Here is a 288,358-nt window from a genome sequence, read left to right as displayed (position 1 = left end):
GACTATCAGACTAATACCTAACCTCCAAAGTTTCAAACGTGCTCTTAACACCCATTTCTTTAGGCAAGCCTATAACACTCATTAACTGCATGAAGTTTTAACTCTTCTACTAACCCGTCCTGTGTCGTCCTCCCATCTTTTATCCAGCAACCAACAGGCACCAGACTTCTCTGCAGTCCCATTCACCCTGGACCTGGTATATAAGATGACGGCTGAGTGGTTCAAGCGACAGCAATTCCATTTATTATATTTTGTTCTATTCCCTAAGAAGAATGGCTTGACCATTAAATATTCTTTTACCTCGTGTTACCCCATCATCTTCATAAACCGTAAGCTCTGGCGAGCAGGGACCTCACTCCTGTTGTTCCATACAAATGTTATGCTCTGTTACATTACATTTGTATTTGTTTCCTATGATTTGTAAAGCGCTACGGAATATGATGGCGCTATATAAATAAAGATTATTATTATTATTATTATTATGGAGGCAGTGAACTAGTAGTAGATTAAAGGTGCTGCAGTTAAAACTATGTTAGTTGGATCTTGGGATGGAGCTGGCGCTCCGCTTCCAGGCGAGCTTTAGCCAATCCAAGCCCCTGTATCTAGGCTACTCCCCAAACAGCACTTCTAAGAACCTTTTGTATAAGATCAAGTGTAGTAGCGTTCTTAAAAGTTTGGGATATGGCGGGTGAGGGGAATGTAAACAGATGCGCAAGAAGCGCTGAAATAATATCGGTAAATGATAAAAGTTTGCCAGTATATTTTGTGGATTACACAGCAGGGTGGCGACAAAGTTAACAAGTTTGATGTGGAATGCCCTGTAATAGCTCTTGGTCGGTGTGCCTTTTATCGCCTAGGCTCAGCAGTTTGAGCACCGCCTGCTGTCGCTTAGCGACGGCACTGCTGCTGTGCCTAGAGCTACCGACTGATGGCGCCATGCCCACAGATGGTAATTCGGAGGAGGAGGAAGTGGAGGAGGGGTGGGAGGAGGAGGAGGTATAGTAGGCCTTTGAGACCTGGACCGAGGTAGGCCCCGCAATCCTCTGCGTCGGCAGTATATGACCAGCCCCATGGTCAGACTCGGTCCCAGCCTCCACCAAGTTAAGTGTAGTAGCGTTCTTATAAGTTTGGGATATGGCGGGTGAGGGGAATGTAAACAGATGCGCAAGAAGCGCTGAAATAATATCCGTAAATGGTAAAAGTTTGCCAGTATATTTTGTGGATTACACAGCAGGGTGGCGACAAAGTTAACAACTTTGATGTGGAATCCATGAAAACAACCCAAATTTCTGCCTGACACACCTCGTTTGATAAGGGTACGATGTATGGAGGCAGCTATATGGACGACTTTTGGAGGTAGCAATGGAGACAACGTGTGGAGGCTGCTATGCAATTTAATTTGGATAGTGCCTGTATGTGGCAGTCCAAAAACATTTTCAAACCAGAGGAGCAGGTAGGTGGCCTTCCAGAAAAATTGAATAGATTGAGTGCCTGTATGTGGCAGTCCAAAAAAGTTTTCAAACCAGAGGAGCAGGTAGGTGGCCCTCCAGAAAAATGAAATAGATTGAGTGCCTGTATGTGGCAGTCCAAAAAAGTTTTCAAACCAGAGGAGCAGGTAGCTGGCCCTCCAGAAAAATTGAATAGATTGAGTGCCTGTATGTGGCAGTCCAAAAAAGTTTTCAAACCAGAGGAGCAGGTAGGTGGCCCTCCAGAAAAATTTAATAGATTGAGTGCCTGTATGTGGCAGTCCTAAAGAGTTTTCAAACCAGAGGAGCAGGTAGGTGGCCCTCCAGAAAAATGAAATAGATTGAGTGCCTGTATGTGGCAGTCCAAAAAAGTTTTCAAACCAGAGGAGCAGGTAGGTGGCCCTCCAGAAAAATTGAATAGATTGAGTGCCTGTATGTGGCAGTCCAAAAAAGTTTTCAAACCAGAGGAGCAGGTAGGTGGCCCTCCAGAAAAAATGAATAGATTAAGTGCCTGTATGTGGCAGTCCAAAAAAGTTTTCAAACCAGAGGAGCAGGTAGGTGGCCCTCCAGAAAAATTAAATAGATTGAGTGCCTGTATGTGGCAGTCCAAAAAAGTTTTCAAACCAGAGGAGCAGGTAGGTGGCCCTCCAGAAAAATTGAATAGATTGAGTGCCTCTATGTGGCAGTCCCAAAAATTGTTTAAAACAGAGGACCGGGTAGGTGGCCCTCCAGAAAAATTAAATGCATAAAGTACTATAGCTAGAGCCAGTGGGCCCTGTCAAAAAATAGCCAGTTTCCTCTGCTTTAGTGTACAAAGAGGAGGAGAAGGAGGAAAATGAGGAGGAGGAGTGCATAAATTATTCAGGTTGAGCTTCCTTCACCTGGTGGAGATTGGAAATTATGAGAAATCCAGGCTTTATTCATCTTAATAAGCGTCAGCCTGTCAGCGCTGTCAGTCGACAGGCGTGTACGCTTATCGGTGATGATGCCACCAGCTGCACTGAAAACCCGCTCGGACAACACGCTAGCGGCAGGGCAGGCAAGAACCTCCAAGGCGTACAGCGCCAGTTCGTGCCACATGTCCAGCTTTGAAACCCAGTAGTTGTAGGGAACTGTGTGATCATTTAGGACGATGGTATGGTCAGCTAGTGAATCCCTCAACATCTTTCTGTAAAGATCAGCCCTACTCTGCCGAGACTGGGGACAGGTGACAGTGTCTTGCTGGGGTGACATAAAGCTGGCAAAAGCCTTGTAAAGCGTACCCTTGCCAGTGCTGAACAAGCTGCCTGCTCGCCTACTCTCCCTCGCTACTTGTCCCGCAGAACTACGCACTCTGCCGCTAGCGCTGTCAGAAGGGAAATACTGTTTCAGCTTGTGCACCAGGGCCTGCTGGTATTCATGCATTCTCACACTCCTTTCGTCTCCAGGGATGAGAGTGGAAAGATTTTGCTTGTACCGTGGGTCCAGGAGAGTGAATACCCAGTAATCGGTGCTGGAATAAATTCTTTGAACGCGAGGGTCACGGGATAGGCAGCCTAGCATGAAATCTGCCATATGCGCCAGAGTACCAACGCGCAAGAATTCACTCCCCTCACTGGCCTGACTGTCCATTTCCTCCTCCTCCAACTCCTCCAACTCCTCTTCTTCTGCCCATACACGCTGAACAGTGAAGGACTGAACAATGGTCCCCTCTTGTGTCTCGCCAACATTCTCCTCCTCTTCCTCCTCATCCTCCTCCACCTCCACCTCCTCCGATATGCGCTGAGAAACAGACCTAAGGGTGCTTTGGCTATCAACAAGGGAATCTTCTTCCCCCGTCTCTTGTGACGAGCGCAAAGCTTCCGACTTCATGCTGATCAGAGAGTTTTTCAACAGGCCAAGCAGCGGGATGGTGAGGCTGATGATGGCGGCATCGCCACTGACCATCTGTGTTGACTCCTCGAAGTTACTCAGCACCTGACAGATATCAGACATCCACGTCCACTCCTCATTGTAGACTTGAGGAAGCTGACTGACCTGACTACCAGTTCTGGTGGAAGTTGACATCTGGCAGTCTACAATCGCTCTGCGCTGCTGGTAAACTCTGGATAACATGGTTAATGTTGAATTCCACCTCGTGGGCACGTCGCACAACAGTCGGTGAGCGGGCAGTTGGAGGCGGCGCTGCACTGCCCTGAGAGTGGCAGCATCTGTGCTGGACTTCCTGAAATGCGCACAGATGCGGCGCACCTTCGTGAGCAAATCAGACAGATTGGGGTATGTCTTGAGGAAACGCTGAACTATCAGATTTAACACATGGGCCAGGCATGGCACATGTGTCAGTCTGCCGAGTTGCAGAGCCGCCACCAGGTTACGGCCGTTGTCACACACAACCATGCCTGGCTTCAGGTTCAGCGGTGCCAGCCACAGATCAGTCTGCGCCGTGATGCCCTGTAATAGTTCTTGGGCGGTGTGCCTTTTATCGCCTAGGCTCAGCAGTTTGAGCACCGCCTGCTGTCGCTTAGCGACGGCACTGCTGCTGTCCCTAGCGCTAGCGACTGATGGCGCCATGCCCACGGATGGTAGTTCGGAGGAGGAGGTGGAGGAGGGGTGGGAGGAGGAGGAAGCATAGTAGGCCTGAAAGACCTGGACCGAGGTAGGCCCCGCAATCCTCGGCGTCGGCAGTATATGACCAGCCGCAGCCAAGTTAATCCAATGTGCCGTCAGCGATATATAGTGGACCTTGTCAGAAACGGCGTTGGTCAGGGCACGGATGATGTTGTCTGACACGTGCTGGTGCAGGGCTGGGACGGCACATCGTGAAAAGTAGTGGCGGCTGGGGACCGAATACCGAGGGGCAGCCGCCGCCATGAGGTTGCGAAAGGCCTCGGTCTCTACTAGCCTATAGGGCAGCATCTCCAGGCTAAGCAATCTGGAGATGTGGACATTAAGGGCTTGGGCGTGCGGGTGGGTTGCACTATATTTCCGTTTCCGCTCCAGCGTCTGGGGTATGGAGAGCTGAACGCTGGTGGATGCTGTGGAGGATCGTGGAGGCGACGATGGGGTTTTTGTGCCAGGGTCCTGGGCAGGGGGCTGACTATCAGCTGACACAGGGGAAGGAGCAGTGGTGTGCACGGCCGGAGGTGAACGGGCTTGGTGCCACTGAGTGGGGTGTTTAGCATTCATATGCCTGCGCATACTGGTGGTAGTTAAGCTAGTAGTGGTGGAACCCCTGCTGATCCTGGTTTGGCAAAGGTTGCACACCACAGTCCGTCGGTCATCCGGTGTTTCCTTAAAGAACCTCCAGACTTTTGAAAATCTAGCCCTCGCCGCGGGAGCCCTCGCCACGGGAGCTTCACTACGTGACACATTTGGCGCTGATGCACCTGCTCTGGCCCTGCCTCTCCGTCTGGCCCCACCACTGCCTCTTCCAACCTGTTCTGGTCGAGGACTCTCCTCCGTCTCAGAAGCACTGTGTTCACCCGGCCTCTCAACCCAGCTTGGGTCTGTCACCTCATCATCCTCCGATCCCTCAGTCTGCTCCCCCCTCGGACTTCCTGCCCTGACAACAACTTCACCACTGTCTGACAACCGTGTCTCCTCATCGTCGGACACCTCTTTACACACTTCTTCCACTACGTCAAGAAGGTCATCATCACACACAGACTGCGACTGGTGGAAAACCTGGGCATCGGAAAATTGCTCAGCAGCAACCGGACAATTGGTTTGTGACTGTGGGAAGGGTCCAGAAAACAGTTCCTCAGAATATGCCGGTTCAAATGCCAAATTTTCCTGGGAGGGGGCAGACTGGGGGGGGGGAGGCTGAGGTGCAGGAGCTGGAGGAGTGCCGATTTCGGTGACATGGGTGGACTGCGTGGAAGACTGCTCGAAGCATTGTCGGCAATCCACGACATCACCTGGTCACACTGTTCTGGCCTCAACAGTGCTCTACCACGAGTCCCAGTAACTTCAGACATGAACCTAGGGAGTGTAGCTCTGCGGCGTTCCCCTGCTCCCTCATCAGCAGGTGGTGTCTCACCCCGCCCAGGACCACGGCCTCTGACCCCTGCAGTAGTTGGACGCCCACGTCCCCGCCCTCGTCCTCTACCCCTAGCCCTCGGGTTAAACATTTTGAAAATGAAAGTTATAACTTTAATTTTTTTTTTACTTTTTTTGTGTTTTTTTGTGTTTTTTTTTTTGTGTTTTTTAGTTTTTAAAACCAAACGATGCTATCCTATTGCTATGGCTATTTTCTAGCCAAGTATGAAAGCACACTAACACACTAGCACACTAACAATATGTTAGTAGATGCACTACAGCAAGGACAGCCACCAGCAGATCAACCAGAAATAAAATATATAACGCTATTGTAGGCCTAAGTAAGCCGTTTGGATTCTCCTATGGCTATTTTCTAGCCAAGTATGAAAGCACACTGCTATGCCAGATGAGATGACGCTGAGTTATGAAAAAATAAACGTAAAATAAAAAGTAAATGGCAGACTGTGCCTAATTGAAATCAAACCCTTAATAAATTGTCCCACTTCGGTCTTTGCGATGGATATGTGCGTCACTAAGCGCTAAACACAACGGTCGCAAGTCTCACTACAAATTCCTCACAATATGGTAGTAGATGCACTACAGCAAGGACAGCCACCAGCAGATCAACCAGAAATAAAATATAACGCTATTGTAGGCCTAAGTAAGCCGTTTGGATTCTCCTATGGCTATTTTCTAGCCAAGTATGAAAGCACACTGCTATGCCAGATGAGATGACGCTGAGTTATGAAAAAATAAACGTAAAATAAAAAGGAAATGGCAGACTGTGCCTAATTGAAATCAAACCCCTAATAAATTTTCCCACTTTGGTGTTTGAGGTGGATATGTGTGTCACTAAGAGCTAAACACAACGGTTGCAAGTCCCCCTGCAAATTCCTCACAATATGGTACTAGCTGCAAATAAAAAAAAAAATGTATAACGTTATTGTAGCCCTAAGAAGGGCTGTTGGGTTCTTGGAGAATCACTCCTGCCTAACACTATTCTAATAGAACACCCTAACGCTTTCCCTGACCAGCAGCAGCTCTCTCCCTAGCGGCATCCAGACACAGAATGATCCGAGCAGCGCGGGCAGCGGCTAGTCTATTCCAGGGTCACCTGATCTGGCCAGCCAACCACTGCTATCGACGTGTAAGGGTACCACATCATGCTGGGTGGAGTGCAGAGTCTCCTGGCTTGTGATTGGCTCTGTTTCTGGCCGCCAAAAAGCAAAACGGCGGGAGATGCCATTTTCTCGAGCGGACAAAGTATTCGTCCGAGCAACGAGCAGTTTCGAGTACGCTAATGCGCGAACGAGCATCAAGCTCGGACGAGTATGTTCGCTCATCTCTAGTAATAACCTAAAACTAAAACCTAGTAAAGGGGATGCCCCAAGTTTGGTCAGGAAATGCCTGTGCAAAGCACCAAAGGTCAGGGAAATATTGTCCAATGATTAGGGACGCTGTGTGCCCACTGGACCTTTAAGTATCTGGAACTGATGCACAGCCATGCCTTAGGACTGCAACTCGAATATAGCTATGGCAAAGACAGACATGGATTGCTGCAATTACATGGACTGATGGAGGGACAGTTCGAGAATAAATCCTTTCACACCATTAAATACTATTAGCACTGTAAAATAGCCGAGCACATCACTTTGCTATCTCAGGCACTCATACACTGGTGAATAGGATTGCTGGAGATAGCCAAGTGATTTGTTTTGCAATTTTCATTGCTTCCATAGCATTGAATGGGACAGCAAGACACATGTACGACTTGCTGCCCCATCCATTAGTGAAAATGTTGCCCTGGATTGTCTGGATTGTTGCAACCCCTATTCTTCTGATCGGTGAGAATCAGCTGTCGGATCCCCACCCATTAGATTGTTCTCTCGTATTCAGACATTCCAATATCAAAGTGCTGGACATAAAAAGGACTCGGGGCTAAAAGGTTGATGTTTCTATATTTCTGTTTCTATCTATTGATTTTCAGCTCCTAGTCCATTGTACAATGTTTTATACTCTACTTTTCAGAAGTGTTTTTCGAAATTGTACAAAGATGAGCTATGTGAGCCTCTAATGCCTGGTTAGCAATGGTTTGTACATGATGAAAACTTTCTTCTTAGTTTTCAACAATATAAAAAAAAATCAATGAATAAAATGGTGTTTTCTTTCTCTAGGTATTTGTATTTAAGGAAGCATTATAAAACATCTCCAAAAATCACAAATTATGGCCATTATGGAGCTGTCACACTTCACAATATGATAAGACAAGAGTGCCGTCCACCGTTTCTTTCATTGGCGTAGAATCTGCTAAAAGCAATTTAGCCCTGTCACCAGACTGGCAATCACTGGAAATGCCAGGGGAGTGAGCACAATAGCTGTTGATACAAAGCTAAAATACTGAAGGTTTTGCCTGATAAATTTTTATCTGTGTTATTATATGCATAAAAGGAAATGTGTCTTTTCATGGAGAAATCAAAGTGTTTTTCAAATGCTATTTTTGTCCTTAAGTTAACCAGAGAGTAGAATTTGAAATCTTCCTACAGTATGTTTCCCCTAAATCCCTTCCTCATCCAATCCCTTCCCTTCATTGGTTGAACTTGATGGACATGTGTCTTTTTTTTAACCGTATAAACTATGATACTATGATATCACAATCCAAACTTGGTAACAATGTTACTTCAATTGTCAAAAGATCATTTCTTAAAACTCTTTTGAACCTCCTCAATTTAGGGCTTTTCAACAAGAGATTTTTTTAACATCCTAATTGAATAGCTACAACATGTTTTATTTATTGGGTTTGTGAAGAGTTTTCCTGGAATTTGATATTGAAAACCTGGCACACTCCAATGGGATCTGAGGTTTAGTACCCTACCCTTACCAATGCATCCATCATGTGGTTGCTGTGAATTGCTTATCAATGTGTTGTGTAAGACTTCCACCAATCTGATATTCATGACCTCTCTAAGGCCCCTTCCACACTAGCGAGTGTGATGCGATGAACTCGCATCACACTCGCAACGCAAGCTGCCGGGAACGCACGGCCCGAACGCTGCACCGCGGGAGTGAACTCAGCATGTCAGTTCACTCCCGCGGTGCAGGGTTCGGGCCGTGCGTTCCCGGCAGCTTGCGTTGCGAGTGTGATGCGAGTTCATCGCATCACACTCGCTAGTGTGGAAGGGGCCTAAAGGATAGGTTTTTAATATCAAAGTCCTGGTAAACCCTTTTAATCACACCTGTTACCTGGAATGTCACTTTTAGACAGATAAGAGCTATAATAATAACCAATGGGGAAATTATTTTGTTACAGTTTATTGACATTAAAAATGGAGATTATATATAATATACAGTAACAACACCCCATATAGGAGGCAACAGGCTACTACCATGTCGTAGAACAGGACTGGCCCTTCTTGTATAGTTGTTGTGCATTTACTTTCCAATCCAGTTTTTTGTCAACGTGAATATCCAAGTGCTTATAACTCAATAACTTCCACTTTCATGTCATCAATCACAATTTTGGATTCCTTGGTCTTCCTTAAGTTTTTCAGCTGGAGTAAGGGTATGGTCTATTGTTAAAACTATCAATAGCCCCACAATAATCCATGTTATCCACTGGGCCATTCTTCACCATTATTACAAGTCATCGCTTAATCTCAGCAAATGACAATTTTCAGTACAACATCTGTGGTCAGAAGGAGCATCTGTGGTCTCAAAAGAAATGTGACAAAATTATCCCCTGAGAGGTCCCTATGTTACTTTTTACCACCGTGGATTTACATTTTCCCATTACTATTCCAGTTTACAACACCTTCATGGACTTCCATTGAGCTCAGTTTTGCACAGAGCATTTCTGGTTTTATTGTATTTAATGCTGAAATAAATTTAAAAAATATCAACCGAACCATGGCACCACGCTACTCCAGGTCAGAGTACACCGGGTGTAATAGATAGATTACTGTGTCCTCTACTCCTCTACCTGCTGTCAGGTTTTAATATCCTATGCCCTGCTGATTTTAAAAATATTTCAGTGTTCTGAATAATTTCAGTAGTTTATAATAGTTTAGTTCACATTACCTGGCTCCCTGTTAAGAGCATGTGATGAGTCCCACAGGGGGAGAGCAGCTGCAACCTGTTTGCCTGTGTCTCTTCATGCATTTTTACTCTTTTCCCCAAAATCCTCCTCCCTTCTCTGCCTGCTCCGTGCACATTACAGGAACTGGTAAGGGGATGAGGAAGCTGCATGAGTTATAAACTATTATAAACTACAGATTATATGTGCTCAGAAATCTATGGGTATAGTATTAATGGTTAGTTTAATGGATATATATGATACCAGCAAATTCAAAATGCCTACATAAAACAAATAAATTCCTATTCTATTTCAAAATCCGGCTTCTTGGTACTTAGGACTGTGATTTAAAGGAGTTTACATGGATAACAATATGATTGGTATAGGTCCAACTGCTGGGACCCCCACTGATCGTAAGAACAGGGATCGTGTTTTCAAAGCTGCATATCATCCATGTGTCCTGACGCTCCATTCAATATCATCAACCTGTCGAAAATTGGAGAGCATTGCACTCGGCTATCTCGGGCATGCTCATGGACAGTGAATGGGTTGCCAGAGACATAGAATTAAATGGAGAATCAAGACAAATTCTAAACATCATTTGGCAAGAATGGAAAACCTATTCCTTTGAAAGGTGGGGAGACAACAATTGTAACCTCACTAATCAGATTGTTCTCAAAATCAACCTTGGTACAGCCCATGTAAGGAGCTATAATATTCGTCGAGGGGCAGCCACACCCAAATAAGCAGGGCTGGCCAACTCTCTTCAGACAGATGATGTCATGGAAAAGGATCGGGAATGTTAATCTGAATGGTTAATATTTGTTCTCAGAAGAGATAATCCAGCACTGGAGTTGTACATCAGCTGCTTACTCACTTCTTTTTATTCAGAAAACAAAATAAATTCATTGCCGAATTCTGAGAACAATTGTGACATATTTTTCTTTGTTAGTGCAACAAAAATTTACTATGACCTATCCCAGCCATCCATATATTTATAGCCCTAAATCTTGTCAGATTGAGATGTTTCACATAGACGATTTTTCATTATAGAGGAACAAATTGTCCACTTTCATTTCTAGCTGAGAGCATTGACCTGGATAAGAACATTCAAGCTCTTAAAATAACTTGGTGCATCATGTAGTTAACTCAATATGAATAATCCCCCATAGCGTAAAGGGTTCAAGTATTACGCAAAGACATTAACTTAGATTAACGTAACTTAAATTAGAACTCAAACTGCAAATAATAAAGTTGCGGAAGGTAAATTATACATCATTGTGGAGGTTCCATTATTACACATTTGTTATCTCTGTTATAGTTTTTTTATTGTACCTTAAATGGAAACCATCACCAGATAAATGACCTGGTTATTAACCAGGTTTTAAAGTTAAAGAAGAACTAAACTTTTGCCAAAATTCAGATCAAGGACAGAAAATAGAAGAAAAAATTACAATAAGATTATTTTTGTAAATCAGAAATATACATACGGTATAGGTGTCAAAAAAGAGGAATATGCACAAAAATAAGAATACAAAATTCTAACTTTATATCTTTTACAGGCAACCATTAGCACCTCTGGCCATTGAATAAGAGAAAAAAGAGTGCCCATCAATCTGGGGATATGCCGAGTCCAAGCTAACAAGGTGTTAAAGGAAATCTCCCGTTTGATTTGATGCATTATGAACCAAACATACCTTCAGAATGCTGTAGCTACACTGATGCAGAATCATATCTTGTTTAATCCCTGAATTGAGCAGTTTTGCTAAAAAAACAATAATAAAATTATGATTATGAGGCTGTGTTGCTCCTGTGGCTGCTCTGGCACTTCTCCTCTTATATACACTGCTCCAGATAATGATGTAATCGATGTATTGTCCCTGAGAGGCAGAAGTAATCAATCACTGTGCCATCCTCCAGCTGCTGTGTATGAGTCATCCGACTCAGGTTGATGAGTCCTGTCTGGACATAACAAGCTCAGTGTAATGTGTTTATGAATAGCAGGTTGGATACAATTCAGCTTTTCCAAGGTCCTGAATGTTATGATTGTTTTTTCAGCAAAACCACTCAACTCAGGGAATAAACAAGATATGTTTCTGTATCAGTGTAGCTACAGCATTCTCAAAGTATGTTTGGTTCATAATGCATCAAACCAAATGGTAGATTTCCTTTAAGGACCTGACCCTCCACATCCCACAAGAAAGATAAGGAGGAGATGAATAGAGTATGTCTTTGTATGTCTTCAACATGCTGTAGGTAAGTGGATAAATGGGTAACACATTTCGGGGGCATACTGCTCCCTCCCAGAATACACAATAATCGGTATATGAAGGAGTAAAAACACTCATGCACATATATACACTCACCGGCCACTTTATTAGGTACACCTGTCCAACTGCTCATTAACACTTAATTTCTAATCAGCCAATCACATGGCGGCAACTCAGTGCATTTAGGCATGTAGACATGGTCAAGACAATCTCCTGCAGTTCAAACCGAGCATCAGTATGGGGAAGAAAGGGGATTTGAGTGCCTTTGAACGTGGCATGGTTGTTGGTGCCAGAAGGGCTGGTCTGAGTATTTCAGAAACTGCTGATCTACTGGGATTTTCACGCACAACCATCTCTAGGGTTTACAGAGAATGGTCCGAAAAAGAAAAAACATCCAGTGAGCGGCAGTTCTGTGGGCGGAAATGCCTTGTTGATGCCAGAGGTCAGAGGAGAATGGGCAGACTGGTTCGAGCTGATAGAAAGGCAACAGTGACTCCAATCGCCACCCGTTACAACCAAGGTAGGCAGAAGAGCATCTCTGTACCCACAGTACGTCGAACTTTGAGTCAGATGGGCTACAGCAGCAGAAGACCACACCGGGTGCCACTCCTTTCAGCTAAGAACAGGAAACTGAGGCTACAATTTGCACAAGCTAATCGAAATTGGACAGTAGAAGATTGGAAAAACGTTGCCTGGTCTGATGAGTCTCGATTTCTGCTGCGACATTCTGATGGTAGGGTCAGAATTTGGCGTCAACAACATGAAAGCATGGATACATCCTGCGTTGTATCCACGGTTCAGGCTGGTGGTGGTGGTGTCATGGTGTGGGGAATATTTTCTTGGCACTCTTTGGGCCCCTTGGTACCAATTGAGCATCGTTGCAACGCCACAGCCTACCTGAGTATTGTTGCTGACCATGTCCATCCCTTTATGACCACAATGTACCCAACATCTGATGGCTACTTTCAGCAAGATAATGCGCCATGTCATAAAGCTGGAATCATCTCAGACTGGTTTCTTGAACATGACAATGAGTTCACTGTACTCAAATGGCCTCCACAGTCACCAGATCTCAATCCAATAGAGCATCTTTGGGATGTGGTGGAACGGGAGATTCGCATCATGGATGTGCAGCCGACAAATCTGCGGCAACTGTGTGATGCCATCATGTCAATATGGACCAAAATCTCTGAGGAATGCTTCCAGCACCTTGTTGAATCTATGCCACGAAGAATTGAGGCAGTTCTGAAGGCAAAAGGGGGTCCAACCCGTTACTAGCATGGTGTACCTAATAAAGTGGCCGGTGAGTGTATATACAGAATGGCAAAAACAAATGTAAAAGTGCATATAAAATATAAGCTTGCTAAACATATACACGTAGGCGAACTTACACATCATGAATTATCCAGGTACAATTAAAAGACAATTCTATAGCAATAATAATACATCTGTACTATAACAAAAATGTAAAAGTGGATACAGAGATGCTAAAACAACACTAAAAGCATGATGTTGCTAGAACCACGAAGATGAGTAAATTAAGTCAGAAATATTGAGTGTTACGGACTTTCCGAATGAGGGGAATGAAAAACAAAATTGCAAAATCAGTCTTGAAAGAGGTAATTGAAGTAAAAATTAATTAATGGGAAAACATGACGGCTTCCAAGCAGTAAGAAAAATTTATTTTGAAACATTTTTCATGGAACATTTTATGATTTCCTTTTCTACTTATTTATTATATTTATACAAGAATAATTATATTTAAGTATTAGGAAATGATACAATAAAAATACCCATTCAGGCCCAATAACCACTGAGTTTTCCCATATGAACAGTTTATTATATGTTGAGAAGAAATGAGTAAACATTTTTTTCTTGTAAAGGTCACAAAAATTCTCGGGCCTCAAGCACATTAAATGCCATTATCTCCAAGACGACCACATTTTTCCAGCTTTCTTCAGCCCGCATGATGGCTTTTCGCAGCTTTTATAGAGTAGCTTCTCTGTAGGTAGTTGTGATGGTCATCTGCTGCTCTGTGATGCCGATGCCTTGAGCAGGTCACAGGGTATGGAGTCATTTCCTTCCATCTAGGTTAGTAACTTTGGCATCTTCATGTAATGTCCCCAGAGTGACTCATGCCTCTGGCCTTCTCAATCCCTTCTTTCACTATCATCATTCACTTCACTTTCTAATTTGAAATAACCAGAACATTTAGTACTGAAGTCGTATTTCATAGTCAGTCAGGTTATATTAGTCACAAATACAGATATGAGTATTTCATTCCCAGTCTCAATGTCATCCCCTGGAGAGGCTTGTTAGTGCTCTTAGCACTTAGGATATTGCGATTATTGATATACGATGCTGATTATTTGTTACTGTTCTGGGTGCACTGATATATCTGCTTTGTTACAATAAATGCAAGAATATGTATTATAGAAATAAAACTTTAACACGCCCTTTAAACATCTCCCATGTTCTGGTGAATAATGACAATCCCGTTCAGGGAAATATGACCACAACAGTGCAGCCCCTGCCTAACCAGGGAGAGGTACAAAAGTATTGGACTGCTGAGGCGTCCATTCAGCACCATGTGCCGCATGGAGGGGCACTGGTTATGCACCCCAGAGTCCTTCTGGTTCCTTTGCATAATTTTAAAAGTTGATTTTAGAAGTAAGAAGCCCATGGGTAACAAATATAAGAAGATTACCACAGCCACAACAACTGGATTTATGAGCAAGTGCTACTGGTTTATCATGATGGCAGACAGTTGTGGGATAGGGGTGAATGTTTGTGGTGAGGTTTGGGTGGTTACCTGAGGTGCTGCAGGAGGAGGATGAGACCAGAGTTAATGGAGGTGTTACACACCCCATATTAAAGGTGCACCAAAAAAAAAATGGTGCACTCTTTTGAAGCAAAGCAGGAGGCACCAGATTCATAAATGGGTGCCACAAATCATGAATCTGACGCCCTCTGCACACTACACAAGTAAACTGCACATAGTGCACTTTGCACTGTTTTTAGTAAATGTGGGCCAAAGACTTTAGAAAAACCTAAAAAAACTAATTCCTCCCAACTTTTGGGCAAAAGAAAAACAAACAAAAGAAAGAGTGACAAAAGCCATACCCCTTTTTTCTTAACCATGCCCATTTCCCCCCCCAGCAAGCATAGTGTTATAATGATAATAATCTTTACATTAGAGATTACAGTCTATGAGATCGACCTTAATGGCCCCCACATAATAATTATTTTTTAACAATTCTTTATTTATATAGAACACACAAATTACGCAGCGCTGCACAACACATGTCAAATTGGTCATAGTATAATGCCCCCTTACTGTGGCCAAACCCCCCTATGGACCCATATAATCCCACCTAATGCAAATCGGCAACATTTAGAACTCATTGTTTAGTAAATGTGCTCCATTATCTCCAATAATAAATGATAAATGTAGTTCTGTATAAAATGCTGATTCTCCAAATCCCTTCTTTCCCTTGCAAGTGGATTCCAGAGGTCCTTGTGTGAATGCAGCAGCGCACACCAATATGTCTCCAAATTCTCATGGATGCTAAAATTTCCCAGGGGTTTAACCCCCAGCCTACATACATGTATCACCAATCCTGTCGATATGTTATAAATGTTCTTGTGGGACAGCCACATTATTGAGCATGAAATGTAAATTATGTCTCTTTATTGGTAAGACAAATTACTGATATTCAGATGCACAAGGGAAGGAAAAGAAACCTTGACATTTCAGTAATGATCCTTTTTGCAAGAGGTCTATTTCAAGCATTAACATTTACATTCATTGTCTAAGTGGCTGTGGTTTGCTAAGTATCTACTAATTGTTCTGATATGAGTCGCGTAATGTACAGATGTGACTTTCCTTTTCCCTTAGCTGAAGATAACTAAAGGGGTTAACAGATATTTAAAACTTAGCTTTTACTAAGGATTCCAAAGTCTTCCAAAGCCTCCACCAGACAGGACTCATAGCATCATCCAGAGACTGGTGCAGAAAGGGTTGTATTACCATTGCAGCTCCAGACCCACAATTCTTCCTGTTCAGAGCACCATGGAGGAGCGTCAATACTGAAAGTAAATTACATTGATTAAATATGATACAATAGATTAAATTGGCATTTTGCAATGATTCAGTGTGATCTAGGTTCCGGTTGGGGCACTCAATTTCTTAAAGGTTTGCCATCTTTACTGAAAAAGTGTGGGTGGACTGATCTGTGACTGTTGTATCCAAAGTAACAGCTCTTACACCCTAAAATACGCTCTGCCCCATCCTGCACCTGATACTATAAGACTGAACCCTAGTCATCCAACAAGCCAAAAAAGTCCCCAAACTCTCGACATGCCATCTTTCACCGAAAGATTTTCGTGTGGACAGATATGACTCCCAGCAAAACATAATGCTGTGCAAACAAGTCAAGAAATGAAGAAAAAACACATGGAAAAAAACATTACTTGTTTACCCTCAAGCAGTCATAACGGCATGAACAGAAAGATAAGACAAGTTTCAATGATGATCCGGTGAACTAACACAGTCCCAGATGTAATAATGCTGTTCAGACATTAAGATCAAAGCTACTTCTCCAGATCACAGTTCCAACAAAAGTGGAAGTTACTCTGCTTTACACATGGCATAAGTGCAGTAACACCACAACACACAATGGAGTCCGCAACACTTCTTCTTATCCATACTGACAAACATGCATAAAAAAAGCTCATATATAAAATCAAAGTCATCCACGTGACTTCTATATCACACAGTGTGATCATAGTTAAAGGGATATTCCCACAAAGGCAAGTTTCTCAAATGTACTCAGGATAACAAAATAACACATTCCTAAATTCACTGTTAATAACAAAAATACAGCATATTACAGATATAACTCCAATCAGTCCTGGTGTACTCAACTTTGGTTGATCCTAGACCTGACCCTGGATCTTCTGAGTTTAGGGTCGGCAGAGTTGAGATGAGCTCCTCTCTGACTATAAAATCCACCCTTGCAATCTAGGACGTGCTCACACACACTGACTTTTTGCCAGCAAATAACAGCAGAGAGTAAAGGAGAGTAAAGCTACAGACAGATAAGATCTTTATCCAGGGGAGGGGAGGTAGGTATATAGCAGCACTGTGTGTGTTATAGGTGAGTTAGCAGAGCTGAGAGTGTCATATTGTGTTATCTCCATCTCATGGATCTCATCATCTCATCTTTGATCTGTCTCCTCACTCTTTTTATGTGTCAGATACTAGTACAATGTTCAGAAGATAAATGAAAGTATGTATAAACCTTGTACCCTAATCATCTAACAACATTGTCACCACACAGAACAAGAGTAATCATGAAGTGTCTGCTTAGAGTGTCCCTGCCCACACTCTGGAATTTTACACTGACCATCGCTGAGTGATTGGAGCTAAAACAGCTATAAAACTGAGTATCATATATACTCAAGTATGAGCCGAGTTTTTTAGCACAAAAAAATGTGCTGAAAAATAATAATAATATTAATAATAATAATCTGTATTTATATAGCGCCAGAACCCTAACTTGGTTTATACTTGATTCAATGAAAAAAAAAACCTCTTTCCGATGCCTCCCGCAGGTCTACTGTCTTCAGCTTTAGCTCCGGCTTCGGCTCCCCTCGTGGTCAAATTATAAAGTAAGGGGTTAAAAATGATCTTTACTGTGTTAACATCACTAGTGGATTAAAATTGAATAATTTTCTTTCATGGCCAAACCCCTTTAACCTAGAAATGGCTTCTTACAAAACATGAACATGTTTCAAGCATCCCGCCCTGCTTCATATAAGGAGTCCATGCTCTTATAAGCTTTGACTGGATTTTTAAGGAGACAGCAGCACCATTTCGGATTGTTCCCCTTTTTGTGTCTTGTAGGCCATTTTGTAGGAAGTGGACACTATAGACGGTAAGAACCAGAAAGATAGGTATTATAATTGTGGGAATTCAAGGGGGGTAATGGTCCAGGCAAACGGTTCCACTTATGCCCCCCTTTCTCCAGCGCGAAAGTTAGGAAGCATGCTCATCTCATACATGTCTCAGCAGGTCAGAAGAGCCAGAATTGAAACCTATCTCATGAAGCTGCAACATTTATATACAACCATGGTTTGCACCAAAAATGGTGACTTCTTGAAAGCCTTGTTTACCAGTTTTCAGTAGTCAACAAGATAAATTGACTTGACTGTTGTTCTCAAAAAGAAATCCAAAAAAAGGTCAATAACCAAATGACCCTACAACTCCTAAAAGTAATTTTTCCCAAGCGTGTGCCAACCAATCTTTACCTAAGGAACACAATCCCCTGTTTCCACTGCATTTCAAATTGGAGGGGAGACCTCTGAATGAACCATATATTATAAAGTGCTACAGCTACTAATTAGTTCACACAACTTTACATTATATGCTAGTAGTTAGTAACATAGATCCAATTGGAACACCTCAGAATATTACTCACTACTATAGAAGACAAGACATTGCTTTAATACATGTTTAAACACAATGGCCAACATTTATCAAAACTAGTGCAGTCCACAAAACTAGCACATAAATATGGGCCTAAAAGTGTTATTTCCATGAAAATAGTGATAAAAATCTGCACATTTTAGTTTAATTGTGTTTAATTGTGTGCCCGAATTTGCTAATTTCTTTCCACTGGGCTATGTTTCGTGAGAGGGGGGGTTTGATCTCCTGGACCCTACAGATTAATCATGATGTACAAACTGATATGGATATTCCTAAAAAAGTACGAGGCTACTACTCAGTGAGGACTTACCATTGCCCCTCCACCATGTATCAAAGGCCCGGAAAGATGTTCTGATTATCACAATTACTCTAAACCACTAGTAAATTCTAGCTTTAGTCCTTCTACTATGTAGATACATATTCTTTTTTAAAGAATGCAATGATATAAAATGATTAGAAAGTACCAAATATATAGGTTAAGGTCCATTAACAAAGACCAGCAATTGAACAAACAAACTTTGAGGAGGTATTATTGGTTATCATTGACCCACACAAAGCCATACACTGACAAATAAATTCTTTAGGGAGTTACTCTGCTCTGCACACTAATATTCATATATTTTGGGACTAATTCAGTCTGAAACTTTTTTGGTCACTCGGATTTGCCAACATCTGTGCAATATATCCTACTACTAACTCAATGGATCCATAGGGTGGATGACATCCTACAGAGGTAGGATTTGACCTTTGCTATCCACAGTAGGCATGAGGAATGGTTCTCCTTGTGGACCTCCTGGATTTTTTTCCAGGCTACCCAGGAATATCGTTGCCTCTTGGATGGACACTAAGTTTGCTCTTAAACCTTCTGTGGTTCTGCTCACCCACTTTCCCTATTTTCGTTCCTTCATTCTTTTTTTTCTTCCCACTTTCTGCTTACCCTGACCATGCTCCATTGTGTTCTCCTTGTTGTTTTTATCTATATCAGTGTTTCTTGACCAGAAGTTGATTTTTGTGTTGCCGATTACTTTTCGACGCCATAAGGTCCTGTCTCTTTGACGATGTATCATTGTGTTTCTTTTCTCTCCAGTGCCGTAAAGCAATATTTTCCATGTAGCAAATTATAAAAAATAATTTCAGGTAAGAAGGTCTTCCTTTGATAACTAATTGGGGGTCATTTACTAAGGGCCCGATTCACGTTTTCCCAACGTTTTACCTGAATATTTCCGCTGAATATTTTGCGCTGATTTTCCCTGTATTGCCCCGGGATTTTGGCACACGCGATCGAATTGTGGTGCATCGGCACTGGCATGCACGCGAAGGAAATCGGGGAGCGTGGCCGAACGAAAACCCGACGGATTCGGAAAAAACCATCGCATTTAAAAAAAAAAAAGTGTTGCGGGACTCTTCACCAGGACTAGGCGGTGAACTTCAGTGCATTCCGGCGGGCCTCGACGGACTGCAGCGCAGCAGCTCCACCTGGTGGACGTCGGAGGAACTACCTTAGTGAATCCCGGCCAGACCCGAATCCACCACAGAGAACGCGCCGCTGGATCGCGAATGGACCGGGTAAGTAAATCTGCCCCATTATGTACAATTGTCTACAATGAAAACTATATGAGGAAAAGTCATTAGTCCCTGTTAGAGATGAGCGAGCACTAAAATGCTCGGGTACTCGTTATTCGAGACGAACTTTTCCCGATGCTCGAGTGCTCGTTTCGAGTAACGAGCCCCATTGAAGTCAATGGGAGACTCGAGCATTTTTCAAGGGGACCAAGGCTCTGCACAGGGAAGCTTGGCCAAACACCTGGGAACCTCAGAAAAGGATGGAAACACCACGGAAATGGACAGGAAACAGCAGGGGCAGCATGCATGGATGCCTCTGAGGCTGCTTAATCGCACCATTATGCCAAAATTATGGGCAACAGCATGGCCATGACAGAGTGACAGAATGAAGCTAGATAGCATCTAAAACATCCAATAATTGACCCTGACACTATAGGGGACGGCATGCAGAGGCAGCGGCAGCAGCGGAAGGCTAGAGAGTGGCATGGCGACATACCCTAAATGGACTAGCAGAGAGGAACCAAAGAAGGTGAGCAAGAAGCGCTCAAATAATATTGGTACATGATAAAAGTTTGCCAGTATATTTTGTGGATTACACAGCAGGGTGGCGACAAAGTTAACATGGAAGCCATGAAAACAATCCAAAATTCTGCCTGACACAGCTCGTTTGATAAGGGGACGATGTATGGAGGCAGTGAACTAGTAGTAGATTAAAGGTACTGCAGTTAAAACTATGTTAGTTGGTTCTTGGCATGGAGCTGGCGCTCCGCTGCCAGGCGAGCTTTCGCCAATCCAAGCCCCTGTCTCTAGGCTACTCCCCAAACAGCACTTCTAAGAACCTTTCGGATAAGATCAAGTGTAGTAGCGTTCTTATAAGTTTGGGATATGGCGGGTGAGGGGAATGTAAACATCTGCGCAAGAAGCGCTGAAATAATATCCATAAATGAAAAAAGTTTTCCAGTATATTTTGTGGCTTACACAGCAGGGTGGCGACAAAGTTAACAAGTTTGATGTGGAATGCCCTGCAATAGCTCTTGGGCGGTGTGCCTTTTATCACCTAGGCTCAGCAGTTTGAGCACCGCCTGCTGTCGCTTAGCAACGGCACTGCTGCTGTGCCTAGAGCTACCGACTGATGGCGCCATGCCCACGGATGGTAATTCGGAGGAGGAGGAGGTGGAGGAGGGGTGGGAGGATTTGGAGGTATAGTAGGCCTTTGAGACCTGGACCGAGGTAGGCCCCGCAATCCTCTGCGTCGGCAGTATATGACCAGCCCCAGGGTCAGACTCGGTCCCAGCCTGCACCAAGTTAAGTGTAGTAGCGTTCTTATAAGTTTGGGATATGGCAGGTGAGGGGAATGTAAACAGATGCGCAAGAAGCGCATGATGCGCATGGAGCTGGCGCTCCGCTGCTAGGCGAGCTTTCGCCAATCCAAGCCCCTGTCTCTAGGCTACTCCCCAAACAGCACTTCTAAGAACCTTTTGTATAAGATCAAGTGTAGTAGCGTTCTTATAAGTTTAGGATATGGCGGGTGAGGGGAATGTAAACAGATGCGCAAGAAGCGCATGATGCGCATGGAGCTGGCGCTCCGCTGCTAGGCGAGCTTTCGCCAATCCAAGCCCCTGTCTCTAGGCTACTCCCCAAACAGCACTTCTAAGAACCTTTTGTATAAGATCAAGTGTAGTAGCGTTCTTATAAGTTTAGGATATGGCGGGTGAGGGGAATGTAAACAGATGCGCAAGAAGCGCTGAAATAATATCCGTAAATGGTAAAAGTTTGCCAGTGTATTTTGTGGATAACACAGCAGGGTGGCGACAAAGTTAACAACTTTGATGTGGAATCCATGAAAACAACCCAAATTTCGGCCTGACAAACCTCGTTTGATAAAGGGACGATGTATGGAGGCAGCTATATGGACGACTTTTGGAGGTAGCAATGGAGACAACGTGTGGAGGCTGCTATGGAGACAATTCAATTTGGATAGTGCCTGTATGTGGCAGTCCAAAAAAGTTTTCAAACCAGAGGAGCAGGTAGGTGGCCCTCCAGAAAAATGGAATAGATTGAGTGCCTGTATGTGGCAGTCCAAAAAATTTTTCAAACCAGAGGAGCAGGTAGGTGGCCCTCCAGAAAAATGGAATAGATTGAGTGCCTGTATGTGGCACTCCCAAAAATTGTTTAAAACAGAGGACCGTGTCGGTGGCCCTCCAGAAAAATTAAATGCATAAAGTACTATACCTAGAGCCAGTGGGCCCTGTCAAAAAACAGCCAGTTTCCTCTGCTTTACTGTAGAAAGAGGAGGAGAAGGAGGAAAATGAGGAGGAGGAGGAGTGGATAAATTATTCAGGTTGAGCTTCCTTCACCTGCTGGAGATTTGAAATTAGGAGAAATCCATGCTTTATTCATCTTGATAAGCGTCAGCCTGTCAGCGCTGTCAGTCGACAGGCGTGTACGCTTATCGGTGATGATGCCACCAGCTGCACTGAAAACCCGCTCTGACAAGACGCTAGCGGCAGGGCAGGCAAGAACCTCCAAGGCGTAGAGCGCCAGTTCGTGCCACATGTCCAGCTTTGAAACCCAGTAGTTGTAGGGAGCTGTGTGATCATTTAGGACGATGGTATGGTCAGCTACGTACTCCCTCACCATCTTTCTGTAAAGATCAGCCCTACTCTGCCGAGACTGGGGACAGGTGACAGTGTCTTGCTGGGGTGACATAAAGCTGGCAAAAGCCTTGTAAAGCGTACCCTTGCCAGTGCTGGACAAGCTGCCTGCTCGCCTACTCTCCCTCGCTACTTGTCCCGCAGAACTACGCACTCTGCCGCTAGCGCTGTCAGAAGGGAAATACTGTTTCAGCTTGTGCACCAGGGCCTGCTGGTATTCATGCATTCTCACACTCCTTTCCTCTCCAGGGATGAGAGTGGAAAGATTTTGCTTGTACCGTGGGTCCAGGAGAGTGAACACCCAGTAATCGGTGCTGGAATAAATTCTTTGAACGCGAGGGTCACGGGATAGGCAGCCTAGCATGAAATCTGCCATATGCGCCAGAGTACCAACGCGTAAGAATTCACTCCCCTCACTGGCCTGACTGTCCATTTCCTCCTCCTCCAACTCCTCCAACTCCTCTTCTTCTGCCCATACACGCTCAACAGTGTAGGACTCAACAATGGTCCCCTCTTGCGTCTCGCCAACATTCTCCTCCTCTTCCTCCTCATCCTCCTCCACCTCCACCTCCTCCGATATGCGCTGAGAAACAGACCTAAGGGTGCTTTGGCTATCAACAAGGGAATCTTCTTCCCCTGTCTCTTGTGAGGAGCGCAAAGCTTCCGACTTCATGCTGACCAGAGAGTTTTTCAACAGGCCAAGCAGCGGGATGGTGAGGCTGATGATGGCGGCATCGCCACTGACCATCTGTGTTGACTCCTCAAAGTTACTCAGCACCTGACAGATATCAGACATCCACGTCCACTCCTCATTGTAGACTTGAGGAAGCTGACTGACCTGACTACCAGTTCTGGTGGAAGTTGACATCTGGCAGTCTACAATGGCTCGGCGCTGCTGGTAAACTCTGGATAACATGGTCAGTGTTGAATTCCACCTCGTGGGCACGTCGCACAACAGTCGGTGAGCGGGCAGTTGGAGGCGGCGCTGCGCTGCCCTGAGAGTGGCAGCATCTGTGCTGGACTTCCTGAAATGCGCACAGATGCGGCGCACCTTCGTGAGCAAATCAGACAGATTGGGGTATGTCTTGAGGAAACGCTGAACTATCAGATTTAACACATGGGCCAGGCATGGCACATGTGTCAGTCTGCCGAGTTGCAGAGCCGCCACCAGGTTACGGCCGTTGTCACACACAACCATGCCTGGCTTCAGGTTCAGCGGTGCCAGCCACAGATCAGTCTGCGCCGTGATGCCCTGTAATAGTTCTTGGGCGGTGTGCCTTTTATCGCCTAGGCTCAGCAGTTTGAGCACCGCCTGCTGTCGCTTAGCGACGGCACTGCTGCTGTGCCTAGAGCTACCGACTGATGGCGCCATGCCCACGGATGGTCGTTCGGAGGAGGAGGTGGAGGAGGGGTGGGAGGAGGAGGAGGCATAGTAGGCCTCAAACACCTGGACCGAGGTAGGCCCCGCAATCCTCGGCGTCGGCAGTATATGACCAGCCGCAGGGTCACACTCGGTCCCAGCCTCCACCAAGTTAACCCAATGTGCCGTCAGAGATATATAGTGGCCCTGCCCGGCAGCACTCGTCCACGTGTCCGTGGTCAGGTGGACCTTGTCAGAAACGGCGTTGGTCAGGGCACGGATTATGTTGTCTGACACGTGCTGGTGCAGGGCTGGGACGGCACATCGGGAAAAGTAGTGGCGGCTGGGGACCGAATACCGAGGGGCGGCCGCCGCCATGAGGCTGCGAAAGGCCTCGGTCTCTACTAGCCTATAGGGCAGCATCTCCAGGCTTAGCAATCTGGAAATGTGCACATTAAGGGCTTGGGCGTGCGGGTGGGTTGCACTATATTTGCGTTTCCGCTCCAGCGTCTGGGGTATGGAGAGCTGAACGCTGGTGGATGCTGTGGAGGATCGTGGAGGTGACGATGGGGTTTTTGTGGCAGGGTCCTGGGCAGGGGGCTGACTATCAGCTGACACAGGGGAAGGAGCAGTGGTGTGCACGGCCGGAGGTGAACGCGCTTGTTGCCACTGAGTGGGGTGTTTAGCATTCATATGCCTGCGCATACTGGTGGTAGTTAAGCTAGTAGTGGTGGAACCCCTGCTGATCATGGTTTGGCAAATGTGGCACACCACAGTCCGTCGGTCATCCGGTGTTTCCTTAAAGAACCTCCAGACTTCTGAAAATCTAGCCCTCGCCGCAGGAGCCCTCGCCACGGGAGCTTCACTAGTTGACACATTTGGCGCTGATGCACCAGCTCTGGCCCTGCCTCTCCGTCTGGCCCCACCACTGCCTCTTCCAACCTGTTCTGGTCGAGGACTCTCCTCCGTCTCAGAAGCACTGTGTTCACCCGGCCTCTCAACCCAGCTTGGGTCTGTCACCTCATCATCCTCCGATCCCTCAGTCTGCTCCCCCCTCGGACTTCCTGCCCTGACAACAACTTCCCCACTGTCTGACAACCGTGTCTCCTCATCGTCGGACACCTCTTTACACACTTCTTCCACTACGTCAACAAGGTCATCATCACCCACAGACTGCGACTGGTGGAAAACCTGGGCATCAGAAAATTGCTCATCAGCAACCGGACAAGTGGTTTGTGACTGTGGGAAGGGTCCAGAAAACAGTTCCTCAGAGTATGCCGGTTCAAATGGCAAATTTTGCTGGGAGGGGGCAGACTGGGGGGGAGGAGGCTGAGGTGCAGGAGCTGGAGGAGTGCCGATTTCGGTGACATGGGTGGACTGCGTGGAAGACTGACTGGTGGACAAATTGCTCGAAGCATTGTCGGCAATCCACGACATCACCTGTTCGCACTGTTCTGGCCTCAACAGTGCTCTACCACGAGTCCCAGTAACTTCAGACATGAACCTAGGAAGTGTAGCTCTGCGGCGTTCCCCTGCTCCCTCATAAGCAGGTGGTGTCTCACCCCGCCCAGGACCACGGCCTCTGACCCCTGCAGTAGTTGGACGCCCACGTCCCCGCCCTCGTCCTCTACCCCTAGCCCTCGGGTTAAACATTTTGAAAATGAGAGTTATAACTTGTATTTTTTTTTTAACTTTTTTTTTTTTTTTTTTTTTGTGTTTTTTAGTTTTTAAAACCAAATGATGCTATCCTATTGCTATGGCTATTTTCTAGCCAAGTATTACAGCACACTACTATGCCAGATGAGATGACGCTGAGTTATGAAAAAAATAAACGTAAAATAAAAAAGGAAATGGCAGACTGTGCCTAGTTGAAATACAACCCCGGGCCCTAATAAATTTTCCCACTTCGGTCTTTGCGATGGATATGTGCGTCACTAAAACACAGTGGTCGCAAGTCTGACTCCAAATTGCTCCCAATTTGATAGTAGATGCACTGCAGCAAGTACAGCCACCAGCAGATCAACCAGAAATCAAATATATATAACGCTACTGTAGGCGTAATTAAGACGTTTGTATTCTCCTATGGCTATTTTCTAGCCAAGTATTACAGCACACTACTATGCCAGATGAGATGACGCTGAGTTATGAAAAAAATAAACGTAAAATAAAAAAGGAAATGGCAGACTGTGCCTAGTTGAAATACAACCCCGGGCCCTAATAAATTTTCCCACTTCGGTCTTTGCGATGGATATGTGCGTCACTAAAACACAGTGGTCGCAAGTCTGACTCCAAATTGCTCCCAATTTGATAGTAGATGCACTGCAGCAAGTACAGCCACCAGAAGATCAACCAGAAATCAAATATATATAACGCTACTGTAGGCGTAATTAAGACGTTTGTATTCTCCTATGGCTATTTTCTAGCCAAGTATTACAGCACACTACTATGCCAGATGAGATGACGCTGAGTTATGAAAAAAATAAACGTAAAATAAAAAGAAACTGGCAGACTGTGCCTAATTGAAATACAACCCCGGGCCCTAATAAATTTTCCCACTTCGGTCTTTGCGATGGATATGTGCGTCACTAAAACACAGTGGTCGCAAGTCTGACTCCAAATTGCTCCCAATTTGATAGTAGATGCACTGCAGCAAGTACAGCCACCAGCAGATCAACCAGAAATCAAATATATATAACGCTACTGTAGGCGTAATTAAGACGTTTGTATTCTCCTATGGCTATTTTCTAGCCAAGTATTACAGCACACTACTATGCCAGATGAGATGACGCTGAGTTATGAAAAAAATAAACGTAAAATAAAAAGAAACTGGCAGACTGTGCCTAATTGAAATACAACCCCGGGCCCTAATAAATTTTCCCACTTCGGTCTTTGCGATGGATATGTGCGTCACTAAAACACAGTGGTCGCAAGTCTGACTCCAAATTGCTCCCAATTTGATAGTAGATGCACTGCAGCAAGTACAGCCACCAGCAGATCAACCAGAAATCAAATATATATAACGCTACTGTAGGCGTAATTAAGACGTTTGTATTCTCCTATGGCTATTTTCTAGCCAAGTATAACAGCACACTACTATGCCAGATGAGATGACGCTGAGTTATGAAAAAAATAAACGTAAAATAAAAAGAAACTGGCAGACTGTGCCTAATTGAAATACAACCCCGGGCCCTAATAAATTTTCCCACTTCGGTCTTTGCGATGGATATGTGCGTCACTAAAACACAGTGGTCGCAAGTCTGACTCCAAATTGCTCCCAATTTGATAGTAGATGCACTGCAGCAAGTACAGCCACCAGCAGATCAACCAGAAATCAAATATATATAACGCTACTGCAGGCGTAATTAAGACGTTTGTATTCTCCTATGGCTATTTCTAGCCAAGTATTACAGCACACTACTATGCCAGATGAGATGACGCTGAGTTATGAAAAAAATAAACGTAAAATAAAAAGAAACTGGCAGACTGTGCCTAATTCTACTCAAACCCCTAATAAATTTTCCCACTTTGGTGTTTGAGGTGGATATGTGTGTCACTAAGAGCTAAACACAACGGTAGCAAGTCCCCCTGCTAATTCCTCACAATATGGTACTAGCTGCAAATAAAAAAAAAAAAAAATTATAACGTTATTGTAGCCCTAAGAAGGGCTGTTGGGTTCTTTAAGAATCACTCCTGCCTAACAGTAAGCTAATAGAACACCCTAACGCTTTCCCTGAGCAGCAGCAGCTCTCTCCCTAGCGGCATCCAGACAGAGAATGATCCGAGCAGCGCGGGCAGCGGCTAGTCTATCCCAGGGTCACCTGATCTGGCCAGCCAACCACTGCTATCTACGTGTAAGGGTACCACGTCATGCTGGGTGGAGTGCAGAGTCTCCTGGCTTGTGATTGGCTCTGTTTCTGGCCGCCAAAAAGCAAAACGGCAGGAGCTGCCATTTTCTCGAGCGGGCGAAATACTCGTCCGAGCAACGAGCAGTTACGAGTACGCTAATGCTCGATCGAGCATCAAGCTCGGACGAGTATGTTCGCTCATCTCTAGTCCCTGTACATCACTCGTTCATGAGTGAATCATCCCATGTAAGATCTTCAGAAATGGGCTACAGCTATTAAAAAACAAGTGCCTCCCACACATCCTCTCAACCTCCTGACCACTACTTGGACCTGTTGACAATATTCTTTATGTACACATCCATTGTGAGCAGCACTGAACTTCATTTACCTCTGTTTGTGGTGGCAAGTCTAGGCTTTAAAAAAATGACTATTCTTTTGAGTGTATTTAATAAATGGCTTATAAAAGTAACTAAAGGTCATACAAAACAAATTATTATTCAAGGAAAGAAATCTAAAAGAGCATTATATTCCTCTAATCTGACTGTAGATTGTGCCAGTTATGTTATTAAATAGACATGAAAGCCGCTACGTCTGCATAGCTCAAGGACAGGCAAACAACAGCATATGATGGTGAGGGGACGCCCTATAACCCGTAGAGACTAAAACCACTGTATTTATCTGACAAAGACATAGCAGACAGCGCCATGAGAAGCTGATTAGATGAAATTCAATGACATTTCATTTGTTGGAAGAGGCACGACACACAAAGTCACAAGGAACTATTTTTACCAGTTTTTCATGGACATGGAGAGTCGAGATGTAGAGAAAAAGTTGAATATGTAATCTCACGTCTTCATAAACTATATTGCTTTTGCATGGAAAAAAATCCAATAGGGATGCAAAATCAATGAATATGATATCAATGAATCAATAAAAGCTAGCATACCTGGGTACGTGTAGGGGCCCAGAGCTGCCTGGATGGCCTACATAAGGCTGTAAAGAGACCTGTAAAGGGAGGCTCTGTCGCCCAGGGGTCTACTGAAACCTGAAGACGACCCTTAATAAAAGTATCACTTGATTGTACGGAAAATATGCATCAGATATCTCTCTGGGTGATAGATTAGCCATAAGCTGCACAAGGATTTGGTCTACAGCTATGAGCGTAGTCAGTCTTACGAGGTCATTTATCTTATCTCTGGTTGTTTTGGCTTATTTTTGCTTCTTGGGTAATTTAGCATTCTAACTTTTTCCTTGTGTTAAATGGGGTTTTTTTCAGATCTTATTTTGCGACATTTGTTACAAATGTCTAAAAATATTGCACAAATGTCTCAAGTCACTTCTTTCCTTTTTCTAAGCTTTCCATAATTATGGTTTCATCTGGAGTTTTTTGTGCCAAATAATGGTGCACATTTAAGACAATGTGAAAAGATAAATGTCATTTGTGACATTTAGAACATCTGGAATAGAAAATAAAAGTGTCTTACTGGCGATAAACTAATGTCTGGGGGACTTCAGTGCACATTTCATAAAGTCGCAAAAATTGCAATGCCCCAAAAAGAGTTTCAAAAAAGACAAAACAGGAAAGATAAATGACCCCCTTAAACATTCATACTATTCATCTGCACCAAGCCATTTGAACTTTCCTAGCAATACACTACTACATAAACATGTACAGGCAGTTAGGTACAAGATAGGTTCCTTTGGTTTTTTTTGCCCCAGTGACAATTGGATTTTCAAAATTTTTAGCTGTAATGGGACCAAGGATTATCCATAAAGCTTCATTACAGACACCTTACAGCTGATCATTGCAGCCTGGAATTAAATTAAAGCATCCACAGAGGTCACCAGTGGTCACAGTGGGCAGAGGGGTCCGTCTGTAACTAGGGTTCATCTGTAAGTCGGTTGTCCGTAAGTAGGGGACCGCCTGTACACGTTTTCCACGTAAAGCATGCTTTTTATAATTATAACAATATAACATATAATTTATAACAAATTGTACTAACTATCAAAAGTCTCTCCTTAGCAACACACTGAGCATTGGTAAAGAGAGTCCATATTCATGTATAATGTATGGTATTCCAGCAGATTATTTCCTTTTACATGCAGAGGGACCCTATTTAGCTTTTCTTTCATCTCTCTCCTCTTTATAGAGCTTTGTATAGTAATTTTTAGTTGTAACCCTTACTGCACTTTCACTGTCAATTACTAACTGTTAGCATGAATAGCTCCTCTCTGCCTCTCATTATCCAGCAAATACTGAATGATATATTCAGGCCGGTACATATTTAACACATTAAATGGATTGATAAATATTAAATAAATAAATAAATATATATATATATATATATATATATACTTGCAGAAAAGTCCAAGCAGCACACAGGCTGAAGGTCCTCCAACAAATACAAAATAGAAAATCAGCATCACTCCAGAAAAACTTCATAGAAACAATCCGCTTTATTCCATAACCAGTTGTGACAGCGACGTTTCGACTTTGAACAAAGCCTTTTTCAAGCTTTGTTCAAAGTCGAAACGTCGCTGTCACAACTGGTTATGGAATACAGAGGATTGTTTCTATGAAGTTTTTCTGGAGTGATGCTGATTTTCTCTTTTGTATATATATAAAAGAGATAGAATTAATACTTACCTTTGGTCCAGCATTGTGCCTCCATCTATATATATACATTCATTAAAAGTCACCAGATGGTTTAGAAAAACAATTTACAGTTACCACCAATGGGGATGGGAGGCACAATTCTGGATGAAAGGTAAGTATTAGTTCTATCTCTTTTTTTTTTTACAGCCCCTGTGCAGTTTATTAAAAATTTAATGATCCTAGACAGCCCCTTTAACAACATCTTCTAAGTATAACAAGGATATTTCCATCTATATCCACATATCAAAGGTCAGGTCCACCTACTTCAATGGAACTGTTTTTGGCATAAGTTGGCAACATGGTAATAATCAAATTTTTGGTCATACAAATTACATAAGTAATTGGACAATTTTGCTATAGATTATGTCTAAGGCTGCATTCACACCACTTTATTTGAATACCTTCAGGTGTATGCTGAACGTACCTATACTGGACATATACAGGCAGATGGAGCTCCCCTTTTTGTCTCCGTCTGCATAGTATACATTTCCTGTAGGAAACACAGAATGGAAAGACACAGCTGATTCTTTCCACCCTGCCTCCTTGCTCACATATACACTCAGCGGAGGCCATAATAGCCATGGGAGACAGATGCAACTGTTTTGCATCCAACTCTAACCTTCCCTGAGCATATGCTCTGGGAGGATCCCAATGATGTATCTGCCCATATAAGGACAATAAAATCACCGTGGGAAACACTCTGGCTGCTGCTGATGTTCTCTCCTCTTCCCACTTTTATGGGGTAATGGGAAGAACAGCGACTTATCCCACCACTGTATGTGTATACAGTGGGGTACATCCTAGCTCTCTGTTGTAAGGACACACCCAAGTTATCCTTGCAATGAAGGGCAAAAATGTGTTGTGAATGCAGCCTAAGTATCACCAACAACAGATGCAGAGGAAACCAAAGTTTGGAAATATTCCCTTTCCTTATGACTGATCCTTTCTTCCCATGGGAGATACACCAGTGAGGTCAAGTAGAGGCTTATTCACAAGTTTCTCTCAAAAAGACATTTATGATTGCCACATACTTTGTTCTATGCACCATCCATGACCTATCCCCCAATAATAGCTCTTGGCCCCAGAAGTTATATCAGAGGTTATACATGTGACAGCAGCATAATGCGTCTATTTGCAGCATAATTTCATGCAGATTGTGAATTCTTCAGAATGTTTGAGATGCTTCTTCTGGAAACACTTCAGAATTGTCACTGACTGCAATATTTATAGCTAATTGCCATGTGCCGTGGTTGTCGATGAGATCTGCGTGATTGAACTTCTCTTTATATCTGACGAGCTTTGGCAAGAACTATTGAACCCCCCTTGCTAAGACTGTTTTGCGTAATACTATACTATATTACAAATAGATTGCTTTATAAGTGTTTGCATTTTAGATCGGCACATATGATCACATCCATTAACAGTTACTGAGTTCTCTTTCCTTCCCATCCTCCCTATAGGTGGACATGTACAGATATGTTGGTCCTGAGATGACCAGCTATTGAAAACTGCATGATTTTTGGATTCTGTCACAAGATTTCTATCCTATATGTGTCACTTTGTGACCAACCAGTGGTTGTATCGTGAACTGCAGCCTCTTAGTATTTGTATTATATAGCTTTAATGACTAATGGCTTCAGGAGGCAAGTTGAGCCTCTTGCTTCAAGCGTCTACATGTACAGCAATTGCGGGGGCAGCATCAGGGGTGCAGTCACCTGCTTCAAAGTAGAAGCTGACACTTAAAAATAGCATCATATGTCAACATGGGTGTGAGACACCCATTTCTGCTGGATGGGTTGGGCGCGTGCCGTTCTTTTGCTCATCTTAGGGCGGATTCACACGAACATGTACCCACCTTCCCATAGCACGACGGGCACATGGCAGCGCTTGGTAGAGGAGGAGGGGGGGTGAGCGCTGCTCCTCCCCGTCCCTCTCCATAGAGATATAAGGCGCACTGCGACGTATTATGGGAAAAGGTAGGACATGTCCTATCTTTTCCTGGGTACCATACTGCTCCATACCGTGCCGCTCCGACCATATGTGGCCATTGCCGGCCCATTGGGGAGGTATATACGGCGGACGTATGTATGTCCCTCTACGATTATGTGAATTCAGCCTTAGGCAGCAGAAAGTTTAGGTTCAATCCTGAAAAAATGCCTGGGGGCTAGAAAATCCCTTTAACATCTATAGTAGAATATGGATTGAAAAAAAACTCAACTACAGCATTTCATTCTTTGCCATTTGGGGGGGTCAGTAGAGTCTTATCGGCAGTCTTACTTTGGACGTAACGGGGAGAGTGGCCTTGTATATGATGCCTGGAGTCCCATTCCCAGTACTGTGTTAGGTCTGTGAAATATCCCCGCCACACAGTGTAGGTTTCACGGACCATGTATGGTTTTATGTTTATTAATGGAAACCTACCACCATGGTTCTACCTGTTAAGGTACATCTGATGGCAGGCTCGTCTAATCTATAGTAGGATAGCCCTTTTTACAGCTAATCCTTTAGTCCTCCATATCTTTAATCATTTTTAATTGCACTAATATGCAAATTTACCAAAGAGGCTACAGCAGCGTGCAGTAGCCGGAGCTGAGGCTACACTCGACCCCCTAGTACCCTCTCGCGATCCGCGTACCAATCAATCTTCAGCAAGCATAGAAACCAGCTTTGCGGATGAGTGTGCACAGTTCCTCGTGGCTGAAGATGTATTGGTAGGGGGATCCCAAGAGGTTACTGGGAAGTGGAATAGCCGCGCTGTAGCCTCCGCTCTGGCTACTCGACGCCCCAGTAGCCTCATAGGTAAATTTGCATGTTAGGGCAATTATAAATTATAAAAGATATGGGGGCCAAACAGATCAGCCATGACAAGGGTTATCCTACTGTAAATTAGAGGAACCTGCCACTGGATTGAGATTAATAGTGGTGGTAATTTTCCTTTTGTCCTTAATCTACATCTATACATGTGTCCAAGGACTGCTGTGGGGGACCAGGGTAATCTTGCTGTTAGCTTTTGCATTTTCCTCCCCGCCATGGACAGTCCCCATATAGAGTGATTGGACACTAAACCACCAGTTCATAAGAATCTGAGGGTGTGTATGATGGAGGGCTAAAGCAGAAATAATAATAGGTTATTCGTACAGTTTCCTCTAAGTGAGAAGCTTCTTAATTGGACCTCATGTACGATCTTGCCCGCAACCATAGCAGAAATCTCTATGTATTCCGCCCAGTCTAAATTCCTGTATGACTGTTTGTGAATGTTCAGAACAATTTCCCCAATCTAATGTTTTACGGGGAGGTCAAATGTGTGTTATGGGTACATTTTAAGTTGTCATGACCACAGGGAGGGTGTGTAAATGTCATCTGCTCCAGCCCATTACGTCATCCCATGTGGCTCTAGCCTTGAGCTGCAACAGCTGGCAGTCATACAAAACTTATTTTCCGAAGCCGGTACCATCCTTGGCAATCATCATAACCTCAATCTAATTACATGTATTGTGAAAAGTTTCAACATTATTGTGATTTACATCAAATATTTTTTCTGCTGGCTGGATGTCTGCCCAAAGAAACTCCGATGATTTATATGCCTCTTTATATGGTCATTGATGTCACAGGGGCTACACAAGGAAGCTGGAGGACACCGATTGATGCCTAAAGGCAATTATGGCCACAGTGAAATTGATCAGGACAATGTAGAATTAACAAGTTAAAGGGCTTGATTACTTACCTCATGTTTTTGTGTATGTAAGTGTGTATGTGTGTGTGGGGGTTATTAGTTAATTTACCAATATACATCTATTAATAGTTCTGCTCTGCTTTCTTGTTATGCAAAGTGAAGCCTCCTATCTTGTCTTTTACCTCATCAGTCAGACATTCCTGTCCAAAAAATGGCTGCAGATGGAGGGTCATGTGATCTCTAACTGTCCATGAACAATCCCCCTGCAGGATCTTTTGATTGTTTTCATGGATATAAGATCAATGTCCTGGCAGATGGATTGTTCATGGGCAGTTAGAGATCACATGACCCTCCATCTGCAGCCATTTTATGGATAGGATTGTCTGACTGATGAGGTAAAAGACAAGAGGCTTCACTTTACATATCAAGGAAGCAGAGTTGAACTTTTAATAAATGTAAATTGGCAAAATACCTAATATCCTGCCGCCATACACATTACAAAAAACATGAGGTAAAGTTGCCAATCCCTTTAAGGTCTCCTAAGGACAAAAGTCCATTTACTAATCAAGTTTTCTAGGACAATGAGAACATGATGATAGGCCACTAGCTAGAAAATTACAGAAAACCCCCTTTGAGGTGTTGTCCACTTTCAGCTAACAATTGCTAAAATTTGTGTAATGAAAAGTTCTACAATTTGGCAATATATTTTCAAGATCTCGGCTTGCTGTCCATCTATAGAAAGCTTCTATGTTTACTTCCAGTGGATAGAAATCTGTCCATGGTCATATGATGGACACGCAGGAGCAGGAGCCGTTATTGACCATCACATGACAACGGACATATTTCTACCCACTGGAAGTAAACATAGAAGCTTTATATAGAAGGACAGCAAGCAGAGATCTAGAAAACTGTGAGGAATTGCTACAGAAAGTATATTAGAAAATTGTATAACTTTTCCTTACACAAGGCTTATCTGTTACTTGCTGAAAGTGGACAACCCCTTTAAATACTGCATCACACCCCTAAACAATATGGGGCACGTTTACTTACCCGGTCCAGTCGCAGTCGCGTGCATTGTCCGACGAGGATTCAGGTCTGCCGGGATTCACTAAGGTTGTGCGCCCGATATCCAGCAGGTGTCGCTGCTGCGCCGAGGTCCGCCGGAGTTCATCTTCTTCTTCCTGGTGCATGTAAGTTCTTGATCTTGCGACACAAATCCTTTTTTTAAATTCCGCATTCTTTCTGAATCCGTCGGGTTGTCCGTGAAAGCCGGCGATGATGCGCCACAATCTGATCGTGTGCGCCAAAATCCCGGGGAATTCGGCGCAAATCGGAAATATTTGGAAAACCCAATGAAAGTGCGGCACTCGGACCCTTAGTAAATGACCCCCAATATGTCTTCATTGTCTGAAATGGATATAAAATACATAGTCAATGCTGGTCACTGTATATTTCGTAAACTAACACTGGAATCAATGTGACTACATGTATTTCGATGCATTATGCATTGTCATTACTTACTATTATTCAGTATGATATTAGTTCTGGAATTAAAATCGCTGCATGAGATTAAGAATGTGTTATGAAGGAGAAAATGGAAGATCCTCAGGGACATTTTTCAATATTGTCAAATTAGTTTTCTTAATAAAGTGTGAAGCATCAGAGACTCTGGTGTTGATTTTATTTCCCAGTCCCCAGTTGCCATAAGGCTTTTTAAATACCTGAATGAAATCTGGTTTTTCATGATGCCGAAAGCTTGAGCAGGAACATTGCACTTATTATTATATTTCTTCAGAATTTATTTTGTTGCTTAATGGCTTTTAACGTTATTAATGTATGCAATATGTTTTGGGATTCTTGCGCTGGATTCGGGTCCGGCCGGGATTCACTAAGGTAGCTCCTCCGACGTCCACCAGGTGGTGCTGCTGCGTTGAAGAGCATCGAAACGTACTGGAATACACCGAGCCGGGCTGAGTGAAGGTAAGTGCAATTTTCGCAACACATTTTTTTTTTTAAATGCGGCGGTTTTTCCGAATCCGTCAGGTTTTCGTTCGGCCATGCCCCCCGATTTCCGTTGTGTTCATGCCGGCGCCGATGCACCACAATACGATCCTGTGCGCCAAAATCCCGGGGCAATTCAGGGGAAATCGGCGCAAATCGTAAATATTCGGGTAACACGTCGGGAAAACGCAAATCGGGCCCTTAGTAAATGACCCCCAATGGGTTTTTACAGCACCGGCTTGGTATGACTACACATGGCAGTTCAGTTTTGCAGGTAAAAGAACTAATACTTACCTCCGCCCTTCCAGCCACTCCAACATGGTGCCACCAGTGGCGTACCAACCGCGGTCGCAGTGCCACCATCACCACCAGCCTCTGATGGTATACAGTGGCACAGAAGTAAAGTCAGGATGACAGCATATATCTCTATCTATTTATATGTTTCACAGTGTATAATGGGAAAAAAGCAGACACAATAATAAGAGCCGTGTGATATTAACAGCTTGTGCACCTGTGTGACATCACATGACCATGAACAAATATCTGTCCGCTGGAAGCTTTCTATAGAAGGACAGCAATGTCTCTACAGAAATTTAGAAAACCACGAGGAATTGATTCAGGAAGTGTATTGGAAAATTGTATAACTTATCATTACGCAAGATCAATTATTTGCTGAGAGTGGGCAACCCCTTTAAGCAAAGTAACTTATTCAACCTTACTCAGCACACTGAGATATATGTAAGCTGTCAGATATGTCACCCCCTCCACTTAGGAGATGTCATTAGTAGCAATAAGTAAGTAGGCAAGTAACTGAGGCTATAGAGAAATATGACTCTGCAAGGGTTACAGTATTCTCTTTTTACTCCCCTTTTACTTCCTTGAGAGAACATAATCCTTCTTACAGTATACAGCTGGAAAATATATCATATTAGAGAGGTATCAACCATACATAATACTGAAATGCTGTATCCAAGCTATCAACCTTACATGGTGCTGAGCAGCTATATGAAAGCTTCCTTATAACATGTACAGGCAGTCCCCGGGTTACATACAAGATAGGGTCTGGAGGTTTGTTCTTAAGTTGAATTTGTATGTAAGTCGGAACTGTATATTTTATCATTGTGATCCCAGCCAGAACTTTTTTGGTCTCTGTGACAATTGGATTTCAAAAATGTTGGGTTGTCATAAGAATCAATATTAACACTAAAGCTTCATTACAGACACATTTGATACCTGTTACAGATGTTTATTGTAGCCTAAGGCTAAATTACAATAAATTACCAATATTCAGTGGTCCGTTTCTAACTAGGGGTCATGAGTTTGGGCCTGTGCCCATAATGTTTAAAGATGCAGCCAATAAACGTGACAGCATGTACTGCATAAGTGGGGCATGTAAGCTTCTGAAAGTTATTGATGGGCATGAGGATATGTTGCATGAGTGCCCCAATCACTTTACCTCATGTTTTTTGTAATGGGTGTGTAAGTGTGGGGGGGCAGGATATTAGGTAATTTACCAATATACATCTATGAATAGTTCTGCTCTGCTTTCTTGATATGTAAAGTGAAGCCTCCTGTCTTTTACCTCAGCAGTCAGACATTCCTGTCCATAAAATGGCCACAGATGGAGGGTCATGTGATCTCTAACTGGCAATTGTTCATGGACATATAGAGATCACATGACCCTCTATCTGCGGCCATTTTATGGACAGGAATGTCTGGCTGATGAGGTAAAGGATGAGAGGTTTCACTTCACATATCCAGAAAGCAGAACAGAGCTATTAGTAGATGGTAAATTACCTAATATACTGCCCCCACACTTACTCACACATTACAAAAAACATGAGGTAAAGTGGCCAGCCCCTTTAAGTACCCACCACTGACTCCTGTCTTATGAAATTCTTGCCAGAAGAAGAATCTCCTATATACTAAATATTCATTTATTGATGTGGCCGATGTTACAGGATTGCCAAAAATCAGTCTTATCTCACAAATAGGTTGCATGCCAAAGTCACTTGTACAAATATCTCTGTTTTGAGATAATCCCTAAAATAATATTCCAAGTTTGCTCAGTGCATTGACTTCCACTTGTCTATAAGGTAATGTAGACATGGACTTTCCCATTGGAACAATTGCTCGCTCTCTTATCTGTACCTTGCATACGACTGCTTTTTCCTTTCTATAAAGTAAACACTGTACCCTGTGACTGCTGAAAGTTTCATGCAGTCATCCGTGTAGTGGAGTAAAGGCTTATATAAGGATGGCCAAGTTTTTATTTCATATTTTTCATCAGACAGATAGAAAACATTCCATGGTATGAAGACAATCGCACTTAATGGTGTGGAGATAATTAGGTTTCCTGAATGTGTGGGATTTTCTAAATACCTAATTCCGTTCTTGCAAAATGACTCTTAAAATTAAGAGTGTTTTGTTTAGTTTTTAGCTTCATTATACATAATGTTTATAGGCAATCATGCAAATTATATATCGCGGGAAGGAATCTTCGGAGGTCTAGCGCATGTAAGTTTGGATTGTCTTTTAAACAATACAACGTTAAGCAAAATATGGAAAAAAGGGATAAAAATGAATGTTGAAAAGCGTTTCAGGGAACAATACTTCTCTTCCCCTAAATAAGCCTTTGTACAACCTTGTAAAAAGTTGGCAATTCTAGCGCAAGCCATGAACTTTGGCATCTTGCCCACCATATTAGGGTGAATCGGGGAAGGCCAAGAAGGTGGGCTGCACCAGAATGCCAGCGCAGGTTATAGCCGAAATTTATGCCAGCAATTTGAAGGCTTGCATTACTTGTGTAATTGACTAGGTCAGGCTGTAAGTAATAGACTGGTAAGCACACCTCTAGCTCAGTCTAATATACGCACCCTAAGGGAGGACCTGGCGGCATTTATTGGGCAAAACAAATTCATCTCACCAGCATCCCCATTGCTTATTGGTGAACGCTGCACGGATTATTATAGAAGCCAAGTTGACCCAGGTATAGATCCAATACTTGAGAAAAGATATTTAAGAGGTATTTAAGAAGCAGGTCCGGCTCCAGGTTTCAATAGGTACCTGGGAAACAGAGCCTCAGTGGGCCCCTATGCAATAAACTCAGAATTAAGAATCAAAATTTCAGAAACTAAAATAGATCCCTGTTCCCTAAAATATTCCCTAATTCATCATCCCAAAAGCCCCCTCATGGTTATTTCATATTAAGCCCCCACTTAAGCTGCCTGGAAGTGAGATTGGGCCGTGTGAGCCCTCCAATAGATCTGGGCCCCGGCACTTGCCCAGGTATGCCGGGTGCTGTCGCCAGCCCTGTTGTGTTCTCTTTCAAAGTAATTTTGCATTAAATCCATTTCGTTTCCCACAAGTAAATCCACTTAACACTGCACAGTGTACATACAGGATGTATATAATGACTAGCCTGGCAGCTCAAATCACATGGAGTGCACCAGTTACATGCAGTCTATGCCTGTGCTTTGTGAGCACTAAGGGTTAATAGCTTATCTGGACAGAGCTGATGCTGCCGATGACAAGGTGGGGGAAGGGAGCAGCATAGGGAGAGGAGAGACAGAGAAATTTCTGTAGAATCACAGACTGGGATTGAGGGACTGATAGGGAACAGGTAGATCTTGTACCTCACTATTCTGTGCAGGTGACATCTGCATTCTCTGTTCTGTACACTTCCAGCTCTGCTACATTCACTGTTACATGACCTCCTTCTCTGTGAGCAGGGAGCAGCAGCTCCTCCCCTCCCATAAATCTGTCTGAGTCTGAGTGTAAACAAGATACGGTCTCATAAGGCTTATCAGCACTTGGAGAGGAGGCAGCCATTGCAGCAATGAGGTAATCTGAGGGCTATAGCAAAGAAACTACTGAATATAGGTAACAAAGATAACAGGCAGAGTGGTTTTTCATTGATTTGTATCTGTGATAGCTGTATTTTTGTTAATAACAATGAATTGGAGAATATTTTATTTTGTTATCCTGAGTATATTTAAGAATCTTGTCTTTAATGGGCAATGGTACATATGGTGAAAAAAGGAATATGCAGACATTTAAAGACCTTTAGTTCTGTCAATAGAAACACATACTGGATGACTCATTGGATTCGTTTCTTGGATCAGCACCCTAAAAGTCTAGATTTGAATTGAAACTCCTAAAAAACTATGAGCCGCAGTGCACCCACCCCTATAGTTTATATGAGCTCTCAGTCAATAGCTACAGTTTCAAAAGGGAATACATTTTAAAACAATTAAAATGAAAAGAATGTTTAAAAATTCAAAAAAGAACTAGAAGCCACAGAACCGCTAGTGCTTTGTGGCAAATATAGCCCCGTTCCTCCCCCATCTAGAGCACCATGTTACTGTAATATTCTTAATTGGTAATTCTGAATAATACAGAATGTTATAGAACAGAGTGACAGCTATAAAAGCAATATTACCATATGACTTAGGGTTGTGGAGATATGTAATAAATCTATGTGTGTTAAAACATAGATTGGTGGCAGAAATGTTATTTTATTATATTTATGTCAAGTATATTACAATCTGCTGAGATCTGAGATCATAATATCATGACATGAGATTATAAACTCATAATGCTGAGATCATAAACCATAAGCAAACAGTGCCATATACTCTGCAGTGGCTGCTCTGAGTTATTGTAGCGTATCTCATATTTTTCTGAATAGCAGCATATCTGTTATAGCTTGGCCGGTCAGTGCACAGTATATAGAGCTGACTGCTGTATACTATACTGATGTACAGGCAGTGCCCTAGTTAAGGACACCCAACTTACAGACGACCCATAGTTACAGACGGACCCCTCTACCCACTAAGACCTCTGGTGAAGCTCTCTGGATAATATACTTTAGTCCCAGACAGCAATGATCAGCTGTAAAGTGTTTGTAATAAAGCTTTATCGATAATCCTTGGTCCCATTACAGCAAAAAATAATGAAAATCCAATTGTCAATGGAACGAAAAAACAATTTTGTCTGGAGCTACAATTATAAAATATACAGTTCCGACTTACATATAAATTCAACTTAAGTACAAACCCAAGGAACCTATCTAGTACTTAACCCACGGACTTCCTGTAATACTCGTCAGCCTGGGACCTGGGTGTTACTGCAAGTCGTAGTATTTGTCATCCTAAATACTAGAACCCTGATGGATTAGGAAAAGAAATCAAATTTTAATTTTTAACATTTTTTAAAATAATTTATTTTCACTGAAAGCACCACTGAGTCTTATAAATTGCTATACTTCTGACTTTTTCTCTTTTTTTCGTAATAATGGAATAGAAACAAGAATGCTGATGTGGCTCTTTGTTGGCGGTTGTTCTATGCCCACCATTTCCCAGGCAGGGAAGTCTTGATAAATCCCTTTGAAATCTTGCTAAAACAATAGTGGTACTAATGGTGCTTAACCTTTCACAGCTTGATTGCAACGATAAGCCGTATAACGTATTTACTTTACAGCGTCCTGTTGTCAAATAGCACTTAAAGGCAATAATAAGTGAAGATTTGGCCTCGAAAGGGCTGTTTACTTAAAAAATATTGAGCGGTTTTCCCATCTTACAGAGAATATTTTCTCATACAAGTACAGTAGAGGAATTAGGAGAAGACTTATATCGATCTACCGTACATAATACCGTATTTCTTTCTTATACTTGTGTCTCAAATAATGTTGCACAACTTGGGCTGTAAAAACAAGTCACGTGAGATTTACCGAGCACTTACTGTTGAGTGACTATTTTACTATCAATCCAAGGATGAAGGTTATTTTGTTGCTGCTCTTTCTTCTGTTCCTCAAGATTTCATATGTTTTGTTGATGTTGCCATATATGGGTTTGTTTTTTGTACGATGAGTTGTATTTTTTAATTGCAACATTTTGGTAATAATGGAAATATACAAAATTTTACACTGAATTTATGATGTACTGTATGACGTACATAACATATACTTGGCTTCTGTGGTATAGAGCAATTAAAGCAATACAAAATGTATATTGTTTATTGAAAAGTCTTAGTGTTGCCATATTTAGAGAGCCATAACTCTTATTTTTTCCTTTGATGGAGTTGAATTATAGCTTGTTTTTTGCACTGCAGTTTGTTTTATCATGATTGGGGGTTATGTGCAACTATTTCTGATCACTTTTTATAGTATTTTTTTTAGACTCTGGGGGTTATTTATCATAAGCTGGTGCCTGTGCGCCTCCCCTCCATGTCCCTCCACGCCCCCCCGCCCCCCTGTTGTGAAGGTGGCGGATTGGGAAAAATAATCGAAAGTGCTAGCATTAAGCAATCATAAATATCCTCCACTGTGACCAGCTTGTCATTCAGCATGATCTCTGCAATAAAGTATTGCAGTATATAAGTACCTTTGGGGGTGTAAAAATTTGTAAAAAATGTTTTTAAACTTAAAACAATTATAAATACCTAAATATTTAAATATAAATATCATTAACATGTTAGATATTGCCGTGTTCCAAAAGTCCCGATCTATCAAAATATAAAAATGGTTATTCCTGGCAGTAAACCCCAAAGTGGAAAATAGTGCCGAAATGTTCGAACCACCATTTTTTTTTCTTTTTTCCAACTCATAAAAAATGTGATTTTTAAAAAGTGATCAAAAGGTTGTATAATACACAAAATAACAGCAATGAAAATGTCATCTTCATCCCGCAAAATTGGATTGTACAAAGGTCTTATAGTATAGTATGAAAAAGTTATTGGCAGCATTAAAAAAAAATGTATTGTACAAAAGGTTTTCATTTTTTAAAATCTATTAAAACATATAAATATCCATATAAACTTGGTATCCCCATGATTGTACCAACCCAAGGAATAAAGGGGAGGTGTCATTTGGAATGAAAAGTGAAAGGTGTAAATACAGAGCCCACACGAAAATGGTTTCAAAACATTTGAATTTTTTTTCCTACTTCCCAGTATATGGCATGGAATATCAAATGCCCTCCATGGAAAGTACAATTTATTACACAGAAAACAAGCCCTAATACAGCTCTGTATATAAAGAAATAAAAAAGCTATGGATTTTTTAAGGTGGGGAGTAAAAACGAAAAAGTTTTTAAGTCATTAGGCGGTTAAAGCCATATTCTAACTAAGACTCCGTATGTTCTTTAAGGTGTTTTCTAGCCTAAATAATATTGATGACCAATATGGGACCAGGGGGTTTGCAACTTCCGCCACACAGTAGATGAACCAGGAAGCCATTTAGAGTATAACATACATTTTCCATTATAAACACCTAGAAACTGCTTTATGTTGTGATGAATGGCAAATAATCAGAATTAACAACATGTTATCCCATAATTGCCTAATACTCTCCATGAGCTGCAAATTCTCTTGTTATGTTATTAGAGCTACAATTTTCTTTTAATCTAGAGTATAAGACTTCTGAATAAGTGATCACTTATTTACACCACTGGTGAAATTAGCATTTTAAAAGACATCTATCATGTGCGGCTCAATACATCCTACAGCCTGGCTATACTGCTCGGATTTCCTTTTAACACAAACTTCTCACTATTGCGCTTTTGTAGACTACCCCTCCTTATCCTGCACTTCCCTTTCCATTCTTTATGTTTCTCTGCAGTAAATATACATCTATATGCATTGAATCTTAACACATTTCCTATAAATGTATGTACATAAAGGGGCTTATTTGCTAAGGGTCACAGATCGCACTTTCATCGAACTGTTCATAGTTTTTGGGATTTGCACAGCTTTGACAGGTATTTAGCAGGGGATTGTGTTGTACGTGATCGTATTGTGGCTCAGCTGTGCTGGCTCTTATGCGACAGAAATCGGGGGCGTGCCGTCAGACGATCAAACGGATTTGGACTGAGCGTGGGATTTAACTTTCAATTTGTGTTGCAAGACAATGCACTTACATGCACCAGGAAGAAGAAGGGGAACTCCGGCAGAGCTGAGTGGGGAAGCGACACATTCAGGATATCGGGCACACAATCTTAGTGAATCGCGGCAGAGTGCATTATCGCCGGACAATGCACTTTGGATGAACTCCAGAGGCCAGGTAAATGTGCCCCAATGAATGCAGATAGATAAATAGATAAAGATATAGATGTAGATAGATATTCTGTTAAATTTCTTTAATTTGGATTATTGTGAATGGACAACAAGATAAAAAACAATAGGGCAGGCACTGACAGTGAGCCCTAATGCTAAAACCTACCTGTCCCTACCTGCTTGCCTATGCTACCCTAGAAAGTAGGGGAAAACTGGTTGTTGTTCCCTTCCTGCACCAAAGTGAAAACTGGGAGACTGAAAAAAGGACAAATAGAGAAGAATGGCGGTACAAATACATGTACTGAGAGGACAGTCAGGTACAGAATCAAGAGTCAAATGGATAGTCAGAAGACAAGCAAATGCCGAAAGATCAAAAAATGATGAAGTCTAGAAAATGCTAGATTTATAGCAAGCACTGGGAAGTGAGGAGACAGCCCTCTTATAATTTATCAGAGTCCAGGTCCAAAGGGTGAGCAGAGCAGTCCCCTGACATCCAGACGAACCAGGCTAGCAGTGGAGGAATGTGAGTGGAGAAGGCATCGGTCCATTACATCTATTATAACCATGAGCAGCCCAGAACTAAGTCAACAGGAGACATATGAGTATGGTAGAAATCAAGTAAGGCGGCCAGGAGTGAAGTAACTCAATGTTCAGACTACTGCAGGAAAGAATGCAACCTAAGTACAAAATCAGTCAGCAGAGCATCTTATTATCATCCTTTATGGGCATGACTGTGAGCTTATTTAACCAAAAAGTTATTACTTTTATTAATATATGCCCCTGTTATTATCAATTTACTGAAGATCAAGAATCAAGCAATAAAGACACTGGTCTTTTTGTAGCACCAGCCATGAAAATAGGTTGCGTTACCTACCCGTAGAAGGGTTTAGATGTCCTGGAATCGTTGCCTCATATTTGTGAAACACACACCAAAGGGGCTGGCAGCAACGTATATGTAGATGGAGATGTTGGTGGAGGGTAGCCTCTAGGCTAGGACTGGAGTGGCTGGCTTGACTGCAGCCTAAAACTTGTGCCATGGTAGCAACATGTCCTGGGGTAGGCCTCATCCACCCATGTCATGGGCCAGCAGGATAAAGCAAGAAAAAGAAAGTTTGTAAAATAACTCACAGTTCGGCATATTCTAAAGAACTCAGAAACAACAGAGTAGCAGGCTTGCAACAATATACTTAAAGGGGCATAATTCACATTCGAATGGGTCATTAAAATATAAGCATATATATATATGATTAGTTATTATTTAAAAATTAGCTCCCCTTAGCAGAAAAAAAGTTGTGGACAGACACTATAAGGAAGAATTCAAATGATACTGGCCCTATAATCAGTCCATTAATTATGTTCCTGTGGAGGAGACACAGGGCAGAAGATGGCTGCTGGTCACATGTCCACATCACATGTCCTACACCTGCCTGGGCAGGTCATCTGATCATCACTATGTTTGGCTGTAGTTACTTGCTTGCAGTACATCCAGTATGGCTGATGTTGTGGTGACACTCATCTCAGTGAAGCAATGTGCAGTGATGACAGTTACACACATCATTGCTATGGTAATAGAGCAGGACAGTCTGTTATATCATAACTGGGACCACACCAAAAGAAGGAGGAACTGCTACTGAGAACTTAGGGATCATGAGAGTTGTAGTTGTAGATAACTCTGGCTACTTTAGAAAGCCTATAAAAATTTGTGAATCATGAAAGCAAAATATTTAAGTTCCGTTTTGTGATTAATTACATTGAGCTTTGTTGTATTCATTTATTTATTGCATTATGGGGTTGTTTACCATAATACCGAAACATCCATTTAAGTGTCAATTGGCTGGCTATGGTGGTAATGTACCCTGTACAAAAATACACAATCTTATTTTTAAATAGGTTTACGTTTCACTCGAGTATATAGTAACTAAAAGCCAGCCTGATTAGAAACGTTTAAAATAGTGAGATTTTATTAATTATATATTTAAAAGTATATGCTTAATCAATCTAGTCCCTTCTGGATATAGGATCCAGATTATTCAGCCATTGGCCAGTATTGAGGACTTGCGTTAATGGTCCATAGACGGGGTCGTCAGTATTGAAATATTCCCCGGCTATCGGGCTGTTGTATTGGGGATCAAGTCGTAGCGAGACTGATTTGATACAGTCCCACACGACTGAATTGGGAGCGCTGATGTATTCAGTCAGCCTCAAGGGATTGAGCAATGTGCCCTTTAGTACACTTTTGTGGGTGCTAGGTATTTAGAACACCCTAAAGGATTTGAGCAGTATGCCCTTCCTAACACCTAACACCTGCTCAACAAAAGAATCAATGTTCTTTTTGTAGAGGAGCTGGATGGGCTCTGCTGCATGGGTAGTTGAATTTGGTGCAGCCTCTGGGTGTTAAGAGAAGTGGTGAGAGAGGCTTGAGAGCACACTTTCTTGAGATAGCTAAAAGCTAAGAACAACTAACCAGACTAACTTTGTCCTGTGACAGCAGAGAAAGACCTGTCCTAAGACAGGTGAACAGAGAAAGACCCAAAATTGCAGACAGACCTTAAAGAAATTTATCATCAGCACGATAAACCAATAACTCATAGATCCATTCACAGTGACTGTGGTAATCTTCTAATATTTCTTATCCATGCCTCCCTTCCTTCTAAAATAAAATGTAAAAGTTATGCTAATGAGCCTGTGGGCCATTAGGAATTAAAGACTAACTGTACAGGTTTTTTTTCATATAAATCAATAGCTCTTGGGATGTAAAACAACTTTACCTATTATCTTTGTTACCTATATGCAGCAGTTTCCTTGCTGTACCTCTCAGATCTGTCAGTGCTGCAATGGTTGCTTCCTCTGCCTGTGCTGAAAAGCCGTGGAGTCTGTACTTTGTTTATTGTTTGTTTATCTGTCAGTTTCATGGGAGGGAAGGGGCTGCTTCTTCCTGCTCACAGAGGAGGAGGTCATGCGACAGAGCTCCCTCTGTATATGTAGCAAATCTGGATGTGTTCAGAACCATGGATAAAGATGTCTCCTGCAGATATTAGGGAGGTACAAGATCTCTCCTGTTCCCTACCAGTCTGTGATTCTACAGAACTTTCTTTGTCTCTCTCTGCTGCTACCTTCGCCCACCTTGCAGTCAGCACTTTGTGCAGTGTGCAGATAAGCTATTAGCCCTTAGTGCTCACACAGCACAGGCTATACATTGTATGCAACTGGTTTACTTATGATTTCTTCCGCTTATTACATGTTCCCTGCTCCTCCATCTGATGGAAGCTTCAGTGTTCAGTGGATTTACTTGTGGGAAACTAAATGTATTTAATGCTAAATTACTTTGAGAGAGAACACAAGGCATCATGGGATCTGTGGGCAAGCTAACTGGCCTCAGCTTGAGGGCAAAGACAGACATAAGTCTCCGCCCATTTCACCTCTGGTGAGGAAGATTTTTGTCAAATACTTTCAGAACAGAAAATGCCATTACTTTGGAAAGAAAAGGGAGATCACATATAATAATTTGGTAAAATCCTTATAATTTCATAGTTACGCTTTAATACCTGAGTTGCTGGGACCAGTGGGATGGCCAGTCCCAACTGGGTCCACTTACCAAGAACACCAGCTCCAGGATTTTACATTTGTAACCTATTAGAACAGTTGTAACAAGAGCAAAAAACCTTTTATGTTACCACTCTACAGTATAGGTACTAAATGGGTTTACCCCACCCTGTATGTACTATTCCAAAAATGAGTTTTCTTGCTTACATTAACAGCATAGAGTTAGGGTTCTCTTTAAACGTTCATTATCTACCGTTGTCTAAAAAACTGTAAAAACTAAATAATTGTTATATTGTCGTGACAACTGGCGTAAGAGTTGTGGTATCAGCTGGGATTACAGCTGCGGAGGACACTGGCCTCCAGAGGATGGTAAACCTTTCTGGAGATCTGTGAACCAGTCACTTCCCATACAAACATCTGGCTTGAGTCAAGGGCTGACTACATATTCCAAAATATCTCTTCAAGTGCTTCCATACTTGTTTTAAAATGCAAATATAAAAGCTAAACATTAATTTTATTTTCATTCACGTCTCATACAATCATTCGGTAACTAATTATTCCCATTACTTTTCCACTCCAAAGTTAAGAGAAGACAGATAATGTATAACAACTATATTAGATGAAATGAACATGTTTGAGTGGGCAGAATATAGGGCAATGCGGTCCTTCATTGGGAAATTACTTCAGGCAAACCTTGTATGCACTACTAAAGCAATTAAACAAAAATGTAAAAGCAGTATCAGAACATTGCAATACCATTGTGTCATTGAGAAAAAAACTCCCTCATAGCATAGACATAAAATGTTTATCACAAAACTGTATGAGGCCAATTACAGGCATGTCATTCTTATCCAAAGCAGATGAGTTTGTTGTACTTCCTTTATGGTGATATAAAATTAACCTTCTCAAGCTCAACATGTCAAGAAGAGAAACAAATCACTGGAAGATATAGCTTTCTAAAGAAAGAGACACCATACAGTGTCGGACTGGGATACCCTGGGCCTACCAGTAAAATCTGATCCTGGGGCCTAACATAGCTATAAGTTTGTTACATAATATATTAATATAATCATATAAATACATAGGATAGTTGAGATGTTCTATGCTACATATATGTATAAACAACAGAGAGTGTACCTTGTCCAGAACTACTTATGCAGGGCCTGGGGGTACACCTAACTGAGGGGCCCACCGGTGGATCCACCTGTTCACCTGTGGGCCAGTCAGAGTCTGACACCACAGCTCAGTATGATGATTGATCTGTAACTGTTTCATAATTTATTAATATATGCATGTGGTGTTTTTTCCATGCTTGTCTCTGTACTAAGTAGAAAGTACACAACTATATCTTTGAAGCAATTTTTATTGCAGAAATTAATAGAGAAGGTAATAATGGTAAACTTCGGAATATACTTCATCATGTAAGTCAGCTTCTCTGTGCTACTTTTGCTACTTCTTTCTCCTGTAGTGAGCCGTGTATCTGCAGTGCAGTACAAAGCATGCAGATAAGGAAATGCGGCGAAAGATTAACTCTTTCCAGACATAGAAATTATTTCCCTTTATGATTTAGCAATGTAAGGACATGAGATTATCCAGGGACTGTCTGTAAAGAGCTGAGTCATTAGACCATTTATCAGGTTCCTTATCTCTCAGCTGTCAGTAGATACAGGAAAGAAAGCTAATTTATACAAACTGCTTAAAGGAAATTTTAAGCATTTGTTTTCATGCATTGTGACCCAAACAATATGATGACATCATCATGTGCGCCAGCCTCAGCGTTGTACAGCGAGAGTGCAGCTTCATGGGAGCCAGGAAAGGTGAGTTTTAGATTCTGTCTGCCAACAAGCGCAGCATAGAGATAGAAAACAGGAGCCGGAATGTGAACATTTGTTCCATTGTATTAAAGTGATGATCCGGGGGGGCCAAAATTTTTCCGGTCCAGGCGTGGGCCCCGCTAGCACCCTTGGGCCGTGGCACTTGCCTGGGTAAGTTGGGTGCTGGTGCCGGGCCTTCAACACATATATTCAGTTTTGATAAGTGGTAGGGAAGAAAAAGAACCTGAAGCTTTTTCTCTGATAAAAATAAATCATTATGATGTTTGTTTCATTCACATGTACTATCTTATGCAAAGCTTGCTGAAAATCTACTGATCATTTTAATTTAGTTTGAAAATCTGTATTAAAGTTTCTATGCAGACAGCTCAACATTATACAGTGGAAAATGAACTTACTCACCTTGAGTTCCTGCTAGGGATGTTGAATACATTGTCAAGGCTGACCGTTCCTACACTATGTCATGAAATGTTACGTATCTGGCTCTGCATATTCTCCCTGACAGCAAGGCTACAGCGATCCAAGGTCAGAGCGCTATAGAAAAGTTTCTTGCAAAGTTACAGACAAATCATTTGTCACCTTCATTTATTTATACTTCAATGTAAAATTGTATTTAATTGTTTACCTTTTTTTAACCCTAGTTTGTATGTTTCCAAAGGCATCATATTTAAAAGGATGAAAAAACCCTTTAAATTTTAATATAATGTTGCATAATAATAATAATAATAATAATAATAATAATCCTTTATTTATATAGCGCACACAGATTACACAGAGTTTGCCAAATCAGTCCCTGTCCCCAATGGGGCTCACAATCTAATCAACCTACCAGTATGTTTTGGAGTGTTGGAGGAAACCGGAGGACCCGGAGGAAACCTACACAAACACTGAGAGAACATACAAAATCTTTCTATATTTAACAGCTATTGTCAGGAAAGTCATGAAGATCGTTCATAGAGATAAGCGAACCAATTCTGATAAGTGGAATTGGATCTAAACTTTGGTTTGTTACGAATGAGAATTTCCTGGCGATTCATTAAAATAAAATGGCCTTTCCTGAAAAACCTGGGAACACTACATCACATGTTAGGACGAGATGGGAAAACCGTTTTGGTTTTCCATTCTTCAGGAAAACTTTGGTTTGTAGCAAATGTAAGTTTCCTGGCTATTAGTTCAAACAAAGTTTTCCTAAGGCTGCATTCACACAAATGTCTGAAAACAACCGTACATACGTGTGCCGCACGTCCCCATTCTTTTCAATGGACAATACAGCCTTCCATTGAATGGCCGCATTGTACATCATCCCGTTTATGAACCATATAAAAATATATGCATAGCATGTCCTATTTTCTCATGTAACTGCATCTGTATGCCCCATAGATGTCAATAGAAACATATAAAATACATGCTGCACACGGGTGTGCATCGTATGCTGACATATATATGTGCAGTACCCAGAACCAGTGGGAGGTTCATTCTGTCAGACAGCCAATAGTCAGCCATCCGTCATTTGCCGGCCCACCACATTTTATACTGATACGGTATGGATACTGTGCCATACATGCAAGTATATACGGATTCATACAGCACAGAAATACAGGACTGAAGAAATCATTTGTTCGTGTGAATGCAGCCTTAGACTGTAGCACGGCAGGCATATGTCAGCGCCGAAAAAAGGAGGAGGGGGTGAGCGCTGCTCACCCCTGGCCCTCTCCATAGTAATATATAGAGTACAGCGCCATATTCTGGCGACAGATAGGACATGCCCTATCTTTCTCCCGGCTATGGAACGGTATGTTGCCACACGTGTGTTGCACCCATACCTCTCCCGTGCGCCCATTGCCGGCTATGGGGGACATATGTACGCCGTATTTACATAAGCCTTATATATGTCCCCCATATGTGTGTGTGAATGAACAGGTGCAAATCTTGTTGGGTGTAAATATGTCAAACAGGCGGATTCCTGGGTCCTCCAAAGGGACAGTCAATGGAAGAAAGGCAGAAGTGAGAGCAAAGAAAGGGGATTTGCTAGCCAGAGGCCACCACTGCTTGTCTCTACAAATAGTCGTGTGCTGGTGACCAATCCTGCAGTTGTGGACTGGTTCGCTCGGTCTTATATATCTTTTCAATTTACACCTGAGCCAGGTAGCCAGATGTTGTGTGGGTATGCTTGTCTTCTGATCTCCTTACTGTTACTGAGCCAAATATAGAATTTTCCATGGATGTGTAGCCATTCTTCACTAAAAGGACACCTACCACCAGGATGAAGGATTGTAAACCAAGCACACTGACATACTGGTGTGTGCCCCCTCAGGCTGCATCTACTCTTCCTTTAGCTTCTTCTGCCCTGGTTTTTACAAAAAAGGCTTTTAAAATGATGCAAATGAGCCTTAGGGGCTCTGGGCTTCATAGGTGTTGATGGAGCCTGGAGCCCCTCAAGCTTATTTGCGTGATTTTGAAAGCCTTTTTTTCTTAAAAACAAGGGCATAGGAAGCTAAAAGAAGAGCAGATGCTGCCAGGGAGGGCACACACCAGCATGTTAGTGCACTTGGTTTACAATCCTTCATCCAGGTGGTCCTTTAAGTCTGAGGGAAGAGTATAGAAACGATTTTTTTATCAGCAAATTTGCTGAAAATTCTGTTTAACCCGGACATGGGAAGGTTGCAGAAGACCATGAATTTAGGGCCCCGATGCAATATTCCCAAAGGCCACACTTTGTCTAATACGAACAATTTATATAGTGTTATTTGCACACACAGGGAATTGCCAAATGCCTGAAGTAACATTTTGTTGGTCGATTCCTCATTTCCTGTAGAAGGAAGTATAACCCTTTGCTTTTCTACATGTATATCATTGTATTTCCATGAATAATGACCTGGAACAGTCTTTGATACTGAGTCATGTGTAGTTTGTGATACATCATTGCCCCAATGGACTATTTAATATATTTATATGGGCACAAAGTTTTAAAATAGGAGAGAAAATACACAGATCCGTCAAGCCCAACCTATAATTGGGAGAAAGACAAAATCCTGAATGGGGCAGACATCAGCCACTCATATATTATAAGTAACAACTAATTATTAATACAGTGTAACATGCTATGTATTACAAGAATCTTATTACAAGCATTTTACGGGCATAATGTTAAATTTTATTCTTACCCTTGAACATTATGTTTCAAACATCTATTATTCTGCATTTATTCATTTTCATTTATATGTTTATAAAGTTTTGTTTATAGGCTCGGAGTCAGGGAAAAGTTTTACTGCCTTCAACTACCACTGCAGGGGCCTGCATAAGAAGCTTACTGTAAGCTGTGTTATCCAGAGTAGAACGGTATACAGTGAGCTCCCCCTAGTGGCTGCAGCAGGCAGAGTTTTGAAACTTAAAAGGAATCTACTGGCAAATTTGTGCCTTTAAAACCAATACTTTCCTGTATAAATCTGTGTCTAAACGTCTAAACTTTACCAATGAATTTTTCAGGTTACATTGACAGGTGTAAAATATAGAGCAAATCTACACCAGTTCATATTTGCTGTGGATTTACTTTCCTAGTGTGAAGACAAATGATTTATTAAGAGTTTTCAGAATACAGAAAATCTTACTGTATTGCATGTTATATTAAGACTGGCCAATGAAACAATATAATAAAAGTTAACTTTTATTAACCCTTTCTGTGCAGTATATTTAAAAAAAGAACGAAAATCTGACATTATTTGTACCACTATAAATTTTATGCATATATTGTGGCACCTAAATAACATAAAAATATTTTTTTTCTGCCTGTATTGTTGCATACTACAATACAGGCAGTCCCAGGGTTACGTACAAGATAGGTTCTGTAGGTTTGTTCTTAAGTTGAGTTTGTATGTAAGTCGGAACTGTGTACTTTATTATTGTAACCCCAGTCAAAAATTTTTTGGTCTCTGTGACAATTGGATTTTAAAAAAGTTGGGTTGTCATAAGAACCAGGATTAACACTAAAGCTTCATTACAGACACCTGTGATAACTGTTCCAGCTGTTCATTGTAGCCTAGGACTAAAGTACAATAAATTACCAAAATCTAGAAGTCCGTTTGTAACTAGGGGTCATATGTAAGTCAGGTGTTCTTAAGTAGGGGACCACCTGTACTAAATATACAAATACATATATATTTTTTATTTTTTTTAAGGAGCTTCATTTGTATAATTAAATCCTTTTGGGGAAACAAACTTTTTTCATCATCGTCTTCAGTGCCTTAACTTTTTTGTCCAAGTGGCTGTGTGAGGGCTTATTTTTTAAAGTCCTGCAGTTTTTATTTGTTTAGATTTTGGGTTCATAAAGCTTTTTGATTGCATTTATTATTATTAAAATGTCAATTTGGGCATTGTTTTTCCTATTTTTTTGTGGTACAGGATAAATAGTGTTATAGTTTTTCAGCCTGGGTTGGAATGGGTGCGATTTTACTTTTAGCTTTTTTTTTTTTCTTTAAAGGGTAGGCAATTTTTGTGTGGTGGTGATTTTCATTACTTTTTTTAGACTTTATTTTATGTTTTTTTACACTTTTTATTACTTTGCCCCACAAGGGGGCACTAGAATGAGATCACTTGATCTCTTTTATAAACCATTGTTCTACCTGTTTAGTGCAGTGCATAGAAAGATGCTACAGGCAGTTTAAGGATCCCTTAGAGGACCCCCAGGCTGCTTGTGACATTATCTGCACCCCGTGATCCTGCTGTGGCATGCCAATTGATGTTGGGAGGTTGCTCAGACCTTAGTGTCTAATGGGTTAAACACCCAGGATCGGAGCTTTTCAAGCCAGCACCAGCAGTACCCAATGTCTTGCACCTTCTCTTGAGGTGGCGCTGTAGAAAGGCATTGCATCAGAAGAAGTAAACTTAAAGCGAACCTGTCACCATGAATGTCATTTTTAGCTGGTGACAGTCTCCTCTTCTCCACACTCATGCAGCTCCCTCACCCTTCCCCACTCCCTGTCATGTGTATTGAGCAGCAGGGGAGGGGGATGTGTGAGGAAGAGGAGGAATACATGAGGAGACACAGGCGCATACAGACTGCTATTTCCCCCTTTCCCTAGGACTACCCACATGCTGCTGACAGGAAGCCAGGTAATGTGAATGAAACTTATATAAACTACTGAAATTATTGGTTACTGTCACCAGCTAAATATGATTTTCGTGGTGACAGATTTGCTTTAATGATTGTTGTAAAAAGCCGATATGGCGGTCATTGAGGGGTTGAAGGTATAAATTTGACAAATTCTATATATATATCATATGCAATTCAGTTGCTGCGATAGCTCATTCATAATATATTGTGTATTGATAACCTTAATAATGATCGTCCTGTTTCCTTTGTGGCTCAGATAAAACCTCGTTTCACCTCCATACTTTATACTGCAGCACATCCCCTTTAAATTTAAACATTTGTGACGCTGCAAATTAGTAAATCTATGAGCATCATTCTGTAGAATGTGGTATTTTATGTAGCATTAGTTTTTTTTAAAGATTTATAGAATGTCTTTAAAACAGTTTTCTTATAAGCCAATGACAAAAGGGAATCCAAAAAGAAGAAGTACAGGCAGTCCCCGGGTTACATACAGGATAGATTCTGTAGGTTTGTACTTAAGTTGAGTTTGTATGTAAGTCGGAACTGTATATTTTATAATTGTATCCCCAGCCACATTTTCGATTTGAAAATGTTGGGTTGTCATCAGAACCAGGATTAACAATGAAGCTTCATTACAGACACCTGTGATATCTGTTATAGCTGATTATTGTAGCCTCGGGCTAAAGTACCGTAACATCCAGAGGGCCGTTTGTAACTAGGGGTTGTCTGTAAGTAGGGTGTTCAACCTCCTGTATTGAGTAAACACTGACACTTCTAATTCCTTTGGTATCCACCTAAAATAATTACATTAACACAATTTCCAAAACATAAAGATATGAATTGAGCCTTAACACTCACACTCAGGAGTAGATGTGGCCTATGGACAGGGGCGGACTGGCCATTGTACCCACCGGGAATTTTCCCGGTGGGCCGGTCGGTCCTGGGCCGGTGTGGGGCCGGTCCGAAGCTGGTGCGGGGCCGGTCCGCACTCCCTCCCTACAACTTTTCATCTAATCTACAGTACCTGCATCGTACGATCGTTCGATGCAGGTACTATTGATTAGTACACAGACGCAGCGCAGCACCGCTGCTTCTGCGTCTGTGTATAACGGGCAGCTACACAGGTCGCGCAATTGACGTAATTGCGCGACCTGTGTAGCGTGGAGGAGGCTGGCACTTACCATGTCAGCTGTCCGGCCCTCCCTGCAGCTCCGCGGCTTGGTGTGGAGGCGCGGAGCAGTGACGTCACTATCCCGCGCCTCTACACCAAGCCACAGAAGACCGAGGGAAGAAACCTGTGCTTAAAAGGGTGAGTATAATGTTTTGTTTTGTTTTTAATGATAGAATGGGGACAATAATTATTTCTGGGGCGGGAGGGGGGTGCATTAAGGCTGGCAGGGGGCATAAATTATAGGTCTGGGGCAGGGGGGGGGGGGCCTGAGGGCTGGCAGGGTTCATAAATTATATGTCTGGGGCGGGGGGAGGGCATTATTCTATATCTGGGGCTGGTAGGGGGCATAAATTATATGTCTGGGGCGGGGGGGGGGGCATTAATTAAATGTCTGGGGCAGGGGGCATTATTGTATATCTAGGGCTGGCAGGGGGCATACATTATATGTCTGGGGCGGGGGGAGGGCATTATTCTATATCTGGGGCTGGTAGGGGGCATAAATTATATGTCTGGGGCGGGGGGGGGCATTAATTATATGTCTGGGGCAGGGGGCATTATTGTATATCTAGGGCTGGCAGGGGGCATACATTATATGTCTGGGGCGGGGGGAGGGCATTATTCTATATCTGGGGCTGTTAGGGGGCATAAATTATATGTCTGGGGCGGGGGGGGCATTAATTATATGTCTGGGGCAGGGGGCATTATTGTATATCTAGGGCTGGCAAGGGGCATAAATTATATGTCTGGGGCAGGGGCATAAATTATATGTCTGGGGCAGGGGCATAAATTATATGTCTGGGGCGGGGGGGGGGCATTATTGTATATCTAGGACTAGCAGGGGGCATTAATTCTACATCTGGGGCTGGCAAGGGGCATCAATTATATGGTGGGGGCATTATTGTATATCTTGGGCTGGCGGGGGCATTAATTCTATGTCTGGGGCGGGCTGGGGCCATTAGTTCTATGTCTGGGATAGGCTGGGGCCATTAATTCTATGTCTGGGGTAGGCTGGGGCCATTAATTCTATGTCTGGGGTAGGCTGGGGCCATTAATTCTATGTCTGGGGCAGGCTGGGGCCATTAATTCTATGTCTGGGGTAGGCTGGGGCCATTAGTTCTATTTCTGGGGCAGGCTGGGGCCATTAATTCTATGTCTGGGGTAGGCTGGGGCCATTAGTTCTATTTCTGGGGCAGGCTGGGGCCATTAATTCTATGTCTGGGGTAGGCTGGGGCCATTAATTATATGTCTGGGGCGGGCTGGGGGCATAAATTCTGTGTCTGGGGAAGGCTGGGGCCATTAATTCTATGTCTGGGGCGGGCTGGGGGCATAAATTCTATGTCTGGGGTAGGCTGGGGGCATTAATTTTATGACTGGGGAAGGCTGGGGCCATTCAATTTATGTCTGGGGCAGTCTGTGGCATTGATTCTGTGTCTGGGGCAGGCTGGGGGCATTCATTTTATGACTGGGGTAGGCCGGGGCCATTATTATTACACCTGGGTCATAGTCGGAGCTCTATCAATAATGGGGTGGAAGTGGGGGGTTAAGGAGGTTAAAGGTGAGAAAGAAGAAATACATTATCCTTACATTATGGGGCACTATTTGTGTGGTACTAATATTGTAGGGGGCTCTATTACAGTATTTGGGGCACAGTATTGGTGGTAGCAGAAGAAGGGACAATGGGAAAGTGCAGAACATAAGACATCTGTGTGGTAAACTCTGCAGGAAAGCTGTGTACCTGGAGGAAGAGACAAGGTGATGGTGGAACTAATGGAGAAGATGAGGAACGAGTACAATCCGAGGAGACGTCACCTGATGTCACTGGATGCAATAGGTGAGGATCTCTCATGTGTTTTCTGTAGCTGTATATGATAAATACTGATTTTTTGCATGTTCGCTTCTGTGTATATATGTAGTATTATAGTAGTTATATTCTTGTACATAGGGGGCAGTATAATAGTAGTTATATTCCTGTACATAGGGGACAGTATTATAGTAGTTATATTCCTGTACATAGGGGGCAGTATTATAGTAGTTATATTCCTGTACATAGGGGGCAGTATTATAGTAGTTATATTCCTGTACATAGGGGGCAGTATTATAGTAGTTATATTCTTGTACATAGGGGGCAGTATTATAGTAGTTATGTTCTTGTACATAGGGGGCAGTATTATAGTAGTTATATTCCTGTACATAGGGGGCAGTATTATAGTAGTTATATTCTTGTACATAGGGGGCAGTATAATAGTAGTTATATTCCTGTACATAGGGGACAGTATTATAGTAGTTATATTCCTGTACATAGGGGGCAGTATTATAGTAGTTATATTCCTGTACATAGGGGGCAGTATTATAGTAGTTATATTCTTGTACATAGGGGGCAGTATTATAGTAGTTATATTCTTGTACATAGGGGGCAGTATTATAGTAGGTATATTCCTGTACATAGGGGGCAGTATTATAGTAGTTATATTCCTGTACATAGGGGCAGTATTATAGTAGTTATATTCCTGTACATAGGGGGCAGTATTATAGTAGTTATATTCCTGTACATAGGGGGGGCAGTATTATAGTAGTTATATTCTTGTACATATGGGGGGCAGTATTATAGTAGTTATATTCTTGTACATAGGGGGCAGTATTATAGTAGTTATATTCTTGTACATAGGGGGCAGTATTATAGTAGTTATATTCTTGCACATAGGGGCAGTATTATAGTAGTTATATTCTTGTACATAGGGGGCAGTATTATAGTAGTTATATTCTTGTACATAGGGGGCAGTATTATAGTAGTTATATTCCTGTACATAGGGGGGGCAGTATTATAGTAGTTATATTCTTGTACATAGGGGGCAGTATTATAGTAGTTATATTCTTGTACATAGGGGGCAGTATTATAGTAGTTATATTCTTGTACATAGGGAGCTGTATTATAGTAGTTATATTCCTGTACATATGGGGGGCAGTATTATAGTAGTTATATTCTTGTACATAGGGGGCAGTATTATAGTAGTTATATTCTTGTACATAGGGGGTAGTATAATAGTAGTTATATTCTTGTACATAGGGGGCAGTAGTATAGTAGTTATATTCTTGTACATAGGGGGCAGTATTATAGTAGTTATATTCTTGTACATAGGGGGCAGTATTATAGTAGTTATATTCCTGTACATAAGGGGCAGTATTATAGTAGTTATATTCTTGTACATAGGGGGCAGTATTATAGTAGTTATATTCCTGTACATAGGGGGCAGTATTATAGTAGTTATATTCTTGTACATAGGGGGCGGTATTATAGTAGTTATATTCCTGTACATAGGGGGCAGTATTATAGTAGTTATATTCCTGTACATAGGGGGCAGTATTATAGTAGTTATATTCCTGTACATAGGGGGCAGTATTATAGTAGTTATATTCCTGTACATAGGGGGCAGTATTATAGTAGTTATATTCTTGTACATAGGGGGCAGTATCATAGTAGTTATATTCTTGTACATAGGGGGCAGTATTATAGTAGTTATATTCTTGTACATAGGGGGCAGTATTATAGTAGTTATATTCTTGTACATAGGGGGCAGTATTATAGTAGTTATATTCTTGTACACAGGGGGCAGTAGTATAGTAGTTATATTCTTGTACATAGGGGGCAGTATTATAGTAGTTATATTCCTGTACATAGGGGGCAGTATTATAGTAGTTATATTCTTGTACATAGGGAGCAGTATTATAGTAGTTATATTCTTGTACATAGGGGGCAGTATTATAGTAGTTATATTCTTGTACATAGGAGGCCGTATTATAGTAGTTATATTCTTGTACATAGGGGGCAGTATTATAGTAGTTATATTCCTGTACATAGGGGAAAGGTATATAAGGCTTACCGGGTCGTGTGTTTGCATCATTTACTGATCGACAGGTCACATTCTTTGCACATCAGATTCACTTACTAGTAAAAGATGTTCTTGTTTTGCGTTAAGGCCATCTACCAACAATTTGTCTGTTATAACCCCACCCACATTATCTGACCACACCCACTTGTTTTGACTCCGCCCATAAAATGGGGCCACTATTACAGTTTTTTCCAGGGCCATTTTAAATTCCCAGTCCGCCCCTGCCTATGGATCTGCCAAGAACCTGTTCCCAGTTTATGGTTGAAGATTCCAGATTATTGGGACAGATTTATCAAGCTTTCTAAAAGTTAGAATGTTTTGAGTTACCAATGGCAACCAATTACTGCTCAGCTTTTATTTTACCAGTCCTCATGGATATCTTAAAGGGGGGCTGTAATTGGTTGCCATGGGCAACTAAGATCATTCTTACATTTAGACAGCTTGATAAATCTGTCCCATTGTATCCAATGTATAGGAATTGTATTTGGTTGCAGCAGGTACAATACTGCAGTGAATACGATTAGCTAAATAACCATATGCCAGAGAAAATGAGCCTTAGACAGAGGTAAAGCCGGGGATAAGGGTTTACTTCATAGAATTCATTATATACAGTGATATTTTTGACAGCAAGAAAATGGAGTTTTGTAAATGCTTCATTATACCAGTTACCGCCTGAAGCGTGGACAATTATACCGTAACAGCCGCCACTTCTATGCTACATACATTGATTGTCTATGGTACAGTGAATACTATGTGACTGGAGGAAAGCTATAGGAGTTGGATATCTGTAAGGGCTTGTTTATAGTTTTTTTGAGAAGGTTTTTTGCAATGTCAAAGAAAACCTCTTATCCATTTCTAAGTAAAAACATACCACTGTGTATCCTAGAAACCTCCTGTTCATTTTTGACACATTTTCTGAAGAAAAAAATAAGTGATAAAAAAAAGGTTTCTGGGTCATTTTTTCTGCTTTCAGAAAAGTCCATGGGGCAGATCTACTAAGGTTCTTGCACCAGCTTTCTGTCAGACTTTCCACGTTCTTTCTACTGCCTGCAGAGGTATTTGAGAAGTGTCTAAGACACATTTAGGACATGACTGTTTTGTGGCATGGTTGACTATTCTTCATACGATACAAGTTTATGCACTGAGGAGGATGTTCCGGTGCTCAGTCGGATTGTGCGCCACATTTAACGTGCAAAGTCCAATAGAAATGTGTCACATGGCTCATATTAAAGGTGCACAAAATAAAAAGTTGGTGCACTCTGTCGGGGCAGTGCACTCTGAATCTGGTGCCCCCTGCCCACTACACAGGCAAACATTGTACAGACTGCAAACAAAGAAAAAACAAATTGTGTCAGCTCACCTAGTCTGTAGCTCCAAATTGCGGGGCCGTGCTCAATGGGTTAACCCCGTCCAATCCCGGGGACTAGCGGTAATGGCACACAAAAATCGGAAGGTCCATCAGCATCAGGCAAGGGGTTGGTAAAATCAAGAAAAAAATTTTATTGAAAAGTGATCACAGGGAAAAACACAGGTTACTCGTTTCAGACCCCATCCGTGGGTCCTTAGTCATTCCTCCCAAAGTCCAATAGAAATGTGTCACATGGCTCATATTAAAGGTGCACCAAATAAAAAGTTGGTGCACTCTGTCGGGGCAGTGCAGGGGACACCGGATTCATGAAGAACATGCACCAGAAATCCTGAATCTGTTGCCCCCTGCCCACTACACAGGCAAACATTGTACAGACTGCACTGTTAGTAAATGTGCCCCCATGTAAATATGATATATAATAATATATAATATTGTATAAAATATAATAATATATAAATATATAATATAATAAACTGAGGCATTCTGATGTACGTTGTGATTGTAGCTCTAAGGCTGGCTTGGAAGCTGGGCCCCCAGTCAAACCTGGGGTGCTGCCCCCTGCTGTGGAGTCCTGATTAAAAACAGGACCCACACTTTGTAGAGTGCTCCATACTTCTGGCAGCTTTAATCTGGACCTGATCCAGTGGATAGACCATTAATAAGTGCAGCACTTTGGCTGAGTGAGTAGCACTTCAGCCTTGCAGCACTGGGGTCCTGGGTTTGAATCCCACCCAGGTCAACATCTGCAAAGAGTTTGTATGTTCTCTCCGTGTTTGGGTGGGTTTCCTCCGGGTACTCCGGTTTCCCCCCACACTCCAAAACATACTGTTAGGTTGTTTAGATTGTGAGTCTCATTGGGGACAGGGACCAATTTGACATGTTTTGTGCAGCGCTGCGTAATTTGTATGCGCTCTATAAATAAAGAATTGTTGTTATTAAAAAACAACCTAAATTCTGTAAGGCAAATGGCTTCTGTTTCATGATATGAAATCAATTCTTATAAGTTGTGAGCCAATGTATAATCTCTTTTGTCCAGCCTCAGCTCATCATATTAAATATCACATCGAAATAGAAGGATTCTGGATACATTATTATTTATCCATCCGGATTCCAGAACTTTTGGAGGATGTAGAATTTTCTTCAGTAAAGTCACATTGTAGTAGCAGCACAGATGGCGGGAACACCTGCTTTTTACACTGCGCTGCTATGAAGGTTGACTGTAGGTGACCCGAGTAGGCGTTATTTGTTGTTTGTGTGTTTTCTTTGCCTTTCAATTACAAAACTGAATAGAGAAATATTAGATTACAAATATTTCCTTGTTTCTTACTCTTCTTAAAAAACTTGCAAAAATAATTCATGTGTTTATGTATTTTTTATAGTGTTTTATTCGGATGTTTAGGTTATGATTAGAGATGAGCGAGCACTAAAATGCTCGGGTACTCGTTATTCGAGACGAACTTTTCCCGATGCTCGAGTGCTCGTTTCGAGTAACGAGCCCCATTGAAGTCAATGGGAGACTCGAGCATTTTTCAAGGGGACCAAGGCTCTGCACAGGGAAGCTTGGCCAAACACCTGGGAACCTCAGAAAAGGATGGAAACACCACGGAAATGGACAGGAAACAGCAGGGGCAGCATGCATGGATGCCTCTGAGGCTGCTTAAATGCACCATTATGCCAAAATTATGGGCAACAGCATGGCCATGACAGAGTGACAGAATGAAGCTAGATAGCATCTAAAACATCCAATAATTGACCCTGACACTATAGGGGACGGCATGCAGAGGCAGCGGCAGCAGCGGAAGGCTAGAGAGTGGCATGGCGACATACCCTAAATGGACTCAGGCTTCAAACCAATGGGTAGCAGAGAGGAACCAAAGAAGGTGAGCAAGAAGCGCTCAAATAATATTGGTACATGATAAAAGTTTGCCAGTATATTTTGTGGATTACACAGCAGGGTGGCGACAAAGTTAACATGGAAGCCATGAAAACAATCCAAAATTCTGCCTGACACAGCTCGTTTGATAAGGGGACGATGTATGGAGGCAGTGAACTAGTAGTAGATTAAAGGTACTGCAGTTAAAACTATGTTAGTTGGTTCTTGGCATGGAGCTGGCGCTCCGCTGCCAGGCGAGCTTTCGCCAATCCAAGCCCCTGTCTCTAGGCTACTCCCCAAACAGCACTTCTAAGAACCTTTCGGATAAGATCAAGTGTAGTAGCGTTCTTATAAGTTTGGGATATGGCGGGTGAGGGGAATGTAAACATCTGCGCAAGAAGCGCTGAAATAATATCCGTAAATGAAAAAAGTTTTCCAGTATATTTTGTGGATTACACAGCAGGGTGGCGACAAAGTTAACAAGTTTGATGTGGAATGCCCTGCAATAGCTCTTGGGCGGTGTGCCTTTTATCACCTAGGCTCAGCAGTTTGAGCACCGCCTGCTGTCGCTTAGCAACGGCACTGCTGCTGTGCCTAGAGCTACCGACTGATGGCGCCATGCCCACGGATGGTAATTCGGAGGAGGAGGAGGTGGAGGAGGGGTGGGAGGATTTGGAGGTATAGTAGGCCTTTGAGACCTGGACCGAGGTAGGCCCCGCAATCCTCTGCGTCGGCAGTATATGACCAGCCCCAGGGTCAGACTCGGTCCCAGCCTGCACCAAGTTAAGTGTAGTAGCGTTCTTATAAGTTTGGAATATGGCGGGTGAGGGGAATGTAAACAGATGTGCAAGAAGCGCATGATGCGCATGGAGCTGGCGCTCCGCTGCTAGGCGAGCTTTCGCCAATCCAAGCCCCTGTCTCTAGGCTACTCCCCAAACAGCACTTCTAAGAACCTTTTGTATAAGATCAAGTGTAGTAGCGTTCTTATAAGTTTAGGATATGGCGGGTGAGGGGAATGTAAACAGATGCGCAAGAAGCGCATGATGCGCATGGAGCTGGCGCTCCGCTGCTAGGCGAGCTTTCGCCAATCCAAGCCCCTGTCTCTAGGCTACTCCCCAAACAGCACTTCTAAGAACCTTTTGTATAAGATCAAGTGTAGTAGCGTTCTTATAAGTTTAGGATATGGCGGGTGAGGGGAATGTAAACAGATGCGCAAGAAGCGCTGAAATAATATCCGTAAATGGTAAAAGTTTGCCAGTGTATTTTGTGGATAACACAGCAGGGTGGCGACAAAGTTAACAACTTTGATGTGGAATCCATGAAAACAACCCAAATTTCGGCCTGACAAACCTCGTTTGATAAAGGGACGATGTATGGAGGCAGCTATATGGACGACTTTTGGAGGTAGCAATGGAGACAACGTGTGGAGGCTGCTATGGAGACAATTCAATTTGGATAGTGCCTGTGGCAGTCCAAAAAATTTTTCAAACCAGAGGAGCAGGTAGGTGGCCCTCCAGAAAAATGGAATAGATTGAGTGCCTGTATGTGGCAGTCCAAAAAATTTTTCAAACCAGAGGAGCAGGTAGGTGGCCCTCCAGAAAAATGGAATAGATTGAGTGCCTGTATGTGGCAGTCCAAAAAAGTTTTCAAACCAGAGGAGCAGGTAGGTGGCCCTCCAGAAAAATGGAATAGATTGAGTGCCTGTATGTGGCAGTCCAAAAAAGTTTTTAAACCAGAGGAGCAGGTAGGTGGCCCTCCAGAAAAATGGAATAGATTGAGTGCCTGTATGTGGCAGTCCAAAAAAGTTTTTAAACCAGAGGAGCAGGTAGGTGGCCCTCCAGAAAAATGGAATAGATTGAGTGCCTGTATGTGGCAGTCCCAAAAAATTGTTTAAAACAGAGGACCGGAAAGTTGGCCCTCCAGAAAAATTGAATAGATTGAGTGCCTGTATGTGGCACTCCCAAAAATTGTTTAAAACAGAGGACCGTGTCGGTGGCCCTCCAGAAAAATTAAATGCATAAAGTACTATACCTAGAGCCAGTGGGCCCTGTCAAAAAACAGCCAGTTTCCTCTGCTTTACTGTAGAAAGAGGAGGAGAAGGAGGAAAATGAGGAGGAGGAGGAGTGGATAAATTATTCAGGTTGAGCTTCCTTCACCTGCTGGAGATTTGAAATTAGGAGAAATCCATGCTTTATTCATCTTGATAAGCGTCAGCCTGTCAGCGCTGTCAGTCGACAGGCGTGTACGCTTATCGGTGATGATGCCACCAGCTGCACTGAAAACCCGCTCTGACAAGACGCTAGCGGCAGGGCAGGCAAGAACCTCCAAGGCGTAGAGCGCCAGTTCGTGCCACATGTCCAGCTTTGAAACCCAGTAGTTGTAGGGAGCTGTGTGATCATTTAGGACGATGGTATGGTCAGCTACGTACTCCCTCACCATCTTTCTGTAAAGATCAGCCCTACTCTGCCGAGACTGGGGACAGGTGACAGTGTCTTGCTGGGGTGACATAAAGCTGGCAAAAGCCTTGTAAAGCGTACCCTTGCCAGTGCTGGACAAGCTGCCTGCTCGCCTACTCTCCCTCGCTACTTGTCCCGCAGAACTACGCACTCTGCCGCTAGCGCTGTCAGAAGGGAAATACTGTTTCAGCTTGTGCACCAGGGCCTGCTGGTATTCATGCATTCTCACACTCCTTTCCTCTCCAGGGATGAGAGTGGAAAGATTTTGCTTGTACCGTGGGTCCAGGAGAGTGAACACCCAGTAATCGGTGCTGGAATAAATTCTTTGAACGCGAGGGTCACGGGATAGGCAGCCTAGCATGAAATCTGCCATATGCGCCAGAGTACCAACGCGTAAGAATTCACTCCCCTCACTGGCCTGACTGTCCATTTCCTCCTCCTCCAACTCCTCCAACTCCTCTTCTTCTGCCCATACACGCTCAACAGTGTAGGACTCAACAATGGTCCCCTCTTGTGTCTCGCCAACATTCTCCTCCTCTTCCTCCTCATCCTCCTCCACCTCCACCTCCTCCGATATGCGCTGAGAAACAGACCTAAGGGTGCTTTGGCTATCAACAAGGGAATCTTCTTCCCCTGTCTCTTGTGAGGAGCGCAAAGCTTCCGACTTCATGCTGACCAGAGAGTTTTTCAACAGGCCAAGCAGCGGGATGGTGAGGCTGATGATGGCGGCATCGCCACTGACCATCTGTGTTGACTCCTCAAAGTTACTCAGCACCTGACAGATATCAGACATCCACGTCCACTCCTCATTGTAGACTTGAGGAAGCTGACTGACCTGACTACCAGTTCTGGTGGAAGTTGACATCTGGCAGTCTACAATCGCTCGGCGCTGCTGGTAAACTCTGGATAACATGGTCAGTGTTGAATTCCACCTCGTGGGCACGTCGCACAACAGTCGGTGAGCGGGCAGTTGGAGGCGGCGCTGCGCTGCCCTGAGAGTGGCAGCATCTGTGCTGGACTTCCTGAAATGCGCACAGATGCGGCGCACCTTCGTGAGCAAATCAGACAGATTGGGGTATGTCTTGAGGAAACGCTGAACTATCAGATTTAACACATGGGCCAGGCATGGCACATGTGTCAGTCTGCCGAGTTGCAGAGCCGCCACCAGGTTACGGCCGTTGTCACACACAACCATGCCTGGCTTCAGGTTCAGCGGTGCCAGCCACAGATCAGTCTGCGCCGTGATGCCCTGTAATAGTTCTTGGGCGGTGTGCCGTTTATCGCCTAGGCTCAGCAGTTTGAGCACCGCCTGCTGTCGCTTAGCGACGGCACTGCTGCTGTGCCTAGAGCTACCGACTGATGGCGCCATGCCCACGGATGGTCGTTCGGAGGAGGAGGTGGAGGAGGGGTGGGAGGAGGAGGAGGCATAGTAGGCCTCAAACACCTGGACCGAGGTAGGCCCCGCAATCCTCGGCGTCGGCAGTATATGACCAGCCGCAGGGTCACACTCGGTCCCAGCCTCCACCAAGTTAACCCAATGTGCCGTCAGAGATATATAGTGGCCCTGCCCGGCAGCACTCGTCCACGTGTCCGTGGTCAGGTGGACCTTGTCAGAAACGGCGTTGGTCAGGGCACGGATTATGTTGTCTGACACGTGCTGGTGCAGGGCTGGGACGGCACATCGGGAAAAGTAGTGGCGGCTGGGGACCGAATACCGAGGGGCGGCCGCCGCCATGAGGCTGCGAAAGGCCTCGGTCTCTACTAGCCTATAGGGCAGCATCTCCAGGCTTAGCAATCTGGAAATGTGCACATTAAGGGCTTGGGCGTGCGGGTGGGTTGCACTATATTTGCGTTTCCGCTCCAGCGTCTGGGGTATGGAGAGCTGAACGCTGGTGGATGCTGTGGAGGATCGTGGAGGTGACGATGGGGTTTTTGTGGCAGGGTCCTGGGCAGGGGGCTGACTATCAGCTGACACAGGGGAAGGAGCAGTGGTGTGCACGGCCGGAGGTGAACGCGCTTGTTGCCACTGAGTGGGGTGTTTAGCATTCATATGCCTGCGCATACTGGTGGTAGTTAAGCTAGTAGTGGTGGAACCCCTGCTGATCCTGGTTTGGCAAATGTGGCACACCACAGTCCGTCGGTCATCCGGTGTTTCCTTAAAGAACCTCCAGACTTCTGAAAATCTAGCCCTCGCCGCAGGAGCCCTCGCCACGGGAGCTTCACTAGTTGACACATTTGGCGCTGATGCACCAGCTCTGGCCCTGCCTCTCCGTCTGGCCCCACCACTGCCTCTTCCAACCTGTTCTGGTCGAGGACTCTCCTCCGTCTCAGAAGCACTGTGTTCACCCGGCCTCTCAACCCAGCTTGGGTCTGTCACCTCATCATCCTCCGATCCCTCAGTCTGCTCCCCCCTCGGACTTCCTGCCCTGACAACAACTTCCCCACTGTCTGACAGCCGTGTCTCCTCATCGTCGGACACCTCTTTACACACTTCTTCCACTACGTCAACAAGGTCATCATCACCCACAGACTGCGACTGGTGGAAAACCTGGGCATCAGAAAATTGCTCATCAGCAACCGGACAAGTGGTTTGTGACTGTGGGAAGGGTCCAGAAAACAGTTCCTCAGAGTATGCCGGTTCAAATGGCAAATTTTGCTGGGAGGGGGCAGACTGGGGGGGAGGAGGCTGAGGTGCAGGAGCTGGAGGAGTGCCGATTTCGGTGACATGGGTGGACTGCGTGGAAGACTGACTGGTGGACAAATTGCTCGAAGCATTGTCGGCAATCCACGACATCACCTGTTCGCACTGTTCTGGCCTCAACAGTGCTCTACCACGAGTCCCAGTAACTTCAGACATGAACCTAGGGAGTGTAGCTCTGCGGCGTTCCCCTGCTCCCTCATAAGCAGGTGGTGTCTCACCCCGCCCAGGACCACGGCCTCTGACCCCTGCAGTAGTTGGACGCCCACGTCCCCGCCCTCGTCCTCTACCCCTTGCCCTCGGGTTAAACATTTTGAAAATGAGAGTTATAACTTGTATTTTTTTTTTAACTTTTTTTTTTTTTTTTTTTTTTTTTTTTTTGTGTTTTTTAGTTTTTAAAACCAAACGATGCTATCCTATTGCTATGGCTATTTTCTAGCCAAGTATTACAGCACACTACTATGCCAGATGAGATGACGCTGAGTTATGAAAAAAATAAACGTAAAATAAAAAAGGAAATGGCAGACTGTGCCTAGTTGAAATACAACCCCGGGCCCTAATAAATTTTCCCACTTCGGTCTTTGCGATGGATATGTGCGTCACTAAAACACAGTGGTCGCAAGTCTGACTCCAAATTGCTCCCAATTTGATAGTAGATGCACTGCAGCAAGTACAGCCACCAGCAGATCAACCAGAAATCAAATATATATAACGCTACTGTAGGCGTAATTAAGACGTTTGTATTCTCCTATGGCTATTTTCTAGCCAAGTATTACAGCACACTACTATGCCAGATGAGATGACGCTGAGTTATGAAAAAAATAAACGTAAAATAAAAAAGGAAATGGCAGACTGTGCCTAGTTGAAATACAACCCCGGGCCCTAATAAATTTTCCCACTTCGGTCTTTGCGATGGATATGTGCGTCACTAAAACACAGTGGTCGCAAGTCTGACTCCAAATTGCTCCCAATTTGATAGTAGATGCACTGCAGCAAGTACAGCCACCAGCAGATCAACCAGAAATCAAATATATATAACGCTACTGTAGGCGTAATTAAGACGTTTGTATTCTCCTATGGCTATTTTCTAGCCAAGTATTACAGCACACTACTATGCCAGATGAGATGACGCTGAGTTATGAAAAAAATAAACGTAAAATAAAAAAGGAAATGGCAGACTGTGCCTAGTTGAAATACAACCCCGGGCCCTAATAAATTTTCCCACTTCGGTCTTTGCGATGGATATGTGCGTCACTAAAACACAGTGGTCGCAAGTCTGACTCCAAATTGCTCCCAATTTGATAGTAGATGCACTGCAGCAAGTACAGCCACCAGCAGATCAACCAGAAATCAAATATATATAACGCTACTGTAGGCGTAATTAAGACGTTTGTATTCTCCTATGGCTATTTTCTAGCCAAGTATTACAGCACACTACTATGCCAGATGAGATGACGCTGAGTTATGAAAAAAATAAACGTAAAATAAAAAGAAACTGGCAGACTGTGCCTAATTGAAATACAACCCCGGGCCCTAATAAATTTTCCCACTTCGGTCTTTGCGATGGATATGTGCGTCACTAAAACACAGTGGTCGCAAGTCTGACTCCAAATTGCTCCCAATTTGATAGTAGATGCACTGCAGCAAGTACAGCCACCAGCAGATCAACCAGAAATCAAATATATATAACGCTACTGTAGGCGTAATTAAGACGTTTGTATTCTCCTATGGCTATTTTCTAGCCAAGTATAACAGCACACTACTATGCCAGATGAGATGACGCTGAGTTATGAAAAAAATAAACGTAAAATAAAAAGAAACTGGCAGACTGTGCCTAATTGAAATACAACCCCGGGCCCTAATAAATTTTCCCACTTCGGTCTTTGCGATGGATATGTGCGTCACTAAAACACAGTGGTCGCAAGTCTGACTCCAAATTGCTCCCAATTTGATAGTAGATGCACTGCAGCAAGTACAGCCACCAGCAGATCAACCAGAAATCAAATATATATAACGCTACTGCAGGCGTAATTAAGACGTTTGTATTCTCCTATGGCTATTTTCTAGCCAAGTATTACAGCACACTACTATGCCAGATGAGATGACGCTGAGTTATGAAAAAAATAAACGTAAAATAAAAAAGGAAATGGCAGACTGTGCCTAGTTGAAATACAACCCCGGGCCCTAATAAATTTTCCCACTTCGGTCTTTGCGATGGATATGTGCGTCACTAAAACACAGTGGTCGCAAGTCTGACTCCAAATTGCTCCCAATTTGATAGTAGATGCACTGCAGCAAGTACAGCCACCAGCAGATCAACCAGAAATCAAATATATATAACGCTACTGTAGGCGTAATTAAGACGTTTGTATTCTCCTATGGCTATTTTCTAGCCAAGTATTACAGCACACTACTATGCCAGATGAGATGACGCTGAGTTATGAAAAAAATAAACGTAAAATAAAAAGAAACTGGCAGACTGTGCCTAATTGAAATACAACCCCGGGCCCTAATAAATTTTCCCACTTCGGTCTTTGCGATGGATATGTGCGTCACTAAAACACAGTGGTCGCAAGTCTGACTCCAAATTGCTCCCAATTTGATAGTAGATGCACTGCAGCAAGTACAGCCACCAGCAGATCAACCAGAAATCAAATATATATAACGCTACTGTAGGCGTAATTAAGACGTTTGTATTCTCCTATGGCTATTTTCTAGCCAAGTATAACAGCACACTACTATGCCAGATGAGATGACGCTGAGTTATGAAAAAAATAAACGTAAAATAAAAAGAAACTGGCAGACTGTGCCTAATTGAAATACAACCCCGGGCCCTAATAAATTTTCCCACTTCGGTCTTTGCGATGGATATGTGCGTCACTAAAACACAGTGGTCGCAAGTCTGACTCCAAATTGCTCCCAATTTGATAGTAGATGCACTGCAGCAAGTACAGCCACCAGCAGATCAACCAGAAATCAAATATATATAACGCTACTGCAGGCGTAATTAAGACGTTTGTATTCTCCTATGGCTATTTTCTAGCCAAGTATTACAGCACACTACTATGCCAGATGAGATGACGCTGAGTTATGAAAAAAATAAACGTAAAATAAAAAGTAAATGGCAGACTGTGCCTAATTCTACTCAAACCCCTAATAAATTTTCCCACTTTGGTGTTTGAGGTGGATATGTGTGTCACTAAGAGCTAAACACAACGGTAGCAAGTCCCCCTGCTAATTCCTCACAATATGGTACTAGCTGCAAATAAAAAAAAAAAAAAATTATAACGTTATTGTAGCCCTAAGAAGGGCTGTTGGGTTCTTTAAGAATCACTCCTGCCTAACAGTAAGCTAATAGAACACCCTAACGCTTTCCCTGAGCAGCAGCAGCTCTCTCCCTAGCGGCATCCAGACAGAGAATGATCCGAGCAGCGCGGGCAGCGGCTAGTCTATCCCAGGGTCACCTGATCTGGCCAGCCAACCACTGCTATCTACGTGTAAGGGTACCACGTCATGCTGGGTGGAGTGCAGAGTCTCCTGGCTTGTGATTGGCTCTGTTTCTGGCCGCCAAAAAGCAAAACGGCGGGAGCTGCCATTTTCTCGAGCGGGCGAAATACTCGTCCGAGCAACGAGCAGTTACGAGTACGCTAATGCTCGATCGAGCATCAAGCTCGGACGAGTATGTTCGCTCATCTCTAGTTATGATTCTTATATTGTAATATTTTGCAGAAATTAGACCAAAGCCAGAGTATGCTGTGTTGTGTAATGTAATGCTGTTAAAACACTATAGGGGGAAATGGGAAGATTATAAAGACATCTTTCTAATAGAGGGTGACAAACAATAAAAAAAAATGTGGAAATTAGTGTTACTTGAAAAAGATTCAATATTATTAATTCTTTGTAATACAGTATCTATTGTGGTTCAACAGTTATCAACACAGAAAGATGAACAACCGGGAAGGTTTCCTGTGATACACAGCTATGTTGGCACAGTCCATGTAGATGCTCAATATCGTTGTGAACCTGCATGAGGATCTATGGAGAATCTCCATGTTGATAACTTTTGCACCAGTATATTACAAATCCAATGGTTACTGAGACGATTCTGGCCTTTGATATTTTACATATGGTAACCATTTTCTCATTGGAAACATTTGCCTTTTATCCATTATAACATGATGGAATGTTTCGGATATGGTCTAAAAGATTGGTTCCCTCACCCACTACTTACTGGGGTAATGAGATTTTTCCTTTAGTTTCTGAAATAAAAGTTTTTCCTGGGGCTTTTGACTCATCCTGAAGGCAGCAATTTCTTAAGTTTTTCTAGGTTGATAACAAACCTTTTGTATTGGCATCAAGCCCAGATCTCATTTAATAATAATAATTCTTTATTTATATAGCGCACACAGATTACGCAGCGCTGCACAAGGCATGTCAAATTGGTCCCTGTCCCCATGGGGCTCACAATCTAAACAACCTAACAGTATGTTTTGAAGTGTGGGAGGAAACCGGAGTACCCGGAGGAAACCCACGCAAACACGGAGAGAACATACAAACTCTTTGCAGATGTTGACCTGGGTGGGATTCGAACCCAGGACCCCAGTGCTGCAAGGCAGATGTGCTACTCACTCAGCCACCGTGCCGCCCATCTCATTGTTAAAGCTGACCCTTAAAACACTATGATGGGAAAGTCCTCAGCTGGTAGCGCTGAGACAACTGCCAGGTTAAAAATATGTTTACAGCGAACTTGTCACAAACCTGCAAGTGGGCAGCGTACAGCGCGTATGAGAATTACAGCTCTGTGCCGCAGCAACATCAAAGACATTCTAGACATACAACTCAAGAAAATCCTTCATAGCTCATTTCAAATACAGTAACAAAAAATAATATAGTTCTGTATTTATGGTATATACTTGTGTATAAGCCGAGTTTTTCAGCACAAAAAAGTGTTGAAAAACCTCACCTCGGCTTATACACTAGTCAATTAAAAAAATAAACTTATATACTCACCCTCCGGCGGCACCAATGCTCGGCGCGGCTCCCTGATGTCGGCACGGCTCCTCTTCTGTCTTCCCCGCGGCTCCTCTTCTTTCTTGAGTCTTCTGTAACAGCCGGCATAGACTCAGACATGTTTTCTGCCAGCAGGTGCATACTATACTATGACGCAGCCGCTGCATCTGAGCAGGGGCAGGTTAAGAATGCCTTGGTTCATATAGGTTTACTTGAAGAATGTGGGCACCGCTCCAAGTTTAATTTTTTGACAATAACTGCCTAGATATGGTACCAAAACCAAGTTGTCAGCTTTCAGTTCAGCATTTTAAGGACCTATTTCCAAAGGTCCTATAAGGACTCTTGTGTACATGTTTATTAAAGCCCAGAACATATGTATGAGGATTGCAATCCTGGATGGCTTTCTCTCTCTTTATCATTTTTACAGGGCAGTATCAAGCTTGGTGGGTGCTTTGTTTAACCACAGTCCCCTTAGTATCATTTGGACCATTTTAATCTGCTTCTACACATCTGGTTTACTTCAGTATGGATCTTTTGATTTTTATTATGGGGTTGACTCCCATTCAATTATAGGTGGATGAGGACGACTTATCATCCTCATTTAATGGAGTGAAAGTGCTTTAAAGTGTTTAGGTCTAAGCCTTAGTAGGGTTTCATTGTTCATCCACCGATAGGGCTCCATGTCTTTATTCATCTATATATAAAGATTGAGTTTTAAAGACATACAGAAAGGGAAGAAAGAAAAAAAGGAAACCTACAATCAGCATTCGTCATGTTATTTTTACTTTTAGTAAACTGTCAAAATAAATACAATTTCATCAGAAAATACTCCCACCCTTCCTTGGGTGTTCCTCGGTTTTGAATTTACCTTTTGTGCAATTTTTACAATGTTCCGAATCAGCACTTTGAATGTTCCCTCAGCTCGTGCTTCCTGAGGAGCGTGCCTTCCCTGACCTTGAGTTCTTTGTAATCTTTCCTGTTAGATTCTTTACTGGGGTCAATTTTAATTTTATTTAAGCTGAAGGATTTTTTTTTTTAATGTTGTATCATATAAACCATAATGAAGTATAACTACAATGCTACTCAAATAACACCAAAAATACATATAAAAGATATATATCATCAGTAAAAAAAAAAAATAACAAAAGTACTGGTAATTCATTTATTAAATTGGTATATAGGAGTTTCATATTGTCCACAATGTATTTTTATTTCTTGCACATTACCCTTTACCACGGCCTTCCATGTTCCATTAAAACCCTGCAATTGGCTACAAAGGTCAGAGAGGATGGTTGCCTAGACAACTGTTTTCTCCTTTAGGCCTCCACCATCGTTCAGGTTTAATAATAGCTGAAAGCACTTCATTATTGTTCTTTATTAGTCTGATAAAATGTTGGAACACTTTTATTTATTTTTCTACTGCAGTAGAATAACCTCGGCTGCCATCTTTAACCAGTCTCGTAGTATTCAACAACATCATTTCACCTCAGGACTTCATTAATCAAAAAGAATCTTGGACTGTGCTCTTGCCCAATTTCCATTGATGGGTCTCCTATCATCTTAGAGATATACGATGCTTGGAGTCCCTTCCACACAACAGCAGCACCAACAGTTTCATCATGATAATCATTATAATGCTCATGGTTCCATTCTTGGCAGTGTGGTTCTTCTGTGCATTTCAGTCAGCGCACGGTCCAGGATTCATGGACCGACCATGTCCATCTGAATAAGCCCTTACTACTTACTGAGACTAACATATAACAGAACCCTTAGGACTAAATTAGATGAGCGTGGTCAATCCATAAATCACAGACCTTGCAGTGTCCTGATTTTACTGTGCAAAAATGGATTTCCAAGCAATATATATGATACACAGGGTCCTTTCTTCCCTGAAAAACAGTAGCTCTGAACTATAATCATGGTAAAAGGGTGGAGGGGAAGTCAATAGAAGGGACTCCTAGTATCACATATATCACTATTGGGGAGATCTATCAGGATCTGTATGCCATTTTTCTAGCATACAAGCCCTGAAATAATTACAATTGCTTGCTAACTGCCAGTAATCGCAATGATTTTCCCCTTCACTCCGCCTCCATGCAAATTGGGCTTGGAGGGGTGAGAAGGGAGGTGCGTTGGTGTGAAACGGCACTTGGCTCGCGATGTATCTGCAACATCCCCCACCGGGGCCTAGCTTTTTCTTGGGACCTAGAGATAGCCGGGGCTCGCAGTACCTGAGTGGTTGGCGGTTGCGGCCTAGGCACGCTAGTGTCATGGTGCTTGGTATGGGGAATCGGAGGGCTGCTAGAAATGATGAGGGAGAGGCTGCTATAGCGGTTCTCCCTGGGGCAACCCTTTGGGGTCTGGAGTATGAGTCCCTGTGTAGTGGATAGGGTGCCCGTGATGGTGACAGCCGCAGTAGCAGGGACCAGACGGAGGGAGACGTTGAACAAAAATAACTTACAGTTCTTTATTGGAACCGACAGGAACAGTACCAACGTGCCTTAACAAATGGTAGAATGCTGGAGATGTAATTGGAGGAAGCCACAGGATGGAGATCATCAGCCTGGATGCAAGGGCAGGCTGGGAGGTAGCTGTGTCATAGTAGGATGCTTCAGCTTGTCCTGGGTTGCTTCAGATATCACCCTTGAAGGTAGGGTGATACCCCTTTCCTCTCACTAACTCACTACACTCTTCAGACAGGGAGCTGAGCTCTCCTGCTCTGGTCTGGTGTGCTGGCTGCACTGACTCTTCTGAGTCTGACTGAGCTCTTCCTCAGCTAACTGAACTCCCCTCTCAGTGAGAATTTTAGAAGTTTCCTGACCAGGGGTTTTGTTACTCCCACTGGTCAGGTGGTGGCTACTCCTCCAATTACATCTTAGCTCACAAATACAAGATATGAACATATGTGATTGGCTGACACATATTACATCACATTTAATACTTAACTCCTGCCTTACCAGGCAGACTCTACCGCTGCAGTGCTCATCTGTGTTATATAGTTGTTATGTAGTGACCTGCTGTGGGGTTGATCAGACCCTTCACAGGCTGCAAGCTACATGGTGGTACGTATTCGCAACAACCCCTCTGCCTTGCATCGGCAGGGGTGTTGCATATCCATTTGCGGTCGAGGAACAGGGCTTACATCATACACGCACCCATCCTCTGCACTGTGGCGGGTCCGCGAAACCTTGTCAGCACATGGACTGGGATTCAGGGACCGACAACGTTTGTCTATATAATCCCTTATCAATATGTTAGTCTGCAAGATTTTGAGGAAAATGCCTAAAATCCTCCTAACATGGATTGCTTGCTTTTTATTTTCTTGACTATCTCAATTCTTTACCCCCTGCAATCTTATTTCTGCACTATGATAAAATAAAACTCTTTCTAAAGTCTACAATGATCTCCTCACTGCAAAATCCAAAATGTGACTATTCTTCAGTTGATACTATGGACCACCAGCTCCTCCACAGGATGCTCTGCTCCATTGACCTTAAAGGGCACCTACCACCACAAATCTACCTATAAAGGTAGATTGGGTGGTAGGTGCATCAATGGGACGTGAGGATAGCCCTTTTAAGGGCTAATCCTCACGTCCCCTCACTTTTTTGGTAACTTTTATTCCATATATATTTAAATTTACTTATGTGGCTACCGGGGCGTGGAGTAGCCGCATATGAGATTACATGAGGCGGCTACTCCACGCCCCGGTACCCACTTTACCCCTCCTACTCACCCATCTCCGGCGCGCAGCTCCGCGTAGCTGCGCGCCCTCGTCCGGCGACCCTGCCGTCTGCGCATGCGCAGAAGAGCAGGCCCGCGCCTGTTTCGGAGCAGTGACCGCGCAGGCGCGGGCCTGCTCTTCTGCGCATGCGCAGACGGCAGGGTCAACGGACGAGGGCGCGCAGCTACGCGTAGCTGCGCGCCGAAGATGGGTGAGTAGGAGTGGTAAAGTGGGTACCGGGGCGTGGAGTAGCCGCCTCATGTAATCTCATATGCGGCTACTCCACGCCCCGGTAGCCACATAAGTAAATTTAAATATATATGGAATAAAAGTTACCAAAAAAGTGAGGGGACGTGAGGATTAGCCCTTAAAAGGTCTATCCTCACGTCCCATTGATGCACCTACCACCCAATCTACCTTTATAGGTAGATTTGTGGTGGTAGGTTTCCTTTAAGGTCACTGTACTCTCTTGGTTTCTTCCTATCTCTATGACTGCACTTTTAAAGTCTCCTTTTCTGGATCTTTATCATGTCCTCTTACTGTTACTGTTGGGGCTCCTTAGGGCTCCGTCCTAAGTCCTCTTCTATTTTCCTTCTATTGTGCTCCCATTGGACAAACCATTAGTAGATTTGGCTTTCAGTCTGAACTTTATGCTGATGATACCCAACTATACAATTCAGTAAAAACACCCCTACCTTATTACAAAACACCCGTCTGTCTGCCACTTCTAATATCATGACTTCTTTCAGCCTGAAGCTCAATCATTCAAAGACTGAACTTCTTGACCTAAACCTGACCATTTCTTGCGACTTTTGAGGACTGTATGGGCTTTTGATCACTTTTTATAGAATTTTTTATATTTTTCCAAATGGCAAAAAAAGTGGCATTTTTTACTTTGGGCGCCAATTTCCGTTACGGGGCTAAACGCCGGGAAAATTCGCTAATATATTTTGATAGATCGGACGTTTTGGGACGCGATGATACCTAAAGTGTTTATGATTTTTACTGTTTATTTATATTTATATCAGTTCTAGGGAAAGGGGGGTGATTTAAACTTTTACTTTTATTTTTTTTTACCATTATTTTAGATCCTCCAGGGTAATTTAACCCTGCAGGGTCTGATTGCTAATACTATATACTGCTATACTACTGTATTGCAGTATATAGCTATTTTACTATGATTTCTAATAGGCTGCCCTCTTCTGGCTATTAGAAATTATTACACATGACAAGCCTAGGAGTCTCAATGAGACTCTGATGACGTTCCAGGGGGCAGCGATCGGCCATCCAAGATGGCGGCGCACATATAACGGTAAGTTAGGTGCCGCGGTCGGGTTCGGCCGCAGCACTTAAAAGGTTAACTGCTGCGATCGGTGCCAGCACCGACCGTGGCAGTGACAGGCGGGTGTTGGCTGTTTTATACAGCCATTACCCGGTGTGTATGGAGAGAGCTCAGTTCGTTCTCGGTCGGCAAGGTGTTAATTTATAGAATGGCTGGACCATTTTAAAAGTCACCTTCTGTGTCACTCCTTCATCCTCATAGATTGCAAGCTCTTGCGAGCAGGTCACTCATTCCTGTTTCATCTGATTGTGTTTTGTTAATATGTTAATACTCTGTAATGTCTTGTTTTATTTCTTTACGTCCCCCATGATCTGTACAGCGCTGCGGAATATAATAGCTCTATATAAATAAAGATTAATTATCATTACTGTTATTTTTTTGTTGTAATTTAGCTTTTTCTTCCTTTTAGAGTATATCTAGAAGCCCTTAGTGGCTGCTGAAACCTACTTATTTCTGATCCTATTATTTCTGATCTTATTTCTGATCTTATTATTTCTGATCTTATTATCCAGTTTTAAAAGAATACAATTAGTATAAAGCAGTGATGCTACAATAGAAGCAAAAAGATAATACACACAAGAAAGGTCACCCTGTTAGTGACCGTAAATCGCAACAATGCAACAATTGTGAGACTTTTTGACAATGGAAAACTTACCTGAGAACAATGGCACCCAGGCACTGTGGTTGGCAATTACTGACCCGTCCATAGCCAAGAGCATCGGGATGCTTGTTGTACCTGCTACTGCATCCTTTATCACAAATTTCTTGTGATTGTTATTTTGTCCTCATTTTGGACCCTGGCCCATGGGGCTACTTTAGGCAAAGTAAATACATTTTACATTTGATTTAAAATTTGAATTTAAATTGCTAATAAATGTGTGGTAGAAATTTCTGCTTAATTTTTCTGAATAGGGATAGCATAATTCTTGCACCTGCCTCTCCCCCCCCCCCCCAAAAAAAATGAAAAAGGTTGTTGTTGGATAGAAATATGCAACAAATCTGCCATCAGAAGGAGCTTACACAGAGATATTCTTATCTGAAGTAAATGTGACAACTAAAGAAACCAGCTACACTAAGTTTGGCAAGTTACAATTTTCTTCTGCAACGTTCCCTTGATTTAGCTATTTAGCTCCAATTAAGCCTATTGTCAGGACTCGGGGTCAGTGAACCCGCTGGACCTCCGCGGGAGATGACCCTAGCTGACACCTTGGACCGGAATCTAAGTGGCACCTGGTCTTCACCAGAGCCCACCGCAAAACAGAATGGTCTTGCTGCGGCGTGGTGCCCCCAGGTCGTTCCACAGGTGCGACTAGCCCGCGGTGGTCGCCATGGTCGAAGTACAGAATCACAATTCAGGCTCGAGGTCAGCAACAAGCAGGCAGTCAAGGCAGGCGGCAGAGATGCAAGGTCAGAGGTCAAGTCCGGGGTCACAACTGGAGATCTAGGTAGAACGAGAACAGGAACAAGGATGGAACAAACGCAAGGAAGTTTTCTCTATGGCAATGAGCTGATCCTGGGGGGGGGGGGCGTTGATGGGAGCAGCCGGTCTTTATAGGATTGCCAGTGGCAATCAGAGGTGTGCTGGCCCTTTTTTTTTTTTTTTTTTTTTAAGGAAATTCTTTATTCAATAATTGACATGTTACATAAAACAACCGTACATTATAGCTTCCGCTGATAGTTAAACCATTGCTTGTACAAAAGATATTCATCATACAGACATTTTATCCTAACTGTATTTTTACCCCAAATAGTGATACAAGAACCACTTAGGACGGCTTGTCCCCCGGGTTATCAACGACAGAGGACACAACCTTATGTAACCGTAACTCCTCTAACCCCCCCCAACCACCCTCCCCACCCTACAGCAGGAGAGGAAAAAAATAAAGCAAACAAACAAGCGAGAGAAAAAAGAAAAGAAAAAAAAAAAAAAAAAAAAAGAAAACACCTAATGCCACTTGGACCAAGTTTTTTCCCATTTGATTCTCCGGCCTTCGACTTTACACCATATTTTCTCATATTGAGCCACTCTTAACCCCTTCCCGACGCGCCGTACTAGTACGGCGCGTGCCGGGTCCCGGTGCATGGAGAGGGCTCGCGGGCCGAGCCCTCTCCATAGCCGGTAAGTCTTTGCTGCATATTGAAGCAAAGGCTTACCGGTAACACCCGCGATCGGTGCTAGCACCGATCGCGGGTGCTTTCACCGCGATCGCCTCCGGCAATGCTGCCGGAGGCTTCAAAAAGATGGCGCCGCATGGGCGCCGCCATCTTGGCGCGGATCTCCGCTCCCCGATGACGTCACGGGGAGCGGTGATCCGTTGCCATGACAGCATCGGGCCTCACGAAGGCCCGAAGCTGTCTCGTTTTAACCTATTCATTACAATGTGCTATCAGCACATTGTAATGAATGAGGAGTAAAATCCCCATATACTGCCATATTGCAGTATGGCAGTATATGGTAGGATCGATCAGACAACCTAGGGTTAAAGTACCCTAGGGAGTCTGAAAAATAGTTAAAGTAAAAGTAAAAAAAAGTTAAAAAAAAAAAATTATATTAAAAAAACCTAAAAATTCAAATCACCCCCCTTTCCCTAGAACTGATATTAATATTAATAAACAGTAAAAATCATAAACATATTAGGTATCACCGCGTCCGAAAATGTCCGATCTATCAAAATATTATAACGGTTTTTCACTGCATTTAACCCCGTAACGGAAAATAGCGTCCAAAGTCAAAAATGAAATTTTTTTGCCATTTTGGAAAATATAAAAAAATTAATAAAAAGTGATCAAAAGGTCGCACAGTCCTAACAATGATAGCAATGAAAACGCCATCAAAAGTCGCAAAAAATGACACCACCCACAGCTTCGTACACCAAAGTATGAAAAAGTTATTAGCGCCAGAAGATGGCAAAATCAAAAAAAAAATTTTGTACAGGAGGTTTTAATTTTTTTAAATGTATGAAAACATTATAAAACCTGTACAAATGTGGTATCCCTGTGATCGTAGCAACCCAAAGAATAAAGTAGACATGTCATTTGGGACGCAGAGTGAAAGCTGTGAAATCCAAGCCCACAAGAATACGTTGCAAATGTGTTTTTTCACCATTTTCACTGCATTTGGAATTTTTTTCCCGCTTCCCAGTACGCGCCATGGAATATTAAATGCCGTCACTACGAAGTGCAATTTGTTACCCAGAAAATAAGCCATAACAGAGCTCTTTATGTGGAAAAATAAAAAAGTTATAGATTTTTGAAGGTGGGGTGTGAAAAATGGAAGTGAAAAAACTAAAAAAGGCCAAGTCGTGAAGGGGTTAATGTTAAGTTGTGCCAGAGAGTTTTGGAAGGAGGTTCCCTGGCTCCCCACTTACGAGCTACACAGACTAGTGCTAGATTCATCACCTTCGCAATTAAATTTCTCTCGGCGCTGTCGACCCCCTCGTGGTCAGTTACCCCTAGCATAGCGGTCCTGACTGATGGAACACATTGCCAGCCCAGGTTAGCGGATATATGTTCAAAGACTTCTAGCCAAAATACCCTCATCGCTGGGCATTCCCAAGCAACATGAAGGAAACCAGCGTCCAACCCATTACACTTATAGCAGCCTGAATCTTCACGAACTTTCATTCGGTGTAGTAACATCGGAGTGTAGTAGATTCTATAAACCATGCTAAACTGTATCACCCTAAAGTTCCAATTGAGTGAACAACCCTTCATATTCCTATAAATCCTCTCCCAATCAGTGCAATCAAGTGTCCCAATCTCCTTCTGCCATTTTGCTCTTGACCCGTGAACAAATTTATTTGAATACTCCTTAATAATGTGCCTATAAATTTTAGATACTATTTTACTAGTGCTCGTGGCTGTTCTGATCAGCTCTAAACATTCGTGTGTTTGTTTCCTTAGTTTAATCGCGTGTTTACCCCTCTTAAGTGCATGAGCCATCTGCATATGCCTAAATATATGATTCCCTTGCAACCCGTGCTTAATTTTTAATTCTTCAAACGAAATCACTTTATCTTCAAATGCTACTTGTGATATGTACTTCACACCTCTTTTAACCCAGAACCCACTATCCGGTAGAGATTTCAACTCTGGCAAGTTGTTGTTAAGCCACAATGGTGATTCATCTAGAAAGCCTTGGATGCCTAGCATCTCCTTTACTGAGACCCAAGATTTATAAAAAGAACTACAGATATCCCATTTAGAAAACGGTGCCTCAAGAAACAAAGAAGATTCCAGTAGCTCAAAAATACTGCCAACTTTACCCTCCGTCAGGTCTACCAAATTAGCCAAAATAGAACTCTTCTCCCATTTGACAAAGTTGCCTAACTGGGCTGACAAATAGTATCCCTTAAAGAACGGGAGGCCTAAACCCCCTTCTCCTATTGCTTTATATAGATAACACATCTTTATCCTAACTCGTTTCCGGCCCCACATCAGATCGTTCAATATGGCCTCCAGTAGCTTAAAAAAACTTTCGTCTATCCAGATTGGACAGGCAGTAAGTGTAAACAAGATCTTGGGAAGCAAGACCATCTTGATTAAGCCTATCTTGTCGGCTTTGGTAAATGGCATTTTACTCCAGGTCCCGACCTTGCGGCTAACCTCCTGAAGTAAAGGCCCAAGGTTGGATTCCTCAAAGTCACTTAATCTTCTGGTGACCATCACGCCCAAGTATTTAAACTGTTCCCTGCACAGTAATAGCTTATTGCTGGAAAAGTATTCCTGGACCTCTGGGCATAGTGGCAGAAGTATCGACTTCTGCCAATTGATGTCCAACCCTGAATATCTGCCAAATTCTTTAATTAAATCGAATACTCTCGGGACCGACCGCAACGAGTCGCTCAGATATAATACCATATCGTCTGCATATAGACAAATTTTGTCCTTTATGCCACAGGCCCCACCCCCCTTAATCTCGGGATCATCCCTAATCATAATTGCCAGGGGTTCTATATACAAAGCGAACAAGAGTGGGGATAGCGGGCATCCCTGACGGGTGCCCCTAGATAGCGAAAAAAAATCAGAAAAAAAATCCCCCACTTTAATTCTGGCTACGGGACAACAATACATACTTTTGACGAACCCAATGAAACCTCCCCCAACGCCAAACCTGGCCAGGTGTGCTGGCCCTTTAAATTTTCAAGTGACGGTGCGCGTGTTCCCTGGGGTCAGAAAGAAGCGCATGGCCTAGCCGGGACAGGAACAGGAGCATGGCGAGGTAAGTGAGGGCCGGGGTGGGCAGGGCCACGGAGAGGGGCACGGGTGTGCCTGCAGGGACACCCATGACACCAACAGAGCTATTTACTATTAAATGGGTGTCATTTAATGGATAAAACTTCACAGGACCACCCACCTGACAATAGAAAGCCTACTCAGCCTAAGAGTGTTGAAACTAACATAATCACGAGCACTAGAATCAGTGATGAGGTGATAATAGGTCCTTTTTATACGTTGGATGTGCCAAGGCCCTTTCAGCTGATGAAGAATTGTCTGTCTTTTGAATCGGACTTCCAAGTGTTTTAATCCCCATATTTCCTGCACTTCATTACTACAATGACTGTACATCAATATATCCACTTTATTATCCTAATGTCTTCATGAAAAATTCAATTTATTGATACTAATGGTCATACAAGCATTCCTTCAGTGTACTATATGACTAGTCATCTCCTTCATGGCCATATGATAATACATTCAGATCTCATTCTGTGCAGTATATAAGAGATAAAGTAGCTAAAGGTGCATTCTGCAACATAATGGACTGCAAAAGGGCTAAACACAAAGTTCCTGTTATAAAAGATCTATAATACAACGATCCTACAGAGAGTATATTATGTGTCACTGGAACACAACATGTCTCATAGTCTTTTCTGTGGACCATCTGGTTATAGAGCTGCACAATCAGCCCTATACGCTGTGATACGCTTGGATTATCTTGGTTTTCCTACAGCGCACATGAGGCGTGTCTGTTCTAGTGGGGAATATGTGCCAAATGCAAATCCATCCTACACACCAGCTTGGAAGACTGAATTTGGATAGATACTAAACTATACTTATCTGCATGTGCTAATAGCACATAATAGGCACAATGTTGCATTTATAGGGACTGGCCATCATAGGATCCATCAATGGGCCCAGGTTCTAACCCAATACTGAAACCACAAAGACAGAAGACATGGCTGAAGAAGGCCAACTATGGAGGCTATTATGGTCTACTCACCAGAGGTTGTCCACCAAGATAATTGTATCTGGACCAAAGAACCCCAGTATGAAACTGATCAGCTACACCTCATGTTCCATAGTGAGATCAATTGACTTTCTTCTACTTACCTGCTTTAGATGATGGGGATAATAGGTCACTTACATACTTATCCAATATGGTGGTGGTGAACATCTAAGAAAATCCTGTTAATTTCAGAGCTTGAATGTATAAAATATGAATGGACAGTAAGGCCACATCGACCTCCATGACTGTCCATTTATGGCTCTGTACAACAGGGAGCCATCATCTAACCATGTGCATAAGCCTCCCTCCAGTTTGGGGATAAAGATTCACATTAAGCTATATATGTATATATATATAATATAGCAGATCTCTCTTCAATGTGTCCGGGAGTATGGTCATGGAGGCAGAGGGTTCTAGGGGAAAGAGTTTAATTTTTTCCTTTTAGATCTAAACCTAACAGTGATCCCTCCCCTCTTCATAGGAAGCCAAGTAGCTGTGCCACAAATCATGTCAAAAATACAACCTCCTCTATCTTTGACTGTGTGGACACCAAATTCAGTCACGGTGAGACTCGGTGGGCACACCGTACTGAGACTGGGTGTAGAAAACCAATATGGAGCAGTGAAATGGAAACACAATTTGTGGGCTGCTCACACCCTTTACAGAGATCTATTACACGGTCACATGCATGAAGCCTAAGTCATGGTTTTTACATCATGACTGACCATATGTACTCATGTATAAGCCAACCCTATTGTAAGCCGAGGCACCTAATATAACCATAAAAAAATTGGAAAACTTATTGAATTGAATATGAGCCCAGGGTGAAAAATGCAGCAGCTACTTTTTAATAAAATGTCCAGGATCCACCCCTCATTAAAAAAAAGGTGCAGCAGTCTCCCCTCATCAATGAAATGTGCAGAAGCCTCTACTAACTAATAAAATATCCATCAGCAGCCACATTAAAGAAATGTCCAGCCCTCTCCCCACATAATAAAATGCCCACAGCAGAGCAACCTTATTAAAAAGGTTTGCCCATGAAAGAAAGTTATCAAATTTTAATCCCCTAGTAATGTTTACACAATAAAGGTCATTTTTAAACTCTTAGTTTAGAATTTTATTCAGCTTTATTGCTATTTTAGCTCCTATCACTCATTGATGGTCAGTGTAAGATTCCAGGGTGTGGGCGGGGACTCTCTAAGCAGACACTTCATGATCCCTCTAGTGCTATGAGATGCTGTGTGCTGACAATGTCCTTCCAATACAGTATTATGGTTTATCTACACGTTATTTAACTTCTAAACATTCTACTCTCATATCATGAGACAGATCATAGATGAGAGATAATGAGATCCATGAGATGGATATAAAAGCACAATGAGACTCTCAGCTCTGCTAACTCACCTAATCAATAGAACACATAGTCAGCTCTGCTATAAAGACCTTATCTGTCTGTAAGTCTCTGCACACTGCTGCTTGCTGGCAGGAAGTGCCTGTTTCTGAGCTGGTCTTGTAACTCTGGGGAGGGGCAGAAAGCTGAGAGCACTGTAGCGTGCAGATAAGAGAAGATATTCATGAGAAGAATCTGACCTTAGTCAGAACATTTATGGTCATATCAATGGACAACCAAAGTTGTAAACACCAGGACTGATAGAAATAGGTTGGAATTATATCTGTGAAATCCTGTATTTTGGTTAATATCAGAGGATTAGAGAATGTGTTATTTTGTTATCCTGAGTGTATTTAAGATTTTTTGTGGGAATACCCCTTATACCCTACAGCTTCTTCTTCTACCTTCGCCTTTCCGTGCAGCAGTACAGGCAGGGGCACGTCCATGTGTTCTGCCATCACACACTGTATGAGTCGCTTGATGACATCATACAGTGTGCGCAAAGATCTGTCTTTGCCTGTGATGCTGTAGCAATCAATTGTATGTGTGTCTTACCCACATACAATTGATTATCATCCCCTGTCAAGTATGTATGGCATTTAGATAAATTCCCTCTATAGACTTCTGAGTGATAAAGCAGGTTCTATGCGGCCACCACTAGAGGCAACTCAGTAGATAGAAAATAATAATCCTTCCAATAAACCCTACTGGCGGATGCTAAAAATGTAGCAATTAGTAAAAAAAAAAAGCAGAAAAAGATGATAAACACCGGGTCACCATCAGTCCACCATAGCAGCTACATGGTTAGTGAAAGTTGAAGGAGACGGACAATCCAAAAATCATAATCACATCCAATTAAGCATTTTTACATATACATATCAATACAAAAATTATATAAAGTTGTAAAGTTAAATAAGCCATAAAGATTTTCTTTCAGCTAATAGTGAAGAGTTTTCTTTATCTTCTTTATAATAAAATGTACTCAGAACAACTTTGCGTTCAACAGTTAGGTCAAGAACGCCGGTCCCATACCTGGAAAATCCATTTATTTCACAAAAATTGATGCGTTTTCTTTATTTGAAAAGCATTTGCAAACAATATTACAATATTGCAAATGCATTTGTGAGGAAGAGTGTACCACATGTATACATCAGATAAAGCAAGGACATATTAGTCTTCTCACTTCCCCTGTCTACAATTATATGAATAGACAAAACTATGGTCTTGTGAACATAAAGAGGATCCTAGATGTATGAAAAATTGTGAAAGTGCCGGAAAATGAAAAAAAAAAAAGTTTCAAAAGTTGTAATGTCCTCTTCCTGTGCTGCTGCTCTCAAGCACTATTTTTCAAAGTAATGATATGAGCATCATTATCACATGACCATTGAGACAATTAAAAGACACATTTGCATGAACAGAGAACAGACAGTGACTTGCTGCTACAGGGGTAGCAGCCATAGCAACTGCTATGGGGCCCACAGTGTCACAGGGCCCGGCATCTGGGGAATTGGATGTGAATATGCTGTATGTGTGTATTTGTGATATTTGTGTACATGCTCTAAATGAGTATGCATATGTGATGTGTATATGCTGGTATGTATGTGTGTATATGCTGTATTTATGTCTATATGATGTATGTATATACCTTATGTATATTTTTTAAGGGGTAAGTGGGGTCCCATTCAGAAATCCGCTACGGGGCCTTGACTGTCCCAGCCACTGGTCTTGCTACAGTGGTCAGGACAGTGGCCGAGGACTGGAAACCTGGCACTGGAATGGAGGGCGTTCAATGAGTGAGCACATTTTTATAATCTCTTTTAAACAATCTTTTAGATGACACAGATAACACCAAAGTATGTTGCCAATTGTCTTGATGCTCTGTAGATAGTGACTGAATATGCACCATAAGGACTTTTTGCTTTAAAGGAAACCTACCACTTAGAATGGTCGGTGTAAGCAGTAAATACCGAGCACCAGCTCAGGATGAGCTGGTGCTGGTACTTACTTTCGTTAGTGTTATAAACCACTGTATCGCGGTTTTAACACTTTTTAAACTCTAGAGCAGACCAGGCTTCAGCGCTGCGTGCACACGATCGTGCGCGCGCCGACATAGGAAATGACGGAGACGTTGCGCGCGCACGGTCGCGCGCAGCGCCGAAGCCTTTTCTGCTCTAGAGTTTAAAAAGTGTTAAAACCACGATACCGCGGTTTATAACACTAACGAAAGTAAGTACCAGCACCAGCTCACCCTGAGCTGGTGCTCAGTATTTACTGCTTACACCGACCATTCTAAGTGGTAGGTTTCCTTTAACTGCCCTCTGGATGCACAGTGCAACTATTAATAATACATAGTGTGTGATATTACTTCAGGGATACCTGACATGATGTGTATCCAGTTATATCTTTTTTTTGCAATGCCTTTTAATTTTTTTCCTATGCCAGCTGGGAAGTCAAGCGTTGCAACTTTTTCATAAATTTCTACTTTTTTCCGTTTCAATAGTTTTTTATTGATTTTAACAAATTAAAGCATGAAATCCATAACACTTAGTAAGTACAAAATATCTGAACAGTTGCTAGCATACATCTTACATCACAAGGTTACATATCTGATGCTATATGTTCTTGTAAAGTTGCTTGTTCATTTAGAATTATGTATTCAAGTGAATAATGCAACTTTTTTTAAACATCAACATTCCAAAGATAAATAAGGCACAACACTGGAAAACTCAGTTGTGGTAAAAAAAAAAAGTGGCAAATTTTTGTGCAAATCTACCAATGTGTCCAAAAATGTCTTCAATATAACAGGGGGAAAAAAAGAATAAACAAAGATAAATTACCCACGTAGTGTTCTTTTTACAGGTAGAATGTCATAGAGCACAAGGAACTGAGCATCACATAGTGTCTTATCTGGGACAAATTTTAAAAAGTTCCAAAAAACAGTATAAATAAATAAAGAAGTGAAACCAAATATTTGTCCAAAAGTTATAAAACATATAAAAACCTTGACATATTTAGTAACTCCATAATATCAACAATAAAACAGAGTAAAATCTAAATGAAGAATAGAAGGTAAAATATTACCTCTGCCATGCAGCGAATGGCACAATATTTAAAACACATTAACACTTTTTTTGAAAGGGTTAATAAAAGTTGTTTAATAGGTTCTATGTACTACAAATATGGTGACATTTAAAAACACAGCTTTTCCTGAAGAAAACAATCCCTCATTGAATAAGGACAAAGGAAGAATTATAAGATAATGAGCTTAGGATGGCATCAATAAATGGTATAAAAAATGCTTTATCCTTTGTCCTACATTTGCATTTCAGTTTAGGAGTCCAGTGGGTGGTCTTATTTATGGAAAGCCATATATAAAGCCACATATAGAACATAAAAAAAGTCTGTAAGTACAACAAAAGTAAGTACAAAGTTAAAGTAGCTACATTGTCCAGACTGTCAAGTCACCTCCTACAGTATCTATTGGCTAGGTTTTCCAAGAAGTCATGTCTCCTTCTGTAGGGTACACCACTTTTATAGTAGTAGTTGTAAAAGTTTCTAGAAACTGTCTAAAACCCTTGAAAGTGGCACACAAGGTTTAGACAGTTTTTTTGGTGCAAATTAAAGGGACCTGTCACCAGAGGAATCGCTATTAAACCACAAAAAGTACCTTACATGGCCGGTTGCCTGTCTGCTGGACTTGTTTTTATAAAGGGCCAATGCTGCCTTCAGGGTACACGCAGGGCCGTAGCACAGATGACCGGCACATGTACGAGAATTGAGAGGAGACTGAGATTACAGGGAGATAAGGAGGCGCGGTTATTTAAAGATGTTGTCAGGGGCGGGACCTTCTTGACTGCTGTGTTCAAAACCCCACCCCCCTGACTGGAAGTCAGGTTCCCTTTAAGGCCTCATTCACAGGAACAAGAATTTGGGTTGTGTTCTATATGTGGATTTAATTGCCTGTGCATGAGCCTACTGCCCACAGTGCATAAGATAGAGCAGGTCCTACAATTGTGCCCTTGTGTAATGTCACTGTTAATTTTTTCAGAACTCCCATTCCCTTGTATTTAGGTTATGTAAAACGTATAGAACAGCGAACTCAAATGATTGATAATATTACCTCTCTCAGCCCATGCTTTATAGATGGGTTTTCTCAACTCCCATTTCTCACCTCTATAAAGGGCTACAAAGGGAAAATCTCTTTGTAAATAAGTTTCACTACTTACCTTGTAATGTTTCTTGGTGAAAACTATTGTTAAGGTTAAAAACAGTATTTACAATTCCATTAGATGTAACCTGGTGTAGACTTCTGTTATTGGAAATGTTTTCTGTCGCTCTTACTAAGTCCTCGCTCGTGAGGCCAAGACACTGACATCACTTAAATCCTCTTTTGATTCTACAACCAAAAGCAATGACCTTTTCTTTGGAAGCATAAATGAAATTAAGATAGTCTCACATACTTTTCCATAAATGTCATCACAGATGGCTTCTGGCCTAGTCAATCACAAGGCTGCATCTCCTTGGTAGGGTGGTCAACATTTTCCATCTCGAGTGAGCGTTATGAGTTTCTTAGCCAAGGAAAAGGAATACACAAGAAATAATCTAAGACATTAGACCGGCATGTATGAAATAAACTAAATTATTGTATGAAGGGGCAATATCCCTTATTTCTATACCAGGCCCAGCTCTGTACTTTTAGTAGTGATTTTACTTATTATTGCCTCTTTGTATTATTTGTTTCTATTCTAATGTATTTATAGATAAAATTAATAGTGGTCTATGATGAAAGAAACAGAAAAACACAAAACTTAAAGGGGTTGTCCACTTTCAGCAAATAATTGATATTGTTTGTGTAATGAAAAGTTCTAACAATTTTCTTATATATTTTCTGTATCAATTCCTCATGGCTTTCTACATCTCTGCTTGCTGTCCTTCTATAGAAAGCTTCTATGTTTACTTCCAGTGGATACAAATCCATCCATGGTCATGTGATGTCACACAGGTGCACGGATCATTATAACACACAGCTTTGATTTCTATATAACGAGCTGTGCACCTGTGTGACATCACATGACCAGGGACAGATTTCAATCCACTGGCAGTAAACTTTTAAATACTTCATAAAAACTATGATTAAGAAGTATTGCCCTTATCCCTAAATGGTTCATTTCTATAAGAGCAATGTAAAAAATCAGCTTGTAAACTTATATGCATTTCACCTGACATGAGTCCAATGTCACTACTTGAGTCCAATGAAGCCTTCCATATTCATGAGTCACTTGCACTTCCCTGCCTCCTAGTTCCTGGGTGACAGGTCTCAGTGTCACAGCTTCTATGTGGAGCAGTAAGTTAGAGCTCTGCTACATCTTTGGCCACTTCATGTTATGTGACCAGGGAGAAATCATCTATGGTCCTGTTTAGAGATGAGCGAACACTAAAATGCTCGGGTACTCGTTATTCGAGACGAACTTTTCCCGATGCTCGAGTGCTCGTCTCGAATAACGAACCCCATTGAAGTGAATGGGAGACTCGAGCATTTTTCAAGGGGACCAAGGCTCTGCACAGGGAAGCTTGGCCAAACACCTGGGAACCTCAGAAAAGGATGGAAACACCACGGAAATGGACAGGAAACAGCAGGGGCAGCATGCATGGATGCCTCTGAGGCTGCCTAATCGCACCATTATGCCAAAATTATGGGCAACAGCATGGCCATGACAGAGTGACAGAATGAAGCTAGATAGCATCTAAAACATCCAATAATTGACCCTGACACTATAGGGGACGGCATGCAGAGGCAGCGGCAGCAGTGGCAGGCTAGAGAGTGTCATGGCGACATACCCTAAATGGACTCAGGCTTCAAACCAATGGGTGGCAGAGAGGAACCAAAGGAGGTGAGCAAGAAGCGCTCAAATAATATCGGTACATGATAAAAGTTTGCCAGTATATTTTGTGGATTACACAGCAGGGTGGCGACAAAGTTAACATGGAAGCCATGAAAACAACCCAAAATTCTGCCTGACACAGCTCGTTTGATAAGGGGACCATGTATGCTTACAGTTCATGCCAGTCGCTGCACTGGCTGCCAGTCTCCTTTCGAATACAGTTTAAAATAATAATAACCCTCATCCATAAAGCTCTGTATAATGCTGCACCCCCCTACCTCTCCTCTCTTATCTCAGTCTATCGCCCAACCCGTGCTCTTAGATCCGCCAGTGATCTTAGATTAACCTCTACCCTAGTGCGGACCTCCCACTCGCGTCTCCAAGACTTCTCTAGAGCTGCACCAATTCTATGGAATGCTCTGCCCCGGACTATCAGACTAATACCTAACCTCCAAAGTTTCAAACGTGCTCTTAAAACCCATTTCTTTAGGCAAGCCTATAACACTCATTAACTGCATGAAGTTTTAACTCTTCTACTAACCCGTCCTGTGTCGTCCTCCCATCTGTTATCCAGCAACCAACAGGCACCAGACTTCTCTGCAGTCCCATTCACCCTGGACCTGGTATATAAGATGACGGCTGAGTGGTTCAAGCGACAGCAATTCCATTTATTATATTTTTTTCTATTCCCTAAGAAGAATGGCTTGACCATTAAATATTCTTTTACCTCGTGTTACCCCATCATCTTCATAAACCGTAAGCTCTGGCGAGCAGGGACCTCACTCCTGTTGTTCCATACAAATGTTATGCTCTGTTACATTACATTTGTATTTGTTTCCTATGATTTGTAAAGCGCTACAGAATATGATGACGCTATATAAATAAAGATTATTATTATTATTATTATGGAGGCAGTGGATTAAAGGTGCTGCAACTATGTTAGTTGGATCTTGGGATGGAGCTGGCGCTCTGCAGCCAGGCGAGCTTTCGCCAATCCAAGCCCCTGTCTCTAGGCTACTCCCCAAACAGCACTTCTAAGAACCTTTTGTATAAGATCAAGTGTAGTAGCGTTCTTATAAGTTTAGGATATGCCGGGTGAGGGGAATGTAAACAGATGCGCAAGAAGCGCTGAAATAATATCCCTAAATGGTAAAAGTTTGCCAGTATATTTTGTGGATAACACAGCAGGGTGGCGACAAAGTTAACAACTTTGATGTGGAATCCATGAAAACAACCCAAATTTCTGCCTGACACACCTCGTTTGATAAAGGGACGATGTATGGAGGCAGCTATATGGACGACTTTTGGAGGTAGCAATGGAGACAACGTGTGGAGGCTGCTATGGAGACAATTTAATTTGGATAGTGCCTGTATGTGGCAGTCCCAAACATTTTTCAAACCAGAGGAGCAGGTAGGTGGCCCTCCAGTAAAATGGAATAGATTGAGTGCCTGTATGTGGCAGTCCCAAAAGTTTTTCAAACCAGAGGAGCAGGTAGGTGGCCCTCCAGTAAAATGGAATAGATTGAGTGCCTGTATGTGGCAGTCCCAAAAAATTTTTAAAACAGAGGACCGGGTAGGTGGCCCTCCAGAAAAATGGAATAGATTGAGTGCCTGTATGTGGCAGTCCCAAAAATTTTTCAAACCAGAGGAGCAGGTAGGTGGCCCTCCAGTAAAATGGAATAGATTGAGTGCCTGTATGTGGCAGTCCCAAAAATGTTTCAAACCAGAGGAGCAGGTAGGTGGCCCTGCAGTAAAATGGAATAGATTGAGTGCCTGTATGTGGCAGTCCCAAAAATTTTTCAAACCAGAGGAGCAGGTAGGTGGCCCTCCAGTAAAATGGAATAGATTGAGTGCCTGTATGTGGCAGTCCCAAAAATGTTTCAAACCAGAGGAGCAGGTAGGTGGCCCTGCAGTAAAATGGAATAGATTGAGTGCCTGTATGTGGCAGTCCCAAAAATTTTTCAAACCAGAGGAGCAGGTAGGTGGCCCTCCAGTAAAATGGAATAGATTGAGTGCCTGTATGTGGCAGTCCCAAAAATGTTTCAAACCAGAGGAGCAGGTAGGTGGCCCTGCAGTAAAATGGAATAGATTGAGTGCCTGTATGTGGCAGTCCCAAAAATTTTTCAAACCAGAGGAGCAGGTAGGTGGCCCTCCAGTAAAATGGAATAGATTGAGTGCCTGTATGTGGCACTCACAAAAATTGTTTCAAACAGAGGACCGGGTAGGTGGCCCTCCAGAAAAATTAAATGCATGAAGTACTATAGCAAGAGCCAGTGGGCCCTGTCAAAAAATAGCCATTTTCCTCTGCTTTACTGTACAAAGAGGAGGAGAAGGAGGAAAATGAGGAGGAGGAGGAGTGGATCAATTATTCAGGTTGAGCTTCCTTCACCTGGTGGAGATTGGAAATTCTGAGAAATCCAGCCTTTATTCATTTTAATAAGCGTCAGCCTGTCAGCGCTGTCAGTCGACAGGCGTGTACGCTTATCGGTGATGATGCCACCAGCTGCACTGAAAACCCGCTCGGACAAGACGCTAGCGGCAGGGCAGGCAAGAACCTCCAAGGCGTACAGCGCCAGTTCGTGCCACATGTCCAGCTTTGAAACCCAGTAGTTGTAGGGAGCTGTGTGATCATTTAGGACGATGGTATGGTCAGCTACGTACTCCCTCACCATCTTTCTGTAAAGATCAGCCCTACTCTGCCGAGACTGGGGACAGGTGACAGTGTCTTGCTGGGGTGACATAAAGCTGGCAAAAGCCTTGTAAAGCGTACCCTTGCCAGTGCTGGACAAGCTGCCTGCTCGCCTACTCTCCCTCGCTACTTGTCCCGCAGAACTACGCACTCTGCCGCTAGCGCTGTCAGAAGGGAAATACTGTTTCAGCTTGTGCACCAGGGCCTGCTGGTATTCATGCATTCTCACACTCCTTTCCTCTGCAGGGATGAGAGTGGGAAGATTTTGCTTGTACCGTGGGTCCAGGAGAGTGAACACCCAGTAATCGGTGCTGGAATAAATTCTTTGAACGCGAGGGTCACGGGATAGGCAGCCTAGCATGAAATCTGCCATATGCGCCAGAGTACCAACGCGTAAGAATTCACTCCCCTCACTGGCCTGACTGTCCATTTCCTCCTCCTCCAACTCCTCCAACTCCTCTTCTTCTGCCCATACACGCTGAACAGTGAAGGACTCAACAATGGTCCCCTCTTGTGTCTCGCCAACATTCTCCTCCTCTTCCTCCTCATCCTCCTCCACCTCCACCTCCTCCGATATGCGCTGAGAAACAGACCTGAGGGTGCTTTGGCTATCAACAAGGGAATATTCTTCCCCTGTCTCTTGTGACGAGCGCAAAGCTTCCGACTTCATGCTGACCAGAGAGTTTTTCAACAGGCCAAGCAGCGGGATGGTGAGGCTGATGATGGCGGCATCGCCACTGACCATCTGTGTTGACTCCTCAAAGTTACTCAGCACCTGACAGATATCAGACATCCACGTCCACTCCTCATTGTAGACTTGAGGAAGCTGACTGACCTGACTACCAGTTCTGGTGGAAGTTGACATCTGGCAGTCTACAATCGCTCTGCACTGCTGGTAAACTCTGGATAACATGGTCAGTGTTGAATTCCACCTCGTGGGCACGTCGCACAACAGTCGGTGAGCGGGCAGTTGGAGGCGGCGCTGCGCTGCCCTGAGAGTGGCAGCATCTGGGCTGGACTTCCTGAAATGCGCATAGATGCGGCGCACCTTCGTGAGCAAATCAGACAGATTGGGGTATGTCTTGAGGAAACGCTGAACTATCAGATTTAACACATGGGCCAGGCATGGCACATGTGTCAGTCTGCCGAGTTGCAGAGCCGCCACCAGGTTACGGCCGTTGTCACACACAACCATTCCCGGCTTGAGGTTCAGCGGTGCCAGCCACAGATCAGTCTGCGCCGTGATGCCCTGTAATAGCTCTTGGGCGGTGTGCCTTTTGTCGCCTAGGCTCAGCAGTTTGAGCACCGCCTGCTGTCGCTTAGCGACGGCACTGCTGCTGTGCCTAGAGCTACCGACTGATGGCGCCGTGCCCACGGATGGTAGTTCGGAGGAGGAGGTGGAGGAGGGGTGGGAGGAGGAGGAGGCATAGTAGGCCTCAAACACCTGGACCGAGGTAGGCCCCGCAATCCTCGGCGTTGGCAGTATATGAGCAGCCCCAGGGTCAGACTCGGTCCCAGCCTCCACCAAGTTAACCCAATGTGCCGTCAGCGATACATAGTGGCCCTGCCCGGCAGCACTCGTCCACGTGTCCGTGGTCAGGTGGACCTTGTCAGAAACGGCGTTGGTCAGGGCACGGATGATGTTGTCTGACACGTGCTGGTGCAGGGCTGGGACGGCACATCGGGAAAAGTAGTGGCGGCTGGGGACCGAATACCGAGGGGCGGCCGCCGCCATGAGGTTGCGAAAGGCCTCGGTCTCTACCAGCCTATAGGGCAGCATCTCCAGGCTAAGCAATCTGGAGATGTGCACATTAAGGGCTTGGGCGTGCGGGTGGGTTGCACTATATTTGCGTTTCCGCTCCAGCGTCTGGGGTATGGAGAGCTGAACGCTGGTGGATGCTGTGGAGGATCGTGGAGGCGACGATGGGGTTTTTGTGGCAGGGTCCTGGGCAGGGGGCTGACTAGCAGCTGACACAGGGGAAGGAGCAGTGGTGTGCACGGCCGGAGGTGAACGGGCTTGTTGCCACTGAGTGGGGTGTTTAGCATTCATATGCCTGCGCATACTGGTGGTAGTTAAGCTAGTAGTGGTGGAACCCCTGCTGAGCCTGGTTTGGCAAATGTTGCACACCACAGTCCGTCGGTCATCCGGTGTTTCCTTAAAGAACCTCCAGACTTCTGAAGATCTAGCCCTCGCCGCAAGAGCCCTCGCCACGGGAGCTTCACTAGTTGACACATTTGGCGCTGATGCACCAGCTCTGGCCCTGCCTCTCCGTCTGGCCCCACCACTGCCTCTTCCAACCTGTTCTGGTCGAGGACTCTCCTCCGTCTCAGAAGCACTGTGTTCACCCGGCCTCTCAACCCAGCTTGGGTCTGTCACCTCATCATCCTCCGATCCCTCAGTCTGCTCCCCCCTCGGACTTCCTGCCCTGACAACAACTTCCCCACTGTCTGACAACCGTGTCTCCTCATCGTCGGACACCTCTTTACACACTTCCACTACGTCAAGAAGGTCATCATCACCCACAGACTGTGACTGGTGGAAAACCTGGGCATCGGAAAATTGCTCAGCAGCAACCGGACAAGTGGTTTGTGACTGTGGGAAGGGTCCAGAAAACAGTTCCTCAGAGTATGCCGGTTCAAATGCCAAATTTTCCTGGGAGGGGGCAGACTGGGGGGGAGGAGGCTGAGGTGCAGGAGCTGGAGGAGTGGCGATTTCGGTGACATGGGTGGACTGCGTGGAAGACTGACTGGTGGTGGACAAATTGCTCGAAGCATTGTCAGCAATCCACGACATCACCTGTTCGCACTGTTCTGGCCTCAACAGTGCTCTACCACGAGTCCCAGTAACTTCAGACATGAACCTAGGGAGTGTAGCTCTGCGGCGTTCCCCTGCTCCCTCATCAGCAGGTGGTGTCTCACCCCGCCCAGGACCACGGCCTCTGACCCCTGCAGTAGTTGGACGCCCACGTCCCCGCCCTCGTCCTCTACCCCTAGCCCTCGGGTTAAACATTTTTAAAATGAGAGTTATAACTTTATTTTTTTTTTAACTTTTTTTTGTTTTTTTTGTGTTTTTTGTTTTTTTTTGTGTTTTTTGTTTTTTTTTGAGTTTTTAAAACCAAACAATGCTATCCTATTGCTATGGCTATTTTCTAGCCAAGTATCAAAGCACACTACTATGCCAGATGAGATGACACTGAGTTAGTGCCTAATTGAAATCCAACCCCTACTAAATTTTCCCACTTCGGTCTTTGCTATGGATATGTGCGTCACTAAGCGCAGAACACAGCGGTCGTAAGTCTCACTACAAATTGCTCAGAATTGGCTAGTACATGCACTGCAGAAAGTACAGCCACCAGCAGATCAACCAGAAATCAAATATATAGAACGCTACTGTAGGCGTAAGTAAGCTCTTTGTATTCTCCTATGGCTATTTTCTAGCCAAGTATCAAAGCACACTACTATGCCAGATGAGATGACACTGAGTTAGTGCCTAATTGAAATCCAACCCCTACTAAATTTTCCCACTTCGGTCTTTGCTATGGATATGTGCGTCACTAAGCGCAGAACACAGCGGTCGCAAGTCTCACTACAAATTGCTCAGAATTGGCTAGTACATGCACTGCAGAAAGTACAGCCACCAGCAGATCAACCAGAAATCAAATATATAGAACGCTACTGTAGGCGTAAGTAAGCTCTTTGTATTCTCCTATGGCTATTTTCTAGCCAAGTATCAAAGCACACTACTATGCCAGATGAGATGACACTGAGTTAGTGCCTAATTGAAATCCAACCCCTACTAAATTTTCCCACTTCGGTCTTTGCTATGGATATGTGCGTCACTAAGCGCAGAACACAGCGGTCGCAAGTCTCACTACAAATTGCTCAGAATTGGCTAGTACATGCACTGCAGAAAGTACAGCCACCAGCAGATCAACCAGAAATCAAATATATAGAACGCTACTGTAGGCATAAGTAAGCTCTTTGTATTCTCCTATGGCTATTTTCTAGCCAAGTATCAAAGCACACTACTATGCCAGATGAGATGACACTGAGTTAGTGTCTAATTGAAATCCAACCCCTACTAAATTTTCCCACTTCGGTCTTTGCTATGGATATGTGCGTCACTAAGCGCAGAACACAGCGGTCGCAAGTCTCACTACAAATTGCTCAGAATTGGCTAGTACATGCACTGCAGAAAGTACAGCCACCAGCAGATCAACCAGAAATCAAATATATAGAACGCTACTGTAGGCGTAAGTAAGCTCTTTGTATTCTCCTATGGCTATTTTCTAGCCAAGTATCAAAGCACACTACTATGCCAGATGAGATGACACTGAGTTAGTGCCTAATTGAAATCCAACCCCTACTAAATTTTCCCACTTCGGTCTTTGCTATGGATATGTGCGTCACTAAGCGCAGAACACAGCGGTCGCAAGTCTCACTACAAATTGCTCAGAATTGGCTAGTACATGCACTGCAGAAAGTACAGCCACCAGCAGATCAACCAGAAATCAAATATATAGAACGCTACTGTAGGCGTAAGTAAGCTCTTTGTATTCTCCTATGGCTATTTTCTAGCCAAGTATCAAAGCACACTACTATGCCAGATGAGATGACACTGAGTTAGTGCCTAATTGAAATCCAACCCCTACTAAATTTTCCCACTTCGGTCTTTGCTATGGATATGTGCGTCACTAAGCGCAGAACACAGCGGTCGCAAGTCTCACTACAAATTGCTCAGAATTGGCTAGTACATGCACTGCAGAAAGTACAGCCACCAGCAGATCAACCAGAAATCAAATATATAGAACGCTACTGTAGGCGTAAGTAAGCTCTTTGTATTCTCCTATGGCTATTTTCTAGCCAAGTATCAAAGCACACTACTATGCCAGATGAGATGACACTGAGTTAGTGCCTAATTGAAATCCAACCCCTACTAAATTTTCCCACTTCGGTCTTTGCTATGGATATGTGCGTCACTAAGCGCAGAACACAGCGGTCGCAAGTCTCACTACAAATTGCTCAGAATTGGCTAGTACATGCACTGCAGAAAGTACAGCCACCAGCAGATCAACCAGAAATCAAATATATAGAACGCTACTGTAGGCGTAAGTAAGCTCTTTGTATTCTCCTATGGCTATTTTCTAGCCAAGTATCAAAGCACACTACTATGCCAGATGAGATGACACTGAGTTAGTGCCTAATTGAAATCCAACCCCTACTAAATTTTCCCACTTCGGTCTTTGCTATGGATATGTGCGTCACTAAGCGCAGAACACAGCGGTCGCAAGTCTCACTACAAATTGCTCAGAATTGGCTAGTACATGCACTGCAGAAAGTACAGCCACCAGCAGATCAACCAGAAATCAAATATATAGAACGCTACTGTAGGCGTAAGTAAGCTCTTTGTATTCTCCTATGGCTATTTTCTAGCCAAGTATCAAAGCACACTACTATGCCAGATGAGATGACACTGAGTTAGTGCCTAATTGAAATCCAACCCCTACTAAATTTTCCCACTTCGGTCTTTGCTATGGATATGTGCGTCACTAAGCGCAGAACACAGCGGTCGCAAGTCTCACTACAAATTGCTCAGAATTGGCTAGTACATGCACTGCAGAAAGTACAGCCACCAGCAGATCAACCAGAAATCAAATATATAGAACGCTACTGTAGGCGTAAGTAAGCTCTTTGTATTCTCCTATGGCTATTTTCTAGCCAAGTATCAAAGCACACTACTATGCCAGATGAGATGACACTGAGTTAGTGCCTAATTGAAATCCAACCCCTACTAAATTTTCCCACTTCGGTCTTTGCTATGGATATGTGCGTCACTAAGCGCAGAACACAGCGGTCGCAAGTCTCACTACAAATTGCTCAGAATTGGCTAGTACATGCACTGCAGAAAGTACAGCCACCAGCAGATCAACCAGAAATCAAATATATAGAACGCTACTGTAGGCGTAAGTAAGCTCTTTGTATTCTCCTATGGCTATTTTCTAGCCAAGTATCAAAGCACACTACTATGCCAGATGAGATGACACTGAGTTAGTGCCTAATTGAAATCCAACCCCTACTAAATTTTCCCACTTCGGTCTTTGCTATGGATATGTGCGTCACTAAGCGCAGAACACAGCGGTCGCAAGTCTCACTACAAATTGCTCAGAATTGGCTAGTACATGCACTGCAGAAAGTACAGCCACCAGCAGATCAACCAGAAATCAAATATATAGAACGCTACTGTAGGCGTAAGTAAGCTCTTTGTATTCTCCTATGGCTATTTTCTAGCCAAGTATCAAAGCACACTACTATGCCAGATGAGATGACACTGAGTTAGTGCCTAATTGAAATCCAACCCCTACTAAATTTTCCCACTTCGGTCTTTGCTATGGATATGTGCGTCACTAAGCGCAGAACACAGCGGTCGCAAGTCTCACTACAAATTGCTCAGAATTGGCTAGTACATGCACTGCAGAAAGTACAGCCACCAGCAGATCAACCAGAAATCAAATATATAGAACGCTACTGTAGGCGTAAGTAAGCTCTTTGTATTCTCCTATGGCTATTTTCTAGCCAAGTATCAAAGCACACTACTATGCCAGATGAGATGACACTGAGTTAGTGCCTAATTGAAATCCAACCCCTACAAAATTTTCCCACTTCGGTCTTTGCTATGGATATGTGTGCCACTAAGAGCTAAACACAACGGTAGCAAGTCCCCCTGCTAATTCCTCACAAAATGGTACTAGATGCAAATTAAAATAAAAAAAGTAGAACGTTATTGTAGCCCTAAGAAGGGCTGTTGGGTTCTTTGAGAATCACTCCTGCCTAACAGTAAGCTAATAGAACACCCTAACGCTTTCCCTGACCAGCAGCAGCTCTCTCCCTAGCGGCATCCAGACACAGAATGATCCGAGCAGCGCGGGCAGCGGCTAGTCTATCCCAGGGTCACCTGATCTGGCCAGCCAACCACTGCTATCGACGTGTAAGGGTACCACGTCATGCTGGGTGGAGTGCAGAGTCTCCTGGCTTGTGATTGGCTCTGTTTCTGGCCGCCAAAAAGCAAAACGGCGGGAGCTGCCATTTTCTCGAGCGGGCGAAGTATTCGTCCGAGCAACGAGCAGTTTCGAGTACCCTAATGCTCGACCGAGCATCAAGCTCGGACGAGCATGTTCGCTCATCTCTAGTCCTGTTACATTTGCACTTTTTTACCCAAGTATGTATTTTGTCACATGAAATCACAGCAGCCTCCATGGAGGATGAGGAGAAGCAGAAGTCCATGTAGGCATTCTAAAATCATGCAATAATACTGCCCTGTGATCAGATGAATGCATGGTGTACAGTTTGCTAATGTTAGGAGGCTAAAGGATCTGTGATGATGTCACTCCGATCACATGACATGATGAGAAGAAGAATGGGCAGGTCAAGCAGGGCACACCCCTTTTGATGCTACAGAATAGAAGATAAAGTTGATGGGGAGATGGGGATGTAAGGGAAATCATTTTTAGCTAAAAGAAAGGTGTCAGTTAGTTAATAGGGCTCTATGGGAACCTGTCCCTAGCCGTATTTGTGAAAATGTGGTGACAGGTTCCCTTTAAATGAGTTTTCATTTTCTGCAAAAAAAAAAAACACTGAGACATAAGGATTTGTTATAGAATAGACATCTTCTTTCATTGAGTATGTGACAATTGAGCCAGTGCCTGTTCACCAATCATGTCCCATTCATTGGGACAAGAACTACACATTTTACAATTGGTTAAGTGGCCACAAGCAGACTGGATGTGAAGTATCATATTATATAAGGCTGGAAAAAGAAGCAACCATTATGAATTAATCATGCTTTTTCTCCATAACCCGTGATATTTTTTCTCATCCATCTCATCAAGTCATCCAGGCCTCTCTTGAACACGTACATAGAGTCTGCCATAACAACCTCCTGCGGCAGAGAGTTCCATAGTCTCACTGCTCTTACAGTAAAGAACCTTTGTCTATGTTGATGGTAGAATCGCCTCTCCTCTAGGCGCAGGGGATGCCCTCTTATCCTGGTCACAGGCCTAGGTATAAAAAGATCTTTGGAGAGATCCTTGTACTGCCGTTTCAGGTATTTCTACATTGTATTGAGGTCTCCCCTCAGTGTTTTTTTTTTCTAAACTGAACAACTGAATACATTTTGCAATATTTCATTGTATTCTAGTCCCCCCATTCTGCTTACGATCTCCTAATAAGTCATGACTTAGTCTGGAAGGACCAGACACTGGCTAGAACTATGTGTTTTTTCCCCTGTATTTCAAGGGTTTCAAGGACATGGAAAACAGACCACATGTGTGCTATGTAATGCCAGATGTACACATTTCTGTGTATTGAGCTCCCTCTAGTGGTGACTTCAGGCATTCAGAGTATAATGATTACAGTGTAGAAGTAAGCTGTGAATGTGAAATTCACTGGGACATATTTATCATTGCATTTGAACTGAATTCCACATTATCAGTTATTATTTTACTAACATGCAATTAAGGCACAATTTATATCATCATTAGGTCTTCAAGTCACATATAAAGCAGGTGCAATGGAAAGACTTGCACCTGTTCTGCATGTTCAACCAGTCCTAGTTTCACAATAAGGCCTTACTGTACATCTGGGCAGTGAGCTAAGCCATGCAAATTGCAGGTAGCTCACGGTCCCCATAAAAGTCTATTGTAAATTAGGTCTTTGGTGACTGTGTCGGGAGGCTGTGCCGTGGATTATAGAGCAAGTCCCATACCAGCCCATTTTGTGGCATGTCTGCCCCGTTCCTATGGAGATGGGAGGGGGGAACATTCCCCAGTTTGTGGCCCGTTTCGGCACATGACTGTGTACATAATACTTAAGTGATGTAAATAACTGAAGACCTATCGGAGATGTGAACTGGGCCTAATTTGTAAAAACAATACCCGCTCCAACCATGCTACATTAACTGTATTCGTCAATTGTCAAGTGGTGCCAATTATATCATATGTTTATGCTCTTCACGTGTACCCCTGCTCTTTTCTCTAGCAAATTTTTTAATTTCACTTCACTTTGAATGTCTGTGGGGTTCTTATGGCTCTTTCACACTAATGAGACCGTTGCACGTCCATTGACAGTCAATGTTCTATCCGTGTGTTGTCCGTGTTCTGTTCGCATCCGTTTTTTTCACGTCTGTGTGTCCTTAGTTTTGATTTCACATCTGTGTTCTCTCCAGTTTTTGTGGATCCACTGACTGAAAAAAAAAACAATAAGGAAACAACAAGTCGGTATAATAGTCGTAAAAATCACGGACAGCAAATGGACGTAAACTATGCACAAAGGCAGAAAAACACTTACCGATCACAAACTGATAGTCAAGAGGCTTTAGTTTTTATTTAAAAAAAAAATGTAACTAAACATAATTCTAATATTTCATATAAAATAGTATTATAAATAAGAATATTAGAAATTTAGTAATAGTAATTGGAAGCACACAAAAATACTAGATAAAATGTCAGCAATTGAAACACCAAGTAACAAAAAAAAGGGAATTTATAATGATGATGATAGAAAAATATATAAAATATGCGTGTGGTCAGTAAGGTAAAACCATTCTTGTCTTAGTATTTGCTGTCATCTACTGGCAAAAATCGGAAGGTACATGGATTCTAAAGCTTTTCCTTATTATCTGAGGGAAACATGATGAAATATAGGAGACACAGAATGGTGTCACAAACTAAAACAAAATTATATCACAATTAGCAATTTTTTCCCCAGATAAATACAAAAATAATTTTGCCTAGCATATAATACAGCTTCCTTCTGATTATTAATATACAGTACAATACTGGGGAATGTATGTGAGAGCAAAATTGTTATAGTTGCTCATAGCAACGAATCAGTAAACTGCTGCAGGAAAATTAAAGCTCAGCTCTTATTGGTTACCACGAGCAACTACAATAGTTTTGCTCTCAGACACTTCTGATAAATCTCCACCAGTATGTTCAATGTTCTTTGATAAATATACTGGGGGAGATTTATCAGAAGTGTCGAGAGCAAAACTATTCTAGTCACTAATGGCGACCAATCAGAGCTCAGCTTTCATTTTATAAACTGCTGTGGGAAAAAGAAATCTGAGCGCTTATTCCTTGTCATGGGCAACTATAATGGTTCTGCTCTTCAACACTAAATCTCTCCCGCTGTTTCAAAGAATCATTGTAGAAAAGCACATAGTTCTATGGTGGAAATTTTGTGGCAGTAGGTCTACAATTAAAATCCAGTATGATAAACCAGGGACTCATCCAGGCACAGTGACTGTGGTAATCTTCTTATATTTGTTATTCACAGCCTTCTTCCTTCTAAAATCAACCTTTATAATTATTCTAATGAGCCAAAAGGGCTTCTGGGGGCATTAAAAAAGCCCATGCATGCTGTAGTTTCACAGGGTGTTACACTGTGCAGAAGGACGTCCTCCTTTCTACTGTGTGAGATCACATCAGGCAGAGGGAGAAGAGGGAAGTGCTGAGGAAGCAGAGGGGAAAAGGGAGACACCTGTGAAGTACAGCACAGTATGGCTCTGGTAATGCCCCCCAGCACGTCTTGCTCATTAGCATAATTGTAAAGGTTGATTTTACAAGGAAAAGGCCCATGGATAACACATAGGATTATTCCTTTACGGTGCTACTATACAGGGTGTGTGAAAATGCAGATTTTTGGAGTCTATGGGATGTAAGTTTTTTCTTTACGCTTTTCATTTTTTAGAATTCCACAAAAAATTGGGCCTGCTCGGAATTACAGGTAGATCTTCAGAGTGGGTTCTTTTACTAATTGACTAATAAAAACTAAGCTTTTATGGTAAGTTATTAAGACAATTCCCCAGCAAAATTGTCAAAACTAAATAATTTCAAACAAGCATTTAAGGTGTGGCATCTAAATGCCATTGCACTTGGGTCTTAAAGTTGTAGGGGGGCCATACACTGAAATTAGAAATACTAGTAGTATACCTTCCAACCATCCCGGATCCAGAAAGTCTCAGATTTTGGGGTCTGCCCCACTGTACCATGCTGTGGCAGGTAAGTCCTAGACTTCAACTCTGCATCTTCCAAACATGGGTAAAGTTGAAGTTGAAGTTGAAGAGGTATAAGGGGTGTATGAAGATGGCTCACGGGCTGAGTCCTCTTCATACAGAGGTGGGGGTTGTTGCATATTGCAGCAAACCCCCACCGCTAATAACCGCGGTTGGTGCTTGCACGCCGGCGGCGTTTAAAAGACGATCGGTTGCCATGGTAGCCTTGGGTCTTCGTTTGACCCGAGACTATCTGGCATCTGCAGATTCGTTACAATGAGCCAGTGGCTCATTGTAATGAATGTGCTGCAAAAATGCCATATATTGCAATACAGAAGTATTGCAGTATATGGTAGCAGCGATCTGACCATCTAGGGTTAATGTACCCTAGATGGTCTAAAAAATAGTGAAAAAAAAAGAAAAAAAAAAGTTTAAAAAATAAAAAAAATTAATAAAATATTAAAAATTCAAATCACCCCCCTTTCCCTAGAACGGATATAAAACATAATAAACAGTAAAAATCACAGACATATTAGGTATTGCCGCGTCCCAAAATGCCCTATCTATCAAAATATAAAAACGGTTACGGGCGGCAGTGACCTCCGAGACGGGAAATGGCGCCCAAATGTCCGAAATGCGACTTTTACACCTTTTTACTTAACATAAAAAATTAAATAAAAAATGATCAAAATGTCGCACAGACCTCAAAATAGTAGCAATGAAAACGTCGCCTCATTTTGCAAAAAATTACCCCTCACACATCTCCGTGCACCAAAGTATGAAAAAGTCATTAGCGTCAGAAGATGGCAAAATTTTTTTTTCTTTTTTTGTACAAATTTGTTTAATTTTTGAAAATGTATTAAAACACAATAAAACCTGTATAAATTTGGTATCACCGCGATCGCACCGAACCAAAGAATAAAGTAGGCGTGTTATTTGGAGCGAAGAGTGAAAGTCGTAAAAACTGAGCCCACAAGAACGTGACGTGCGGTTTTTCCACATTTGGAATTTTTTTCCAGTTTTGCAGTACACGGCATGTTACAATAAATAACATTACGGGAAAGTAAAATTTGTTACTCAGAAAAATAAGCCCTCACACAAGTCTGTACACGGAAAAATGAAAAAGTTATGGATTTTTGAAGTTGGAGAGCGAGAAATGAGCTGAAAAACCCTGCGTCCTTAAGGGGTTAAGGTATAGAAAGGAAAGACATGGTTTTTTTTACCAATGTACTTTCTGTAACAATTCCTCATGGTTTTGTAGATCCCTGCTTGCTGTCCTTCTATAGAAAGCTTTTTTGTTTACTGTCAGTGGATAGAGATTTGTCCATGGTCATGTGATGTCACATAGGTGCACGGCTCGGTATATTGGAGAGTAATCAGAGCTGTGTGTTATAATGAGCTGTGCACCTGTGTGACACGGATTGAGCATGAACAGATTTTTATCCAGAGGGAGTAAGCAGAAGCTTTTCATGGAAGGACAGCAAGCAGAGATCTTGGAAACTGTGTGGAATTGATACAGAAAGTATATTGGAAAATTGTAAAATTCTCTTTACACAAACCATATAAAATATTTGCTGAAAGTGGACGACCCCTTCAAGGGGAATGTGTTTATAGCTTAGCTGCAGGAAGAGAGATGAAAATAAGCAGCCAGGCACTGGGGAATGGCTCTGGAAGGATGATAACTAATAGTGTGAATTAAACCTGAGTTAGTTGTAGTCACTCTACCATCTAAGGTGGTCACTCTGGCCAGAACACTACCAAGTACCATGCTTTGGGTGTGAGTGGGCTTTATGAGTGGTGTCCAGAGGCATAGAGTAGTATAGTAACATCTCAGACAATGTCCAGGTTGATGACCAGATACAGACTACAAAGTGAGCGAGTCTTTTGGGAACAGCAATGTTAAGGCTGTGGTCGCATCTACGGCTAGCACTGTACAAGCACAGCGCTACTGTACGGGGGCAGGCCTGGGCCCCATCGCATATGCATTTGTATGGAAATGCAAGCAATCGGTAACCATAACCTGGGTTACCTGCATTGTTTTTATTGTCATAGTTTATACAGCTAAAAAAAAAGACACATGTCCATCAGGTTTAACCATGGAAGCGAAGAGATTTAGGGGAAACAATTCTATATAACATAACCATCAATGTTATTTAGGTGTAAAAAGGCATCTAGACCCTTCTTGAAGCTCTCTGCTGTCCCTGCTGTGACCAGCACCTGAGGAAGGCTATTCCACAGATTGACAGTTCTCATAGTAAAAAAGCCCTGTCACCTCTGGTGATTAAACCTTGATTTCTCCAGACGGAGAAAGTGACCCCTCATCTTTTGATTTAATCTGGAATCTAGTTGTTTTAATCTTTCTACATAACTGAGACCCTCCATACCCCTTATCACTTTTGTGGCTCTTCATTGAACCCTCTCATGCTCCATGGCATCCTTTTTATGGGCCAGTGCCCAGAACTGGACGGCATATTCCACGTGAGGGGCCGAACCAATGCCTTGTATAGTGGTAATATTACATCCCTATCCTGAGAGTCCAGACCACTTCTGATACATGACAAGATCCTACTGGCTTTGGAGGCAGCTGATTGACATTGCATGCTTTTATTTAATCTATGATCTACTATTACCCCCAGGTCCTTCTCAACAAGGGACTCTCCCAGATTTACTCCCCCAAGGACATATGTTGCCTGTGTATTATTAGCCACCAGGTGCATAACCTTACATTTATCCACATTGAACTTCATTTGCCAAGTGGACGACCAAACACTCAGTTTGTCCAAGTCACCTGCAGCCTATGAACATCCTCCATAGACCGTATTACACTACACAGCTTGTACTACTCCCATCCTCCATAGACTGTATTACACTACACAGCTTGTACTACTACTCCCATCCTCCATAGACTGTATTACACTACACAGTATGTGCTACGACTCCCATCCTCCATAGACTGTATTACACTACACAGCTTGTACTACTCCCATCCTCCATACACTGTATTACACTCCACAGCTTGGTGTCATCTGCAAAAATAGACACAGTGCTATTATTTCCTACCCCTACATCATTATATTAAATAATAGTGGGCTGAGCACAGAACCCTGGGGTACATCCAAGCTGCCTACAAATGTGTTGCTGCTGTAAGGTTGGTCCTCATGTGCTTCAGTGCATTTAGAAGCATATTTTACCTCAATGTAAAGCATACCATTAAGGGTCACGACGCCCCCCGCATCTGGGACCAATGACAGGAGCTCTATAAGGTTCTCCAAGTCCTATGATGAAATAATTGTATCCAGATGGTGGATACCGGTAAGAATCAGGAATGACTGTAATGCTTCTAGGCCCCATGAGAACACACATTTCACAAAACATGACCTCAACACCTAATACCATCCAAAACACAAGACTATAGTTCAGATAGAGGTTATACAAAATGAGCGAAATCTTATCAACATTACTACAGACACCAATTCTGTGGTCCTGCTTGTCACGCTGCATTCGTTAAATCTTCCTCTCTGCTCTTGTGGGATTCTATGGGCTCCATATGGAGAAATTGTCAGATACAGAGCAAGCCCTTTATTCAATTCCTGGTTACTGTATATTACAAGAAGGGGGTACACAGTTTTATTATGTGTGACTTGTTTGATGTACGGCCTGAACATGTTTTTTTTTTCAAACAACTAAAAATGGTGATTCCAGAACATATAGAGGAAAAAACAAACAAAAACAAAGCAATATATTGTGTATATAGTTTATGGCAGTAGTCTGGTGTAGAAGCAGGGACTTGGTTGGCCTCTTTACCTCATGTTTTTTGTAATGTGTGTGTAAGTGTAGGGCGGCAGGATATTAGGTAATTTACCAATATACATCTATTAATAGTTCTGCTTTCTTGATATGTAAAGTGAAGCCTCCTGTCTTTTACCTCATCAGCCAGACATTCCTGTCCATATAATGGCTGCAGATGGAGGGTCATGTGATCCGTAACTGTCCATAAAGAATCGCCCTGCCAGGACCTTCTGATAGTATTCATAATTATAATATCAAGGTCCTGGTAGGGTGATTGCTTATAGACAGAGATATGGAATCTCTGGCTGATGAGTTACAGTAAAAGACAGGAGGTCTCACTTTACATATCAAGAAAGTAGAGCAGAACTTTTATTAGATGTATATTGGTAAACTACCTGATATCCTACCCCCCTCACCCCCACACTAACATATGCATTACAAAAATCATGAGGTAAAAGGGGCCAACCCCTTTAAGAAAATCTACCATCACCTTATCTACCATCACCTTATCCAAGAGGCTGAAAGGTGTTCTATCTAGCAACTGATTTATCAGACATTAATAGCATACAATAAATATCATGGATATAGTATCTCTTTAAAGGAAATATACCTTAAAAATAAAGTATGATAAACCAGGAAAATCTTCTCATACTTGCTATCCATGGTCTCCTTTATCAATCTTTAAAATAATGCTAATTAGTCCAATGGGCTACTGGGGGTGTTAACAGAGCCCTTCTGTGCTGAAACTTCAAAGACTAACACTGTGCTCATATCTTCTGCATACCAAGGGTTTGATCCCTGTATCCACAGTGACAAGACACAATGGTGCACATGTATCAGTCTGAGGGTGGTAACACACATGGCTTTTTTTAGGCCTTTTTGGGACGTTTTTAGTTAGTGCATTTTACAGATCCTTAAAAAATGCATGCGTTAAAAAACACGTGTTTTTGAAAAAAGCATGCATTTTTGAAAACGCATGCGTTTTTGACCAGTTTGAATTAAGATAATTGGTCAAAACTGTCAAAAACACATGCGTTTTTACAATCTGAAAACACACTAACTAAAAATGGCCCAAAAACGCCATGTGTGTCACCACCCTGAGTCTGACTTTGTTTTGTTTTTTTCCCTTGGCTTTTTCGTTGGTCACATACACTTTAGCAGTTTTTCCATACTGATACATGTGGTATTTGGACTTTTAAAACAAAACTCGCAAAAAGTCTTCAAAAGTCGCAATCAGCTCTAAACCAAATTCTACGTCTGGTCAGGGGCTGTCTTAGACTTTTGAGCCAAAATCTGCGACTTTTTTAAAATAAGTCGCAACTGGTTTCAGGTGGTAACTCAGGGAATACTGCAGAAAACTAGACAAGGGTGAACTTTGGAAGGAGACTGAACAAGTCACAAATGAGCACAAGCACCATGAAAAGTCACAAAAATGAAAAAGGCAAGGCAAAAGTTTGATACATGTGCCCCAATGAAAGAATAAGAGCCGTCATAGAAACATGTATGAAACATCCATGTCTGATGCATCATGTTTATGTATATGTTACTGTATGTCTCCTCATCTACATCTTTTATATATTAATGAGTTTGATCTGTGTAAGAAGGTCAGCAGAAGACCCCTTCATGATGTGGTGGCCCTGATAGACCTCTATGGACAAAGAAATCACCGTGAGGAATGGAAATTTATTTTTGCTGAACATTTGAAGTCATTTAGGATATTGAACGGAACAACTAATAGTCTCATACAAAAATAATTGGACATTCCATTGATATGCCAAAAAGTTCATAGACTCCAACAAACCGAGATAAAAGTGACAAGTTCTTCTCCTATGTCCCATGATGGGACTACTCCAGGTTGACCATCGCCTGCATGGATTCGCTCTGTGTGTGGAGCACGGTCAGGTGGCTCAGCGTGGTGGCTATGTACACTTCTTGAGGTATTATGGTGCAGTCCGTCTTACAGCCTAGAATAGAGGTAGTGTTGTTTTCTTGCAGTAAATCAACAGTTCCCGGCACCACAGTCAAATTCTGGTAATGGCCGTTTTCGGAGTATGTCAACTTCTCTGCAGGTTTTGGTGACTCTTCCCCATCATCTTCAGTGAGGTCCGATTTCTGCCCGTCTTCTGCTTTTGGGTCTAGAACCACCAGGAATGATTTCCAGGGTGTGTTTTTATCATGTATCTGGAATAGACATAGGAGATAAATCCTTTAGAGCCTGCAATATGGTTACATATATGTGACTGTAAAATACTCCCCATATTACAAAAAAGGCTCAGGTTTATATTCCTTATAAACAGGCCACTTCTGTTGCTGGGATGTACTTGCTATTAAAGCTTTTCCCATTTCCCTCAGATGTGACCGAGATGCAATTCCACACAAAGCCTTTGTAGCTCCTAAATAACTCCATTTTTTTTTACAATTTAAGCAATTAGAATAGCAAATTTGTTGCCACTATATAGAGATTAATTATTGTTAGCTGGGGGCCTCTACATCTGCACCAGTTAAAGGGGTATTCTCGTCTCGGCATTCACATTCAGTTTCATTAATCTTCCATATATAAACATTTCTTCAATTGGATGTTATTAAAAAAAAATGTTTCTGTGTGAAGATAATTTCTCATAAATGTAGTCATGTTGTCCCTTAGAAACGAGATGGCTTCCATTTAGGCAGCGGTGGCCAGACTTTGGCTATAGAGTCCTGCCTGACCACCAGGATTCAGCGTTCATTACCACAGGACGGCTGTGCGACATGTAGTAATTCTCAGATATTTCATATACAAAAACTTTTTGTTTATTTGTACAATCCCTCCAGCAGAGGTGGCCGTATCCGAGGAAGCCATCTCGTTTCTATGGGACCATATCACTACATTTATGGAAAATTATTTTCACACAGGAACATTTTTTTTAATAACATCTAATTGAAGAAATGTTTATTAATGGCAGATTAATCAAATTGAATGTGAATGTCCAGACGAGAATACCCCTTTAACTCGCCATAAGGTCCTGCCAGAGGGTGAGGTCGCCAAGGCAGACATAGACAAGCATGATAGATTGTAAGCTCTAGTGAGCAGGGCCCTATTCTTCCATCTGATCATGTTATTGCTCTATATTGTCTTATTTTGTTTGTACATGATCCCATGATCTGTACAGAACTGCAGAATATGATGGCGCTAGAGAAATAAAGATTTATTATTAATAAGGGAGGAGCACCATTGTTCTAAATTTGTACTTAGGCCCTTGAATGCACAAAAGTGCAGTACTGAGTTTAAAGGGAGTTGTATGAACATGTGTACAACAAGCTCCCCCTATTGGTGCATACAAAAAGCGGTTTTCCAGGTAATTTTAGTACTAATAACCTTTTCATAGCATTGCACCTAAGAACTATGCCGATTGAGTTCAGCAGTTCTTATGTCCCAAAACATCAGGTGCAATCTGTAATGTAGTGGCCAAAGACCCAAACTCCAGGCCCCACTATGATTCAATTCAATCCTGCGTTCTGGATGAAATTAGAGGAAAATAGTATAGGATAGACCCACTGCACTAATAAACAAAAAGGCATAAAGAAAATAATTCAAGGATTTGGCCTTACAAAAAAATACAGTAATATTACAAGTCTGCTGATTCTGAGAGAAGATGGACAGTCAAAGAATACTTTTGGGCCTGTTGGGATCATAATACAGGTGGTCCCCTACTTAAGGACACCCGACTTACAGACGACCCGTAGTTACAGACTGACCCCTCTGGCCACTGTGACCTCTGGTGAAGCTCTCTAGATGTTACTATAGTCCCAAACTGCAATGATCAGCTGTAAAGTGTCTGCAATGAAGCTTTATTGATAATCCTTGGTCCAATTACAGCAACAAATTTTGAAACTCCAATTGTCATTGGGGCTAAAAAAATTTTGGTCTGGATTTACAATTATAAAATATACAGTTTCGACTTACATACAAAATCAACTTAAGTACAAACTTAAGGACCCTATCTTGTATCCGGGGACTGCCTGTACATGGGATCTATTACAAGACAGGAAAACTCAGATGAGTTCAGGTCATAGGTAAATAAAAAAAGTCTTAGTTTATGTCACTTCATTCAACTTCAGCCTATTGTCCACAAAACATGGCAGCAAGAAGAATGTTACAGACACAGCACATTCTTGGTCCGTAAGGCAAAAAAATGTAGACATTATGTTGGATTTTAATTATTTGAACCAAACTAAGACTTATTTTATCCTGTGAGCTGGATGCATCTCTGGAATCTATGTGCGTTACATCAGAAAATCGTCTGCCTATGTTTGGTTTTCTTGGAGCCTCTTGGACTCCCAGGCAATCCATACTGTGAGGAAGAAGAGTAAGGGTCTTACTGAGGTGTGCCTGCGGAGAGTGGATTTGTCGGTAAAGGTCCGCTGACATGCGATGCACATGAAAGGCTTCTCTCCTGTGTGGATCCGGTTGTGGCGCTGTAGTGCATTGAGCTGAGTGAACTGCTTCCCACACTGATTGCAGCAATATGGCCGTTCTCCTGGAAGAGGGATGTTACATTACACAGCATTAATAACAGAGGTACATTACACCAAGTAATAATCTGTCTGTATGAAATCTTTCAAAACTTTAAAGTGAATATGCAAATTGCACAGTGTCCTATCTGCAGGCAGCATAACATAGAGCAGTAGGATCTGAGCAAATTGTACATAGTGTCCTATCTGCATGCAAAATGTTATAGAACAGGAGGAGCTGAGCAGATTATACCTAGTGTCCTACCTGCAGGCAGCATGTTATAGAGCAGGAGGATCTGAGCAGATTGTACATAGTGTCCTATCTGCAGGTAGCATGTTATAGAGCAGGAGGAGCTGAGAAGATTGTACATAGTGTCCTATCTGCAGGCACAATGTTATAGAGCAGGAGCAATATGGATGATGTCTGCACATTACAGTACATTTTTACAGGTTACCTTTAAAGGGGTTGTCCGAGTTCTGAAAAAAAAAAACTAAGGGAAGCCGGGAGGCCTACTTACCTTCCGGTGCCCTCCGGTATCCAGCGCTGCTGTCGCTCCGGTCCGGCCGCCATGTAAACAAACATGGCCGCCGGAGCAGCGCTGGACTGGAAGGTTCTCGGGTCCGGCCGGACCGGAGCGGCAGCAGCGCTGGATACCAGAGGGCACCGGAAGGTAAGTAGGACTTTATTTTTTTAAGCAGCGCCCTCCCGGCCTCCCTTAGTTTTTTTTTCAGAACTCGGACAACCCCTTTAACCCCTTCCCGACGCGCGCCATACTAGTACGGCGCGCGCCGGGTCCCGGTGCATGGAGAGGGCTCGCGGGCCGAGCCCTCTCCATAGCCGGTAAGTCTTTGCTGCATATTGCAGCAAAGGCTTACCGGTAACACCCGCGATCGGTGCTAGCACCGATCGCGGGTGTTCTCACCTCGATCGCCGCCAGCAATGCTGCCGGCGGCTTCAAAGAGATGGCGCCGCATGGGCCACCATCTTGTTGTGGATCGCTGCTCCCCGATGACGTCACGGGGAGCGGCGATCCGTCGCCATGGTAACCTCGGGTGTTCCGAATACCCGAGGCTACTTCGTTTTAACCCATGCATTACAATGTGCTAATTGCACATTGTAATGCATGGGGAGTAAAATCCACATATACTGCCATACTGTAGTATGGCAGTATATGATAGGATCGATCAGACTACCTAGGGTTAGAGTACCCTAGGGAGTCTGAAAAATAGTAAAAGTTTAAAAAAAAAAAATTATAATAAAAAAACCTAAAAATTCAAATCACCCCCCCTTTCCCTAGAACTGATATAAAAATAAACAGTAAAAATCATAAACACATTAGGTATCGCGTCCGAAAATGCCCGATCTATCAAAATATGATAATGTTTTTTCACTACGTTTAACCCCGTAACGGAAAATAGCGTCCAAAGTAGAAAATGGCATTTTTTTGCCATTTTGAAAAATATAAAAAAATTAATAAAAAGTGATCAAAAGGTTGCACAGTCCCAAAAATTATAGTAATGAAAACGGCATCAAAATTCGCAAAAAATGACACTATCCACAGCTTCGCACACCAAAGTATGAAAAAGTTATTGGCCCCAGAAGATGGCAAAATAAAAAAAAAATATTTTGTACAGGAGGTTTTAATTTTTTTAAATGTATGAAAACATTATAAAACCTATACAAATTTGGTATCCACGTGATCGTACCGACCCAAAGAATAAAGTAGACATGTCATTTGGGACGCAGAGTGAAAGCTGTAAAATCCAAGCCCACAAGAAAACGTCACAAATGTGGTTTTTCACCATTTTCACTGCATTTGGAATTTTTTTCCCGCTTCCCAGTACACGCCATGGAATATTAAATACCGTCACTATGAAGTGCAATTTGTTACGCAGAAAATAAGCCATAACACAGCTCTTTATGTGGAAAAATAAAAAAGTTATAGATTTTTGAAGTTGGTGAGTGAAAAATGGAAGTGAAAAAACTAAAAAAGGCCAAGTCGTTAAGGGGTTAAACAATGTGGCCCATGTAGAGCATAGCATGCTGATCAGAAGGGAATGACCTAAGGTCAGAAAGGGGGGTCCCATTTATTTGTCTGAATCTAGTCGTAGGCAACAATGCACAGATACTTCATTCACACTGCAGCACTGATGGAGATAATTGATCACTATACAGCTGGTCACAGCCTTAACCCCTTAAGGACCAGGCCCTTTTTCGTTTTTGCGTTTTTATTTTTCACTCCCCACCTTCAAAAATCTATAACTTTTTTATTTTTCCATGTACAGAGCTGTGTGATGGCTTATTTTCTGCGTAACAAATTGCACTTTGTAGTGATGGTATTAAATATTCCATGCCGTGTACTGGGAAGCGGGAAAAAAATTCTAAATGCAGTGAAAATGATGAAAAACACACATTTCTTGTGGGCTTGGTTTTTACAGCTTTCACTGTGCACCCTAAATGACATGTCTATTTCATTCATTGGGACAATACGATCACGGGGATACCAAATTTGTATAGGTTTTATAATGTTTTCATACATTTACAAAAATTAAAACCTCCTGTACAGAAAAAAAATTCTTCATTTTGCCGTCTTCTTGCGCTAATAACTTTTTCATACTTTGGTGTATGGAGCTGTGGGTGGTGTCATTTTTTGCGACTTCTGATGACGTTTTCAATGCTTCTATTTTTAGGACTGTTCGACATTTTGATCACTTTTTATAGAATTTTTTCTATTTTTCAAAATGGCAAAAAAATGCCATTTGCGACTTCGGGCGCTATTTTCCGCTACGGGGTTTAACGCAGTGAAAAACGGTTATTATATTTTGATAGATCGGGCATTTTCGGACACGGCGATACCTATTGTGTTTATGATTTTTACTGTTTATTTATATTTATATCAGTTCTAGGGAAAGGGGGGTGATTTGAATTTTTATGTTTTTTTTAATATAATTTTTTTTTTTTACTTTTTTTTTTTTTTTTTTACACTATTTTACAGACTCCCTAGGGTACTTTAACCCTAGGTTGTCTGATTGATCCTACCATATACTGCCATACTACAGTATGGCAGTATATGGGGATTTTGCATACCATCTATTATAATGTGCAGATCGCACATTATAATAGATAGCCTCGATCATGACAGCCTGGGATCTTTGTGTGATCCCAGGCTGTCATGGCAACGGATCGCCGCTCCCCGGTGACGTCACGGGGAGTGACGATCGGAGCCAAGATGGCGGCGCCCACGCGCCGCCGGCAGCTTTGCCGGCGGCAATCAAAGAGTTAACACCCGCGATCGGTGCAAGCACCGATCGCGGGTGTTAGCGACGGGCGTTTGCTTCATTATGAAGCAAATGCCCGGTGAGTATGAAGAGGGCTCAGCCTGTGAGCCCTCTTCATACTCCCCCATGCGCAGTAAGACGTAAGGGTACGTCTTATTGCGCTATGGGGTTAAAGACAACTGACTTACAGACAATCCCTGGTTACAGACAGACCTCTCTGCTCAATGTGACCTCTAGTGAAGCTCTCTGGATGCTATTACTTTAGTCCCAGGCTGCAATAATCAGCTGTAAGGTGTCTGTAATGAAGCTTTATTGATAATCCTTGTTCCATGGCATAAAATTTTAAAAAATCTGATTGTCCCAGGAACAAAAAATAAAACTTTATCTGGAGCTACAATTATAAAATATACCAGCCCCGACTTACATACAAATTCAACTTAAGAACAAACCTAAAGAACTATCTTGTACATAAGCCGGGACTGACATTTACGGTAGTGCACACATACAATATTGTTAGGTGCCCCAGCAGTCAGAACCCCACGTGGGCCAATCCCTTTTAGAAAAAAATGAACACCTATAAAAGAGCATCTTAAAGAACAAGCAATCAGCAGACGGTTCCTATAAATAGAGGTTTCTGACAATATGTATGTATTACCGGTGTGCACTTTATTATGCTGGTAGAGCGAATTCCTCTGGGCAAATGACCTGAAGCAGATGTCACATCTGAAGGGCTTGGCTCCGGTATGTATACGATTATGATGCTTTAGATATTCCTTGGAGGCAAAGCTTTTCCCACAGGTCTCACACATGAATGGCCGCTCTCCTGTGCCAATAACGGGAGAAACAAGACAAAGATTACTATAAAGCTGCACATTTGTAATACACTACATGCATAACACAGGTGTTCTGGAGACTAGCTGCTACGACGTCTCCCATACACTGCACACAGAGAGTTGAACCCATTGATACCCATTGATGGTAAAGCCATTTGTGAATGAATTAAAAAGAGCAGCACTCGTGTTGTGTCACTCCCTCATTCCACTTCCAATGTAAACATTTATACACTGGAGATCAAATTTACAGAACACGCAATTTCCTAAATGTCAAGGTCACTGTGTAGTTATATGAGAAGATATCCTATCATGAATAAAATAGCAGTATTTTAGGCTTATTTCATAAATTGTATATATTCTAAATCACAGAATAAAAATGTAAATGAGATAACTCTAATCAGAACTCTAATCAAAATGGAAGAACATGTTCAGATACCTGCAAGTTATTGGTCTTAATCTGGGACCTGTGGCTAATTTCCTTAAAGGGGTTGTCCACTTTCAGCAAATAATTGAAATAGTTTGTGTAAGGCAAAGTTATACAATTTGCCAATATACCGTATATACTCGTGTATAAGCCGAGTTTTTCAGCACAAAAAATGTGCTGAAAAACGTCCCCTCGGCTTACACACGAGTCTGTAACAAAAAAAATTACCCACTTAAAAAAAAAAAAACTTAAATACTCACCCTCCGATGTCAGCGCGGCTCCCCGATGTCGGCGCGACTTACCGATGTCCCCGATGTCAGCGCATCCCGTCTTCTTTCTTCTCCACGGCTCCTCTTCTCTCTTCTATCTTCCGTCATGGAGGCGGCCATGGTTTCTTAGTGGCCGCGCATACTATGATGTCAGCAGCGGCCGCGTCATAGTATGCGCCTGCTAGAAGAAAACATAGCCGCGTCCATGCCGGAAGAGAGAAGGTAGAGCAGGGAGGGTACTTGTCTCAGTTCGGCGCACACAGATAGGTGACATACACAAGATGAATCCAAAAAAGGGGGTATTTTATTTCGTATCTCTGGAACACAACGCGTTTCGGAGTCTACAATGACTCCTTTATTAAGTGGATAGATACTGGGGGAACATAAAAAAGGGTTTTGGGGAGCGGAAAGGTACATATATACTACAGAAAGTAGGTAAAAATGAATTATTTGTGTTTTAAAAGAACTCTATGCAAACACAAAGACATAAAAACAGTCATATGAAAGATAATAGATGCATAAAACAAATTAAGAATACGTGATTCATATAACATTACAAGATTGAATACATGATTGAGTACTAATTGTGCATGATTAAATAGATAAATGAATAATTCAATACATAGTTCAATACATGGTACATGAGGCAGGTTCATATATAATGTAATCACTTAAATAATATAATGCATATAAAAATAAATAAATAACTAATTGGATAAATAAATAAATAAATAAATGTAGCTATGGCACAAGTGGACAGTCTGTTATTTTTATATAAATTAAACTGTAAAGCCTCTATATTTTGATGTGAATGGCATAAATGAGTTAGCGGTGGCTTGTGGGAAGAGAAATTAAATAAATAAATGAATAAATACAATGAATAAAATGAATAATAGATGGATGGGCAGATAAAATTAACATAGGGAGAGCGTGAGAGCTTACCTGCAGCGCGGGTGAAGGACCGATTCCCCGAAGCTGTCAGGCAGCGTTGGTATTGATGTTAGATATAGATGCCGACTAGTGGGAGCGGCGCGCGCCACAACCTAGATTTGGCGCATGCGCACGGGAGAATCGAAATTTGGCGCATGCGCACAGGAGAATCTAACCAGAAAGATGTCTGCCATCTAGTGGGGTGACATGGTATGATTACTAGGTATGTGGTGAATGTGGGGCAGTGTGGCAAAGCTACACTGTGGCGAAACTGCACTGAGGAGAATAAAACAGTGACTGGGAGAAACATTTGAATTAAATAGAGAAGTAAAAGAAATTTTTATATATATATTGATGGTGAAGAATAATATCAATATTAATAGTATTGGTTCGCTAAAGGGGGGGGGGACTGTGTGGTGGGTTGAGTTGATTGGGGGGGGGGGGGGAGGAGGGTGTGGGTTGTTGGGAAATAATGAAGAATTAAAAATTGTTTTCTAATGACTCATTTAAGCCACTGGGGGTGAGGCAGTTAATTTTAAAAATCCAGAACATTTCTCTTTTGCGCAAAAGATTAAAACGATCATTCCCATCAGGGATATGTTCGATCGGGGTGATTGAAAAGGCTGAAAAATCCTTTTGGTGGTGTGTATAACCATGTCTTGAGACACTATGTTTAATGTACCCGTTCGTTGTGTTACACCTATGACTGCTCATTCTTGTTTTAAGCTGTTGGGTAGTGCGGCCCACGTACTGGAGGCCGCATGGGCATTCTATTAAATAAGAAGAGAGAAGAGGAGCCGCGGAGAAGAAAGAAGACGGGATGCGCTGACATCGGGAACATCGGTAAGTCGCGCCGACATCGGGGAGCCGCGCTGACATCAGAGGGTGAGTATATAAGTTTATTTTTTTTAAGGGCCGTGGGGGCAGGCTGGCTGTATACTACTAGGGGGCTGCTGTATACTACTAGGGGGCTGCTGTATACTACTAGGGGGCTGCTGTATACTACTAGGGGGCTGCTGTATACTACTAGGGGGCTGCTGTATACTACTAGGGGCTTGCTGTATACTACTAGGGGCTTGCTGTATACTACTAGGGGCTTGCTGTATACTACTAGGGCCTTGCTGTATACTACTAGGGCCTTGCTGTATACTACTAGGGCCTTGCTGTATACTACTAGGGGCTTGCTGTATACTACTAGGGGCTTGCTGTATACTACTAGGGGCTTGCTGTATACTACTAGGGGGCTGCTGTATACTACTAGGGCCTTGCTGTATACTACTAGGGGCTTGCTGTATACTACTAGGGGCTTGCTGTATACTACTAGGGGCTTGCTGTATACTACTAGGGGCTTGCTGTATACTACTAGGGGGCTGCTGTATACTACTAGGGCCTTGCTGTATACTACTAGGGGCTTGCTGTATACTACTAGGGGGCTGCTGTATACTACTAGGGGGCTGCTGTATACTACTAGGGGGCTGCTGTATACTACTAGGGGGCTGCTGTATACTACTAGGGGGCTGCTGTATACTACTAGAGGGCTGCTGTATACTACTAGAGGGCTGCTGTATACTACTAGGGGCTGCTGTATACTACTAGGGGCTGCTAAATACTACATGGCGGCTGGCAGGCCGTATACTACTGGGGGCTGGCAGGCCGTATACTACTGGGGGCTGGCAGGCCGTATACTACTGGGGGCTGGCAGGCCGTATACTACTGGGGGCTGGCAGGCCGTATACTACTGGGGGCTGGCAGGCCGTATACTACTGGGGGCTGGCAGGCCGTATACTACTGGGGGCTGGCAGGCCGTATACTACTGGGGGCTGGCAGGCCGTATACTACTGGGGGCTGGCAGGCCGTATACTACTGGGGGCTGGCAGGCCGTATACTACTGGGGGCTGGCAGGCCGTATACTACTGGGGGCTGGCAGGCCGTATACTACTGGGGGCTGGCAGGCCGTATACTACTGGGGGCTGGCAGGCCGTATACTACTGGGGGCTGGCAGGCCGTATACTACTGGGGGCTGGCAGGCCGTATACTACTGGGGGCTGGCAGGCCGTATACTACTGGGGGCTGGCAGGCCGTATACTACTGGGGGCTGGCAGGCCGTATACTACTGGGGGCTGGCAGGCCGTATACTACTGGGGGCTGGCAGGCCGTATACTACTGGGGGCTGGCAGGCCGTATACTACTGGGGGCTGGCAGGCCGTATACTACTGGGGGCTGGCAGGCCGTATACTACTGGGGGCTGGCAGGCCGTATACTACTGGGGGCTGGCAGGCCGTATACTACTGGGGGCTGGCAGGCCGTATACTACTGGGGGCTGGCAGGCCGTATACTACTGGGGGCTGGCAGGCCGTATACTACTGGGGGCTGGCAGGCCGTATACTACTGGGGGCTGGCAGGCCGTATACTACTGGGGGCTGGCAGGCCGTATACTACTGGGGGCTGGCAGGCCGTATACTACTGGGGGCTGGCAGGCCGTATACTACTGGGGGCTGGCAGGCCGTATACTACTGGGGGCTGGCAGGCTGTATACTACTGGGGGGGTTTGACCAATGCATTTCCCACCCTCGGCTTATACTCGAGTCAGTAGTTTTTCCCAGTTTTTGGTGGTAAAATTAGGGGTCTCTGCTTATACTCGGGTCGGCTTATACTCGAGTATATACGGTACTTTCTGTATCAATTCCTCATGGCTTTTCTGGATCTCTGCTTGCTGTCATTTTGTAGGAAGTTTTTACGTTACTTGCAATGCATAGAAATTTGTCCATGGTACACGGCTCTTTATAAAACATGGCTCTGATTACTGTCTATGATAGTAACGAGCCGCGCACCTGGGTGACTTCACATGACCATGGATAGATTTCTACCCAGCAGAAGTAAAGATAGAAGCTTTCTATAGCAGGACAGCAAGCAGAGATCTAGAAAACTGTGGGAAATTGATACAGAAAGTATATTTGAAAACTGTATAAGGCCGGTTCCACACTTGCAAGTGTAATGCGATGAACTGGCATCACACTCGCAACGCATGCTGCCGGGAACGCACAGCCCGAACGCTGCACACCGAGAGTGAACTGACATGCTGAGTTCAGTCCCGGTGTGCAGCGTTCGGGCCGTGCGTTCCCGGCAGAATGCGTTGCGAGTGTGATCGCATCACACTCGCAATTTGTGGAACGGGCCTAACATTTCCTTACACAAACCATATAATTTGCTGAAAGTGGACAACCCCTTTAATTATCTGACAAACCCTACGTACCTGACATTTACAATGACATTTACAACAGCTGAGGACAGGAGATCTGCCTTATTACATTGCTGTTAACAATTGCGTTTACAAAACACTAACAAAACACAAACGTTAATGTGATGTTAACAGTCTGTTAATATTGCATTTTGTAAATGCAATTGTTAACAGCTATTTAATTCTCGTCATACAGTGTCTCAACGTTTAAGAGCATTAGGACTGAACCAAACCTCTCATTAGGAGAAAGATTAAAAAGATTAACCCCTTACCGACGCACGCCGTAATGTGTTTTGAAAAATAAAGGTTCTATGCTGATATAATTTGGAAATTTTATAAAGCAATTTTCTAGTGGCAATGTGACCCCTTACATAAAATCCATCAAATGTGGATTAATGGAGAGTTGTGAAAAAAATCCAGCAATCATACATTGTTCTCTACTTTGGATCTCCAGTGTAGGTAAATATTTTTCTCACGGCTTCGGAAATGTTTCTGATTTACCGGTTTTAGCTTTTTCTGCAAAATATGCTGATGCAGCATAAATAAATCCTCCCCTTATTTTCGGATGATGAAGGTTACCTGTGTGACACCTCTTATGATAGATGAGCATGTGATTCTGTGTGAACTTCGCATCGCACTCTTCACAGGCAAAGGGTTTCTCTCCAGTGTGGATCCTATAACGGAAGAAAAATCTATATTGAATACATCACTTGATTACTGCAAATGTCTTTTCCTTAAAAAAAAAAAAAAAAGAGGTTGGCTAATGAGTTTCAAATGGGCAGGGGGTGCGTTACTGCATATGAAGGCTGGAGGTGCTTTGGTAACGCCCCCGAAACACTTGCAGCTCATTAGCATAATCTTAAATCATCTTTTTAGGAAAAGTAAAAAAAAATTATATAAAAAAGTAATACAAGGCTCGATACTGCGGGTGGGTTCAGTCAGTGAGGCTGCTCTATAGAGTATGAATCAAAAGGTAGATTTATTTTCAGCAGTTTGTGGAAGTCACATTCTTCCCTGTATCCACTGACTACTCAGAGATAAAGGATTGTGCAGACTATAGTAAATGCGCTGGGCCGTCACTGCTCCATCATGCCCACTTGGTACGGAGATGGCATAAGGGGAAAAAATTGAAGTTCCATGAATTATGACTTTTCCATGCCATGCATGCCTGGCTTACAAAGCCTGATAAATGCCCCACAATGTTTCAAATGACTTGTCTGTCCCTAGACAGTCCAATCTCCTTACAGAGCTGAATCATCAAGGTTGAAGGGGTTGGCCACTCTTTTACAAGTTGCCCATGTGCCTTTACTATCTTAAGAATAATCTCTGAATGTTCATCAAGTGATTCAGCATTACTGATACCTACATTTGTGCTGAGTGCAGACTCTTGTGCTTTTTTGTTTACATGAGTGAGCACTGATGAATAAGAGAAGCAGCAACAGGATATTGTGTACAGGACTTTCAGATACACTACTCATTACAGGAGAAAGAAGAAGCAGGAAAAAAGCGTTTTATAGAATTAAAGAATTGACTATTATTAGCTTCAAAGGTTCAGTCACACTTTAAAGGACAACTACCACAAGGATGAAGGAATGTATGCAAATCAGCCTGAGGGGCTCCAAGCTCCATAGGTGTTAATGGAGCCTGGAGCCCCTTAGGCTCATTTGCATAGTCTTTCATCCTGGTGGTAGTTGTTCTTTAAAGGGAACCTGTCACCAGGGACCTAATTTTCACTAAAGACAGATTGTAAAAGCCCATGACACCTGCAGTGCAAAAATGCCTGCCTTTTCTAAACATGTGACTTGTCTGAGCTGCAGGCTGCCTCCATCTTTGTGCTCCTGTACAGCTCTGTCCGTCCCCCAACTGATGTCATCCAGGCTTTGAGAAGGAGCAGGAAGTGGAGCTGTACAGGAGCACAAAGGTGGGGGCTAAGCTCTGAAGAGTGAGTAACACATGTTGTTTTTGTAAATTCATCCAAACCAAAGTCCAGCCCCTGGGACTACCTCAGGAATTTGTCAGGGTGCAAGGTAAGCTATAACACACAATTATATTCTAATGCAAATGCTTAGAAAAGGCAGAAATACATATTTGCACTGCAGCTGTAATGGGCTTCTGCAACCTGTCTTTAGTGAAAATGAAGTCCCTGGTGACAGGTTCCCTTTATTAGGTTCTCAGTGGTTAGACTTCTATGGTTTGCTCCTCTAGTATGCAGACAGTTCCTACCTCATATGAGTTTTCAGTGCTGATGTCTGGGAAAACCTGGCCTCACACTGGTTACATTTGAAAGGCTTGTCCCCCGTGTGCGTCCTCTCATGGAGCCTCAGAGCCGTTTTGGAGCTTAACCCCTTCCCACACAGTTGACAGAAATGTCTTTCTCCGCCGCCCTCATGGACTTGCAGAATGTGTCTCTTGATGTCTTTTTTCCTTTTAAACTTTTTCCCACAAAGTTCACAGGGAAACTGCCGGTCGTTGTTGTGCACGTGACGCTGGTGGCTCTTCCAGTTGCACCGGTTTGCAAAAGTCTGACTACAAACCTCACACAGAAAGACCTCTTCTGCACCGCCACGACTCGGTTTGGAGTGTTTCTCATGGGTTTTGTCGCTTTCTTCGCTGGACTTTTTCTCACTCTCCTCCAGCTCACACGGACTGTCCTCATCATCCTCGGCTTTTATACTGCAGTCAGTGTGTTCATCCATAGGTTCTTCATGACACAAGCTTCCTTCATTTCCAATGCCATTCAACAAGGAGCTGGCGTCTTCACTGTCCTGCTGCTCTCGTAATCGTCGTGTATACTTCTTTTTAGGGATTTCGACAACCGCTTTTTTCCCAGCTATACGGCCACTTGACCTTTTAGATTTGGAGTTTGGAAGTGTTGAGGGATCTTCTGTTGTTTCTACATAACTTTCTTCTATCGTGATTGACTCTGGACCAAACTCGCTTCCACTCCTTACTTGAGTCTCAATTGGACATTCGGTAACGTCACTAGTAACTGGAACCTCTGCCTTGTTCTGGATCTCCTGGACAGAATTTTCCAGTTCTTGCATGTCCTCTTCAGCCTCCTGGGATTCCACAATATTTTGCAAGTCCAACCAAACAGAGTCCTCCAGCTGTTTTTTATGTTGCGTACAAGTTTCGGCAAGATCAACACATTTAAGTTTGTCTGCAACATTCATCATCCGCTGCAACTGATCTTCAAATACTTCGACCCTCGCTGTGTAGACAAACTCCAGGAATGACGAGAAGTCAGAAGCGGAGACTTCACTCAATAGAATGGTGTTGCCCATACCAGGGTCGTTCATAAATACCTCTTTAAAGAACCTGCTGGAGGCTGCAAGGATGGATTTGTGGGCAGTGAACTCTATTCTAGATCCTTGATGTTCTATTATTACCGTCACATCACATAAGTGGCCATGAACACGAAGTTGGTGCATTTCATTCATGAGGTGGACAGGCAAGGATTTGGACTCGAGCAACACAGCCGCGCTCTCCATCATTGTAGATGGGTCCTCACCTGCTTGATAAAAGGACAACAATCAATGTCAGCCATCAAGCCCATCATCATGTAATCCTAGTCTCAAAGAGTTGTAAAGCCTGGTTTAATTTTTCACAAAATATTAGAACTAAAGTCAAATGTATTCATTGTGCTTTTTAAAGGAAATCTCTCATCACAATCAATCATAATAAACCAGGGACATTTAAAAATGTTGTAATTTTGTTAATGAGCCAGAATGGCTCTAGGGCAGTGGTTCTCAACCTTTGTAATACTGTGACCCCGCAATACAGTTCCTCATGTTGTGGTGACCCCAAACCATGTGATTCTCTGCAAAAACGCAATAAAATCGTGGCCTTTGATGGCTTTAGGTGACCCCTGTGTTTTGGTCATTCGACCCCCGCTGGGGTTGTGACCCACAGGTTGAGAACCAATGCTCTAGGGCATGTTTCCTGAGCCTTTCAGTGCTGCAGCTTCACAGTCTGTTACACTGTTCAAGAGCACTTCCTACTCCCACTGGGTGAGATTGCAGCAGACGGAGGGGAAACTGCCAAGGAGGAGGGCAAGGCGGTCCAACAGCCTGTGAAACTACAGCGCTGAGGTGCTGTAGCAACACCCTTCTGGCTGATTAGCATAATTTTAAAAGTTGATTTTAGAAGGAAGGGGGCCAACCGTGGATAAACAAATATAAGATGATCCATGGTGTCTGGATCCATTTATTGTGCTTGATTTTGATGGTAATGAGTAGTAACATAAGGGCACAAATTGGAAAAGCTCAAAAAATGTGCCAATTTTAATGGTAAATTTGTTGTTTTCAGTGTACACCTTTGTCCATACTGTGGGAGTTCCAAAGCCTGTAGACTTAAAGGGCTTGTACCAAGTTGTATTATTATTCCCTTTCCACTGGGTCCAACTGCTGGTTTACCCATTGTTCAAAAGAACAGATTTCCAGCAATCTGGAGAAGAGGGGTCCCATGGGTGTTGAACGAGCATGTGTCCTCCTGCTCCATTTAACTCTATGTAAGCGTTAAAAATTGGCGACCGTCTCTGGCACTCACAGGGACCTAGTAAATGGGCTCATCAATTTCCAACACTCCCTATTCATTGAATGGTACAGCAGGACACATGCTGGACATGTCACCTTTATTTATTATTAGTGAGAAAGGGCCCAGCCATCAGACCCCAACCAATCAACTTATCCTAAAGATAGGGGGATAACGGGCAAACTTGGTACAATCTGCATAGGAAAGGGGATAGCTTGATAATTAGTGGGAATCCTGGCATTGTGACCTCCACAGATTAAGGAAACAAGGGTTTGTTGTATCCCAAATGAAAAGAGCAGCGGTATAGGTTGCACCATTCACGCTCTATAGCAGGCAGGAGCAGCTGAGGACTGCACTCCGCTATCTCCGTGAGTGCCAAAAAAGATTAGAAGAGCAGCAGTACCACCAACTGCTCTATTCATTTGGGGGTACAACAGACCCTGTTCTGGTTAGGTTAGAGGTATAATAAAAAGATTAAAGATACCCTGCTCCCTGTCATTATAATTTCATTACTAGGATATCAACCAGTGACAAAACAGAAAAAAAAACCCTACAAATACTCACCCCCGCTCCTCTTCGTCTTGATCCCGGTGCGCTGCTATAATTAGCAGCGCGGGGACATGATGTCCAGTGCTCCGGGCTGCTTATAATGCAAGACCTGCACCGAGAGGGAGGTGGCGAGGGCGTGCATAATTAGCAGCTTGGAGAGCCGGACATCTTCCTAATTATAACTTTCTTTTCTAGGTGATCCTGGTGTGTCTATATTAGCGGAGGACAGCGCCAGGATCAAGACAAAGGGAAATGTGTGGAGTATTTGTAGGTTTTTTAATATTTTTTCACTGGTTGATTTCCCTTAATGGCGTTCCATGACCACCGCCTTTATTCTCGGGCCTCAGCAGTGATGTGATGTCATAGCTCTCACTCATGTGACCGCTGAGGTCAGAGATCAACCTCTGTCCACCCCACCCTCTCAGGGACAATATTTGGTCTATTTAGTTGTGATTACTAATGATGTACACAGAGAAATATTATTTATTATATCTGAAGCAGCTTTTTTTACATGCAGGGTTTGATATTTCATCATATAGAACTTTTATGGATCTATTTAGAAATATTCGATTTTGATGCAAAGTTGCATGACGGCGCCAAGTATAATGGGGTAGAAGGCGCATTCAACCATAGGGTGTAGAGTGTAAAATATGACAATTTTATTGTGATGATTGCAGGTTATATTTCAGAATATAGCATAACTCTTTCTATGCCAGAATAGCTAAATAATGAGGATCATGTGACTCGGCAGACACGTGACTGGGTACAAGCAATGCTTTATTAGTACCGTATGTACTATATAGACCGGCCTGCTGGGAGTCATAGGCCCCGGTGTATCACAGCTCCCGGCCACAGACTGACAGCAAAACCCGAGTGGTGGGTGAGCAGCTACGTACCTTGCGGCTGTACCGTGTAATCCGGTAAAGCGCCGCACTGCTGTCGCTCCGCTACCCCAGCGTCTAGGACGAAGTCGCTCCTGGTAGAAGTGATGCGACGGGAAAGGGCGGGGCCTCGGAGAAAGGGGTGTGGCTTTGTACACAGCCTCATCACAATGCAGGAAGTAGCGGAGCTGTAATGTCTGACTACGGCAGCGTCTACACTGGAGCTGCTCCAGGTAGAAGTGATGTCACGGGAAGGGGCGGAGCCTGAAGGGAGGGGTGTGGCTTTCCATGTAGACTACACATACAGTGCAGGAAGTAGCAGTGCTGTGATGTCCGATTACATATAGCGGAGAGAAGTCACAGGGGAGTGTGTATACATGTGCATGGAGGGGAGGGGGGCTGACAGGAATGCATGTTGTTGAAGTTAGGTCAGGGGAACTGAACTGGTACAAGATATGTTTGTTACGTGGGACTGCATGTCTGGTGCAGGCTGAGGTGGCATAAGGTGCCATGGAACTGTATGTTTGGCAGGGGCTGAACTGGCATGAGGTGTATGTTACATTGGACTGCATGTCTGGCAGGGGTTAAAGTGGCATGTGTCGTGTTACATGGGGCTGAATGTCGGCAGGGGCTAGGGTGGTATGAAATGTATGTTACATGGGGCTGCATGTTTGGCGGGTGCTGAGGTCTATGCTACATGTCAGGCGGAAGGGCCGGGGCGTATGATGTGTTGATAATTGTCCTCCACGACTGTCTCACTGCAATCATTTCAATCATATTCTTTATTTTGAGTTAATATGAAAATGGAAACTTCACTTTGATCCTAATTAAAATACTTTTATTAAATCCATTACTATTTTTTAATTTTTAACTAGCCCTAGATGTCACGGAATCGAAACGGCAACATTTTTAATCTAGAACACAAAAAAAAAATGAATTGATGGTCCTTAGAATTGCTAAACCCCCGTGTAGTAGGTCCATTCTAGTCACTGTAGTCGCCGGCTAGAATGGAGTTACTGCAGGTTTTTAGTTCTATTTAATGGGGAGAAGTTATCATTCCGGTGCTCCATGTGCCGGTGTATGATGAATTTCCCGACACCTGTACCGCAACAGATACACCAGGATTTATCCAACGGGTAGCTGTGGGCTACGGATTTGTATAGAACAAACATTCCTGGTCTCTAGATGACTCCATCGGATGGTGTACGAAAATGAATGAATGGACACCTATATCAAAGGATTATGGTCCACTTAAAGCCGGAAGTATTGATGGTACGGATGAAGAATCTCATGATCGCGCGGTGCTTAGGGCGTTATGTTCCCAATAAAGTTGTAGTTGGAGATCCCCAATTGACTTTGTTTGTTGCTCGTTTAAGCCAACAAACAACTGGTTGGGGATTTATATAGAAGCCTGCGAGCACTTGGTGTGCACAGGCGTGGGGTAGGAATCTCCACCGCCAGCCGTACTACCCTTCACACCCTCCTGGCACTATAAGAGGAGGAGGAGGAGCTAAGTGGGGGAACTGCGGGGAGGGCACTATAAGAGGAGGAGCTGCTGGAGTGGGGGGCAAAATAATAAGGGGAGCTGCTGGGGCTGTACAATAACAGTGTAAGTAAGAGGAGGGTACAATAAGCAACTGCGGGGGCACAATATGTGGGAGGGCTTTAATACCAAATGAGGGGGAGTTGGGGGTATAATATATAATGGGGGCTACAATGTCACGAGGAGGTAGAATGGGGAATTGTTCAGGTTGGAGCCACAGAATATGGGAATTGTGCATTATAAGGGTATTATACTGTTTGGGAATTCTAGGTGGTGGGATAAGGAGGGGGGTAAGGGTGTGTTTTATTATGAAAAGAATTTTGTGGCGCACTAGGCACATCACTTTTAGGGTGCATTCACACAGTGCATTTTTAAACGCATTGAAAACGCGTGTACGTTTTTGCATGTTTATGATGCGTTTGGCTGGCAAAAAAGTACACGTTTTCAGTTAGTTTAAAAATGCACCAAAAAAAACACGTGACCGGACTGTTTGTGTCCCTCTTTCTTCAACCCAAAAATTGGGAGGTATGCAAAATAAATGGCTCATCTGAAAGATCCTTACTAAAGAAAACATTACAGTTTATAGAAACTATGAATAATTAGGGAGGCACTTATTGTTAAATATATTAAAATATATTTTGTGGAATGATAAATATATTAAAATATAATGTGTATGATGATTCTCATTCAATTCTGCAATAATGTTTTGTCTTAACATTGTATAATAAAGTTTTTTTTATGGAAAAAAAAAGCATGAGCCCTCCCACGAGTGGACAGTAGGGGGCAGTAGAGTGAGAACATGTCGGCTTCTCTGCGGGATGAGCTGCAGCAGTATCTCCAGGAGCTGGGTATCCAGCCGCTGTGTGTGGAGCACCCTGAGGTGGGTCTATATAATGGAGACCTGGGTGTCACCCTACACACCCGCCCGGGCCTTGTAGTGTGTAACACGTGGAGCTGCTGCTCCCCGCCTGTGCCACGTTGTATTATACATGCACCACCAGAGGGCGCTGTGCCTCTATATAACATGGCGCAGGCTTTGCTCTTATACTAAAACCTCTGACACCATTAGAGTCTCACTGATAAATGTTCTATCTAATGAGCATGTACAGTGTACAAATAATGTGGTGGTCCTTTCATAGAGGGGTCTTTACCGAGTGGGATTATTATATGATATGAGATTATTATACGATAGCCCCCGGGCTAGAGGACATAGTTGTATACATATCTTATAATAAAATATGGAGCCACACAGTGGCGTAACAACCGGCGTAGCAGCCGTAGCGGTTGTTATGGGGCCCATGAGGTTAAGGGCCCGGGGATGCCCCTACCTCTGTGTCCACTCCTAAATCTGCGCCTTCCGTGAGCTGCCCGCCCCTGCACAGGAGAATTCTCGCGATGGTCACGGTCCTGGTGTAGGTCTCTTCCACACACGTCGGGGCCAACAGGGTGAATCAAGAAGAAGTGAGTCATGTGGTAACAGGGTTCCACTTCAGACACAAAGGTAAGTATATACATGTATTTATCTGTGTATATATTGTGTATTATTGTATATATGTATAAACTGTGTATATGTGTATATACTGTGTACAGAGGTCGCATTAACGCCTCACCACGCGTCATAGACGCGTGATGAGGCGCCATTACCCCCCAAAATAATTGCCATGCGTAAAGTTACGCTTGGCAATTATTCCCTGTAGCGCGCAGGCTGAGCGGCCCGGCGCGCGCTGCAAAAGAGGGAAATGTCTGTAGCGCGATCACAGCGCGCACCGGGCCGCTCAGCGGGACACGTGACTAAGGGGCGTGCCGAAGAGACCTGGGGTGAGAGCACCGGCCCCAGGGGAGACCTGTGGGCAGCGGGGCTGCTGCTCCCCGTCCTCCTCCATCTCTACCTGCCCGCAGCTGCCTGCGTTTATGTGATCCCGACGGGACAAGGCCAGGTGAGTGTGTGCAGTGTGAGTGTAGTGTGTGCTGTGCGAGTGTTCTGCGAGTGTGCTGTGCGCTGTGCGAGTGTTCTGTGTGCGCTGTGCGAGTGTTCTGTGTGCGCTGTGCGAGTGTGCTGTGCGAGTGTGCTGTGCGAGTGTGCTGTGCGAGTGTTCTGTGCGCGCTGTGCGAGTGTTCTGTGCGCGCTGTGCGAGTGTTCTGTGCGCGCTGTGCGAGTGTTCTGTGCGCGCTGTGCGAGTGTTCTGTGCGCGCTGTGCGAGTGTGCTGTGCGCTGTGCGAGTGCTCTGTGTGCGCTGTGCGAGTGAGTGTAGGGTGCGCAGTGCGAGTGAGTGTAGGGTGCGCAGTGCGAGTGAGTGTAGGGTGCGCAGTGCGAGTGAGTGTAGGGTGCGCAGTGCGAGTGAGTGTAGGGTGCGCAGTGCGAGTGAGTGTAGGGTGCGCAGTGCGAGTGAGTGTAGGGTGCGCAGTGCGAGTGAGTGTAGGGTGCGCAGTGCGAGTGAGTGTAGGGTGCGCAGTGCGAGTGAGTGTAGGGTGCGCAGTGCGAGTGAGTGTAGGGTGCGCGTATACAAACAGCACTCCAAGACGTCCAGCATTGGTTAAAAAAATGTTCTTCTTTATTCCATGTTTAAAAAGTACAACAAAGTACAGCGACATTTCGGCTCGCTAGGAGCCTTTTTCAAACATGGAATAAAGAAGAACATTTTTTTCACCTAATGCTGGACGTCTTGGAGTAGTGCTGCCTGTATTCGTGATTATATATTGTGTGTGCTGTTTGTATACGTGATTATATATTTTGTGTGCTGTTTGTATTTTCCTTGAGTATATACTTTGTATATCTGTATATACTGTGTATATGTGTATATATGCATCTACTGTATTTATACACGCACATATTTATATAAGCATATACACTCACCGGCCACTTTATTAGGTACACCTGTCCAACTGCTCGTTAACACTTAATTTCTAATCAGCCAATCACATGGCGGCAACTCAGTGCATTTAGGCATGTAGACATGGTCAAGACAATCTCCTGCAGTTCAAACCGAGCATCAGTATGGGGAAGAAAGGTGTTTTGAGTGCCTTTGAACGTGGCATGGTTGTTGGTGCCAGAAGGACTGGTCTGAGTATTTCAGAAACTGCTGATCTACTGGGATTTTCACGCACAACCATCTCTAGGGTTTACAGAGAATGGTCCGAAAAAGAAAAAACATCCAGTGAGCGGCAGTTCTGTGGGCAGAAATGCCTTGTTGATGGCAGAGGTCAGAGGAGAATGGGCAGACTGGTTCGAGCTGATAGAAAGGCAACAGTGACTCAAATCGCCACCCGTTACAACCAAGGTAGGCAGAAGAGCATCTCTGAACGCACAGTACGTCGAACTTTGAGGCAGACCACACCGGGTGCCACTCCTTTCAGCTAAGAACACGAAACTGAGGCTACAATTTGCACAAGCTCATCAAAATTGGACAATAGAAGATTGGAAAAACGTTGCCTGGTCTGAAGAGTCTCGATTTCTGCTGCGACATTCGGATGGTAGGGTCAGAATTTGGCATCAACAACATTAAAGCATGGATCCATCCTGCCTTGTATCAACGGTTCAGGCTGGTGGTGGTGGTCTCATGGTGTGGGGAATATTTTCTTGGCACTCTTTGGGCCCCTTGGTACCAATTGAGCATCGTTGCAACGCCACAGCCTACCTGAGTATTGTTGCTGACCATGTCCATCCCTTTATGGCCACAATGTACCCTGTAACATCTGATGGCTACTTTCAGCAGGATAATGCGCCATGTCATAAAGCTATAATCATCTCAGACTGGTTTCTTGAACATGACAATGAGGTCACTGGACTCAAATGGCCTCCACAGTCACCAGATCTCAATCCAATAGAGCATCTTTGGGATGTGGTGGAACGGGAGATTCGCATCATGGATGTGCAGCCGACAAATCTGCGGCAACTGTGTGATGCCATCATGTCAATATGGACCAAAATCTCTGAGGAATGCTTCCAGCACCTTGTTGAATCTATGCTACGAAGAATTGAGGCAGTTCTGAAGGCAAAAGGGGGTCCAACCCGTTAATGGCATGGTGTACCTAATAAAGTGGCCGGTGAGTGTATGTGCACATTTAAATATGTGCACATATATGATGTATGTGTGTTTTTGCATATGCTGTGTATATGGTATGTATGTATATGCTCTGTATATATGTATATACTGAATGTGTGTGTGTATTTCCCATATGTGTGTATATGCTGTATATACTGAATGTGTGTGTATTTGCTGTATGTGTGTATATTCTGTATGTATATGCCGCATGTGTGTATATGGCGTTTTTAAACTGCATGTATGTGTATATATAGTCAGTGTATACTGTGAGTTTAATATATAGTATATAATGTGTATGCAGTATGTGTGATGTTTATATACAGTATGTGTGTATATACTTTATGAGTTTGTATATACAGTGTAACAGAGTGCATAATGTGTGTGTATAAGTGTATACTTGTATGTATATAGGTGCGAGTATATGAGTGTAGAAATTTATGTGTGTGTGTATATAAGTATATAAATGTATGTATATAAGAGTGTAGAAATGTGTCTAATTGTATAAACATGACTGTATAAGAGTACATTCACAATAACGTGTGAGGGATGTATATCTGGCTGCAAATTTGCTGCCGGATATACTTCCCCCATATGCGTCTATAGCGCCTGGGCTCGGTACAGTGAGCACAACGAGTACTCACTGTTTCGAGCCGTGGCCGCAAAAGAGAGAGCCTGAACTATGTATGGCTGTAAGAACGACCATGCGGCTCCATTCTCTATGGAGAGGGGAGGGGTGAGACGCTATCACCTGTCCTCCTTTCCAGCACGCCCAACATGTGCCTGCCACCCTATAGCCGGGCGGGTACACATTTATGTGAATGCAGCCTAAATATGTATATATTTTTTTTTGGGGGGGGGGCATGTAGAAATCTTCTATGGGGCCCAGCCACTCCAAGTTACGCCCCTGGAGCCAAAAATCCAATTTTTAGGAACTCCGACTTGGAAGAGGTGTGGATATACAGGAGGGGGCCGCAGAGGACCCACCTGGGGCCAGGCCAGGACTGGAGATGCCCTTAGGGTGATGGCACACATGGCGTTTTGAACCCATTTTTGATCTGTTTTTAAACAGTCCGTTAACGCATGCGTTTTTGATCAGTTTTAATTAAGATAATTGGTAAAACCTGTCAAAAACGCATGCGGTTTTTAATGCATGCGTTTTTTAACGGACTGCTTAAAGAGAACCTACCACCACGAATCTACCTATAAAGGTAGATCGGGTGGTAGGTGGATGTAAGGGACGTGAGGAGAGCTCTTTTTAGAGCTAATCCTCACATCCCCGCTAACTTTTGGGAAACTTTATTAACCTAATATGTAAATTTAGTTATGCGGCTACTGGGGCGTGGAGTAGCCGGCACGAGACTACACAGCGCGGCTACTCCACGCCCCAGTAGCCACATTACTCCTCCTACCCTGTTGTGTCCGCGTCCGATATGATGGCGTTCTGCGCATGCGCAGAACGCCGGCTGAGCAGTCCCAGCTCCGAGGCCGGAGATACTGCGCATGCGCAGTAGCCGGCTTGTCAGACGAGGGCGCGCAGCTACGAGGAGCTGCACGCCGGACACAACAGGGTAGGAGGAGTAATGTGGCTACTGGGGCGTGGAGTAGCCGCGCTGTGTAGCCTCGTGCCGGCTACTCCACGCCCCAGTAGCCGCATAACTAAATTTACATATTAGGTTAATAAAGTTTCCCAAAAGTTAGCGGGGACGTGAGGATTAGCTCTAAAAAGAGCTCTCCTCACGTCCCTTACATCCACCTACCATCCGATCTACCTTTATAGGTAGATTCGTGGTGGTAGGTTCCCTTTAAAAACGGGTTCAAAACGCCACGTGTGCCATCACACTTACTCTGTGGCTCTTTTGATTTTAATGCTGTGGGTGTGTTCCCACATTACGTTTTGGCTTGCATTTCCATTTCGTTCGAAACACATTACAACAGCCGAGGAGAGGTGATTTGCCTAATTACATTACTGTTAACATTTGCGTTTAACATCACGTTTATGGTGAGATTTGTTAACACTACATTAATGTATGTGCTTTGTTAACGCATGTGTTAACATTGGGTTAACAAACGTTAACAGTAATAAGGCAAATCACCTCTCCTCAGCTGTTGTAATGTGTTTTAAAGCAATGAAAACACAGGCCAAAACGCAAATTGTGAATGCGGCCTTAAAGTAGTGTTGGGCCTCGTGAACTTGACTGTATTTATACATATATATAAGGACCCCATAGAGGTCTATTTATGATGATGTGGCGTACACCCTGTGCCCTACTGCACCGTGACCGGGCCGTGCAGCCGAAAAATCTAGAGCATGTCCTTTCCTGCGCGGCTGTTCAGCTCCTATGGAGATGGGAGGTTTGAGCAGTTGTGGCAGTTTTCTGGTGCACAAGCACTAAAATTGTCGCAAATATTAGCGAAACCGGCAATAATTGCGATCATTTCCCCCATTACGGCGTGAAGGGGGGCGAGTTGGGTGCTGTTCCTGCATTGCACACTCACTATAGCCGGCCAAGGCTTGGGACTGAGGTGGAGGGGCCTTCATCACACACCACATTTTCCTTTTTATCCACTGTAGCCACACTGGTTCCCCCTCCTCCCCTTCCTGTAGCCACACTGGATCCCCCTCCTCCCCTTCCTGTAGCCACACTGGTTCCCCCTCCTCCCCTTCCTGTAGCCACACTGGTTCCCCCTCCTCCCCTTCCTGTAGCCACACTGGATCCCCCTCCTCCTCCCCTTCCTGTAGCCACACTGGATCCCCCTCCTCCTCCCCTTCCTGTAGCCACACTGGATCCCCCTCCTCCCCTTCCTGTGGCCACACTGGTTCCCCCTCCTCCCCTTCCTGTGGCCACACTGGATCCCCCTCCTCCTCTTCCTGTAGCCACACTGGATCCCCCTCCTCCCCTTCCTTTAGCCACACTGGATCCCCCTCCTCCCCTTCCTTTAGCCACACTGGTTCCCCCTCCTCCCCTTCCTGTGGCCACACTGGATCCCCCTCCTCCCCTTCCTGTGGCCACACTGGATCCCCCTCCTCCCCTTCCTGTGGCCACACTGGATCCCCCTCCTCCCCTTCCTGTGGCCACACTGGATCCCCCTCCTCCCCTTCCTGTGGCCACACTGGATCCCCCTCCTCCCCTTCCTGTGGCCACACTGGATCCCCCTCCTCCCCTTCATGTGGCCACACTGGATCCCCCTGATCCCCCTCCTCCCCTTCCTTTAGCCACACTGGATCCCCCTCCTCCCCTTCCTGTGGCCACACTGGATCCCCCTCCTCCCCTTCCTGTGGCCACACTGGATCCCCCTCCTCCCCTTCCTGTGGCCACACTGGATCCCCCTCCTCCCCTTCCTGTGGCCACACTGGATCCCCCTCCTCCCCTTCATGTGGCCACACTGGATCCCCCTGATCCCCCTCCTCCCCTTCCTGTGGCCACACTGGATCCCCCTCCTCCCCTTCCTGTGGCCACACTAGTTCCCCCTCCTCCCCTTCCAGTGGCCACACTGGTTCCCCCTCCTCCCCTTCCTGTAGCCACACTGGTTCCCCCTCCTCCCCTTCCAGTGGCCACACTGGTTCCCCCTCCTCCCCTTCCAGTGGCCACACTGGTTCCCCCTCCTCCCCTTCCTGTAGCCACACTGCCCCCTCTCTGGGAAAGAAAAAAAAACCTTGCAGCATAGAGGCAGAAAAGTACGCAATTTTTTTTCGAGCCATGCACCTTTTTTTTTTTTTGCATTTTATTTTTACACTGCTATATGGAAGGACAATCTTACTGGTAATAAGAATAGAATTACCCCTCTCATGTGAAATGGACACACAACCTCAGCCACGTGCATCAGAGATCCTTCTAGAAAGATTAGTCTTCCCGTCTCAAGTCAATGACTGGCCAGATAGAGCACAATGATTTTTGGGGCATTTATGGGGAAATTAAAGGCAAATTATCTTACAAATGCAGCCTTGTCCATCCACATTGTTCTGTCAGCTGAAGAGATAACATTGTATTTTGCAGGTCTTTACGGTGGAGGAAATGATGCCACACGTCCAGCACCTAAAAGGAGCACATAGTAAAAATCTGTTCTTAAAAGATAAGAAGAAGAAAGGGCTGTGGCTGGTGACTGTGCTCCACGACCGCCAAGTAAACCTCAATCATCTCGCAAAGAAGTTAAATGTTGGTAGCGGGAATCTCAGGTTTGCGGATGAAGCTTCCATGATAGAGAAGCTGAAGGTGGGTCAGGGCTGTGCCACCCCACTAGCGCTCTTCTGTGACCACAAAGGAGACGTCAAATTTGTCCTGGATTCCAAGTTTTTGGAAGGAGGCCACGAGAGGGTTTATTTCCATCCCATGACCAATTCGGCAACAATGGGGATGACTCCGGATGAATTTGTCACCTTTTTGAAAAAGACTGGCCATGATCCAACACTAATAAACTTTGATGACTAGATGGAGACCTGGTGTAATGTTTTATTCCCCAAAACACACTTTATGGAGGCCAAAAATTATAGGGCTTTTTGGTTTTGATGTATTTGCTTTGTACTTCATGGAGGCTTATTTTTTCCAGGGGTTTTCAAGTACAGCTTTATATCTTCAATAATATAGTACATTACAGGAAATCTACCATCAAAATCCATCATGATACACCAGGGACACTTACTCATAGATCCAGGCACCGTGACTGTAGTAATCTTCTTATTTGATATCCATGGCCTTTTAAATTATGTTAATGAGTCTCAAGGGCTCCAGGGGGTATTACCAGAGCCCCTTCATGCTGCCAATTCACAGGCTGTTACACTGTGCCAGAGCACTTCTCCCTACCACTATGCTAAAATTTCCTCTGCTGCAATGAGATTACATCAGGCAGAAGGAGGGGGGAAGTGCTTAGGGAAGAGGGGGTTATAGTGTAGCACATTGTATATCTGCAGCACGGATTGCCTCTGGTAAACCCCCCCAGACCCTATAATTTTAAACATTGATTTTAGACGGAAGGAGGCCATGGATAACAAATCTAACAACATTACCACAGTCCCAGTGCCTGGATCTATTAGTAAGTGCCCCTGGTTTATCATGCCTGATTTTGATTTTCCTTTATGTTAGAGTAAGATTGCAGAATCTGACTACATAGTTTGTTTGTAGGAGATATATAACCTGTAGATACAAAACTGTAGGATTTTAAAAGTTTATTATTTTGATGTGTTGAAGACTTTTTATCATGAGTTATGCTCAGTAAAGGCTATTCTGCAGGTGAGGCTGCACGCATGTGAACGTGTGCTGTTCTTGGCCCGCAAACAATGGATTGATCCGTTTTGTGGTTTGCGTGTCTTCAGTGTGCAAACTGTTACTGAGCCATATGTGCACACAAATAGTCATTGGGGCTTATTTACTAAGGGTCCCGGATCACACTTTTGTTGGTTTGTTTGCGGTTTTCGGGATTTGCGCAGCTTTGACAGGTATTTAACAGGGTTTGCACTGGAATCCGTCGGACCTGAATGGGGAAGCGACACATGCACGATCTTAGTGAATCGCGGTACACTGCATTATCATTGGACAATGCACTTTCGTGAACTCTGCGGGACCGGGTAAGTAAATGTGCCCCATTGTGTCATCCGGAAGGCTGGCAAATTATCTCACTACCTGGGGGTCAAGATCTTCTTTACATAATATGCTGTGCCCATCTTATTACTGCAATTGAGAAAGTGCATAAGACCACAAAATGTTTTTGTAATAAAAATATATTCTCGTTCAAGCATAACTTCCACCTGTCCAAGGGTGAACAATGAGCATTTATAACATATCTGCGGCCTGTATATCTGGCGAGCAGCGGGGACAGCTGCACAATCCATGAAATCTAAGACGGACACGGCCCAGCGCATGGTTAGATGTCTTCAGCCCCCGGGTGCAGCATTTCCTGGCATTGAAAATGCAAAAAAATGCTGCTATTTAAACAATATCAAGTACAGGAGAAGCCTAGGACCTAGTGAAAATTCACATTTACTATAAAGATGTGAATTGTGCCAGAATTTGGTAAGGGGGACATACAAAGTTGTCTTCTTGACCACGTATGTTTATGCTGGACACAGTGGGGGTCATTTACTAAGGGCCCGATTTGCGTTTTCCCGACGTGTTACCCGAATATTTCCGATTTGCGACAATTTCCCCTGAATTACCCTGGGATTTTGGCGCATCGGCATGCACGCAACGGAAATCGGAGGGCGTGGCCGAACGAAAACCCAACGGATTCGGAAAAACCGACGCATTTAAAAAAAAAATCGGCCAGGCTCGGTGTATTCCAGTGCGTTCCGATGCTCTTCAGCGCAGCAGCGACATCTGGTAGACGGCGGAGGAACTACCTTAATAAATCCCGGCCGGACCCGAATCCAGCGCAGAGAACGTGCCGCTGGATCGCGAATGGACCAGGTAAATAAATCTGCCCCAGTGTATTTGTTATGGAGTTCAAATTGTCCCCACTAGTCTGGACTGCAGGTTCCCCTGAAACCTTGGGCCTATTAGCAGTCATTATGGAACTGGAGGATGTTCAGGAGAGGACTTCTGTTATAGCAACTTATACTCTATAGCTCAGCCAGCTGTAGTTATGTGAAAGTCTTATGTAATATAATTCATGTAGGAAACTTTGTCATGGAGAACAAGCTTAAAGTTGTCCATAGTTGAAGCTGGACCAAGCAGTTGGCCATACTTTCATGACATGGTATATAGCAATAAAATACACATAAGTCTTAGGTAATTGAGATAGACTTGATCATGTTAGAAGAATTGATCCATTAATGTAGAAACCTCGGAGGGCCAGGGTGAGAAAAAAACACAACAACATATATATATTTGGATGTTGTATAGCATCACAGGAGCCATGTCATCAAGTTAGTGGCCTCTTCAGACAGGAGACAACACAGAAAGCGAAGTCTCCCGGAAAACTCATTGGATGGAGTAGGTCCCGTGTGGACACTGGAACTTCTTGGCTTATGAAGGGTTAAAAACTGGAAGTGTTGGACTGACATTGGAGCCAGAGTGGTGTATGTGTTTGGGCTTTGGTTAAAAAAACAACAAAATTACCTGTGTTTGGACATTGTCATCCCAATCTAATATGAACAAACTTTGTTTACCAGGTCAACTTTCCCAACCTTTACATTCCTAAAATAGACCCTATGTAATGAATATTTATATATTGTGCGTTGTTATAATACAATGTGTTCTCTTCAGACACATTGTCCAAAAAAACCTACTTGAACACTTCTAAAGAGTTTTATAATGTGGGCATTTTTGCACAAAGCAAGTTCAGAAAGTATAAAGTCTGTGTTAGGCCTCATGCACCAGAATTTTGTGTGCCGGTGGTCCCTGGTTTCAGGAGTGTGCGAGGTCACACACCGAGGAAAAGGAGACAAAGTCTGCCGAAGCTGCAAACTTGGGCAGTAGTAGGAAATGCTCTATAATTTTGGTTTGGGCTGTCGGGTCATACACGGGTTATGTGGAAAACACAGCTGTGTGTATGAGCCCTGTAGAAAGAAATGGAGACGTGTGTTAGTAATTCAAACAAACAATGTGTGTGTGAGGCCTTACACTGGTTGTGGATTTTAACTAAACTCATTCCCTTCCATGTTAAAGGTTTTTTTAGGTTATTAGTGTGTTATTGATGGAGGTCTGATCCCGAGCAGAACCTATAGGTTAGGTTCCTATTACTGTAGCTCTGCTCATTGAAGAGAAGGCCCAGCTTCACTGAAGTCTTTACCTGTATAAACCATTATGAGGTTTCCCAGTCCCAACAAGTATTTTTCTGCTTCAATGGATTAGCTCCACACCTATCATACATTGATGGTCCATAGCTCAAAGGATAGAACATCAATTCTATGCAAAGCCCTTAAGACATATAAGGTCTCAACAAATGTAGATGAATATGCCTCTAGACGTGAGATACACTTAATAAATGACACACCAGCCTTGATCTTGCAGTCTTGGTGTGTTGTATTGGCCATGTTTTTATTTGGACCACTATATATGAGATGGTTGTGAATTCATTGAAGGGGTTTTTCCACAAAACAAGGTAAGCCCTATAAACAGGATAGGGCCTAACTTGCTGATTGGTGGGAGGGAGTTTGATGCACCCCAGTTGGACCTCTCGACACTTCCTTAGATGGCCGGAGCACCCGGTCATGCATGGCCGGACTGCCCCGTTCATCTCTATGGAGTAGACAGTCATTGTTTTGTGGGAAAATCACTTTAACATCTGTGTTGAGGCTTCTTTCAGAGCCTTCAGCGAAGATTGCTGGTAATAAAACAGCGTGACGTGAAGTTCCAGTTTTTCTGGTAGAGGGATGGTGAAGCCTTCATTAGAAATCTAAGTGTACAATCATTGCAGCAAAAATAGTTTACAACGCCAGTGCTACATGACACTTTGATATAATGGATGAGCATTGTAGGAGTTTATAATTATACAAATATTCAATGTTATAGTTTTCATAAGACCCTTACATAAATATTTAACCCAATTCTTCGAATGCTTCATTCTTCATACATAGGCCTCGCCCATTACTGTGGGAAGACTTTACCGATTGTATAAAATCCAGTTGTATTTTTAATTTTTGGAATCTTAAATATTTTATAAATGGTTTACTGTGCAAAGATCAGATTACATTGTCTTCACAAGGAATGATAATACAGTCCCATTCATAAAACACTTTATTTCACCCAAATATGGTGAATGATACCTTTCCTTCTCTTGCAGACTGAATTACTTTGTGTTAAAGATAGATTTCAAAATTAGCCAAATACAAGAAAAAATTATGTCCCAGAAATTGGCACTACTTAAAAAGTCTGAAAAAAACGGTCTTCAAAAGTAACCCGTATCTTATAATTTCATATTCCCCAGCGAGCATCAGGTGAACATTTTGAAAGAGAACACACAGCAGTCATAATCCAACAAAATTCCATACAAATAAAATATATAAGAAACTGGTTTAATAACATAGAACGAGAAAACGGAAACATCCCATGTGTTAAACGGCGTTCAGTTGCATAAAAGAAGAATAGTTAAATACAAGTGAAAATAATTATATTAAGACAATAGTTTAAATTAGGAAGGGGGAGGGTTTGTGTTTGCCACCAAAAAAAAAGTTTTTTAAAAAGTTCCACACATCCCAAATTACAATCACGCTTACCTTTACCCCCTTCACTGCCAATGGGCCCACAAATGCTAGGCCCCTTACAGTAAAAAGTCAGCAGATTAAAATGTGGCATTGCCAATATATATATAAAAAAAAACGAAAGACCCCAAAAACTGATGTCTGCCAAGACGATCCACTGATTATGTGATTAGGAAATGGGGTTGTCGGACAAACATACATTATAATCCGTTTCATCATCCTCGGTTCTCGGTGTAGTAACATAGTCCATCAGCTAAGTCCAAAGAACTACAAGAATAAAAACACAATACTATCTCTTACGCAGTATTTAAAGCGCTTTAACATCATACTACCAGGCAATGTGTGCCAGGACCATGGCACTGTATGGCAGCCCTCATTTATGGGGGTCAGAATGAAGAAGTTTCCACAATATTATTAGCATAGTACCCAAATATAGGTGGGTATGATACAGCTTAAAAAAAAAACAAAACAAAAAAAGTGCTGCGTATCTCGAAGCGTGGGTGCATCGTGGTGGTAGCTGGCATACAGACTTGTGTAGTGGGCATATCAACCACACTGTAAGATGCTCGAAAGATGCATTACCATGCAATAACAGGGGGCAGTGATGACGTCAAAAAGCTTGGATTTTCACAAAAAAAAAGCTTCATATTCCTTAAAAAGGGAATTGGTGCAATGTTTGTGCGTTGGCGTGACTCAAGGCGCAGAAGACATTGGGTTCATTCACAAGTACAGTTTATTCCCATGAGTGCTCTCGGCTCCATCCTGAGCAGGATAGTAGAATATGACCACAGTGCAAAGTGCAGAAATTTTTCTTATTACTCCTCTACGAATTATGGGATTTTTTTTTTTTTTAGGATTTTTTTTTTAAATTTTCATTTCACTCCAACAAAACTCCTTGATTCAAGGAAGGGACGTGTCACTCATCTCCAGCTCTACTGCTGAACGTTAAGTTTTCAGATTCTAGAATCTTCGAGATGGATGGTCTTGCTGCTTCAGAAATGAAAACTTCGCAATGACAAACTGAAGGACACTTTTCGCTCTGTTTATAGTTGAAAGCACAGAGAAAAGAGAGAGAAAGAAGAGTAAAGTTTAGATACAGATGGGATATATCTTAGGAAGCAGAAGACAGGAATAGGAAACAAAAGTTATAGTCTCTAACAACAGGTTGAGAACCAATGTCCGCCACTAAGAAGTGCCGTCCCCACAGTTAGTACAGCCAGAATTGGCTTCACCGTTTGGCCGGTGCCCTCCTTTTCAACATGGCTACTGATGGAAGGGCACATAACCAGACCTATCTATTGCTGAATTGCACCTTGTACAGCATGAAAAACTAACACAGTGGTGTCTGGTCATGTGCTCCTCCATAAGCAGCCATATTGGGGGAACTGGCAGCCATGCAAACATTGCAGGAGACAAAATAAGGGAATGGTGCTTCCAAGTAGAGGATGGTGGTGTAAACCATTGATAACTATATATTGGTACATTTGGTAGTGACCAACCGGTATAAAAGGGGGTTCTTGGGCCAAAGACTATATATGGCCTATCCAAAGGATAAGTTAACCCGGCTACCTCACTAACCTGCTAAATGAAGTGGTGCCTGTGGAAATATTATTGCCTCATCCATAGCTAATGCTAGATAAAATTATTCAGAGCCCACTATAAACCCCTAGGTTTAGAAACACCACAGAAGCCTTAAAAATTGGTTGCTTTCTGTTGGACCTTTGGGTTCTAGCATTGGGTTAGAACCTGGGCCCGTCGGAGAATTCTCTGGTACCCTGGCGGGTCAATCAAACACAGGATGAAGCTATATGCTTCCACTTCTGTCCTCTATGTAGCAGCACCACAGGCTACATCTATGGGTTGTAGAAAGGTCATTATTGTCCGTGTTACAGGTTTTGTATTGGGGCCCTGTGGCTTAAACATATACCTCTGGGTCTTGAAGACCCAATAGGCAAAAATATAACAGATCTCTTGGCAAACTTCTATAATGTTGCCAGGTCTTCTAGAATCCAAAAATGTTCTAGAATCCAAAGGATTCCATGCATTTTTCCAACTATTAAAGAAAGTGAGGATTTTCAAGGCAATAAACTATCTTGTTGTAAATCCTCTACATTCCCAAGATGTTGTAATTTATGTACAAAAGAAAATTGAACAATTTGGAATTTCTTTAGATATGAACATTAGATCGGCGATAAGGGAGGTATAAACAGGCATGCAAGCAAGCAGATGATAGGTAAAGCGTTAGCCAGGGCTCATGGTAGCTGGAAGCCATTTGTAAATGAGGTTTACAGGGCCGCATTTACAAGGTGGGGGATGAACTCACCACTTGGGATATCACTTGAACAGGGTCACTAAATTAAGGGATTTGTTGCTCCCTAGACCTGCTTTTTGAAAGTCTGATTTCTGGTGCTGCCTCCACATCTGTAGGAGAAAGGGAAGTTTAGTATATGGATGTCTATAAAAGCACAGAAGGTTGCAGGAAAAGATGACCTTCAGCCTGCCATATATCTTAGATGTAGCTGGAAATCTATGGCTTTTAAGCGTCTGCAAGGGCTTGCTGTGACTTGTAGTTCAAACTTCCTAATCTAATGGAAGAAATATTGTGCTTGGAGATTTCTCAACATTTTGGTAGATCTGTTTATATCCCTTTCACCAGTCATCAACTTTAGGCCTCATCTACACATTAGGGGAGATTTATCATACTCCCCTCCGGCGCTCTGGATATATCAGGAGGTACCGTAATGTGCACGAGGCCCTAGTGACGATGACTTATCACCACCTAAGGACAGTGGTGTTGAATCCTCCTAAATAGCTTCTCTCTGCAATGGCCACGGACCCCTGTAATTGTGAACTCCCATGCTCTCTGGTACTCCGTATATAAATTAGGAAAGGATTCCGAATTTTAGATGTAAAAGGAACATGCAGTGAACCCTTGAATTATATATTTCTTAAAAAAAAAAAATCACAAAAATGTTTCTGATTTATCTTTGAATATTTTTGATCATTAGATTCTTGCCAGTTTTGGGGCTCAAAAAAGTAACTAATTTTGGGACACTATCTGCTGAAGAGTAAGTAGATAGGTGGGTCTTCAGGGAAACTCTGTGTGACCAAGGCCGGAGACTCACAACATGGTTGCTACGTGAATCCCAGACCAGAATGCACGTTGTTTAGAGAACGGGACAAGGAGCTCTTTCTTCACCACTTTTAGCATCATTATTATATGTGATGCATTAATGAGTCCTGTCCCGGTGTTCAGTTCATGAAATCTGGCAAACACCTGGTCCGGGATTCATAGACCGTAACCAGTATTGATCGTCATGTCCAATAAATGTCCAATAAACAGAAGACACCCTACACAGTAAGTTGTGGCCGATTGCTGGATGAATTTTGGTGAATGGAATCTTTAATGACAGAGCAGCAGGATACTGCATGCAGCGAAGCCTGTTTGCAATGAGATAAAGGGAACCTGTCATCAGGAGCTCTTTTTCTGGCTCCCCCATGTCCCCATAGAGAATTGTGTGCACTTTGCCAATGTGTTTTTAAAATAAAACTGTCTTTTTCCGATAAAAATAAAAGTTAGATAAAAGTTTACCTTTCTCTCTGCAAATCAGTGTCCCATAGGAGTGGCCAAGGAGAAGTAGTTAACGGGAGTGGCCAACGAGGGTGGCCTATCGGTCTATTTCAAATAGGGAGCATGATGTTGTCATTTTTAAAATTTGAACTAGACGCATGACGGAGCAGTTTCCCGAGGGTTGGGGGAGGGAGCTGCTTCCCACTGGCCACTCCCATGGGACACAGCTCTGCATAGAGAAAGGTAAACTTTCATCTAACTTTTCTTTTTATCAGAAAAAGACCAGTTTTAATATAAAAACTCTTTGGCAATGTGCACACTGTTCTCTATGGGGACATGGGGGAAGCCAGAAAAAGAGCTCCTGATGACAGGTTCTCTTTAATGACTGATTTTATGGGTAGCCTGCAATACAATCTGAAGATGGCTTGCATTTAGCCATTGAACTACAAGTCCCAGCATAACCGTACAGCCTCAACAATGTTAAAAACAGTATCGCAAGACCATCATAGACAACATAAGCACACATACATTATAATGTATACATTTTAGTGCAATAGCTTACGTGATGGTATGAGTAATGTTAAACAAATGAAGCCAACGGCATTAGTTGCAATTTAATTAATCCTTTTGTGACCAGTACCATATTTCTTAACCACATTGCCCTTGATTGAGTTTGGTCCGACAAACTCACTATGTGTGATTGCTGGATTTAATGGACTGAACCCAGAGTGTGGTCCAGTAAAGCATGCAAGCACACTAAGCGATTGGACAAATGAGCTCAAGTCAAGCATATGGTAAGCAGTATAGATTTGTCACGTATAGGACCCTCAAGCATTTACCTGCGGAGCGCCAGGCTTTAACTACATAGTATAGTCACTTATCAGGTACGTTAGAATATATCATTTTTTATGCTAAAACATAGGGATGCGTCATAGCAGGACATGTACAAAGTCTAGTCCATTGCCTAATGGTTTAAGCGTGCATTTGTTCTCAAGAGGAGGAGAGGACATTTATAAACAAATTCCAAATAATTCTCTTTCTACAGAGGAACTGTTATATATCATTTTAATAGTGTGCTGGTAGAGTTTTGTGAACATTTTCTCTAATATGGTTTATTAAGAAACTCTGCTTAGCTTGTAAATAAACAGGCTGCAAAGTGCCCCTTAGTAACAGATTTTATCCGTCGATAAGGAAATTTTGGGTTAAATTTTGCTCTCGATATTTTTTTGATACAGCTCTACAGTGAGTTCTAGCCCTTTTTGCTCTTTATCTGTCTGCGGTCTTCTAGGAGCACTATTTTCAAATAGAATTGTTTCTCTCCAGGTCTCTTACTTTCAATTCCAGTTAGATAAGGAAAGACAGGCTGAGCAGGAATTGATATGATCTTCTGTTAGAAAGTAGTGCTTATGGAAGCCAGTAAAAGAGCACAAAGGGTAATTGCTTGATAAACAAACACAGGGAGACTACAAGCTGGAATACTTTGCGGCCATTTTTTAACAAACTAAACAAAATTAATTAATGAATATTAGAAAAATGGTCCCAATGGTCACAAACCTCACCCCCCCCCCCCTCACTACAATATTAAAAATATTCTCAAATGATAGTGGGTTGGATGCGTTGCAGTCCCTGGCCTTAAAAGGTTATTATAAATATAAATATATCCTGTTTCAAATATTTTGATGCAAGGTGAATTCATTTTTAGTACTTGGCTGACATACACAGCTCTTGGATTTATGTTTTAAGGGCCCATACATTTAGTAGGCCCATGTATACCGGTAATACTATACAAGCTCATGACAATTTTTACCTTACACATACATTATTATAGCAGTGAGTGAATAATGAGTGTTCCTTTGTATGTCACTAAAATAACAGAGTTCCAATTCTATATGTGTCATATGCAATGAGTATGGAATTCTAGCCTTATTGTTGTTTTAACAGTTTATCAGTTTTTTAAATTGCCTGTGAGTGTATTACGGCAGTGTTATAGGCCTTTACATGGAGATATTCCACAAAATTCTGCACAAGGGGCGTTCCGATGCACAGTCGGAGCAGTGTCCAACAGAATTGTCCCATGTCAAACATGCACCAAAAAAAAGTTGGTGCACTCTGTAGGAGCAGTGCAGGGAGTGCCTTATTCATGAAGAAAGGACCCCCCACAAATCCTGAATCTGGCGCCCTCTGCACACTTCACATGCAAACTGCACCCTCTACAGGCAACCTCTACACAGTGCAATTTGCACTATTTTTTATCAATCTTCACCAATGTCTATGAACAGTAAGTGGTCAGGAGACTACGTAGCTCAATGCTGAGGATATGTTTACTATAGGGGATATAGGGGATTGTGGCATGCACAGGACCTCAATACAAGGGAACTGACAGAGCAGTGGTGCTCAACATGCCATTGTAGTCACCCTTTCTGCTACTCAACATATCATTCCTGTAGACTGCTAATAACCCTATAACCCTATATCACCTGTTGTTTTTTTTTAGTAAATTCTACTATTGATCAAACACTCTGTATTAGAGTCTACCCTTTCATTATTCACTTACATACTATGTATGCAATAAATGAAATGTAAATAGGAACTTACAATAAATAACAATTTGTCAAAAATCGCAAAATTAATTTATTTAACATTAGAAGTCAACCTGGTAAAACAACAAGTTGAGGTAGATCCCACATACCTAGGATTCTCACTGCGCTCTATGTAATAAAATCTGATACAAATGAGTTGAGTATCACTATATCTGTCACAGATATACACCAAGGACGTAGACACGATACACATACATAACATGGTCTTCCATGCAGTCATAGACTTTGTACTCCGCTGACAATGGTCCTCTTCACACGCAGCCATACTCATACCAAATACTTTGATTATCTTCCGAAACCAGAGAAGACGTCTCTGCGTCATTGCTCTCTATACCATGGGAGGAACCATCACATCTACTCACGGCACCATTTGCATTGGGGCTAATGCTCTTGCAGCAATTTGGTCTTTCAGATGAAGATACAATCATTCTGTCTCCTGGTGGCCCACTAATGCTACTTACCAAATCAGGGTTCAGGGAAAGGTATGGAAAAGGCATGCATGGAGTTGTATAACACATCCTAACTGTGTTATCAATATTCTTACAATAGTGAACTATATCGCACCCGGAACAACATTGAGGATCATCACCAACTAGATGAGGAGGGGTTCTGTGAGTGGAAATAGTAGGGCGATGCACGTTTGCAGGGTACTCACTCAATAATGATGGGGCATCTTCGCTGGTGGGCGATGGATCAACTGATACAGGTGACCTACTGTCTTTGGATAAAAAATCATGAATACTTGTCCTTCGAGTGGTACCCTCGGCAGTAGAAATGACACTGCTAGCACGAGGTAAGGTGGCATATAGCTGCGCATCTTTTGCCAGCTGCTGTTGGCTCCCAGTCCCTTGACCTGTGTCTCCATCAGAAGACTGTGCATCCATCACCATAGGGAATGTAAATCTTGTTTTTTCCTCAGCTTTGCAAGAGCTGGACCGTACAATCTGTACCGGTTTTGCAGTCTTTCTGACGCCCGGTGATAGGGCAGGAGACAGTAGAGATGGGGATTGTAATCCTGCTAATTCACTAGAGCTAGATAAGCTTTTTATAACTTCATCCAATAGATCTTCTTGGCTTCCAGACCGAATCTATAAAAAAAAACATGAATTAATTAATGTTAATTGGATGAGTTCAAGTATGTTGGTTCATGGAATATTATACAGCCATAAAAATACATACACGGATACTTTCATATTAAAATAAAACTAGGAGACCTCTTGTATAAACATATAGAATAGTCTTGATGAAGAAGCAGGTGGTCTACTTTGGAGAAATCCATTCATCTACTCACCTGGCTCACTGTCAGCTTGTTGCTTTCTTCTAAGAACTGCTTGAGAGATACCATCTCACTTCCCGGAGATCCAAGCCTCTTCTTAGACTGGGCAAGGCTTTCCATTCCATCACAAGATTTGAGTCTAAGCATAGGGCTGGATGCAGCAGATTTTTTTAAGCGATTACCATAATACTGAACTGGACTACTATTGTTGGACCATACTTCATTATCATGATGCAGGTTGAAATCGCCACTGCTGTGACTTTGAGATCTACTCTGACTGCTCATCGGACCTATAATGGAGAAGTGAGTGAACGTTACTACCCAGCTTGCAGATCATGGTTACAGGTTTAGTACAGTCAGCAAGCATCAGGTTGTGAACATTAAGTTGTATAGAATTTACTAATATTACTAAGGCTTCATGCACACAACCATTTTGGCCACCATAGACTTGCATTATACATGTTCACGATGCAGTGAGCACAACATGACCGAGCCGGTTGTCCGCAACAGATAGGGCAGGTCCTATACCTGCCGTATTGCCACATGGCCTCCAGGCCATGGAGGAGGGAGGAGTGCTCTCCCTTCCCATCTTCACCCCTGGTTTCTTGGCTAGGTGCAGTACAAGGTCAGGCACACTAAGACTTAAAGGGGTTGTTCACATTCAGCAAATATTTGATATGGTTTGGGTAAGGAAAAGTTATCCAATTTTTCAATATACCGTATATACTCGTGTATAAGCCGAATTTTTCAGCACAAAAAATGTGCTGAAAAACCTCGCCTCGGCTTATACACGAGTCAATGATAAAAAAAAAATTAATACTCACCCTCCGGTGTCCCCGATGTTTGTCACGGCTCCCGATCCCTGTTGCGGCTCCCCGTGTCTTCTCTTCTGTCTTCTATCTTCTCTAGCCGGCAGAGTCGCGTCCATGCGACTCTGCCGTCGCACACTGTGATGCAGCGCTGTCGCCGCTGATGACGTCATCACAGTGTGCGACGGCCGGCGCGATTGGGGATCGGAAGCCGCGACGAACATCGGGGACAACGGAGGGTGAGTATTAAGTTTATTTTTTATCTGTATAATACACAGGCTGATGGGGGCAGGCTGTATACTGCAAGGGGGCAGGCTGTATACTGCAAGGGGGCAGGCTGTATGCTACATGGGGGCAGGCTGTGTGCTACATGGGGGCAGGCTGTGTACTACAATGGGGGCAGGCTGTATGCTACATGGGGGCAGGCTGTATGCTACATGGGGGCAGGCTGTATGCTACATGGGGGCAGGCTGTATGCTACATGGGGGCAGGCTGTATGCTACATGCGGGCAGGCTGTATGCTACATGGGGGCAGGCTGTATGCTACATGGGGGCAGGCTGTATGCTACATGGGGACAGGCTGTATGCTACATGGGGCAGGCTGTATGCTACATGGGGGCAGGCTGTATGCTACATGGGGGCAGGCTGTATGCTACATGGGGGCAGGCTGTATACTACATGGGGCTGCTGTATACTACGTGGGGCTGCTGTATACTACGTGGGGCTGCTGTATGCTACGTGGGGCTGCTGTATGCTACGTGGGGCTGGCTGTATACTACATGGGCTGTTTGGCTGTATACTACATGGGGGCTGGCTGGCTGTATACTACACCCTCGGCTTATACTCGAGTCAATATGTTTTCCCAGTTTTCTGTGGTAAAATTAGGTGTCTCGGCTTATACTCGGGTCGGCTTATACTCAAGTATATACAGTGCTTTCTTTATCAATTCCTCACGGTTTTCTAGATCTCTGCTTGCTGTCCTGTTATAAAGGCTTCTATTTTTACTTCCAGTGGATAAAAATCTGTCCGTGTGATGTGACGGACATGTAGGTGCACAAACCGTTATCGTCACAGAGAGTAATAGGAACCGTGTGATAATAATGGCTCGTTCACCTGCATGACCATCAGATCTCATGGACAGATTTTTATCCCCTGGAAGTAAAAATAGAAGCCTTTATAACAGGACAGCCAGCAGAGATCTAGAAAACAATGCGGAGTTGATACAGAAAGTATATTGGAAAATTGTATGACTTTTCCTTACACAAATCATATCAAATATTTGCTGACAGTGTACAACCCCTTTAAGGTTAAGGTCCAACATAACAACTTATCAAAGACTAGTTTTGTCTACATATGTATGGGGCTTCCAATTGTTTTGCATTCTAGGAGCAGAACAAAGAAAATAATGGGAGCCCAACATTTTTAAGACGACAAACACCAACGGAACCCAGAAATACTGAATATAATTGGTTGTGTGGAACTCTTTTCAGGTTACCTTAATTTGTCCCATTGGCAGGACTTTGTCAATTTTGTCATTTTTTGACAAAATCAAGACAAAAGAGGAGCAGATTTTACTTTAGCCTAAAATAGTTTTCACACCATTACAGTTTTAGCACCAGTAATAAAAGAAAACAATAAAGTTAAAGAACCACATAAAAGTGTGGCATAGGCAGTGTCGGACTGGCCCACCAGAGTACCAGAGGATCCTCCGGTGGGCCCTGGCTCAACCCAATACTGAACCCCAGAGGTCCATCAGAAAACAACACAATTTGAAGGCTTCTAGAGTATATTTCCTGGAGGAAAATGAAGAGTGAGCCCCCAGATTGATTTTCTCTGGTGGGCCTAAGGAAACCCAGTCCGACACTGGGCACAGGTATTATACAGACAGGTCTGAGATAAATTTTAAAATGAAGGTTAAGCTTTGCAACCAATTTTTTTCTATTGTTTTAGGTCTTCAGCTCTTATGCAGATTGGTTCGTTTTCATGTTAACTATTTGTAGTCCAATTCTGAAGCCATATTTCCATTCATCTATTCTCTACATCTTGTTGATCTACCAACTATCAATAAGTAAGAATTACGTTAACAGCTTAAAATCAGGATAGCGGTAAGATCTGACTACACATGGCTTATTTTGTAGTCTGTTTCCATGGAGACATATGGATCTGCATAGGAGTTGCAGATCCAGAACGATTTCTATTTACACTTGCTTGTAAACGTAGACATAGCTTTTAGGATGTGTCTCAGACATAAAAGTAGTAATAAACAAAATAAAATCAGCAGAGCATACCTGTCACTTCATGAAGTGAAGCATTATTATTACTATTACTATAGGATGTCCTGCCACTATCAAGACTGGCTGGCCTGGGAGCTAGATGAAAGATTGAGACAATGGTAACAAACATTTAGCAGGTGACATACAATCTCAGCATTCCAATTAGAGAATGCAATGGAGTCATGCACTATTTCACAGGCTCAGCATGCCCACTGCCAGCCGAGCAAGGACAGAAAGGCAGAATTCATTAAATGAAGCCCTGGAGAGCACAGAACGGAAGGAGAAGTGGATGGGTTTAATGTATTACTGGAGAATGAGGACAGAAGGAACAATATGGGGAAAAAAAAACTATTAGACAAAAAACACAAAAAGTCATATAAAATATTCATTTACTATTCTTTTTTACAGTAACTCCTGGCATATATACGCTAAATGTGTCCATAGACTTATAAGGGGTTATTGCTTGCACGCCGGTTAGATAGCCCTGCTGTGCTTCCATCGCAGCTGCATACATCAAGAGGCCGCGGTCTATAATTCGGCGGGTCCTGCATAGCACAGAAATAGACGCAGCCGGAAATTTTTTACATATGAAGTGCGCAGCAACAGGAATGGCCCGCACAGGCCGATATCCCTCTGGCCACGCCCACCCTTCACGCCCCTCCTGGCGTGTAGGTGGAAGAAAAGGGGTAAATAATCGCAAGTGATAGCAATAAGCTAGCGTGGCACTGAAGCCATAATAAATACCCCCCATACTATATGTATTCTATATCCACCAGAAAGCACTGTATATAGAAGTCTGTCTATGCTTTTTGATCCTGCTTAATGCGGGAAGGAACAGTATACATTCAGCGGAGGTCATAGGAGGATATGGAGGACGGATGCCACTGTGTAGCTTCTATCCCCAGCCTTCGCTGTGTAGCATCTATCCCCACCCTCCGCTGAGCGTATGTTGTGGATTTTTTCTCTAGCTGGAAGCAGGTACTATTGCCTCCGCTGAGCGTATGTTGTGGGTTCTTTCTCTAGTCTTTTCTCTAACTGGAAGCAGGTTATATTTCATCTCGTGGTTTGCTGCTCAGGAAGTCTTTTCTACTGTCATTGTTGCATGAGCAGACCCCACACCACGGTCCCACTGTGGTCCCTTAAGTTGGGTGATATCCTCAGCATTGCCAGGTTTGTGTAATTGTTAAATAAAGCAGATATTAAAAAACAATCTAACATGCTTGTGCACTTAACAAATTTAAGATGTCAGCTGGTTACGCAATAAAAACAGTTTAGCATTATTCCAGTTAATACCACAACAATAATCATGCACAGGAGGTTTTGTAAGGAATATCCACCTAGAGGTGTTGTCGTATATTTATCGTAGTCATTGTTGACACCATGGCCACTGATGTCTTCATAGGATGCACCGTCTAGGAAACAAAAACCAGAAAAATACAATGTCAGGTTAGATACTAAATCATATTTCATCCACTGAAGATTCTCACAGAACCTACAACCGTCATGTCATTTGTGGAGCCTATTATACATCAAACTATTTCCAAATTACTGAGGTAGAGAATATTCATTTTGTTTAATGGTGCACTTTTTATTTGAAGTAGTTTTTAAGAAGTAGTAGTTGAAGTAGTAATTTTGGCTTAAAGGGATATTCCAGGCATTGTAAATACAGGTTCTTAAACTTCAGATGTACGGCTTCGACATTCAGCCGTTGCCGCTTGTAGCTGGAAGTAGAAGGCTCTGTCTCTGCATAGTGGTTAGGCTGGTGTACCGCAGCATAGCTAAATGAGAACTAATTTGCAGTACCTTGGCATGGCCACTATACTAGCTGCATCCAGCTCCCTCCATTATTCAGTACTGGTGCTGCCTGGAACAGCTAATGTACTACATTTTCTGGGCCATAAAGAACAGGGTAAGAAAAGACAGAACAGCGGCTACATTGCGGGCTTTACCGGCTCACATGCACTGGCCGATGACTGCTCAATTTTAATAAAATATCAGGGTTTCGGACAAGATGTCCTTTAAACATGCCATTAGGACTATTTTGCAAAATGCAAGTTGGGTGGTAGTAAAGCAAAGCAAAATGCACATGCCAGATACATTCAGTTCCTGATGGTTTACTACAGCTGTGACACTACACTCTATGAAAAAATTACTATTAGATTACACTCTGCAAAATACAGTTATTCTGTGTTAGTTACTTTCTATGTGCCATTTACAATATCGGTGTCTTCCTATGTGGCTGTGGGGTTGTTAAGACCCCTCTTTCCCAGGGCTTGTGGAAACTGAATGCCTCGTACTCCCCTTTTGGTTAATGGGTTGGGTTTGCATAGGTTGCATGGTAGACCGTTCCATGATCCCATGTGCTGACTGTTCACAGGTTTTCCTGTCACTATGAAACTATTTATATTGACAAACTGATACGGGGCAAAGTATGGCAAGGACATGACGATTAACAGGAATACCCAAAGAAGAAAAACTGCTTATACCTTTACTTTTAAGTATCTGCTTGGTTCTGATGCCCGCGGACTGGTTGGCTGCTGAAAAGTTGATTGCCGTTGTGGAGAAGGCCATGGTTCCCAAATCTTTCCGCCTTTTGCCGGTAGGAATGTCATCAGGACCATCCAGATTCTCAGCACTACCTGTCCACTGTCCACCTGCCAGGGCCATGGACTGGACCAGGTCATTCATGGCTGGGATGCAAATGAAAGCAAATGAATCAGCGTGAAACTGCTCATGCCCTCTCCAGTATAGCTAAGTTATGACAGCCATCCAAGCATTAGAAGCGTATTGCAGGTCACAAGAGCTACAACTTCACGAAAAGCCAGTTTGTTATGACATGCATTTTGTGGAGCATGATAAATGTAAGTGGATGTTTCCAGTAAATGTAGCACTTGTACGGTACTTTCAAAGCCAGTTGTATATTTCTTGCCATGCTCCTGCAGTGGTGATGAGCAGCATAGCTTGCTGGAAAGTTATGTTGCTTAAGAATGTCAAAAATGATATGATACAGTAAAATAAGCAGAACACAAAGTGATTACAGTCTCCTTCACACAGTGGAGGCAGGCATTTGGTTGGCCACATTCTGGCTTAGCCAAGGAACTAGTTAAATCAGTAAGACAGACTGCTCATGGGTGGAGCAAGACTCCTCAGGGGTGGAGCAACTGGTTGAACCCACACACACATCAGATACCACCACTGTGTGTAGGAGCCTTAAAAATCATATGCTATCGGAAAGGATAACAATGCATCAGAATGATGCACTGGTGACCTTTTCGGAAGCAAAAGGGTAATTTTTTGCATTGAAGAAAGGGTCAATGGCCAGTGCAGGTTTTGTATTTTGTATGTCAAGTTCTTAAAGATAGCACTTTATAAAGTGCATCTTTACATTATAACATCTACTATGAACTAAGTGGTTCATATGAGCTTAGCATGGACCTCCATCGTTACCCCTGAGTCGAGAGCCATTTTCAGGGATGAACAATTGGTCAGAAAAGATGCATCTCTAAGAATTTAAGTTTCCACTGAACATATGGTATCATTACCAATTGATGGCCAAACACTGGGTCAACTTAAAAAATGGGTGCCTCAGCTGTGTGCAGGTAATAGTTGGATACACTGTATACCAGGTATTATACACTCAAATCTGCTTCTAAAAGGACACAGGAGAATTTTTTGGTCCGTGTGGACTTACATAAAGCAGTAAATTCCTTGATTATATTAATGAACTCCCTACCAGTAGAACCACTTTGATGTAGGTCTGTACATTGTACATCATTATCTTTAACCTGATGGGTTTTATATCAAAGGTGCAATTTATCACTTATCAATTGGATATTGGGCCTTGTGTCCCCTATGTTTGACAGAGCGACAGTCAAGCATGCATCATGCCGCTGCATTCAGATTTTATAGAACTGATAAATACAGCCAATATTTTATTCAGTCCAATAAAGAGTGAAGCGAGCAGCGTACATGTGTGACCATTGCTTAATACAAGTAGGGACCGGTGACTACGACTCCCGTGAACAGGAGGGGGTCTCCATAGCTTTTGAGTATGCATATGACTTGCTCTAAAATTGCGGCAATTATTTGATTATACAAATTTTGATAAAATCTGTAGTTGCAAAGCCACCAAACATGATGTACACGGTAACATCCTCATACAAGGACCTTAGTATTTTCTGGTAATTCAGGAAGGTGACTTGTTATACTGATTGGACGAGATGCAAACTAGAACTGATTTATAACTGGATATAGCCTCAGATAATTTCCCTTTTAGGTGATAAATATTGGGCAGCAGGACTTGCATTTAGGATATAAGGAAAACAGTGCAGTCCAGGATAAGCTTATTGGAGGTATTAGTGATGGAAGCCAAGTACAGCTAGCCAAACCATTTTATTGTCTTACACACTGAGCGGCGGTAGAGGGCCTTCATTTTGTCCTTATCCTTCGGTCTGTTCCTCATAAAGGGCAGTCTTTTCAGTGCTTATGTCACAGCATGGGAAGAAAGAAAAAAATCAAAAAACAAGGAAACGGAGAAATAAAAGAGAAATGAAAGGGGGAAAAGGAGAAGAACACATGGAAGAAGTTAAATGCTGAAACGAAAGACAGAAATGAGCATGTCTGATCTCGGATAAACATGCAAGACTAGACACAGAGACTAACACCAGTGTATTATGGGTATGATGTGGGACACAGACACCTGATACTATACAAATAGTTTGTTGAAAAAATGTTTTGTCGAAGAAAACATTTTTTCCAATATCTTACATTTAATAAATCTTCCCATAGTGCAAAAAAGACATTAGAGAGCAAAAGAGCTTGGAATGAGAGTAACCATGTAGGATCAGTAGTGGATTGTAGTATGGGAGGTTTAGGGACCTTAATTATACTGAAATGAATACATACTACCTAAAAAAACATTTTAGGATTTGGGTTTTCGGAAAAGTTTTAACTGGATGCCTTTCGTAGTATCTTTATGTATCATACCACATTGCATGCTGAAGAATGTTCTCAATCAATACCACCAAAATGGGTTTCTCTTCATCTGAGAAGCCTTTCTGATGGAATCTGTAGAAGGCGGAGGATCAAGCAGCTTAGCCTGCATTCACATGAACGTGCGGGGGACGTATGTACAGCCGCAAGCTTATTAGACGGCAATAGCCGCACACAATGATAGCATGTTCTATCTTCAGCTGTATTTACCGCTGTGCAACATTACCGCTGTATTTACCCTCTCCAGCGCGACGCACGTATGGCGGTATGGCCTTAGACATACGTTCGTGTAAATGCAGCCTTAGGCTGGATTCACACAGCCGTTGCCCGGCGTGCCGTAGCACGGCGTGCACACAGCAGCACGCGGGGAGAGGAGGAGGAGGTGAGCGCCGCTCACCCCCGCCCCTCTCCATAGGCATACATGTCCTATCTTTTCACGTGGTACGGAGCGGTATGGTGCCGCATGTGTGCTGCACCGTACCGCTCCTGTAGGGCGCTGCGCGCCCATTGCCGTCTATGGGGGACGTATATCGGCTGTATATATACGTCCTCCATGCGGCAGTGTGAGTGTAGCCTTCCTTTGTATTTTTATACATGGAAGCTACAGAATGCTTATGACTGATATCTTTGAGTTCCATTTGTATTACATATATTCGAGTAGTGTGGTCTACAAAACATTGTGCAGCTATAGAATGTGCACACAAAAGACTTGATAGAGGTAAACTTTTAATGTAGACAATGGATATAGACTGTGCAGGAGAGGAAACGTAAAAATTTTTAGACATGTTGGTTGTCTCCACACGATGTAAATGAGTAATCAGTGTCGCAAATGTTGTATATTACACCCTAATGAAACATAGACTAATTTATATTAATAATGGCACTGCTTTTTACTGGCTACTTCCCTTCTTTTTCTTTTATTCCTAATGGTTTTACTATCAAAAGTTATCAACATTGAAAGTTGCAGCAACAACAAGGAATATTCTCCATGATGCAGAGCTATTCGACTTGTTATCCCTGGTGCTGAGCAGAGAGCTAAAGGAGCTGGATCCAATCTTTATGAACCCATATGAGAATCTATGGAAAATCTCTGTGTTGATGGACTACAAGAGATATTGCAAATTTGATAATAGAAATTAACAATACTAGTTGTTGTAATGTAACATGACCCCCCTTCCCATCTGCCCTTGATTCAATAAGGCCGCTTTCAAGATAGTGGCCATGTTCAGGACACCTTACCCATCACTTTCTGGGGTATTAAGATATGTCATCTTAGCTTACATTTCTTGGATAATAATAGAGTGATTCACTGTGTATCTTTGTATACCATATTACTAACTACTGAGTGTTACCATTTTCATTGCTTTTCTTCTCAATATTCCTTTCTACTTCTATATGACCCTTTTGTCCAAAACAACTAATTTCTCAAAACCATTGATCCCCTATTTTGAATCATTTCTGTTTCTTTTGACCTTTATACATAAATCAATGTTTTCAAAGTATAAGCGGAGAAAGAAGCATTAATATAGCAGAGAAAGGTCATGTAGATGACAATGGGCACTGAAAACAAGTTATGGTTAAGTCACAATTTACAAAAGACAGATTCAATGAAACCATGTAAAACAAATCACCAAAGTTGAAATCTGTCTATAGACGATAGAATGGGAAAAAATGGAATACATTTCCACTGCAGAATTAAGAAGACATAATATCAAACACAATTTGCAGGATAATATAGCAAAATACTCACTGCTGCTCTTTTTTGCTCCAAGTGGGTGCCCGTCCTCGAGAGAATTGGAGCCTACAGAGGAGCTGTCTTGGCTATCCTGCATAGGTAGTTGTAAGAAACCTTCACCAGACTCAGATCGAGAGGGCGGGAGAGTGAGAGATCTCAGATGTTCACGGTTTACATCCTTCTTAGACTTGATTAGCTTCCTCATCTTTAGGGTTATCCAATTACCTCTCCTTTGGGGGTAGAGAACTGAGCTATTTACGAGATACTAAATTACTGTATCAAATACACTAAGAATCCTTATATAATGTCTTACGAAAGTCACAAAGTTGGTGAATTATCTCACTGTGTGCTGCATTCCCATACAATATAATGTAATGATACAGAGAACTATGTATTGATATGGATTGATATACACACGGTTTTCTGAAGTTTTTGTCCCTGTCCTAGTGAGACAACTTTACGATATTATGCAACTTACCTTCTTGGAGGAGAAGGTTCATAAAATTTGTATTGATCCATAATCTTTTCTTCCAGTTTTTCTTTTTGCCGTCTGAGCTCATTTATTTTATCCCTAAACACAAATATATTACCAGAAATTAATAAAATCGTTACGATAATTTTTACTCTCCAGTTTTACCAATTACCTTTTAATGACCCCATGTCACCAAGTTGCATCGCCCAAAATCGAAGGATTTCCATAATAGAGGTGTGTTTTGACACAATACAGACTTTGAGACAAACTTAAAGGCATTGTCCCAAGTTGGATTGGTATCCATATCCACAGGCTGAGAGATAATCATATAGATGGGGACAGACTGTTCAGAAGGTCCCATTCTCACTAATTGATCAGTTGGTAGGTCGCACATGCTGGAATGCCAGAAATTGGTGAGCACATTGCTTGGGTATCTTCAGCTCTCCCATTTACTGTCTATGATAGAGCCCAGATTGCCAAGCAATGTGCTCCACAATTTCTGGTGTTCTATCCTTTGGATAGGGGATACCAATCAAACTTGGTACAACCCAAGGGGAATCTACAGTATTGTAGCTGGACTTGGAGTATTGGGGTGCGCTCCCATGTAAGATCTTCTCATTGAACACAGCAGTCACAGGCTTCTGGTTAGATATTGTTGCATGAAGAGTGTCTTGGAGGTTAACTGAACCTGTGCCCCAAGTAAATAGAAGCCTAAATACAACTGAAATGTGCCCATATTATAGATATCTGTACATGGTCTTAAAATAGATTTGGACAAAAACAAAAAAATATCTCATGGTAAGTCGAAATAAGGGCTAGGATTAGATATATGGATGAATCTGCTACACACAATGGTGAAGAAAGGTTCCACTGAAGCCTAGAGTACAAAATATAAAGTAACCAACCCATCAACCTACATATACTGTCTTTGTTCTACTTGATAAAAATCTTTGCTTTCCATATTTTGATCCAGCAAAGTCTTGTTCTGTAAGGCTAGTATTTGGTTCTGGCCCATCAAATGTCTATTCTCCTCTTCAAGGTTTCCTTTCACTTGTCGTAAAAGCTGCAGAGAAAAACATAAAAACATCCTATGAGGATATGGGAAAAATCTGTACATTTCCATTTATAATTAGGAAGCAAGGCTCGGATTGCAAACTGGACCATCTGAAGCAGATTTCATTATTTTCTGATGAGCAAAAGCCCAAAAATTGAGCAGTGTGATCTAGTCCTTTAGGTTTTAGGTCATATCCACAGCGGGAATAAAGAGACAAGAAGTATGGGAAGGGTTTTAGGGGTAAACAAGAGGGAAAATGAATGGTTGGGTTAAAGGAAAGTCAAACGGGAAGAATCGCTGCCGATAAAGATCATTGTAAAATTTCAGAACTGACTGCAAGCCGAGGAAACCTTTCTCTGAAGCACTTCACAAGGACTTTATTGACACATCGGGGCGCATTTACTAAGATCAGTGCAGTGTGTACTATGTGCAGTTTGCCTTTGTAGTGTGCAGAGGGCGCCAGATTTATGATTTCAGACACCTGTTCATAAATCTGGTGCTCCCTACACTGCTCCGATGGAGTGCACCTTTAACATGTGGCTTGCAACACACTTCTATCAGACTCTGCATGTTCAATCTGGTGCACGGTCCGACTCCGCACCGGAACGTCCCGGTGTCATATGGAGAATAGTGCAGCTGCGACACAAATGTGGCGCAGGCACTTCTTAAATACATGTGCAAGCAGTTTGCACTAGAAAGAACGTGCAAAGTCCGACAGAAAACTGGCACACGGCCCTTAGTGAAGGTGCCCCTACAAGTCCTCCTTTTCGAGAGCTGCCTTATCCAACATCTAAGTTATCCATATGACTTGTGCCGGTTTGCCATGAACAAAAGTTGTCCTTCTATAAAAACAGATGTAATCCCATGCTCACCTCACACTGGTTGGTCAGATTTGTGACTGTGATATCCGACTTCTGATATTTCTCTTTCAATTTTGAGAAATCAGCTTCCAATCGTGTCTGCTCCAGTTTACCATTGTTTAGGGAGGATTTCAGGTTTTTATGATCGCTCTGGAGACTTTCATTTTCACGTAATAGCTGTCTGTATGTGCTATTAAGCCTAAACAAGTAAAGGAAGAAATAAGAAGTTTTTAATTTTTTTTTTAAAGAAAAGAAAACAGTATCAAAAGTGGTAACAATGCTAACCCAAAGAAAGCACATTTCCCTTCGGAGAAATAAAAGCCAATATTCTCTAACAACGGTCTCAGTGAAAAATACAGAATTCATTTGAGTCCACTCACTTTTGATGATAATCGGATTTCCAACTGTGTGATCCCACATTTTGACATAGAAAATAGGTCAGATCAGTAAAACATGTTCTAGATGGGTTCAGTTTCTAGAACATTGATGATGAACCCTTTAGAGTCAGAGTGCCCAAACTATAGCCAATAATATACTTATTTATCACAAAGTGCCAACATGGCAATTTCATCAGCAACTTAATGCTCTGCTCTGCAACAGCTTTGAATTGTATTGGCCTCTTGAGGGCACCAATATGATTGAAAGAAGGAGTGGAAATCTGGAATATCATTGTAGCTTTCCTCCAGGGTCCCCTTGAACAGGAAGAATTGGGGGCAGGAGCTCCAATGATAATCCAAACCTGTCCACACCTCCTTGCTCCTCATACAGTCCCAGGATGTATTGCTTTCAATTAGCACTGAACACAGCAAATCCTGGGTTACCCAGGACTGCAGGAGAATGCCTTGAGTCACTTAAACTACAAACTCTTTGCTGGGGCTGCTTGGGTGCCCACAGAGATAGCTTTGCATGCCACCTGTGCTATAGGTTTACCACCACTGATCTAGAACATCAAGCCAGAGCCAAGCCTTAATCCCTCATGTTATAGCTGTCATGGAAGGAATTATATATGAAAAAGGATCACTTTAGAGGTCAAAGGGATATTTTGTCTGTTGGAGGGCACATTCATATATTGTGGCTACATTGGAGCCTCATGTGCAGAATCTAATGCCTGGATGACAAACTGAGAAAACCCCGGTCATGGTTGGAAGAACGCTTACGCCACTTGACGTGGAGCGGCGTGGAATGGGCCATGCCAAGCTGCTGAGTTCCTGGCACCGGTTATAGTGCAATTCTACACCAGGCGTACACAATAGGCATAACCTCTTAGCATATCTGCCGTGACATGCGGTCCTGAGTTAACATCAGATTCTGGGACACGATGCCCAAGCAGTTGATAATCCCCCTTTCCTATGTTTTTGCAGTTTCTAGTATTGCCACATAATACTCTAAGGCTGCATTAATCCGAATTTGTGATTTCTCCAGTCCCGTATTTCCGTGCCGTATATGTGAACATGTATATAACCCATATTTTATACGTCCCCATAGACTTTTAGGGCATACGGAACTGAAATATGGAAGAAAATAGAACATGCTTTATATTTTTATACGGCTAGTATGCGGTACGGTGTTAACAACGGCAATATAAATGGTTGGACGTATTGACCACTGAAATGTATGTGCCATATGTAACCCATAAAAAAACGATATGGTACGGGTAGCATACGGCCATTTTCATACAGCCCAAAATAGCATAAAATGATAATTCTATAATTGGAGAATCAACATAATATAAGACTGAGCATCTTTCACTGGCATAGAAATACTGATAACCTCTACAGGCAACAAAGAAAAATACAGGAAAATTTTTATCTTTAAATTCACATTTTCAGCACAACTCGCCTTCCTGCATATGAAGCATTATACATTATACATGTCTAGAAAATTCTACGCTGCTGCTACTGGAGTCTGTAAATTAGAAACTGCAGTTTCTTTGTACGATTTTCACAAGTTATTACACATCAATATTGAAAAAAAGTCTCATGGGGGATGTGTCACAGAACGATCTGTACAAGCTGACGTGATATGGCAATTATTACGGCCTTTGTTGCTATGGACACAACAGGGATCCTGTCCCTGGTGATGGATCAGCAAAAAAAAAATAAAAAAAACAGGTGTTAAAAATACAATACATATTATACACATTTTAGGATTTAGAAAAATTCAACAAATTCAATTATTTACAAAATAATTGTGCATGCGAATATTAAACTACACAACTATTTTAAAAAAATAATTGTGAAAAATCTTAGAATTTGAAGAATTTTTTTTCTCTCCTAAATCCTTATATGTAAATGTTTTGTATTTAGTTTTTCTCAGTAGAAATAATTTTTACCTTAAATCCTGAAATGTAAAAGTGTTCGATGTTTAACATTTAGGTAGTAATAAACGTACAAGTATTTTATTGCATTTTAGCAATTATTTCAATGTTTCCTTTAATACTAAACACATAAACAAAATACTAAATGCATAAAAATAAAATTCCAATTTAACCATCGATTTTCTCTCTTCCATGTGATGCATCATAATGACGCTACCCCATTCTCCATGGTGTCCACTTAAGCAGCGTTGAGTCCTTTGCTCATGTCGGAGATAATCCCGCTGATCGGAGCAATCTCTAGCCTGATGACTAGCTACGATTTGTTATGTATTTATTGAATTCAGCAAGAAAAGTGCCTGGGAAATAAGCTTCACCAGCAATTTATTGGGGACAACGGTTTTGCATTTAATTCTCCATTAATCTCTGTTATAATATGTATACTTTTTCATTATTTGTTACTCATCTGATTTTTTTTCCTTACAGTTTTTGTGCAAAAATACCCCCCCCCCCCCATCATCCACAGGCTAAGTATGGAATTGCATTTAGTGAGAGTGAAGCTGCAATAACAGATAAAGCCCATGTGACCTTATTCAACCAGAATCTAGGCACCACTTATTTAGAATTACCATTACCCCCACCCCCTATCATATGTATCCACTAAGAGGAGACTCCTCCTGAATTTGAGATAATTGCATAGGAATAGCTGGGTAATGACTAATATGTATGGGCACCCAGAAGGTCCAGGTCACATGATGCAGGTACTAAAGAGACCTTTGTAGAAAGGGTTTGTGTGTTGGGTGCGGTATGCCAAGGTATGAGGTATAGGTTTTGAGGATCCTTGAAGCACAGACCACTGAATTTTCTTCTGAATATAAAGAGATAGAAAATAGAGGTAATACTTTGCTAAATTTGACACAAGCAGTCCTCCAGAAAAGAAAAAATAGCATATGAAGCAGGGCCATAGGGTACTTAAGGCGTCCAGTTACAAAGGATGCCTTCTCCTCAGGAGAAGAAATGTTCAGCCTTGCACACGAGTCTACTACACTCAGGCCGGTCGCTTAGGCATAGCATATGTTTGGCCGTAGAATGGGAGGGGGAAGCGCTGCTCACCCCTCTCCATAGGGAGGAGTGCGGCCAGTCAATGGTATGGTACAGTGGGCAATACGGCCATTTATATTAATGGGTGTATTGCCCATTGAAATGAATGTGGATGCTACCTGTACCAAAATGGTATGGTACGGATAGCATACAGCCGAAAATATCCAGTCATGTGCAAGGGGCCTTATTCTGAGGAATATTTTTTTTGACAATTTTTATTTCTCATTTAATTTTTGTTTTTAATCTTCCGCAATATTGACAGTGTGTCAAATCTTAGGAGAGACTTCATTTATACTACACACGACAAAAGAATTGGGTTGTTATTATATAGGGGGCACACAGAGCTTAATGGCCTCTGTATCCACTGACAGCTGAGAGAGTAAGGAACCTGATAAATTATCTAATGACTTAACTCTTTACAGACAGTCACCAGAATCACCAAGGAAAATATATTTTAGGTATGGAAAGAGTTAATCATTAGCCTTCTTATCTCTCAGAAGAGAACCCAGGCAGCTTTCAGATACACTGATCACTGCAGGAGAAAGAAGCAAAAAAGGCACAGGGAATCTACTTTGCTCAAAGTATATAACAAAGTTCACTATTATGACCTGCTTTATTATATTTTTAAACAAATAATAAAATGCTTCAAAGATTTTGCTACTCTTTGACTATACAAGAAATAGTTTATAGTTGTTGTTACCTCTCATGCTCTTCGGTAAGTCGCTGATAATCTGAAGCCAACATCTCTCGCTCCTTGTTCTCCTGCAACATTTTTCCCTGTTCTTCTTTTAGAGCTTTTTCCAGATCTTCTAAATGGACTTTTTGTTTTAGCAACTGGTTGTATCTGGAAGACAAAGTCATCTTACATCTGACCATGATGATTTATACAATATTGTCTGAACATTGAGTCATTAGGGGCTTCTCTTATGGTAGAAGAAAACACTCTCTCTTACAGGCTACGACCCGTACAAAACAAATCTCTCCAATTTTTGGAGCCCTGACAATGCACTACTTGTTTGAGACATCATGCTCATTACCAACAAACTAGTAATCAGACAAAATACTGTATTTGGCCAAATCATATAGTATACAGCAGTGAATGGAAAAAGGCTCGGAGGCTAAGGTCATGTTTTTTTTCTGGGAAAGGTCAGGTTTTGTGCCTAGAAGTCAGCGATAATCAAGAACACTACAGTCATGTGTATTCTGTGACTGCTAGAAGACAATTGTACGAAGATAGATATTCTTTATAGTCAATGTTTGAAGTGTAGAAATAGAAATATATTGCAGTATTACAAGAATGTCCGTCTTTTAACACGATGGGGCACATTTACTTTTACCCGGTCCTATTGCGATTCCCGGTCCGGACTGTCCGACGAGAATGAAGTCCGGCGCAATTCACCAAGATCGTGCGCCCGATATCCTGCATGTGTCGCTTCCCCGCTGAGGTCCTCCGGAGTTCACCTTCTTCTTCCCGGTGTATGTGAGTGTATTGTCTGGCGACACAATTTGAATTTTAAATCCTGTGCTTAGTCCGAATCAGTCGTGTTGTCCGACGGACATGCCCCCCGATTTGTGTTGCATGAAAGCTGGCGCAAAAAAAAACCCTGTTAAATGCGGAGCAAATCGGAAATAGCTGGGAAACCCGACGGAAATGCAGTGTGCGGATCCTTAGTAAATGTGCCCCAATGTCTGGGTCTAGGTTGCTAGTGGAAAACGTAAAAGCATGCTACTTACTGTTTTGGTGTTATGTTTAAAGTGACAGTCCAATCCTGAGCTTACAAAGTATGAGTTAGTTGGTACCTTAAAAGTATAATAAGCTGCTACTTATTTTTTTCAGATCATACTCCTTGGCTAGTCACAAAATTAGGGCAGAGCTATGATCTGTGACCACAGTTTGAGTATGTTGCCTACAGGAAGTCAATGGTAGTCTGAGACACACCCCCTTTATCGTCACCTGCTGCGGACATTTATCAGACGTTGGTGTATGATTAAGATCTCACACCTGTGGCACTCCTGTATTCATCATCAGGTATTCATTCTCCGCAGCCTGAGATCTTTCAAAAGTGGGCTGTGCCCCCCTTCAAGCCCATTTGGTGGTGTAAAGGTGAAAATAATTGCAATTACTGGTGGTTCACTGGTAATTGCAATTACTTCAGGGAAAACGGGCATCAAGCTCTGATAAATGTCCCCCAGCATGCGTTGGGTACCCTCTAGTCGTGGAAGCCATTGTTTGTGCAGGGGATGTGAATATCATGAAAAATAGAGACCCATTTACTGTAATCTATATTTAGGTGGTTTCTAACTACTAAAATGTGGGGTTCTGACCACTACAACCCCCAGTGATCGTGAGAATGGGGATCTACATGTTTCTTGATTGTCCAATTGAAAAGACTGGCAATGCATATCTGTGCCATCACTCGGTTCACTTCTATGAAATTTACAGCAATAGATCTGGGGCCTAGAAAGCAAACCACCGCTCTCTATTTGGATAGGGCATTTGCAAACTTCAATCCTCATGATAGCTGGAATCCCAATTACCCCCCCCCCCCCACCACCACACACACACACACTGCAAGATGACGCCAATCCTGTGGATAGGGGATGAATGAATGACATTATCAGAAACCCCCATTTATGTGAATAGTCAGCTTCAAACTAGCTTCAAATCCTATAGAACTTTACTAGGCCGATAAGCTCCTATCAAAGTTAACAGGCCAGGAACACAGATCTTCCAAAAGAGATACCTGTCTTCTAGGTCTTTGTGCTCCACCTCAAGGTTCTTATGGGCAGATTTCAGGTTTCCATGTTTAGAAATAAGAGACTCGTATTCAGCCGCTTGGCGCTCGTGAACCTGTGCCAGCTTCTCGTGATCTTTTACCAATAAATCATACATGGATTTCAGTTCTTCCCGTTCCTTCACTAGAGAGTCATTCTCACTTTCTAAGCTTGACTGCTGGAGCAGGAGCTGGGAATTTTGGTTCATGAGTGAGGTGCTCTGTGAGTTTAATGTAGAGTTTTCAACCTATAAATCCGAGTTGAGAGACAAAGAATGACATAAGTAAGATGCAGAGATTGTCTGATGATGTCATTTAGAATGTGATGTCACCACTTCAGCTAAAACGGAGTTCAAAATCACAATGTGATGGAGAGATGAGTTGTTGATGTGCTGATGAAACAAGGGTACATGGGTGACATGTGACATGGTCATCTTTAATATATTAGGTGTATTTTTATTTATATTTAGGGTTATTATGGGTCCCCTTTCATTTTGAAGCTCCTGTCCTCAAGCACAAGAAGCTAGTTTTAGGAATAATGTGGTCACAATAGGTTGAATTTGGTCTGGGGTTGGAAAATGTCAGATGTCATTATAACCCTGTATGTTCTTGCCAGGACCCAAAGTTTTCTAGCAGTGGAACATTACCAAAGCATCCTGGTGTAGTCCTATTACCAGTTCAGAGGAAGACACTCACCCAGTCATGTTCTAGGTTGACCTTCCTTAAAAATGAATATTACACTGTGGTTAGCTCTCTGATGGATAGGCATACCCCCACACATTTGGACCTCGTAATCCCTTAGGCTGGAGACAAAGTGGGAGTCCGATGCTCTCTCCATGAAATCTGGCCTTTTTATGGGCCAAACATGGTTGTGTCCTTACACCTGCTCATTTTTCTTCCAGGTTTAAGAATTATTATACACCCCCTTAAAGGGTTTCCATGGTGGTCTTTGTGGTCCCTGGTGCTTACAGAAATTTGCAACGTCTCAGTGGGTAATACATTTTGATTGGTTGTATTTATATCTCACTGGTATTTATCCCTATTATGGGACCAACCACCACAATCACATTTGTGATTTAAGATTTATGTTTTCATCGTTTGATTATTATTGATTAATAACGTTTGTTTATATTTTTATACTTTTTTTTAATTGATTACTTGTATATTTTCATATTTATTGTGTTTGATATATCTAAAAATGATTATAACCTATTCTAATTACAGGTCAGTGACACTACGTCCTCATATCACATGGCGTATATATAGCTCAGTCCCATTCAAGTGAATGTTGCTGAGTTGACCCTGGACAACCCCTTTAACTTCGGGAATGGAAGTAAGGAACGGAGGTTTAAACAGTAGTGTTACAGTTGCAGTAACCCAATACAGCCACTACACATAGAACGTAGCTGTATAGACATCTTTTCAGTTGCCATATAATCTTCACCTACAGATTCCTGAGATATAAATCCATAAGTAAGAGCAGTTACCTGAAGCTTGGCATTCTGAGTCTGTAAAGTTGTATTTTGCTCTTGGAGTGATATAGTTTGCTTCTGAAGAGCCATGATTTGTGCTTGTAGATTATCGTTCTGGGTTTCCAGTTGTTTTAATTGGGTTTTCAGGGCTTGCTTCTCCGCCTGCAGTGTGGCATTCTGGGAAATCAAACAAAAAATAAAAAAAGAATATTGATGACCTAGTTTAACGGAAACGTACCATTACAAACAAGCATGATAAACCAAAGACACTTATAGATCCAGGTCCTTTTACAATTATGCTAATAAGGCTGAGGAGCTACCTTCAAGGACAGGTCATCAATATCAATTGGAACCCTGTCAGGTAAGTTATTCTAGGCAGCCGATAAACGGGCAATGAAATATGAAACAAACAGTTCCAATCTCAGTGTGCTGGTCAAGTCAGGTCACTGCAACTTCCCTCAGAGGCATTCTCATTAGCATCATTTTTAAAGTTGATTTTGATGCTAGATTAAATATTGTGACCACATCTCTTATTACCAGCCAATGGAGGTCATAAACTGTATATTATAATCTTATAAACCTTATATTTAAACCTTACATTTCTCTCAATTTCTATCAGGCGATCTTTGAGTTTTAGAAGCTCCTTCGTGGTCTCCTGGCTTTCTCTCTCCCATTTATTCACAGGAGCAGAGTCATCCCCTGGCCTTGGAGGAGAGCTCTGTGCCAACCTCTCTTCTTCTTGTCTCTGTTTTAAAGCTTCATAATTTTTCTTCACCTAAGGAAAGATTAATTAAGATTCAGCCAAAATCTATTAAAACTACAAGCAGAACCAATCCGTAATCTTTAACCAGATCATTTTTTGGACTATAAGGCGCACTGGATTATAAGGCGCACCATCAATAAATGCCTGCTAAAACATCTAGGTTCATATATAAGACGCACCGGATTATAAGGCGCACCTGATTATAAGGATGAATGACCAGCAGGTGGCAGACATGTGCAGAGTTCAAGGCAGCTGTTGTCTGTAAGTACGGTTCATATACAAGGTGCACTGGACTATAAGGCGCACCTTTGATTTCTGAAAATATCAAAGGATTTTTTGTGCACCTTATAGTCTGAAAAATACGGTAACTATATAGAATACCAGGACCTAATCAGAAAACATATAGAAGATGTTGGACATTTCTGCCTAAGGAGCATTTTATTGGATCTTGCATAATAAATTAAAAGGGATTTATAGTCTAAAAAAATATGGCTACTGTTTTTCTTTAAGAATCCATGTCTTCGCTAACTCCATTTACTTTAGTGGAACATAGCAAAAATACTAGAAACAAACCTTGCTGTAGTTTCTGGAAGATGTTTTGCTAATTATAGACCACCCCTTTAAGTCATCCCTTGTTTAAAGCCTTAAAAAGTCTACAAGCTTCTAAATCACCTCACAAGTCAATGGGTAATTTTGGAGCTTGTAGACTATCTTTAAATACTGTTTGTCCAGAAATAGCATCTGGAATCGTAGCGCAGCTACATCAGGTGGTTCAGGATGAACTTAACTTTAGATTATTCCAATGCAAATGGGAGACTCTGTAAGAGGATACAAAAAGCTTTGATAGCCCATCACTAGGATAGGACAACAATATCATTAAGAGTGCCAGCTACGGGACCCCATGACAAAGAAGGGGCCAGAGTATAAAATATAAGCTATGCTACATCTGTAACTAAAGTCTATAGGAGCTTATTGAATAGCTTGATATTAATAAACTAGATTGGAATGAGGCAAAACCAGCAAACTTACCCATTTACATTGTAGGAAATTTTAAAATCTGCCCCAGTATATCTGAAACACACCAAAAATTACCCAGAAAACCCATTTTGAGACCATTGGTTTATTTTGATATCCAGTTAGTAGGACAATCCTGCAAAACCATCACAGTAAAGCTACATTCACACACATGTATAGGGGACGTATATACGGCCGATATACGTCCCCCATACACTTCTATGGGCTCACGGCATGGTACGGGAGGGGTACGGTGCAGCACACGTGCGGCACCGTACCACTCCGTAGCCCGGGAAAAGATAGGACATGTCCTATCTTTTCCCGTATTACGGCGCCGTGGCCCATATGTCCCTATGGAGAGTGGCGGGGATGAGCAGCGCTCACCTCCTCCTCCTCTCCCCGCGCGCTGCCGTGTGCCCGCCGTGCTATTGTGCGGCGGGCACACGGCAGTGTGCATGTAGCCTTAGTCTGTGTTCACATTTCCTTCTAGCCTTCAGTTGTAAGGATACATAAGGAGAATTCCCAAAGTATCCTTACAACGGAGGGCTAGGACATATGCCTTGTATGCACATACATATATATATATCACCCTGTTCCTTCCCTCGCCCTGAAAGTGAAAGAAAGAGAGCAAGTATCAGCAGCAGCCGGTGACGGATGCCATACAGTTGCATCCATTCCTAAACGCTATTACGGCCTATGCTGAGCATGTACAACGCTCAGCAGGAGGAAGCAGGATGGAAAGTTGTAGCTTTCTTTCCATTCCATTTTTCCCGCAGAATGGGATGTATATTGGTCATATGGAGGCAAGATGAATGCCCCTATCTCCCAGTATATGTCTATGGATACTTTCAGGGCATAGGTTGGAAGCTTTCCTAGCCTACATGCTAAATGTATCATAAAAATTAGTTTAGTTTTAAGCCAATGGTGCTTGTTGCATAATATATGAGTTTTTTTCTTGTGGAAATTCTGCAGTGTAATAAGTAACATTAAAGGGAATATAGACAAATGTGTTTGTATAGACACTTTTTTGCTGCGGTTTTGCAAACTTTTTTTTAACACAAAACTCTTTGGGCAGATAAAAATCCGTATTTTTCATATTAATTTTTTTCTGGAAATTATGTAAGATTACAGGTGTAAAAAGAAAATGTGCATTAAGAACCTAATACAACTAACACAATCCAAGTCAGATCCGCACATTAAATCCATTGATCCTCTTGAGCCACGAATATTTGAAAAACCGATCTGACTAGAACATACCTTACTTTTTAATGGATAGGTTCTGTTAAAGTAATGGTCATGGGCACTGATCCATTAAAAGGTACTGCATTTAGAAATCCTGGTTCCCCCACAGCCAATTTTCACTGCCATGTGCATCTCCCCTTGGACTATGCAGGTGATATACTCACAGTTTTTAGCTCCTGGCGAAGCTGTTGATTAAAATTAGCAGACTCTCCCAACCGAGCCTCGAGAGAAGCAATTTTTTCTTCTTTAATTTCAAGTGACTTTTTGAGAGTTGATTCTATTTTTGATTCGAGAAGTTTGTATCTGCTGTATAACAACATAGAAACTTATTCTATTGATGAGACAAATGTTTGACTGTACAAGATTTTAGAAAAAAAGACACCTGCAAAAGTTCCCAAAAATAAAATCATACGAGTTGAAGAAGATTTTGACCACCCTGAGTAACAATGCCTGCTGATCAAGGGTTACAAGTCCTCCCCATATCAGCTCAAATTAGCTGCCAGTGGGGCACTGTACCTTAATTACAGCCATTTTACTGATATGCAAATTAGCTTTTCTGACTCATGTCTGGTCTTGGTGACTCTTCTGTCTCTCAGGCTGGCAGTGAGTGACAGCTCTGTGTCTCTTCAAATCACTGCTCTACCTCCTTGTACTTGGGGACTGTCTGCTAATATTCAACTGCAGACATATAAAGCTCTATTTACATACTTAGGAAATATTCTGTAAATTTTTTTTACACGATGCCTGGTTGTTACTTTCATGACATGTCACTAGCTTGACATCATTGCAGGTCCTTTGGTCTTCTAATAATAACAAACCGTAAACCATATATGTGATTACATGAAATCACAGCAGCTTCCATGGAGGATGGAGAGGAGTGGAAGTCCATGGAGGTTGCTGTGACTTCATGTGGTCAGATAAATGCATGGGGTACAGTTTGCTATTATTAAGAGGCTAAAGGACTTGAGATGATGTCACTCTGGTCACATGACATGAACTGTGACCAGTAAGGAGGCATAAGGTATTAGATGGGAGGGGCCGGCTGAGCAGGACACGCTCTCTTTGATGCCAGGTAATATAACATAAAAGTAGATTTATGTGGATGTAAGCAAAAAAATTTTTAGCTAAAGGAAGGGTGTCAGTAAGTTACTAGGGCTCTATAGGAACCTGTTACTGGCTGTATATGTGTAAATGTGGTGACAGGTTCCCTTTAACTAACTGTAGAAATTCTATTTGGTTAGAAATTCTTTAGCTTAGAATGATGACTGCACACCCCAGGTATTTTTAACTTTTTTTAAGAGAAAGGTCAATTTCCCAGCCGGCCCTGCACAGCGGCTTCATTTATACACAACATCCCCGCCTTCTCAATTTGCAAAGCTGTAAGAATCCCTTGCTAGGTGCCCCTGTAGCGTTGGGTCTGTGTACACTATAACTCTACTTGTTTTGGCTCTGGTGACTAGAAGTAGATGAAAGCTTCCATTCTCGTGTCTGTCCACATCTAAAAGGAGTAGCTGACATGGAAACATTGGGTAAAAGTAGAAGAAAATAAATTAAGTTGCAGCAAGGATTTAAAAACAGGCTGTGCTATTTAACAGGTTATCTGGGAAATTTACATTTAATAGCAATTAATAGCAAGAAGTAATAGCAAATAAGAAACTAAAAATACTCACTAAATCCCCTGTTGTTCCAGGACTCGCATGTGGTGCTCCCTACTAGACTTTTGTTTCAGTGATGACTTATTGTACATCCACCAGACCCATCACTGGCCTCCTCAGTGGTTTCATGGTGTACTTAGATCATCAGTACAGAGACTAGTTGTGGAAAGTCACATGGATGTACAATATGTCTTCACTGTATCAAGGTAAGCAAAGAACATGGACAACCAAAACAGCCTGGGGCTTATGGGGCATCTGTACACTGGGCCAGCTGGACTAAAAATGTTGGAGTCCCATAAGAAGAGTAACATTCAGCAGTCATGTCACCGTTCTCGGACATGTGACCAGTGATTGGTCACACTAGTTACATGATTGCTATGTCCAAGCAGCATGGTAGGCCCCAAGCCCTCCTAGTATTTTCTAATCAATACTGAAAACCTCTTTAAAAATTGTATCCCATTTCCAACTATTAGACAATTTTGAGACAACCCTCTTAATAGTATATTAATCTTTGTTATTATTATACACACAGTAAATGATTGTTCTAAGAAATTATTTTAGAGTCAACAGATAAGATAAAGGCAATGGCTGCTTGTATGTAGGACCTCTGGGGACCCATTACAATGTCAGTTCCTCATCCCCACCAGTTCCTCTGGCAATTTTGGGTCACAATAAATGTCATATAATGTAGCCCAATAAATAATACCATAAATCTTTAACCCCTACGGGACGCAGCCTCTTTTGGCCTTAAGGACGCGGCCCCATACTTCAAATCTGACCTGTGTCACTATAAGTGGTTATAGTTTTGGAACGCTATGAGATATCCAGGGGATTTTGAGATTGTTTTCTCGTGACACATTGTACTTCAAATTAGTTTAAAAATTTGGATGAAATCTTTTGTGTTTAGTTTGGCAAAAATTTGGAAAAATTCTTTATTTTCAACGTTCTAAATTCTCTACTTTTGATGCAGATAGTCATAGCTCCCAAATAAATTCATAACTTACATTTCCCAAGTGTCTGCTTTATGCTGGCATGGTTTTTTAAGATTCCACATATTTTACTAGAATGTTCTGAGGCTCAGAATTTAGGTATCATTTTTCACATTTTTTGTAAAATCACCAAAACCCGTATTTAGATGGACCTGCTCAACTTCTAATTGACACTGAGAGGCCTAAATAATAGTGAGACTCGTAAATTACCCCATTGTGGAAACTACACACCTCAACGTATGAAAAACCACTTTTAAGAAGTTTGTTAACGCTTTACGTGTTTTATAGGGGTTAAAACAAAATGGAGGTGCAGTCTCCAAATTGTAATATTTTTTCACAATACACCAATTTTGGGTGGAAAATTAAACATTTACAATGGATTAAATGAATAAAAGCTCCACAAAGTTTGTTACCCAATCTCTCCTGAGTACACTGATGCCCCATATGTGCTGGTAACCTGCTGTATGGGCGCACGGCCGGGCATAGAAGGGAAGGAGGCGCCATGCAGAGCAGATTTGCTATGTCACATTGTACAGGCTATAATTTTTTTCTTTTTTTTATTGTGGACCTATAGGGGCTTATTTCTTTTGCCACATGAGATGCACTTTTCTGGTACGTAATTTGGGGGAATCTATAGGCTAATTGGTGAGATTTTATTAACTCTTTGTTGGTGGAGGAAATGAAAATCATCACTTTTCAGGAAGATTTTTATGGGTTTTTTTTTTTGGCTGTTTACCATACCATAAAAATAGTATATTATTTTTATTCTATGGGTCGCCACGATTACAAAAAGACCTCATTTATATAGATTTTTTATTTTTTTCCCATTTTTATTGCATAAAAAGTAATTTGGCAAAAATGTTGTTAATTTTAGCATCACCGTCTTTCATATGCATAACTTTTTTATTTTTCGCCTCACAAATCTGTTTAAGGGCTTATTTTTTGCGAGAAGGATTGTTCTTTTTAGTGGTCTTATTTTAGAGTGCATAACATTTTTTAAATCCCTTTTTAGAGCATTTTTATAGGGTATTAATTGAAAATGATCTTTTTTCTGGAGCTTTTTTTTGTTTTGTTTTTTACGGGGTTCACTTTGCGGATCTAATAATGATTCTGTTTTATTATTCAGATTGTTACGGACGCAGGGATACCAAATATGTGGGGGTTTTGTGTATTTTATTCAATTGTACTGAATAAAAACCAATTTGGAGAAAATCTTATTCATTTTAGCATCACCATCTTTTCATATGTATAACTTTTTTATTTTTCGGCTGACAAATCTGGTTAGGGGCTTATTTTTTGCGAGAAGAGTTGTTCTTTTTAGTGGGCTTATTTTGGAGTGCATAACATTTTTTAAATTACTTTTTAGAGCATTTTTTATAGGGTATTAATTAAAAATTATCTTTTTTAGGAACGTTTTTGCGTTTTTTTTCTACGGCGTGTACCGTGCGGGTCCAGTAATGATTCTGTTTTATTATACAGATTGTTACGGACGCGGCAATACCAAATATGCGGGGTTTTTTGTGTTTTTGTGTTTTTTATACTTTATTAAGTGTTTTTATGGGAAAGTGACATTTTAGGGGCTTATATTTTTATGTATTTATTTTTTATTTATTATAATGTGTAGTGTTAAGTGTTTTTGCATATTTTTACTTATACATACTTGAACCAGTGATGCTCTGATTACTGGTTTAAGTTCAATACACTGCTCTACAATACCATTTTATTGTAGAGCAGTGTAAACTGTCTGAGCAAGCTTGCGCATGCTCAGACAGTTTACAGTCAGACCCGGAAGGGGTCTGGCTGCCATGGAGACCGGGCAGCTCCGGGGCACATGCCAGTCCTCGGAGCTGCCCAGAAGTGGATCGGATCCCCCGGTAAGCGGCACGGGGGATCCGATCCACAGCGCAAACACCCTTACACGCCGCGGTCATGTTTGACCGCGGCGTGTAAGGGGTTAATACCCGCGATCGGAGCCGGCTCCGATCGCGGGTGTTAGCGCAGGCTGTCAGCTGTACTAGACAGCTGACAGCCGCTGCTTCTGGTACCGGCTCCGTTCGTGAGCCGGTGCCAGAAGCAGGACGTTATAGAACGTCCCCGTGCGCTAAGCATCTAGCCCCGGGGACGTACTATAACGTCCTGGTGCGCCTAGGGGTTAAATCTGGTGGCAAAGTTATGAACATCATCAAGTCATCTGAGATTTGCTTCACCACATTTTTCAAGCAATCCAGTTCAGGTCCCCATCTATTTGGTCCGAACCAATGTTTTTCGGATTGTCCTGGAACTTGGTATAGAATTCCCTCAAATCCTCTAAAACAGTTTTTTTTTTCATAAAAAGCGTCTACCATACATTAATTTTATTCAATATATTTTTGAGACACTAATTACCCAGTAATATGAGAAAAAAGAAAAAAGTTATAGCCAACTGGTGCATAATACATAAAAAGTGTCCTATTATTACCGTAATAATAATATAATAAAGCTTCCAGTATTATGTATTATTCAGTACTGATACAGAACATTCTGTACTCTCACTTACCGCCGCTGGTATGACTGGAATGAATACATAAAAGCAAATAAACTATGTGTAATTATTGCTTTCATTTTTTTTTTTTACACTAACTTTTCATTAAGTAACCCCGGTGACCCTGTCACTAACTACAAGGCTGAAAGTATAGAGTATAGAACATGGGAAATGGGGATTTGCAAATAACAGATGTTCATACATACTTCTTTGACATTTTTTGATTTAAGATGTGGTTCAAGGCTACAAAGAAAGGCTACAAAGAAGCTGAAATATTACTATGGTACGTGTATAACTAGTTATAACTATAGTAAATATATAGCAGTACAACTTCCCATTATCTTATGTACTCATAATTTTTTTGATTTTTTACATGTATTTTGCCCAAAGCAGGTCTTAGTACATGGACAACCTATGGCGCCATACTAAGAATCTAGAGGTCAATATATTAAGAACCAATTAGCATTGGCTTTTATGCCATATTCTGGCCTACAAGCAGACAACGAAAATTTACACATTTTTTATGGATGATTCCAGAACTAATGGGGGAAAAAAACTTTGTCCAAGTGAAATAGGAGTCAAAATATGGACCCACAGTAGATCATGGACACTAATAGTATAATAACAGAACCTAAATTCTATGTGTTTGTTTTTAAATTTAGGTAATATTAATAGGCAAAAACTTTAAATTCAGGCTCACCTATCATCACTTGTCTGCTCATCGTGTAAGAGACGATCCTTATTCAGTCCAATCTTTTCCAGTTCATGGGTTAGTTTTTCCAGTTCATTATTGGTTTGTTGGGTCTTCAACTTCTCATTCACCAAATCCTAAAAATATAGAATAAAACCTATTATGTAATGTAATCTACATGAAATATTATTAAATATTCTATAGAAACAATAGGGAACCAATTATTATTATTGAGAGCTTAATCCATTATTTTCGGCTTCATTACTCATTCCCCATCAATGGTGAATTATTTATTAGATTGTCTAGTTCACAAAGCTTATTTTCTGCTGCCTGCCATGTCCATTCATTACCCAGGCAGCTCACTATTTATAAGAATTGTGTAATATTCCATTTTGCCAGTAGGGGCACTGCACTGGAACAGAACACTTGTTTTCAGCTTCTCCTGCAAGACACCCTATGAATGAACTTATACTCTAGAACCCCTTTCAACAAAATGCAAACACTATTGGGACTACTCATTCCCAATATTGCATAATTTGCTGCTATCTTAAAGGAAATCTACCACCAGGATGAAGGATTGTAAACCAAGTACACTTACATGCAGCCTTGTGCCCCCTGTAGCGGGATCTGCTCTTCTTTTAGCTTCTTTTGCACTTGTTTTTACAAAAATCGATTTTAAAAATTAAGAGAAATAGACCGAGGGACTCCGGGCTCCAGTGCTGTTAATGAGACATGAGTCTCATTTGCATAGTTGTTTCTTAAAAATAAGGGCATAAGAAGCCAAAAAATAGCAGTTTCTGCAAGAGGGGTGTGGTGTGCTTGGTTTATAATCCCTGATGCTGATGATTGATTTCCTTTTAAGTATTACATAATTCTTGCAGCTATTGCAATACTGGTAGGATGGGACTGGTAGCTGACAGATGCATGGGGGCCTGGGCTTTATTACAGGTACAGGGCATAGTGTGCCAAATGGCCACTGGAGGGAAGCTCCTACTACAACTAGAAGCCTAATAGACTGATATAGGTTTAATCTAAGGGAAGTTGTGTCAAAGAGGGGAAAATTATCGATATATTCTGGGCAAGTACAATGTAGATTTCTTTATATATTTCTAACACTTACTGTTGGAGTTGACTACTATAAAACATTAAAAATATTACATAAAAAGATAAAAGATTGGGCCTTTTGTGCATCGACTATCAAATGGAATGAATACTGCTTAACTCACTCAGTGGGGCTGCACTTTCGACGCACTTTCGTCGGCTTTCACAAATATTTCCGTTTCGCACGGAATTGCCCCGGGATTTGGGCACACGCGATCGGATTGTAGCGCAACGGCGCCGGCTTTCACGCAACATCGGTGGGTGTGGGGGGACATGGCCGTCGGAAAAACCGCAGAATTTAAAAAAAGATTTTTTAAAGATCGCAAGATCAAGCATTCACATGCACCAGGAAGAAGAAGATGAACTCCGGCGGACCTCAGCACAGCAGCGACACCTGCTGGATATCGGGCGCACGACCTTAGTGAATCCACGTCAGACAATGCGCCACGGGATCGCGACTGGACCGGGTAAGTAAATGTGCCCCACTATCTAAAGGTTCCCATAAACACAAAGGCTACTTTCAGTATTTTTTCAAAATATTTGCCCCACCTTTTTCTAAGCACAATTCAAAAAAGAAGATTTTGCCTTACAAATATTAGTACAAAATACTGACCAAAATTATTATCTGTGAAAGAGACCTAAACTTGATAAATATTATTTCAACCAAAACTAGGCAGAAATTTAGGCAGAAAAGATGTGATGTTTTTAGTTTACCCTCGACAAACTGTTAACATCTATAAATTCAATGTTCAGATGAAAGATTTTCCATCCACAAATGATCTTTCCTAGCAAAATTGTTGTCAGAATGTTCCTAAAATGATTGTTTATCCTTTGACTGGTGTCACTGAAAATGTATGGTCAGCTTGGACCACCGTTATGGCCGATGTGGACACTGCATGTCAACCGCTTACTAGACGGTTGTTCAATCATCATTCCGATTCTGTGTTCTCAGAAATTATTGAAATAAATCCTTTTATACTTTCTTACTTACGATATGCATATATTATACCCACATTTTGTATTAACTGTATACATATCTGTTATCGCAAAGAATGTAGACAAAATAAGAGCAGACAGCTGTGTCTTAGACAGATGAGAGAAGGATAACAAAAACTGACAACAGTTGTCTTCTTTCCTACCGTGAATAAAATTCTCTGGTTAACCATGAAATCTGATCCTCCCCGAATTCTTCAAACCATTAATTCCTTTCAATTTGGGATGTTTCTTTACTACATTAAGAAATTGCATCTATGCACTATGAGTATCTTTAATAGGAATGTTTATCATGCAAAATTTGAAAGCTTTGTTTGACCTTTCAATGTGATTATTTATGCGTAATAGTTTTACAGATGGTTCTGATTCTTGAAGCAGAGAAACATAAAAAGGGAGGCTTCAGTGCAATGCTCTCTGGGAAAAGTATGCAAATTAGCTCTTCTCCAGAAGAAAGAAAACTGTATTTCTAGCACCACCTTTCACATACTATACAGTAAATCAATGCCTAAAAACACTGAATCAAGGTTAAGATTATAGGCGAGATCTGAAGACCACACTGTAGTCTGACCAGTTGTGATTGAACTATTTGCTACATCCTCGAAAAAGACTTTTCTGGTTTATCTTGAAAACTTTATTTTATCTACAGCAAGAAAATTTGATAGCAAATCAAATTACCTCTCTTAGTGTTATTAACGTTTTCTTATCAATGGTCGCTCTTTTCACAAGCTCCTTATTGTCTATTTCCAGTTCCTTCAGCCGAGCACATGACTCTTTAAATGTACTCGCTTCCTTAGAAAGTAACTTATTTTCCCTCTCCAAGTTTGAGATCCTCACGTTGTTCTCCTCCAGCGTGATGTCTTTAACCTCAGCCTGTTGACGTAACCTTTTATTCTCCTTTTCGAGTTGTTTTTTGTCCTTCTCTAGTTGGCAGGTCTCTTGCTCCAGCAGTTTATTCTCCTTTTCTAGCTGCTCCAATCTCTTGCTGGATATCTTTAGCTCTTCCAAGTTCTTCTGCAATGCTTGGTTTTCCGTCTCTAGGTCTTGAAGCTCATTTTCGAGCTGTTGTATTTTTTTATTGCTGTTTTCAAGAGCTTTTTGTAACCTTTGGTTTTCTGTGTCTAGACCTTGGTAACTGACTTCTAAATGTTCAATCTTCTTGCACGATGCTTTCATGAGATCCATACCTTTCCTCAGTTGTTCCTTCTCATTCTCAAGTTCCTTGTTTTCTAGCTCCAGCTGAGCCACCTTAATATTTGTGCTTTTGAGTGACTCCACAATTCTCCGCAGGTCTAGGTTCTCCCCCTCAAGTTGGTTGTTCTCCTTCTCCAATGACTCCATCTGATATTTGAGGTTTTTCAGGCTATCCAAGGTTTTCTTCAGCTTTCTGTTTTCAATTTCTAGGCCCACGTTTTCTTGTTCTAAGGATTCTGTCTTTTCACAAACGATGTTTAAGCTGGTTATTTTCTTTTGTAAATGTTCGTTTTCTTTTTCAACTCTGTGCAGTTCCTTTTCAAGTTCCTCTGCTCTCTCTCCTTTCTCCTTGAAGTGTTCAAGCTCCTTTTTCAAATGCTTCTTTTCAAATTCCATCTTGTTTAATTTACTACTTGTTTCCTTGATGGACTCATGAAGAATCTTATTTTCCTTTTCAATGTCCTTCATTCTCGCCTCTGCCCCAATCTGTGAGCGTTGTCTCAATGAGGCAATGGTTTGGTTTAAATGCTCATTTTCTTGTTCAAGCCCTTTGATCTGAAAGACGAAAACAGAATGCTGATAAGTGTTCAGTTCTAGTGTAAAATAAATTAACTACGTGATCCCTTGCCAAAAAAGAACATCTTGTACAAGGAGACTGTACAGTAGTAGGCAGACTCCTTGTGGTTCTGTATTACAGAGAGCCTCAGTTTGATTTCACCTTATCAATTTCATATCTACCTATGAGAAAGAACCTCTACATTTACGGAAAACACATTGTACTTACGTTAAAAAATCCACAATGCAGGGTTGTGTGTGCAGGAACGGGATAACAGGGGTTCAACAACTTCCATAATTGGAACATGTGATTCATTATAAAATTGGTTATGATCACTGTTGAATATTCTTCAAGGAGTTAATGTGAGATTTTTAGAGAATTACACAATACTGGAAAGTGAGTTGGGATACACTTAATGAAAATTTCAGTATTTAACAAAATACAGTATGATGCTTACTAATATCATGCTTTTCTTTAAGTGAATGTGTCATATTTCTTATAAAAGGTTTCTTTTTTTTATCATTTTGGCATCTATATTCCAAAAACCATTTACTATTTTACTCTGGAAGCTCAGCGATTTAAAAAAAAAAAACTATGTCACCTCCACGCCATGTGGTCATGGGGGCGGCGTAGAGGGGCAGAGTAGCCATGCATGAAGTGTTCCTGCCCCATGCCTGTGACATTTTGAGAAACCTTCAAACGTTTTATGCGAATCTACACCAAGTTGGACTTGGCATAGTTTTGCCAGGATGGCACCTCTGCCCACCAGATACATCAAGAGGTCTAAGCCTCTTGATGTATCTGGCGGGTCACAGGGGGGGCAAGGCCTCTATCATAAGCCAGCAATAAATCTCCCTCTAAATCTGCTGACTCTATATGTTCTGTAAAGATCCATTTTCAGGTGTTACCTGCAAATTATTACGGGAGTACATGGAAAAGTTTTGCCAATATACAGATAATATAGGATACACCATTTGCAAAAGGTGATTATCACAGCTCTCTATCCCGATCCCTGCACAATTGCAACTGAACCGGTCACAATATATTCCCACAACAGCCCTTCCATAAAGCTAATGGGTTAGGAATGGACTAAAGGTCTATGGACCATTTGGCTGCTGTATAAAATGTCTATAAAAGTTGGTAACAGCAGCTTAGACATGGGTGCTAGTTGCAGCGTACCAGTCTATCCCAGGAGATGACTACTGTCCTACTACATAATCCCTTAGATGTCTAAATAAAAACCTAACCATTCCAATGATTTAAAGTTTTAAGAGGGCCACTAACCCTACCTGCTCATAAATGTGTGCTTTTTCGGTCATCGGCATGTTAGGTCCACTCCTAAGCCAATGAGAAGAAAAAAACTACCCAAGTCACAAAACACGGCCAGCAATAGGACCTGCTCTGAGTTTCATTGCTCAGGATATCTGCTCACACAAAGGGCACATGGTAACTATGGCTGTATGCATGAACCCATAGAAATGAATTTGTCAACTGAATCAACGGTTAGCAGATGGTCAAAAACATCAACCGTTTCCATGAGGACGAATGGTAATAAAAACACTGAGATCTTTAGAAGATTAAAGGAAGTCTCAGTAATGGTCATTACTACCAAGGCCATTAATTATCTGTAGGGGCAGCATCGTTTTTTTTTTTTGCTTACTAATTCAATTTCTAAGACATTTGTACATTAGATTATCTATAGTCTTGGGTGTTCGGTCTCCATACCTGTCTCTCCGAGTTCTCACGCAGTGTCTCGATGATCTTCTCCAGCTGTGACTTCTCTTTCATAAGGTCATTGCTCAGATGTTGGCTGCTCTCGATGCTTTGTCTCTCGTGATTTAATTCAGCTTCTATTTTCTCAAGCTATAATGAAGTAAAAGGTCACTGTATTTTTATATACATCCTTACTATTGATAGAGGTTTCATCATGATATCAAGACTAATAATGAGGAACATCTGAATATGCAGTGCAAATATTGATTATAGAAGATAATTTAGGCATAGCATACCTCCCTCACTAGACTACAACTCATAATATAGCCTTATTATTTATTCCAAAGAGTGTCCTTCTGACACATAAAAGGCACATCGGTACACCTTAAAAACACCTCAAGATAAACAGGCAATTAAATTATAAAAAAAACAATGGCACCACCCAAATGTGTATACATGGTTTGAATTAAGCCTTAAAGAGTAACTGTAAAGTGTTTTTTTTTCACAATTCAATAGCTCTTGGGATGTAAAACAACTTTGCCTATTAGCTCAATTATCTAAATCCAGTAGTTTCTTTAATAATAATAATAATTATTTATTTACATAGCACCTACAGATTACACAGCGCTGCACAAAGCATGCCAAATTGGTCTCTGTCCCCATGGGGCTCACAACAACCTACCATAGGAGTAAAGTGAGGTACAAGATCTCCGCTGTTCCCCATCAGCCCTCCATCCCAGTTTGTGATTCTACAGTACTTTCTCTGTCTCTCTCCTCATGCTGCTCCCTTCCCCCACCTTGTCATCTGCACAGATGACTGTGCAGATAAGCTATTAGCCCTTCGTGCACTCACAGCACAGGCTATAGACTTCATGTTCTAAAGATTTCTACCACTTATTACATGTTCCTTATTCCATCCATGTGATGGAAGCTGCCAGGCTAGTCACAATTTGCATCCTGTATGTGCACTGTGCAGTGTTTAGTGGATTTACTTAGATTTAATGCCAAATTACTTTGAGAGGGAACACAAGGCATCATGGGATCTGTGGGCAAGCTAACTGGCCTCAGCCTGTGGGCATAGACAGACAGACATTAGTCTCCTCCCACTTCACCTCTGGTGAGAAAGATCTCTTTAAAACACTTTCAGAACAGAAAATGTCATAACTTTGGAAAGAAAAGGGAGAGTAGCAGAAAAACTTTACAGTTATGCTTTAAGCTACCTATACACATAACCATCAACTAAATTCAGATTTTGACAACATCTATCCATTTTATCCCCTTTCCCCCATACACCTGCAGTTGAGCATGCATGTATTCCTAAAGGACACAATTGAGTAAGCCATTACCTAACATTACTTCTTCTACCATACTGTGTTGAGGAAGCGAGCTAGCCTCACAGGCTGCGGCTAACTTATGTCCTCATAGATTTATATTGGGCATGTTCAAGGTGTGGTGCACCATGCCATATGGGGACAGGAGCATGCCGACTGCCTGCCCCGCAGAAGATAAGGAAGGTCCTATTCCTGCCGTTTTAGAGTTGCCAGCAGTAATTTCCTATTGACATCCTTAGTATGAGCTGTGCTCAATGCGCCATTGCTCGTGGCCCACAAATGCAGACACGGTCGTGTGCATGTAGCCTTATAGAAAATAAAGATTGGGTATACTACAGTTTACCAATCCAATTCTCTTCTTCATGCTGGTTCTGCATAAAATTGGCAGGTTCAGTAAATATTAATAGAATTTTTCAAATTAATTTTTACTGCTCCATCTCGATCATACAGCAGCATTTCTGAAACAGGACTATCCATCAAGCAAAGAACGTCATGCTTGGTTAAACTTGGGTTAACAAATAACCAATATTCCTCCAACTTTTTTATAATTATATTTTATTTAGTGAAAATACCCTGAGATATATAAAGATTTTTATTTTTGTTGTTGCTGTGAGTTTGAAGGTCATTTTTGTGCTGTTAATCTACATTTGATACATGAGCTGTACTGTGTCAGTTTCCAGTAACACACCTTTTTGCATAGTCTTTGGTTTTCTTTTTCCATTTTTAGGATTTTGGCACTAGCACCCTCTGCGGAGCCCATAGCACTCCTCAGCTCTTCTACGGTAGTCAGCAAGGTTTGGTTTTCCATCTCCAGCTTTAGAAGGCGGCTGGAGGTCAGCTCATTTACTTCATGTCCTAGAGACTTCTGTGGTGCTAAAAACAAACAGAGAGTTAATGTATCATCATAGCTAATAAATGACAATTACAATATATTTACATCAGACACAAAGAAAATTCACAAAGCAACATAAAAACATTAAAGAGCACCTGACACCCTCAAAAACAGCACTAGGAGCAGATTACTAAAGTAAGCAGCAATTAGAGCTAAAACAGACGCAGCAGTGTTACACTGCTAGCGTTATCGGAAACCTCCAATAACGCTAACAAATACAGCTGCTCTGTACACTGGAAATGCTGGCCCGCCCTCAAAGCAGCATACGGCGAATTCATGAGGGGGCGGTCTGAGAGGCTGCCTCTTTCCCGGACCGCCCCCGCCCTCTCCATAGGCCAGAGGTGACTGCAGCACGTCATTCGGCAGTCACCGCCCCTAATTCCGCCTCCAATCTCGCACCTCATGAATACGGTTTCGTTTCTACAGTGCAGCGGTGTTTGTTAGCATTATCTGAGGTTTCCCATAACGCTATCATAGTAACACTGGGGCGTCTGTTTTAGCACTAGGAGCTGCTTACTTTAGTCCACTTCAGAAATGACTAGCAGCTAAGTCCAATTGGATAATATCAAATTATCAGTATGATTCCTTAACCCGCAGAGTAAACGCTTTTCTGTGCCATTTCTGACACCAAATCACATGGAGTAAATGCAAGTGTGAAAAAAAAAAGATGTGAGGCAAAGTGGTCAGATTGTTACAGAGTAGGAGAAGCTTCATATATCCAGAAAGGTAGGCAGCACTCCAATTTTCAGTATTAAAGGTGAGGTTTAATCATTTTGGTGTCGGACTGGGCTTCCTTAGGCCCATCAGAGAAAATAAATATGGGGGCCCACTCTTCATTATTCCCTAGCAGCCTTCTAATTGTGTTGTGTGGTGTGTTTGTGATGGACCTCTGGGGTTCAGTATTGGGTTGAGCCAGGGCCCACCGGAGGATCCTCTGGTACTCTGGTGGACCAGTCTGACACTGCCTTTATCAAGTGTACAGTATTCACTTGAGTGCTGCCTGCCTTTCTGGATATATATCATTTGTAGGCCCTGCCTGGACCTGTGGGCTTTGAACCCTTCTCAAGGAGAGTTTTCATAACACAGTGCTGCCTTGGCCTTTCTGTTACGGAGATAGAGTAATAGATAGTTTCTTGGGTGCATATTTAATATGGCTTGTAATGTATAAATCAAAATCACAGTTTATTCTGTGTTCATGAGTCCAGTGGTTGCCCTTACTCACTGACCACCTTCCATGTAGGTTGTTGAATTCAGAGATAGCCATCACAGAATGACAAGAAACACCCACTTGACTCCCAACACAAGAATAATATGTATAATTTGCAGTTTATAATGTATGAGAGAGGTTTTATTTTGATATATAAGGTAGTAGGAAGGACGCGTGAGGCAAGGAAGCCAAAGGTGCGAGATGTAGTTTTTATTACAGGCCTTTTTAATACTGATTTGTTGTAAGTAGAACAGATAAAGTGCATGAATTGTTATCATACAGTACTGTGCTATGTGCGTTTATTATTCCTGAGAACGATTTCCTAGTGGAGGAGACTGTTTGGAAAAAATAATAGAAATATAGATAGACTGGCCACTTACTTTCTGGAAGATCACTAGGTTTGGACAGTTGTTCCAGTTCCCAGCCAAGATGCAGGGATTCATCCATACTTTGCTTCTGAGCCATTTCCAAAGTCATGTTTTCCTCCATTAGCTCCTCGATCCGTTTCCTGTCCAAGTCACGCTCCTAAGGACATGCTTATACGTTACACTCATATACAAAACAGGTCTAAGTTACATTTCTATGGAATAAGCAAATACAGCGTACTCAAAGTGCTCCTCAACTTCCAACAAATATTGAATAAATGAGCAGTCTAGTGTGTATAAATTAGGAATAATACTACACATGGGTATTATGTGACTGGTAATCTCTATTTGCTATGAGCTGGGGGGACCTAGCTGCTGTGACTCATTGCTCCCCATTCACCCTCCCTAGAGCATCTATGTGATTGTGATCTGAAACCTCAATGAGTTTCTGCCTGTCTTTTAAAAAGATGAAATTCTGCAGCGATTTTAAATAGAAAAACTCTTTTTATCAAGTGGGAAGGGAGCATAAAGAGAAAGGTGAAAAAATAAGTTTTTACCTCTGTTTACAAACTAAATTAAATTTAGCTTTTGAAACTTAGAGGGGGGGGGGAGCACAAAGAAGCAAGAGGAAGAGTAGGGAGAGAGTACAGAAACAAGAGAAACTGAGGAAACGTTTTTTGGCTTTTGCTTTCAGAATTCAAGTCATTTCAAGGTTATTGCATATTTTGCTTAAAGGGGTTCTCCAGTTATAACAAGTTATTCCATATCCATAAGATGGTGGGATAACTTGCTGATTTGTGGGGGTCCCAGTGGTTTTACTCCCAACTAACACAACACGGCCCCCTATTATTGTGATCTTTGGGGGGTCAAACCAATGGGATACCCACAAATTAGCAAATTATTCCTTGAATTTTCACTTTAGTGCCTGGACAAATCCTTTAAAGGGAACCTGTCACCACATTTTTCACAAATATGGCTAGTGACAGCTGGTTCCCATGGAGCCCTATTAGATAACCGACACCCTTCTCTTGGGGATTGTTTCCCTCACATCCCCATAAAATCAACTTTGTAATCTTGCCTGACATACATTCAGATCCAGCAGGAGTCGAGGGGATATGTCCTACTTAAGGTGAATCCAGCAGCTCCTCATGCCTTCTTAGCATCAGCAATTAATGTCATGTGATCAGGGTGACATCATCTAAGCCTTTGAAGGATGCAAAGAAGCAGCACCCCAATAAAGTATAAATGGTTTATTCATCAACAGTGAGAGACATGCAACATTTCAGCTCTATCGTGGAGCAAATTGCAAACGTTGCAGGTCTCTCACTGTTGGTGAATAAATCATTTATACTTCATTGGATTGCTGCTTCCTTGAATCCTTCATTTTTGACTTACATGCACATTGGAGGCAGGTTTTTATAAGGTGTGCACCCTACTTCTGGTAAAAGATCAATTTTCATCCATTGCTCTTTTCCTACTATTGCTCAATTAAGCTTGTGAAATATTTGCAAACTGTACCACATGCATGAAATCACAGCATGTCTCCAAGGACTCCTCCCCATGCTCTGTGGGCTTCTACTTTTTATCATGCCTCCATGGAGTGGAGGTATGCTGTGTTTTCATGTGATCAGATACATCCATGGGGTACAGTTTGAAAATGTTAGAAGGCATTTGCAACTTAAACAATTATACAAAGTGGTAAATTAACATGAGGCTGGGCTTTGAGTGTTTCTTTAAAGCCTTAACTTATCATATATCAGCAGCACTTGATAGGAACGTCTATGTTTTGGGTAGCTAGATCACACATAATCTCTAAACAGCCATTAGTGATAAACCATCTTACCATCTCCAAGTCATGGAATCTAGCTTTCATCTGTATGTTCTCCTTCTCCAGCTCATGTAGTTTATCTGAGCGGCCTCGAGCTCCATCCAACTGGTCTTCCAACATGTTCTTTGTTTCTAGAAGTACTTGATTGTCTTCTTTTAGTTCCTAAAATATTAGCAATTGTTACATTTCTTATTTATGACATGAAAAATAAATCTAATAAAGTGTTCATCATTGAGCCTGGTCCAAAAGATTGCAGATCATTGTCAATCGAACTTCTGAAACCATTGTACACTGGTGGTAAAGTGCAGCATTACCTATAAACCTTTAAGTGGCCAACCATGTAATACATAACAAGTCGACCAGAGTTGAAGCATCTGCTTTTGATATCATCTACTCTATTAGTCCATGTGGAAAGGATTCAGATTATACACATTATACAAATGTAATCAAAACCTGTAAATTTAGTCGGCATTAGAAGATCGTTTAAAATGCATGGGGCATTGCAATTTCCCCTTTGATGGTGGATGTCGGAAGAAAAAAATAGATGAGTATGTTGGATTTCTTCATGCTCCATCATTTGTTATCAAGAGAGATGGCCTACCACCAGGTGTGCTTTGCAGAGGCCTATTCCCCTTTCTCCATTGATAACTAATGCATCTCTTTTGATCCAGCATGCCTATATATTGGGGTCTGGGGGAATAGCTGTCAGCCATTTCTGGCCTACTCAGCGGGACCCACAGTAACCAAAAGATACATCCTACTACTTGTGTTTAAAAAGGGTTCTACACACATATTAGCCTGTTTATTAAAGGTGTTGTCCGAGAATCTATGAAAAATAAATAGATGGCCCGGGGAGGAGGGGGATGCTTAAAAAAATAAACTAGTACTTACCTCTGGGGTCCCTCCAGGTGTCCCATGCTGCCCTCTCTCCAATATGTCCCCCTGTTTGTTTGCAGGGGCACGGAAACTACGACCTTAAACAGATTCCGGCCGGATTGAGGTGGCCACGGCCACCCGACACTATTCACAGTACTGAGTTATAGGGACGGGCGACCTCGGCCGGCCGGAAGCTGGTCACAATACAGCTCCCATGGTCCTGTAAACAAAAAGGGCACAGGCTGGAGAGACAGCGTGCGGGGCACCTGGAGGGACCGGGGAGGTAAGTACAAGTTTATTTATTTAAGAAAGTTTTTTTTTTTGTATCCTTGATACAATGGATTTGATTTTTTATTTCGGTACATTTGCCACAATGACAACAGGATTTATGAAGTTGCTAATAAAGTTTTAACTTGTTGTATAGTTGCAAAGAATTCTACATACGGTAATTAGATTTGATCCTTTATTTCTATATCTAAATTTCATAATTCACACAAAAATATTTTGCACTGATTTTTATCAGTGCAATAACAAAACTGATCTAGGACTTTATTTAATATATTAAGCACTTACCTCTACCCTGGCCTTGTAAAACTCAATGTCATGCAATCGCTCTTTGTATCGGCTCACTTCACTTTCAAGCTTGTCAACTCGGATGGCCTTTTCCCTGAGTGCGTCCAGCTCATCTCTATACAGTCGAGCAGATCTAGCGTCAGCCAACAGTTTCATGTTCTGTAGAAGCGAGGTACAGTGCTCATGTCATTGAAGAATCACAATGGCCTCATGTATAAAGAAGAATCTGTACCACCAACTTAAGAAGTTATGAAAAGTAATATAATCTATTTTATCTTGAATTCACCACCATTTTCTATACCTCTGTTTACTCAAGGTCAATTTAAATATCCTTTCTACATCGAAACACAAAAACACCAAAGAAACCTAAAATTTTATTAAATTATGAACATTTTATCTGGTCTACACAACCCTCCTTGACCGAAAAGGGCTACAGGAGTGTATCAACCTTAAATAATTATGCAGCTGGTCACCACATCTGAGAGGCCGATAGGTGTTCAATCCAATCATGTGCATTTATGAGACATTCATGACATTCAATATACTAAGAATATGCCAATGTGTCTAAGGTTGGAGTATCCATAAAGGAAATCTAACATTAAAGGGAACCTACCACCACGATTCTACCTATAAAAGGTAGATCGGGTGGTAGGTGGATGTAAGGGACGTGAGGATAGCTCTTTTTAGAGCTAATCCTCACGTCCCCGCTAACTTTTGGTACACTTTATGGAACTAATATGTAAATTTCGTTATGCGGCTACTGGGGCGTTGAGTAGCCGAGCACGAGGCTACACAGCGCGGCTACTCCACGGCCCAGTAGCCACATTACTCCTCCTACCCTGTTGCGTGCGGCGCGCAGCTCCTTGTAGCTGCGCGCCCTCGTCCGACAAGCCGGCTACTGCGCATGCGCAGTAGCTCCGGCCTTAGAGCTGGGGCTGCTCAGCCGCCGGCCTGCGTTCTGTGCATGCGCAGAACGCCATCATGACGGACAAGGGCGCGCAGCTACGCCCCCAAAGTATTTCAATTACAATGTTGAAAAAGTTTTGCATTGTATGAAGGGTTTAGTTTTTAGCCGTTCGGTTTACATTCTATAGCCATAAAAGAAGAATGTTCAAAGTATCTTGTGTGACTTTTTAGGAACTAGTTAATTTTTTTTCTGAAACAATGAATTGGGCCTCATTTATCAAAACTATCTAACAGTAGAACTGTTCTAGTAGCTCATGGCAACCAATCAGAGCTCAGCTTTAATTTTATATACTTTTATGGTAAAATATAAGCTGATGTCTGATTGGTTCCACGGCCAACTGGAACAGTTTTTCTCTCAAACACTTTTGATAAATCTCCCCCAATGTCTCCCTGTATAACCTACACATTATATTGTGGTTTTATTGCAGTAGCATATTCATGATGGAATTCCCTACAGAATTATCTCACTCTCATTAACAGCCCTGTTGATGTAATGACATGAAGTGACTTTAAGCGATGGGCCTCAGGATTTCACTTCATTTCCTTCATCTTGCGGTCTTGGTAACACACAGTCTTAATTACTTAGTATTGTAATGATTTCCTTAATGTGTCTCATTGCAGGGTCCTAATTTCTCATTAGGGGAGCAACATGTTCATTTCTAGAATTCAGATTTTCATTTTAATTGTTTTAAATAGTTAATAGTTTTAGCCTACATATTCTTTTTTGTACCCCTCAGTAAAACAATAGTGATGGGTTTAGGTGCTCAAGCAGTCACCTTCAAAATTCTTATGTCTTATGCCTTATGCAAGACATAGTTGAACAGGAATATGTACATGAGAATATAATCAAGCTTAAAAAGGGCCTAGACTACAATAACAGATTACTAAATTTGGGATTGTTTGCAGAGGCAGGTAAGAGGAGACCTCATTGCAATGTACAAATACCTGAATGGAGACTACAGGGATCTCTCCAAATATCTTTTTAATAATAGACCTGTGACCAGGACATCCTCTACACCAATGTTTATTTTCGGTAAGAGCAGTGAGACTGTGGAACTTTCCATTGTAGGATGTTGTAATGTTGGATACTTTGTACATGTTGAAAAGAGGCCTACATGCTTTTTTTGAGAATAAAAAGATCACAGGTTATGGAAACAAAACGTTTCGTGGATTTGATGTTGATCCAGGGAATTATTGTAGGATATGACAAGATTTTTTAGGTCCAACCAAAACTATAAAGTAATGGAGGAAAAAGCACTGCAACCCAGTCACTTCTCTGCACAGGGACCCCCAGCTGAATATTTTTCAGGGGGAACCACCACATATCTTTATTCACGATAATGGGGCTGTGCTTCAGTGCCCCAAACCATTATTAGGGCCCATTTAATCACAATAACAATGTATCCTTTATAGAGATATACAATCACTTTATGAGACTGGAATACCCCTTTAAGAGTTATCCTGAGGCTTTTCATTGCACAGGGCCGAAAAGAAAATTGAGATTGCTGTCCTTTTAAATTCACAGATTGGTTGAATCTCCACCATAATAGAAAGCCTTTATCAGATGAAAACATTTCTGCTTTAGTCAAGTATTGAAAGCCAGTGGCCTGCTGAAAGGGCCCTATAACCTTATCATTCTAGCAAAAGGGGCACATAATTTACCACAATTCTATCTCTGGATCTTACCATATTAATAAATACATTAATTAATAATCCAAACACTAAAAGCCTCTGACCTCTTGCTGCAGTCTCTTGAGCTCAGCTTCCAGTTGCGCGACCTCTTGTTTACTGTCCAGGAACTGTTCTGTCTTTTCCTCGCTTTAAAAAAATTAAAGACTTAGATTTATTAACAGATCTGGATTATCATTCATCATATTTATTGGATATAAAGAATAGACCTCTATTGGCTTAGAGTTATCCTTTATGAAAAAAAAGGGAAAAAAAAATATTAAAAACTCAATACTGAAATGGCTTCTTCCTGTATTTTTACCGGATTAGAATCCTGGTAATGTATAGATTGCTTCATCAAAAGGAAATGATACAAGAGGAAACATAAAATAACTCTTCCAGGCAGCCTGATCTCTGTATTGTACATAGCTCAGCATCATTTCTAGGAATCAATACCTCCTGTAAGCAGCGGCAGACACTCCTCGGCCTCCCGGGACACTAACCAAGCAGATTTTATAGGTAGTCATAAAAGACAAATTGTTGGCAAACAGTAACACATAAAGTGATTTTCGCATAGGTGTTAATTGCAAGTCTATCACTTACCATAGAGTTAATAAATGTCTAATATACAGCATCATGTTAATATTCTCACATATTCTCAATAATAAACCATTTCCACCTAAATAGCTAAGTGTAGTTAATGCACTTTGGGCCTAATTCCCACAGAACTGGGGCTGAATATTCAGCTTGCTCCATCTGCAATCACATTGCTAGGCTCAGCTTTTGTAGTTTCACAATTATTTTTTTTACTAATTATGTGAATTTTGAGAGAGTGCTTGTTAAAGAAGCCATTAACTCTAGCAGTGCCAGTACAATTGGTAGAAAAGAGGAAGTTGTGTAGGATCCTGGGCTATAAGGAGGTATAAAAGCTCCCCTATTCTAGTGCAGATGCACCTACTGTCTCTCTATTCTATCATATATAAAATATTATAAAATATATATATATATACACAAGTGTAATTATTCCAAACCCATCGTATATATATTCTATTTTATTGCCACACACTATTCGAGGATTTACTAATATGTTCACTCTAATTAAATTTTTTTTTATACTTATCCATTGTTTCATATTTGGGCATGTGCTTGTATGAAAAGGTGGAAGAACTTGCAAAGATTCCTAGTTTACGGGGCAGACCTGGTTGTCCAAGGGTAGGTCCTTTGGTGGTCTATAGGATATAAATATCACTTCTCTGCAATAATTTGCAGTGTCCTGTCAATCTTCTACATAATGTACATAAGCTGTGGGTTAACCCCATCTTCCACTGCTGATTAACAGCTTTCTCTATGTACAGTAATAGGAAAATACTGTTAATTTTTCCAAAAATTACATGACAGGCAAAGAAAACAATGATTCTTAAAGGGGTTGTACTAAGTTTGATTGTTATTCCTATCCACAGGATTGAGGATGACACTCTGATCATCAGGAAACCTCCGATCATTAGGCGTTCACACTAATCAGGGGCGTAACTTGAGGGGGTGCGGTCGCAACGGGGCCCAGAACCTTAGGGGGCCCATAAGGTGTCACTTTTCTGTATAAGAAGACTAGTACTATAAACCATACAATACAGTCGGGGGCCCAGTGCAAAAAGACTTTGCACTGGGGCCCATCAGCTTCAAGTTAGGCCTCTGTCACTAATTGATGGGAAGACACGTCGCGCACGCATCCTCATTCAGTACTATGGGAGCATCAGAATTTGCTGACCACAGCGCTCCTCTGTATTCAGCAGTAAGTGTCCGAGATAGACGAGTGCAGTGCTTGGTTATTTCGAACACCCCCATAGTATTGAATAGAGCCACAGGATGCATGCTCACCCTGTTGCTGCATCAATTAGTGAGAATGGGACCCCTGTTCATGTGACTCATGGAGATTTCAACAGTTGGACCCCCACCAAACAGATTGTGGATAAGAATCAGAATTGGTACAACCCCTTTAAAGGGCGGCAGAAGATAATATGTACTAACATATCCTTTCTAAGCCATGAAGGAGTCATTTCTGACATAGATCTGCTCTTCAGGACTGGGTGTCATCATTATTACACTTCAGCCTATTAGCTACCATTACACTGAATAGGAAATTCATATTCTATAACCGGCCTTAGAAGACAAAGAAAATCAGGAAAAATGTAACTAAATTATACAAACAAAAAGAAAAACATAATCCAGGGCTCATCAAGGTCACCCAGGGCGGCGTGCGGTAAAATGAATACATTTTTGACTTCTTCAGAACAAACAAGGCCATTACATTTAATATTCCCCTCTCAGGATAACAGTGGGGGGCTGATTACACGACTGTAACCCATTCGACACATCAGAGGAAAGCTGCAGTACAGCAAAGCTGAGGGTAAGCGAGGCAGCTCTTAGACCAGAAAGGGTGAGATTTCACAGAGAAGGAAAATCTAGCATTCGTTTACATGTCTAATTACAGGTTTTTATCTCCAGACTATGAAGGCCTGCGCTAAATTACGAAGAGCACATTGGCGTTTAATGTTTAGGCTATCTATTAAGTGTCAATCAACATAATAACTGCAATCTTCAGGCTAATTTCCCAAGTGCAGCTGTGTGCAAAATTCTCCAGGAGGAAGGGGAACGGCGGAGTAAGAGAAAGGGCCTCAGCTCTACTAATTCAGCCCTTCACGGCTTCATTTCGAAGGATAAGGGGATTTCAAGCATCAATTATTAAACCTGAGTATTCAATAAGAAGCAGCACTGGTAGAATTCATATGGAGGAGTATATAGCAGAAATTTTTACCTCATGGACATAACCTATTAGTCACCAATGTAATGATATCATTTATATCAAAGATCCACTAACGGAGCTACATCCTCCATTCAATATAATGGAAGCGACCAGGCATACAGCAACATATATTCCATCTCCCTGCAAAGAAAGGGGACTGGGTATTCCAATTTTAGTATACGCACAAGGGTCCTAGATGTCAGACCCCTTCTGATCCTTTATCAATATTCATATTTTCATAGTGTGAATTTTTAATAGATTTTTCAACAAAAAGAAGAAGAAATGGAAACAATGAAAGAGACCCCATGGATTAGCATCAGGAACAGCATAAATGCTTTTACTGCCATTTATGGTTCAAGTCAGTGCCTAAAAGATTTGGGAGGTCCCATCAGTCAGTCAATCAATAAAACGAGTGAATGGTAACAGTCAACAGAACGGGAAGAAAAAGAAGACATGGAGTATGGTAAAAGGAGAGAAATTTAGAAGGCCTTGAAGTGGGCTCTATTTAAAACAGATGAGGGGAGGAATATAGTAGTTAAAAGGGGACCTACCACCAGGATGAAAGACTGTATGCAAATGAGCCTGAGGGGCTCCAGGCTCCACTCACAACTATGCATACAGTCCTTAATCCTGGTGCTAGATGCCCTTTAAGATACTGGGTGAGGAGGAAAGAAATCAAAACAGTAGAACCCAGTTTTACTAAATTACTCAAGAGTGTCCAGAGGTAGAATATAGGAGATCCTGCATCATATCGATGACGGCTCGGAGAATCTCCAGAATACAGAAATACAAGTCTTCTCTACATTTAAAATGTGTTTATTTACCAAAAGGAATATTGTGATGGTGCAGGAATATCCAGGAAAGATTGTGATCAGTGTGATCCACAGTCCACAGGGTATTTACCTGTACCCCCAACCAGAAAGGCCTGAGTCCTAAGTAGTCCTAAGTAGTCCCAACTAAGAATGTACAGGCAGTTCCCGCGTTACATACAAGATAGGGTCCGGAGGTTTGTTCTTAAGTTGAATTTGTATGTCGAAACTGAATATATTATAATTGTAGATCCAGATAAAAAAAAATTTTGCCCCGGTTTAAACATTTTTTGCTGTAATGGGACCAAGGATTATCAATAAAGCTTCATTACAGACACCTTACAGCTGATTATTGCAATATGGGGCTATAGTAATAGCATTCAGAAAGCTTCACCAGAGGTCAGAGGAGTCTGTCTGTAACTATGGGTTACCTGTAAGTGGGGTGTCCTTAAGTAGGAGACCGCCTGTATTTGCTTTTAGGATTTACTATAAGAGGTCTTATGGGAAAGAGGAAGGATCTAACTTTGATGCTCTTCAGTGAGAAAAAAGGTTTTCTTCCCTTCCTAAATTGAGAAGGTTGTATGTATTTCATACAAAGATGTATGTTAGAGCACCAGAATATTGCCTAAATTACACACCCAAAAAGAGACTATTTTGTATCCACATATGAAAGAGAAGGGGGTCATACATAGTTCAGAGTCCAGGCTTCCATGAATGGGTTGCAGTATTAAAAATAAATTGCCATAAATTTTTAAGTTATTTTCTGCCTTCCAGGAAAGTGGGATAGATTGTAAGGTGGTGACACAGTAGGTATTATAGAAGGAATATTATGAACCTCTGTTTGGCCTTGTCTTCCCCAATTACCTAGTGTTGTGACCAGTCATAGTGGAAGGAAGCTCCGTTCCATATATAGTCTAAGAAACCAACCCTCTCTGTATTTTCAGAGGCCAAAAACCAATACAAATTGGGGCTTATTTACTAAGGGGCCAGAGGCCGCTTTTCCGTCGGGTTTACCGATTTCTCGGGGATCGCACCGGGGATTGTGTCGCACACAATCATTATGTGTCGCAATCATGCCGGCTTTCATGCGACACAAATCGGGGGTAGGCCGTCGGACGATCCGTCAGATTCAGACTATGCGCGGGCTTAACAATTCAATTTGTGTTGCAAGACATGCACTTACATACACCGGGAGGAAGAAGGTGAACTCCGGTGGACCTGATCGGGGAAGCAGCACATGCAGGAGATCGGGGGCACAATCTTCATGATTCATGGCAAATGGGTATTCTGGCGGACAACGCAAATGTGCCCCATTATGTATTGTTGGTTTAAGGATTTTGAGAAGGACACAGCAGACAAAAATACAGGCGGTCCCCTACTTAAGGACACCCGTCTTACAGACAACCCCTAGTTACAGACAGACCTCTCTGACAGATGTGACCTCTAATGAAGTTCTCTGGATGTTTTACTTTAGTCCTACGCTGCAATGATCAGCTGTACCATGTCTGTAATTAATTCTTATTGATAATCCTTGTTTCCTTTACAGAAATCTCTATTGGGATTGCCAATATGCCAGATTATCAAACGTGCTAGGTCAGAGATATCACCATTTTCCAACCTGTACCAGTGTCATCCTGAACAAATCTACATGATGAAGTACAATTTTAATAAATACTCACAGCTCCTGCCTCAGCCCCCGTATCTTTGCCTTGGCTTCTGCCAGCTCCACTGACAGGTGCTGCCTGCTCTCCGTCCTCCTCATTCCCGGGGATCCAGAGGGAGACTGTGCCGATGGCTGCAGAGGTGTGAAGTGAAGAGAGTCTCTTTCTTCTGTCAACTCGATAATTGCCTGGAAGGAAGTGAGAGAATAAATCTTGTATAAAACGTTCATCCTCTGTACTTCTTCTATTTTAGATTTATATATTGTGCTACCTACTACCACACAGCATACTAAAATAGATACCCCAGGGGTGGAAACCTGGTCCATAGGAGTTTACAGTCTACTAGAAATATGGGAAGATGTTCACAATTAGTGGTATATCCAAAGGTGACAGTAAAGGAAGTAAGAACACCAACAGAATTTGTTAGACCCGATATATGTGGACAATAAAGTCGGCCACACTCGGGTCCCAATACAGAACACTAATAGTTTGACCAAAAAGTGATGTAACACTTACAAAGAATAAATGTAAAAAAATTACTTTCTTTATTAGTAACATACAAATAATCAAGACACACAATAGATGAACTGCAATGGGTTAAAAGCCATGTGTGGTACAATAAATAATTATATCTATGTATATGGGTAGGTAATAAGTTTGTCATATAGCATAGCCCCAAGTAAACATGCATAAGACAATGGGGTTGGAATAGATGCACAGATAATCCTGCAGGAAAAAATGACAAAAGGAAAGTAGAAAACAAATACCATACCAAATCAGATCACACATGGGAAGTTGCCCATAGTTGCCCATACATAGATATAATTATTTATTGTACCACACATGGCTTTTAACCCATTGTAGTTCATCTATTGTGTGTCTTGATTATTTGTATGTTACTAATAAAGAAAGTAATTTTTTACATTTATTCTTTGTAAGTGTTACATCACTTTTTGGTCAAACTATTAGTGTTCAGTAAAGGAAGTAAATCAAGTCGTAATCCGGTTTGGAAAGGAACATTCTCAGTAAAACTGTTGTACAGTGGGGAGTATATACATTTTGGATATGAGACCACGAGGAGGGGGATTATTCTTTGGGGGAACAAAGATGATTGTAGCATGGGTCAGTGAAGCCTTAAAGGAAATCTACCATTTGCTTTTATGCATTATGAACCAATCATACCTTGAGAATGCTGTAGCTACACTGAGGCAGAAACATATCTTGTTTAATCCCTGAACTGAGTGCTTTTGCTGAAAAAACTATTATATAATATATGTTATATATAATAGTATAATAATTATAAAATTACAATAATTAAGCACTGTCGCTCTTGTAGCTGCCACTGTGCTTTTCCTCTTACACTAATTATGCACTGCTTCAGAGAACGATGTATTTACTGTGTCTTCCCTGATAGGCAGAAGTAATCAATCGCTGCACCATCCCCCAGCTGCTTTGTATAAGTCATCCAGCTCGGGTTGATTAGTCCTGTCTAGACAGTTATTCAGGAAGTTCCTGTGTATGAGGAAGTAATGTGTTTATGTACGGCAGCCAGTCTGCACCCAGCTTTCCCAAGGTCCTGAATGTTATAATTGTTTTAGAGCAAAACCACTCAATTCAGGGATTAAGCAAGATATGTTTCTGCATCAGTGTAGCTACAGCATTCTCTAGGTATGTTTGCTTCACAATGCATAAAAACAAATAGTAGGTTTCCTTTTACCCCATAATAGAGCCATGTGCTTCTCAGTTCCATGACTTGTGCACCATGCAGAAAACAAAGGCGACAAGGCCAGTCATATGGAAACAGTAGGATGAGGACCCTGCTCACAAGAGCTTTCAGTCACCATATATTATCCATTATCCCATACCCTACAGTTAATTTAACACATTCCTCAATCCCCTTGTAAATATTCATATTACAATGCTGTGAAATGGGAGCGGACAAAATGATGAGGTTATTGGTGTGTAATGATAGCACCTCCAGTAATAGCACGTATCCATGCAGCGGTATGCAAGGATTCATCAGACTGCTGGGGACAGCACTCCCAAAAGATGTGAATCAGATTAACAGCTGTTATATGACAACCAATAATAATAATTCTTTATTTATATAGCTCCTACAGATTATGCAGCGCTGCACAGAGATTGCCAAATCAATCCCTGTCCCCTTTGTCAACCATAGACAAAGAACCTCCAAATAATAAAATAGCAATTTGCTATGATGGTAAAAATCCACAATAGATCTATAATGTGCGTATAGTGTGTATTCCAAGTGGATTCCAAGAGTCCTGCTATAGGACATGTATTATAGAGCCTGTTTGGGGCTGGGCTGAAATACCAAGAACAGCCATGTACTATGTTTGGCATTGAGTTACACTATGAAGAAGCTGTAGCTTTCATATTCTCCCAAAATCACTGATTGTTTAAGGGTGTCAGGCATCCATCTGATGTAGCCCATCATGCCAGGACAGCTTCAGTATGCATTTCTTATTCTAAAACTTTACAGAAGTTGTACTCATTGTTTGTTTAGATATCAGTAAAAAAAAAATGGAGGCCCAGTTCATCTGGGCGTAACCAAAACAGATGGTGTGCAAAAGGTTTTCCATTTTCATCCCCTTCTCTATAAACTTTCTCTTACCTACGGTTACATATCCATAATTTATAGAAGACAAAAATACCTTTTTTTCCCCAATATCAATAACCAAAGGTGCTATGGAACCTGCCAAACACAGGTGTGAACATTGCCTTTAAGAACCGATTTAAGGCTGATTTATAAAGTAAGAAATAAATGACAGAACCAATGTTCTTCTTACATCAGATTGTTCATCTCTTTCATCTACCAGCCTCTTTAAATGGAATGCTGTGTTCTTCAATAGAGATTCCAGATCATCAGGGGATAGATCCACCGGCTCCAATAATTGCAGATCAAATACATTTTCGGGATTGTGAGTTACCTTCAGGAAACAAAGATCAGAGTAAAAGTGAAAATTGCCCACCAAAATATTATCCTTCAAAGGCAAGGTAACAAAAATAGGGAAAGTTACAGTTTTATGTAGATAACACAGAATCAGCCATTCATAATATGTGATGGACCTTCCCTCTGCTTAAAACTCCATATAAGTCAGTGAGGAAAATTTTTAAGACCTATGTATCTTGTGTTCTTAATCTGTGGCCAAATGTTAATATGGCACCGAAAGGAACTTGCCATGATATACTATAGTATCTTGGGCCTACCAGATAAAGTTATTCTGGGGATCTACCTTTCATCATCCCAAAGGATTTAGACCACATTAACCTCCAAATTAGGCTGTCTGCGGTATCTCTGAAGTATAAGGTTAGGGCCTGTGCCCACTTGAGGAACTTCTGGTACACTGGTGGGCAGGGGCGTATCTTGAGGGGGTGCAGAGGTTGTGATCGCACCCGGGCCCAAGAGGTTTAGGGGGCCTTTATGTGTCACTTTCCCATATGAGAAGACTAGTACTATAAACCATACATTATAGTCAGGGGCCTGGCACAGACTTTGCACTGGGGCCCATCAGCTTCTAGTTATGCCACTGCTGGTAGGCCAGTCCAACACAGGGCACTAGCCAAAATATTGTATTATTTTTTGAGTGAAAAGTAATAAAGTAAATGGCATAAATTACCTGCAGAGGCAACAGGGGCGTGTACTAGCCTGGCTGTGCACTGGGAGCTAAGGCTAGTACGCGCCCCCGTAGCCTCTGCAGTTAATTTACATATTACTTAAATAAAGGTTTTAACAAGTTATGTTTGGTTCCAGGATTATTAAATTACAGATTAGGGCAGAGGCAGGCAGGAGGAATCTACCATCACATCTACTTCTCATTGTAGGAAATCCACCATCAAAATCCATCATGATAAACCAGTGGCACTTACTCCAGACACTGTGACTGTGGTTATCTTCTTATACGTGTTATCCATGTCTTCCTTCTTTCTAAACTCAACTTTTAAAATTATTCTTATGAGCCTGAAGAGCTCTGGAGGCATTACCAGTACATCTCAATGCCTCTTCTTATTTTTATTATTTATAGCCCCTTAAACTCAGTAGCATAGTTTTAAAATTTGATTTTAGAAAGAAGGGTGCCATGGATAACAAATATAAGACTATTACCACAGTCACAGTGCCTGGATCTATCAGTAAGTGTCCCTGGTTTATCCATGACTGATCATGGAGGTCTCACATGGGGGGGGGTCTTCTGTTCTCATAAACAAGAGAACAGAGGACCTAAAGTCTTCCCTGTAAAGCATATGTGACATAATAATAATTTATTTATATAGCGCCTACAGTTTTTGCAGCGCAGCACAAAGCATGACAAATTGGTCCCTGTCCCTATGGGCTCACAATCTAAACAACCTACCAGTATGTTTTGGAGTGTGGGAGGAAACCGGAGGACCCGGAGGAAACCCACGCAAACACAGGGAAAACATACAAACTCTTTGCAGATGTTGACCTGGGTGGGACTTGAACCCAGGACCCCAGCGCTGCAAGGCAGAAGTGCTACTCACTCAGCCACCGTCACTGCTTAGAGACTGGTGATTTTTAAGCAGCTCCGTTCACATAGTACTTCATTACAAGGGAAAACTCAGGTCTCCCATTATACTTATTACAGCCCCTTGAAGTCAATGTAATACATTGATATAATACTGATCCCAGAGCAGAGAGTCTTATTTCAGACCAAAAAAAAAGTCTTTCCTCATCTTTTTTCTCTTCATAATGAAGATAAACACTATAAAAGGCACAATGGTCCAGTGTCCTCAGTTAGTTCTACAGGAAATCTTTCACTTTATTTTAGACTGTGATCACACTGCTGGCACAAGCAATAGCAATAATAAGCCAGCTACAAGCCGTAACCTCAGGATGTTGTGGAATTACTCATAGCAGCTGTCCTGTAACCACTGAGAGCCTCGTGCTTGAAGATCTCTGCTAAACAGGCCGCTTGGATTGAGAAGACTGTAGAATGGCAGGATACAGCTGTTTATCTCTATACATCATTCATGTGATCTTCAGCGCCCGACAGCTAATGGTCAGTGATGATCTACTCCCTAACCTCTATCCAGCCCTACAGTCTGTGGAGGAAAACAACATAACTAGCGTAGAAATGGAAGACTATACCTCCTGGATATGAGCCGCCACAGCTGCCTTCGTGTCAAAATCCAAATCTTGAATTTTGTCAATAAACTCCTCTTTTCTTTCACACTGCAACACAAATGATAAAGAGAACTTAGAAAATAAGATAACAATTCCTTTCTGTTAATGCCGAATGTTGCCATTAAACCAGTGTCAAACATTTGGTCAGTGATCTGACCTCAGATGGGAAAGACCTAAGCAAAATGTGCCACAACATGTAAGTGTTTTAGATACTTTAGCCAGGACTGTCGCATAAAAGTCGGGAAACGTGAGTTGCTTTAAAGGAAGTGGGTGTGGCTTACATTAGAACTTGGACCAAAAAATTAGCTCATTTACTGGTAAAAATGAACAAATAATTGGTATAACTTTAGACTACACAGTCAAACTTTACTATGTAGCATTAGAGTGTTAGACTGTGTTCTGTATAACTTTTAAACAGTTTTAGTTTATCGCTCCCATTGCCCCTTTCACTCTGGCGTGGTGGGGACGTATATCTGGCAGCAAATTTGCGGCCGGATATACATCCCCTTAGGGGAGGGCTATGCAGCGGTCACTACTCCACCTCTTCAGCGGTCAGCTCATCCGGGCTACAGCCCCGCAAGTATACTGCAGCGTGAAAGAAGAAGCCTTTGTCTGTATATTCATGGTGGTGGTTAGAAAATTTTGTAACATTAATGACTAAAATATTTACATTTTTGAAACAGTTAAGTCATCTATGGGCAGGTTATTTTCAGTTTTAAGTATACAGCCATCTTATACAGCATAGCGCTACACTATTATGTTATGATTAGTGGTACCTTTATTGTGTTAAGTACGAAGTACTACATGTTCAGTGCATTTTTCTTTTCAAATTCCTTTATTAAACGTTAAAAGAGGAATATACATGGGATCCAAACTCAATAGGCATACAATTTCATAACATTCACTGTATAAGACAGTAATCGGTGCCTATAGATGTGCAGGGCATAACAGTTATACAATAGATACATTTTAGCGGATTCCATCGGTTCAGTACATTTTTTAAGGTCAACCATACAATATGGTGCCTACTGTGCAATGTAGATCTCCATAAAAATAGATTCACTGTAGTTTGTTTCATATTCAGAATTTACCTGAACTGCACATCCTAGCAAAAGAAGAAGTAGCCTCTTCATCTCTTCTGTACCTTTCTCTGTAAGAACAAATAGGACATGTTCACATTATTATTCTATGAAGACTTTTTTATGACCTATCTATACCTGTCTATGTCTGATAGTCGGGGGGTTCTAACTAAAAGCCCACAACTTTTGAAAGAAAAGGGAGGTCACCAACTCCACCTTTAATCATCCAAAGCAGTGGTATGTGGCAGGAGTGGACCCCATGGAGAACTGCATTCTCACCATTTTGTATTGTATCTCTTCCTCCTATACACACCTGTACACAATAGATTGACAACCAGAGGCAGGAAGGCCACCACTTACCAGATATTTAGGACGTTTTGCTGATATACCAAAATACCTACAAGGGGCTTGTTAACAAATCTTTATAGAATATTCAAATGGTATGAATTAAATTTCTTCTCAACGCAGCTGCCTTCTCGTTGGCCTACCCAGTCTCCAGCAGACTCCATCTGCCCGTGTCCAGCCTGGAGATGTGGCCACTAGCTGGATCGCTGAACTTTGTAACTGGGACCACCATTTATATGCATAATAAAAGGCTTCGTAGTGCAATTCCTCTGGTAACTTACTAAGCAAGGTGTAACCACATTTCAAAAAAAGTCAGATTAGAATGTCAATGGGGTGCAAGTGTACAATGAGGTGCAATGAGGCGCCCTGGGTACAACACGTATTAAGTACACTTGTCCAAGGTGGGAATCTCATGTGTTACCTTCAGTCAGTAACGCACTTGTAAAAGCGCCTAACCTTAAATAAATAGATGTGAATTCACAAATGAAAATACCCGACAGCCATGGTAATCCTCTGTGCCCAAAAGTATCAAAAGATGGAGTGAATTATGTATCTTGGCCTTATTTTGTCACCTCACTTGGATTACTATCTTAAAGGAAATGGTAGGGGTAAGCTGTAAGTACCGGGCACCAGCTCAGGGTGAGCTGGTGCCGGTACTTACTTTCGTTAGTGTTATAAACCGCGGTATCGCGGTTTTAACACTTTTTAAACTTTAGAGCAGGAGAGGCTTCGACGCTGCGTGCGCACGATCGTGCGGGCGCCTACATAGGAAATAGCGGAGATGTTGCGCACGGTCGCGCGCAGCGCCGAAGCCTCTCCTGCTCTAAAGTTTAAAAAGTGTTAAAACCGCGATACCGCGGTTTATAAAACTAACGAAAGTAAGCACCGGCACCAGCTCACCCTGAGCTGGTGCCTGGTACTTACAGCTTACCCCGGCCATTCTAAATGGTAGGTTTCCTTTAAATAATCTTGGCACATGCGTCATCATTAGAGTTCTGAATCATGACCTCAAATCGGGCAGATATTTTCTCCTTAACTAGCTTCCTCACCACACCATCCCTCTAGCGTTGCTGCCAGTTGGGCAACATTTTATTAAACGTTTCTCCTAGATTCATTCTTAAAATACTAAAAAAAAAAAAAACTGCAAATATATATAAGAGATTAGAGAACATGGGAAATTGGACAGATACAATTATTTAGTACAATGTCCATCATTAATGTCCACTTAGTGTTGATGTTGTTTTGCCCAAGCACTCCGTTCTAGGGCAGTAGCCTGTATAAAGCTTCATTTACACCTAATTTTTTGATATGCCAGAAAAGCTCCTGGTGTATATTCTGAGCATATGCACAGTATTTTCACATACTGTGGGAAACACATGATGGAAAGCGGAGTCTTCCCATCCTGCTCCTCCCTGCTGAGCAAAATATATGCTCAATGTAGGCCATAATAGCCTATGTGGGATGAATCAAAGTATTGCATCCATACTCGGCTTCCGCTGAGTGTACATTCTCTATATAAGGACAGTTACATCTCTGGGGAAACACCCTGAATAGGCAGCAGCCAATCAATCACTCACTGCTGCTGATGTTCAGTCTACCTACCGTTTTTAGGTGGCCTTCAATAGTAAGGACACATTAGGAATCCGCCCCGGAACACATCCGTACAAAGGAAAGTTAAAACGTGGTGGCAATGTAGCCCATAGTCCGTAGCAGATGACATAGCATTTTCATAAATTATGCGCGCATGCACGAAAAACCTACTGAACATAACTAGACATGCATTCTCTCTCTCTCTCATATACACTCACCGGCCACTTTACTAGGTACACCTGTCCAACTGCTCGTTAACACTTAATTTCTAATCAGCCAATCACATGGCGGCAACTCAGTGCATTTAGGCATGTAGACATGGTCAAGAGAATCTCCTGCAGTTCAGACCGAGCATCAGTATGGGGAAGAAAGGTGATTTGAGGCCTTTGAACGTGGCATGGTTGTTGGTGCCAGAAGGGCTGGTCTGAGTATTTCAGAAACTGCTGATCTACTGGGATTTTCACACACAACCATCTCTAGGGTTTACAGAGAATGGTCCGAAAAAGAAAAGCATCCAGTGAGCGGCAGTTCTGTGGGCGGAAATGCCTTGTTGATGCCAGAGGTCAGAGGAGAATGGGCAGACTGGTTCGAGCTGATAGAAAGGCAACAGTGACTCAAATCGCCACCCGTTACAACCAAGGTAGGCAGAAGAGCATCTCTGAACGCACAGTACGTCGACTTTGAGGCAGATGGGCTACAGCAGCAGAAGACCACACTGGGTGCCACTCCTTTCAGCTAAGAACAGGAAACTGAGGCTACAATTTGCACAAGCTCATCGAAATTGGACAGTAGAAGATTGGAAAAACGTTGCCTGGTCTGATGAGTCTCGATTTCTGCTGCGACATTCGGATGGTAGGGTCAGAATTTGGCGTCAACAACATGAAAGCATGGATCCATCAAGCCTTGTATCAACGGTTCAGGCTGGCGGTGGTGGTGTCATGGTGTGGGGAATATTTTCTTGGCACTCTTTGGGGCCCCTTGGTACCAATTGAGCATCGTTGCAACGCCACAGCCTACCTGAGTATTGTTGCTGACCATGTCCATCCCTTTATGGCCACAATGTACCCAACATCTGATGGCTACTTTCAGCAGGATAATGCGCCATGTCATAAAGCTGGAATCATCTCAGACTGGTTTCTTGAACATGACAATGAGGTCACTGTACTCAAATGGCCTCCACAGTCACCAGATCTCAATCCAATAGAGCATCTTTGGGATGTGGTGGAACTGGAGATTCGCATCATGGATGTGCAGCCGACAAATCTGCGGCAACTGTGATGCCATCATGTCAATATGGACCAAAATCTCTGAGGAATGCTTCCAGCACCTTGTTGAATCTATGTCACGAAGAATTGAGGCAGTTCTGAAGGCAAAAGGGGGTCCAACCCGTTACTAGCATGGTGTACCTAACAAAGTGGCCGGTGAGTGTATATATGTCAACTGTCTATCAATGCATTACGATTTAGTTACCTACTTCTATCTATTCATTAGATCATATTATAATATGATATAGAAGTTGAATATTAGTTATTATATTCCACTGTTTTGATGAATTTCCCATCTATATATATTACATCTAAAGCCGAGTTCACACCTGCGTCTGGGCTTTGCAGTACACTCTCCATTTAAAAGGAGCATAACAGAAAAAAAACGGAAGGTGAACAGTCATTCAATGGACCTTCTGTTACACTGAAAAGCTGCACCATTTCTGTTATTAATACAAACGTAGGTGTAAACTTTGCCTAAGTTATTATTAGTGGCTCTTTGATTTCATTCATGGAAAAAGGGTTTTATACTCACCAGAGAATGGAGTTTTTCCAATAATCAAAACATTTGGCAAAGTCATCATAACCAACTGCTGTAAGGATTCCTGTGGTAGAAAGGGGGAGGTTACACATACTGTATGTATTAAATTTCATTAATAGTCAACCAAACACAAATGACTTAAAATGTATTTCTCAGACCTGCTGGATTCCATAAAAATCCAGATGGAGTGAAGAAAATTTTTATTACCTACATAAAAAAATGTAATGGCTTAAATTTCCTTCTGCAATATTGTTTTCCAGCAACTACATGGAAACATTATTGGACTTTCTAGGTTACCTTATCTTATACAACATACAGAACTATAGCATGATGTGAATCTCTGCCCCATTTAATCATCTCAAGCTTTAAGTCCAAAATTCTAGATCAATCAATTTTTTATATACGCTTATCCCATTTGTATGATACAAATGTCTAACTATTCAGTATATACACAGATTTAACAGATATCCTGCTGGCTACCTGACACTAGGCATAAGAGTAAGGCCGGCGCCACACGTGGCGCTTTTGTCTGCGCTTGCAAACGCAAACGCAGACGAAGTCGCGCCCATCGGGAACGAGCCGCCGGTGTTTCGCGTTAAATTAACGCAAAACACCGGCGGCTCGTTCCCGATCGCAGGCGTTTCCATAGAAACGCCGATGCGATCGGGCCGAGGCCCGCCCTGATGGGCGCGACTTTGTCTGCGTTTGCGTTTGCAAGCGCAGACAAAGCACCCTGTGTGGCGCCGGCCTAAAATGAGAAAATAAAAGCGTCTTGCCCTGTTCTGACTCTACTTTGGGTCATGTTCATGTGCAGCTAGCCTGAGGCCCCTTCCACACTCGCAAGTGCCATTACATCAAATAACCATAACACCAACCTTTAGTCATCTAATCCATAGAATGGCTGCAGATGGAGGGCTCCAGTTAGAGATCACATGACCCTCCGTCTGCGGCCATTTTATGGACAGGAATGTCCGGCTGATGAGGTAAATGACAGGAGGCTTCACTTTACATATCAAGAAAGCGGAGCAGAACTATCAATAGATGTATATTGGTAAATTACCTAATATCCTGCCCCCCACACTTACACACACACACACTACAAAAAAACAACCCCTTGAATGAACAAGTTGGATCTGGTTTATAAGGAGTAGTATTCATAAAAGCTGCAACAATGGCAGAGCATCTAGATATCCACTACTCTCTTCTGATATTAGGCACGGACCCTATATCTGTCTCCAGGTGTTAACTTTGCCCAATATCAGGCCTCAAAGGACTTTTATAGGTTGGACATGGACTACTACACAGTCGCTACCTATAGATGATACTAGAGAAAGTATCTATAATTTCCATACATAAGAAGGGGACATTTATCAGGGGTTTTATGCCAGAAAACTGACATGGATGCCCTAGAGCAGTGATGGCTAACCTATGGCACGGGTGCCAGAAGTGGCACTCAGAGCCCTTTCTGTGGGCACTCAGGCCATCACCAGAGATGACTCCAGGTATCTTCCTGCAGTCCCAGACAGCCCAGGACTTGCTGTGCACAGAGCTATTTTAAAGTGACAGCTCTACCTGGGACTATTTTCTGCTTTATTGGTGTCCTCAGGTGCTGGTATCAATGAAAACTGTGACAAAGAAGGGAGTATAAATCACAAATTACATTTCTGTGTTGGCACTTTGCGATAAATAAGAGGGTCTTTGTTGTAGTTTGGGCACTCGGTCTCTAAAAGGTTTGCCATCACTGCCCTAGAGAAAAATTGCAGTTGCGAGTGAACATGTGATTATTGTCCCCTTTACTCATCTCCACGCAAAGGGGATGTGGAGTGTGAAATGGGGCACAACTGGGAGGTGCGTCGCTGGAGCTAGCAAATTTCCTTTACTTCCAATAACTACAGACATAGCTGTTCTCCCAACGTATGAGGAGGCCTCTCATTAGCCAAAGTGGTTCCCGTGCCCCCCAGAACTTCTGGCCAGGCACAGGGATGAACACTGTAAGTACCAGAGCAACCAGGGTGCCAGAACAGAGTAAGAATTTTTTTTATTTCGTCACCCCTACCCCTACCCTTGGTTGTAAAGAATGCCTTAAAATAAGCCAATAAGATGAAGGTGGAAGCCTTAGTTCACATTCAATTTATAAACCCCAATTTGATATGATATGATGTTGCGATCTTACTCTGCTTATCCTGATATGAATCATCCATTATCACACATGTCCCTGAGGAGCACTATGATAGGAGATAGCATTATTCAGAGATTAGTAAAACATCCCTCAACTCTTACGCCATAAGCCAATAGATGTCTATAAAGTGAGTAACATCCCTAAACAAGCTGAAAGGAACATTCCTGGCACAATTTTAGGATTCATCTAGTTATGCAGGGTGCATGGCCTGAAGTCCTTGCGGATGACACACCGCAGAGAGAATTGTGACACCCCTCTCCCTAACAGACCCTACACTGAACATAGTGGGGCAGTTTTGCTCTGGGTGTTCTTTTAAGAACACTTCATCCATAGAGCAGTATCAGAGCTGGAATCTTGAGAACATACAGGAGATGTTTGCATTGGGCTTGACCCATAGGCTATGTTCACACTGACTGATAAAAGAGGATGAGGTAGTTACTGTTTCACAGTATTGTCTGAGCACAGTTAGTCATTGTTGTTTCTCACATGATGTATAACATTTCTTTAACAACTGGAGGAGGAATCCAAATTACAGTTCTAGATTTCTGCTTTTTTAACCCCTGCTTTCAAAAAGCCATACTTTTTTTGAGTTCCCGTTTTCATCAATATTAAATTTAGAAAGGATATGACATTCTCATTGTTGGTATTCAAATTTGTGCGACACATGAGCAAAAAAAATGGCAATTTTGAGAATATCAATTTTAAATCAATAGAGATCAGATACCAAAAAACATCGCCGATCAGATGTTTGCAGAGACCACAGTATTGGGACAGGCTTGACTGGGACTAAGATGCAAAACTAACATGTGGCTGATGGATGTGACGTCTCATTAGGAGCAACAAGACTGTGAAGTCTTCAATATTTTAATCATAAAGGGGCGGCCAACTGGGCATTTGCTTGTCCTAAAGGGGCTCCCTGCATGTGGATTTAAGTGGGCAGGGGATGTATTGCTCTTTTAATTCCCCTTTGTATCTCCTGTCTGTATATCTATCATCTATCCGTCTAGTTATCTATATTCTATAATTTGTCCATTTCCTATCTATATACGGTATCTTCTATTTACCAATCTATCTATAAAAAAAAGTAAAAAATAGGATGCACACCAAATTGTAAAAAAGAGTGGGTACTTTATTCACCGTCATATCCATCTCCTATCTAGATATCCATCCATCTATCAATCAATCCTATCGCTCTTCTACTGTATTATATCTCTATCATCTATATATAATCTACTTTAGATTTATGCATCTCTAAATCTATTATCTATAATCATCTTTCATATTTATCTTCTATCATCAATCTACCTATCATCTGTCCCATAGTACAGATTGCCTTACCCTACTACTGTGTGTAACTACAAAGTGATATTATTGTGCAGGGCTAAAAGGAGCCTTGTACTGAATATAACTATTCATAAAATAGTATTTCGTCTAAAGCCTTCCCTGTTAGCGCCACCACATTCAGCAGCGCTTTACAAATTACGGAGGACATTTACAAAATAGTCCTGCCCCGATTTGCATTGCTGCCGCTCAGCTCCAAATACTAAGGGGAATGGTGAGGATGGCCCCCCTCACTTCTACAACCAGCCATGTGCTACGTCCCAGGTGAGCAAATGTACATCTGCATGGAGCCTGACATAATATATACGTAAATATTTTTTTTATCAGAGAGTTGGGTCTAAGTTTATGCTACATTACACATTAGTTGGCTGACTAGGATTCAGAATCTTGGCGCAATTCTGGTGTAATCTGTAGCATCTTTAGACACAAACTTTTGGATAACCTACCGAAAAGCGTCTGAAATACATGATAAATGTAGGCTACAGCATGTGTGATAGTTTTTTTTAATCCTAAGCTAAATAAATCTACCTTACTGTATGGGACTCCCACTACTGACATGGATGCAACTATTGGAAATCACATTGAGTGGTCCATGAAAAGTAGGACCTCACTGTGAGTATATGTGTAACTTCCAAGTTAGTTGCATCTTGAAAATTTTAGTAACCGCCAAATCTGTTGCCTTTTGTAAGACTGTTGTAGCTACCAAGGTTTCTGCCATATGTTTAAAGGAAATCTACCACTTCTATAAAGTATAAACTTACCTACAAATACTTACCGACTCTACTCCTCATCATGACCCCAGCAGTGGTCTTCACCAAGATTGACATGCTGGAATCGCCTAAAAAGAAGACTTATAAAAGGCAGCCTGGAGCGCAGTGACAAGATATCCAGTGCTCTGGGCTGCTAATTATGCACACCCCCTGTGTGACATCATCTCCAGCATGGTAGAGGGAGTTGTGAGAGGCGTGAATAATTAGCAGCCCAGGCTGCATTTTATCAATCTTTTTTTAGGTAATCTTTAGCTTAGTGAAGACCACCACCCAGATCAAAATAATGAGGACAGTCGGTGAGTATTTCATAGGGGTTTTTTACTTTTTAGAAGTGGTAGATTCCCTTTAAGATGATATACCACGTCCGTCTCCGTAACTGTCGCACCTCAAATAGGAACTCAAATACTCCACTCACATCGACGAAATCTCCCAGGCGCAGATTACAACTGCCATAAACCCAGGACTGCATGAATATTATAGTCCCTACAAGTCTGGAATTCACTTCCTACATATGGGGAATGGAGGATACTTCTCCTCTTCCTGCTTTTAATTTGCGGTTTTAGGACCATTGGAGAACCTTCAAAAGTTCCTGAAATGGCTCCTGAGTACATGTGTATTGAGAGCAGGAAAAGATGAGGTCTTCATGGGTGAAGGTCCTCCATTACATCATAGATCTCTACAGTAGGGATTGAGTCAGGTTACATATATATAGCAAATCGTCTTTTAAAATATTTTGCTAACAGAAGCAATGTTATTCCTGACCAAGTCCTGAAATGCACTGAAGTAAAAAAAAGGCAATAAAAATCTTCTAAATTCCACAGATTAACGTTCCCTAAATGTAGAAGTGAAGCAGCTGGACAGCTGTGGAGTCTTAAAATTTATTAGATTTATTCTAGGGGCAAATTTCAATCATAACCAGGGAGCAGGGAATAATAGGAAGCTATGCATTTATTTTTCTTATAGTGGAATTATCTTGAATCAAAACAAAAGCAACTTACTGTATACCCCCCTTATCAATCTTGGTTAGATTTAATTAATTTCCAGGGATATTGATAGGTTAATTTGAGCTCCTGCTATGGATTGTTTCCATGGATAAAATGACGCGGACACCTGGCCATGGAGCTTTACATCTTCTATGCCCAACATATGGTTTAGACTCCTATTCCACTACGACATTTAATAACCCAACCCCCACCATATCCCATCTGTACAATAGTTAAACAAGAGGCTAGACAGGCAACTAGTAGAATTACAGATGTGAAGTATGGCACATATCCAGTATACAGCTGGATACGGGCTGCATATAAACCCTCCTTACATTCTCGTCCAAAATCTGTAGATCCTGTGATAAATAAGTGAACATTTCCTTTATTAATCATTGAGTTCTCGTGGCATTTCTGATTAAGGGACAGGCAATCCCCAGGTTGGTACAAGATAGGTTCTGTAGGTTTGTTCTTATGTTGAATTTGTATGGAAGTTGGAACATGGTATATTTTGTAAGTTTTACTCGAAATAAAGTATTTTCCTTTTCCGTGCGACAATTGGATTTTCAGTTTTTTTGGATGTCATGGGAACAATGATTAACAATAAAGATTCATTACAGACACCTATTATAACTCTTGTGTTGACCGTTTCAGCCTGGGGCTGAAGATCATCCAGGGAGCATCACCAGAGATCACAGTGGGCAGAGAGGTCCAATTGTAACTAGGGGTCATCTGTATGTTGTGTGTTCATAAGTCGGGGACTGTCAGTATATACATTGTAATAAATGATAATTTAGGATTGCTGGCATTGTCTTTAGATTTCAGGCCCTATCGATCCTGAGATGGGGGTACATCCTCTATAGGTTTTCCAGTTTTGGTCCATATTAAATACAACAGGCTTGAGAACATCCTCAAAAGACCATATAAGAACGGTGGAGCGCCATGATTAAAGAATTGTGTGAACTTGTTCATCTTATATCTAAAACCTGGACCATGTGTTGTTTTCTTACAGAAATTTGTGGATTGTGTGGATATAGCAGGGCCAGTGACTATTCTAATTTTAAAAGAGACCCATTTTTGAGTTAGATTTGCTACCCAAGAGCAATAAGGGATTACCTCCTGTCTTCTTGGAAGATGAACGTCTTAGATATAAGCAGCGTATACATACAATATTAGCATGAACAATGGCAATAAATATGGTGCACACTCTCATCTTATCTCTAAAACTTGGACCCCTTATAGACTAAACAAAGGAGAGATGACCAAACATGTCATCTCCACACTGAATTTTGTGGGATATATGGAGATACCCAAGCAAGTGACTTTTACATAGGGTCACCCCAGAGCAATGACAGCACTACCCACATAAACAATGGCTGTCTATAGCATTACTAGTAAATAATTAGGTATATGGTGGTGGCCTGGGGGGCACATGCTGCTCTCTGTGTCCTGACCTTTAGGTCTCATCCTGAAGGAAGCAAAGGGAGAATTTAAGGACAGGAATGAAGAATGACTAGCCTCCAGTACATTGTCACCTTATCCCCCTGCACATGTGTAGGTCACACAGTCGTGGTAGTAATAACCAGTGTGATCCAGCAAGTCATACAGTCATAGATGAATAACTATACTCCTGATGATAGAGGATATGATGCTATGAAAATATAACAGGCTCAGCTCTGTTTCTTGACACTGACTAATGGAAGCTTAGTCATCGCATAGAGACTCATCCAGAAAGAAGACAAAGCAGCGGATGGAGTTCAGCTAGAAAATTGCTGATGCGGATCAATTATTGAAAGTGTCTTGGGCTCAGAATGGGGGCAAAGGAGTCAATAAGGTTCAAATAACACATCTGATCATTGAGAAGTAATCACGGAGTCAATTGTAGACGGAAAATGTATTGTCTGCAGGTCTTCTTTTATAAATATCTTGCACTGATGGCTTTTCTACAGCAGAATTGGAAAAGTATAAAGGTAATACGAGTGCAACGATCCAGGCGGATAATATATATATATATATATATATATATATATATATATATATATATATATATATATAGTGAGGAAAAAGAGAGAAAGCATGTGTTCTATATCACAAAGGGTTAAATCCTGAATACTATTATACCGGTACAGCACAAATAAGGACAGTGATTTTTTTTTCTACCCCTTTCTAAAAAGCCACTTAAGAAACTGTAGAAAAAATAATTAATTTCTTCTATTGAAAAGCATATATGTCATGACCTGCTGGGGGATGGGATTCATGGAGCACAAGCCTCAGGGGAACACACTGCAACCCATGTCAATCTGCTAATCTAAGCAGACATTTGTCTATTGTGTCGTTTCCTGGAACGTCGTCTAAGGAAGAAAGTCAGGATTAAAAGCACAAACCTAAGATCCAAAATGGGATTCTTGAAACGTACATTTCAGTTTAGGGTCAGGAACTGGCACTAAAATTCTTCTGGGTTTCTGTGCTATTTGTGCAATTTACTTAAAGGGGTTTTCCAGGTTAAAGATATTGATGACCTACCCTTAGGAAAGGTGATCAATATCAGATCAGTGGGAGACTGACACCCACCCCCTCACCGATTAGCTGTCTACAGCAGCTGCTGACACCATGGCTGAGGAAGGAGGGGAAAGCACAGGCAAAATATATGTCCTTAAAAAACATTCTACCTATTTATATTTTGTATTATTTAGATTAAAATAAGAACTGGGGTGGTGATGGGCTTACTGGAACTATCTGAAGCCCCAACAGAGCTCGACTTCCAAAATTCAATAATCAACACATGTAGATTCCAGTTCCAGGTCCAACAGGGAACTACATATATTGACCCATCTGCATCTCTTGGAATGTTTGCATGGGATAATAATTATAATAATAATTCCTTTATTTATATAGCGCACACAGATTACCCATGATATTATCATGGTGTACATTATCCCGGTGTTGTAACTGTAAATATAATTCCTGTACTGTAACATTACTGAATACTGTACATAAGCTCTGTAATATGACATCACTCTGTTTATTATCAATGTTTTTATTAACTCGTTACTGTAGCATTAATGTCTGAATTATCCATTTACTGTGACACTGCTGTTTGAATTATTAATAAAGTGACATCACTGTGTGTATTATACCTGAACTGTGACCACAATGTGTGTATTATACCTGTACTGTGACCACAATGTGTGTATTGTACCTGTACTGTGACCACAATGTGTGTATTATCCCTGTGCTGTGACCCCATTGTGTGTATTATCCTTGTACTGTGACATCACTGTGTGTATTATACCTGTACAGTGACCACAATGTGTGTATTATACCTGTACTGTGACCACAATGTGTGTATTATACCTGTACTGTGACCCCATTGTGTGTATTATCATTGTACTGTGACCCCACTGTGTGCATTATGCCTGTTATGTGACATCATTTTGTATTATCCTTGTACTATGACATCACTGTGTGCTTGTAATGTGACATCACAGTGTTTCTTATTAATGTAATGTAACATCACTGTGTGTATTATCCTTGAACTATGACATCACTGTGTATTATCTCTGTACGGTGACATCACTGTGTACAGTATTATTTCACTAATGTGAATTTTTATATTAAAATTTTTACAAAATCTAATCAGTGTAATGTAAAACAATAGATTGCATATCTCTGTAGAGAAAGTGACTGATGACAAACTGTCTAATCCGTAATGGGCTCCATGTTTTATTCCGTGGAGGTTCATCAATGTAATCACACCCCTTGCTTATTTTCGTTGCGACCTCACGGTGAGCAACATGAGTCATGTCTATTACAGCTGGTGGTTGGTGCTTTAATCTACAGGACATGCTGTTTCTATAACATTTACCAGCATCATACCCTACTCCGGATAAACACAAACCACACAACTTATTATTTAGTAATTGTCTTCATGTGTTCTTCATGCATTTCAGCAAACATTGTGTATGTGATCCACTACTCTCTGTGTATGCTGCTTTATAACTACATTATGTCCTTCAGGTCCTATTAACCTCAAATATTTGATACAAAACATAATTTTTATTTTTGTCCAGGATTCAGAAATTTGCACATGGGCAAAAGTAAAAAAAAAAACAGTAGTTTCTAGTAAGGCAGAATAAGTGACTTCACCGAGGAGGCCAACTTAAAATATTGATTGGCTGCAGGGCTCCCATGGCATTGGATGACCATCAGGGAGCCATGTTGTACTACACGGGTGAGATGGGCAGGAGAGAAAAAGAAACCTCATAAGGTTATAAATTGTTTATTGGACAGCTTCTACCAGGACTGAGGATTGTAAACCAAGCACACTGACATACTGGTGTGTGGCCCTTCTGGCAGGATCTGTTCTTCTTTTGGCTTCCTTTGCCTTTGTTTTTAGGCAAAAAAAAAGTTTTGAGGGCTCATTTTAATTTTAAAAGCCTTTGTTTGTAAGAAATCATGGCATTAGAAACTAAAAGAAGAGCAGATCCTTCCAGAGGGAGCACACACCAGCATGTCAGTGTGCTTGGTTTACAATCCTTGATCCTGGTGGTAGATGTCCTTTAAGGATATTAGAAATTAGAGGCTCACCAGATTGGGTTGTGCAAATTGTATGCACTAGTCTATTTAAGGCATAAATTTATTTTTGGTTGCTGCCATTATGTAGGATCGTCATGACACAGTAGCCTCATTGGATCAAATTAACTTGATCATTTGAAAGACTTCCTGGTAATAGTACATTTTCCCTACAGGGCCATATGGACCTGGGCCGTCAGAGATCAGCAGATTGCCAGGCAAGATTCAACATGGAAACATGGAGTTACTAGTGAAGACAACCACTTATAGCTCTCTGCTTTCTGTCAGTGAATGCCAGAGGCTAAAAACCTGTCCTGTCCCATACCTCACTAATACAACTGCACTTACCAAGACACTCCTTAGGGAATATAGATATCACATAGTGACAGTCCACCATTAAAAAGATGGACAATTGATGGTGGATATCAACATAAACTGGTTAAATGGGGCCTCAGGGATCTTCTCCTGGCTTATAACTATAAGGCCCCATGCACACGACCATAGGAGGGTGTATGTGCAGCCCCCATAGACCGGCAATGGCCGCACAGAGAAATATGGTGCTACACATGTGCAGCACCCTACCGCTCTGTACACAGGGAAAAGACATGTCCACGGCCCCTATAGATTTCAAAGGGTCCAGGTTAAAAAAGTTGGACTATCAAAATATCAACACTTGTTAAATATGCACCTGTTCCGCTGATCCGGAATGTACGTCGAGGATTCGGAGCTGCCTCGATTCATGTGAGTGCTGATCTTGCAACACAATTTGGTTTTTAAATTCCGCGGTTTGTCCGACGTTCACGCCCCCCGCAAATTTGTGTCACATGCAAGCCAGCGCCGGTGCGCCACAATCCGATCGCGTGTGCCACAATCTGGCCGTGTGTGAAATCAGGAAAAAATCGGAAAAAGTCAGGAAACCCGACGAAAATGCAGTGTTTGGACCCTTAGTAAATGTGCCCCGCTGTTGTTGTACAGGTCACAATTGAAAGCATCAATCACAAGTACATATAAATCCTTTATAAAATCTACTCTAACAAATCTGTTCACTTCAAGGTTTCTCTTCCTATAAACATAAGTTAAGCATTGGCCACTGCATCAAATTTATGACCAACTTCTACAACCCTAAAATTGGTGGAACAAAACCAAACGAAAACATCGCAGAAGCAAAACAGATTTAGACTTGAAAGGAAAATGGTATTAAATTACCAGTAATATCCGTTCCTGGCCGGTGAGATCGGAGAGGTATGTAATTTTATATATTTTCCTACACTCTGTAGAAGGCTGCTGTCCAGCTCTCCCCTCACTTCCCAACACTCCCTACCATACAACAATCCCCAAAACCATTGTTTACAAGGAACATGGGGTTATTTTAACCCTTACAAGACTCTGCCCTTTGTTTTTGCATTTCTGGTTTGTACTCCCCTCTTTCCAAAGACATACATTTTCTATTTTTCCATTAACAGAGATCTATGTTATCTTGTTATCTGCTACAACAGATGTAGCAGTATTACACTACTAGTGTTATCGGAACCCTCTGATAACGCTAGCAGACACTGCCGCACTGTACAATAGGAATGCCGGACCAGGCTCAAAGCGGTTCGGCGTATTCATGAGGGGGTGGTCGGGGTGGACCGAGGCACTGCCTCTTCCCCGGACTGCCCCGCCCATTCCATTCCGAGCTTCATGCGGCAGTCACCGCCTCCTAGTCTCGCCCCCTCATGAATATGCTGGAACGCTTTGAGAGTGGTCCAGCATTCCTATTGTACAGTGCGGCAGTGACTGCTAGCATTATCGGAGGGTTAACACTGCTACATCTGTTGTAGCATTATTTAGTAAGCTGCTCCTAGTGCCTTCTTTTATAAGTGACAGGTCCTCTTTAAATTAAAAGCCGGGGAAGCTGAGAGGTGCTCGGGTGCTGTCTGCCTGAGCAACCCCGGCAGTTTTACAAAGTTAAAGGGGTTGTCAGAGTTTTGAAAAAAAAATATATGTGGCCTGGAGCGGGCTGCCTAAAACAATAAAGCTGTACTTACCTTTCGGTGCCCTCCGGTATCCAGCGCTGCTATCGCTCCGGTCCGGGCGCCATGTAAACAAACATGGCCGCCGGAGCAGCGCTGCATTCAGCTTCCGGCCGGACCCGACAACCTTCCGGCCCCCATACACAATGCTGTGTATAGGGACGGATAGGCGTACCCGGCCACGGCCGGCCGGAAGCTGAATGCAGCGCTGCTCTGACGGCCATGGGTACCGGAGGGCACCGGCAGGCAAGTACAGCTTTATTGTTTTAGGCAGCCCGCTCCCGGCAACACATATATATATATATTTTTTTAAACTCGGACAACCCCTTTAATATTTCGGTATTACAGATGCAAAAAAACCTGTCAAAAACAGTCCCCTATCCCCTAGACCAGTGGTAGCGAACCTATGGCACTGGTGCCAGAGGTGGCACTCAGAGGCCTTTCTGTGGGCACTCAGGCCATTGTCCTAATTTCACCAAACTGGATCAAATCCACCAAATCTTCCTGCAGTCCCAAGCATCTTAAAAGAGGCTGCTCTCAGAGCTATTTTAAAGCGACATTTCATGGGCTGTTTGAACTGCGGGAAAAGTGAGAAGGTGTGGACAGAACTGCATTGTCTTTGGAGGTCCTCCTGCTGGACCTACCATTTTTCCTGGAGAGCAGCTACAATGATGGTCTGAATTTGCCCACCTTCTTTCAACTTTATTTGTGGCCTTAGGAGAGTCAATACATTTGAATGATGTAGAAGAACAGGTAGCAATAAGTTACTGCTTTAAATGCCATGTTAGCACTTCATGGTAAATAAGTGGATTTTGGTTGTAGTTTGGGCACTTGGTCTCTAAAAGGTTCGCCATCACTGCCTTAGACGGAACGAGCAGTTTAATTAGGAATCTGGTGGTAGATATCCTTTAAGTGATTACAAAGCACATGCAGACGTTGTGTGTTCATTTATATGTGTGCATGAGAAGGAGGAAAGACGCATGGTGATCCTGTGGTCTGAATAGGAGCCTATACTGGACTGGAGTTTCTACATTTTCCCCGGCAGTCAGATGAAGATTTCCAGCTGGAATTCTGTTAGTGAGAGACTTATAGATTGAAGACGTTGAGCTCCAGTTCTTTTTATATTTGTATCTACTTTACAAATATTTGGACCGATTCGGGACTGGAAGCTCTGTGGCAAACTTTGGACATTTTGTTCCCAGTTGTTGTTGCAACTGTTGACCACTTATGTTATATTGCAAATCTGCTTGCAGCAATTGATTTAGGAGACAATTCTGGTTTTCTTTGGTATGCTACATGATCACCTTTCCATTGGATAAACTTGCCCTTGATCCAATATAGCGGCTGTCAAGATGGTGTTCATGTTCAGGACATAAACTAAAAGATAGGATTCCTTACCCATTATTTTCGGTGGTATCAGACATGTCTCCTTTGTTTCTGAAATAAAAGGTAGGTCCCCGGACTTAGGAAATGACTAATGTGGCCAGGACTGCCATGCAATCCATTTCCAAGACAAACCAGATACCACTGAGTGACCCAGGATAATAAGCCCCTTGGCGTAAATTTATTACAGACACATTATCATATATAAAATTAATGAGCTCCCGTGTACAACTTTAATTCTCCCTCTTTGCAATCTGATCCTGCCATCATACTCCTTTTCCATATTCTTCCACAAATGATCAGGGCTTTTTATCTAGAAGATCAAAAGTATACAATACGACAGCCATTTTGATCTCAAGGAGACAACTGTTTACTCCAAGCAAACTAACATCTCAAGTTTAAATGATAATTTGAATTTCCTCTCAAGTTTTTCTGCAAGATGCTGATATAAGAATAAGTTGCATTTCTCTCCCATCCCATTGTATGTTTTATAGCAAGAAACAATATACATACAATACATGTCAGGAGAGCAGAAAATAGTCTCCAATAGGAAGATTAAAGGGGTTGTCTCATCACTACAACCTTTAAAAACCCAGGGGCGAGTCATAAACGTGGTAAAAAAACATGTAAGGAAAACAAAAACAACATTACCTGGTAGTAGGACTTGATTTGTTTCACCAGGACGGATAAGTTCTGTATTCGGAGGGAAGCATCGTTATTGATCTTTTTGTAAATTTTTTGATTATCAGCTTTAGGGTTTCTGAAAAAAGAAAGAAAAAAAAACTTTACTCACTTTATAATAACAAGTTTTTTTTGAATGTACAGGCAGTCCCCTACTGACTTACAGACGACCCCTAGTTACAAACGGACCTCTGGATATTGGTAATTTACTGTACTTTAGTCCTAGGCTACAATAAACAGCTATAACAATTATCAGAGGTGTCTGTAATGAAGCTTTATTGTTAATCCTTATGACAATCCAACATTTTAAAAATCCAATTGTCTGGGGTCAAGGTGATAAAGTATAGAGTTCCAACTTACATACAAACTCAACTTAAGAACAAAAAAAAGAAAACAAACTAAAAGACCCTCACTTTATACAACAAAAATACAAAACATATGAGGAATATGGGATTGTTGCCCATATTCACACTGAATCCTATTTAAGGCCAATTATAAAACATGAAATATCCAATTAAAACATATAGACAAAGTAACTATTTTCTATACGTTTCCCTGTATGGTATCTTCCACCACACCGTAATACAGAGCCAGCGACAATCATGAATTATAGGATCCGGTTCAAAACAGAACAAAGTACAGGGATCATTGCTCTTTAATATGTAATGAAAAGCTTAAAGTCACAAAGACTCCTCTATTCTGAAAGAAGGTGGGAAGGATTCAGCGGTGTTTTACCAGCATGAGGCATTGTCTCACAGTGTGGTGGGCGCCTGACGGCAACAAATCAAAGGGACAACAAGGTGCCAGCACACAAAGACAGAACAAGCCAAATTGGAAAGAGATCAATGGGGGTGTGGGGGGGGGGGGTTCTAACCACTATGATGCTGAATGTAAAACAAGCATGCCCATGGAAGGAGTCAGATTGATCCCAAATCTCTGGTTTCCTTTTACAATTCCCAATAAATATACAACGAAAAACATAAAGAACAAAACTAATAACCTTCACAAGATTAGAAGGAAATAAATAATTGTGTTTTGGTTGTAGTTTGGACACCCGGTCTCTATAAGGTTCGCCATCACTGCTCTAGATCAATGCCCAACTTTCAAGAAGCCTTGTGACAAAACTTGGGATCTGTACCATCTCTCTTGGCCAAATAGTTCCGGATCACTGGCTTTACGTTACATATCAAGAAAGCGGTGCAGAACTTTTAATATTGGTAAATTAACTAATATCCTGCCCTCCACACTTACAGCCCCTTTAATCTAGGATTCTCGATCATATATAGACCAGGTTATAGATCATGACAAGCAAGGGTGACACGATGAAGTACTTGTCTTGTAGGACGGTACTCAAGCTAGGAGAAGGCTAAGGCCAGTGTGACCCTTTTCCGCCCCTACTGACTACTTAGAAAATTTGCAGCTTTTAAAGTTCATTTCTGGTGTAATTCTGGATTTCTTAGAATGCAGAAGGACATTATTATGATCCTGATCCTCTTGGTTGACAGCTTATGTGCCTAATTGTTATTCAACAAACCTGAAACAAAACTAAAAACTTAAAGAACGTAGCACAGAAAATTTTCATGGAAAGAATAATTTTAATACAGGAAAATACCGGCATATGTTCAGAAAAATCTTTCCAATAATAAAAAATGACAGGAATTCTCATCTAATTGGAGGTAAATCTTTGTTCCCATGATTCGCTTTTAGTTCCTTTGATCACAGTTTCGCTTCCAGAAGCCAGCTGTCAGCAACAGATCTGTAACATCTCTCTCCTCAATGACTGGTCCTAGATTGCAGCTCTAGTAGAGATTTTCATATGGATAGTATGGGTGGATGTGAAACACATTTTACAATCTTTTTACAATTAGTTTTTACATTATGTCACTTATTGGAGCAGCAGTTTTCCCTGCAGAGCTGCTCTTCGGTAGAAGGCATTTGGAGCTCTGTCTAATACTTGCCTTTGGGGATCATATTGTTATGGATGCCCATGCATTATGGGCCACTATGTGGTCATTTGGTAAAATATAGAGGATCTGGACCTTGAAGAGGGAGTGTTTTGTGTTGTACGTGTATCTGTTCATTCATCGTGAGGAAGGAAGCTTTACTATGGAGTACTGGCAGGACGCCCATTGTGGTCTAAAACATAAAATACTAAACAGATGTCCTTCTTCTGCAAAAGGGATATGAGAAAATGACAAACCTATTATGGAATGAGAAGGTAAAATACTCTACAGCTTTATACCCCAGCCCAGCCTCATTGTATATTGGATTCATTTGACACTGAATAAGTGGCCATAGACGCGTCTCCTGCCTGACCCTGGAGGGTCCCCTTGTTAAGGCAAATGAATAACCACATTACACAAATATCTAAGCTACAAATAAAATAATGGCTACAAAATATCAAGACAAGAATGGCCACACTTTTTCGCTGAATGTGTACCACGGCTCGCTACCCATCCAGAGGTTCAGAAAATGAGTGCCAAGAACAGGATCGCTGTGTAGACAAGATACGCTTGATGTGGAAGAAATGAATGCCAATACGCTGCTCAGACTTGCTGTGTAAGAGCCGAGCAGATGGCAGACTGACACTGGGCCATCCTGCGAGAAAATTTTCGCCAAATAAAGAAGACTAGCGAGATAATGAAACAGATTACAGAGCTTGTTGTGTAGCCGAGCATGAGCGTGTATGAACTGATAACCACAGAAGTGTATTGTACTGTAAGCATCCATCTATCATACATGCCATAGCTAGCCACGTGAGAACAAGCCATTATCTCATGTTAAAGGAATACTAATGCATGAGGGTAACAGAGGTTTTATTATAGGCACTCTACAAAAAAAACCTTGTTTACATTACATTCTATGCTGTAGCCGTAATGGGACGTGGACTAATATATCAAACCCTGAGAAAAGGGTTCCCACGAGGAACAAGATTCCTAAAGAAAATCAACCAGTTCAAAAAAACAAAAAAAAAAAAAACTACAAATACTCACCTCCACTCCTCTTGATGTTAATCCCAGCGTTGTCCTTTGCTAGTCTTGACACACTGGGATCACCTAGAAAAGAAACTTATAACTACAGCACAGAGCGTGGGGACAAGATGTCCGGCGCTCCGGGCTGCCAAGTATGCTGGAAGTATGGGAGAGTAAGGTGACTTCACATGAGAGGCCTGAATTCACGCCCCTCGAATGAAGTCACCTCCCTCTTCCAGCATGGGATAGGGAATAGGGAGGTGCAGGGGCGTGCATAATTAGCAGCCCGGAGCGCCAGACATCTTGTTCCTGTGCTCAGTGATGCTAATTATAGTTTTTTTTCTAGATGATCCCAGCATGTCAAGACTAGCAAAGGACAGTGCCAGGATTAAGATGAAGAGGAGTGGAGGTAAGCGTTTGTAGGTTTTCTTTGTTTTTTGAACTGGTCAATTTCCTTTAAATGTACTCAGGATAACCAAATAACACATTCTCTAATTCAATGTTATTAACAAAAATACAGAATTTCACAGATATAATCCAACCCGTCTCTATTAGTCCTGATGTTTATATTTTGGTTGTGCCTGGATACAACCATTAACTCCTGAATTTGGTTGGGCAGATTCCTCTGGCATTAATAGCTTCTCTCGTTCTGCAGGGGGAGTTGCAGGAGGCATACAGAACTACAGACTGAGGTGCTGAGTGTGCGTAAAAGACACCAGCAGCTTTACAAAATTTACGGACAAGATAAGGTCTTGATCTGAGGGGAAGGGGGAAAGAGCAGTGCTGACTGTTTGTTTTATTGATTAGGTGAGGTAGCAGTGCTGAGTGCGTCATCATGTCTTATATCCATCTCAGAACTCTGATCTGTCTCATCTCTCTTTTTGTTAAACCCTGTATCTAAATAAACTAAGCACATAGTCAACACACAACAATCACTAAGTGTCTGCTCAGCTAGTGCTCCCACACTGCTGAATCTTTTTGACTAGCCTAGACAGTGATAGGAGCAACAACAGCAATAAAACTGTGTAAAATTTCAAAGTAGGGGTTAAATTTATCTTTAATGTGTAAACATCACCAGGAGATTAAAATTTGAGAATTTTCTACCATGAGCACACCCTTGAAGAGGTTTTACAGTTTGGACAGACAGAGGCAAAAATTGTTGTTGGTAAATTTGAAGACTCTTACCAAACTCGGAACGCAGGTGAGCAGCAAAATTCTCCAAGAAAATCTATCGGGATTGAATTTACCTGCAGCGCCCCCACAGGAGACGTTAAGTATTACAACATGTCTAAATCAGTGGGTTATCTGTGTGAAGCAGAAAAAACAGGTCATCCATGGCGAGGGATACTCATTGTATCGGCTCTGGGTTCATGAAAATTAATTTATTAAAATTAGCAACTTCTTTAGGAAATGAAAGCTGAACAAGGTCATCTTTTCTTTCAGACAATTTTGATAAATGAGGCCTAAGGTTTTCTTTCAAAAGGCTGCATGTGTTTTATTGTTTTGAGTAACACATGGTGGATGATGATAATTAGAATTTTATACTTCTAATTAAAGAATAATGGCAATAAAAATGACCTCTCCTATTAGACCCCTTCCCCCTTAACCTGTGATGAGAAAACACCTTCTTGTCTCCATTGCTAGAGACTGGTCCCCCTCATCCCACACATTATGGAAGTACTGGTTGCAGATCAGTAATACATTTTCCTGGTATAGAAAGGGACTGTCTGGGATTTGACATCTTATGGGCACAGTGAAGTGCAAAATTACAAACAGCTGGTCCTTAAAGAGAACCCGTCATGCAAAATAACCCCCCTAAACTAAATATATTTTCACAAACTGCCATTAGAGAGCATTGCCTCTATCCCTTCATTGTCCCTCTACATGCCTGTAAACCTAAGCAATGAGGTCCTAAAGCTGTATGCAAATGACCTGTGAAATGTCCAATGAAGCATTAGCATATTCAAGCTGTCCACCTTATTCATGAGTGGGAGGCACAGCCACACCCCCAGTGCATGACTGACAGCCTGTATAATGATGTAAGGCTGTATAATGATGTGCTTCCTGGTGCTGGTGGCCACGCCCCCTGCAGCCTGTGTGTGCATGTGTGTGTGTATAGGAGAGATACAGCAGCTCCATGCAGCCATGTTATAGCAGAACATGTCAGATTCATGTGTAGCTGATGTCTGTGTCTCTCACCTGTATATTAGGAGGATGCAGCATGTCAGCAGATGCAGCACACACACTAGCCATGCTTTACTATACATTACACACAGACATGAGCAGGGGGAGGAGAGGGGAGGGGGAACAGGGGTGACATCACTGCCTCTGACCATGTGACCAGCCTCATTTACATGATAAAAAATAGATGATTTTACAATGATTAATGTATGAAATAACTAGATAAAGGTTGGGATGGGATCCTTGTGAGCTGCTCCAACAGGTAGTAGTGACAGGACAAGTGACACAGACCTGATGACAGGTGTCCTTTAAAGGGTCACTGTTACCCCATTAAACTACCAATCCCCTCAGGTAGGGTATGAAATGTAATTTCCAGAATTCCCTGTTTCATAAAATCTCACCCCCTACTTATTAAAAAAAAAAATCTCCTGAACAGTCATGTGAAAATGAGCAGAGAAGAGTCATATTCTACTAGAGATGAACTGGGGTTCATTTACTGAGGGTCCGCAGAGTCAATGGGGCTCATTTACTGAGGGTCCGCAGAGCGCATTTTCGTCGGGTTTCCCAGCGATTTCCGTTTTGCGCCGCATTTCACAGAGGATTTTGGTGCATCGGCAACGGCTTGCATGCAACACAGATCGGGAGGCGGCCCGTAGGACAACCCGACGGATTCGGACTACGCGCGGGATTTAACATTTCGAATTGTGTCGCAAGACACGCACTTACAAGCACCGGGAAGAAGAAGGTGAACTCCGGCGGACCTCGGTGGGGAAGCAACGGATGAAGGAACTCGGACGCACAAGCTACGTGAATTGCGCCAGACTTCATTCACCGTCCGAATCAGGGATCGCGACAGGACGGGGTAAGTAAATTAGCCCCAATGTCTTTGGTTCTGTAGCACCTAGAAACTAAAGCTACCAGAACCAGAGATACAGGCAGCTAGTAGGAAATGTGATCTTCAGATAAATGTCCAATTTGCATCTCTCCCAGTTCTGTAGATCACAAAACAGATTTGCACCAGAAAATCAGCTTCATAAGACTCTTCATGAGCAAACTGAAGATTGCATCTAACTTCAAAGCTGAAGATATGGGATTACATAGGAATAAATCACAGAGTTGGAATGACAGCTCATCATATATCAGTATGTGAACACATATGTCAATCACTATTTAGGGGCGGGCTAAGCAGGACTCCCACTGTCTCTACAAGGAGTCCTGCCAGGATTAACTCTTCCTTTGACTCCACTTTATTATATAAACCAATACATAACATAGCTATATCGTACATAGCGTATATCCCTCTGTTAAATAATGTAAACCCAATACTACTGGAAAAAATTTAAACCTAAAAAAGTTTTGTAATAAAATATAAGTCACAGTCACCTGGAAAACACAGAAACTGAATCTGTACATGAAATTTGTATTTGCTGTTGCTGCACATAACACAGTCCCTACAGGTTCCTTCCACTGACAGAGTGATTCCAGAAGAGGAAGTATTTCCGAATGCTTGAATCCCAGACACAATGACTGGATCTCCGGAACCATATAAGGATATGTCTGTAGGCAGAGTGTGCAGATCACAAAGTCTTGGTATCGTCATTGTCAATCGGTGCTTTAATTCAAACACAAAGGCATCCCCAATTCATCTAATCCACAATAGACTGAACTTTAATGCTGACAGTCTTGAGTTATTGACAGACTGACGCGTTTTTACATAACTTATACACTGCCTCTCAGTGTAGCAGGCGTAAAGATATACATGGCAAGTATTGTGGAGACTTCTTCCAAAAATCTTCTTAGCTCCTCCTGACCTATAACATGATGCCTGCAGATAGGACACTGTATAATCTGTTCAGCTCCTCCTGCTCTATAACATGCTGCATGCAGATAGGACACTGTACAATCTGCTCTACTCCTCCTGCTCTATAACATGCTGCATGCAGATAGGACACTGTACAATCTGCTCTACTCCTCCTGCTCTATAACATGCTGCATGCAGATAGGACACTGTGTACAATCTCCTCAGCTCCTCCTACTCCATTATGTGCTGCCGGAGGATAGGACATTACGTACAATATCCTCAGTTAATGTCCATTTTGTCATGTCCAATTTACGCTGTTTTTAACAAATCCTCCCGAGCTATTGAGTGGATCTGTGAAATCTTTTAACCTTTTTTAAAAACTCTTTAACCCCTTAAGGACGCAGCCATTTTACAGCTTAAGGCTCAGCCCGATTTTTTGGATTCTGACTTGCTTCGCTTTATATGGTTATAACTTTTGAACACTGTTACTTATCAAAACGATTCTGAGATTGTTTTTTTCCCCACATGTTGTACTTCATTTTAGTGGTAAATTTTGGCAGATAAGTTTTGCGTTTATTTACAAAAAAAAGAAAATATGATAAATTTTTTGAAAAATTTGCCATTTTCGAAATTCTAAATCATTGCGTTTCCAGGCAAATAGATTTACCACCTAAATAAGTTGCTGAATAACATTTCCCATTTGTCTACTTTACATTTTCATAATTTCTGAAATGTCTGGATAATTTATTTTGATGTCACGCGGCTTACAAATAGAATAGCGCTTTTCCGGATTTTCAGAATTGACTATTTTGGGGATAAATACAGTTTTGAATGAAATTTTACATATTTAGCATCAAAACCCCCTATATAACCTACCCATTTTCAAATCTGCACCCCTCAAGCTATCAGAAACAGCTTTTACGAAGATTGTTAACCCCTTGAGATCTTCATAGTAATTGAATCAAAATGGAGGTGAAATTTAGAATGGTCATACTGTTCCCTTATACGTTCATTTAGCACTAAAATTTACACATTTCCAAAATATAAAAAGAGAAAACCCACCATACAATTTGTTCAGCAATTTCTCCTGAGTACAAAGACCCCCCACATGTGGCTGTGACTTGTTTTATGGGCGCACAGCGAGACGCAGAAGGGAAGGAGCACCCTGCAGCTGCCAGGATTTTAGTTTCCTCATTGGCCCCTTTTGAAGGCTATAAAATTTTTGCTTTTTCGTTATTGGGGCCATGTGACGGCATTTTTTTTGCGGGATGAGATGCTTTTTCCATTGTTACCATTTTGGGGTTGGTATCACCTATTGTTGAAAATTTAGGAACTTTTTTTGAGGGCAGGAGTAGAAAAGCATCAATTCTGTACTGGATTTTTGACTTTTTTTTTTTTGGTGTTCACCGTATAGACTAATAATCATGTTAGCTTTATTCTATGGGTTGATACGATTACGGGGATACCAGACATGAATATATTTTCTTACGTTTTACTAAATTTGTCAAACAAAACCCTAATGTGGGGAAAAATCTATAATTTTTGTATTGCCATCTTCCAAGTGGCATAACTTTGTTACGTTTTTGGCTACGGAGCTGGTTGATGGCTTGTTTTTTGCGGGACATGTTGTACTTTGCCCCAGTATCATGTCTAAGTACATATGGTTTTTTGGTCGCATTTTATAGCATTTTTTGTGGGATTGAAAAGGTAAAAATCATAATTTTTGGAGGGTTTATAACAGTTTTTTTTTACGGCGTTTATCATGGGGGTTCAATAATGATTTACTTTTATTCTACGGGTTGTTACGGACGCGGTGATACTATATATGTGGGGTTTGTGTTATGATTTAGACTTTTTTTTTGAGTTATATGTCTCTTTATATGTTTTGGGGGTTTGGGGCATTTTTAGTGATTTATGACTTTATTTTTTTATTGAATAACTTTTTTTTTTACTTTTTTACTTTTATACCATGGGATATGAACAAGCAATCCTCTGATTGCTTCTTCATGATAATATTCTGCAATACTCATGTATTGCAGAGTATTATCAGTGTCAGCCTATGCACTTGCATAGGCTGGCACTTTGCCAGTAAGATGACGTCACAGACGCCATCTTACTGGCAATTCTTGCTAGTAACTCTGGGGTCCAGATCGGACCCCAGAGTTACTATAGCAACGATCGGCGCCCCCCGAAAACGGTTCGGGGGGGCCGATCGTGGGGGAAAGACACCCCAGATGCTTGTTAGATGCCGCGGTCGCGCTGACCGCGGCATCTAAAGGGTTAAGCACCCGCGATCGGAGACAACTCCGATCGCGGGTGTTACACTGGGGTGCCGGCTATTAGTTACAGCCGGCACCCCGTGTTTCCCGATGCCGGTTCGGCTCTGATCCAGAGCCGAGCCGGCATAAGCGCCGTGGCGGATATATCCGCCACTGAGCGCTAAGTCACTGCGCTCCGTGGCGGATATATCCGCCGCGGAGCGTGAAGGGGTTAATGGATCGGTCAAACGCTCTGTTTAAATAGCAGACATGGGCACTGATCCATTTAAAGGTATTAAATTTAGTGCAGACATGTGCTTTTCTAATTACCCTTGTAATACCCTGCCTTAAAGGGAATGTACCATTTGATTTTCTGTATTGTGAACCAAACATACCTTGAGAATGCTGTAGCTACTGTGATGCAGAAACATATCTTGTTTAATCCCTGTTTACAAAACAAGTATAAAATTCACAACCTTGGGAACGCTGGGTGCTGTGTTTCAAAGAGCTGCCTGAACTGTCCAGACAGGACTGATCAAGCTGAGCTGGATGATTCATACACAGCATCTGGGGAATGTTGCAGCGTTTGCTTACTATTGCCTGTAAGGGACAACACAGTGATTACATCATTCTCTGGTGCAGTACATGACTTGGGTAAAAGGAGAAGCACCAGGGCAACCACAGGAGCGGCAGAGCCTCATTATCAGTTCAGGTATTAAACAAGATATGTTTCTGCATCAGTGTAGCTATAGCATTCTCAAGGTATGTTTGCTACATAATGCATAAAAGCAAATGGTAGATTTCCTTTAAGATACCTGAGGGCAGAGTTTTGGGGCCTATTCTGGCCAGGTGGATATTCCAGGTGAACCATTTTCCCCCTCTTCACACCTCCTATGGACATCTGGGAAGGAATTAGACCTACTTTATAATTTGCAGTATGGCACAGGCATCCACTGTGCCTCACCGCAAATATAGACGTGTGTATGAGGTTGTAGATTGTGAAAAAATAAGATTCTCTGATATGATATAATCAAGCTTAGACTTTTTTGGAGTGCAGAATAACAGAGGAACACAACGTAACAAAATGGGTCAAAAGAAAAAGGGTATGCAGGTACCAACAACCTGCCCCATACAGTTTAGGACTTCTAAGATTGTGTTTTGTATCTTGTTTGCGTGAGTTACCTCCGGGTACTCCGGTTTCCTCCCACACTCCAAAACATACTGTTAGGTTGTTTGGATTGTGAGCCCCATGGAGACAGGGACTGATTTGGTAAGCTCTGTACAGCGCTGCGTAATCTGTGTGCACTATAAAAATGAAGAATTATTATTATTTTTATTATTTTCTCCTTACATTTTTGGGGGAATATTCCCAATGGGAATTTTTAGCTTTGCAATCAAAGTCAAATTGTGGAAAAACAACCACTGCAGATTATAGTACACTAGCAGATTTTGTTGTAGTAAATCAAGGGAGTCATTCACACACACAACACACAGTGACTCATGCTGAGAAATTCTGAATTGCCGTCACTGCAGATTGGACTGAATAAATCATTACACAGAATTTCTCAGACAAAAGTCCCTGTTCCTCAAAATAACAGGTATCTCAGTCTGGCTTGCAAAGTCACACTATGCTATGAATAGTTCCTTTTGTGGATGGAAAATTAAATGCCTCACTGGCAAATAGCCTAGTAAAATAGGGCAAATCTGTGCAGCAGTCAATAGGCTGCACAGCAGTAAAGCCGTAGCCTTCAGCTATTTTACATTTAAGAGCAACCTACTTATGGCAAGTTACATCAATTTCAAATGAGTCCAAACAAAATACTGTATCCGCCAAAGACAAGGGCATTAATGAAAAAAAAAAAACAATAAAAACATCCTGCAAAAAAAAACAAAAACAAAAAAACAGCCTAGTAATTTGGCAAATGGGAATGAATTGCAAATCTGTAATCCGAGGGACTCATTTGCCTGTGGGCTATTGTATATTTCGTAGCCTATTGACCAACATCTCTCAGATAGAAATCTGATAACTTAATGGCTTCATCTTTGAGGCCAAGCATTCTGGACACCAGTTGTGTCTCACTTCTAGCCATCTGTCCACAGATAAGACTTAGCTTGCAGACATTTAAGCCTAAAACCACATTAACGCAAAGCCACACATTACAAATACATTGAGTTATGTAGATGTTTGGGCCATTGCGGATTTGATTTGTTTGGTTAGCATATAGTATTAAATGTGCTTTATTTTATAGTTATGTTATTGCTCTTACCACTGATGCAAACATCACTTTTTATGGACCTTGTCATAAATAGTTCTAAGAGGTTCTGCCCTCTTAGTAGTGCTGATGTCCAAATAAAATCTGCACCAGGTCCTGATTGGCTATTGCTGCTATAACCTATAATAACCTATAATAAGTGAATGGTAGTAGTGTAACTAGGAGAGGTTGGGCCCCATAAAAGACCTCTGATTGGGACCCCTTTCCCCTAAAAAAGAAGTGTACACTAACACATGTTTATACAATCACTCACATTTATACACTCATACACATTCATATACAGTATATATACAGTATATATATATATATATATACACAGTATATATATATACAGTTATATATATATATATATATATATATATATATACACATACATATACACACACACACATACAAAATTAAGAAACTAAATACAAATTCAGCATAAACACAAATATACACAAACACACAACATATACACACAATCAGTACCATATACAAAAATGTATTATATAAAACACACACATACATTATATGCACACTTACAGAATATTAAAAAAACATACATTCTGTACCATACACAGACATACAGAATATACACACACATATTATATATATATATATCATAAACAAATCACATATACAGGCGGTCCCCTACTTAAGAACACTCGACTTACATACAACCCATAGTTACAAACGGACCTCTGGATATTGGTAATTTCTTGTACTTTTGTCCTAGTCTACAATAAACAGCTGAAACAGTTATCACGGGTGTCTGTAATGAAGCTTTAGTGTTAATATTGATTCTTATGACAACCCAACATTTTTAAAATCCAATTGTCACAGAGACCAAAAAAGTTCTGGCTGGGATTACAATGATAAAATATACAGTTCCGACTTACATACAAACTCAACTTAAGAACAAACCTGCAGACCCTATCTTGTATGTAACCCGGGGACTGCCTGTATACACAAAAACATTCGATGATGGGGAGATTTATCAGATATGTCTGAGGTAAAACTGTTCTAGTTGCCTGTGGAAACCAATCAGAACTCAGCTTTTATTTTAAAAACAGCTGTGGGAAAATGAGAGCTGAGCTCTGATTGGTTGCCATGAGCAACTAGAACAGTCCTGCTTTCAGACACTTCTGATAAATCTTCCCTAAAGAGCATAAACACATCACACATACACAAATGAAGATCTCAGTCATAAGGGAACACCCTTAGAGAGGCTATGGACGTAGGTTGTCTTTATAGTAAACCCCTCTCAGGGGTGTAACATGAGGGGGTGCAGAGGGTGCGATCGCAACCAGGCCCAGGAGGCTTAGGGGCCCATAACTTTCCCATATGAGAAGACTATTACTATAAACCATACATTATAGTCAGGGGCCTGGCACAGACTTTGCACTGAGGCCCTGCAGATTCAAGTTACACCACTGACCCCTCTCATGCAAGCAGGGGCGGACTGGGAATTTAAAGTGGCCCTGGAAAAAACTGTAAAAGTGGCCCCATTCTGTGGGTGGGGTCAAAACAAGTAGGCTTGGCCTTGTGATGTGGGTGGAGTTACTAAACTCCATAAAAACTGTATAGATGGTCTAAATCAACATGTACACCACAGAGAAAGAGACTCGTACTGCCTCCTTTATAGAGGAATAACACTTCTATTTTAAGAGCACACAACTTAATACTGCCATATATGTACACTAAAAACATACTACAATACCTTCTCTGATAAACAAGAATGTAACTACTATAATACTGCCCCCCATGTACAGGAATATAACTACTATAATACTGCCCCCCATGTACATGAATATAACTACTATAATACTGCCCCCCGTGTACAAGAATATAACTACTATAATACTGCCCCCCATGTACAAGAATATAACTACTATAATACTGCCCCCCGTGTACAAGAATATAACTACTATAATACTGCCCCCCGTGTACAAGAATATAACTACTATAATACTGCCCCCCGTGTACAAGAATATAACTACTATAATACTGCCCCCCGTGTACAAGAATATAACTACTATAATACTGCCCCCCGTGTACAAGAATATAACTACTATAATACTGCCCCCCGTGTACAAGAATATAACTACTATAATACTGCCCCCCGTGTACAAGAATATAACTACTATAATACTGCCCCTGCCCCGGTGTACATAGCCGGCCAGCCCCTGCCCCGGTGTACATAGCCGGCCAGCCCCTGCCCCGGTGTACATAGCCGGCCAGCCCCTGCCCCGGTGTACATAGCCGGCCAGCCCCTGCCCCGGTGTACATAGCCGGCCAGCCCCTGCCCCGGTGTACATAGCCGGCCAGCCCCTGCCCCGGTGTACATAGCCGGCCAGCCCCTGCCCCGGTGTACATAGCCGGCCAGCCCCTGCCCCGGTGTACATAGCCGGCCAGCCCCTGCCCCGGTGTACATAGCCGGCCAGCCCCTGCCCCGGTGTACATAGCCGGCCAGCCCCTGCCCCGGTGTACATAGCCGGCCAGCCCCTGCCCCGGTGTACATAGCCGGCCAGCCCCTGCCCCGGTGTACATAGCCGGCCAGCCCCTGCCCCGGTGTACATAGCCGGCCAGCCCCTGCCCCGGTGTACATAGCCGGCCAGCCCCTGCCCCGGTGTACACAGCCGGCCAGCCCCTGCCCCGGTGTACACAGCCGGCCAGCCCCTGCCCCGGTGTACACAGCCGGCCAGCCCCTGCCCCGGTGTACACAGCCGGCCAGCCCCTGCCCCGGTGTACACAGCCGGCCAGCCCCTGCCCCGGTGTACACAGCCGGCCAGCCCCTGCCCCGGTGTACACAGCCGGCCAGCCCCTGCCCCGGTGTACACAGCCGGCCAGCCCCTGCCCCGGTGTACACAGCCGGCCAGCCCCTGCCCCGGTGTACACAGCCGGCCAGCCCCTGCCCCGGTGTACACAGCCGGCCAGCCCCTGCCCCGGTGTACATAGCCGGCCAGCCCCTGCCCCAGTGTATACAGCTGCCAGCCCCTGCCCCAGTGTACATAGCCGGCCAGCCCCTGCCCCAGTGTATACAGCTGCCAGCCCCTGCCCCAGTGTATACAGCTGCCAGCCCCTGCCCCAGTGTATACAGCCAGTCGCTCACCTCTTTTACAGCAGCCCCCGGTATACAGCCAGCCCAACCCAGTACATAAAAATAAAAACACATGAAACTCACCTCTCCGACGCTGCGCCCCTGCTTGATCCAGTCCGGCCGCCGTGACAGCTCCGTACGGGCCGGCGTCGCACAGACCATGACGTCAGACGCTTGCCGACGTCATGGTCTGTGCGACGCCGGCCCGTACGGAGCTGTCACGGCGGCCGGACTGGATCAAGCTGGGCCGCAGCGTCGGGGCGTCGGAGAGGTGAGTTTCATGTGTTTTTATTTTTTCACCGGCCCCCCACTCCAGGACCGGCCCCGGACCGGCCCTAAACCAATCGGCCCACCGGGATTTCTCCCGGTGGGTCTTATGGCCAGTCCGCCCCTGCATGCAAGGAACTATAACAGAAATACTGCTCTGCCTATAGTGAGACCATTTACAATATGACATAATAATAATGTGACACAGGAAAGTATAATATCCCGAGGCAGAGTAATACGCTGCAGTTCTGACATAAAAAATATCAGAGTTCATATCAGAACACGGCGGCTCTACATGAACATAGTAGCTGCAAGATGTCCTCATCTGCTCCTTACCAGGCGCACGCATTGCTACAGACAGGAGCATCACATAGGAAATACTTCCTAAATGAGGGGTTTAGATTAGTATAAACCATATGTCCTAATAACCCTGCTCTACTTATGTAGGAAATAGTCTTAGAAGTAAATCATAAGGTCTAATTTTCTGCCCTTAACCTTGCCAATTACCCCCCTCACAGCCAGCACCAAAGGGTAGGGCACCTAACCCCCAAAACTCATGTTAATTGGGGTTATTTCTATTTTGGAGACATTTTTTCTTTATGGATCCTTTATTTTTATGATTGAATTTCATAATTTTATGGATTTTAGGGTACAAGCACCTTGTTTTTGAGCTATATATGGCTGTGGGCCCATACACATTTTATCGGTTCATTACACACATGTAGGAGGAGACAACTGCCAAGTGAAAATCACTGATGGCATATAGACAAGTGCTTTTCTGGAAAATGCCTGCTATGCATCCCACTTTAATACTCTGTGAAATTCATTTTTTCGCCCAGTTGTTGGGGGTCTGGTGGAAAGGAGACTTTACAAAGTGGAAACAATCCCTTTAGTGATATTATGATTCTTAATGGATGGTAAGTAAACAATAATTGCTACAACCACATTTGCAAAGTACCATCTTTATAAACCAACCTTAAGCACATGGTTATTTTTTGGAACATGAAGGGTCAGCAATTTAAAATGTTTGTAATATCCCTAAAACCTTCAATTTTGCTTAGATAGTGATAATACGAAATGTGCTAGGCAGGCACTTATCTCTACCCCTCAATGCCTCACCGTCTGCTCAGCTAAGTGGCTTACATCTATGAAATATTTATATACTGTACTAAGAACGCTCATCATTGTCAGAGTAAGGGAATGGGTTAGACGCAGCTCTTCTCTTACTGCAAAAAATCTGTTCTATAGAAGACCTGTAACTATAGGGAATGCAACCATAGCCTGGCACAGGAGCTTCAGGCGATCTGCCCAAGTTGAGGATTGTTAGGCAGAAAATTAACATGAAAATTTGCATGAAAGACGTGCAGTTTTTATGTGGTTTTTGATGCAGATTTGTGTTATTTGAAGTGCATTTGTGATGCGGATTTACATGGCTTTTTTTCCGCATTTGTATGTTACCTGTTGTTTCACCTGAACTGAGCAAAATTCTGCATAAAGTCAACATCATGGTGCAGATTTGATGCAGATTTTCACAGGCCTATAAACATTGATGTAAAAATAAAGGCATACAAAAATGTGCACAAGTAAAGTGATATGACCAATATCGTAATTTCATTTTCTGCATTATGCATCAAAATCTGCATTGTCCACATTACTTTTTCCAAATCACATTATATGCACATCTGCAATATGTGCATAAAGTCTTTGGGGTCCTTAAAGGGGTTTTACATATTAATGACCTATCGATCAATGGAAGCCGAAAGTCCAGCATGCTCCTCTGTTTAGTGTCCAGTATCAGGAGCTGAAATGCTCACCTCCTACGAAATTGATTAGCTGCAGTTCTGGGTACAGTGCCAGGATGCCAGGAACCAGAGATAGGCAGGGGTCCAAGCATTGGATGTCCACCAATGGGAAATTGATGACTTATCCAGTGCATAGGTCATCAGTATGTAAGGTCTCTCTTACCCATATCAGGATACCTGTACTATAAATGAAGAATTATGAGTGTGGATCTTTTGTACTAGGGCCAGAAGCTTAATTTAACACTTCCATGATTTAATGTGGCTTCTAATTTTAATATTAACTCACTAATGTGCATTAAACATTGCAGAGAATCAGACTAACACGATGACCACTACACTTGTACTGATGTAGCAGGACCCATTTCTGTGGGCCTCATTCCGTTGCTTTATATTATCATTGATGTGCATTATACTCTAGGAAGGTCATTATGATTTCTCATACTTCTTATTGGAAATGAAGGATCAGAAGGTAAGAGTTCTCCTTATGGAGAGATTGCCAAATAAGACTGCCGTTTAGGTGTGTGGAGACTTGGATGCTCCACTAGGGAATTGTGGGAAGTATGCAAATACGTTTTCCAAGGTGTTAAATGGAAAACAATGTCTCCTTTTGCTACCTTGAAAGATTTATTCAGAAATTATGTTGTCCAAAGGCATTTTCCCACTGACAAAAGATCATAGAAAAGCCACAATATTCTATGTGATACTCTGAAACTTTTGTAGTTTGGAACGTAAAATTACAAACACATTTACAGCACTACAATAGAAAAACAGCTCTCAGATCTGTTCACACATTCCCTGGTGCTGTTCAATGTGAAAAATCTACTAGGCTGCATTCATACTCTCACCCACAGAAAAACTAAAAGCTAGAGACTGTAAGGTTAAGGACTGTAAGTTCTTGTGTCTCCCCCTCATCCTCATAGACTGTAAGCTCTTGTGTCACCCCCTCATCCTCATAGACTGTAAGCTCTTGTGTCACCTCCTCATCCTCATAGACTGTAAGCTCTTGTGTCACCTCCTCATCCTCATAGACTGTAAGCTCTTGTGTCACTCCCTCATCCTCATAGACTGTAAGCTCTTGTGTCACCCCCTCATCCTTATAGACTGTAAGCTCTTGTGTCACTCCCTCATCCTCATAGACTGTAAGCTCTTGTGTCACCTCCACATCCCCATAGACTGTAAGCTCTTGTGTCACCCTCTCATCCTCATAGACTGTAAGCTCTTGTGTCACTCCCTCATCCTCATAGACTGTAAGCTCTTGTGTCACCCCCTCATCCTTATAGACTGTAAGCTGTTGTGTCACCCCTTTATCCTCATAGACTGTAAGCTCTTGTGTCACCCCTCATCCTCATAGACTGTAAGCTCTTGTGTCACCCCCTCATCCTTATAGACTGTAAGCTCTTGTGTCACCTCCTCATCCTCATAGACTGTAAGCTCTTGTGTCACCTCCTCATCCTCATAGACTGTAAGCTCTTGTGTCACCCCTTTATCCTCATAGTCTCTAAGCTCTTGTGTCACCCCCTTATCCTCATAGAATGTAAGCTCTTGTGAGAAGGGGCCTCACTCCTATTGTTCCATATGACTGTTTGTACTGTTTAATGTAATATTATATTGGTATATGTCCCCTATGACATATGATGGCGCTATATATAAATAAAGATGGTTATTATAATTAGAGACGTTCCATCTGCCATATCATGGACCCAAACAGATCTTGGACGAACTCATTGATAAGAAATAAGTGCGTGGGATTTGAGTTATTTTGTCATTTTGTTGAACGGAGGCTCCAACATAGAGGTGGGCGTGTGGACATAGCCCAACAGTATTGTATAATTTAATATATAGATATGCCTATAGAAAACCTAAAAAACTGATGGAATTAACTGCAATATGTATGTCATATAATAAATTATCACTTTTATAAGCAAAATAATTTTAAATACTTAAAATATAGATGAAAAGCTCTTGAATACCAAATTGTACTTTGAAGCAGTTCATCCAAGACAAAACTGTATAGCACAACATATGGTGTCGTAGCATACATGGTGGGTCCCATATGTAACCAAAAAGAGAGAACACTAATTATAGTCTCACACAGGAGCACAAACCATCTGGAAGACATTCCTAGTATCTAGAAAACGACAAAGACACCAAAAAGAAAGAAATACAGTATCTGGAATCTGATTTAAAGGAAACCTGTCAGCACATTTTCACATATATTCTATAATAAAGCTAGTGACAGATTCCCATAGAACCCTTTTAACTAACAGACATCCTTCTTTTAGCTAAAAATTGTTTCACTCACATCCCCATAAATCAACTTTAGCTTATAGTAACTGTATCACAGGTGGCGTGTCCTGATTGGCTGGTCCCTCCCATGCCTCTTCTCAGCATGTCATCTGGCCAGGTTGATGTCATCTAAGGTCCTTTACCCAGTTTCAATGTCCACCCCATGTATGTATCTGTATCACATAGCATGATCACACCACAACACGGAGGCATGGGAAGAAGTAGAAATGCATGGAAGCGGCTATGACTTCATGTAATCAGATACATACTTGGGATAGACTGTGCAACTACAACAGAACCATAGATTACATCACCCTGGTCACATGACATGAAGTGGCCAATGATGTAACATAGTTAAACGTTCCACACAGCAGCATGTTCTGTAGCAGCGAGACCTGTCAATTAGGAAAAAGGGGGGCAGGGAAATTCAAGGTTTTGTAACATTGCAGCAATGAAGATGAACCATTTAGGGATAAGGGCCATGGTTTTTAATAATAGTTTTTAATGAAGTATTTATTTTTGGTGGTTTAATTTGCATGACTGGTTCTCTTTAGTATATATATAAAATATGTTATTGAAATAAAGCATTGATAGACCCAGAATATGAGCTGTAACAGTGTTTTTAGTAGATCTTTAGGATATAAAACTAACTATATTGACATCGCTTTATTTTAAATCTAAAATCTAATTTAGATTCAAGTAAGATGCAGTATGAATCGGCATATGAATGCCACTTGCTTGTCTTTGGGTGAAAAAAATGTGCTAGCTCCTGTTTATATGAGGCAATCCCCTTTTAAGCTTATTTTGGGGTCAGCTTCCCTCTAACCCATAAAAGGAAAACATCACCAGATTTTACCCCATTGAACTACCATAACCTTTTCTAGAACTAAGTCATTTAGGGCTTATGCACACAACAGTCAGGGAGATCTATGTACGGCTGCAAGCTTGGCCCCCATAGACGGCTATGGCGCAGGGGTACGGTATGGTTAGTACAACTAGCGCTCACCATTCTGAGTCGTAGCCGCAAAAAGATATAGCCTGCTCTTTCTTCGGCCATATCTACGGCCATGCGGCTATTATTTTCTATGGAGAGGGGCATAGGCGAGCAGCAGCCCCTCCTCCTCTCCTGTGCGCCGATGTATGCCCACCGGGCTATGGCCCTTATGCGAAATCTCTATGCAAGTCCCTCTTTATTAACAATTAAAATCCACACAGTAAGTTGAGGGGGTGCAGAGGGTGCGGTCGCACCTGGGCCCAAGAGACTTAGGGGGCCCATAAGTTGTCAATTTTCATTATGAGAAGAGTAATATTATAAACCATAGTTTATAGTCGGGGGCCTGGTACAGACTTTGCACTGGGGCCCTTCAACTTCAAGTTACGCCACTGTCAAGAGATCAACACGTTTAGACACCAATCAGGAATAAGATGCTTGGGGTCGAAACATGTTGATCTCTTGGCGCTGTATCATACTTGCTGTTTGGATTTTAGTTGTTAATAAAGAGGAACCGTTTACAACATTCCCAATGAGTCGGGAGCTGTGCCGGGCATTATAATTTTCTACAAAAATTTGTACGTGCTATAGAACCAATGATAGGGACATTTGACGCTAAACCTGCAGCCTCTAAACTGGACTCATCTTATCCGCTCGTGTCACACGAGTGGGAACCTAACAGTGACTCTGGTTACGACCTAGTGAATGGAGGCATAGAGGACATAGCTGTGGCCAAAAACTGTGAAACTACACAGAATTACACGACTAATAAACAGCTTAGACACATTGTAGAAAAAGTAACCAGATGATGTGGAAGTGCAAGGAGAGTAGGTACAATAACAAAATAATGAATATGGAACAAGAGCGCCCATTTCTAAGAGAATGGATGATACATATACAGTAATTATATAGGAGCATTACAATATTCACTGTCCATTTTGTAGTTCACCATGAAGAGTTGTTCTGTCTACACAACTACTTACAAGTAATGTACAAGATAGATATATATAAAAATTATATATATTGTAGTTTTTATTCCACATTCCAAAAATATATAACATTTCTTAATATCAAGTCATAACAAAAAGTTGCAGAAAACTTGAACTTGACTTTCCCACGTCCTTTATGACGAGTTTATTCAATACGTGAAGGTCCAGGTTCTGCTCCAACTCTAATGTCCTAATAGTTATCCATAAAATAGTCTGTAAAGTGCTGGGAACATAAGACACAGTTTTAACCGGTACAGTTGTTTCAGGGAATATTATATGCTTGGAAGGATAATGCCACTTCTCTGCAAATGTGTATTAATAACTGTGATTACCAACATGCCAGATAATCTATGACAACTGGGCTCTAAGAGGATTTGTTACATTACTCAACTACCTCCAAGTAAATACCTGCAAATTCACTTCTACGTTTAATTACTGGACCAAATGTTCCTTTAAGAAAAAAAAACAAAAAAACATGAGCACAATAAAGGCTTATACATACTGGAGATCACAGCGCATGGCAATACATCATGGGAGATATGGCTTGGATGGGAACCAATATATGAAAATCTTTTCCCCTAGAAATTTCTGTTCCTGATCTATAAAGGGCAGTGGAATATGATGGTGCTATATAGAGTTTATTATTATCTATGGTTTTCATTTACACAGCACTAGAGAACACATGATGCATAATTTCTCTAAAAGTATGGGTACCACTATTAATAATAATTCCTTTATTTATATAGCGCACACAGATTACGCAGCGCTGCACAGAACTTACCAAATCAGTCCCTGTCCCCAATGGGGCTCACAATCTAATCAACCTACCAGTATGTTTTGGAGTGAGAAAGGAAACCGGAGGACCCGGAGGAAACCCACACAAACATGGAAAGAACATACAAACTCTTTTCAGATGTCGAACCCTGGGACTTGAACCCAGGTCCCCAGCGCTGCAAGGCTGTAATGCTAACCACTAAGGCTACATTTCCACCATGTTTTTTTCCAACCTAAGGCTACATTCACACACATGGGGGACGTATATACGGGACGATATACATCCCCCATACACTTCTATGGACTCACGGGACCGTACGGGAGCGGTACGCTGAAGCACACGTGCGGCACCGTACCGTTCCGTAGCCCGGGAAAAGATAGGACATGTCCTATCTTTTCCCATGTTACAGGGCCGTGCGCCATAAGTTCCTACGGAGAGGTTGCGGGGGTGAGCACATTGCGGTAGGGCGGGCAATGCTACGGTAGGCGGGCAACGGCAGTGTGCATGAAACCTAAGGATGACTCTCCTACGTTTTAAGGAAGGTGGATTCTTAATATGTCCCATTGTAGGAGGTCTAGGGCTAGTCCTCCTGCTCCTTCTCTCCACCCTAAAAGAAGTAGGATGAGTGACCATTGGCAGCAACCAGTGATTGGCTGCTGCAGATGTTTAGCGTGTTTCCTGGTCCTGCAGAAGCTTACTCTCAAGCTAGGAGTAGATGCAATGGTTGTTTGTAGCATTCATAGTATCCATATCATTAGGGTTCAAAAAAGTTTTTTTAAAAAGGTTTTCTAATATGACTAACAATATCAAAGTGAAGCAAATAAGATGCAGTAATATGTGCAGAAATATACAGCTGTGCATGGACATTCCTGGGGGAACTGTTCATTTATTTGTTCCCTGTGGCATTCATCATCCTGTTACTTGGTCTTGGAAAATATCTGTACAACAGATGTAATATCTGTGCCAAAGGCATGAAAGTCAAGAAAAATTCTTTGCAAGTTGAGTATTGAGTTGTAGCAGTATCAAACTCAATGTAATCTACAAAGTACAAGTCGCTCCAGCTGTGAACATTATCAACAATTTCCTGAGAAAACAAAAGAAAATGCATTTCCCAAAAATGGGAATATTGAAGAATGATTGCCCTGCAGTACAAAATTGTGGCAAATTTTGCTACATGTGGATTTAGGTAACTACTGGCAGTTTGTGTGTTCAACCAATACATTATATCTTACCTCGTCTTGGGTAATTTCACTCTAAATCGTACAGTTCTATAGAATATATCACAAGTAAAACCATAGTGAATCCTGACAGTCAGAGTTGGCTCCAGGTTTCAGTAGGCCCCTGGGTGACAGAGCCTCAGTGGGCCCTTTTGCATGGCGGCATTAAAAATCTGAAACTAAAACAGTCCCCTGTTCCCTAAAATATTCCCTAACTTATCATACCAAACAGCCCCCACGTGATTATTTTATATGCAGCCCTTTCATGGTTACAGGCAGTCCCCAGGTTACGTACAAGATAGGGTCTGTAGGTTTGTTCTTAAATTGAATTTGTATGTAAGTCGGAACTGTACATTTTATAATTGTAACCCCAGCCAGAATTTTTTTGGTCTCTGTGACAATTGGATTTTAAAATGTTGGATTGTCATAAGAACCAGTATTAACAATAAAGCTTCATTGCAGACACATTCTTATAGCGGTTTATTGTAGCCTAGGGCTAAAGTACAGTAAGCAACTAATATCCAGTGGTCCGTTTATAACTAGGAGCCGTCTGTAGGTCGGGTGTTCTTAAGTAGGGGTCCGCCTGTATAATATATAAGCCAGGGGGGATTCATTAAGGATTCATTAGATACCACCCCGTCTCCACCATAGATTCCCTGTGTAGTGCCTTATGTGGGCCCCCCTCCAGCAGCTCTGGGCCCTGACACTTGCCCTGTGCTAGCGCCGGACCTGCTAACAGGACTCCTAGAAACAGAGTCCTGCTTACTCCATTTGCACACAGTGATTGACAGCCTTCCCTGCTCACACACTTCTCGATCACTATGTGTGGGTAGGGTTACAGGAGTCTCTGGCTGGATTTACTGTACCTTTTTTATTCAGAAATTAAGCTCCAAATCATATAAACTTATATATCATGGTGATAAACTTTTTTCCCACTCCATCATACAGATAGATCACAATAATGATCTGAGAGGTCTACCTTTACAGGATATTCCCACTAAAGAAACCATAAAAAAGAGAGGCCCTGTCTTTATTCCTGGTCTCTTGGCCAAAGAGGGAGGTTGGTTTTAAAGAGAATCTCTTGCTCAGCGGGAATGATCCTGTCCTATTATACACAGACAACCCACAGTTTTTAAATGACCGCTTTGTAAGGTCGGCACCAAACAACCGTATTCAGTACCCGGAAAACCAATGGACCACGGACTGAGCACAATTCCTGGCACAGGAGTTCTTGCACCATAGTGAAATATAATGCAAGGGGTCCCTGCTGTTTCACCGTCAAGCTGGGATTCCTCACATCATATTTCACTATGATTTTCCACTGTTCTCAGCGATCTGATCACCAGCCTATTACTTCCAACCTCTATTGGTGGCACTAAAGCGAAACTCATCACTTGCTGTTAGTTTTTAGCAGATCACTAGTACGAACACTGTACGTTGTGCAGCAAATCTACATATGGCCAAAGGAACCTCCTGACTGCTAAGGATTGTCTAAAGGACAATCCCTTAAATAATAATTAAAGTGATATTATTGGAATCCAGAGTAGTTTTTTACAATATGCAAGATTTTGTTTTGATGGAAAACGTTATTCCTGTGAGTCTGAAACCTCATAAATCTCCACAAAACCGACCATTATAGAGTGGAAAATACTTGTAAGTAACAGACTCCTGTATGACGCCAAATGAGAGAAACTGTTGAGCTTAGCTCTCCGACATAGGAAAATGTTACATAAGGTTTTTTTTATTTCAGCTTCACCTATTTTTGGAAAATTTTGAATGTGCATAAAAGTCCTATTGCCGCTACAACAGAAGGCCCACTGTAGGCAGATTGTGGAGAATGACGTGTGGTTGTCAATAGTTTGCAAAATTTCTATCCTTGAAAAAGGACAAGCAGATACCAGGCCCCTCTAATGTCTTTAATTGTGAGATCCCACATCAGGAGATAGTTATTAATTTTGATTACTAGTACTTAGTTTTAGTTTTGGCTACTGCCCTTGCCTACACAGCCTGGGTACCTACCAGGGTCCTGAGGCCTGAGACAGAGAAGAGGAACAAAGACCAGACATGAGTCACAAAAGCTAATTTGCATATCAGAAAAGTCTGTAATTAAGGTACATGGCCCCACTGGCAGCTAATATTAGGTGATATGAGGAGGATTTGTAACCCTTTATCAGAAGGCATTGTTATCCGTTTCCCAGTACACGGAATGGAATAATAAATAATGTCACAGAGAAGTAAAATTTGTTACACACAAAACAAGCAGCTCTGTACACGGAAAAATGAAAAAGTTATGGATTTTTGAAGGTGGAGAGTGAGAATTGAGCGAAAAAACCCTGCATCCTTAAGGGGTTAATTAAATCTGAATTGTTTGGACGATTGAAACGCGTAGTTTTTATCGTAGGGGTTATTTTCACGAAGGTAAACACGATGAAATAAAGCTGATTTGTTTGGCCGATCACTCGTGCGAGACCCTCGTTTCCTACGAAGTAGAGGTAAGCTTTATTCTTTATCAGGCAGGAAACTTTTTTGGGAGAACGTTTTTAACCTTCTGAGCTCCTCTGCAAAACTTTTCATGTCAGTTTTCCAGTAGGAAGCACAGAAATCCTCAATGTAACAGCAATGACAGCAGTAATGAGAACATATGCAAATGAAGAGCGATTCCATTCAAGGTTTGGGTTAAATAACCACCCTGTAAAGTGCTGACTAAATTCTTATGACTTGTCCACAGATAATAGAAGATCATTATTATATACCGGGCAGAACTGCGGAGATTAGGAGAACACATAATCCTCCATTTCTTTGCATACATTACTCTGGTTATGGAAACAAGATATTATACTGACATTTCTTGACTTGGAGGTCGCTTTGATCGTAACAACATTTCCAGGATGAGATGACGGATCTTCTCTAATGCAGTTACAATTAATCAGCGTTTCTCCTTGAAAAAGTCACCTGTAAATAGAAGTCCTTTAGACGGCTTTTGTCTTGTTATTAAAATTGTATTCAAGGTTTCTTAGAAAGAGGGGGTTAGTGGATACAGCTGCCATTATCAGGCGTATAGTTGGCGGGGGTGGTGGAGAGGCTGTGGTGGATACATTTATAGCCAGCACTCTATCCATGCCACTTAGCTCTTTCCACATCAGTTTGGCAAAATATACGGTACAGGCAGAGCCCGGGTTACGTACAAAATAGGTTCCGAAGGTTTGTTCTTAAGTTGAAATTGTATGTAAGTCGAAACTGTATATTTTATAATTGAAGTCAGAGGCAATTTTTTTTATTCTTTTGCCCCAGTGACAATTGGAGTTTCAAAATTTTTTGCTGTAGTGGGACCAAGGATTATCAATAAAGCTTCATTACAGACACCTTACAGCTGATCATTGCAGCCTGGGACCGTATTAAAGCATTCAGAGAGCTTCACCAGAGGTCATAGTGGGCAGAGGGGTCATCTGTAAGTCGGGTGTCCTCAAGTAGGGGGACCCCCTGTACTTTGCAGCATATTATCCACATTATATTGCAAAGTAAGAATGCTAACAAAAATAGTGCTACAAGGCCTAAATATTTGTTCTTCGGCTAGACAACGACCCCAAACATACAACCAATGTTAGAGAGAATTATCTTTGGAGCGAAGAAAAGTCCTCAAATTCATTTACATACCCTCATAGAATCCTGATCTCGACATCATCCAATCTGTCTAGGAATAGCCATTTTTTGTGCTCCACCAGCAATGCCTCAGAAGTGGATCCTCAGGATTTTATGACCGTACTCAAGATGTTAAGTGCATTAGTATTTTGGCTGCAATGTGAGATTGTTCAGTTGAGCTTCTGTTGTTCCTAGAAGCAGGGTCCGCACCAGTACCTGGCATATCCGGGCAAGTGCCAGGACCCAGAGATGCCAGAGGGGCCCACGGCACTCATGGCTGCTTATGAACTTGGCTGCCTGCTATCATTGCGCTAAGCGAGGTTGGGATGCTGGAGCCTCCGGCGAATTATGTACTATTAGAAAACTCAATTGATTGGCATCTTTGATTCATAAAACTATGGTGGACTGTATACAATTTATCCGTGTGGCTGTATATACCATAATTAATCCATAGGGGGTATATACAAAGAATCTATAAGGGTATGTATATAATTATTCCATGGGGGGTGTATATACCGATATTATACTGGCTGCATATAATTAACCCATGGGGGAGCTGTATATAATAAAGCTACAAGGGGCTTATATAATTTATCCATGGGAGCTGTATATAATGAACCCATGGGGGTATATATAAAGAATCTATGAATGTATATAATTAATCCATGGGGGCAGTGTAAAACTATGAGAGACTTTTTTTTAATGCCGCCAAATGAATTTACTGCAAAGGGGCCCACTGAGGCTCTGTCGTCCAGGGGCCTACTGAAACCCGGAGCCGACCCTGCCTAGAAGTCCTAATGTCACAGGTAACCATGTGAAGAACTGGTAAATTTTCTTGTTGTAAATGGCGCATTCTCCAAGAATTTATCAGTAGACCATATTTCATCGACAACATAGTATTGAAGTTTTTTGGGCCCACAGAAGAATTTATACCTCTATCATGATCTCTGTCATACGTGCAGCAAAGGAAGAGGACAGGATTCTAGTTTTCTATGAGATTACATTACGATATGTTGTAATAAAGATGATATATTATCATACAGAATTCTTTTAATAGGTTTCCTGTTGTAGTCTATAATGAAAACCAGGGGTAAGCAGAAGATCATTTGAGGACTAAAAGACAGATGTAATAGTTAACTTGCATTCAATAACATATTTAGTAAATCACAATATATTGGGGTCTGTATCCTGTACACATCCTCTTGTTCTGTAACCGCAAGACTCTGGCTTTATTTCATGTAATGTAAAGAAGAAAAACATGTCCTTTTCTGCACATCCCCTTTCAGAGTTTGGTTTGCGATTTATGGGGTTTTTTTTAGACTAAAATCATTTCCATACAAACCCACTAGAAACCTTATAATTACACATCTCCATAGCAACATGACATTGCAATCCCTTGAGAGGTCCCAAAAGAGAAAGAATTTCAAGTAGAAAAAAAAAATTCTAAAAGCTATAAAATATGTCTCATGACAATGTGGTAAAATAAACTGCAGGAATGTATTAGCAAGGCACATTTAGAGAATACATCAGGTATTATGATGGATGGGGCTCCTAGCCACGCCGGATGTTGGTGTCCTCCATATGGTGTATGTGTATAAATACAAGGACTATAATATACAGGGGCAGATTTACTAACCCGTCCCGTAGCGATCGCCACAGTTTGTTGTCGGATCGAATCTTCCACAAGCTCGTGCGCCCAATTTCCTGCATCCGTCGCTTCCCCCGCTGAGGTCTGCCGGAGTTCACCTTCTTGTTCCCGGTGCACGTGACTGCTGATCTTGGGACACAATTTTGTTTTTAAATTCCGCGTTTTGTCCGAATCAGTCGGGTTGTCCAACGTCCACGCCCCCCCCCCCCCGATTTGTGTCGCATGCAAGCCTGCGCCGATGTGCCACAATCTTTTTGCAATTCAGGGCAAGACAGCAAAAAGTTGGGAAACCCAACGAAAATGCGCTGTTCGGACCCTTAATCAATGTGAGATAAAACACTATGGGGCACATTTACTAAGTGATCCTTCCAAATAATAGATTACAACCATCACAATGTTAGGCCTCATGCACCTCATAAACCTGGGTGCAGGAAGGGTGATTGTTCCTCCCCCTCCCCTCTCCATAGAAAGCCAAGTTACCGGCGTCATAATACGACAAAATTAGGGACATGTCCTTTGTGTGTCACAGTGAGGTGAGACACCGTGTGCCAACTTCTATTCATACATTAGGATGCATGAAGCCTTATATACATATATACATAAAATACAATGCAACTGCGCCACCATATGTAATGCAAACTTTACACACTGTCCAGGACATTGATGGTATCCAATCACCAGTATATTGATAATGAAGGTCCAGGGTCAACTACAAAAGTCACGCACACCTTGGTCTGGATTGGAATCTAGATTGTCTCATGGTTGAAAAACAATGTACTTTCCTTCAAAATTGTTGTAACTCGACACCTGGTTATGATCCAGTATTGCAGACTAGCTGTATTGAAATGAATGTAGCTTAGAAGCAATACCACGCCGTACCGGACAACCCATGGTCAGGTGTGGAGCCATTTTTGGAAGGAAGCAGATATGTTTTTCATATCCCCGCACAAACCCTTTAACAAGAAGCCTAAAAGCCGTTTAGCATTGGCCCTACCCATTAGACATTGAACACAACTGGACTTATTTTCAAGATTATAACATGATGCTAAAGAGCTGGTCGCAATCTACTCACAGAACTTCATGGAAATGAACCATCGTAACTAGGGCTTTATGGCAACTTTGGCATCCGAAGGTCATGTTATGTTGGTACCATTGTCTTTAGTAATACAAGAGATAGCAGTCACACTACAAATCACAAGTTGTACGCAACAATAACATCTTTCTTGTTTGCGTTTCTTCATCTCAGACATATAGGCTAGATTAGCGATCAATACATAGATTTTTAAAGAGTCTTCTAGAAGTCATTGCATTGTATGAAGAGAACATTTGTGCCTCTGACGGCTATAGATAATTAACAGACAGCGCACATGTAATGTGAAGGCCAGCCAACCAATTAATCTGAGCGCCCATTCAAGGATGAGAACCAAGGACCATGGGAAAAAAGCTTTATAGATCTGATGAAATAAACTGACTGATGCCTGAAACTTTCTCCAAAAAGATACAAACCTCTCAGTGTTCTACACCAGATGTATGAACAACGCCGACTCGTTCTACAGGATACAACTATATCTATATCTGATGACATCACTATTTAGCCCAACTATATCTGATGACATCATCACGTTATATCAGATGTAATTCCTTATACAGATGGCCTACATTAGAGGGTCATAACATATGAAGTGCAATATATATTATACTACTTTTTATGCTTTCTTATCAGTAAGAAGCATGGAAAACCTAAGCACATTGCAAAATAAGTCTATTCCAACGCACCCACCACCACACCAAATATGGACGCTAGATCTATGGAAATGTAAATAGAGCTTAAAGGGAGCCTACCATATGCAAAAGGAGGAGCAGATAGATTTAAACACATTTTGGGGAAAAAGGACTAAAAGGGTTTGCCCACATCACTAATTTATGCTAGTATTATACCAGTATACTAGTACAAGACCCTAAATAGAGCCAACCATATAGTACTCACCCTGGTAAATTTTGCATAAAGCTGCCAAAACCAGTGGCTGACCCGCTAGGAGCAGGACTTTCCATGATGGACAGAAGGTTTTACGCAAACCTTAAAGTTTAGTGATGGTGGCCAACCCCTTATTTTATTCTTAAACATAACGAAAGGTACCCGGTCTTTTTTATTCTGAAACATTATGGTGGAGTCCCGTCTCTAATTCTGACACATTATGCAGGGGTCCAGTTTCTTTTATTCTGAAGCATTGCAGAGGGGTCCTATCTGTGCATGTATAAGCACTTTACTGGCTTCTTACCAAACAAATGGTGCAACATGTGAATGATATCACCCGTTCTAGTAAAAGGAGGGGGAGGCAGCAGTCAGACTTCTTCAAATAATATTTAACGTGAACATTTACACTGATGATGGATTCTATGGAGCAGGATGTGACATGCACATGTCAGAAAACTCTTATCTTGTAGGAAGCAATATGCCTGAAAAGGAAATATCCATTGTGACGATCAATGTTTCCCCAGATGAGGCCCTGAAAATCTTTACATAGTTATATAGACAAGGCCGCAATCATGGGGGGGTCTAGTGAGAATGTGTTGCTGGGCCCCCCATTTTGCAATCAAAGGGGGGCCCACAGGAGTCACAGAGCCGACCCCCCCCAGCACTGTTCTGACCCCCTATAGTGATCAGCCCTGTGTGCATCTTTAAAGGCACACACAACGCTAGTCACTGGATGCAGGCAGCGATGTTTCCACTGCCCAAGTCCTCTGAGCAACCAATGTGCCGCCCCCATAGTTTAGGTCATAGTGCCTGGGTCATAGAGTGGGGGATCCAGCGCCGCATCCTTCGACACACACAGTTACCGGGAAGAGCGAGGGAGCATGGTGGAAGCTGCAGGGAGAGCGGGAAGGCAAGTATCATTTTTTTTTCCATATTTTTTACTATGCTGTAACTACGAGGGGGCGGTATGCATATATGTATATATATATATATATATATATATATACACACACACACACACAAAGGGGGGCAATGTGCAGTGCCGGGGCCATCTATATATACAGAGGGGCACATGTGCAGTGCTGAGGCTATCTATACACGGGGTATCGGAAAGTCAGGTCTACTCATCTCTGTATATATAGGAAACTGGTGTTCGGGAGGGAAGGGGGTGGCCCAAAAATATATCCAGTTAGGGGCCCCAGAATTCCTAGTTGGGGCCCTGGGTGTAGAACCATATTAAGACTCACACGACATTTGTAGTACAAAGTTGGATTATGCGTTGTAATATCTCCTGGTACATTCCATACAGAAGATGTGGACAACTATTTATAGGAACGATGCAGAAAAGCTTATGCTGCACAGAGGAATCCCTACATGGATGCCCATGATGGATTGTCTAGGGGCACAATGTATGTCAGGTTCTTCCATCTTATCTATACATCAATAGGTCCTCCAGATGTATGCCTTCGAGGGAATGGAGTCTAAATGTGATGACTCATGCACAGCAATTGCTTTGAAGCATCATGGGTGTAGCAGAAGCTATTACATAAAGCTACTGTATATACATAAAATATAACCAAAATGACATGAAAAACTCAAACACTCAATGTGTCCAGCAAAATAAATAGAACATTCTGCAGTCACATAACATAATCCAGGAGAGTAAGAGTTAATATGAAGACATGGAAGTAAGTCTGCCACCCGTTATGTTTTAATATGTCTGATTTACGGCCATTGCTCTACTCTGGCAAATGAGATGGTTGTCTGCTTCTATTTCCTAAATAAACTAATTTAAGACCTCAGTAATTGTGCATCTCCGTGGCAACTAGACGTCTGAGTGCTATCCCACTGGGACAAGCGTGCACACCTTAAATGGAAATCAAATCTACACAGACATAAGGTTACCCTGAAATCTGCAATGAACCGCAAATTCTTGGACAGAAGGTGAAATGGATAAAACAGATACACAGTAAAATGCGGAGCCATATTGTCGGAAGAATAAACAATATTAATAAAAATTACAGAAAGGATATATGTATGATCACAAATAATATGCAAAATAATTCTCATATAGATTTTCTATTGACTTGTATTCCCAGGCTAGGACCCAGTGAGGAGCAGAGTACCGTGATTCCGTATAGGACCCCTTATCCAGGAGTGACCGTCTCCTTCCCCCGCTTGAGTGAGGCACAACAACCTGCAATCACAGCACTGACTTTTTCCTGCAAAGCCAAGACCCTTTTGTCATATTAGTTGTAACATTGTCTAAAAACAGTCTGAATCCCATAATAAATATGGTGCAAGCCATTTAAGAAGTACAGGTGGTCCTCTACTTAAAGAGGACCTGTCACCAAGAAATTTGGCACTATGAGCTGCTTACCAAAGAAAACAGCTCCTAGCACGAAAAACTAACGCCACAGTGTTAGAATGATAGTGTTATCGGAAACATATCTAACACTGTGGCGGAGTACAATGTAAACGCCAGAACGCTCTCAAAGCCGTCCAGTGTATTCATGAGGGGGCGGTCACGGGGGCGCTGCCTCTTCCACGGACCGCCTGCTCGTTCCATAGGCTGGCATGACACGCGGCAGTCACCGCCCCTAAACCCGCCTACAATCCCGCCCCCTCATGAATACACCGGACAGCTTTGAGAGTGGTCCGGCGTTTACATTGTACTCCGCCGCAGAGGTTTCCAATAACGCCATCATTCTAACAATGCGGCGTTGGTTTTAGCACTAGGAGCTGCTTACTTTAGTAAGCAGCTTCTAGTGCCAAATTTCTGGGTGACAGGTCCTCTTTAAGAACACCTGACTTACAGACGACCCACAGTTACAAACGGACCTCTGGATGTTGGTAATTTACTGTACTTTAGTCCTAGGCTGCAATGATCAGCTGTAACAGTTATCACTGGTGTCTGTAATGAAGCTTTATTGTTAATCCTGGTTCTTATGACAATCCAACATTTTTAAAATCCAATTTGTCACAGAGACCAAAAAAAATTTTGACTGGGATTACAATTATAAAATATACAGTTCCGACTTACATACAAATTCAACTTAAGAACAAACCTATCTATACGTAACCCGGGGACTGCCTGTACATAGATAGATAACTATGCCCCATAGATATGAGATATATATATATATATTATTTAGATTTTTATCCCCTGCATTATATCAATGTATTTCATTTCCAGCACCTTCTCAGACTCCCCATCACGTGTCCAGTATTGTCCCGGTACCTATTCATGATTATTTAGAGCTTCTTCAAAAGAAAAGAGATCAATTGATCTTTGTAGCGGCTGCAGGGATTAATAAATGGAACACTGTGTCTTGACAAATCAATTCCCGGCTGCACTCTATTGAACAGGGAGTCTTTTAGGAACAGCAGACAAAGCCTGACTACAGACCAGAGGATGCCAAGAGATGCCCCTTCCTGGCCACTCGCCACAAACTAAAAATTAACCTTCCTGAAAGTGAATGCCAGGATTTCTTTTCATAGTATTATCAGCACAGTGTGAGGTGCCAGGTACCTCCAGGGGAAATACCTGAAATATTTGGCATAGTTCATGTATTGGATAAGAGGCACAATAGATAAAAGGTAGTAAAAAAAAATGCACAATATCCGTTGTTTGACATTCCACTATTATACAGATGGCTACATCACGTCTATTGATTAGTGAACATGTTATATACTTTATTACATTTTATACTTCACACTTTTTAGCCAAATAAGGGTATAGTCATTCTTATACAACCTTCCATATACCAGGCGGTCCCCTACTTAAGAACACTCGACTTACATACGACCCCTAGTTACAAACGGACCTCTGGATATTGGTAATTTATTGTACTTTAGTCCTAGGCTACAATGACCAGCTATAACAGTTATCACAGGAGTCTGTAATGAAGATTTAGTGTTAATCCTGGTTCCTATGACAATCCAACATTTTTAAAATCCAATTGTCACAGAGACCAAAAAAGTTCTGGCTGGGGTTACAATGATAAAATATACAGTTCCGACTTACATACAAACTCAACTTAAGAACAAACCTACAGACCCTATCTTGTATGTAACCCGGGGACTGCCTGTATACAGTCTTCAACCATATATCTTTTTAAACATCTCATATGCAGAAACTTGTTTGGTTACGGTATATTGGACAGACAAGGGTGCCTCTGTCTGCTATCATAGTCTATGGATACGTTTCGTGCATACGCCGGAACCCTTCCTACTGTATACAATGAATGTGTCCAAGATACCAATTTGAAAGAAGCCTAAGTGACAAGTTTAGCCAAAAAAAATCTGAACCGATATAGGAACCACCAACCCTGATAAATCTTTCCATTATATCCCATTATTATACATATTTGACAGAAACCAAAAAAAATATTACCAAGTAAACATTAAACATAAAAGGGAGTTCTGCTTGTATTCGTGAACCTGTTTTGTTTCGTGGTCTATGTGACCATGACTGGGAAAATTGTTAAAAGTGTTAAAAAAATTAATTGATTTAATTAAAAAAAACATAACAAATAAAAACATGGGTGCGTGGTTGTGATGCTGTATAACAATGTCAATGAAAAGTATTTTGCCATATCCAAAAGACAAGTAGTCCTAACCTATAAAAGTCCTGCAGTAAATGTTGCTAGGATCCATCGAATTTAGGAATGAGTAAACAAGAAGAATCCCAGGAGAATAAGGACACTATAGTTCTTTTTAATATAAGAAAAGAGAAAACATATAAATGGACAAAACCTATAAAATAGAATGGTGTGTATTGCCTCAAGTTGTACAATAATCTGATTTTCTTCTGCGCTGTAGGACTTGAAGTGTCAATGTGTTAAGTGGATGTATAATCATTGGAATAGACACCATGTAATCCTATTTTCCCCTATAGTGGTCACCACTGGTGAATTGCGTGGTGGTTAGACCTTCTTGAGATGAAGTTATAGCTTTGGCTTTTACAAGGGGTCTTCCTGATGAATAAATTTGGATATTTGGAAACTTATATAGCATTTTTAAGAAAGTTACGGTAATATAGCAATGAGAAAATCCTGCTGCATATATCTTCTCTGAAACCGGTTATTATACCAGTGAATTGAAGAACTGCTAAATATGCAATCCCCAGGATACATGCTTAGAGTCGCCCTAGAACTGATGACAAAAGCAAATTCTGCTTGTGTCAGCACATTTTACTGTAAAATGACACAAAATAGGTTGGTGTGATATTAGACACAGGGTATAAGAGTAATACTGCACACGATAAGGCGTCCTGAAACACACAGATAAAACTACATTTTACCACTGACCATTTGTTTTTCAGCTTCCCGGAGGAATGCACCATTATTTCTAATGTTTCTTTATTGTAGAACATTTATGACCCTATAAAAGCAGCATCCTGTGTGTTAGCGACAATGTGACCTAAGTACATGCTCCCCGGCTGCATGGCAACATTCCTGTCCATGGGTGACTACATGCAGTAGCCATGAATTATAGACCATGTGGACCACACACTGCAGACTTCTACCATCTATATTCTGGTGGACAGTATCAATGTGTCTATCAATGTGTTATGTTTCTCATTTTCTAATTTATCAGCAAAATATGGTATAAAGCTGAGACCTCATGCACATGACCATGTCCAGGAGTTGTGAGTTGGGCGCACAAACAGCGGCCAGCCCATGGCCTCCATAGCCTTGTATTGTGCCGAACTGGGATTGTGATAGGCGGACGGTCCTATTCCTGCTCATTTTGTGGAGGGACATTTTTAATGGACAAACTGATGTATGCATGCCAAAATGGCCACTGCCAGTTTCCTGCCCATTTTGCGCAAATGCTTGTGTATGTAAGGCCCAGGCTAGGATTCCAAGTGGTTTACAAGAGAGTAATCAGAACATATGTCTACCCTATGTGCGCCCTCAAAAGTTTCTATAGTATGTCCATTATATTGTAATAAGATAATAAAAATATGTTATGCTGATAATATCACTCTTACTATACTATATTACAACCGAGCAAGTAATGGATGAGGGGCCTAGTTTTTAGTTTATGTCCAGAACATGGCCACCATTATGAAAGCCGCCATATTGGATCGAGGGTTATTTTTTTTCAAATGAGAAGGTAGTCATGTAGAATATAGAAGAAAATGGTCTCAGAAATCTCTGGTGGTTTCAAAGTTTTCAACACAGAGATTCTCTATAGATTCTCATGGGGGGTGTCATAACTGGATCCAGTGCCTACAGCTCTGTGTTTAGCTCAGTGAACAACATATCAAATACATGTGCATCACAGAACACGTTGCTGGTTGTTGTTGCAATTTTCTAATCTACAAGAGATATTGCAAATCTGACTGCAGAATTTAATTTTTGGGTTAATTCTGATGATCACTGATATTCTACATCAACTTTTTATCATTGGAAAAACTTGCCCTTGGTCCAATATGGCAACTTTCAAGACATAGACTGAAAAATAGGTCCCGTCACCCATTTGCAGGGGTATCAGGGTTATGTAATTTTTCTTTTCATTTCTGAAATAAAAGGGTGCCCTGAACCGTGTGACTCACCCTGTATTTGATCTCTGGCTTTTAAGGAGCCAAGTCTTGAAGGACATTGTTGTAGGATCTGGCAATTCAGCGTTTGTCTACAAGTTTGTAACGATTCCCTCATTGCATATCTGATATAGGGAATTTTCTCAAAATCTACTCCATAGAGGAACATGCAAAATGTGAAGACTCAGTGTAATAAGCTCAGTAGATGTATGGTGTCAGGAAAAATCTTGTGATACTTAGCAGCATCTTCTGTTTTGGTTGAGTTTCTTCCTCATGTTTATATGTGTCTCCTATGAGACCCAGTTTACTCTCATATGCCAAAAACAAATAGGTGGGATAATTGTCTGCTACATATACAGTCCCTGGTGTGGATGAGACTGTCTGCAGGAAAATTACTTTGTAAACTGAGTTTATGTGAACAATTAATCATTTCTTGACTCCAAGGAATTGCCTAACATTATCCGCAGACAGAAAAAAACTGAGTTTTGTAAAAGTAAAAGTTATGGGGACATATACGAAGTGAAATGACAGAACACTTTTACAATTGTATGGATAGGAAGCATTGCTTTATAGTAGGGTGGGCATGCCATAAGGTGGGACACACTGTCAACATTCAATATTTTGTCACATTGTTCTGCCATGAACTAAGCCAACAAACAGCAAGTGTAAAGTAAGACTAGAGAGATTTTAAGGGGTTATTCGACATAAATAAAAACTGTCGGGAAGGGCTCAGAAAAAAAGTAAACCTATACTCTCCGCCTTTGGAACTCCCAATGTCCCGCGCTGCTGTCCATCGCTCTGCTCGTGTCCCAGTTTGTTTACGGCGTGGGAGGCAAGTATAGGTTTATTTTTTTCACAGCCCTCCCCAGTCCACCAGTAAAGTTTTTTTTATTAATGTCAGATCACCCCCTAAACAGAGACAATGGGGGAGATTTATCAGAAGTCTTCAAGAGCAAAACTGTTGCAGTCAATCATGACAATCAATCAGAGCTCAGCCAAGCTCTGATTGGTTACCATAAGCAACAAGAACAGTCTTGCAATCAAATACTTATGAAAAATCTCCCCTGGTTACTGTCCAGCATGAGACAGTTTTATAAAACTGGCTCAGTATACCATGGCCTAACTTTACATGGTCTAGCTTCAATGCCTGTTGCCCACAGGTGACTTTGTTCTGACAAACCCGTTCTGCGCTTCTATGGGATTTACCATCCGAATCTAAAAATCACTGGACTGAACTCAGCATATAGGTTCAATTCTGTGATTCTGGATTCAGTCCGGTAAATCCCACACGTGCTCAACGCATGCTTGTAGGATTCTGTCCCAGTATTCCCAGTGCAACCAATCAGATTCCACCTCTCATTTTATGAAATTATTTTGAAACAAAAACCGTGTCCCTTCTCCTGGAGCTTCTTCATATTGGCTCGTGTAAAACTCACTAAGAAATCATTGGCTCTTTTGCAGTAAGCAAAGTGTATACTACTAAACTAGACAGATGAGACCGCGGAACATTAAAGTCATAGATAGGAAACGAAGAAAGGAGAAGCTCGGGAACCTTCATAATAAACTGCCAAAGGAAATGGAATTGAGTCTTCGCCAATGGAAGACTGGCGATATGGGAGGAAATGTTGTGATTGTGAAATCCGGAAAAACCTCATGCACCTGCACATTCTGACTGCCAAAAAAGTAGCAAAAATTAAAAAATACATGTTGTTTTCATCAAATAAGGGTCAAGTATCATGGTCCAGGTCCATGCAGCCTGAACTTTCAAGTGACATTTATCCCCTATTTGAAAAAAACAACTGTGTGACACTTCAAACTCATTTGGATATAACTTTTTGGGCCTGAGAGGTTATCCATCCTTGTTTTCTCTATAGTTAAAATGGAAACAGTGTAAATTACAATATTGGAAACGACCAAGGACGTCCATGATATATAAATACACAAGGCTGGAGGTTTAAGGCTGAGATAACACTGTGTAAGTAGTCATTTTTAGAATAACTGATCCAAACTAAATGTACAAAGTGATAGAAAGGTTCTGTATACATTTTGCAATCAGTTCTTGAGGTTTTATTCTACGGACCATCAAATCTACCATCAAGATCCACCATGATAAACCATGATAGTAGATTTCCTTTATATCTTAAATCATAAATTTATATCTTAAATCAGCCACATGATTGGAGCGCACATCAGACCTCATCATATTCAATGGATATTTTGGAATCCATTCATGTCCATTGTTTTAAACATCTGGAGCTCCATTATTTTTGTTGTTCTGCTCCTAAGTGGGGTAGAAGAGCAAAACAAACTAGTGAAGATGTAAACCTAGCCTTAAATCAAATTGAATGTAAGAATACCCCTTTATCTCACATATATATATATATACATACACATACATACATATACACACACACATATTTCTTCCATTGTATTTTGCTTCTTCAAGATAATTTCCCATAAATTTTGTCATTTTGACCCTTAGTAGCGTGTCAAAATGACTAATATATATTGTAATGTTGATATAGTTTTTCAAGAGGTTAACTATGGCATATGGGCAATGGTTGTGTGATGGACAGCCCTTCAAAAGAAGTTATCCCCAATATACAGGATAGGGGGTAGCTTTCTAATCAGTATCTTCCAACAGCTGTTAAACCCACCAATCCTGAGAACGGGAGCCCCAGCAATTAGGATAATAGGTATAGAGTCAGGTGAAGCACGCACCCTGCCAGTTCTCCATTCAGTTCTATGGCGCTGTGCTCGGCAATCATAGAATTGAATGGATCGTCAGGACACATGCTCGGCCTGCCACACCACCCATTAATGAGAACATCATCCACAATCTCTTAATTACCATTCTTAGGATCAGTGGGTGTCACAACTGTTGAAACCTCAACGATTAAGAACTTATCCTGTGGATTGTAGATAACTTTCCAATGTTGGAACAACCCCTTTAAGAACTAAATGTTTAAAACGATCTTACAGCTCTGTTTTGCTCTGTGAGGTGTATACTGTACCCTTGTGTGCCTCCATTTTCAATCTAGTGTTGGACTGGCCCTACAGAGTACCAGAGGATCCTCCGTTGGGCCTAGACTCTATCTGGAACTCAGAGATACCACAGAACACAAACCAATTTGGTGGCTACAAGGGCTTTTTCCTAGGAATTGATGGAAATTGAGCCCCCGGAAAAAATGTATTGGATGGGACTAAAGACTTCCAGTGATACTTTTTTCATTTAGCTGTGGATATAGTGTATCCATCCAGAACTGATCAATGCCGTAAAAAATCTATGGGTTTTATTGATGGCAAAGTCAATGGCCGCTATTTACTAGAGCACACGTGTATTTTTCAAATCCACAAGCAAGAATATCCCACAAAAGTAGTCGCAAATAGTGTCGCATTGTTACCATCCGAAGGTTTACTGCGCTGCCATAGCAGCAACACAGCACACCATTGTTTTGCAAATCCAGCTTTATTTATACATTATTTACCGACATTTGTTAGTTTTTATCCTCACTGAGGTCACCTCACCATACAAGGAGAAAATATCACAATCTTGCTATAATGTTTACAAGCCAATGTACACATTTCTCCGTAAACAAAATCACAAGATCCAGTAAAAGAAGGCAAAACACTAAATGAGGCGGATAAATGCATTCCCATACACCATTATATATTGTGCAACATCAATTCACGGAGGCATTAATTCCCCCGGGATTCCAATCACCATGGAAACGCCTATAAGAAACCTCACGCTTGTTGTGCACAGACTCCCTACATCTCCATGTTTGTCATGTGGCCTTTACATCATGAGTTTTCACATGATTTCATCTACAGCCACACTCAGTAGAGATGCGGGAGATATTTTTCTTTTGCTGTGATAGCAGAAGAGGATCCATATCTTAAAACTGACTCTACAAAGACCACGATTTGACTACAATGGTGAAAGGATGAAGGAAAAAAAATGTACTGGAATTAGTAAATCCTACTAATATATATTGGAACCACATGTAGGGGGAAAACTGAACCAGGCTAATAGGTCGTTGCCTCGCTCTCTCTTAAGCCAATTTAGATTTCTTTATAGAAACCAAATGTGCCGGCATCCCCCAACCTTATAGTACAGTATGAAGAATCGTTAGCCGCGCAATCCATGCCCCAGTCATACAATAAATGGCTTCCTGAACATGGCCGGGCTGTGGCTTAGCAACATATGACATAACTGCATTCATGTAGAGATCTGGCATAACCACATTTGCACATATGTTACTAGTACACGAAAGGGAATAGTTTTACCCACACTCCCAAGAATCAATGGGTTTGTTGATTGGATCAATCGGCCTGAAGCAAATCTCAAATTTCCATATAGATTTGTCAATGTAAGCTAATGAGCATCTGGAAAAACAACATTCTCTCATCTCTAGTTACTTTAGGGGGAATCCTAATATTCATAAATCACTAAATCAAGTGTAGAGTCTCTTTTCGGGCATTCCCATAGGGTTGGGTGAAGAGTGTCCACGCATGCGCAGCACATACTCTGTTTAGCCCGACTTTGGAAGAGGATCCCCGAAGTTTCTGGGATCCTGTGGATATGCTATACATAAATCTAGATGAAAAAAACCCCTTTAATAAATGTGTTGTTATGTTCATTAGTCACATGGCTTTTTAAGTGAAAGAGACAGAGTTTAAAGATTGGGCGCACTAGGCAAATAAATGTATAATGTTGCACCTAGTATAGAGAGAAGTGGGCCCAGACCAACACAGATCTTCTATCAATGGTTCTATACCTGAAACATGATAGCGAAAAGTCTAAAAAGTGCCCCAGGCCGGAGCTAAATACACAAATGACGACATAAATTCCTAGCAGAACTTCATAAGAAAAGGAAGCAGAAGGTGCAGAAGAGGTTAAGAACTGTGACTAAACAAGCATGGTCCTACTCATATTTCCTCCCCTTATTGTATGGTTATTTCAGGAAAATGGTATCCATGTACTCAACATCCCTCCTGCCAGCTGCGGATACTAGGACTCATTAAAGGGCTACCGATGATAATTTCTTGATTTATGCCTAATGATCTAGGACTGTTTACAAAAAGTCAATTTTTTTTAGGAATAACATACATCACAATGTTCTGCCCTATGACAAACACCAAGTTCATCAGTAAGAGGAGAAGTGAGGTGCCCAGGGCTATCAAAGTGAATTAATAAACATTTGATTTGGTCACATAATAAAAGATACTCATCCTATCCAAATACCGATGGCCAAAGGGGTGGATGCCAGTGTATGATATTGATAGGTCTCTATTGTCTTTGTGGGGTGGAAGTATGACCAATGGGGTTGGCCTGCTGTCATGTTCTTGGATACTGACTCACGGAGATATTTTAATTTGCTCTGCGAACTTTGTGGGACTACATATACCGACAAGTCCCTTAACAGGAAGGGGACATCTAAATAAACACATTTAATGAAAAATCAAGAATGGATTTACAGCAAACTCTTTAGAATTTGAGATTTCCAGCATGTACTAACATGGACATCCAGATCGGTGTTTAATACCCCATTCTCATGGTGGGTGGTTGAGATTTGGGAGTACCGTAACATGCTGTAGATTTGCCGTCTGCAATTCCGCAAGGAAAATGAGCTAAATATTTGTCCCTTGCAGTCATACCATGGCAGGATATACACAGGAACTTTGTGGCCCCCAGATTATTGTCAATAGCTGCTTTCCCCATGGTGATCAACTTACTTTGAGATTGTATTGCTCTTTCCAAAATATGAAATTGGGAAGTAACCAAAAAATAAACCTTAAGGGTACACATACATGGCCAATGTTATTTCCCATGTCTGCTGATGGACAAGTTCATTTCTTTGGGCTCATGCGCAAGACATTGTTTCCACAGATCTTTGTGTGATCTGACTGCCCAAGCTGCAAAATTTAGAGCATGTCCTATTTCTGCCCATATCAGCATCTCATAGGCTTTTCTACTGCCATTGGATTGTGAACAGACTCCAATGACTCCACACGCCAATGATAAATGGGCCGCAAACAACAGACCATGGATCTGTAGTTTACAGCCCAAGGAAGAACATGTTTGTGTGCAGGTAGGATAAATGGATTGTCACATGTTTTATTATCATACATACTGATCAGGGGCACCAGGGGACACCCACAACCACAACGGGGATCCCATTGCCTATAAATGATGGAGTGGGAGGCCGAGCATGTGTCATGGCGCTCCATCTGTTAGTACCTATTCTAGCCAAGTCTGTTAATTGGAGCGGTAGGAGACTTTAGGGTTATGCCACACATGGCCTTCTGAACCCGGTTTTGGTCCGTTTTTAAGCAATCCGTTAAAAAACTAATCCGTTTTTGACCAGTTTTAATTAAGATAATTGGTAAAACTTGTCAAAAATGGATGTGTTTTTCAAGAACGCATGCATTTTTTAACGGACTGCTTAAAAACGGAACAAAAACTGTTTCAAAACGCCACGTGTGGCATCACCCTTAGACACGGCATAACAATTAAACATGCGACAACCCCTGACTAGCACTGATATTTGCTATGACCTCACAATCTTATGTTTATACGTATAGATATATGTTACGGCCACAATATAAATTTACCGAATGCCACTGTATATCTATAGCGGTGTACATCAGCTATCGACGCTCATTGTAAAAGAAGTATACTTTTTTCCATATCCATCTCTATGGTTGCTGGTATGGTCCAACGTATGACACTAATGGGTGAATACTGGGTGCGCGTGGGTCTAAAAATATATCCTCATCCAGAAAGTGAAGTGTGAACAGATTCCTATTTATATTTTTGCAAATAGTGAATTTCCATAGAACACTGGGCCTTTCACTGGTTTCCTTTTTGCAACGAGCCATAAATCAGTAAGAACAGACAACAGTGGTTATGAAATAAGACCCCCACATCCTCCTGCCATGACTAGGCTGGAAGCACAGGACTTCCTTATCTTTCACTGCAGCCCATGTCACCCTCCACATGTTATCTGATTGTATATTAGATAAGGCTTTTCCTACCTTATCCTTTCTTCCTCTGAATATATACAATTACATACAGAAATACTGCATAAAGACACAGCCCTATACAACTGATACCCTCAATACAGACTCATCATTACCCACTAATTCCTTCACTTGTAAGCTTAACCAGAATGGGCGGGGGTCATTTAATTCAATCCTCAGCCATTGTATATGGGTGTCAAAGTCATTCAGGCAGTCAGTGTCAGTGGTGGGAGATGACAGCGTTCTGATCCTAACGTTTAGTGCTACAGACCCCCAGTGTTTTCTAATGCTGTCAGTATGGCAACCAATAAAAGTAACCTGTAAATTTACCATCTGATCCCCCCCCCCCTTCTGGATTCCAGACAGTGAAGCCCTGGAGGCATCAGATTTCTAAAATTTCCACTAAACCTGGTTTGCATTAGTCCATTTGAACTTCCCCCCACAAGAAAGAGAATAACAGAAAATGAAGCTGCTGCAGAACCCCCTGCAAATTCAGATGCAATTGTTTAACCCTTAAGAGGTTCTGCAGCAGCTACAACCACCAAAGCACAAATCTTTCAATTTTTTTTCACTTACATTTGGAACATGACCTCATTGAGGAAAACACCATCCACTAAAGCCACATATTCATCCAGCAGAGTCCCATTCCCTTTAACCAAGGCTCCAAAAGTCTTAATCTAAGGGGTTAAGAAAAGCATGTTAATAGAAGCATAGCAGCACATGGAGGAGGAGAGGGTAGAGGAGAAGACAGAGGACTGCTTACCCAGCTCACTAGAGGGCTGCTCATGAAATTCTCCAGGAGTGGAGTAAATAGATCATTCTCCATTTTCCAAATAAAATCTATCGATAATCCTCCAGAAACGTAATAAAAATCATTTAAAAAAACACAATCCAGATGATATTCCTAATACAATAGTGTAATCCAGTGTCCGGGATGTAGCAATGCCATTTGAGAGAAGGCAAGGGAAAAAAATGAAAATGGAAAAAAAATAAATAAATAACCATACAAATCCAAAATAGCAAGCACTTGGGAATAAAATCTTATGGATCCAGATCCGAGAGCCCCCCACCCCTTAGTAATAAATAAAATACATTGTAATGTAATAAAAGCCCTGCTTCCCCTCCCTCCCTTCTCTGCAGAGGTGCAGGACTAGGGTCTGCATGCAGCACAAGTGGGAGGCATCATCTGGAGACTGGGAAAGGGGGAGGAATAGGAGGGTGGAGAAATGGGAAAAAGGACTCTATAGTCTTCAGCAGATCTGGAAAAAAAAGGCTGAGGGCTGAAGAGCTCCTTCTCCATCCAGCCAGACCCTGAGTACTGGATGTAGCTGGGACTCCTCCTCTGTTACACTCATGACCAGCACTATGACAGCAGCAGTAGCGTTTTGTGACTTTGTGCCTAATATTTTTTAGATCTTGATAAAACAAAGGATTTTTTTTTTCCATTAGCTAGTATTTTATAAGCAGAGCGGTGCCCCCTGCACCCCTCCCTGTTTCCTGTCTGCTGTTACATTGTAGCACATTTTACTAATTCACGAGGGTCATGGATGATCTCAATATCTCTACAGAAATTGTTTGCTAAAAACGGATGTTAGCGTCTGTTTTTTCACAGCCAATCGGAATCAGTCTGGCATCCGTTTTTTTTAAAGGATCCTCATGAACAGAGCGATCTTTGAAAAACGGATCTGACTAGGACTTGCGCTCTCAGGCTGCAATCACACGATATGTTGCTTCGTTTTTTGTTTTTTTTTTTGCGTTTTTGATGCATTCCAAAAGCTTGAATCATGATCACGTGCTGCGTTACATTGCGTTTTAGCAATTGCTGTGGAAACATAATGTAACCTCAGCGTTTGATCAAGGCTGAAGCCTTTACAATGCAGCAGAACGCAGCAAAAAACGCAGCGCAGCGCAGTCCGTTAAAATAACCACCACGGGCAATGATCCAATAAAGCGTATGTTTCATGTGCCGTCCATTCAAAAAACTATTTTTCTGTCGTACGCTTAGACAGCAAACCCCTCGCCAACATGATAAAAATTAAAGCCCCTCATCCGGCGATTCTGTACATAGCATTATACAATACCATGAGATCCCCTGAATGAGATGACGTCATCTCCATTCATTGTCTACGCCGTAAGGATTGTCCCCTTTAATATCTGTTACCCAGAATCCCCTTTAAAGTGAGAAAAAGAAAGTGCAATGTAATTTCCAGCTAGACAGACCTCCAGTCTCCCAGGGCCATGTGCTAAAAAGGGAGGAGGGGAGTGGGAAAGATGTGTGAGCACAGAAACCTCTTACAGTGTTAGTGGCCCTGAGCAGGAAAAGCCTTTTTATATCCCCCTCCCCCCAAAGATGATCCAGATCTGCACCTCAGCCATACATTAACTCCTGACTGACCTTGGCTTGGCCCTGCAGACAGACAGCTCTCCCTAAATACTAATGTCCTGTGCTTTTTATATCCTGCAGTATACATTTATTTTATGGAAATAATGTCATGTTCTATCTATAAAGATGTAAATATATATATATATATATATATATATATATATATATAAATAAAGCAGGAAGTGACTTATTGTTATTATTATTTCACTTTAATTCCCTTGAATACATTTCCTTACATTAATACACCTGGAGCTACACTGCTCAAATAACAATTCCCAATACTGTATTATTAGTATTATTATTATTTCATTGATTAATTTTGTATCAAATCCCCTCCAATATGCTGACACTGTAAATCGATCCGGCTATGAAATAAAGGCGAATTCACATGAAGATATGGGGGGCGTATGTACGGTAGCAAGCCGTCACCCCTTCTCCTCTCCTGCGCGCTGGACGTATACCTGCCGGGCAGCCATTGGTTCGTGTTAATGTGAAGGGGTGTACCAAGTCACCTATCCTGATAACAATCTGATTGGTGGGGGTCTTACTGCAGGAACTGGCGCCAATCATGAGAACGGAACCCCCATTTCACTAATTGATGGAGCAGCCGGTAGAGCATGTGTCATGCCGCTCCATGGGGCACATTTAGTTACCCGGCCGCTGGAGTTCACCGAAAGTGCATTGTCTGATGATAATGCACTGTGCCGTGATTCACTAAGATCATGCGGCCGTTATCCTGCATGTGTCGCTTCCCCGTTCAGGTCCGACACAGTTCACCTTCTTTTTAGTGGTGCATGTTAGGGCTACGGCTTGTGACACAATTTGAAAGTTAAATCCCCCGCTCAGTCCCAATCAATCGGATCGTCCGACGGCACGCCCCCTAAATTGTGTCGCATTGAAGCCAGCGCAGCTGGGCCACAAAAATGATGACATGCGAAACAATCGCAGCACAGGCACTTCTTAACCCCTTATCACCGACACTAGTTTTCAGCTCAATGACCAGACTCGATTTTTCAAATCTGACAAGTCTCACGATAATTGGTTATAACTTTGGAACGCTTTAACATATCCCGGTGATTTTGAGAATGTTTTCTCGTGACACATTGTACTTCATGTTAGTTATAAAATTTAAGTGATAAGTTTTGCATTTCGTTCTGAAAAAAAGTGAAAATTTGGCAAAAGTTTGTAAAAATTCTTCATTTTCCAAGTTTGAAATGTTCTGGTTTCCAGACAAGATGTAAAACTACCCAAAAAGTTTGATAATTAACATTTACAGAATATCTGTTTTATGTTGGGATGATAATTTATGCTTCCGGTCATTTTTCTAGGATGTTATGAGGCGCAGAACTTTAGGTGTGATTTTTCTTATTTTCATGAAAATTGCCAAAACTCACATTTTGAGGGACAACTCAGCTTTCAAGTGACTTTGAGAGGCCTAAATAATAGTAAAACCCCATAAATTACCCCACTATAGAAACGTGACCCCTCAACATATGTAAAACAACTTCTATTAAGTCTATTAACCCTGTAAGTGTTTCACATGGGTTAAAAAATATGGACCTGCGATTTAGAAACTATTGAATTTTTTTGGAAAATACATTCATTTAGGCCAAAACTGAAATTTTCAGAATAAATTAAATGATGAAACGCACTGCAACACTTGATGCCCAATTCCTCCCGAGTGTACTGATACCCCATATGTGGTGGTAAACTGCTGTACGGGCGCACGGCCGAGTATAGAATGAATGGAGGCGCCATCCACAGCAGATTTGTATTGTCACATTGTACGACCTATAAATTTTTATTTTTGGTAATGCGAACATATGAGGGCTTATTTTTTATGGGATGAGATACAATGTATATATAATTCATTTTGGGGGTATAAAGCTTATTCTTGAGATTTTATTAACTATTTCAAGGGGGACACAAACAAAATCATCAATTTTTATTTTGGATTGTTAGCATTTTTTTTCCCCCCGCTCACCGTAATGTAAAAATAATATTTTATCTTTATTCTCTGGTTCACTACGATTGCGGTGATTCCTCATTTATATAGTTTTTCTTATTTTTGCTTAATTTTCCTGAGCAAAACCAATATTGGAGAAAATCGCATTTTTTTACTATTGACAACTTTTCAGGGCCATAACTTCTGTATTTTTCTGTTGTCAGATCTGGTTGAGGGCTTATTTTTTGCGAAAACAGTTGTTCTTTTCAGTCGTATCATATTAGGGAACGTAACTTTTTTTGATCACTTTTTAGAACATTTTTTGTGATGGTGTTTGATGAAAAATTGTATATTATGGGAAGTTTTCCGAGTTTTTTTTTTACGTAGTTCACCGAGCGGGTTCAATATTGATTTAGATTTATTGTACAGATTAATACGGACGCGGTGATACCAAATATGTACGTGTTTTTGTGTTTTATTTACTGTATATGCATTTCATGTGTTACTGGGGAGATTATGGGACTTTTATTTTATTTATTTAATTATATTATAAAAAGTTTTAATTTTTTTTTTTTAACTTTTTTACATTTTCCACATTTTGGCTTGAATAAGCGATCATCCGATCACTTATTCAAGCCTCTGCACTGCAATACACTTGTATTGCAGTGTAAAGTGTAAGTAACTGAGCATGCCGCGCATGCTCAGTTACTTACAGCCGGGTCCTGCCAGGAAGGCAGGACCCGGCGAGAAGAGGAGCCGACAGCCTCGGGTCACTCGTCGGGACCCGGGGCAGCGGCAGGAGGGATCGGATCCCCCGGTAAGCACAGCGGGGGGTCCGATCCACGGGGGACACACTTGCACGCCGCGGTCATGCTTGACCGCGGCGTGTAAGGGGTTAAACACCCGGGATCAGAGTTTTTCCGATCCCGGGTGTTAGTGCCGGGTCTGGGCTGTGATATCACAGCCCGACACCGGCACTAAACTGACCCGATGTCCCGAAATCTTCTTCTGACGCGGCGCCGTAGAAAGGCGTCACGTCAGAAGAAGTACCCTTAATGACCGCCGTAGAATCCCGATAGGGCGGTCATTAAGGGGTTAAATAGCTGTGCAAGCCGTGTTAAAAGGTGCACAGTCAGAGGAAAGTGAGCAGTGCGACCCTTAGTAATTAACCCCCTATGTCTTTCTTAGTGGTCTGCAGGATTATATAAAAAAAAATGTTCAACTGTATAAAAATAATCTATAAAAATACACCATTTTCTAATGACGCAATGAAGGTACAGTATAATGTAACCTTGGGGATCCCTTACCTGAAATAAGAGGTTATGGTTATCAGTTCACCATCTAGTTCTGTATTTTCCTATAAATATATAAACAGCCATGAAACCAGGTCCAGATTATTCATCTACCTAAAAGAATTCTATTAAAAACGAGTCTTTCATAAATACAGGTAACGTTTCACTATAATATAGCGCCCCCTGCTGAACAGTACGGAGACTGCCTTTTCTTAATAATATTAACTATATCGTTATAATAATTGCTTTATTTATATAACACACAAAGATTACACAGAGCTTGCCAAATCAGTCTTATATAGCGCCATGTGCAGCGCTTCACAGATGATGGGGCAAATTCTTCATAAATATGGCGCCCCCTGCACTGCCCCATGGTGCACTTTTAACATAGGGTGTACAAAACATTTCTGTCAGACTTTGTATAACAAATCTAATCCGACTGAGCACCGAAACGCACCCTAATTTATGTTGCATAGTGTCTAGTGCTGCTGCGCCATTAAAGGATCGCGTGCGATACAGTTGTGGTGCAGGCACGCCTTAAGTACCTGTGCAAGCAGTTTGCACCTAAAAAAAACATGCAACAGAAAACTGGCGCAAGGGACTAAGTACCCCTCAGTCTCCTGCTGCTCTCTGAGGAACCATTCCGGTGATCCCTACCGTTATTATAAGTGTGCAGCTAGTCAGTATATGCAGTCACTATTTTATCATCTCACTCCTGCAGGGGAAAAGTCATGGAAATGTGGGATTATTGGTCACTATGGTCACTGGGAATCCTTCATACAATACAAGGCAAATTGAAATCCTTTCTACAGTAGTTTCTACAGTAGTTTCAGTTCTGGTTTGGGTTCAGCCCGCACAAGAAAAGTGACATGCTCATTTTTTTATTGTCCACAATTTTTCCACATTACATTGACTTATAAACTTAACATGGACAAATTGGAACTCAGATTTTCAAGCTGTCTGAAAGTCAGAATATTTCTAGTTGAACATGGCAACCAATCACAGCTCAGCTTTCATTTTACCAGTGCTCATGAATAATTTAAAGGGGAGCTGTGATTGGTTGCTATGGGCAACTAGAAATATTCTGACTTTCAGACAGCTTGATAAATCTGCCCCTAATAATTTTTGTTCCACCTAACAGTCACAATTCATGGCTCCACACTCTCCATAGACCCCAAAGTCTGCTGGCTTGGAGTCATCTTTGACTCTGCCCTATCCTTTATGTCTCACATACAAAACCTTACTACAGCCTGCCACCTCCATCTCAAGAACACCTCTCGCATCTGACCCTTCCTCAGTCCGGAGTGGACAGACAGTAGGTGTTCTGCTGTCTATACTGGAATTAAGGCCACCTTAAAGGCGTGTGGAGACTTAAAGCCATAGATGCTCCACTATGGCATTCTGGGAAGAATGCAAATAAGTTTTCCAAGGTGTTACATGTGCAACATCCCCCACCGGGGCCTAGCCCTTGAGGTGAGGCCTGGAGTCAGCCGGGGCCCGCTGTACCCGAGTGGCTGGCGGTTGCGGCCTAAGCACGCTAATGTCACGGTGCTTGGTACGGGGGAACCGGAGGGCTGTCCTACAGCCTGGCAGGTCTCCAGCAGGGTGGTGTTGGCAAGAAATGATGAGGGGGCGGCTGCTATAGCGGATCTCCCTGGGGCAACCCCTTAATGTCCCAAGTGTGAGTCTCTGGGTGATGGACAGGGTGCCGGTGATGAAGGCAGCCGTATTAGCAGGGACCAGACGGAGACAGAAGTTGAAGAAAACAACTTACAGTTCTTTATTTGAACCGCAGGAACCGCAGCAAACGTGCCTTTAACAGGTAGGTAGGATGCCGAGATGTGAGCTGGAGGGAGCCTCAGGAGATAGTTCACCAGCCTGGATGTAGAGAGCAGGCTGGGAGGCAGCTGTGTCCTGGTAGGAAGCTTCAGCTTGTCCTGTAGGGCTTCAGGCATCACCTTCAAAGGTAAGATGATACCCCTTTTCCTCACTACACTAACTCTAGTCTAATGCTCCACTCTTCAGAGGCAGGGGCTAGGCTCTTCCTGCTCTGGTATGGGCTAGACAGAGATTTCTCACTCACTCACTGATTCTCCTAGGATTCCACACTAGAATAATCATCTAATGTTCTGATCTGAGCTGAGCTCAGACTAAACTGTTCTCCAGAACATTCCTGGCCAGAGGTCCTATTACCTCCCTTTGGTCAGGTGGTGGCTGCTCCTCCAATCACATCTCAGCTACAGAGCACAGGATGTAACACAGACATTGGTTGACATAATTACATCATACATTAACATCTGCCTTGCCAGGCAGGATTAACCACTGCAATTTCCCCTTGATCCTATAAGGACCATGTAGTGTAATATGGTGTTACCTACAGGTGGGACGTATTCGCAAGCACTACCTCGCCATTGCATCGGCGAGGGTGTTGCATACCCCGGGGGCAATTGAAAGAGCCGCCCTCGGCTCGACTACAGATGGTTTGGGGCACAGAGGGGGCTAAGGGCACTTCTGGGAAGTGCAGGCTATGTGAAGGTGTAGGGACAAACCGCCCATGGTCCTGGAGACAGGCACCTGGGTTGGTGTCGGACTAAGACAAAAATATGTAGCTGTATGACAGTTGGTCGCTGACGCCATTAAACCGAACTGTACAGTAGGAAAGGTGTGGTGTCATGTCCTGTAATCCACTCCTTGCACCAAGGCCTGTATATTTGTTCTATCAACACTTCTTCCCTGGCGGCAATTATATAGTGTATATATGCATACATTGGCATATGTGACACAATAAAACATTGTACTACATAGAGACGGTCCGACACAGCCACTCTACAACCTGAAAAGCCTATGAAAGGGTTAATGCAGACTACTGGCATATATGACAGTGTGCAAACAGTTTAATTCACATTGGCTTAGGAGCCCAATGGGTACACATCTTGAACGTTACAAACGTTACAGAGGTGGATAGGCTACTCAGGGTAGCAGCATAGAATGTCTCTTTCCTGCAAAGAAAAGGCATGGAAGTGCAAACATAATGTCCGTACCTAAAAAGGAAGGCATCAAGTGCAATATAATAGTCAATAGACATGGCAACTTTTCCTCAAGATTGGCAACAGTCTCTCAGAAGGTCTCCAATAGGAAAGTCCATCTTCTGGGCACAGCCCTTGGTGTGGGGAAAAGTGCAATGAAGAAGCAAAGGGTCTCCTCTATGTGCAGAGGGACAGAGTCCTTTGAAGAACTCTCTGCTGTGGCAGAGGAAGGGTGCTATCATAGCACAAGACAGTGTATAATCTCTTGACTGAGATAAATAAGGGTAAGAGTCTCAGGAAAGTCTCTGGCTCTTTGGGGTAAGGACAGAAATATACACAATATGTACATAGGACATAGTACCTGGAGAGGGCGACAGCCCTTCAGGGGTTACTCTGCATCTTCTTCGGTGGTAAGTACTTCGGTGTCAGAAAAACGTACCTGCCTCCTGCTTCTGCGTGTCACCAGCTGGTACTCCTGCAGGTACGCAGGAGCTTTACCTTTTGTCTCCCTTTGAGACCTTCGAAGTTCCGGCCTGGAGAAGATAACAATCTCCTCATCGTCGTCCTCTGATTCAGGCGCTGGAGTCGGAGTCTCAGCTGGCTCTGATGTTTCAGGGGTTGCAGACAGTGGAGCCGGATCATCCTCCACAGGCAGCAGTATTGGAGACTGCGGTGGGGATGATGGTCTCTGCGAGGTACCTCTTACTGGAGTGGAAACAAAACAGAATTGAGGCACAGTCACAAGTTCCAAGAAACTGGGGGTAGGCGAACACAAGGAGGTCTGTAAGTTGGGGGTCGAGGTGAGAGGTGTAGACATAGGGGCAAAAGGACGAAGACATCTCTTCAGTCGGTTCCTATGTACCCGGAGGGGTGGACGGTCTCCTCTGGAAATCTCGTAGACTTCAGGGGAGAGACTGTCCCTAACTAGGTATGGCTCACGCTCCCAACGCCCATCTAGCTTACTGGTAGGATGGTTGTTGCGCAGCCACACTCGATCTCCTGGGGCAAAAGGCTCAGCACAGGCATTACGATCGAAGTCCCTTTTTTGTTTCTCTCGGGCCTCTTCCAACCGCAGATCCACAACTTCTCTGGCATCCGCCAGGCGCCTCTGGTGTTCGTGAACCCAGTCAGTCTGAGGGAGTAAAGACTGGGAATCAGGGGACTCCATGTCCCAGGTCATATCAGCAGGGAGATGGCCGTGTCTCCCGAACATCAGATAATACGGGGTGTATCCTGTGGAGCAATGAGTGGTATTGTTGTACAGGTACACTAATTCGGGCAATAGTTTTGACCAGTCAGCCCTTTTTGCAGGGGTCAGAGTCCTCAGCATATTGATTAGAGTCTGATTCATCTTTTCACAAAGCCCGTTGCCTTGGGGATGATAGGCTGTGGTCCTCAGCTTCTTGCAGCCATATAGAGTGCACAGCTCCTGGAAGACTTGGGACTCAAATGCTGTTCCTTGGTCTGTAAGGATCTGGTCCGGACAGCCATAGGGGAGGATGAAGCTCTTCCACAGGGCCGCTGCGGTAGTCCTTGCAGACAGATCTCTGACAGGTACTGCAACCACAAATTTGGTATAGTGGTCGATGATAGTAAGGGCATAACTGTGACCGGATCTGCTGGGCTCCAACTTCACGTGGTCCAATGCCAGGATCTCCAAGGGCCGTTGGCTCACAATGGGACGTAGAGGGGCCCTTTGATTGTGTCGCTCTCCTCGAGCGATGGCGCAGGCTGGGCATTCTCGACACCAGGCTTCAATGTCGGACTTCATGTTGACCCAGAAGAATCGCCTTCGGAGGGTGGCTTCAGTCTTCTGAGCGCCAAAGTGTCCGGACTGGTCATGGTACATTTCCAGTACTATCTTGGCGTCCCTCCTGGGAATCACAATCTGGTATAGCCGGTCATAAGTGATCGGGTCCAGAGTTCTTCTCTTTAGCAGACCCTGGTGCATGCTCAGAGTCTTCCTCTGGCGCCACAATTGAGACAGTTCTCCATCAGCTCTTCTGCGCCGGATTCTTTCAGGCACTCGCCCACTAGAGAGATAGTCCATTACTTCTCCTATGGCACGGCTATCAGCCTGAAGACTCATCCAGAGGTCCTTTTCCGCAGGGGGCTCTGACTCTTCTTGAGGAGTAGCTGGCGCTGCCTCTGTCGGTAGGGAGTAAACTCTCTGGGCATCTTGACGCACAAACCGGGCATAGAATGCTGGCATCTCGACATCTTCCCACTGAGCATCCGTGGAGGGTCCCTCCCACTGGTCAGGGAGACGGGACAGAGCGTCGGCGTTGTCATTGGTCTTACCAGCCCGGTACTTGATGGTAAAGCTGAAATTGGCAAGTCTGGAGGCCCACCGTTGTTCCAGTGCTCCAAGACGTGCGGTGTTCAGATGCGCCAAAGGATTATTGTCTGTGAAGACAGTGAAAGATGATGCAGCTAGATAGTCCTTGAACTTTTCGGTCACAGCCCAGACTAACGCCAGAAACTCCAACTTGAAGGAACTATAGTTCTGGTCGTTTTGCTCTGGTTCTCGGAGGGAACGGCTGGCGTAGGCTATGACCCTTTCAGTTCCGTTTTGGAGCTGGGATAATACCGCCCCTAGACCTTGCTTGCTGGCATCAGTGTATAGGGTGAAAGGCAGACTATAGTCTGGATATCCCAACACCGGAGGTTCAGTCAGCCGTTGCTTGAGCATCTGGAAGGCAGCTTCTCGTTCGGCCGTCCACTCAATGGATACTCGGGAACGTTGGCTCTCTTTTGGCAGGCCCCTTAGAAGCTCTTGCAGGGGAGCCGCCAGCTGGGCAAACTTCGGGATGAAACGCCTGTAGTAACTGGCAAATCCCAGGAAGCTTTTGATGTCCCGTACGGTTGATGGGGTAGGCCAGTCGTAGACAGCTGCAATCTTCTCTGGATCTGGCTCAATTCCATGAGCGCTCACCACATGTCCCAGGTACTTGACGCTAGGTTGTAGCAGGTGGCACTTGGATGGCTTGACCTTCAACCCATGTTGGGTCAGGATTTGGAAGACTTCAGCCAGATGTTGGAGGTGGTCTTCATAAGTCTTGGAGTAGATGATGATGTCGTCCAAATATAGCAGGACGGTCTCGAAGTTGCGATGACCCAAACATCTCTCCATCAGCCTTTGAAATGTGCCTGGGGCGTTGCATAGCCCAAACGGCATGTTGTTGAACTCGAACAGGCCCATTGGGGTGGTGAAAGCCGTCTTCTCTCTGTCTTCTGGCGCCATGGCCACTTGCCAGTAGCCACTGGTCAGGTCCAGGGTAGAGAAGTAGGCAGCTGACCCTAGGGCTGCGAGGGATTCCTCGATTCGAGGCAGAGGATAGGCGTCCTTGTGGGTGATATTGTTGATCTTCCTATAGTCAACACAGAATCGAAGGGTTCCATCCTTCTTCTTCACAAGGACCAGCGGGGCAGCCCATGGGCTGCGACTCTCCCGGATAACGTTGGCTGTCTTCATCTCTTGTACCAGCTTCTTCACCTCTTGGTAACGGGCTGGAGGTATGGGCCGATATCGTTCCTTGATAGGAGGATGAGAGCCAGTAGGGATAGTGTGTTGGATCAGAGTAGTCTGCCCAAAATCCAGTGGGTGTTTGCTGAAGGCCCGGTGGTGCTTCATAACGACATCCAGGACACCTTGTACTTGGTCTGCAGGAGTAAAATCGTCGTCTCCAATATTGAGCTCAAGCCACCAGGATTGCTCGGCAGGCTCATCTTCAGCACCTTGCTTCACTTCCAACTGTTGGGAGGCAGACAGAGAGGTTTCCACCAAGTCTTCAGGATGGACACTGAAGAGAGTGGCTACGGCTTGATACTTTCTCAGATCCACTGGGGAGTCTCCCACATTTAGTAGTCGAATGGGTACTTGTCCTCGGGACACAGTGACTAGGCTCCTGGCGGCTAGAATGGGCAGGTCTTCATCCGCTGGTAGAGGTTCTACTATCGCCTGGTAGTCTTGACCTTGGACGCCCATGCAGGCTCGACACCATACTAACGTCTCAGTCCCAGGTTGAAGGCGGACAGGTTGGGGATCCTTGATCCGGGCTCTGCAGATTTCTCCATTAGGGCCAGCAAACTTCTGTTGCGCCGCTAGAACCTGCATAGTCTCCTGAATTACCTTCCGGGAACCGTTGGGCACTGTTGGCAGGGAGTCGTGGAGAGCCTTCAGCACTTCAGGGTAGCAGTTGCGGAGGACATTGGTACCCAGTACCAGGGAGAAGTTACCGTTTTCGGGCACTCGTGTCACCACTACGCCCTGTCTGGTTAACTCAGTGTCTCCAATGGTTAGCGTGGGCTCCCAGTAGCCGCGGATGGGAACGGGTTTTCCGTTCGTAGCAATAATGTTCAAGTAAGCCTTGGGAGGCTGGACTAAGGATGCTTTTCCTCGGCATTTCTCGAAGGCAGCACTCCGGAGGGTGGTCACTTGAGAGCCGGTATCAATTAAGGCCGGTAGGGTAACTCCATTGATGGTTACATGAACCATGGGGCGAGTCCCCACGAACCTGGGCATCCAGTTAGCATCTCGGGGACTTACAAGTTCTTCCCTTGGAGGTCGTCCCTTAGCTCCAAGGGTTTGTCGTTTAACTGACGACAGTCATTCTCTTCATGCCCATATTTATGGCAGTAGCTGCACCGCTGACGGGGTTTCTTCTGACTCCAGGTGCTTAACGACTTCGCTTCTTTTGGGCGCTGTTTGGTCGGAGATTCACGAGGAGTAGCTGACCGTACCGGGTTCTCTGGAGGTTTCCTCCTCATAGCGGAGACAGTTACTTCCAACTGGGTCAACCGATCGAGGATTTGATGCAGGGTGTCCGCCAGATTAGGGACCGGTCCTGTTACGCCAGTAACTTCCATAGCCGCAGGAGTAGGTGATGCTGACTGCGTGGGATGGCAAGCGAGAGCAGATTCTTCCATTTCCATGGATTCAGGCTCTTTCTGCGGGCCAGTAGGCGGTCGGTCCCCTAATATGTCAATGGCAATTTCCTTAAACTCAAGGAAGGAGGCCTGGGCATGTTGAGAAGAGATTATCTTTAGTTGACACCTTTGATTTCTATCAACAAGTCCATTAATAAATTGTTCCCTTAAGGTCTGATCAGAGGTTTCAGCGTCTTTGGGCTCAAGGCAGGTGATGGCCTTCCATGTCTCCTGTAGGGAGAGGGCAAAGTCTCGGAGGGACTCTTGGGGCTTCTGTCTTTTCCCGAAGAATTTCTGCTTCAACTCGGAGACAGTACACTTGTCAAAGGTGTTACGCAGCCTATCAAGAATCTGGACCACATTCTGACACTGTTCTCGGGGCCAGGACTTGACTTCCCGGAGAGCGGGTCCTTTCAACTGCCCGATGAGGATGCCCACTTTCTGTTCCTCTGTGAACGGGAGCAAGGCGAAGGTGGCTAACAACTTGTCCCTGAATTCAGGGAGAGTATGTGCTTCTCCCTCGTAGTAGGGTAACCAGGGGGCCCCCAGATAGTAGGGCATAGTCAGCGGCATCATGGTGGGAATCCCAGGGGCACTAGCTGTAGCAGGGCTGAAGGGACTCTCTGGAGGACTTAACATGCTCCGGTACCCTGAGGAGGGACCAGGGGACGGGACTTGCGCCAGTCCCGTATCTTCGTCCTGGGCGGACATGACTGGCCTAGCTGAGGGAAGCCTGTAGGGTCCCACAAAGTCCGTTGCTATGGGCGATGGCTAGAATGGGACGTGGGCACTTTAAGACACAGTCACTATTCCCTGGGAGGTGAGCCAATAACCTAGCATCGGAAACAATCTCTACCCCCCTTTAACTTCCCCAGCGGTACTCACTCAGGATCAGCCGCGGTGACAGGACAGCTCCGGTACACGAAGGTCTCCGTTCCCGATGTCCGGCAGGCAGCAGGGTTCAGTGATGCTCCGCGGTGTTCTCCAGTCGCAGGACACGTGCGCCGGAACTCCGGATGAGGCGCACACTGCTGGCAGGCTTCAGGCGCGGCCTGCGCCGAAATCCAAGATGGCCGATTAACCCTCTTCGTTGCCGGCCGCACACGCTCCAGCTCCTCCTCCACGGTGCTTCGCGCCACTCGCGCAGGGGGCGGGGCCTAATGACGCCTCTGGAGTTCCCGCCAGTGAAGATTTGGCGGGCTTGAAACACTTGCTGCGCCACACGCCTCTGAGGTAACTGCTTCAGGCGCAGCAGCGCCGGATGTAGCAGAGCTGACACAGTTCTTGCAGGAATTAACCTCTTGAGTGCTGGAGCGGCGCTCGACAGCACGTGGCAGCAGTATAAAGTTCAATGTAGAAACACACAAATACTTGGGCCTAAACCCGGATGGCAGCAGGGTTAGGCAGCACAGTCTTTTTCTTAATAAAGTACAGTCTTTAGTGCCAGGATAAGGCACAGAAGTAAATATCCTGTTCGTGACGCCACTTGCAACATCCCCCACCGGGGCCTAGCCCTTGAGGTGAGGCCTGGAGTCAGCCGGGGCCCGCTGTACCGGAGTGGCTGGCGGTTGCGGCCTAAGCACGCTATTGTCACGGTGCTTGGTACGGGGGAACCGGAGGGCTGTCCTACAGCCTGGCAGGTCTCCAGCAGGGTGGTGTTGGCAAGAAATGATGAGGGGGCGGCTGCTATAGCGGATCTCCCTGGGGCAACCCCTTAATGTCCCAAGTGTGAGTCTCTGGGTGATGGACAGGGTGCCGGTGATGAAGGCAGCCGTATTAGCAGGGACCAGACGGAGACAGAAGTTGAAGAAAACAACTTACAGTTCTTTATTTGAACCGCAGGAACCGCAGCAAACGTGCCTTTAACAGGTAGGTAGGATGCCGAGATGTGAGCTGGAGGGAGCCTCAGGAGATAGTTCACCAGCCTGGATGTAGAGAGCAGGCTGGGAGGCAGCTGTGTCCTGGTAGGAAGCTTCAGCTTGTCCTGTAGGGCTTCAGGCATCACCTTCAAAGGTAAGATGATACCCCTTTTCCTCACTACACTAACTCTAGTCTAATGCTCCACTCTTCAGAGGCAGGGGCTAGGCTCTTCCTGCTCTGGTATGGGCTAGACAGAGATTTCTCACTCACTCACTGATTCTCCTAGGATTCCACACTAGAATAATCATCTAATGTTCTGATCTGAGCTGAGCTCAGACTAAACTGTTCTCCAGAACATTCCTGGCCAGAGGTCCTATTACCTCCCTTTGGTCAGGTGGTGGCTGCTCCTCCAATCACATCTCAGCTACAGAGCACAGGATGTAACACAGACATTGGTTGACATAATTACATCATACATTAACATCTGCCTTGCCAGGCAGGATTAACCACTGCAATTTCCCCTTGATCCTATAAGGACCATGTAGTGTAATATGGTGTTACCTACAGGTGGGACGTATTCGCAAGCACTACCTCGCCATTGCATCGGCGAGGGTGTTGCACATGGAAAACAATACCTCCTTTTGCTTGAAAGGCAGCCCCCTTACCACCAAGTATGACCTACAAGAAGTCTAAAAACATTATGTGGGATTAAGCCAAACCAATATATCTATTCCATAAGGAACAGACTCCCAACTCTATACAGCATTGTTGCGACCTGGTTTGGTCTCCTCAGTACAGCACAGAGAACTGGATTGGCTGGAATCAGTCCAGAGTGCACAGAATTGCTACTGTATATTAGCCGCACGCTGATATTCTAATGTGTGCGCTGGCATTGGCACACAGTATGATGTCAGCGAGCTGCTGACGTCACGATTCCTGTGACACGGAGCTGATGTCAGAGCATCACTGTATAGAAGAGGGGGGTGTCAGAAGGTTAGTACACTGTTTGTTTTTTTCTTACAGGCATTATATTGGGGGCAGGGGCTGCAGGCTGTATACTACAGGGGGCTGGCAGGCTATATACTACAGGGGATTGGCAGTCTATATACTACAGGGGGTGGCAGGCTATACACTACAGGGGGCTGGCAGGCTATATACTACAGGGACTGGCAGGCTATACACTACAGTGGCTGCCCGCATATACACTACAGGGGCTGGCAGGCTATACACTACGGTGGTTGGCCGGCTATACACTACAGGGGCTGGCAGGCTATATACTAGAGGAGGCTGGCAGGCTATATACTAGAGGGGGCTGGCAGTCTGTATACTAAATGGGGCTGGCAGGCTATATACTACAGGGGTCTGGCAGGCTATAAACTTCAGGGGGCTGGCAGGCTATATACTACAGGGGGCTGGCAGGCTATATACTACAGGGGGCTGGAAGGCTGTATACTACAGGGAGCTTGCTGGCTATATACTACAGGGGCTGGCTATATACTGGGCAGGCTGTGACCAATGCATTTCCCAACCTCGGGTTATACTCGAGTCACTAGGTTTTTCCAGGTTTTTTTGTGTTAAAATTAGGGGTCTTGGCTTATACTTGGGTCTTCTTATACTCGAGTATATATATGGTAGTCCACACCCTCATCATCTCCCGCTTGGACTACTGCACTATTACTTACTTACTCTTACTCTAACTCTGGTCTTTCCACACCTGAGACCGGAATCTAAGTGGCACCCGCTCTTCACCAGAGCCCGCAACAAAGCGGGATGGTCTTGCTGCGGCATGGTGCCACCAGGTCGTTCCACAGGTGCGACTAGCCTGCAGTAGCAGCCAAGGTCGAAGTACCAATTCAGCGGGCAGTCTCGGAGTCAGGCACAGGAAGGCAGTCAGGGCAGGCGGCAGAGATGCAAGGTCATAGGTAAAGTCAGGGGTCACAACTGAAGATCGATGCAGGAAGGGGAATGGAGACAGTAACAGGGAACGCAATGGAAGCTTTCTCGAAGGCATGGATCGCAGGAACAACTGTGAAACATTGCAGAGCGAATTCAGTTTAGAATACTAACCATGACTTGTAAAGCTGACCACAACTTGTCCCCTCCATACATCTCAGAACTAATCAGTCAATACAGTCCCCCACGCAGCTTCTGACTGGCCCACCAGAGGACCGGAGAATGACTGCGACACTTAAAAGGGCTATCCTCACGTCCAATAGATGCACCTACCACCCGATCTACCTTTAAAGGTAGATACTTGGTGGTAGGTTTCCTTTAAATATATTGCTAAGTGACCCCTGCCACCCCACTGAGGAGATGAATCCTCAGACGTATTGGACTCTGTGTACCAGCTTGTACCGTCTTCTTTCTCTAGGTCCTGCTTGACCACAGTGCACGTGCCTTCTCTGTCACACAGATTGTCTCTCTAAATTCCTTTCAATAAAGTTTACTGTTGATTTAAAAAAAAATTACATATGGAAACTGGACGCATTTTAAGAGAACATTGCACTGTTTGCCTGACATAGGATAAAAATGATGTGTAAACAAATTTTCATTGGAATCGAGACACCAGAGAGTTAGAAACAAAGTAAAAAAAAATATGTAAGGAATCAAAATTACAAATATCAATACAGAGAGGTTATTTGGGAATAAATAAATTTGTCATATACAGTGCCTACAAGTAGTATTCAACCCCCTGCAGATTTAGCAGGTTTGATAAGAAGCAAATAAGTTAGAGCCTTCAAACTTCAAACAAGAGCAGGATTTATTAACAGATGCATAAATCTTACAAAACAAAAAGTTATGTTGCTTAGTTATATTTTAATAAATTTTAAAAATAAAAGTGTGGGTCAATTATTATTCATCCCCTAGGTTTAATATTTTGTGGAATAACCCTTGTTTGCAATTACAGCTAATAATCGTCTTTTATAAGACCTGATCAGGCTGGCACAGGTCTCTGGAGTTATCTTGGCCCACTCCTCCATGCAGATCTTCTCCAAGTTATCTAGGTTCTTTGGGTGTCTCATGTGGACTTTAATCTTGAGCTCCTTCCACGAGTTTTCAATTGGGTTAAGGTCAGGAGACTGACTAGGCCACTGCAACACCTTGATTTTTTCCCTCTTGAACCAGGCCTTGGTTTTCTTGGCTGTGTGCTTTGGGTCGTTGTCTTGTTGGAAGATGAAATGACGACGCATCTTAAGGTCCTTGATGGATGAGTGGAGGTTCTTGGCCAAAATCTCCAAGTAGGCCGTGCTATCCATCTTCCCATGGATGCAGACCAGATGGCCAGGGCCCTTGGCTAAGAAGCAGCTCCTCAGCATGATGCTGCCACCACCATGCTTGACTATAGGGATGGTATTCTTGGGGTTGTATGCAGTGCCATCCAGTCTCCAAATGTCACGTGTGGTTGGCACCAAAGATCTCGATCTTGGTCTCATCAGACCAGAGAATCTTGAACCAGTCTGTCTCAGAGTCCTCCAAGTGATCATGAGCAAACTGTAAACGAGCCTTGACATGACGCTTTGAAAGTAAAAGTACCTTACATGCTCGTCTGGAACGGAGACCTTTGCTGTGGAGTACGTTACTTATGGTATTGACTGAAACCAATGTCCCCACTGCTATGAGATCTTCCCAGAGCTCCTTCCTTGTTGTCCTTGGGTTAGCCTTGACTCTTCGGACAAGCCTGGCCTCGGCACGGGAGGAAACTTTCAAAGGCTGTCCAGGCCGTGGAAGGCTAACAGTAGTTCCATAAGCCTTCCACTTCCGGATGATGCTCCCAACAGTGGAGACAGGTAGGCCCAACTCCTTGGAAAGGGTTTTGTACCCCTTGCCAGCCTTGTGACCCTCCATGATCTTGTCTCTAATGGCCTTGGAATGCTCCTTTGTCTTTCCCATGTTAACCATGTATGATTGCTGTTCACAAGTTTGTGGAGGGTCTTAAATAGTCAGAAAAGGAAAACCAGATAATTAATCCAAACATGTGAAGCTCATTGTTCTTTGTGCCTGAACTACTTCTTAATACTTTAGGGCAGTGATGGCAAACCTTTTAGAGACTGAGTGCCCAAACTACAACCAAAAGCAACATATTTTTCGCAAAGTGCCAAATGCCAATTTAAAGTAACTTATTGCTCCCTGCTGTGTCATAGATTTGAACGTATTGGCGTCCTGAAGACACCAATACAGTGAAAAGATGGAGCAATGCAGATTATTTTTGTAGCTTTCCTCTAAGGTCCCTCTAACAGGATGAATCACAAGCTCTGAGAAGGGGCTTCAATGATAATTCAGCTCTGTCCACACCTCCTTGTGCTGAACATGGCACATTCTGGGCTCCCTGTGACTGCAGGAGGAGGAGTCCTGAATGGTGACCTTTGTGCTGGGTGATGGCCTAGGTGCCCACAGAGAGGGCTCAGAGTGCCACCTCTGGCACCCGTGCCATAGGTTCGCCACCACTGCTTTAGGGGAACCAAACAGAATTCTGGTGGTTTGAGGGGTTGAATAATAATTGACCCATACTTTTATGTTTAAAATTTATTAAAATTAAACTGAGCAACATAACTTTTTGGTTTGTAAGATTTATGCATCTGTTAATAAATCCTATTCTTGTTTGAAGTTTGAAGGCCCTAACTTATTTGCTTCTTATCAAACCTGCTAAATCTGCAGGGGGTTGAATACTACTTGTAGGCACTGTATGTCTTGGGGGGTAGAGTTACTGTATATACTGGCGTATAAGACTACTTTTTAACCCCTTAAAATAATGGCTACAGTGGGGGGTCGTCTTATACGCCGGATATACGGGGGCCGCACTGTGTGAGGTGTTTTTTTTCCCCATCAGCGCGCAGAGAGCCGCTTCCTGGGACCGCCGCGCATGCGCGGCAGTCCTCCTCTCACAGTCATTAGAAGAGGCTTAGTACGAGCTGACGGGGCGGCGCGCTGTATGCTAATGCAGCCGCCCTGTCACAGCGGTCGGCGTCACAGAGCTGGGGGTCACAGGCGGCACTTACAGAAGCATGTCGGATCTTCATTAATATCGCAGCTTACAGTTATGATCACCAGGCACTTGCTCTCTTGTTTGTTTTGCAAAGTTTTAAGCAGACTTTTTTTCATTTGGGAGAGGGGTAGTCTTATACAGTGAGTATATACCAAATTCTATATTTTTAGGGCAGAAGTTGGGGGTCGTCTTATACGCCCAGTCGTCTTATACGCCGGCATATACGGTATATATACTTATCTCTCTCCCTCTCCCATTTATTGTGTTCACAACCCCCTCCCTGCC

General features: G+C 42.4%; 3 protein-coding genes across 9 annotated transcripts; 1 reads left to right on the top strand and 2 right to left on the bottom strand.

Annotated features, from left to right (window-relative positions):
- Positions 1–110,823: 110,823 nt before the first annotated feature.
- On the bottom strand, positions 110,824–128,806 carry GZF1 (GDNF inducible zinc finger protein 1). Its single transcript, XM_072140523.1, has 6 exons — positions 128,603–128,806; positions 124,848–126,135; positions 123,204–123,298; positions 117,586–117,753; positions 113,520–113,677; positions 110,824–111,341 (listed from the first exon to the last, which is right to left on the bottom strand). Exons 1-6 carry the CDS (start codon positions 128,751–128,753, stop codon positions 111,006–111,008), a joined length of 2,196 nt encoding a protein of 731 aa, XP_071996624.1. The 5' UTR covers positions 128,754–128,806; the 3' UTR covers positions 110,824–111,005.
- Positions 128,807–130,879: 2,073 nt separating this feature from the next.
- On the top strand, positions 130,880–138,605 carry LOC140121204 (prolyl-tRNA synthetase associated domain-containing protein 1-like). Its single transcript, XM_072140521.1, has 2 exons — positions 130,880–131,010; positions 138,169–138,605. Exons 1-2 carry the CDS (start codon positions 130,930–130,932, stop codon positions 138,598–138,600), a joined length of 513 nt encoding a protein of 170 aa, XP_071996622.1. The 5' UTR covers positions 130,880–130,929; the 3' UTR covers positions 138,601–138,605.
- Positions 138,606–143,099: 4,494 nt separating this feature from the next.
- On the bottom strand, positions 143,100–268,977 carry CCDC88A (coiled-coil domain containing 88A). Of its 7 annotated transcripts, none has more exons than XM_072140520.1 (33): positions 268,418–268,976; positions 268,231–268,331; positions 223,893–224,001; positions 209,993–210,062; positions 206,270–206,328; positions 205,143–205,226; positions 202,825–202,965; positions 200,033–200,202; positions 194,813–194,894; positions 192,111–192,269; positions 190,677–190,823; positions 188,849–188,993; positions 187,058–187,242; positions 185,051–185,188; positions 182,254–183,324; positions 179,494–179,621; positions 173,793–173,931; positions 171,208–171,384; positions 170,625–170,786; positions 169,108–169,385; positions 167,064–167,207; positions 162,961–163,147; positions 161,952–162,097; positions 161,041–161,133; positions 160,578–160,792; positions 158,240–158,317; positions 156,322–156,525; positions 155,173–155,247; positions 153,851–153,931; positions 150,769–151,043; positions 150,133–150,565; positions 145,630–145,727; positions 143,100–144,345 (listed from the first exon to the last, which is right to left on the bottom strand). In XM_072140520.1, the coding sequence occupies exons 1-32, from the start codon at positions 268,478–268,480 to the stop codon at positions 145,663–145,665; spliced, it is 5,604 nt and encodes a 1,867-aa protein (XP_071996621.1). In that variant the 5' UTR covers positions 268,481–268,976; the 3' UTR covers positions 143,100–144,345; positions 145,630–145,662. The 7 variants fall into 7 exon arrangements, with proteins under 7 accessions (XP_071996621.1, XP_071996619.1, XP_071996620.1 ...); XM_072140518.1 differs by having other exon boundaries at positions 173,793–173,934; positions 268,418–268,975; XM_072140519.1 differs by lacking the exon at positions 145,630–145,727 and having other exon boundaries at positions 173,793–173,934.
- Positions 268,978–288,358: the final 19,381 nt, after the last annotated feature.

The sequence above is a fragment of the Engystomops pustulosus genome, chromosome 3 (assembly GCF_040894005.1).
Source record: "Engystomops pustulosus chromosome 3, aEngPut4.maternal, whole genome shotgun sequence".
Lineage (NCBI taxonomy): Eukaryota > Metazoa > Chordata > Amphibia > Anura > Leptodactylidae > Engystomops > Engystomops pustulosus.
Note: the sequence above shows the minus strand (reverse complement) of the source record. Positions and strands in the feature narration are given on the sequence as shown.

Excerpts from the sequence above, each read along its gene's own strand:
- GZF1 (XM_072140523.1), bottom strand. The coding sequence starts at position 128,753 with ATGAGGCTGTGTACAAAGCCACACCCCTTTCTCCGAGGCCCCGCCCTT. Across the intron at positions 123,299-124,847 it reads GCACTGAAAACTCATATGAG|GATCCACACTGGAGAGAAAC; the intron begins GTAGGAACTGTC and ends CTTCCGTTATAG. Across the intron at positions 117,754-123,203 it reads TCATAAGAGGTGTCACACAG|GAGAGCGGCCATTCATGTGT; the intron begins GTAACCTTCATC and ends TTATTGGCACAG.
- LOC140121204 (XM_072140521.1), top strand. The coding sequence starts at position 130,930 with ATGTCGGCTTCTCTGCGGGATGAGCTGCAGCAGTATCTCCAGGAGCTG. Across the intron at positions 131,011-138,168 it reads TGTGTGTGGAGCACCCTGAG|GTCTTTACGGTGGAGGAAAT; the intron begins GTGGGTCTATAT and ends TGTATTTTGCAG.
- CCDC88A (XM_072140514.1), bottom strand. The coding sequence starts at position 268,480 with ATGGAGAATGATCTATTTACTCCACTCCTGGAGAATTTCATGAGCAGC. Across the intron at positions 205,227-206,269 it reads TGCTAGGATGTGCAGTTCAG|TGTGAAAGAAAAGAGGAGTT; the intron begins GTAAATTCTGAA and ends TTTGTGTTGCAG. Across the intron at positions 160,793-161,040 it reads GAACCTTCTCCTCCAAGAAG|GAGAGGTAATTGGATAACCC; the intron begins GTAAGTTGCATA and ends CTACCCCCAAAG.